Source organism: Heptranchias perlo, chromosome 1 (genome assembly GCF_035084215.1).
Source record: "Heptranchias perlo isolate sHepPer1 chromosome 1, sHepPer1.hap1, whole genome shotgun sequence".
Taxonomy (NCBI): Eukaryota; Metazoa; Chordata; class Chondrichthyes; order Hexanchiformes; family Hexanchidae; genus Heptranchias; species Heptranchias perlo.
This window is the reverse complement of record NC_090325.1, coordinates 102,700,661-102,943,835: the sequence shown is the minus strand read 5'-3', so window position 1 is coordinate 102,943,835 and position 243,175 is coordinate 102,700,661. Positions and strand designations below refer to the sequence as shown.

Genomic DNA, 243,175 nt, shown 5'->3' with positions numbered 1-243,175 from the left:
CCTGGTACTGTTCCTCTCCCTTTCAAATCTGCTGTCATCACCCCCCTCATAAAACCCCTTTACCTCTCTGTCCATGCAAACTACCGCCCCATCACCAACCTCCCTTTCCTCTCCAAAGTCCTTGAATGTGTTGTTGACTTCCAAATCCGTGTACATCTTTCCTGCAACTCCATGTTTGAAACTCTCCGATCAGTTTTCCGCCCCTGCCCCAGCACTGAAACGGTCCTCATCAAAGTCAAAAATTTCCTCTGTGACTGGTGCACTATCCCGCATCGTTCTCAACCTGTCTGCAGCCTTTGACACTGTCGACCATACCATCCTCCTCCAACACCTCTCCTCCATTGTCCAGCTGAGTAGGACTGCCCTCGCCTGGTTCCATTCTTGTCTATCCAGTCGTAGCCAGAGAATCTCCTGAAATGGCTTCTCTTCCCACTCCCGCACCATTACCACTGGAGTCCCCCATGGATCTGTCCATGGCCCCCTCCTATTACTCATCTACATGCTGCCCATCGGCAACATCTGAAAACACAATGTCAGGTTCCACATGTGACTACACCCAGCTCTACCTCACCACCACCTGTCTCGGCTCCTGCACTCCCTATGATATGACACGCAGCTTGTCCAATTGGATGAGCAGAAATTTCCTCCAATTAAATATTGGGAAGACCGAAGCCATTGTCTTTCGTCCTTGCCACAAACTCCGTTCCCGAGCCAGCAACTCCATCCCTGTCCCTGGCCACTGTCTGAAGCTGAACCATACTGTTCCCCCACCTCTGCGTCCTATTTGACCCTGAGCTGAGTTTCCAACCCCCTCATCAAGACCACCTACATCCACCCCAGTAACATCGCCCATCACTGCTTCTGCCTCAGCCCATCTGCTGCTGAAACCCTAATCCATGCTTTTGCTACCTCCAAACTTGACTATTCCAATGTTCTCCTGTCCTGCCTCCCATCTTCCACCTTCCATAAACTTGAGCTCATCCAAAACTCTGCTGCCCATATCCTAGTTCACACAAAGGGCATGATTTTAACCACGAAAAATGTGTGGGTTGTGTAGTAAAAATTTTAAAAATCTAAAACCCGCCCCAAGCCCGCCCATTCCCAGTTTGAACGGAGGCTCTCAGTAGGTGGGTCAGTCAATGAAAGCTTTCAAGAAGGCTGTAGGCCTCCATTTTAACAGATTTTTTGTTTTTAAACCCTGGGGGCAGGGATTCCCGGGCCTTCTTCACACCATGTGAGAGTAGGCGAGAAGGCCTGAAACAACAGGTAAGTGCCTTTATAACACAGCCTCTGGGCTTGAGTGCTTCCCCAGGCCCAACAAACTTGCTTGCAGTGACTCCCTCATGACATGTAACCCGCCCCTCACGATCTACAACCACTCCCCAACAATCTATGACCCCACCAATCTCCGACATCGCCCCCCCCACCCGTGGTCTACAACCCCCTCACAATATCTAGCCCCCCACGATCCCGACCCCCCCTGATGACTGAGCCCTCCCGTTGACCAAACTCCTGATGACTGAGCCCTCGATGACGGAGCCCCCCAGATGACCCGTGACCCCCCCCCCCCCCGTTCGCCCCCAACCCAACCCCCCCCAATCTAAGGATTACCTGCTCGCATCCTCTTCCTCTTCTCCCGTCCGACTGAGGCCAGCCTGTCAAAATCATAACGACGTCCAGGAAACCCATACTTTCCGGTTTCCTGTCAGGAATTCCACCCCATCCGCTTCCCGGCTCCCTGATAAAATCTCTGCTGCCCATATCCTAACTAGCACCAAGTCTTGTTCACCCATCACCCCTGTACTTGCTGACCTACATTGGCACCTGGTCCAACAACACCTCGAATTTAAAATTCTCATCTTTGTGTTCAAATGCCTCCATGGTCTCGCCCCTCTCTATCTCTGTACCTCCTCCAGCTCAAAAACCTTCCGCGAACTCTGCGATCCTCCAATCTGGCCATTGTGCACTCCAATTTCCATCACCCCACCATTGGTGCCTTTAGCTGTCTAGGCCCTAAGCTCTGGAATTGTTTCCCTCTCCGCCTCTTTACCTCTCTCTCCTCCTTTAAGATGGTAGTCATGATGTGGAGATGCCGGTGATGGACTGGGGTTGACAATTGTAAACAATTTTACAACACCAAGTTATAGTCCAGCAATTTTATTTTAAATTCACAAGCTTTCGGAGGCTACCTCCTTCCTCAGGTGAACGATGCGGAAATGAAGTCCTCGAAATGAAGTCGCATTTATAATTCACAGAACAATGCTGGTGATAACAGACAGTTTTTTCAACTGCCCGTTGCCAAGGCAATCAGTGTGCAGACAGACAGGTGTTACCTGCCAGGTCTCAGAATATACAAATCACCAAAAAAAACAACAAACAAAAAAAAAAACAGAGATAGAGAGGTAGAAACATAGAAAAGACAGCAACTGACCCGTTATATTAAAAACAGATAACATTTGTTCGCTGGTGGGGTAACGTGTAGCGTGACATGAACCCAAGATCCCGGTTGAGGCCGTCCTCATGGGTGCGGAACTTGGCTATCAATTTCTGCTCGACGATTTTGCGTTGTCGTGTGTCTCGAAGGCCGCCTTGGAGTACGCTTACCCGAAGGTCGGTGGCTGAATGTCCTTGACTGCTGAAGTGTTCCCCGACTGGGAGGGAACCCTCCTGTTTGGCGATTGTTGCGCGGTGTCCGTTCATCCGTTGTCGCAGTGTCTGCATGGTCTCGCCAATGTACCATGCTCCGGGGCATCCTTTCCTGCAACGTATGAGGTAGACAACGTTGGCCGAGTCACAGGAGTATGAACCATGCACCTGGTGGGTGGTGTCCTCTCGTGTGATGGTGGTATCTGTGTCGATGATCTGGCATGTCTTGCAGAGGTTACCGCGGCAGGGTTGTGTGGTGTCGTGTACGCTGTTCTCTTGAAAGCTGGGTAATTTGCTGCGAACGATGGTCTGTTTGAGGTTGGGTGGCTGTTTAAAGGCGAGTAGTGGAGGTGTGGGGATGGCCATAGCGAGGTGTTCGTCGTCATTGATGACATGTTGAAGGCTGCGGAGAACATGGCGTAGTTTCTCCGCTCCGGGGAAGTACTGGACGACAAAGGGTACTCTGTTGGTTGCGTCCCGTGTTAGTCTCCTGAGGAGGTCTATGCGATTTTTTGCTGTGGCCCGTCGGAACTGTCGATCGATGAGTCGAGCGTCATATCCCGTTCTTACTAGGGCGTCTTTCAGCGTCTGTAGGTGTCCATCGCGTTCCTCCTCATCTGAGCAGACCCTGTGTATTCGCAGGGCCTGTCCATAGGGGATGGCCTCTTTGACGTGGTTAGGGTGGAAGCTGGAAAAGTGGAGCATCGTGAGGTTGTCCGTGGGCTTGCGGTAGAGTGAGGTGCTGAGGTGCCCGTCTTTGATGGAGATTCGTGTGTCCAAGAAAGAAACTGATTCTGAGGAGTAGTCCATGGTGAGCTTGATGGTGGGATGGAACTTGTTGATGTTATCGTGTAGTCTCTTCAGTGATTCCTCGCCGTGGGTCCATAGAAAGAAAATGTCGTCGATGTATCTGGTGTATAGTGTTGGTTGGAGGTCTTGTGCAGTGAAGAAGTCCTGCTCGAACTTGTGCATGAAAATGTTGGCGTATTGGGGTGCGAATTTGGTCCCCATGGCTGTTCCGTGTGTTTGGGTAAAGAACTGGTTATCGAAGGTGAAGACATTGTGATCCAGGATGAAGCGGATGAGTTGTAGGATGGCGTCCGGAGATTGGCTGTTGTTGGTGTTGAGTATTGATGCTGTCGCAGCGATGCCGTCATCGTGGGGGATACTGGTGTAGAGTGCCGAGACGTCCATCGTGGTGAGAAGTGTTCCTGGTTCAACTGGTCCGTGGGTACTGAGTTTTTGTAGGAAGTCTGTAGTGTCGCGACAGAAGCTGGGGGTTCCCTGTACGATGGGTTTCAGGATGCCCTCGATGTATCCAGAGAGGTTCTCACACAGTTGACGATCCGGAACAGCAGACAGAGGGATCCGCGGTACAGCAACCGAAGAGGAAAGAGTCAAACTGGACTCCTCCAGAGGGTCACTGCCCTCAGCTGGACATGTATGCTCAAGCTGTCAGGAAATGCGTCAATGCCAGATTCATCAGCCGCACTCAGAAGACAGTCCAGAATGTCACCCGAGCACAACGCAACGCCATCAACGCTCTCAAGAACAACCGCAACATCGTCATCAAACCAGCGGACAAAGGAGGAGCCATAGTCATACAGAACAGAACGGACTATTGCAAAGAAGCATACCGACAACTGGACAACCAGGAACACTACAGACGGTTACCCGCAGACCCGACCAAAGAACACACCCACCAGCTCAACAAACTGATCAAGACCTTCGATCCAGACCTTCAAAGCATCCTACGCACTCTCATCCCACGTAATCCCCGCGTGGGAGACTTCTACTGCCTCCCAAAGATACACAAAGCCAACACACCCGGACGTCCTATCGTATCAGGCAACGGAACCCTGTGTGAGAACCTCTCTGGATACATCGAGGGCATCCTGAAACCCATCGTACAGGGAACCCCCAGCTTCTGTCGCGACACTACAGACTTCCTACAAAAACTCAGTACCCACGGACCAGTTGAACCAGGAACACTTCTCACCACGATGGACGTCTCGGCACTCTACACCAGTATCCCCCACGATGACGGCATCGCTGCGACAGCATCAATACTCAACACCAACAACAGCCAATCTCCGGACGCCATCCTACAACTCATCCGCTTCATCCTGGATCACAATGTCTTCACCTTCGATAACCAGTTCTTTACCCAAACACACGGAACAGCCATGGGGACCAAATTCGCACCCCAATACGCCAACATTTTCATGCACAAGTTCGAGCAGGACTTCTTCACTGCACAAGACCTCCAACCAACACTATACACCAGATACATCGACGACATTTTCTTTCTATGGACCCACGGCGAGGAATCACTGAAGAGACTACACGATAACATCAACAAGTTCCATCCCACCATCAAGCTCACCATGGACTACTCCTCAGAATCAGTTTCTTTCTTGGACACACGAATCTCCATCAAAGACGGGCACCTCAGCACCTCACTCTACCGCAAGCCCACGGACAACCTCACGATGCTCCACTTTTCCAGCTTCCACCCTAACCACGTCAAAGAGGCCATCCCCTATGGACAGGCCCTGCGAATACACAGGGTCTGCTCAGATGAGGAGGAACGCGATGGACACCTACAGACGCTGAAAGACGCCCTAGTAAGAACGGGATATGACGCTCGACTCATCGATCGACAGTTCCGACGGGCCACAGCAAAAAATCGCATAGACCTCCTCAGGAGACTAACACGGGACGCAACCAACAGAGTACCCTTTGTCGTCCAGTACTTCCCCGGAGCGGAGAAACTACGCCATGTTCTCCGCAGCCTTCAACATGTCATCAATGACGACGAACACCTCGCTATGGCCATCCCCACACCTCCACTACTCGCCTTTAAACAGCCACCCAACCTCAAACAGACCATCGTTCGCAGCAAATTACCCAGCTTTCAAGAGAACAGCGTACACGACACCACACAACCCTGCCGCGGTAACCTCTGCAAGACATGCCAGATCATCGACACAGATACCACCATCACACGAGAGGACACCACCCACCAGGTGCATGGTTCATACTCCTGTGACTCGGCCAACGTTGTCTACCTCATACGTTGCAGGAAAGGATGCCCCGGAGCATGGTACATTGGCGAGACCATGCAGACACTGCGACAACGGATGAACGGACACCGCGCAACAATCGCCAAACAGGAGGGTTCCCTCCCAGTCGGGGAACACTTCAGCAGTCAAGGACATTCAGCCACCGACCTTCGGGTAAGCGTACTCCAAGGCGGCCTTCGAGACACACGACAACGCAAAATCGTCGAGCAGAAATTGATAGCCAAGTTCCGCACCCATGAGGACGGCCTCAACCGGGATCTTGGGTTCATGTCACGCTACACGTTACCCCACCAGCGAACAAATGTTATCTGTTTTTAATATAACGGGTCAGTTGCTGTCTTTTCTATGTTTCTACCTCTCTATCTCTGTTTTTTTTTTGTTTGTTGTTTTTTTTGGTGATTTGTATATTCTGAGACCTGGCAGGTAACACCTGTCTGTCTGCACACTGATTGCCTTGGCAACGGGCAGTTGAAAAAACTGTCTGTTATCACCAGCATTGTTCTGTGAATTATAAATGCGACTTCATTTCGAGGACTTCATTTCCGCATCGTTCACCTGAGGAAGGAGGTAGCCTCCGAAAGCTTGTGAATTTAAAATAAAATTGCTGGACTATAACTTGGTGTTGTAAAATTGTTTACAATCCTTTAAGATGCTCCTTAATATCTACCTCTTTGATAAAGTGTCAATTTTTGTCGGGTAACACTCCTGCGAAGCGCCTTGGAACGTTTTACTATGTTAAAGCTACTATATAAATGCAAGCTGTTGTTATTCTTGAGGTATGGTTCCACAGGCATTGCATCCTCAGGTATCTTGTTTAGGTGGCCATTCTGAATATCTAGATGTAAACATTCAGTTGGCAGACTATTTGACTATGGAGGTTTCAGAGCTGCCCCATCTCACATTCACACACATGCAAATCAAAACTGAAGAAGTAGGGAGTGTGCAGGAGGAAAGTGTACAGGCAGGAAGTAATTGGGTGACCACCAGGCAGAGTAAGAAGAGCAGGCAGGCAGTGCAGGGGTCCCCTGTGGCCGTCCCCCTCTCAAACAAATATACCGCTTTGGATATTGTTGAGGGGGATGACTTATCAGGGGAAGGCAGCAGCAGCCAACTTCCTGGCACCAGGGGTAGCTCTGCTGCACAGGCTGGGAGGAAAAAGAGTGGAAGAGCTATAGTGGTAGGGGATTCTATCGTAAGGGGAACAGACAGGCGTTTCTGTGGCCGTAAACGTGACTCCAGGATGGTTTGTTGCCTCCCTGGTGCCAGGGTCATGGATGTCACTGAGCGGCTACAGGGCATTCTCAAGGGGGAGGGTGAGCAGGCAGAGGTCGTGGTCCACATTGGGACCAACGACATAGGTAGGAAGGGAGATGAGGTCCTGCATCAAGAATTTAGGGAGCGAGGCAGCAGATTAAAGAGCAGGACCTCAAAGGTTGTAATCTCTGGATTACTCCCAGTGCCACGGGCTAGTGAGTATAGAAATAGGAGGATAGAACAGATGAATGCGTGGCTAAAGAGTTGGTGCAGGAGGGAGGGTTTCAGTTTCCTGGATCACTGGGCCTGCTTTTGGGGAAGGTGGGACTTGTACAAGTCGGACGGGTTGCACCTGAACCAGAGCGGGACAAATATCCTTGCGGGGAGGTTTGCTAGCACTGTTGGGGGGGGTTTAAACTAACTTGGCAGGGGGATGGGATACAGAGTGGAGCTACAATAGGGGGTGATATAGAGAAAAAAACAAGTCAGCTTGGAAGACAGGGCAAATATGTGAGGGCAAGGCTGGATGGCATCTATTTTAATGCAAGGAGTCTTGCGAATAAGGTGGATGAACTGAAGGTGTTGATAAACACATGGGAGTATGATATTGTTGCTGTCACAGAGACATGGTTGAGGGAGGGGCAAGACTGGCAGCTCAATATTCCGGGGTACAGAATCTTCAGGCGAGACAGAGGGGGAGGTATAAGAGGAGGGGGGGTCGCAATATTAATTAAAGAATCAATTACTGCCATAAGGAGGGATGATATATTAGCAGGTTCCTCTAATGAGGCCATATGGGTGGAGCTTGAAAACAAAAAGGGGGCAAGCACTTTGATGGGAGTGTACTATAGGCCTCCAAACAGTCAGGGGGAGATAGAGGAACAGATATGTAGGCAAATCTCAGAAAATTGTGCAAATAATAGGGTAATAATAGTGGGGGATTTCAACTTCCCCAATATTAACTGGGATACTCAGAGTGTAAAAGGCTTAGAGGGTACAAAATTCTTAACGTGCATCCAGGAGAGCTTTTTGAGCCAGCATGTAGAAAGTCCGACAAGAGAGGGGGCAGTACTGGACCTAATTCTAGGGAATGTGGCCGGCCAAGTGGAAGAAGTGCTAGTAGGTGAGCACTTTGGTGACAGTGACCATAATTCGGTGAGATTTAAGGTGGTCATGGAAAAGGACAGGGAGGGGCCAGAAATAAAGGTTCTAAATTGGGGGAAGGCAGATTTTAATAGGATCTGGCCAAAATGGACTGGGATCAGCTGCTTGTAGGAAAATCCACATCGGAGCAATGGGAGTCTTTCAGAAGGGAGATTGAGACCATACAATGGCAACATGTTCCCGTAAAGGTCAAGGGTGGTTCCAAGAACTCCAGGGAACCTTGGATGTCAGGGGATATACGAGAATGGATTAGGAAAAAAAGGAGGGCTTTTGGCAGATACAAAAGGCTAAAGACGGAGGAAGCCCTAGAGGAGTACAAAAAGTGCAGGGGGATACTTAAAAAAGAAATTAGGAGATCAAGGAGGGGCCATGAAATAACACTGGCGAGCAAAATAAAGGAAAATCCTAAGATGTTTTATAAGTATATTAAGGGTAAGAGGATGACTAGGGAAAAAATAGGGCCCATTAGGGACAAAAATGGCAATCTGTGTGTGGAGCCGGCAGATGTAGGAGGGGTTCTAAATGAATTTTTTGCATCTGTTTTCACTATGGAGAAGGACGATGTAGACATAGAAATACGGCAGGAGGACTGTGATATACTCGAACATATTAACATCGAGCGGGAGGAGGTATTGGCGGTTTTAGCAGGCCTAAAAATGGATAAATCCCCAGGCCCGGACGAAATGTATCCCAGGCTACTGTGTGAGGCAAAGGAGGAGATTGCGGGGGCTCTGACACATATATTCAGAACCTCTCTGGCCACAGGGGATGTGCCAGAGGACTGGAGAACCACTAATGTAGTACCATTATTCAAGAAGGGGAGTAGGGAAAAAACGGGGAACTACAGGCCAGTGAGCCTAACATCAGTGGTAGGAAAATTATTGGAAAAAATTCTGAAGGACAAAATTAGTCTCCACTTGGAGAAGCAAGGATTAATCAGGGATAGTCAACATGGCTTTGTCAAGGGAAGATCATGTCTGACTAATTTGATTGAATTTTTTGAGGGGGTGACTAGGCGTGTGGATGAGGGTAACGCAGTGGATGTGGTATACATGGATTTCAGTAAGGCCTTCGATAAAGTCCCCCACAGGAGACTGGTCAAGAAGGTACGAGCCCATGGAATCCAGGGTGCCTTGGCACTTTGGATACAAAACTGGCTTAGTGGCAGAAGGCAGAGGGTGATGGTCGAAGGTTGTTTTTGTGACTGGAAGCCTGTGGCCAGTGGGGTACCACAGGGATCGGTGCTGGGTCCCTTGCTGTTTGTGGTCTACATTAATGACTTGGATATGAATGTAAAAGGTATGATCAGTAAGTTCGCTGATGATACAAAGATTGGTAGGGTGGTAAATAGCGAGGAGGATAGCCTCAGTCTGCAGGACGATATAGATGGGTTGGTCAGATGGGCGGAACAGTGGCAAATGGAATTTAACCCGGAAAAGTGCGAGGTGATGCACTTTGGAGGGACTAACAAGGCAAGGGAATACACAATGAATGGGAGGACCCTAGGCAAGACAGAGGGTCAGAGGGATCTTGGTGTGCAAGTTCACAGATCCCTGAAGGCGGCGGAACAGGTAGATAAGGTGGTAAAGAAGGCATATGGGATACTTGCCTTTATTAGCCGAGGCATAGAATATAAGAGCAAGGAAGTTATGATGGAGCTGTATAAAACACTGGTTAGGCCACAGCTGGAGTACTGTGTGCAGTTCTGGTCGCCACACTACAGGAAGGATGTGATCGCTTTGGAGAGGGTGCAGAGGAGATTCACCAGGATGTTACCAGGGCTGGAGCGCTTCAGCTATGAAGAGAGACTGGGAAGATTGGGTTTGTTTTCCTTGGAGCAGAGGAGGCTGAGGGGGGACATGATTGAGGTGTACAAAATTATGAGGGGCACAGATAGGATGGATACTAAGGAGCTTTTTCCCTTCGTTGAGGGTTCTATAACAAGGGGACATAGATTCAAGGTAAAAGGCGGGAGGTTTAGAGGGGATTTGAGAAAGAACTTTTTCACCCAGAGGGTGGTTGGAGTCTGGAACTCACTGCCTGAAAGGGTTGTGGAGGCAGGAACCCTCACAACATTCAAGAAGCATTTGGATGAGCACTTGAAATGCCATAGCATACAAGGCTACGGACCAAATGCTGGAATATGGGATTAGAGTAGACAGGGCTGATGGCCGGCGCGGACACGATGGGCCGAAGGGCCTCTATCCATGCTGTATAACTCTATGACTCTATGACTAAAACTATGAATCAGATATTAAATGCTCATGAAAACAATCAATCCTGAATCTACCAATAAAACAAAGTGAGCCCATCAAATCACTCAAAATATTTCTCTGCATTTTTCCCTCAGTAACTGAAATTTTTAATGTCCAAAATTAGGTTTGCATTATAAAATATTAAAAACTACGGGCATGATTCTCCGCAGGGGTGCTGCGCTCATTTTAACGTAACTAGGATTGACCAGCCATGGGGGCGGGGGGTAATTTTAACACCTAAGAACGGGTGGGCAGTGAAAATAGTGGCTATTTGGAGCGGGACCGCATCCCGGCTCCAGCGCACCCACTTCTGGGTTTGACCCAGGCGCGTTAGGATGCGAGTGCACAACAGACACCCGGAAGTCCTCCCCTCACTTAAAGCCGGAAGGCCGACACGTAAAGGGGTAATGGACCTCATTGAAATAGTTGAGGCACTTAATTTATTGTGTATTACAAATGTAAAACAACTTAACCATACCTGTTCAGGTGTCCTATCGCTTCTGATTCATGCCAGGTGAAAGCAGGCAGGATGGGCTGGATCTATGAGGTGAGTGACTTTATCGCACTGCTTCTGGGCCAGGAGAAGCAGGAGTGCTTCATCCAGGCCCAACAAGCTCACCTGCCGCAACATGACCCAACGATCGGCCACCCCCCCCCCAATACTGGGTTCCCCAATCTTGTGATGCTGGACCTCCCCAAACTTGTGATGCTCACCCCCTCCCCGGGTCTTCCGATGCTGGACCCACCTCATGTCATCCACATCCCCCGACCTCTTTATCCCCCCTCCCCACTCCGATTTCTTCCAGGCCCCACGATCTCTCTCTCACTCACGCCCCCCTCTCTCTGATTCGTGGCTCCTTTCCCTTCCAACTGGCAGCCAGAACTGGCAGCCAACCTGTCAATCTGGCTGCCTGCGGCATAGGAAAAGCACAAATATTACCTTCAATTTGCAATCGCAAGTTGCGACGCACTCATTTGGCTTTCGGATTGCTCAAGCGAATATCTAGACGGGCTGGGTTCCCGGCTCCCAGCTAAAATCATGCCCGTTTTCTGCTGTTCTTCCACCGAAGTTACGGCGGACAAGCAGGAAAACACCTGTAGAAATTCACCCCCTAAATATTTCACAATAGCATGACTAACCTTAACTATAAAGTTGATGTTACTTCTTTGACTACCTTCATTAAAGTTTTTACCTGAAATCCTCAGCCTCTCTCAACACCCTGTGCTTGAACTCGATACTTTTGCCCAGAACTGTGACTCTGTCAGCTGAAGTCAGACCTTGCAGTCTGAGCATATGCAGTGTACACAATTCCCAGGATGTATGAGTAGCATTTTGTCAGCACAACTGAAAAAATGTTTGTCTTCGGTTTATAATAGTGTCATCTTGGTTGTTTTTTAGAATGATTTGAAGAAAAGCTAGAGGGCAAGTTTCAAAAGCTTTATTCGGGTAAAATTTATGTTGAGTGTTTTTTTTAACATAGATACTGTCTGTGAGAGGGAGAAAGAAGGACAGAAACAAACAGACTTCAAATATGACAGAACAGCACTGACCGTACACCTGTGGCAGATTTCGTTTATGTTCAAATACTATTATTTCCTTTTTAGTGGCGGAGATAAATTGTGCCTCGGTTTATAACAGTATTTCAGCTTGTGTGTTTTGAAAATTATTTAAATACAAAGTGGGTTGTAAATTTGGGGAGGTTTTGACTAAACTTTTCAATAATGTTATTAAGTTCATTTAGTTTTACTTCAGAAAGCATGTCAAACTGGGAGTCCAACTGAAGAGGAGCCCAATGGTCAGTTATACTATATGTTTGTGGGGCCGGGAGAAGCCCCTTCGGATTCCACAAAACCACCTGCGGCCACTGCCGCTTCGGGATTTAATCTTCCAAGATGTGACTCCCCCCCCCCCCCCCCAGGAATCTACCTTCTTCTGGTCCGGAGACCGGCTGGATTGGCCTATCCTGCGGTGGTCCAGAGCAGACGGTCTGCCCTGGGGGCTTCTTTTCTGCCCGAAACCTGCCAGCTCAATACTAATGAATCCCAACCCTCAAAATGGACCCGGGCTCAAACAGGTCCATCGGGGTGGCCGCTCGCAGTCTGCACCGTGGGAAAATCTACCCCAGAGAGTGGAATCTCTATATTTATTTTTTTACCTAAGAAAAGCAATATTCTTCCAGGCACGAATCAAAACCAATTAATACAATGTTTACAGAGATCTATAAAAACTTATCAATCTACCAGAATCGCGCCCCGCCACACCCCGCCGTCAGGACGAATGCCCTTCCTCTCTCTCGCTGATCATTAACCTCAGGAATCTACCAGTGAGCCAAATCCCACATGCCTCTCCACAGAGCTGCTCAAACACACTCCTCCACCACAGCTGCCAAACTTCAGGTCCCCACCACAGTACTAACAAATCCCAGGGCCTCTCCTGATTGCTGCTAAATCCCAAACACCTAACAATAAATTGCATATCAGTTTGCTGTGTATACTCAGCTTTAAAAAGGTGAGGCATAAAAATGAAATACATAGAGAAAGGAATATCTATTAAACACTAAAATTCATATGTGGGTAATTACATTCTATTCCAAAATGCACTGAAAACGCCTACCTCATCTGAACTCATGGTGAATTGGAGGATATGCTGTTTTATAATCATAGGGGTATTACTCCACGTATACTCGTTGTGTCAGCTGTCCGTCAAAAACACCGAACAAGGGAGGGGGAGGCACAATGAGAAAATCCATGATCAAAGTGTCCACATTTACTTGCAGTGCCTGTTATGCCTGTAGGTGACGCTGTGATAAGAGTTTCCTATGTTAATGTTCTCTTTTAGATCTAACGTTATGGCGCTCCTCGGTGCAGATCTAATCAAGTGTTATCTTTGAGTGGAACAGGTCTAGTAAGCCCAAAAGAGTCAGGAACAGCAAAATCTATTTCAAGTATTTTTTTTTAAGCTCCGAGGATTTATTAAAAAAACTTTATTGTTTTTAAACCAAAAATTTTGGCCAACTCACTACGACTCTTAGCGCCCCTTGCTGACGCAATCACAGAGCTCCTGCTGAGAATCACCATCAATAATTCCCTCCTGCAAGCCCAAAACATTTCATTCATTGATTCCCTTGCTACCCTCCATTATTTTGCCCATCCACTGTACTTGATTTCATTAGTCTGTACAAGAATCACCTGCCCCACTCAGCTCCCAGCGCCCCTCAATGATCATTGCAACAGCAGTATATTCTCAGGCACCATTAAATCAGCTTCCCACCTTCTGATGGCTTGTAATCAGGGCCCTCTTCCCCCACTCAATGATTTGAACTAACCACACAGAGAATCTTGAGTCACCGCCATGTGCCTCCCCCTCCCCTGTTCAGTGTTTTTGACGGACAGCTGACACAATGTGCGATATGTGGAGTAATAACCCTATGATTATAAAATAGCATATCCTCCAATTCACCATGAGCAACTGCAGGGGAGTCCTATTATATATAAATTTATATATTTTTCTAGATTAATAATTCTACAATAAATATATAAACGTAAAAGGAATAACATAATCCTCCGAACCACAGCATAGTGTCACACCATACCCCACTAAAGAGTGGTTCTACCAGTTGCAGACACAAGCTTCACAGCAACTGCTCGATTTTCTGCACCTCAATCACAGTAAACATCCAACCCTGGATATATTAGCGATGGTTCTAACATACATCCTGCAGGTTCAGCCTTCCAGCAGCTATCGTTTCAAGTCTAAGGGGTTGATTGTAACTTTTAGGCAACCAACCAGCGGCTGGTTGGCCGGTCACCCGTAACCGCATCAAAAATGTGGCCACAATTTTGGGGCACCACCTTCGTTAACATCGGGCCGGCGAACTGCGGGGTGACAAAGGGGCATGAAGCTGCCGAATTGATGGCTCCCAATATCGGGCCGCCAGCAAGGTAAGTGCAGGGGAGTGGGTGATTTCCAAAATCGTGCGGGTTCTACAACAGGCAGGCCTCACTTGGCCGTTCACCTCCTCCCTTCCCACCATCCAGGGCCCCAAACACTCCTACTTGGTGAAACAGCGATTTACTTGGGCCCCCTCTAAAATTGATAACGGTGATATTGTAAATGAAAATACGGAAATTGCGGATATGTTAAACAATTACTTTGCGTCAGTATTTACAATAGAAGAAGAGCATAGCATGACGGATACCCAAAGGAAACTAAATTTGAATCAGTGACGGGGACTCACCATAATTAACATAAGCAAATTTACAGTCATGACGAAAATAATGGCACTAAAGAGTGACAAATTCCCAGGACCAGATGGTTCCATCCCACTGTTTTAAAGGAAGTGGAGGAGAACATTGCAGATACCCTAACTATAATCTTCCAAAGTTCTCTCGATTCAGGAACCATTCCTTTAGGTTGGAAAATTGAACATGTCACTCCACTATTTAAGAAAGATGAGAGGGAAACCTGAGAAATACAGCCCAGTTAGCCTAACATCTGTTGTCAGGAAATTACAACAGTCTATAATTAAGGATAGAGTCACTGAACACCTTGAAAATTTTCAGTTGATCAGAGAGAGCCAACCCGGATTGATAAAGGGTAGGTCATGCCTCACAAACCTGATTGAAATTTTGAAGAGGTGACTAAAGTAGTGGGCAGGAGAATGTCTATGCATGTTGTTTGTATGGACTTCCAGAAGGCATGTGATAAAGTCTGTCCGAACACACTGTTGCTAAACTTGAAGCTCATGGAATTGAGGGCAAATTATTGACCTGTTTAGGAAATTGGCAGAGCAGCAGGAGACAGAGAATAGGGTTAGTGGTAAAATACGCAGATTGGCAGGATGTGACTAGTGGTGTCCCACAGGGATCTGTATTGGGGCCTCAACTATTCACTGTATTTATTAATAACTTAGATGACGGGATAGAGAACCACATATCCAAGTTTGCCGAAGATACAAAGATGGGCAGCATTGTAAGTAGTATAGATGAAGGCATAACATTACAGAGATATTAATAGATGAAGTTAATGCGCAAAACTGTGGCAAATGGATTTCAATCCAGGCAAGTGAGAGGTCTTCCATTTTGGACCTAAAAAGGATAGATCAGAGTACTTTCTAAATGGTGAAAAGCTCGAAACAGTGGAAGTCCAAAGAGACTTGGGGTCCATGTACCTGGATCATTGATATATCATGGACTGGTACAGAAAATAATCAAAAAGGCTAATGGAATGCTGGCCTTTATATCAAGAGGACTAGAATACAATGGGGTAGAAGTTATGCCACAGCTATACAAAGTCCTGCTTAGACCACACCTGGAATACTGTGTTCAGTTCTGGGCACCACACCTGAGGAAGGATATATTGGCCTTGGGGGGAGTGCAGTGTTGATTTACTGGAATGATACCTGGACTCCAAGGAGAGATTATACAAACTAGGATTGTATTCCCTAGCATTTAGAAGATTAAGGGGTGATTTGATGGAAGTTTTCAAGGTATTAAGGGGAACTGGTAGGGTAGATGGGGAGAAACTATTTCCGTTGGTTGGGGAGTCTAAGACTAGGGGGCATAGCCTAAAAATTAGAACTTTCAATCGTGAAGTTAGGAAATACTTCTACCCGCAAAGGGTGATAGAAGTTTGGAACTCTCTTCTGCAAACAGCAGTTGATGCAACCTGACATGTTAATTTTAAATTTGAGATTGATAGATTTTTGTTAACCAAAGGTATTAAGGGATATGGCGCTAAGGTGGGTATATGGAGTTAAGTCACAGATCAGCCATGATCTCATTGAATGGCGGAACAGGCTCGAGGGGCGAAATGGTCTACTCCTGTTCCTATGTTCCTACTTGTACTTCTTTCAATTTAGTACACTGTACTTGCTTGTACGATGCAGTTTGCTCTACATTTAGGAGTCCCTGTCATTCCGGTCCCTTGCCATTTTAATTTCCCGTCTCACTCCACTCTGACCTCTCTGTCCTCGGCCTCCGACACTGTTCCAAAGAAGCTCAACAGAAGCCCAAGGAACAACAACTCATCTTTCGATGAGGAACTTTACAACCTTCTAAACTCAACATTGATTTCAATAACTTCAGATCATAACCATTTCTTTGGACAGCAGGTGCTGGTAATGGTTCTGCTGTTGCCATTGACAGCTCCTCGAGACCCATCTTTTGTTTCTTTACTTGTCCCATTCCCTTGCCTTGCACCATCATTCCTTTAGTCATTCAATCACTTCTGCCCTCCACCCTATCACACAACGTTAACTTTGTTTCTTTCCCCACAGATGCTGCCTAACTTGCTAAGTAGTTCCAGCATTTTCTGTTTTTATTTTGTATTATACAGGCGATCCGATCCGCCAGTTTACCGTCCAAGCACAGAAAATGAAAACGACCCCAATATTATTTTTGTTTATAAACCGTCTTTATATAACGTCTTTCATGCGAACAAATATTTCTATAAAATCGTCCTTTTTTTACCTGCAGTTTACCTTTTGGCTCTTTTTTTCTATTTTTCGTTTAATTCTCTTGTTCTTTAATAGCGAATAACAGGGATGCCCATTTCTGCACCCGCTACCTTGTTCATTTCTCCCCGCCGGGAGACCTCCTTCACCCTTTGGCTAACTGGTGCCAGTGGACGCGAGTATTTATGTATATATAAATATTTATAAAAAGAGGGCGTTCGCCAATACACACTGACATGTGATTTTGGCGGAACGTGGACTTCATGGGTCGTCTTGGACTCTGCCCCCACCACAGCTCCAAACTGTGCAAGGACTCGCACCCTGGGACATGTGCACGGGGGACGGGCGACTCTCGGTGAGGAGGTGACGTGTCTGAAGTTCCCATCCTCCCGGGTGTACAACTTCTGAACTTAGTTTCGTGCATTCCGCTGGGTGCGAACAGTGCGGTGCAACCTCTTAACGTTATATATTTAACTGGGCTCCGGCATTTCTCCCGCGCCAGTTACAAGGAGACGGGTCGTTTGCAGAGTCTCACTGAGCAATGGGGATGCAACGTTCAGCGCTGAATTTGTTGCTCTTGGTTGGGGCGGTTGTGCTGAAGCTGCCCGGGGTCGGAGGGAATTTGGACGAAGAGGCAAAGCAGATGAAGGAGCTGAACCCGCCGATCGAGCAGAGCGCCGAGGTGTTCGCCGTGTGTCAGCTGGTGCCGAGCTCGGACCTCGCCGCTGACCTGCCCGCTATAAGCGGCTACGTCCTCTTCAAGGAAACGTGCCCCATAAGCAAACTCGAGGCGTTTTTCTACCTGGTCGGGTTCCCGCTCGACTTCAATCAGTTCTCCCGCGCTATCCACGTCCACCGGTTCGGAGACCTAAGCGGCGGCTGCCTCTCGACCGGACCGCACTTCAACCCCCTGAACGTGAACCACCCTCAGCACCCCGGGGACTTCAACAATTTCCAGGTCAAGAGCGGGAGGATTGTTCAGTATGTGCGGGACCTGAAGGCCACTCTGTACGGAACGCACTCGATCCTCGGCCGCGGGGTGGTCGTACACGAGAAGGAGGATGACCTGGGACTCGGCGGGAACGAGGGAAGTATCCTGCATGGAAATGCTGGGAGAAGGCTGGCGTGCTGCACGATTGCAATTAGCAATGGCAATCTTTGGAAGAAAATGGTACACGATATGTGAAGATCTGCATGACCGTGCCACCGGATTGCCAATTTGTCTTGTTCTGTTCCCCCCCCCCCGCATTGAATTAGATTGTCTTTTGATCTGATTAACTAATCTCACAAACTGACCTATAGATTTTGGTGTTATGAACTGACAACTGCATTTATAGCCAGTTGAATGCAATAATTTATTCTGGCAAAACCAAAATATTTTTCCTGTTTGTGCAGCACAAAAATGCATTAATAGTTCCAATGTGCGTTTACCAATTTATACAACACATTCCCCTGCATTTCTTTAAAGCAGCAACTACTTTAATGATAAGGGATAGTTTTGCAAATGTACACTTTCAGCGTGGAGCCTTTTCTGGCAAGAGTGCATATCAAAATTCGGGCATAATTTTCCATCTATGAATGCACCTAAATTTATGATCTATACTCTGTGTGTGAAGCACTGCAGCAGGAGTGAACATTTTTTAAATGACCAGAGATATTGGCTGTATAGTTCTATTTTAAAGCTGTCGTATTCCATTCGGTGCCTTATTTAAAACCAAATTACATTCAGAATCAAATGCCTTTTGATGGCATGATTATGCACCATGCCAGAGGTGGTGAGATACAGGTCTGAGTTTGGCCATATCTTGCAATGTGGCACAGATTGAATGGTAGTCACTTGCCACAGGAAGGGAGGGGAAAATCAAAGGTCAATCAGCTCAAGATTAGCTTTGGGAAAGGGCGAGGAACAAATCATCTGCCTGACCTCTGAGCAATGGGAACGAAGTGGGGGACGAAAAAGGAGGAAAAATTTAAATTAAGAAATATGTAAGTTTACCTACTAAAAATTATGTTGATTACATAATCAATATGGCAGACTTTGGACATTTTGTGCCCTGAACTATATCTTTAATGTGCATCTTATTTTTAAAAACTAACTGCTGACAATCATTCTGTGTCACTACTTTGTGGCTATTTTGCATTGGGAATTTTATCAGAGATAACGGTATAATTCTAAACTTTTAATGTAAACAAATGACTCTGCACCTTAAAAGCCACTGTCAGTAAAAATACGCTCTTGTTGTTGCTGCAAATGGTTACATATTTCTAATAGTCAAAATACTTTTCTATTTCAAGAATATCTGTTACAATGTTGGTGTTTCTGTTAAATGTTGCAATTGCAGAGCTTTGTGCAGTACTTCTTTAAAGTTTAGGGAACATCCAACACTGCTGTAGGAAATACAATCGTGATTAAAATTAAGAGTAAAAATCTGTTTTCTTTCTGGGTTTTATGATTCTCACCTTGTAACCTGAAATGCATGATTGCCAAAATTAATAAAGTTTCTTAAAATTGTTTCCATGTCTTAATATCTGTGGATAACATCTCAACAACTGTTTTTCATTTAAATGCTAAATATAATTACAATATTGCATTACAACTGTACTGTATAAAGTACATCAACATGCTCAAGAATAAGTTATGTGTAAGGGTAAGTATTACCTCTTAGAGCCCACAACCTTCATATTATTTGCAATTTTTTTTTAAAAATGCTTTAATTACTCAATAATCGTCATTCCAGAAGATTCTTTGGTGTTACTGAACCGGATGTGTTCCACTGAATTTGAACAAGATGTTCTTTGGACAGTTGCCCAGTCAGTACCATGGAGTGCTACTTGCTTTTGTTGTTCATGGTCCCCATGATAGCTCATATTGTAAATTGATCCCTCTCCCCTGGTACTGTTCCTCTCCCTTTCAAATCTGCTGTCATCACCCCCCTCATAAAACCCCTTTACCTCTCTGTCCATGCAAACTACCGCCCCATCACCAACCTCCCTTTCCTCTCCAAAGTCCTTGAATGTGTTGTTGACTTCCAAATCCGTGTACATCTTTCCTGCAACTCCATGTTTGAAACTCTCCGATCAGTTTTCCGCCCCTGCCCCAGCACTGAAACGGTCCTCATCAAAGTCAAAAATTTCCTCTGTGACTGGTGCACTATCCCGCATCGTTCTCAACCTGTCTGCAGCCTTTGACACTGTCGACCATACCATCCTCCTCCAACACCTCTCCTCCATTGTCCAGCTGAGTAGGACTGCCCTCGCCTGGTTCCATTCTTGTCTATCCAGTCGTAGCCAGAGAATCTCCTGAAATGGCTTCTCTTCCCACTCCCGCACCATTACCACTGGAGTCCCCCATGGATCTGTCCATGGCCCCCTCCTATTACTCATCTACATGCTGCCCATCGGCAACATCTAAAAACACAATGTCAGGTTCCACATGTGACTACACCCAGCTCTACCTCACCACCACCTGTCTCGGCTCCTGCACTCCCTATGATATGACACGCAGCTTGTCCAATTGGATGAGCAGAAATTTCCTCCAATTAAATATTGGGAAGACCGAAGCCATTGTCTTTCGTCCTTGCCACAAACTCCGTTCCCGAGCCAGCAACTCCATCCCTGTCCCTGGCCACTGTCTGAAGCTGAACCATACTGTTCCCCCACCTCTGCGTCCTATTTGACCCTGAGCTGAGTTTCCGACCCCCTCATCAAGACCACCTACATCCACCCCAGTAACATCGCCCATCACTGCCCCTACCTCAGCCCATCTGCTGCTGAAACCCTAATCCATGCTTTTGCTCCCTCCAAACTTGACTATTCCAAACTTCTCCTGGCCTGCCTCCCATCTTCCACCTTCCATAAACTTGAGCTCATCCAAAACTCTGCTGCCCATATCCTAGTTCACACAAATGGCATGATTTTAACCACGAAAAATGTGTGGGTTGTGTAATAAAAATTTTTAAAATCTAAAACCCGCCCCAAGCCCGCCCATTCCCAGTTTGAACGGAGGCTCTCAGTAGGTGGGTCAGTCAGTGAAAGCTTTCAAGAAGGCTGTGGGCCTCCATTTTAACAGATTTTTTGTTTTTAACCCCTGGGGGCAGGGATTCCCGGGCCTTCTTCACACCATGTGAGAGGAGGCGAGAAGGCCTGAAACAACAGGTAAGTGCCTTTATAACACAGCCTCTGGGCCCAGATGAGCTTGAGTGCTTCCCCAGGCCCAACAAACGTGCTTGCAGTGACTCCCCCATGATATCTGACCCGCCCCTCACGATCTACAACCACTCCCCAACAATCTATGACCCCACCAATCTCTGACACAGCCCCCCCCCCCCCCCACGACCTACAACCCCCTCACAATAACTGACCCTGCACGATCTCCAACGCCCGCGATGACCGCCGATCCCGACCCCCCAGATGACGGAGCCCCCCAGATGACCCGTGAACCCCCCGTTCGCTCCCAACCCCGCCCCCCCCCAATCTAAGGATTACCTGCTCGCATCCTCTTCCTCTTCTCCCGTCCGACTGAGGCCAGCCTGTCAAAATCATAACGACGTCCAGGAAACCCATACTTTCCGGTTTCCTGTCAGGAATTCCACCCCACCCCATCCCCTTCCTGGCTCCCTGATAAAATCTCTGCTGCCCATATGCTAACTAGCACCAAGTCTTGTTCACCCATCACCCCTGTACTTGCTGACCTACATTGGCACCTGGTCCAACAACACCTCGAATTTAAAATTCTCATCTTTGTGTTCAAATGCCTCCATGGCCTCGCCCCTCTCTATCTCTGTACCTCCACCAGCTCTATAACCCTCCGAGAACTCTGCGTTCCTCCAATCTGGCCATTGTGCACTCCAATTTCCTTCACCCCACCATTGGTGCCTTTAGCTGTCTAGGCCCTAAGCTCTGTAATTGTTTCCCTCTCCGCCTCTTTACCTCTCTCTCCTCCTTTAAGATGCTCCTTAATATCTACCTCTTTGACAAAGTGTCAATTTTTGTCAGGTAACACTCCTGTGAAGCGCCTTGGAACGTTTTACTATGTTAAAGCTACTATATAAATGCAAGCTGTTGTTATTCTTGAGGTATGGTTCCACAGGCATTGCATCCTCAGGTATCTTGTTTAGGTGGCCATTCTGAATATCTAGATGTAAACATTCAGTTCGCAGACTATTTGACTATGGAGGTTTCAGAGCTGCCCCATCTCACATTCACACACATGCAAATCAAAACTGAAGAAGTAGGGAGTGTGCAGACCAGAAATGGGGAAAGTGGCTAGAAAACTATGAATCAGATATTAAATGCTCATGAAAACAATCAATCCTGAATCTACCAATAAAACAAAGTGAGCCCATCAAATCACTCAAAATATTTCTCTGCATTTTTTCCTCAGTAACTGAAATTTTTAATGTCCAAAATTAGGTTTGCATTATAAAATATTAAAAACTATGGGCATGATTCTCCGCAGGGGTGCTGCGCTCATTTTAACGTAACTAGGATTGAAGAGCCATGGGGGGCGCGGGGGTAATTTTTCCCTGAAGAACAGGTGGGCAGTGAAAATTGTGGATATTTGGAGCGGGACCGCATCCCGGCTCCAACGCACCCACTTCTGGGTTTGACCCAGGCGCGTTAGGATGCAAGTGCACAACAGACACCCGGAAGTCCTGCCCTCACTTAAAGCCGGAAAGCAGACACTTAAAGGGGTAATGTACCTCATTGAAATAGTTGAGGCACTTAATTTATCATGTATTACAAATGTAAAACAAATTAACCATACCTGTTCAGGTGTCCTATCGCTTCTGATTCATGCCAGGTGAAAGCAGGCAGGATGGGCTGGATCTATGAGGTGAGTGACTTTATCGCACTGCTTCTGGGCCAGGAGAAGCAGGAGTGCTTCATCCAGGCCCAACAAGCTCACCTGCCGCAACATGACCCAACGATCGGCCACCAGCCCCCCCAATACTGGGTTCCCCAATCTTGTGATGCTGGACCCCCCAAACTTGTGATGCTCACCCCCTCCCCGGGTCTTCCGATGCTGGACCCACCTCATGTCATCCACATCCCCCGACCTCTTTATCCCCCCTCCCCACTCCGATTTCTTCCAGGCCCAACGATCTTTCTCTCACTCACGCCCCCCTCTCTCTGATTCGTGGCTCCTTTCCCTTCCAACTGGCAGCCAGAACTGGCAGCCAACCTGTCAATCTGGCTGCCTGCGACATAGGAAACCCAGAAGCACAAATATTACCTTCAATTGAGTTGCGATCGCAAGTTGCGACGCACTCATTTGGCTTTCGGATTGCTCAAGCGAATATCTAGACGGGCTGGGTTCCCGGCTCCCAGCTAAAATCATGCCCGTTTTCTGCTGTTCTTCCACCAAAGTTATGGCGGACAAGCAGGAAAACACCTGTAGAAATTCACCCCCTAAATATTTCACAATAGCATGACTAACCTTAACTATACAGTTGATGTTACTTCTTTGACTACCTTCATTAAAGTTTTTACCTGAAATCCTCAGCCTCTCTCAACACCCTGTGCTTGAACTCGATACTTTTGCCCAGAACTGTGACTCTGTCAGCTGAAGTCAGACCTTGCAATCTGAGCATATGTAGTGTACACAATTCCCAGGATGTATGAGTAGCATTTTGTCAGCACAACTGAAAAAATGTTTGTCTTCGGTTTATAATAGTGTCATCTTGGTTGATTTTTAGAATGATTTGAAGAAAAGCTAGAGGGCAAGTTTCAAAAGCTTTATTCGGGTAAAATTTATGTTGAGTGCTTTTTTTTTTAACAGAGATACTGTCTGTGAGGGGGAGAAAGAAGGACAGAAACAAACAGACTTCAAATATGACAGAACAGCACTGACCACACACCTGTGGCAGATTTTGTTAATGTTCAAATGCCATTATTTATTTTTCAGTGGCGGAGATAAATTGTGCCTCGGTTTATAACAGTATTTCAGCTTGTGTGTTTTGAAAATTATTTAAATACAAAGTGGGTTGTAAATTTGGGGAGGTTTTGACTAAACTTTTAAATAAAATTATTAAGTTCATTTAGTTTTACTTCAGAAAGCATGTCAAACTGGGAGTCCAACTGAAGAGGAGCCCAAAGGTCAGTTATACTATATGTTTGTGGGGCCGGGAGAAGCCCCTTCGGATTCCACAAAATCACCTGCGGCCACTGCCGCTTCGGGATTTAACCTTCCAAGATGTGACTCCCCCCCCCCCCACGAATCTACCTTCTTCTGGTCCGGAGACCGGCTGAATTGGCCTGTCCTGCGGTGGTCCAGAGCAGACGGTCTGCCCTGGGGGCTTCTTTTCTGCCCGAAACCTGCCAGCTCAATACTAATGAATCCCAACCCTCAAAATGGACCCGGGCTCAAACAGGTCCATCGGGGTGGCCGCTCGCAGTCTGCACCGTGGGAAAATCTACCCCAGAGAGTGGAATCTCTATATTTATTTTTTTTACCTAAGAAAAGCAATATTCTTCCAGGCACGAATTAAAACCAATTAATACAATGTTTACAGAGATCTATAAAAACTTATCAATCTACCAGAATCGCGCCCCGTCACACCCCGCCGTCAGGACGAATGCCCTTCCTCTCTCTCGCTGATCATTAACCTCAGGAATCTACCAGTGAGCCAAATCCCACATGCCTCTCCACAGAGCTGCTCAAACACACTCCTCCACCATAGCTGCCAAACTCCAGGTCCCCACCACAGTACTAACAAATCCCAGGGCCTCTCCTGATTGCTGCTAAATCCCAAACACCTAACAATAAATTGCATATCAGTTTGCTGTGTATACTCAGCTTTAAAAAGGTGAGGCATAAAAACGAAATACATAGAGAAAGGAATATCTATTAAACACTAAAATTCATATGTGGGTAACTACATTCTATTCCAAAATGCACTGAAAACGCCTACCTCATCTGAACTCATGGTGAATTGGAGGATATGCTGTTTTATAATCATAGGGGTATTACTCCACGTATACTCGTTGTGTCAGCTGTCCGTCAAAAACACCGAACAGGGGAGGGGGAGGCACAATGAGAAAATCCATGATCAAAGTGTCCACATTTACTTGCAGTGCCTGTTATGCCTGTAGGTGACGCTGTGATAAGAGTTTCCTATGTTAATGTTCTCTTTTAGATCTAACGTTATGGCGCTCCTCGGTGTAGATCTAATCAAGTGTTATCTTTGAGTGGAACAGGTCTAGTAAGCCCAAAGGAGTCAGGAACAGCAAAATCTATTTCAAGTATTAATTTTTTAAGCTCGGGGGATTTATTAAAAAAACGTTATTGTTTTTAAACTAAAAATTTTAACCAACTCACTACGACTCTTAGCGCCCCTTGCTGACGCAATCATTGAGCTCCTGCTGAGAATCACCCTCAATAATTCCCCCCTGCAAGCCCAAAACATTTCATTCATTGATTCCCTTGCTGCCCTCCATTATTTTGCCCATCCACTGTGCTTGATTTCATTAGTCTGTACAAGAATCACCTGCCCCACTCAGCTTCCCAGCGCCCCTCAATGATCATTGCAACAGCAGTATATTCTCAGGCACCATTAAATCAGCTTCCCACCTTCTGGTGGCTTGTAATCAGGGCCCTCTTCCCCCACTCAATGATTTGAACTAACCACACAGAGAATCTTGAGTCACCGCCATGTGCCTCCCCCTCCCCTGTTCGGTGTTTTTGACGGACAGCTGACACAATGTGCGATATGTGGAGTAATAACCCTATGATTATAAAACAGCATATTCTCCAATTCACCATGAGCAACTGCAGGGGAGTCCTATTATGTATAAATTTATATCTTTTTCTAGATTAATAATTCTACAATAAATATATAAAAATATATATAAACATAAAAGGAATAACATAATCCTCCGAACCACAGCATAGTGTCACACCATACCCCACTAAAGAGTGGTTCTACCAGTTGCTGACACAAGCTTCACAGCAACTGCTCGATTCTCTGCACCTCAATCACAGTAAACATCCAACCCTGGATATATTAGCGATGGTTCTAACATACATCCTGCAGGTTCAGCCTTCCAGCAGCTATCGTTTCAAGTCTCAGGGGTTGATTTTAACTTTTAGGCAGCCAACCAGCGGCTGGCTGGCCGGTCACCCGTAACCGCATCAAAAATGTGGCCACAATTTTGGGGCACCACCTTCGGTAACATCGGGCCGGCGAACTGCGGGGTGACAAAGGGGCATGAACCTGCCGAATTGATGGCTCCCAATATCGGGCCGCCAGCAAGGTAAGTGCAGGGGAGTGGGTGATTTCCAAAATCGTGCGGGTACTACAAGAGGCAGGCCTCACTTGGTCTTTCACCTCTTCCCTTCCCACCATCCATGGCCCCAAACACACCTACTTGGTGAAACAGCGATTTACTTGGGCCCCTTAAAAATTGATAACGGTGATATTGTAAATGAAAATACGGAAATTGCGGATAAGTTAAACAATTACTTTGCGTCAGTATTTACAATAGAAGAAGAGCATTGCATGATGGATACCCCAAGGAAACTAAATTTGCATCAGGGACGGGGACTCACCATAATTAACATAAGCAAATTTACAGTCATGACGAAAATAATGGCACTAAAGAGTGACAAATTCCCAGGACCAGATGGTTTCCATCCCACTGTTTTAAAGGAAGTAGAGGAGAACATTGCAGATACCCTAACTATAATCTTCCAAAGTTCTCTCGATTCAGGAACCATTCCTTTAGGTTGGAAAATTGAACATGTCACTCCACTATTTAAGAAAGATGAGAGGGAAACCTGAGAAATACAGCCCAGTTAGCCTAACATCTGTTGTCAGGAAATTACAACAGTCTATAATTAAGGATAGAGTGACTGAACACCTTGAAAATGTTCAGCTGATCAGAGAGAGCCAACCTGGATTGATAAAGGGTAGGTCATGCCTCACAAACCTGATTGAAATTTTGAAGAGGTGACTAAAGTAGTGGACAGGAGAATGTCTATGCATGTTGTTTATATGGACTTCGAGAAGGCATGTGATAAAGTCTGTCCGAACACACTGTTGATAAACTTGAAGCTCATGGAATTGAGGGCAAATTATTGACCTGTTTAGGAAATTGGCAGAGCAGCAGAAGACAGAGAATAGGGATTGTGGTAAAATACGCAAATTGGCAGGATGTGACTAGTGGTGTCCCACAGGGATCTGTATTGGGGCCTCAACTATTCACTGTATTTATTAATAACTTAGATGACGGGATAGAGAACCACATATCCAAGTTTACCGATAACACAAAGATCGGCTGCATTGTAAGTAGTATGGATGGAGGCATAAAATTACAGAGATATTAATAGATTAAGTTAATGCGCAAAACTGTGGCAAATGGATTTCAATCCAGGCAAGTGAGAGGTCATCCATTTTGGACCCAAAAAAGGATAGATCAGACTACTTTCTAAATGGTGAAAAGCTCGATACAGTGGAAGTCCAAAGAGACTTGGGGTCCATGTACCTGGATCATTGATATATCATGGACTGGTACAGAAAATAATCAAAAAGGCTAATGGAATGCTGGCCTTTATATCAAGAGGACTAGAATACAATGGGGTAGAAGTTATGCCACAGCTATACAAAGTCCTGCTTAGACCACACCTGGAATACTGTATTCAGTTCTGGGCACCACACCTGAGGAAGGATATATTGGCCTTGGGGGGAGTGCAGTGTTGATTTACTGGAATGATACCTGGACTCCAAGGAGAGATTATACAAACTAGGATTGTATTCCCTAGCATTTAGAAGATTAAGGGGTGATTTGATGGAAGTTTTCAAGGTATTAAGGGGAACTGGTAGGGTAGATGGGGAGAAACTATTTCCGTTGGTTGGGGAGTCTAAGACTAGGGGGCATAGCCTAAAAATTAGAACTTTCAGTCGTGAAGTTAGAAAATACTTCTACCCACAAAGGGTGATAGAAGTTTGGAACTCTCTTCTGCAAACAGCAGTTGATGCAACCTGAAATGTTAATTTTAAATTTGAGATTGATAGATTTTTGTTAACCAAAGGTATTAAGGGATATGGCGCTAAGGTGGGTATATGGAGTTAAGTCACAGATTAGCCATGATCTCATTGAATGGCGGAACAGGCTCGAGGGGCTAAATGGTCTACTCCTGTTCCTATGTTCCTACTTGTACTTCTTTCAATTTAGTGCACTGTACTTGCTTGTACGATGCAGTTTGCTCTACATTTAGGAGTCCCTGACATTCCGGTCCCTTGCCATTTTAATTTCCTGTCTCACTCCACTATGACCTCTCTGTCCTCGGCCTCCTACACTGTTCCAAAGAAGCTCAACAGAAGCTCAAGGAACAACAACTCATCTTTCGATGAGGAACTTTACAACCTTCTAAACTCAACATTGATTTCAATAACTTCAGATCATAACCATTTCTTTGGACAGCAGGTGCTGGTAATGGTTCTGCTGTTGCCATTGACAGCTCCTCGAGACCCATCTTTTGGTTTCTTTACTTGTTCCATTCCCTTGCCTTGCACCATCATTCCTTTAGTCATTCAATCACTTCTGCCCTCCACCCTATCACACAACGTTAACTTTGTTTCTTTCCCCACAGATGCTGCCTAATTTGCTAAGTAGTTCCAGCGTTTTCTGTTTTCATTTTGTATTATACAGGCGATCCGATCCGCCAGTTTACCGTCCAAGCACAGAAGATGAAAACGACCCCAATATTATTTTTGTTTATAAACCGTCTTTATATAAGGTATATAACTTCTTTCATAAGAACAAATATTTCTATAAAATCGTCCTTTTTTTACCTGCAGTTTACCTTTTGGTTCTTTTTTTCTATTTTACGTTTAATTCTCTTGTTCTTTAATAGCGAATAACAGGGATACCCAATTCTGCACCCGCTACCTTGTTCATTGCTCCCCGCCGGGAGACCTCCTTCACCCTTTGGCTAACTGGTGCCAGTGGACGCGAGTATTTATGTATATATAAATATTTATAAAAAGAGGGCGTTCGCCAATACACACTGACATGTGATTTTGGCGGAACGTGGACTTCATGGGTCGTCTTGGACTCTGCCCCCACCACAGCTCCAAACTGTGCAAGGACTCGCACCCTGGGACATGTGCACGGGGGACGGGCGACTCTCGGTGAGGAGGTGACGTGTCTGAAGTTCCCATCCTCCCGGGTGTACAACTTCTGAACTTAGTTTCGTGCATTCCGCTGGGTGCGAACAGTGCGGTGCAACCTCTTAACGTTATATATTTAACTGGGCTCCGGCATTTCTCCCGCGCCAGTTACAAGGAGACGGGTCGTTTGCAGAGTCTCACTGAGCAATGGGGATGCAACGTTCAGCGCTGAATTTGTTGCTCTTGGTTGGGGCGGTTGTGCTGAAGCTGCCCGGGGTCGGAGGGAATTTGGACGAAGAGGCAAAGCAGATGAAGGAGCTGAACCCGCCGATCGAGCAGAGCGCCGAGGTGTTCGCCGTGTGTCAGCTGGTGCCGAGCTCGGACCTCGCCGCTGACCTGCCCGCTATAAGCGGCTACGTCCTCTTCAAGGAAACGTGCCCCATAAGCAAACTCGAGGCGTTTTTCTACCTGGTCGGGTTCCCGCTCGACTTCAATCAGCCCTCCCGCGCTATCCACGTCCACCGGTTCGGAGACCTAAGCGGCGGCTGCCTCTCGACCGGACCGCACTTCAACCCCCTGAACGTGAACCACCCTCAGCACCCCGGGGACTTCAACAATTTCCAGGTCAAGAGCGGGAGGATTGTTCAGTATGTGCGGGACCTGAAGGCCACTCTGTACGGAACGCACTCGATCCTCGGCCGCGGGGTGGTCGTACACGAGAAGGAGGATGACCTGGGACTCGGCGGGAACGAGGGAAGTATCCTGCATGGAAATGCTGGGAGAAGGCTGGCGTGCTGCACGATTGCAATTAGCAATGGCAATCTTTGGAAGAAAATGGTACACGATATGTGAAGATCTGCATGACCGTGCCACCGGATTGCCAATTTGTCTTGTTCTGTTCCCCCCCCCCCCCCGCATTGAATTAGATTGTCTTTTGATCTGATTAACTAATCTCACAAACTGACCTATAGATTTTGGTGTTATGAACTGACAACTGCATTTATAGCCAGTTGAATGCAATAATTTATTCTGGCAAAACCAAAATATTTTTCCTGTTTGTGCAGCACAAAAATGCATTAATAGTTCCAATGTGCGTTTACCAATTTATACAACACATTCCCCTGCATTTCTTTAAAGCAGCAACTACTTTAATGATAAGGGATAGTTTTGCAAATGTACACTTTCAGCGTGGAGCCTTTTCTGGCAAGAGTGCATATCAAAATTCGGGCATAATTTTCCATCTATGAATGCACCTAAATTTATGATCTATACTCTGTGTGTGAAGCACTGCAGCAGGAGTGAACATTTTTTAAATGACCAGAGATATTGGCTGTATAGTTCTATTTTAAAGCTGTCGTATTCCATTCGGTGCCTTATTTAAAACCAAATTACATTCAGAATCAAATGCCTTTTGATGGCATGATTATGCACCATGCCAGAGGTGGTGAGATACAGGTCTGAGTTTGGCCATATCTTGCAATGTGGCACAGATTGAATGGTAGTCACTTGCCACAGGAAGGGAGGGGAAAATCAAAGGTCAATCAGCTCAAGATTAGCTTTGGGAAAGGGCGAGGAACAAATCATCTGCCTGACCTCTGAGCAATGGGAACGAAGTGGGGGACGAAAAAGGAGGAAAAATTTAAATTAAGAAATATGTAAGTTTACCTACTAAAAATTATGTTGATTACATAATCAATATGGCAGACTTCGGACATTTTGTGCCCTGAACTATATCTTTAATGTGCATCTTATTTTTAAAAACTAACTGCTGACAATCATTCTGTGTCACTACTTTGTGGCTATTTTGCATTGGGAATTTTATCAGAGATAACGGTATAATTCTAAACTTTTAATGTAAACAAATGACTCTGCACCTTAAAAGCCACTGTCAGTAAAAATACGCTCTTGTTGTTGCTGCAAATGGTTACATATTTCTAATAGTCAAAATACTTTTCTATTTCAAGAATATCTGTTACAATGTTGGTGTTTCTGTTAAATGTTGCAATTGCAGAGCTTTGTGCAGTACTTCTTTAAAGTTTAGGGAACATCCAACACTGCTGTAGGAAATACAATCGTGATTAAAATTAAGAGTAAAAATCTGTTTTCTTTCTGGGTTTTATGATTCTCACCTTGTAACCTGAAATGCATGATTGCCAAAATTAATAAAGTTTCTTAAAATTGTTTCCATGTCTTAATATCTGTGGATAACATCTCAACAACTGTTTTTCATTTAAATGCTAAATATAATTACAATATTGCATTACAACTGTACTGTATAAAGTACATCAACATGCTCAAGAATAAGTTATGTGTAAGGGTAAGTATTACCTCTTAGAGCCCACAACCTTCATATTATTTGCAATTTTAAAAAAAAAATGCTTTAATTGCTCAATAATCGTCATTCCAGAAGATTCTTTGGTGTTACTGAACCGGATGTGTTCCACTGAATTTGAACAAGATGTTCTTTGGACAGTTGCCCAGTCAGTACCATGGAGTGCTACTTGCTTTTGTTGTTCATGGTCCCCATGATAGCTCATATTGTAAATTGATCCCTCTCCCCTGGTACTGTTCCTCTCCCTTTCAAATCTGCTGTCATCACCCCCCTCATAAAACCCCTTTACCTCTCTGTCCATGCAAACTACCGCCCCATCACCAACCTCCCTTTCCTCTCCAAAGTCCTTGAATGTGTTGTTGACTTCCAAATCCGTGTACATCTTTCCTGCAACTCCATGTTTGAAACTCTCCGATCAGTTTTCCGCCCCTGCCCCAGCACTGAAACGGTCCTCATCAAAGTCAAAAATTTCCTCTGTGACTGGTGCACTATCCCGCATCGTTCTCAACCTGTCTGCAGCCTTTGACACTGTCGACCATACCATCCTCCTCCAACACCTCTCCTCCATTGTCCAGCTGAGTAGGACTGCCCTCGCCTGGTTCCATTCTTGTCTATCCAGTCGTAGCCAGAGAATCTCCTGAAATGGCTTCTCTTCCCACTCCCGCACCATTACCACTGGAGTCCCCCATGGATCTGTCCATGGCCCCCTCCTATTACTCATCTACATGCTGCCCATCGGCAACATCTAAAAACACAATGTCAGGTTCCACATGTGACTACACCCAGCTCTACCTCACCACCACCTGTCTCGGCTCCTGCACTCCCTATGATATGACACGCAGCTTGTCCAATTGGATGAGCAGAAATTTCCTCCAATTAAATATTGGGAAGACCGAAGCCATTGTCTTTCGTCCTTGCCACAAACTCCGTTCCCGAGCCAGCAACTCCATCCCTGTCCCTGGCCACTGTCTGAAGCTGAACCATACTGTTCCCCCACCTCTGCGTCCTATTTGACCCTGAGCTGAGTTTCCGACCCCCTCATCAAGACCACCTACATCCACCCCAGTAACATCGCCCATCTCTGCCCCTACCTCAGCCCATCTGCTGCTGAAACCCTAATCCATGCTTTTGCTACCTCCAAACTTGACTATTCCAAACTTCTCCTGGCCTGCCTCCCATCTTCCACCTTCCATAAACTTGAGCTCATCCAAAACTCTGCTGCCCATATCCTAGTTCACACAAAGGGCATGATTTTAACCACGAAAAATGTGTGGGTTGTGTAATAAAAATTTTAAAAATCTAAAACCCGCCCCAAGCCCGCCCATTCCCAGTTTGAACGGAGGCTCTCAGTAGGTGGGTCAGTCAGTGAAAGCTTTCAAGAAGGCTGTGGGCCTCCATTTTAACAGATTTTTTGTTTTTAACCCCTGGGGGCAGGGATTCCCGGGCCTTCTTCACACCATGTGAGAGGAGGCGAGAAGGCCTGAAACAACAGGTAAGTGCCTTTATAACACAGCCTCTGGGCCCAGATGAGCTTGAGTGCTTCCCCAGGCCCAACAAACGTGCTTGCAGTGACTCCCCCATGATATCTGACCCGCCCCTCACGATCTACAACCACTCCCCAACAATCTATGACCCCACCAATCTCTGACACAGCCCCCCCCCCCCCCCCCCACGACCTACAACCCCCTCACAATAACTGACCCTGCACGATCTCCAACGCCCGCGATGACCGCCGATCCCGACCCCCCAGATGACGGAGCCCCCCAGATGACCCGTGAACCCCCCGTTCGCTCCCAACCCCGCCCCCCCCCCAATCTAAGGATTACCTGCTCGCATCCTCTTCCTCTTCTCCCGTCCGACTGAGGCCAGCCTGTCAAAATCATAACGACGTCCAGGAAACCCATACTTTCCGGTTTCCTGTCAGGAATTCCACCCCACCCCATCCCCTTCCTGGCTCCCTGATAAAATCTCTGCTGCCCATATGCTAACTAGCACCAAGTCTTGTTCACCCATCACCCCTGTACTTGCTGACCTACATTGGCACCTGGTCCAACAACACCTCGAATTTAAAATTCTCATCTTTGTGTTCAAATGCCTCCATGGCCTCGCCCCTCTCTATCTCTGTACCTCCACCAGCTCTATAACCCTCCGAGAACTCTGCGTTCCTCCAATCTGGCCATTGTGCACTCCAATTTCCTTCACCCCACCATTGGTGCCTTTAGCTGTCTAGGCCCTAAGCTCTGTAATTGTTTCCCTCTCCGCCTCTTTACCTCTCTCTCCTCCTTTAAGATGCTCCTTAATATCTACCTCTTTGACAAAGTGTCAATTTTTGTCAGGTAACACTCCTGTGAAGCGCCTTGGAACGTTTTACTATGTTAAAGCTACTATATAAATGCAAGCTGTTGTTATTCTTGAGGTATGGTTCCACAGGCATTGCATCCTCAGGTATCTTGTTTAGGTGGCCATTCTGAATATCTAGATGTAAACATTCAGTTCGCAGACTATTTGACTATGGAGGTTTCAGAGCTGCCCCATCTCACATTCACACACATGCAAATCAAAACTGAAGAAGTAGGGAGTGTGCAGACCAGAAATGGGGAAAGTGGCTAGAAAACTATGAATCAGATATTAAATGCTCATGAAAACAATCAATCCTGAATCTACCAATAAAACAAAGTGAGCCCATCAAATCACTCAAAATATTTCTCTGCATTTTTTCCTCAGTAACTGAAATTTTTAATGTCCAAAATTAGGTTTGCATTATAAAATATTAAAAACTATGGGCATGATTCTCCGCAGGGGTGCTGCGCTCATTTTAACGTAACTAGGATTGAAGAGCCATGGGGGGCGCGGGGGTAATTTTTCCCTGAAGAACAGGTGGGCAGTGAAAATTGTGGATATTTGGAGCGGGACCGCATCCCGGCTCCAACGCACCCACTTCTGGGTTTGACCCAGGCGCGTTAGGATGCAAGTGCACAACAGACACCCGGAAGTCCTGCCCTCACTTAAAGCCGGAAAGCAGACACTTAAAGGGGTAATGTACCTCATTGAAATAGTTGAGGCACTTAATTTATCATGTATTACAAATGTAAAACAAATTAACCATACCTGTTCAGGTGTCCTATCGCTTCTGATTCATGCCAGGTGAAAGCAGGCAGGATGGGCTGGATCTATGAGGTGAGTGACTTTATCGCACTGCTTCTGGGCCAGGAGAAGCAGGAGTGCTTCATCCAGGCCCAACAAGCTCACCTGCCGCAACATGACCCAACGATCGGCCACCCGCCCCCCCAATACTGGGTTCCCCAATCTTGTGATGCTGGACCCCCCAAACTTGTGATGCTCACCCCCTCCCCGGGTCTTCCGATGCTGGACCCACCTCATGTCATCCACATCCCCCGACCTCTTTATCCCCCCTCCCCACTCCGATTTCTTCCAGGCCCAACGATCTTTCTCTCACTCACGCCCCCCTCTCTCTGATTCGTGGCTCCTTTCCCTTCCAACTGGCAGCCAGAACTGGCAGCCAACCTGTCAATCTGGCTGCCTGCGACATAGGAAACCCAGAAGCACAAATATTACCTTCAATTGAGTTGCGATGGCAATCTTTGGAAGAAAATGGTACACGATATGTGAAGATCTGCATGACCGTGCCACCGGATTGCCAATTTGTCTTGTTCTGTTCCCCCCCCCCCCCCCGCATTGAATTAGATTGTCTTTTGATCTGATTAACTAATCTCACAAACTGACCTATAGATTTTGGTGTTATGAACTGACAACTGCATTTATAGCCAGTTGAATGCAATAATTTATTCTGGCAAAACCAAAATATTTTTCCTGTTTGTGCAGCACAAAAATGCATTAATAGTTCCAATGTGCGTTTACCAATTTATACAACACATTCCCCTGCATTTCTTTAAAGCAGCAACTACTTTAATGATAAGGGATAGTTTTGCAAATGTGCACTTTCAGCGTGGAGCCTTTTCTGGCAAGAGTGCATATCAAAATTCCGGCATAATTTTCCATCCATGAATGCACCTAAATTTATGATCTATACTCTGTGTGTGAAGCACTGCAGCAGGAGTGAACATTTTTTAAATGACCAGAGATATTGGCTGTATAGTTCTGTTTTAAAGCTGTCGTATTCCATTCGGTGCCTTATTTAAAACCAAATTACATTCAGAATCAAATGCCTTTTGATGGCATGATTATGCACCATGCCAGAGGTGGTGAGATACAGGTCTGAGTTTGGCCATATCTTGCAATGTGGCACAGATTGAATGGTAGTCACTTGCCACAGGAAGGGAGGGGAAAATCAAAGGTCAATCAGCTCAAGATTAGCTTTGGGAAAGGGCGAGGAACAAATCATCTGCCTGACCTCTGAGCAATGGGAACGAAGTGGGGGACGAAAAAGGAGGAAAAATTTAAATTAAGAAATATGTAAGTTTACCTACTAAAAATTATGTTGATTACATAATCAATATGGCAGACTTTAGACTTTTTTTGCCCTGAACTATATCTTTAATCAGCATCTTATTTTTAAAAACTAACTCTGCTGACAATCATTCTGTGTCACTACTTTGTGGCTATTTTGCATTGGGAATTTTATCAGAGATAACGGTATAATTCTAAACTTTTAATGTAAACAAATGACTCTGCACCTTAAAAGCCACTGTTAGTAAAAATACGCTCTTGTTGTTGCTGCAAATGGTTATATATTTCTAATAGTCAAAATACTTTTCTATTTCAAGAATATCTGTTACAATGTTGGTGTTTCTGTTAAATGTTGCAATTGCAGAGCTTTGTGCAGTACTTCTTTAAAGTTTAGGGAACATCCAACACTGCTGTAGGAAATACAATCGTGATTAAAATTAAGAGTAAAAATCTGTTTTCTTTCTGGGTTTTATGATTCTCACCTTGTAACCTGAAATGCATCATTGTCAAAATTAATAAAGTTTCTTAAAATTGTTTCCATGTCTTAATATCTGTGGATAAAACATCTCAACAACTGTTTTTCATTTAAATTCTAAATATAATTACAATATTGCATTACAACTGTACTGTATAAAGTACATCAACATGCTCAAGAATAAGTTACCTGTAAGGGTAAGTATTATCTCTTAGAGCCCACAACCTTCATATTATTTGCAATTTTAAAAAAAAATGCTTTAATTACTCAATAATCGTCATTCCAGAAGATTCTTTGGTGTTACTGAACCGGATGTGCTCTACTGAATTTGAACAAGAAGTTCTTTGGACAGTAGCCCAGTCAATACCATGGAGTGCTACTTACTTTTATTGTTCATGGTCCCCATGATAGCTCATATTGTAAATTGATCCCTCTCCCCTGGTACTGTTCCTCTCCCTTTCAAATCTGCTGTCATCACCCCCCTCATAAAACCCCTTTACCTCTCTGTCCATGCAAACTACCGCCCCATCACCAACCTCCCTTTCCTCTCCAAAGTCCTTGAATGTGTTGTTGACTTCCAAATCCGTGGACATCTTTCCTGCAACTCCATGTTTGAAACTCTCTGATCAGTTTTCCGCCCCTGCCCCAGCACTGAAACGGTCCTCATCAAAGTCAAAAATTTCCTCTGTGACTGGTGCACTATCCCTCATCGTTCTCAACCTGTCTGCAGCCTTTGACACTGTCGACCATACCATCCTCCTCAAACACCTCTCCTCCATTGTCCAGCTGAGGAGGACTGCCCTCGCCTGGTTCCATTCTTGTCTATCCAGTCATAGCCAGAGAATCTCCTGAAATGGCTTCTCTTCCCACTCCCGCACCATTACCACTGGAGTCCCCCATGGATCTGTCCATGGCCCCCTCCTATTACTCATCTACATGCTGCCCACCGGCAACATCTAAAAACACAATGTCAGGTTCCACATGTGACTACACCCAGCTCTACCTCACCACCACCTGTCTCGGCTCCTGCACTCCCTATGATATGACACGCAGCTTGTCCAATTGGATGAGCAGAAATTTCCTCCAATTAAATATTGGGAAGACCGAAGCCATTGTCTTTCGTCCTTGCCACAAACTCCGTTCCCGAGCCAGCAACTCCATCCCTGTCCCTGGCCACTGTCTGAAGCTGAACCATACTGTTCCCCCATCTCTGTGTCCTATTTGACCCTGAGCTGAGTTTCCGACCCCATCATCAAGACCACCTACATCCACCCCAGTAACATCGCCCATCACTGCCCCTGCCTCAGCCCATCTGCTGCTGAAACCCTAATCCATGCTTTTGCTCCCTCCAAACTTGACTATTCCAAACTTCTCCTGGCCTGCCTCCCATCTTCCACCTTCCATAAACTTGAGCTCATCCAAAACTCTGCTGCCCATATCCTAGTTCACACAAAGGGCATGATTTTATCTCCGAACAATGTGTGGGTTGTGTAGTAGAAATTTTAAAATCTAAAACCCGCCCCAAGCCCGCCCATTCCCAGTTTGAACGGAGGCTCTCAGTAGGTGGGTCAGTCAGTGAAAGCTTTCAAGAAGGCTGTGGGCCTCCTTTTTAACAAATTTTTTTGTTTTTAACCCCTGGGGGCAGGGATTCCCGGGCCTTCTTCACACCATGTGAGGGTAGGCGAGAAGGCCTGAAACAACAGGTAAGTGCATTTATAACACAGCCTCTGGTCCCAGATGAGCTTGAGTGCTTCCCCAGGCCCAACAAACTTGCTTGCAGTGACTCCCCCATGATATCTGACCCGCCCCTCACGATCTACAACCACTCCCCAACAATCTATGACCCCACCAATCTCTGACACCACCCCCCCCCCACGATCTACAACCCCCTCACAATATCTGACCCCGCACGATCTCCAACGCCCACGATGACCGCCGATCCCGACCCCCCTGATGACTGAGCCCTCCCGATGACCGAACCCCCGATGACTGAGCCCTCGATGATGGAGCCCCCCAGATGACCCGTGACCCCCCCTAAGGATTACCTGCTCGCATCCTCTTCCTCTTCTCCCGTCCGACTGAGGCCAGCCTGTCAAAATCATAACGACGTCCAGAAAACCCATACTTTCCGGTTTACTGTCAGGAATTCCACCCCACCCCATCCCCTTCCCGGCTCCCTGATAAAATCTCTGCTGCCCATATGCTAACTAGCACCAAGTCTTGTTCACCCATCACCCATGTACTTGCTGACCTACATTGGCACCTGGTCCAACAACACCTCGAATTTAAAATTCTCATCTTTGTGGTAAAATGCCTCCATGGCCTCGCCCCTCTCTATCTCTGTACCTCCTCCAGCTCTATAACCCTCCGAGAACTCTGCATTCCTCCAGTCTGGCCATTGTGCACTCCAATTTCCTTCACCCCACTATTGGTGCCTTTAGCTGTCTAGGCCCTAAGCTCTGTAATTGTTTCCCTCTCCGCCTCTTTACCTCTCTCTCCTCCTTTAAGATGCTCCTTAATATCTACCTCTTTGACAAAGTGTCAATTTTTGTCAGGCAACACTCCTGTGAAGCGCCTTGGAACGTTTTACTATGTTAAAGCTACCATATAAATGCAAGCTGTTGTTATTCTTGAGGTACGGTTCCACAGGCATTGCATCCTCGGGTATCTTGTTTAGGTGGCCATTCTGAATATCTAGATGTAAACATTCAGTTGGCAGACTATTTGAGTATGGAGGTTTCAGAGCTGCCCCATCTCACATTCACACACATGCAAATCAAAACTGAAGAAGTAGGGAGTGTGCAGACCAGAAATGGGGAAAGTGGCTAGAAAACTATGAATCAGATATGCTCATGAAAACAATCAATCCTGAATCTACCAATAAAACAAAGTGAGCCCATCAAATCACTCAAAATATTTCTCTGCATTTTTTCCTCAGTAACTGAAATTTTTAATGTCCAAAATTAGGTTTGCATTATAAAATATTAAAAACTATGGGCATGATTCTCCGCAGGGGTGCTGCGCTCATTTTAACATAACTAGGATTGACCAGCCATGGGGGCGGGGGTAATTTTAACCCCTAAGAACAGGTGGGCAGTGAAAATAGTGGCTCTTTGGAGTGGGACCGCATCCCGGCTCCAACGCACCCACTTCTGGGTTTGACCCATGTGCGTTAGGATGTGAGTGCACAACAGACACCCGGAAGTCCTGCCCTCACTTAAAGCCGGAAAGCAGACACTTAAAGGGGTAATGTACCTCATTGAAAAAGTTGAGGCACTTAATTTATCATGTATTACAAATGTAAAACAACTTAACCATACCTGTTCAGGTGTCCTATCGCTTCTGATTCATGCCAGGTGAAAGCAGGCGGGATGGGCTGGATCCATGAGGTGAGTGACTTTATCGCACTGCTTCTGGGCCAGGAGAAGCAGGAGTGCTTCATCCAGGCCCAACAAGCTCACCTGCCGCAACATGACCCAACGATCGGCCACCCCGCCCCAAATACTGGGTTCCCCAATCTTGTGATGCTGACCCCCCAAACTTGTGATGCTCACCCCCTCCCCCACCACCGGTCTTCCGATGCTGGACCCACCTCATGTCATCCACATCCCCCGACCTCTTTATCCCCCCTCCCCACACCGATTTCTTCCAGGCCCCACGATCTCTCTCTCACTCACGCCCCTCTGATTCGTGGCTCCTTTCCCTTCCAGCCTGTCAATCTGGCTGCCTGGCGCATTGGAAACCCGGAAACACAAATATTACCTTCAATTGAGTTGCGATCGCAGGTTGCGACGCACTCATTTGGCTTTCGGATTGCTCAAGCGAATATCTAGACGGGCTGGGTTCCCGGCTCCCAGCTAAAATCATGCCCGTTTTCTGCTGTTCTTCCACCAAAGTTACGGCGGACAAGCAGGAAAACACCTGTAGAAATTCACCCCCTAAATATTTCACAATAGCATGACTAACCTTAACTATAAAGTTGATGTTACTTCTTTGACTACCTTCATTAAAGTTTTTACCTGAAATCCTCAGCCTCTCTCAACACCCTGTGCTTGAACTCGATACTTTTGCCCAGAACTGTGACTCTGTCAGCTGAAGTCAGACCTTGCAGTCTGAGCATATGCAGTGTACACAATTCCCAGGATGTATGAGTAGCATTTTGTCAGCACAACTGAAAAAATGTTTGTCTTCGGTTTATAATAGTGTCATCTTGGTTGTTTTTTGGAATGATTTAAAGAAAAGCTAGAGGGCAAGTTTCAAAAGCTTTATTCGGGTAAAATTTATGTTGAGTGTTTTTTTTTAACAGAGATACTGTCTGTGAGAGGGAGAAAGAAGGACAGAAACAAACAGACTTCAAATATGACAGAACAGCACTGACCGTACACCTGTGGCAGATTTCGTTTATGTTCAAATACTATTATTTCCTTTTTAGTGGCGGAGATAAATTGTGCCTCGGTTTATAACAGTATTTCAGCTTGTGTGTTTTGAAAATTATTTAAATACAAAGTGGGTTGTAAATTTGGGGAGGTTTTGACTAAACTTTTAAATCAAGTTATTAAGTTCATTTAGTTTTACTTCAGAAAGCATGTCAAACTGGGAGTCCAACTGAAGAGGAGCCCAATGGTCAGTTATACTATATGTTTGTGGGGCCGGGAGAAGCCCCTTCGGATTCCACAAAACCACCTGCGGCCACTGCCGCTTCGGGATTTAACCTTCCAAGATGTGACTCCCCCCCCCCCCCCACGAATCTACCTTCTTCTGGTCCGGAGACCGGCTGGATTGGCCTGTCCTGCGGTGGTCCAGAGCAGACGGTCTGCCCTGGGGGCTTCTTTTCTGCCCGAAACCTGCCAGCTCAATACTAATGAATCCCAACCCTCAAAATGGACCCGGGCTCAAACAGGTCCATCGGGGTGGCCGCTCGCAGTCTGCACCGTGGGAAAATCTACCCCAGAGAGTGGAATCTCTATATTTATTTTTTTTACCTAAGAAAAGCAATATTCTTCCAGGCACGAATTAAAACCAATTAATACAATGTTTACAGAGATCTATAAAAACTTATAAATCTACCAGAATCGCGCCCCGCCACACCCCGCCGTCAGGACGAATGCCCTTCCTCTCTCTCGCTGATCATTAACCTCAGGAATCTACCAGTGAGCCAAATCCCACATGCCTCTCCACAGAGCTGCTAAAACACACTCCTCCACCACAGCTGCCAAACTTCAGGTCCCCACCACAGTACTAACAAATCCCAGGGCCTCTTCTGATTGCTGCTAAATCCCAAACACCTAACAATAAATTGCATATCAGTTTGCTGTGTATACTCAGCTTTAAAAAGGTGAGGCATAAAAATGAAATACATAGAGAAAGGAATATCTATTAAACACTAAAATTCATATGTGGGTAACTACATTCTATTCCAAAATGCACTGAAAACGCCTACCTCACCTGAACTCATGGTGAATTGGAGGATATGCTGTTTTATAATCATAGGGGTATTACTCCACGTATACTCGTTGTGTCAGCTGTCCGTCAAAAACACCGAACAAGGGAGGGGGAGGCACAATGAGAAAATCCATGATCAAAGTGTCCACATTTACTTGCAGTGCCTGTTATGCCTGTAGGTGACGCTGTGATAAGAGTTTCCTATGTTAATGTTCTCTTTTAGATCTAACGTTATGGCGCTCCTCGGTGTAGATCTAATCAAGTGTTATCTTTGAGTGGAACAGGTCTAGTAAGCCCAAAAGAGTCAGGAACAGCAAAATCTATTTCAAGTATTAATTTTTGAAGCTCGGGGGATTTATTAAAAAAACTTTATTGTTTTTAAACTAAAAATTTTGGCCAACTCACTACGACTCTTAGCGCCCCTTGCTGACGCAATCACAGAGCTCCTGCTGAGAATCACCCTCAATAATTCCCCCCTGCAAGCCCAAAACATTTCATTCATTGATTCCCTTGCTGCCCTCCATTATTTTGCCCATCCACTGTACTTGATTTCAATAGTCTGTACAAGAATCACCTGCCCCACTCAGCTTCCCAGCGCCCCTCAATGATCATTGCAACAGCAGTATATTCTCAGGCACCATTAAATCAGCTTCCCACCTTCTGATGGCTTGTAGTCAGGGCCCTCTTCCCCCACTCAATGATTTGAACTAACCACACAGAGAATCTTGAGTCACCGCCATGTGCCTCCCCCTCCCCTGTTCAGTGTTTTTGACCGACAGCTGACACAATGTGCGATATGTGGAGTAATAACCCTATGATTATAAAATAGCACATTCTCCAATTCACCATGAGCAACTGCAGGGAGTCCTATTATATATAAATTATATATTTTTCTAGATTAATAATTCTACACTAAATATATAAAAATATATATAAATATAAAAGGAATAACATAATCCTCCGAACCACAGCATAGTGTCACACCATACCCCACTAAAGAGTGGTTCTACCAGTTGCTGACACAAGCTTCACAGCAACTGCTCGATTCTCTGCACCTCAATCACAGTAAACATCCAACCCTGGATATATTAGCGATGGTTCTAACATACATCCTGCAGGTTCAGCCTTCCAGCAGCTATCGTTTCAAGTCTAAGGGGTTGATTTTAACTTTTAGGCAGCCAACCAGCGGCTGGTTGGCCGGTCACCCGTAACCACATCAAAAATGTGGCCACAATTTTGGGGCACCACCTTCGTTAACATCGGGCCGGCGAACTGCGGGGTGACAAACGGGCATGAAGCTGCCGAATTGATGGCTCCCAATATCGGGCCGCCAGCAAGGTAAGTGCAGGGGAGTGGGTGATTTCCAAAATCGTGCGGGTACTACAAGAGGCAGGCCTCACTTGGCCGTTCACCTCCTCCCTTCCCACCATCCAGGGCCCCAAACACTCCGACTTGGTGAAACAGCGATTTACTTGGGCCCCTTAAAAATTGATAACGGTGATATTGTAAATGAAAATACGGAAATTGCGGATAAGTTAAACAATTACTTTGCGTCAGTATTTACAATAGAAGAAGAGCATAGCATGACGGATACCCCAAGGAAACTAAATTTGCATCAGGGACGGGGACTCACCATAATTAACATAAGCAAATTTACAGTCATGACGAAAATAATGGCGCTAAAGAATGACAATTTCCCAGGACCAGATGGTTTCCATCCCACTGTTTTAAAGGAAGTAGAGGAGAACATTGCAGATACCCTAACTATAATCTTCCAAAGTTCTCTCGATTCAGGAACCATTCCTTTAGGTTGGAAAATTGAACATGTCACTTCACTATTAAAGAAAGATGAGAGGGAAACCAGAGAAATGCAGCCCAGTTAGCCTAACATTTGATGTCAGGAAATTACAACAGTCTATAATTAAGGATAGAGTGACTGAACACCTTGAAAATTTTCAGCTGATCAGAGAGAGCCAACCTGGATTGATAAAGGGTAGGTCATGCCTCACAAACCTGATTGAAATTTTGAAGAGGTGACTAAAGTAGTGGACAGGAGAATGTCTATGCATGTTGTTTATATGGACTTCGAGAAGGCATGTGATAAAGTCTGTCCTAACACACTGGGCTCGATTTTACCAGCGGGTTCCGGGTGCGTTCCCGGCGGGGGGGGCGTCGAAAATCGCGATATCCAGGCGCGTCACCGGATCGCGCCTTGATCCCGCCCACTTCCGGGTCCCGCGCCGATGTGCGGGGTTGCGTGCGCAGCCCCCGCTGGTGGGAATCCCGCAGGCAATTAAAGCCAGCGGGATGCCAATTGAGTGTATTTACCTTGCTTGTTGAGGTCATTAAATGACCTGATTCAGCTGTCATAACAGGAAGTGTGGGATTTTACCTTCAACTCAGACTGTTTCACACACTGGGGGAAACAGTCTCACTCCAACCGGATGTGTTGCAGCCAGCAGCCTGTGGCAGCTGCCAAGGTGCACTCCACAGGGGGGGGGGGAGCCCTCACCCACGCAGGAGGCCACCGCGTCACATAGGACAACCCCTGCCCTCCACCACCCCCCGCCAAGCCAGAGGACAGCCCGACGTGAAACTGCAGCCCCAGTGCGAGGAACCACCTTCCTACCCTGCACAACCCCTCAGACCAACACCTGCCAGATGGGTGGTGTGTTGACATCCTCGGAGGACGAACAGCATGACCAGCCCCAGCAGCCTCGCAGTCCACGCCGCCCGCCCCAGCGATGTGGAGCCCCCCAACACGGTGCTATGGCACACCCACCTGCACAGCAGGAGGGAGGGCAACCGCAGAGAGAGATGCATCGCAGGAGGCACTACCCTCCGCACAGGGTCTACAGACAGAGGCTCAGCTTCATGGACCTCTCCGAGGAGCAGTGCATACGGCGGCTCAGAGTCAATCGCCAGGTAGTCGCCGACATCTGCAGCCTCCTTAATGACGAGCTGCTCCACGGATGGACCAAGCAGCATCTTCTTACCTGTCGCCGTCAAAGTCACCACTGCCCTCAACTTCTTCGCATCCGGATCCTTCCAGGGTGCCACCGGGGACATCACCGGGGTCTGTCAGTCGTCTGCACACAAGTGCATAAGACAGGTCACTGATGGGTTGTTCCGCAGGGCCTCGCACTACATCAACTTCGCCATGGACGAGCGCAGCCAGATGGAGAGGGCGGTTGAATTCCATGCCATGGCTGGCTTCCCACGGGTACAGGGTGTAATCGACTGCACCCACATCGCAATACGGGCACCTCCGCATGAGCCAGGGCTGTTCATCAACAGGAAGGGGTATCACTCCATGAACGCGCAGCTCATCTGTGACCACCACCAGAGATTCCTACACGTGTGCGCCAGATACCCCGGCAGCTGCCACGATGCCTTCGTCCTCAGGGAGTCCACCGTCCCGCCCATCTTCCACGCACCCAACGCCGGCAACGGCTGGCGCATCGACGACAAGGGGTATCCCCTACACACGTGGCTCATGACGCCTCTGAGGAACCCCATCACCGAGCTGGAGCGTCGGTACAATGACAGCCACACTGCTACCACGTCTACAATTGAGCAGACCATAGGGCTGCTCAAGATGCGCTTCAGGTGCCTTGATCGTTCTGGGGGAGCGCTCCAATACACACCATTCAGAGTGGGACGAATCATAGTTGTCTACTGTGCCCTGCACAACATGGCCCAACAGAGAGGGGTGCCGCTGGAGGAGGCCCCATCCACACCCGCCACCCACATTGAGGACGGCGATGAGGACGAGGAGGTGGAGGTGGAGGAGGAGGTGGAGGAGGAGGAGGAGGAGGGGGAGGAGGGGGACGCGCCAGAGGATGATGTACGACCCATGCGCCGAACACCGGCTCACCGGGATGCTCGCCGGGCCAGGGAGGCACTCATATGTCAACGGTTCTCCTAGAGTCAGACAGTGCGAGGCGTTCGCATCTCCTCACCTGCACATGCGAGGGGCCATACCAGCCCCCTCCACTGAAGAGTGTTGCCAGTACTCCTGCAGCCACAGCAGTGTGCCCAATGGGCGGCAGCAGGTGTCCGCCGTCATGATGGGCTGCACGGAACGCACCTATTGCACAGGCCGCAGAAGAATGGACGAGAGGTGGCAGGAGTGGTGAGAACGACAGTGTTTAATATGTACATGGTGCAATACTATAAACAAAAAGTGTACAAATTAACAGACACCCTGGTGCATTCCCTTTGTGCTTATAACGCCTTTGGATTTCTTTTCCGGGTACCCCTACGTGGTGCTACCCCTGTGGCTCCAGCAGAGGTAGTGGCAGGTTGCTCCTGTTCTTGCCCTGACCGGGTAGATGCTTTTGGCGGACGGCCCCTGGGTTTCGGTGCCCGTGAGGGCACCTCCACAGACTGCTCCTCCTGCACCTGTGCAGGGGCAGACTCGGCCACCTGGAGAGGAGGCACCATTGCGGGTACTGGTTGAGAGGGGGGCAACGGGTGGGACGTGGGGGCACCTTGAGAAGCGTCCCCGCTTCCATGTCCCCGGTCACCATCATCCCTCTCGTGGCCTTGGCCCACATCACCCCTTCCACCCTGGTGGACGACAGTTTGGATTGCATGTGTGAGGCCTTGCAATGCCACCCCTAGTGTATCCGTCAGCCTGTTTATGGCGGCGGAATGTTGCTCACCCTGAATCCGTACAGCCGTTGTCAGGGCCTGCACGGACTCGATGTGGAGCTGTGCGTGACGCTCGAGGGAGGCCAGCCTGTCCTCCACCGCAGACGCTCCCACACCTACCCGCGACACTGTGTCGCCGGTACCCTCCTGTACCTGCGCCACCAATGCCCGCATGCAGGAGTTGGACTCCTCCATCACCTGCGCAATTGTGGACAATGCGCGCGGCACCTCTCCCAGTACCTTGGCAATTAGCTGGTGCCCCTCGACGACTCTCCTTTTGACTGGTGGCCCCCTGGGTTCAGCATCTGGGTCTGGCTGAGCAGAGCCTGGAGATGAGTGCTCCCACCGACGCGGACCCTCCGCGCCTGCCCCTGCCACCAGGGTCTGCTCATGCTCACACGTGCGTGGTGAATCACCAAGTGCTACCCCAACTAGTTGGCGAGGGGGACCCACCGAGGTGCGTGTCTCTGCGCTGGTGGATGGTTGGCTCATATGTGACGATGCACCCTCAGAGACCGCCATGTCCTCTGAGGAATCGCCCTCATCAACCACAGCGCTCGCAGATGGCCCTGCAAGAGAATAGGGGGCACTATGAGGCATGTGCACAAACGTTACGGTACGCCTGATGCCAGGTGATGATACGGTCACTCGCGATCATGAGTGTTGAGTGTCAGCTTTCCCTTACCGGCCGTTTCCGCAGCGACAGACTCGCCATCCGCAACAGAGAGGCAATGTGGCGTGCCGGCGTGGTCGAGCGCCTCCACCTCTGCATCGGTCAGATCGACCACGTGCGGCGGGCCCCCTCTGGTGCGGGCCCTTTCTCTGTTGTTCTTGCATCTCTTCTCCTGTCAAGGCAAAACACAGATGCGTGAGTGAGTGCATATTGCATAGTGAGACGCATCGAGCATCGGTGTGGGTGGGTTGAGCGTGGGGCAGATGGATGGGAGGATGCGTGTGCCACATGCCCATCCCATTGCATGGTGATTGGGGTGTGTGGTAGTGTTCGGGTGGGGACAGGGACGGTGGGTACTTGCGGGCACGGCGAGGATGGTGAGTGAGTGGCTGTGAGGATTGCTGCGGGAGCGCTGTGGTGGCTCTGCAGGAGGGGTTGTGATCTGTTTGGCGTGATGGTGGGGACGGGTTGTGGGAGGGTGCGTTGGTGTACTCACCTTGCCGGACCTAGTGAGGTCATTGAACCGCTTGCGGCACTGCTCCCATGTCCTGGGGGTGTTGGCCCTGCTGCTGACCTCCGCCGCCACCTCTGCCCATGCCTTCCTGGTGGCGGAGCCAGGGCACTTGCGTCCGTCCGCAGGGAACAGCGTGTCCCTCCTCCTCCTCACACCCTCCAGCATCAGCTGCAGCGCGAGGTCGGAGAAGCGTGGCGCAGCCTTGCCCCTGGGTTGCGCCATCCTGTTTTGCCTCTTGATTGCAGCAGGAGGGGCTTTGGGGTCTGCCCCTTTAAGTGGAGCTCCTCCATCACGTAAACGGTAGTGCGCATGCGCAGCACGCCGGCACGCAGCTGGGGAGCGGAGAACCCGGAAGCAGGGCTTAATGTGATCAATTATCCCGCGATCGCGCAGGGGGCGCACTCAATTAGCCGTCCGCGTTTTCCACGCTCCCGGAGGACCACCCGCTGGGAACCCGCAGGCCTGCTAAAATCGAGTCCACTGTTGCTAAACTTGAAGCTCATGGAATTGAGGGCAAATTATTGACCTGTTTAGGAAATTGGCAGAGCAGCAGGAGACAGAGAATAGGGTTAGTGGTTAAATACGCAAATTGGCAGGATGTGACTAGTGGTGTCCCACAGGGATCTGTATTGGGGCCTCAACTATTCACTGTATTTATTAACGATTTAGATGACGGGATAGGGAGCCACATATCCAAGTTTGCCGATGACACAAAGATGGGCAGCATTGTAAGTAGTATAGATGGAGGCATAAAATTACAGAGATATTAATAGATTAAGTTAATGCGCAAAACCTGGCAAATGGATTTCAATCTAGGCAAGTGAGAGGTCATCCATTTTGGACCTAAAAAGGATAGATCAGAGTACTTTCTAAATGGTGAAAAGCTCGATACAGTGGAAATCCAAAGAGACTTGGGGTCCTTGTACCTAGATCATTGATATATCATGGACTGGTACAGAAAATAATCAAAAAGGCTAATGGAATGCTGGCCTTTATATCAAGAGGACTAGAATACAATGGGGTAGAAGTTATGCCACAGCTATACAAAGTCCTACTTTGACCACAGCTGGAGTACAGTTCTGGGCACCACACCTGAGGAAGGATATATTGGCCTTGGGGGGAGTGTAGTGTTGATTTACTGGAATGATACCTGGACTCCAAGGAGAGATTATACAAACTAGGATTGTATTCCCTAGCATTTAGAAGATTAAGGGGTGATTTGATGGAAGTTTTCAAGATATTAAGGGGAACTGATAGGGTAGATGGGGAGAAACTATTTCCGTTGGTTGGGGAGTCTAAGACTAGGGGGCATAGCCTAAAAATTAGAACTTTCAGTCGTGAAGTTAGGAAATACTTCTACCCACAAAGGGTGATAGAAGTTTGGAACTCTCTTCTGCAAACAGCAGTTGATGCAACCTGAAATGTTAATTTTAAATTTGAGATTGATAGATTTTTGTTAACCAAAGGTATTAAGGGATATGGCGCTAAGGTGGGTATATGGAGTTAAGTCACAGATCAGCCATGATCTCATTGAATGGCGGAACAAGCTCGAGGGGCTAAATGGTCTACTCCTGTTCCTATGTTCCTACTTGTACTACTTTCAATTTAGTGCACTGTACTTGCTTGTCACGATGCAGTTTGCTCTACATTTAGGAGTCCCTGACATTTTAATTTCCCGTCTCACTCCACTCTGACCTCTCTGTCGTCGGCCTCCTACACTGTTCCAAAGAAGCTCAAGGGAAGCTCAAGGAACAACAACTCATCTTTCGATGAGGAACTTTACAACCTTCTAAACTCAACATTGATTTCAATAACTTCAGATCATAACCATTTCTTTGGACAGCAGGTGCTGGTAATGGTTCTGCTGTTGCCATTGACAGCTCCTCGAGACCCATCTTTTGTTTCTTTACTTGTTCCATTCCCTTGCCTTGCACCATCATTCCTTTAGTCATTCAATCACTTCTGCCCTCCACCCTATCACACAACGTTAACTTTGTTTCTTTCCCCACAGATGCTGCCTAATTTGCTAAGTAGTTCCAGCGTTTTCTGTTTTCATTTTGTATTATACAGGCGATCCGCTCCGCCAGTTTACCGTCCAAGCACAGAAGATGAAAACGACCCCAATATTATTTTTGTTTATAAACCGTCTTTATATAAGGTATATAACTTCTTTCATACGAACAAATATTTCTATAAAATCGTCCTTTTTTTACCTGCAGTTTACCTTTTGGCTCTTTTTTTCTATTTTCTCTTGTTCTTTAATAGCGAATAACAGGGATACCCAATTCTGCACCCGCTACCTTGTTCATTGCTCCCCGCCGGGAGACCTCCTTCACCCTTTGGCTAACTGGTGCCAGTGGACGCGAGTATTTATGTATATATAAATATTTATAAAAAGAGGGCGTTCGCCAATACACACTGACATGTGATTTTGGCGGAACGTGGACTTCATGGGTCGTCTTGGACTCTGCCCCCACCACAGCTCCAAACTGTGCAAGGACTCGCACCCTGGGACATGTGCACGGGGGACGGGCGACTCTCGGTGAGGAGGTGACGTGTCTGAAGTTCCCATCCTCCCGGGTGTACAACTTCTGAACTTAGTTTCGTGCATTCCGCTGGGTGCGAACAGTGCGGTGCAACCTCTTAACGTTATATATTTAACTGGGCTCCGGCATTTCTCCCGCGCCAGTTACAAGGAGACGGGTCGTTTGCAGAGTCTCACTGAGCAATGGGGATGCAACGTTCAGCGCTGAATTTGTTGCTCTTGGTTGGGGCGGTTGTGCTGAAGCTGCCCGGGGTCGGAGGGAATTTGGACGAAGAGGCAAAGCAGATGAAGGAGCTGAACCCGCCGATCGAGCAGAGCGCCGAGGTGTTCGCCGTGTGTCAGCTGGTGCCGAGCTCGGACCTCGCCGCTGACCTGCCCGCTATAAGCGGCTACGTCCTCTTCAAGCAAACGTACCCCTTGGGCAAACTCGAGGCGTTTTTCTACCTGGTCGGGTTCCCGCTCGACTTCAATCAGTTCTCCCGCGCTATCCACGTCCACCGGTTCGGAGACCTAAGCGGCGGCTGCCTCTCGACCGGACCGCACTTCAACCCCCTGAACGTGAACCACCCTCAGCACCCCGGGGACTTCAACAATTTCCAGGTCAACAGCGGGAGGATTGTTCAGTATGTGCGGGACCTGAAGGCCACTCTGTACGGAGCGCACTCGATCCTCGGCCGCGGGGTGGTCGTACACGAGAAGGAGGATGACCTGGGACTCGGCGGGAACGAGGGAAGTATCCTGAGTGGAAATGCTGGGAGAAGGCTGGCGTGCTGCACGATTGCAATTAGCAATGGCAATCTTTGGAAGAAAATGGTACACGATATGTGAAGATCTGCATGACCGTGCCACCGGATTGCCAATTTGTCTTGTTCTGTTCCCACCTCCCGCTTAAAGATAACGTGAATGCGGGCGGGCCATTTACATTACATCTATATTACTCATTTATCTCATTGTCGTCTGTGGGACCTTACTGTGTGTAAATTGATTGCATGTTTGCCTACAAAAAAAGTGACTACACTCCAAAAGCAATTAATTGGCTGTAAAGTACTTTGGGGAATCCTTCAAGGATCCTACATTAAAAACAAGCTCTTTCTTTCTAAAGAAAATTTAGCTTGTAGCTGTCATCTTTTGGATTTTATATACTTTCAAATAAATAAAGGACATTATAATTTAGCACGCTGAATTAGTAACTTAGCAAATAATATAGGAATAACCATCTACAGTACCATCAAAATCGTAGAATTTTAAAAACTTTTACATTAATTTGCAATGTTAATGAGGATTACGTCTCAGTACAGCCTATTCATGATAATATCTGCTGAGTTATCTGATCTCACGCTGGGCATCAGCAGGGGCAGTGCATTTGGCCACAGTGCCCCTGGGTTAGGGAGCGAGGAAATGATCAATTCCTGATCATATATGTTGACGTTTTTCGAAAGTATGTAGATGAAGACAGATGAAGACAGAAACAGGATCACCCGAGATGTCCACCACTCCCTGTCAAGTTTTGTACATTTAGCCATTTGGATGGGGTATAAATGGGCCACTGCAATCTGGAACCGTATCCCATTATGGGACTCGGTACTTACAAGAGAGTGGAGGAGAGAAAATTAGACGGGGCAAAAGTGCATTCCTTAAAATTTTAACCATTCCAGGTGAAACCTCTAATGAGTCTTGACGCCAACAATTTAGATATGAAGTATGCATTCCATCAAGTCTCATGCATCTATCACTTCTACTTGAAAACATGAAATGCTGAAATTGCAAATTACAGCCAGTTATGATGTGTTTTAGCAACCACAAATCTGGTTACTCAGTGTCCACAAGAGTTCAGACTTCTAATCCAAGGGTAGTGCCACGGGTACAAAGTGTTCTGCCCACTTTATTACACACTTACTTTGCTTATTTGTATTCGAGCAATGTACTACAAACTGTTCTAACACTGGATCAGCAGGCACTTGGGTTTACTCTACTTTCTGACACTTTGTACTGTATTTCCCAATTTGTACATGACTGTACACATTGGGAATGTTTAGCAATGGGTAAAAATGGCTTTGGATGTCTACATTCAAAGTTGGTATAATCAAGAATTTTAACTAAAGACATCAGTAGAAGTGTATGCAAAGTTAATATACTATGCATTTGTAGTGATTCTTTACTGTGGTATTGAATTAGGTTGTCTTTTGATCTGATTAACTAATCTCACAAACTGACCTACAGATTTTGGTGTTATGAACTGGCAACTGGATTTATAGCCTGTAGAATGCAATAATTTATTAAAGAGGCCTAATTAGATGACTATCTCAATAGAGTTCATGTGTGATATTTGTTTGGAAATTATATTCTGGCAAGACCAAAATATTTTTCCTGTTTGTGCAGCGCAAAAATGCGTTAGTAGTTCCAATGTGCGTTTACCAATTTATACAACACATTCCCCTGCTTTTCTTTAAAGCAGCAACTACTTTAATGATAAGGCATAATTTTACAAATGTGTGCTTTCAGCATGGAGCCTTGTCTAGCAAGAGTGCATATCAAAATTCGGGCATAATTTTCCATCCATTAATGCACCTGAATTTCTGATCTCTCCTCTGTGTGTGAAGCTCTGCACCAGGAGTGAAAATTTATAAAATGACCAGAGATATTGGCTGTATAGTTCTATTTTAAAGCTGTCGTATTCCATTCGGTGCCTTTTTAAAAACCAAATTACATTCAGAATCAAATGTCTTTTGATGGCATGATTATGCACCATGCCAGAGATGGTGAGAGACAGGTCTGAATTTGGCCATGTCTTGCAAAGTGGCACTGATTGGATGGTTGTCACTTGCCACAGGAAGGGAGGGGAAAATCAAAGGTTAATCAGCTCAAGATTAGCTTTGGGAAAGGGCGAGGAACAAATCATCTGCCTGACCTCTGAGCAATGGGAATGAAGTGGGGGACCAAAATTGAGGGATAAAATTTAAATTAAGAAATATGTAAGTTTACCTACTAAAAATTATGTTGATTACATAATCAATATGGCAGACTTTCGATTTTTCTGTGCCCTGAACCATATCTTTAATCTGGATTTTATTTTTAAAAGCTAACGCTGCCGTCAATCATTCCATGTCATTACTTTGTGGCTACTTAGCATTGGGAATTTTATCAGATAACTGTATAATTCTAAACTTTTAACGTAACAATTAAAAACCATTGTTAGTAAAAATGGGCTCTTTTTGTTGCCTCAAATTATTAAATATTTCTAATAGTCCAGATACTTTTCTATTTGAAGAATATCTGTTACAATGTTGGTGTTTTTGTTAAATGTTGCAATTGCAGAGCTTTGAGTAGTGCTCCTTTAGAGTTTAGGGAACATCCAACACTGCTGTAGGAAATCTAATGGTGATTCAAATTAACAGTAAAAAATCTATTTTCTTTCTGGATTTTATGATTCTCACCTTGTAACCTGAATTGCATGATTCTCAAAAATAATAAAGGTGCTTAAAATTGTTTCCATGTCTTAATATCTGTGAATAGCATCTCAACAACTGTTTTTCATTTAAATGCTAAATATAATTACAATATTGCATTCCAACTGTACTGTATAAAGTACATAACTTGCTCAAGAATAAGTTACCTGTAAGGGTAAGTATTACCTCTTAGAGCCCACAACCTTCATATTATTTGTAATTTTTTTTAAAAAAAAACTTTAATGACACAATAATCGTCATTCCAGAAGATTCTTTGGTGTCACTGAACCCAATGTGCTCTACTGAATTTGAACACGGAGATCTTTGGACAGTAGCCCAGTCAGTACCATGGAGTGCTACTTGCTTTTGTTGTGAATGGTCCCATGATAGCTCATATTGTAAATTGTTCCCTCTCCCCTGGTACTGTTCCTTTCCCTTTCAAATCTGCCGTCATCACCCCACTCAAAAAACCTACCCTTGACCCCTCAGTCCTTGCAAGCTACCACCCCATCACCAACCTCCCTTTCCTCTCCAAAGTCGTTGAACATGTTGTTGACTTCCAAATCCATGCCCATCTTTCCTGGACCTCCATGTTTGAAACTCTCCAATCAGTTTTCCACCCCTGCCCCAGCACTGAAACGGCCCTTATCAAAGTCAAAAATATCCTCTGTGACTGGTGCCCTGTCCCTCCTCATCCTTCTCGACCTGTCTGCAGCATTTGACACTGTTGACCATAACATCCTCCTCCATGCCTCTCCTCCGTTGTCCAGCTGAGTAGGACTGCCCTCGCCTGGTTCTATTCTTATCTATCCAGTCGTAGCCAGAGAATCTCCTGCAATGGCTTCTCCCCATTCACACATCGTTACCTTTGGAGTCCCCCATGGATCTATCCATGGCCCCCTCCTATTTCCTACATGTTGCCCCTGGGCAAATTCTGAAAACACAATGTCAGATTCCACATGTGCACTGACTACACCCAGCTCTACCTCACCACCACCTGTCTCAACCTCTCCACTGCCTATGATTTGTCATGATGCTTGTCCATCATCCATTGGATGAGCAGAAATGTTCTAAAATTAAATATTGGGAAGACCGAAGCCATTGTCTTGGGCCCTTGCCACAAACTCTGCTCTTTAGCCATTCCATTCCCCTCCCTGTCTACTGTCTGAGGTTGAACCAGACTGTTTTCCCACCTCTGTGTCTTATTTGACCCTGAGCTGAGCTTCTGACCCCATATCCTCTCCATCACCAAGACCTCCTACTTCCACCCCTGTTATATCGCCCATTGCTGCCTCTGCTTCAGCCCATCAGCTGCTTAAATCCTCGTCCACACTTTTGTTACCTCCAGACTTGACTATTCCAATGCTATCCTGGCCAGCCTCCTGCCTTCCACCCTCCATAAACTTGAGCTCATCTAAATCTCTGCAGCCCATATCGTAACTAGCACCAAGTCTCATTCACCCATCACCCCTGCACTTGCTGACCTACATTGGCGCCTCATTCTCGAACTCTCAACTTCTGGTTCTATCTACCCTGTCCCATCTTTTCCTAATTTTAAACACTTCTATCACATCTCCCATAATATCCGTTGTTCTAATGCAAAAAGGACTAAATTTTTAAGTCTTCGTATTTAAGTTTCTTCGTACCAGGCAGCATCCTAGTGAATCAGTGCTGTAACTTCTCCAACGCCTCAATATCCTTCACAATGCCAATACTGCACACAGTACTTATAAACTCATCATTACCTCTTGGCTTTTATGTTATACACCTCAAAATAGACGTCCAGCACGCTTGCCGAGTAGTGGAGGAGCCTCATATCAATTGAGCGCTAATTGAAGGGACCCTCGTCTGATGTAAGGGAAATCATTGCAAAGTATTTTGCTTGCTGTTTACTCACTAAAAAGTATTTTTTTGGGATTTCTACATGGTGCTATTGCTGGGACTGCCTCTACACTCTAGTACATTGAGAAGGGGCTTCTGCCAGCATTCGGGTGACATCACAGGAGTAGTGGTTGAGTTACCGTTGTGTCTGGATGAGGAGGAGGAGGTACAGCAGCAGGAAGGGTCTCAAGGCAGATGGAGGGGAGGTAGAAGAACACCAGAGTCTTCAGTTTCCGAACGCCATACCTGCAGCTTTTGGAGGAGCAATGCGTAAGGAGGGTTACTCTTCTCTGGAGAGGCAGTCTCAGAAATGAGTCAACTCCTGCATTGCCTCAGCTGCACAGCCTTGCCTCTGGCAATAAAACCGACAACTGTCCTCAACATCTACAGGTTGGTTCCAGGCTGCAGCAGGTGACATTGTGAACATCAGCCGATCTGCAGTCCATGTCTGCAGCACTCAGGTAATGGATGCACTGTTTGCCAGAGATAACAATTACAAGTTCCCCATGGATATCAGCAAGATAGGGGTCTGGGATTTGCCGAGATAGCAGCCTTCCCCTCGGATGCAAGGCATGGCCAACGGCACCCATGGAATACCCTAGCGTTTATGTTAACCACAAGGGCCAGAGGTAAAGCGAAGAAGTTTTAGTAACAGTGCAGGTGTGAGGACGGCAGTAATACAAGGCTCTGTACCAAGATTGTATCCGGGGAGGGTGAATGAGTTGAGGACAGAGGCGAGCATTATTCTCCCGATTTATCTTGTTTCTGATGAATATAATTTTATCTTTTAGCCTGAAATCTATGGTTTGTTAGTGTAGAGTTTTACACCTGTATGAGATCAGGACTGTACGGTGCCCATTCCCTACTATTTCCAATGTAAGCCATAGATTATTAACCCTGAGGCATACTAATCTCGGTCACCTTACACATTAGATTAAGTTTCTGTGCGTAGAAGATGTGGGCCTGCTTATGGAAGCTGCCTTTTGTGGTGAATGTGAATGAAAAGTGTTTGGGGCGGGTGGGACCCAAATCCTAAAGCTCTGTAATCAATAATATATTAGTCTACTATCGACATCAGTCTTCTGACAGAGGCAACATAGTGAGAGCTACCAGCACTTAAGCCTGATCTTCATGTCTATGTCAGAAACACAAGAGTTTGTGTGACTACATTTCAAAATTCTCTTATCAATCCAAAAACTCCCCACTGAATACCAGCAGTTTCATGCGTCACTTCACCTGCCTATAAAATTCTTCTGACATAGTGATGTGTCCAAATAACTCTGTTCCTTGACTGCAGAAACTCAGATGCACAGCAAGCCATCATTGCTGAACGTGGAATGTGTATTAGGATAGGGGAAATTTGTGACTTTTACATTTATATCCCACAAGAATTACTCCCAAGTATTTCTACATCTGCCAGAATCAACTGCTCCTAACAAATTGCTTTTGCAGCAGCAGAATCACTTTACAAGAGTAGTGACTTCCACCATTGATCCCTTTTTTGAAGCAATTGTAGCATAACCATTCACCTAATTAATTACTTAAACCAGTTTAAAATTTTAAGAAAACTTTATGATCTGGTGAAATATTTTATCCTAAAACATTCTGAGGCCTACTTATTGCTGAATGGGCATAAAGCCTTACTGGCAGGAGACGTTTATCTGTCTACCCAAGCTATTTCTTGCTGAATGGCATGGCCCATTTATTTAAAACCAGTGCCTGTGGGAGCAGGTATTTTACAGCTGAAATCTTGGTTGACACAACTGGTGAAGGAGGAGGGGGGCGCGGGGGTCACACATCCAGAGTGCAAGACAGCAAGTATGGAACAAATAAATCTTGTTCCTAATAAATGAACATCTGTAGCCCTGTCCCACAGCTTTAAAGTATTCCGAGTGATGTTGAAACCCACTATGAATTAATCTTGATAGCAATCCATGTCTGTATCCCATTTATACTTCAGAACTGCTTCCAGTAAAAGTAATTCTATAATATGATCAGATTCCCTGTCTTTCAAATTTGCCTTATTTTTACTGCGGAGTGGAATGAGTAATCAGTGCTAACACTGGCCACGTTATGGTTTGTACATGCGCAACTTTTTTCTCTCCAGAAGCCTCCAAAATTGCCTTCCTGGGTCAAAAAGTTCTGGCACATTGGACTGCCTTAAAATACGGGTATGGTAGCATAGTGGTTAAGTTACTGGACTTATAGTCTGGAGTCATGAGTTCAAATCCGGGCACGGCAACTGGGGAATTTAAACTCAATTAATTAATTAAATAAAATCTGGAATAAAAAAAACTAGTACCAGTAATGGTGGTCATAAAACTACTAGATTGTTGCAAAAACCCATCTGGTTCACGAATCTAATTTAGGGAAGGAAACTTGCCATCCTTACCCAGTCTGGCCTATATGTGACTCCAGACCCACAGCAATGTGGTTGATTCTTAATTGCCCCCTTAAATAGCCTAGCAAGCCACTCAGTTGTACAATCTTGCTACAAAAAGTCATAATAAGAATAAAAGCGAAAGGACCACAAGGCACCGGACACATCAAAGGCAAATCAAGCCTCCTCACTAACATCTGGGGACTTGTGGCAAAATTGGGAGAGCTGTCCCACAGACGAGTCAAGCAACAGCCTGACATAGCCATACTCACAGAATCATACCTTTCAGCCAACGTCCCAGACTCTTCCATTGCTATCCCTGGGTATGTCCTGTCCCACCGGCAGGACAGACCCACCAGAGGTGGTGGTACAGTGGTATACAGTCAGGAGGGAGTGGCCCTGAGAGTCCTCAACATTGACTCCGGGCCCCATGAAATCTCATGGCATCAGGTCAAACATGGGCAAGGAAACCTCCTGCTGATTACCACCTACTGCCCTCCCTCAGCGAATGAATCAGTCCTCCTCCATGTTGAGCACCACTTGGAGGTAGCACTGAGGGTAGCAAGGGCACAGAATGTACTCTGGGTGAGGGACTTCAATGTCCATCACCAAGAGTGGCTTGGTAGCACCACTACAGACCGAGCTGGCCGAGTCCTGAAAGACATTGCTGCCAGACTGGGCCTGCAGCAGATGGTGAGTGAACCAACACAAGGGAAAAACCTACTTGACCTCGTCATCACCAATCTACTCGTCGCAGATGCATCTGTCCATGACAGTATTGGTAGGAGTGACCACCGCACAGTCCTTGTGGATATGAAGTCCAGCCTTCACACTGAGGACACCATCCAACGTGTTGTGTGGCACTACCACCGTGCTAAATGGGATAGATTCAGAACAGATCTAGCAGCTCAAAACTGGGCATCCGTGAGGCACTGTGGGCCATCAGCAGCAGCAGAATTGTATTCCAGCACAATCTATAACCTCATGGCCCAGCATATTCCTCACTCTACCATTACCAACAAGCCAGGGAATCAACCCTGGTTCAATGAGGAGTGTAGAAGAGCATGCCAGGAGCAGCACCAGGCATACCTAAAAATGAGGTGCCAACTTGGTGAAGCTACAACACAGGACTACATGCATGCTAAACAGTGGAAGCAACATGCTATAGACAGAGCTAAGCGATTCCACAACCAACGGATCAGATCAAAGCTCTGCAATCCTATCACATCCAGTCGTGAATGGTGGTGGACAATTGAACCACAAATGGGAAGAGGAGGCTCTGTAAACATTCCCATCCTCAATGAGGCAGAGTGCAGCATGGGAGCGCAAAAGACAAGGCTGAAGCGTTTGCAACCATCTTCAGCCAGAAGTGCCGAGTGGATGATCCATCTCGGCCTCCTCCCAATATCCCCACCATCACAGAAGCCAGTCTTCAGCCAATTCGATTCACTCCATGTGTTATCAATAAATGGCTGAGTGCACTGGATACAACAAAGGCTATGGGCCCCGACAACATCCCGGCTGTAGTGCTGAAGACTTGAGCTCCAGAGCTAATCACGCCTCAAGCCAAACTTCCAGTACAGCCACAACATTGGCATCTACCCGACAATGTGGAAAATTTGCCCAGGTATGTCCTGACCACAAAAAGCAGGACAAATCCAATCCAGCCAATTACCGCCCCATCAGTCTACTCTCAATCATCAGCAAAGTGATGGAAGGTGTCGTCGACAGTGCTATCAAGCAGCACTTACTCACCAATAACCTGCTCACTGATGCTCAGTTTGGCTTCCGCCAGGACCACTCCTCTCCAGACCTCATTACAGCCTTGGTCCAAACATGGACAAAAGAGCTGAATTCCAGAAGTGAGGTGAGAGTGACTACCCTTGACATCAAGGCAACATTTGACCGAGTGTGGCACCAAGGTGCCCTAGAAAAATTGAAGTCAATGGGAATCAGGGGAAAACTCTCCAGTGGCTGGAGTCATACCTAGCACAAAGGAAGATGGTAGTGGTTGTTGGAGGCCAGTCATCTCAGCCCCAGGACATTGCTGCAGGAGTTCCTCAGGGCAGTGTCCTAGGCCCAACCATCTTCAGCTGCTTCATCAATGACCTTCCCTCCATCATAAGGTCAGAAATGGGGATGTTCGCTGATGATTGCACAGTGTTCAGTTCCATTCGCAACCCCTCAGATAATGAAGCAGTCCGTGCCTGAATACAACAAGACCTGGACAACATCCAGGCTTGGGCTGAGAAGTGGCACGTAACATTTGCGCCAGACAAGTGCCAGGCAATAACCATCTCCAACAAGAGAGAGTGTAGCCACCTCCCCTTGACATTCAACGGCATAACCATCGCCGAATCCACCACCATCAACATCCTGGGGATCCCCATTGACCAGAAACTTAACTGGACCAGCCACATAAATACTATGGCTACAAAAGCAGGTCAGAGACTGGGTATTCTGTGGCGAGTGACTCACCTCCTGACTCCCCAAAGCCTTTCCACCATCTACAAGACACAAGTCAGGAGTGTGATGGAATACTCTCCACTTGCCTGGATGAGCATAGCTCCAACAACACTCAAGGTGCTCGACACCATCTAGGACAAAGCAGCCTGTTTGATTGGCAACCCATCCACCACCCTAAACATTCACTCCCTTCACCACCGGCGCACCGTGGCTGCAGTGTGTACCATCTACAGGATGCACTGCAGCAACTCTCCAAGGCTTCTTCAATAGCACCTCCCAATCCCGCGACCTCCACCACCTAGAAGGTCAAGGGCAGCAGGCACATGGGAACAACACCACCTGCACATTCCCCTCTATCGCTGTTCCTTAATCATCACTGGGTCAAAATCCTGGAACTCCCTACCTAACAGCACTGTGGGAGAACCTTCACCACACGACTGCAGCGGTTCAAGAAGGCGGCTCACCACCAACTTCTCAAGGGCAATTCAGGATGGGCAATAAATGCTGGCCTTGCCAGCGATGCCCACATCCCATGAACGAATAAATAAAAAAGCAGGTACATAGTGGTGTAATCTAGGACCTTCGAGAATTGTATCAAACTGTAAAACTGCAATGCCCTGTCCACAGGGAAGGTGATGAAGCAGCCCTGAATTGATCCTGTGGCATTGAAGTGGAAGGAATGTATAGGTAATAAAGCACAAAACTTAACCCAACTGCCACAATTGGCGGGGGGGGGGGGGGGGGGGGAGGGGGAGGGAAGGTGATTAGAGAACAGCTAATTATGCTTTTGTAATCAATTAATTGCCTATTACCAACTCAAACTGTCTCAGTTAAGATGCCAAGTAAACAACTTTAAACAGCTCTTGTTATTGAATAACTAAAATAAAGTAAGTTAAAGTAATGACATACAACAGAAAAATTATCACTGAGAGTGAGGAGAGAGATTAGGAGAAATTTCTTTACGCAGCAGGTTATTGGAGCATGGAATGTTTTGCCACAGGGAGTGATTGAGGCAGAGACTATTACATTGTTTAAGGGAAAATTAGATAAAAATTTGAAGCAGAGAAAGATACAGGGCTCTTGGGAGAGATCAAGACAATGTAATGAATTTTGGATTGCACTAGCGAAGAGCCAGCAGAAACACGATGGACCAAATGGCCTCTTTCTGCACTGTAAACTTCTATAGTTCTGATGTTACTAACTTTTGCAGACTTAAAGGGCCCGATTTTACCAGGCCTGCGGGTTTCCGGCGGGTTGGGTTTCGGGAGCGTGGTCAACACGCTCGGTGAAATTAGTGGGTTGCCCGCGCGATCGTAGCAGGCAACACACTAATGGGATCCAATTACCTGCTCCTCCGGGCTCCGCGCTGCTGGTCTGCACGTCGGGCGGGCTGCGCATGCGCAGTACGATCTGTCAGCTGGAGGCTCTCTAGTTAAAGGGGCAGTCCTCCACTGACAGATGCTGCAACCAATAGAACACATTACAGCATGGAGCAGCCCAGGGGGAAGGCTGCTCCCAGTTTAATGATGCCTCACCCCAGGTATCATCAGATGGGGTGAGGAGGAGGGGGAGGACAGAGATCTTCCTCCCGGCGGGCGGGAGAAAGCGGCCTGCCTCTGCCACCTAGAAGGCCTGGCTCCAGGTGGCAGAGGAGGTCACCTGCACCACCAACATATCGCCCACCTGCATACAGTGCAGGAGGCGCTCCAATGACCGCAGTAGGTCAGCCACAGTGAGAACACGTAGTCTTTCCCCTACACTCCGTCTGCCACAACACTGCCCCCACCCCACATCTCCTTTGGCACCGCCAACACCACTCTGTCACATCACCCCTCATACCCACTCAAACCCCATCCTCATCTTACCTGCACCTACTCACCTCGCGAGTACTCACCCCGCCACTAACACGCAACCCAATCCTTATATAATCTCATGGCTCTATCCCATACGCACCCTCTCGTGCATCTCCCTCACGGCTAGCCTCACTCAACCTGCCACCACCTGTGCTGCAGCCACAGGGCATGCATCACATATGTGCAGTAGGCAGCGTAAGGCAAACGTGTTGTGAGCATGAAGGGGATGCACAAGGGTGTTTGAGGGTTTGTCATGGGTGTTACCTATATTGAATTTCAGGACAACTCACATCACACATTATATTGGCACCACCACTGCCATGTCTCTGCAAATCCTGTCTGTTTTGTGCAATAATGCCCGCTCCTGGGTATCACTATGAGGACCCACCACTGATGCCACCCATTGTGTCACTGCAGAGTAGGTGCAGGTGTATTTGCAGGGCTCTTCCGCGCAGACGACTGAGAGACATCGGCGGTGTACCCGGCTGCACCCTGGAAGGATGTGGAGGAGAAGTTCTGGAGGGCAGTGGTGACTTTGGCAGCGACAGGTAAGCAGATGGTGCTGGGGCCAGCCAGGAGCAGCTCGGCATGAAAGAGGCTGCAGATGCCCACGACTACATGTCGAGTGAATCTGCGCCTCCGTGTGCACTGCTGCTCGGAGAGGTCCGGGGAGCTGCGTCTCGGTCTGTGGACCCTGTGGCGAGGGTAGTGCCCTCTGCGACGCGCCTCTCTCTGCGGTAGCCCTCCCTCCTGCTGTACAGGTGGATGTGTCACAGCACTCTGTGTGGAGCTCCACGTGTCAGAGGTGGACGGCGTGGATGGCGAGGCTGGTGATGCTGTTCGCCCTCCGAGGGGGTCATGACTGCAGCTACGGTGGCCCCCATCCGCAATATGTACATCGGAGGGGGTCCGCAAGGTAGGCACATGTCTCCGGACCCCGGGGTGAGTGTGCAGGTTGGTGACTTTGACCGTCAGGAGGGGGGTGGTGGAGGCCACACTTTGTCCCAAGTGACAGAGCGGCCTCCTGCAATGGCTGAGGCTCTCCCCCCGCCCCCACCTGTCAAATGGACCTTTGCAGCTGCCACAGGCTGACGGCTGCAACACGTCCAGTTCAACTAGGACTGTTTCCCCCAGTGTGTGAAACAGTCCCATGTTTCTCCAAAATCACACACAATCCCTTAATCAGGTCAGTTAATGACCTGAACAAGCAAAATAAATACACTCAAGTGGCATCCCGCTGGCTTTAATTGCCTGCGGGATTCCCACCAGTGGGGGCTGCGCTCGCACCCCCGCACGTCATCGGGGAACCCGGAAGTGGGCGGGATTGTGGCGCGATCCGGTCACATGCCTGGATATCGGGATTTTCGGGGCCCCCCCGCTGGAAACGCACAGGAAACCCGCCGGTAAAATCGAGCCCAAAATTTCAAATCACAATGAACAGTGGTTATGCATAGAGAGACCTACACATGCAGGCCCTGAAATTCTGCAGTGTTCTCTGTGCAGTCTCTCATTGTAACTTCCATGGGAGACTGGCAGAACCCCTCCAGAATTTCAGGACCACAGTACTTTTATAATTTCACTGCTTTTTCCAATTGTATGCAATTTCTATATCATAGTCCCAATTTTCCAAGGCACTGCTGGCCTCATGCAGCCTTGCTGGCAGCGGGTGTGGATCAGAAAATTGGGCATCCAAAGTTGCACGTCTGAATCACGTTGTGTAGAATTTTCCAAGGTGCAATTTGTGGCACCATTTTTGGTGTCGGAAGGAAGCTACACTTAAGGCAGGTCCTCATTTAAATAATTATGGAAACCGTATCCCATGTTGAATTTCCTGAATTCAGGCAAGGACTTGCTCACAGTACTCAACTCATCCACATAAATGGGCCGTCGGGAGTCCTGGGGTCAGGCCACTCAAGCGAGCTTCTTAAAAGTTTGCATTTTGCTCTATGCATGTTTTTGCTGGTAGTCTGCCACTTTTGCGCCAATTCCACCCAGAACCAAAATTCTACCCTCTAACATTCCCCCCAATCACAGAGAAGGAATTGGGCCCTGACCCAATGCAGCTCCAAAGCCCCTCCACACCAACCCCCTCGCCGAGAGGAAAATTATACCTGTCCTAATTTCACCCATTCACTGTTGCCACCCCCTACCTTCTACCCCCTCTTCTTTCTTCCTCTCTACATCAACTTCAGCACTCCCCTCCTCTACTTTACCCTGTCCCCATCTCCCACTTCCCCACAGTGTAAAGAAATGGGTCCTGGCCCAGTGCCACGGACCCCTTCAGTGCCCTCTATTGCATCCTCTCCTCTAACCCCTCCTTCTGTCCTGTCTCACTCTTCCCCCTCCACTCTCTCCATCTCCCTCCCCCGATTTCCATGGGTTCAGCTAACTCTCCGCCTTCTAACCCGCTTGACTTGAATGCTGAAGTTGGTCTTGACTCCTTGTGTGCACTGCTACAAGAGATTGACTAGTAGTTTAATAAATATATGCAGCCCAATTATTACATGCCGTGGATTGGAGTAGCAGGCCTTCTGTTACTTGAACTCGGATCAGATGTTAAAACTTTCAATTCAGTCTTGAAGGGAGTCACTTTGCTCTGCAGTAAACACAACTGTGTAGAGCAAAACAGACAGCAATTCTAGACTATCCCACAACCCAAACCATTCTACTTATCATGCTCATGGAGTCTGTCCACTGGAGGAAGGCTTATGTTTAGAAATAAGGGAATGGAAGTTATAAGAGAAAAAATTAAACAAAATAAATAGAATTTTAAAACTTTTCGATTAATGAAATGTGAAACTAGTTTATTAGTTATCAATTATGTATACCAGTGTGCAATGTGATTTTGCTCATTGTCCTTGATAATAATTGTCTTTAATGCCTAATGGTATTGCATGGCATTATAAACATGCTTAAAAGCTGAGTTGATGAAAAAATTAATGCAACATATGAAACTGACACATTTATCAATGCTGTAATGACCTACATTACAACTCACTGAAGATAAATAATGCATTTACCATCAAATGTGATTAACTGATGTACTTCACAGAGTGACTTTTTTTTTAAAGGATTTACATTGATAGCAATCAGTTACTCCCTGAAAGGTGGTCTTGATGGGCACATGCGTTGACGGTGTTGACAAAATTAGCTAATCCAATTTTGTTACAGATTATTTGGAATTAAAAGTTAATTATTGGTATTATTTTCATTTAAATTTCAGTAATTTATTTATTGAGTCTTTTAAAAGTTACATATCATTTGCCTTCCCTTCATTTTTTTTTGCTTCACAGTCAAAATGGACAATGTAGTCACAGAAGTTGAGTGTGACTGGGTTTACGGATCCAATCTGTATCTGCTCAGAGCCCACATGAACAGGTGGAGTGTATTCAGCAGTGTTGCCAGGCAATTTTTAAAATTGTTTTTCCTGTGTGTATATCAGAGTTTGTCAGGCATTACTTGATCAAAGTAATAGTTCAAACCAATTTGCAGTGCTTGTAAGCAAGTTTTTTTCCTTACTGTTTTCTGACACACTTATTAGTTTGAAATTACTGTTACACGAGTCTATCACCGCTGTAAGTAATCTAGCAGGAAATAAAGCACACAAAACTAAAAAGCAAAATTTAATAAAAATATTCCTGGTAGTTAGTCATCTTCAGGAATCAAAGCAGAGATAATATTGGGGATGAAATTGGTCTTCGCTAATACTGCAAAATGGGCTCATAGCGAATCAGCAGCCTGTTTTACACCACACCCAATTTTCTTCATCATTTAAGTCCAATGTCACCCCAATTGACTTTTTAGTTCTATGAAATTTCCCATTTAATGCTACCTCTTCAAAATTATGCCAAAGTGACTTGCCTTACTTTCTTTCAATTGGATTCGCAAGCCAGTATTTGAAGATTGCCATCTATTAACAGTCCTTAATGTAACAAGATTGGATGGTATGTACAAGAATGGCTCCTATTATTGTTGTCTCAGTAACATTCCCTTTTTATGAATTCTTTTGAAACTAGTTTATAGTACTCCATGAATACTCAAGCACACAGAAGTTACACATTCTTGTAGAGATAAAATTGCTTTTTAAAATAGGAATTTTTGCTCAAAGTGAAAGAGATCTGTACTGGGAAACAACATTATTCAAACATTTGTACTTGTTAGCAGTACCAACCACTCCAAGACCACTCTTAGCACAGATTAGTTGTAAAGCTCACTCTACATTGCCACAAAAATGTACCTTAAATCTAACATTAGAGAAACATGCTGTACTCATTCAGTATAACAATTCCATTTCCCACACCAGCCATCCTACGGTCTCTTTAGTGTTAGGCAGATAAGTGCTGTGAACACATGTCAATTAAGAACTGGGTTGGGACTAGCCAACCAGGCCTTGCAGGCAACAAAATGATTAAACTTTCATCCCATCAATCTGGGCTGGATTTGAATCACAAAGCCAGAAAGCAAAAAGCCAATATTTCCAACATCTGCATCATTTAGTTTGTGAATGAAAGCTTATTGATTGATTAAAATGTGAAGCTCAGAATCAATTATATATTATGTCTAAGTGCAAAATATGTTTCCTCAGTCTAATTATCTGTTGTATTTTGAATCCCGGAGCAACATATAGAAAATACGCTAGAAGTTACATTATCTAATTTGAGACTGCTAACAGTCTCTCGAAAAAACAACTGTCTGCATATTTCATTTAGGATTCATTTGAAGCTGCAAACCATCAGTGTAATTGTTCGGGGGTGAAATCCGTCTTGGGCAGTGACGCAGAACGGGTGATAGTGAATCGGCCGCCCGTTTTATATTCCACCCGATTTTCTTTTCCATTGACTTTTTCACTGCTGCCCAAAATAATTTCACCCCTGGTTGTGTTAGAAAGCAGCATTACTCAAGGAATCATCCTTTATTAGATACTGCATTAGCTGTATGTTATTTTACAGAAATTCCACCTCAAAGGTTAGATTTTGAACTTGGTCAATAAGAAAAACTGGTGAAATATAAATTGTTGTGTTCAAGATTCTCCAGGCATAACAGAAACCATTGTGGGGCAATGGATTACAGGACGGTAATCCAATCAAGGAGCCAAATGACATCCAACTGTATTTTGAATGTTCTTAATGTTTTTGCCTTTACTACCCTATCGGGCAAGTTATTCAAAACGTTTGTAGATGATGAATTACAAAGGAATTCAACACCCTACATAATACAATTAGGTATCCATAACTGGATACTAGCAGTTACCTGTTAAGAGATGTTAACATTACTCACAGGATTTTCACTGTAACATTATTACATAAGAAGCCCTAATGTACAAAAAAGCCCTTATGACATTACATTAAATGCTGATAAATTGGGTTGCACAGTTTACTACCACATAATCTCTTGCTTTGAGTCAGGTGTTGGACTCTAAGGGAATCAAGGGATATGGGGATTGGGCAGAAAGTGGAGATGAGGTTGAAGATCAGCCATGATCTTATTGAATGGCAGAGCAGGCTCCAGGGGCCATATGGCCTACTCCTGCTTCTATTTCTTATGTTTATATTTTTCTTAATAAAAACTCTTGCATGAATGCAACTTTTCAAAAAGAAACAGTCTAGCTATATTTTTCTGTAATTTTCATGTCATGCAGATTTCTTTCCTCAAGAGTTTTTGCTCTCTTAACAATGATGGAGAAAGACCCTTTAATAAACAGGTCATGTCTGCTGTGTGCACCTATTAATCTTTGGCTGCTGTAATGATAAAACAACAGGGACTGAGACTCCCCCTCACCTGTACCTGCAAAGTAAAAGGATGCATGGTTGTGAATATTCATAGATGGATTGAGTTTATTGACAGTTCATGAGACAGAAGTTGACCAAAAACATTTCAACTTTGACACAATTACTTCTTGGTTTACAGCTTTTTTTTGGTCTTATTTGGCTTTTTGTAGCCTTTTATCTGTATTTACCTTAAAGTACCTGAAAAAACTTAAAATAGTATAGTAACTAAAAGCTGCAGTATTTGTTTGAATAGGTTTCATTTTAACAAGTAAACTTTTGATTTCTTGGATGAAAAATCCCTTAATGTTACTGTTGGTTTAGAGAATTCTTTTGTAATGGAAATTATATTTGTGCATACAGTATTTGCCACAAGAGTGGATTACACTGATATGCAGGAAGGATACATTACAATCAATGGGACATGGGAAATATTACACTAGTTATCTGAACTTATTACCCAGGAGCAACTAAGTGCCATGGGATGTGGCCAGACATACACTGTTACTATGACGTATCACTGACCTCCAATTAGGTGTAGATTAGACAGACATCATTGTCACAGTGTTTTGGAAGCAGCCATCTGTGACATCATATTCAAGGTTCACAGTGCTACTTTAAATGGCATAAATCTAAATTATTTTTATGCAATATAGATTACTCCCCCAATGGCTCAGTGCCTTTATTCTATATGGCTAAACAGGAAGGTCTCATATTCAATCCAATCTGCGCTGAGTTTGTTGATCTCAGCTGGACCTGTGATAGGAATCCTAGAATTGCCCTCAGCACTCCTGGGTTAGGGAGGGGGAAACTGGCTACGTCAACTGCTCTCGTAATCTAGGTTGACACTCCCAGTGCAGTACTGAGGGAGCACTGCACTAATGGAGGTGCCATCTGTTGGATGAGACATTAAAAGGACCCATCTGCCTTCTGAGGTGGATGTAGAAGATCCCACAACCACTGTTTTGAAGAGCAGGGTAGTTCTCCCCGGTGTCCTGGCCAACATTTATCCCTCAACCAACATCACTATAACAGATTATCTGGTCATTATCTCATTGCTCTTTGTGGGACCATGCTGTGCGTAAATTGGCTGTCACTTTTCCTACATTACAACAGTGACGACACTTCAAAAGTACTTCATTGGCTGTAAAGCGCTTTAGGACGTGCTGAGGTTGTGAAAGGCGCTATAGAAATGCAAGTTCTTTCTTTCTTTTTATATTCTTCAAATCCTGTTGTAAAAATGCCCGTGTGGACATTGGATGATGACAGGATCAATCTTGGGTGTGATGTCCTCTATTGTTGAGTAGCCCACTGATATTCAGTGTCCATCATAAATTAATAATGGCCATTTTGCTGAAATACCAGAGGACAATCATACTAATGGAACTGTATCCCAGCAGAGGCAATGGGCTCGATTTTAACTCGGAGTACAATCGGTGTGTGGGGCACCCGAATCAGGTGGCGCAGTTGGGAAGGAAATGAGGCAAGGCCGATTTTAACGGCTGGGCCTAATTTAAATTTTTCACTCTATCTCCTGCCGAAGCAGGTAGGAATTATGTCAAGGTCGACAGTGTGGGAGCGGGAATTGGGATAGGAGCCAGATGCCTCCAAGGACCCAAGGGAACAGTCTTTGGCATAAGGTAAATGCTGGGGGAAGGGGTTCCCAGACAAATGCTGGGGGAAGGGGTTCCCAGACAAATGCCAGCGAGGGGAGGGAAGAGGGAAGGACCCTGGCACTCAAGGAATCCTCCCTGAGTAAATACTAAAACTTTACCTTGGTATCTTCTGGTCACCCTGCTGCCTCCCACCAGATTTCCCTGGCGGCTTTGGCACCAGGTAGGCACCCCCCCCCCCACCCCGAGATCAACAGAAAAAGTGTTGAAGCACTGATGACATCATTGGGCCTTGACTTTTGCAATTCAATTAAGCCCCCACCTGCCTGCAACTTGCAAGTCGGTGAAGAGAAATGGCACCGAGCGGGAACAGAGCAACCTCAGCTGGTGATTCGACTCACTTGATTTTATCCCCTCCCAGGCACCGTTCCCGCCCAATGGGAGGGGGTTAAAGTCAACCCCAATATTTTTAGGAGCGAAACGGAGATAATTGGTGAGAAAAAAAAATTGCTGGGGTCTTCCACCAAACCGCCTTATTTTACATTAAATATTCTACTAGGGGTTGTCTGGAGACAATGCTGGCCACAACATCTACTATTTAAAGAAATTCTGACAAACGTGACCTAAAATCTGAAAGCAGCAGCACTTTGTTGCAGCTGGATATCAAATTGACCACAACCATTTCAACAGTAAGCAAAAAAAGAAACTGAATAGAACTAATTAATCATTACCTAAAATTTCAGTACAAAGCAAATTTAACTGTTCCTACAGGCAGTACCACCGTAATGTTCCATTTTGGTTTCATAACTGTTGCGGATAAGCTCAGAAAACCAGCTGTATAAAGCTGAAAGGGGAGTTTTTTCTGGGTCTGCATCCAGGTGTGCAGGATGGCCTGGGCATAGCGAATATTGGGAAGCTGGGAGGATCGGAGTGTACGTCTGTGAAGGTACCTGCCTAATTTTCCTTCTGCTCCAATTCCTTCCAGTGAATATGGGCAAAGACCCAGGAAAATTTCTCCAAGAGTGCTCTAATAGAATGGTAAAGGTGACTGCAAACATCAGAGAAGGTGAGGGAAACAGTGTCAAACTTACCCAGAGGGGCTGATCTGAAAGCATAATGAATGTCACATGGATTACAACGTCAACGCTATATTCTAAAGAGTGAGGAAATTGAATCCCAAATGATTGACTGATAACCTCACTGCAGCTTAATGAATTTTAATGAATTACAGAAATTGTCAGGGTATTGCTGCACTAGTGATTGTGACCAGGATTAGATAACAATAGTAACAGTTTCAGGTGAGAGAAGACCTTTGGTCCATCTGGCCCACCTACCCACAGCATTCCCTTGGTGCATTTCTTGTATGGGAAATAGGTAGGGAGGTTAGTCATTTTACATTACATCATTTTCAAAAATCAAGTCTTAGTCAGCCCATGAAAAGAAATACTGCAGCTTTAAACAAAACAAAATTCCATTAAGAAAAACTCAAAGCCATTTGTCAACCTGTCTCAAATGAAACCCAGTACAATTTGCAACGGGAATTTGGTAATTTCAAACACACACAGAAATTCATCTACATATAAACAGACCACGTGTAGTGCAACATTTTGGTATGTCTCCCATGTAATTCAATTCAACCTAAAATAAATACACAGATTATTGGTTCTTAAGAGATGGAAGCCACTAAGAAAAATAAAGCTTTCTGCACAAGCTCATCATAGCTGAAAGACAATTAACATATTCTCTACAGTAGTGGCAACAGTTTTGGAAATGATCATGTCACTGATCCAGTTTCCTGAATAAAAGAAAATTATAGACTTAATATTAATAGACAAATCACAGCAAATACATTCAAAGCAAACATACATTAGGGAAAACCAGATTTTACACCTTATTTGTTGTAAATTTTTCTACTTAAAATAGATGCAAGTGGAACTAGAAATAACTATTCCTGAGATTGGAGTCCACAAAGTTCCTAGTACACTATTTACATTCAAGAGTTTGAACTCTTCCATATATGTACATGAGGATACATGGTTAATAATGGTTTACAGAAAATATGTTATTCTTGGCATGGCATGACATAATGGTTTATTTTCTTACATTACTACTATTCAATGTGCATACTGCTCATACCACACATCCAGTTGTATGTTTTCAACATATTGTTTCTTTTTTGTTACTTTAAAGATTTTCATGATGTCCTACATTGTGCGGAAATGCAGGTCTTGCTGTTAACACAAATACTACATTCCGCCTGATCTTAGTGGAGTTCAGTCCAACATCATATGCAACATTGTTCTCATTGGGGAATTGTGAAACCAGGTTGGGCAGGAAGAACAAAGGAAAAAAGACATAGACAAGAGAATTTGCATTTATACAGCACCTTTCACAACTTCAGCAAGTCCCAAAGTGCTTCACAGCTAATTAAATATTCTTTAAAAAAAATAGTAGTCACTGTTGTAATGTAGGCAAATTTCCACACATGGTCCCACAAATGGCAATGAGATAAATGACCAGGTTATCTGTTTTTTTTAGTGATACTGGTTGAGTGATAAATGTTGGCCAGTGGTGAAAATGAAAGGAACAGACTGGAAGACACACAAATGTGGCTCCCCTGATAGTTCAATATGTAAATGCACCATGTGGTGTAGGGCTGAACTATATAGACTAGGAAAGTCAAATGGGTTAACAGCTGATTTATGCTGACTTAGCTGATCTCAGTAAGGATACTACTATTATTCTTAGCTTCTCTGGGCTGGGAGGGGAAAAAGTCAGCATGGGTTCCACCTGACTGCCATCAAGTGACACCTCCTGGAAAGTATACTTAAGTGGACATCCACTGAGGAAATAGTTGGGTTCATGATGTGGTGCATTCTATGCTGGAATAGTCCAGGCACTCAAGCCTAGTTCTTTCAATGGGCATTATCTAACATTGGCTTAAACCCATTTAAAATGAATGTGTTAATGCCGGTTGGGATAACTAGGCATAAGAACATGAGAAATAGGAGCAGGAGTAGGCCAATCGACCCCTCGAGCCTGCTCCGCCATTCAATAAGATCATGGCTGATCTGATCCTAACCTCAAATCTAAATTCATGTCCAATTTCCTGCCCGCTCCCCGTAACCCCTAATTCCCTTTACTTCTAGGAAACTGTCGATTTCTGTTTTAAATTTATTCAATGATGTAGCTTCCACAGCTTCCTGGGGCAGCAAATTCCACAGACCTACTACCCTCTGAGTGAAGAAGTTTCTCCTCATCTCAGTTTTGAAAGAGCAGCCCCTTATTCTAAGATTATGCTCCCTAGTTCTAGTTTCACCCATCCTTGGGAACATCCTTACCGCATCCACCCGATCAAGCCCCTTCACAATCATAGAATCATAGAAGTTTACAACATGGAAACAGGCCCTTCGGCCCAACATGTCCATGTCGCCCAGTTTATACCACTAAGCTAGTCCCAATTGCCTGCACTTGGCCCATATCCCTCTATACCCATCTTACCCATGTAACTGTCCAAATGCTTTTTAAAAGACAAAATTGTACGTTTATATGTTTCAATAAGATCACCTCTCATTCTTCTGAACTCCAATGAATAGAGTCCCAATCTACTCAACTTCTCCTCATATGTCCGCCCCCTCATCCCAGGGATTAACCGAGTGAACCTTCTTTGTTCTGCCTCGAGAGCAAGTATGTCTTTTCTTAAGTATGGACACCAAAACTGTATGCAGTATTCCAGGTGCGGTCTCACCAATACATGAAGAATGGGCACTTAGCAAGGTATTAGAGGGCTGCCAGTGGCCTTAGAATCACACTTCATAATAAATCACTGCCTTGAGGAGAAAAGAAAATTGTGAATGGGGACCAAGCTGGGGAAAGAAAAGGAGATTAGCAGGAAGAATCAGTAATGATTCAGCAGTAGGGTGATTGGACACCCTAGGACACTAGGAGATAGTGGCAGCAATGGCACAGAAAATTAATGTAATCATTGCTCTAAATCCTTGTGCATGTGGTATAAACCTGCAGATCAAACAAGTTGCAAATATTTATTCAAGGCTTCTACAAAGCATGTCCTCCTCTGAAACAAGTGGTGCATTTCCACAAATTTCATCAACGGTGATAGCATCAACGTGGTTTAAAATGCATTTTTCTCATCTGAAACAGTTCTGGATGGTCAAAAAAACATGTTTGGAATAGTGCAATCCTTTACAGTCTTTCAATTTGAAGAAAAATAATTAATGCAGTACAAAGTAATGACTCAACTCTATCCAGGCACCACTGTAATTACCAGCATCCACCAACTTCCAGCCAGATGATAATTCTGGGAAAGCAATCAAAACACAACTCAAACAAAATAAATTAAGGAGAAATGAAACACAAAAAAGTTTTAGGCTTTGGGCCTAAAAATTCTTCATTTCTAATCTGGCTCCTGCATAGTGTGAATATATTTGACTTGCTAAGTCCTAAAAGAATAAAATAAAATGTATATAAGCCACATAGGAACAACTAAACATAAAACTAATAAACGTAACAGAAAAGACAATAGCATTGCAAATGCCTGTAAATAAGCTCTTAAGTGGTCCAGTACATTTATTGATAAAGATGAAGATACAAGTGACAACAGAATGAACAATTCCCATCATCAAAAGAGCCTGCTTGTTCTAATTTATTAATTTTAATAAAAAGAATGAATTTTTAAAAGTTCCACTACAATAGCGAGATCTTGAGGCCGCTGCCAATATGTGGCAGGCTCTTCTGGGTAGTTTAAAAAACTAAACCTACTCAAGAACACCAAGGTGACAATAATGACTCTTAAAAATTGATTTTTCTCCATGAAGATGAGCCTTATTTTGAGATGGGCATATTTAGAAGAAAAACCAGCTCGATTCCTTGTGAGATCACTTAAAAAAATCCTTTTTGACATGGATCTGATGATGGCATGTAGCCTACAATAAAACTTCAATCAATCAAGTGCCAAAGTAAAATAATAGCACAGTGTTTTCTCTGTGTGAAGGCCATCGATAACACAGCAAATAGAAGAAAACATTAAATATTGTGACCAACCTAATTTCCATCACCAATAAAGTTATAAATAACACATGAACTAATACGAGGGTTTGCTCATTTACGTAGACAATTTTTTCCCCTCCGATTTAATCAAAAGGTACTGTTATGTTCCTCCATTCCATGATCTCCCCAGGTGACCGATTCCTGGGCCTTGTATAGAGTTGGTCTTGATTTAACTATAAGGTGTGAAATGGAACTGTTTGTAGCCAAAATAAAAGATAAACACCTGTGATTTTAGAGCTCCCTCACATAGAAAATAATCTTTGGAATACTAATGCTATGCCTCTACCTAATTATAGTTGTCCTTAACATAGTGCAAAGCCATGACAATTCTATCCAGATACCCCTGTAATTATTACTAATATAGCATTCACAAATTTTGAACCTGTATGATAATTCTCAGAAAGCCATTAGAACAGATCTCCACATAAAATAAACTAAGGAGAAGTGTAATGCAAAAAAGCGATAGTCTCGCTGGTGGAGTCTCTGTACTGAATCAATAGGGAAAGTACTACTACCTCCCACTCCCCTCCACCCCTCCCCACCCCACAATAATAACGGGCCAAGCCCTGTCAATTAGATATGTGCCAAATTTCAGAACTTATGATTTTTGGTTTCTACTGAAATAATTTTGTAAGTAACCCAATTTAAATTCATTTAATTAGTACATTTCATTAATATATTCTCGCTTCTAGCAAGAAGCACGCAGCCTGTAAAATTCAGCACATAGCATCTATGGTTCTTGTCACTGGCAAAAAAATCTATACTAATTACTAAAAATAATTACTAAAACAAATACATTATTCATATTAACACAATGAACTTACCCTCCAGATGTAATAAGTCTGGAGTTATTAATGAAATATGGAAAATCTACAATGTTGACAATGTAATTTCCTCTTCCTACTTCTCTACTTTTTCAAATTAGAAAATCAAAGTAGTGTATAAATCTCATGTTTTCAACTCATGAATATTACAATTTTATGTTTGCTTTGGGATTTGGGGGCTGTTGCATGTCAAAATGCAATAATAATGATGACACATCACTGTTGGTAAATAGAAAACTTTTTAGAAACAGTTTTCTTGCTTTATTCCAAGAACAACTCTATCCTATTTAATGAAGTCACCACGTCAATCCTGTGTCTTGCTCCTTTGGCACATTTTACTTTGATGTCAAGGAGTTCCACTTGCAAGACAGCATTTTATAATAAGGAAGTTACAATTTCTAAAAAGAAGACAAGACCGCAAATTGCTGGAAATCTGAATCAAGAACAGAAAATGTTGGAAATACACAACAGGTCAGTCAAAATCTGTAAAGAGGAAAAAAAGGTTAATGTTTTGTGTGTTTATGGTTCTGAGGAAGGGTACACCCCCAAACCATTAACCTGTCTTTTCAAATTACAGTTCCCCCTACTCCCTGCAATTGTTGTGACTCAATAGCACTCAGGTTTCCTAGTGGGACATGTTTCCCAGATTAAAGCACTTGTTTGTTGGAAAAATGTTGTGAAACCCAGTAGTATGGATATCATATTCCACTTAAGACTTTTTCGATTGGTTCCTCTTGAATCATGCAATTTAGAATGAGGAAAATATATCTCCACTACTATGGTGAAAAAAGTGTTCTAAATTGAAATTCTTTAGTATTGTGCACTGAGGAAAAAGACAGAAAATGGCTTTGGTGAATAACCTATTCCTATTTCATTTTTCGATGGGTAATAATTAATGTAATTATTTATTCTACTCTATTCTTACAGATTTGGGAATAGTCTGTCTTTAATAGAATTCACTTCACAATATAAGATGCAGAAACATCCATGTCACATCTGACAGATAAAATGCTGATGTACTGTTTTCAATAGAATTACATTTTCTCCTTGATCTCAAATTAAGTTTAAGAGCTTTATCATAATTTTAAATTAAGGCCAATAATCCTTAAACTATAGAAATAAACTAAAATATGAAGTTAGAAAGCAAATTATGCTATATTTTCTCCATGATTTTCATCAGTACTTTCTGTAGAACCCTCAAATGTTGACAGATTAGCGGTCAACAGGTTGTGCAATTGAGAATCTGAATTTCCTTTGGAAGTCGTGTTTGATGACACACAACTTATGTTATTTTCCAGAGTATCAGATGATTCATTAAGTGCATTATTTCGAATCCACTGGTCACTCTCAGAATCAGATTGGCTGGCTGCCTCTGGACTGGCTAATGGGGATTCATATACAGATGAAATAGGATCATGACTCTGAGATGTTACTACGCACTGCCCTTCAGAAACACTTGTTTTGTTACAGCCATTGCTTAACTCAGCAGTAATTAACTTCTCAGTCATTTTTGCTATTTCATTCCCCGAGTCGGGTTGGAACATTGATGGATAAATATCCATTGACTGGGAGTTCGTTTCCAAAGGCAAAAATACTGGACTTCCACAAACATCCTTTTGTTCCACTTGCATTTTTTCAGATCCTGTGCATTTTTTTTCTTTACCAGCCAACTCTGGTGCTGCTGGTTGAGGTGGAGTTTCTTGATCTTTTAATTGATCTGAGGATTATCCAAATATTTAAAAAATCAATATAATGATGCGTTATATTAAATGTTGGATCTACGCATACAGTGGAAAGAAGGATTAGGTCAGCATTCTGTCATTGAAGTTAAAATGCCATTGTATTCACTTTATAATATATAAAAACTATTGACAAATAGGATAGTGACAGTTATTATGACAGTTACATTATTGTTTCTGGATCAGCTATATAACATCTGTTGCATAAAAATAGAGCTGAAAAAAATTAAAATGAAGGACATTCTCCATTTTCAGAGCATAACAGACACTCACAGTAATAACTCAAAACAATTAATGAGAACAAATGCTTTGTGTTGCACTCAACACTATGTATCAAAACTATCCACTTTTTTTAAGCCCTACCTCATCGCATAATACTGTTTCTAAACTTTCTGATAAAAAATTGAAAGACCACTAAATTGATGAAGAATAAGGGCAATATATTTTGTGAGCAGCACCATATAAATGCAGATCTTCTGTGGCACTGCTCACAAACTCCAACTTATCTAAAACTTTGCAACCCATATTCTATCCCACATACTCATTATACCTATCCTTGATGACCTCAAGTACCTCTCTATTCCCCAACCCATCAATATCACAATCCTCACTTCAATTGCCTCCATCATCCCACTCTACACTATAGGTGTGTATTCTGTGCACAGTAGTTCATCCACCCTTATTTACATGCTGTATTTCAAGGTCACTATGCATATATACAAGATTTAAGTTAACCTAATATTTTCAAGTGTAGATGTTGTGTATTGAAAGATTATCCTTTTGATTGGAAAATCTTATGGAATCAAAATTAAGTCAGCTTATTAAATTGTAGGGAGATGTGGACCATTACACCAAGTTAAAGGCAGTCATCAGGGAAACGTGCAGTTTGCATACACAATGTTTAAAAAAAATTAAACATTTTTAAACTGCTTTTAGCTAGTTTTTTTCTAAGTTTCTGTCCCATTCAGCAGCTCATTTTTTGTCACTTCTACCACCCCACCCCCCCAATTCAACAATATGCAGCTTGCCAACCAATAAAATTCATCTTTCTAAAAAAAACTCTCAGAATTGAACTGGTTTTCAATGGAGGAAATAAGAGTTTGACAGTGGAGCTGGTACAGCTCTTTAAAATGCTGATTGGCACAAATAATGCAGATATAAGCAGATTTCTTAACTTACAACAGTAATCAGAAACTGGAGAAGCACAAAATTAACCAGCCTCAAGCAAAACGAGATATTAGAGGATTTTTTCTCATAAAAAATAGACTTACAGCAAAAATTGTTAACGTTCTGTCAATTAGCTTTTTTTTAAACAAAGTTGCTGGAATGTAAATTACAAGATTAAGACAGACATCTAGATATCACCTGTCAACATTCCTTATGGAGATTTTCATGTTAATTTGTATCCACTCCTGTCATATGTGGTGACACCTGATTTCCCCATTAAAGTGGCAGCCTGTAACACTGCACTGGCCACCAGCTGACGCTGTGGAGCAAAGACCTGAAATTCTATCACAGTTCCAATGCAATATTGTTTTTCTGGAACTGATTTTTTTTCCCTTTGAAGCAAATTTATTTCCAGCTATTTAATGAGTGTTTTCTGCTTTTTATTGTACATATTTTCCTATCCTTTGGTTTTTACAGAACTCTTCTATGGCTGGGAAGCCCAACTTGCTCTGCATTCTGCCCTGCTGTTGGAACTTGCCATGCCTCTCCCATGACCTTCCCTCTTTTAACCAAGTAGTAAGGCTCCCGTTCAAGGCCCAGCTCTGCTCCCCCCACACCCCAGTCACTTTCAGGTTTGCCATGGCTCCCACTTGTGACTCCGGTGTGCCTCTCATCACCCCATCTCCAAATTATATTCTCCCCCCACCTCCCTGCCCCATTCACGACTGCTGACCTGTTCTTCTCCCTGTTGTGTCTCTGCGATCCTCTGTTCCTGATTTTTGGATCTTCACCATGGGGAGCTACCAAATTGGCCTGGTCTCACTGCCCTCTGCGTTTCAAGCTTATTCCCTGTTCCCTTTCATCTTCCATAGCCTGACTCTCTACCCGAATGTGCCGCCAGTGTCTTCTGATTCTAATTTTTGATCTTCGCCACAGGGCTGCCACCAATTGGCTCAATCTCACAGTGGCACACACTCCCTTCTCCCACGTTTTTGTACTCCCTCTCATCTTCAGATCCACAATTTTTAAATGTCCTCATGTGCAGAGTTAGCTTCAAGCATTAAAAATTCCTCATAGGTTGGAAAAGGGATTGTTTCAGATCACTAGGTCATTGGGGTTAATAATCCGTTGCTGGAATATACAAGGGAAATAGCATGTGTTGCCCACTGTACACTCCTGATTTCTCTAATAAGCAGATGGACCATTTAGTCCTGACTAAATGTAATAATTGATTTTATTATGAAATAGGAATATACACAAAAATATGTTGAATAACTGATAAAATAGCAATGCAGTATTTAAATTTCTCGAATAATATAATTGATTTTCTGAAACCAAAATGACAAAGCACTTCAAATTCCAAGTCCTTTTTCAGAATCCTTAAAACTGAGTTTTTTTGATGAGTTTTTTGTATATGTGCAGACAGAAACAGCAGGATCATTGGTTTTAATAATTGGCTGGAAGCACTGAGTACAAAGGAAAAACTGGTCTTCATGGAAAACGAGAAGCCATTTGCTGGAGAAGTGTGTTGTTCCAGGAGGGATGTGTTCATCTACACCAGTTGGGGACTGAATTTGGAAACAGCAATTAGGAGGTATTTGAGCTAATTGGGATTAGGGTGCAAAAAGCTAATTCTGTATGCAGTTCCTATTGGACTGGAAACCAAAGTGCTACGGATGGCACTATTAAAAACTTATTTAGTTCTAATTACAAGGAATACGGCAATTTAATTAGACAAAACCACGAGTCATCCAAGGAATTCCTTAAAATGGTTCTATGTAAATGCTAGAATTATGGCATTTGCAGCTATGGGTAATAATGTATCTTAAAAACAATGGTGGGATCTAAAAGATCGTCCTAAAGTTCAGTTCAAAGGGTATAGGGGATTCTGAATGGATAGGACAATTCAAAAAGTCATAAAAAAAGCTTTATTTATAAAAGAGGATATAGTTGCGATAGAGGGAGGATATTAGTTAACAAGGAGCTGAAATATTTTGGATCAGAGAGTTGATTTAAAGTTGGCACCTGTTGCAGACCTCCAGGACAAAGATGTTCAGAAAGATGGGGAATTTGTTTAGCAAATTATAAAGGCAGTAAAAAAATGAAGTGCTGTTGTCACGGGAGATCTCAATTATCCATCCATTAAGTGGATGATAGGGAGCAGCCAAGTATAGAGGAGGTGAGACAGAAATATTTGTTGATATTGTCAAGAATTGCTTCCCAACTCAACATGTTGGGAGAATGCTATGGAAAATAATCTGTTGGATTTAGTTCTTAGCAATGACTCTGGGGTGATATCTGTGGGGGGGAGGGGGAGGGGGAGGGGGAGGGGGGCATTCAGGCAATAGTTATCATTGTACCATCTGATTTTCAAGATTTGGGGAAGGTAGAAATTACTATGATACAGAAGAAAAGTAGAGTTTATTTAAATTTAAACTTACGGAAAGGGAAACCTTATCTACTCCTTGGATAAAAGGGTGAATAGAGTAAATTGAAGTCTAAATGGCTAAATGGGAAGGTTTGTATTTTTTAAATTCATTCACGGGATGTGGGCATCGCTGGCAAGGCCAGCATTTATTGCCCATCCCTAATTGCCCTTGAGAAGGTAGTGGTGAAGCCTTCTTGAACCGCTGCAGTCCGTGTGGTGAAGGTTCTCCCACAGTGCTGTTAGGAAGGGAGTTCCAGGATTTCGACCCAGCGACAATGAAGGAACGGCGATATATTTCCAAGTTGGGATGGTGTATGGAGCTCAACCTAAAAAAATTCATTTGGCATGAAGTGAATAATTGTCATGGGCATAGGGACAGAAGAGGATAACTAAAGCCACTATTAGAGATGCTAAAAAGATATTAGAAAAAAGAAGGATTGTGGGCAGTCCACAGGATGGTAGCAACAATAAAAAATTTTCAGTTATGTCAGAAGCCAGAAATGATTAAAGACCACACTGGTCCTTTGAGAGATTTTGCAAGGTAGGTTAAGTAAGAGGATCAGGATATGGCTGATGTGCTGAATGGATCATTTGCAAAAAAATAATTTAGAAAGTTTTACATTATGGTGCAGGACAGATGATTCATCTGTTTATACCAACAATTTGGAAAATAATGAAGTTCTCATTCCTCAAAATAATAACATGTTGCAATTTTTAAAATTTGTTTGTGGGATATGGGCAATGCTGGCAAAATTTCATTTATTGTCCATTCCTAGTTGCCCTAAGATGACGGTGGACTAAGGTGACACTGTAGTTCTTGTGGTTACGATGCTCCATGTTGGTCATGACAGATGTCAAGCCATGGCACAATGGTAGCACTCTCGCCAGAGTCAGAAAGTTGTGGGTTCAAGTCCCACTCCAGACACTTGAGCACATAATAGAGCAAATACAGGCTGACATTTCACTACAGTACTGAGGGAGTGCTGCACTGTGGAGGTGCTGTTTCTCAGATGAGACGCTAAACCGAGGCCCCACCTGCCCTCTCAGGTGGACGTAAAAGATTCAATGGCACTATTCAAAGAAGAGCAGGGGGATTCTCCTGGTGTTCTGGCCAATATTTATCCCTCAAGCAACATCATTAAAAACAGATTAGCTGGTCATTTCTCATTGCTGTTTGTGGGACCTTGCTGTGCACAAATTGACTGCTACGTTTCCTCACATTACAACAGTGGCTACACTTCAAAGTACTTAATTGACTGTAAAACGCTTTGGGACATCCTGAGGCCGTGAAAGGCCCTATATAAATGCAAGTCTTTCTTTCTTTTGTTGTAATCAAATACAGACAGAGGTGGACAATAGTGGGCTATGCACTATGAAGGACACATGAATTGTGATGTTGCTAATCCACCTCTATTCTGTTCAGTTACAAACATTCAGCTTCTTGACTTGGTATGTACAATTTCAAAATTTGCAGATGACACCAAATTGGGGGGTGTAGTTAATACAAAGGAAGAATGCATCAAAGTGCAAGAGGACATTAATAAACTTGCAGAATGGGCATGTAATTGGCAAATGAATTTCAATATAGATATGTGTGAGGTGGGGGTGCATTTTGGTAGGAAGAATAAGGAGGCCACATACCGCTTGGACAATAAGAGTCTAAATGGGATAGAGGAGCAAAGGGATCTAGGGGTACAGATACACAAATCACTAAAAGTGGCGACGCAGGTTAATAAGGTAATAAAAAAGGCAAATCATGCACTAGGGTTAATTTCTGGAGGGATAGAATTGAAGAGCAAAGAAGTTATGTTAAAATTGTTTAGAACCTTGGTTAGACCATACTATTACATTATAGAACAACAGAGAAACCAAGAGTGTTCTGTTTTTTCCACAAGGGTGTCCACAGGCATGACTATACCATTAGTCTTAATCTGTGAAATATTACATCAACCATTGCATTTTTTCAACCTAATGTCCCTTTTGAATTAAACTTAATTAAAAAAAAATTACAAGTCATCATATTCTAGGATCACTGTCCATTTTTAAAATTTTTTAAAAATGAGCAAGATCTTATTTTTGTGAAAAGGGTTTGGCCTTAGCACAGGTGGCAATATCATGTTTCAGCACAATAACCAAAAAGGAATATTTTCTTCCAAAGGGTTAGGTTATAGTCCAACAGCTTTATTTGAAATCACAAGCTTTCGGAGGCTTCCTCCTTCGTCAGGTGAGGAGGAAGCCTCCGAAAGCTTGTGATTTCAAATAAAGCTGTTGGACTATAACCCGGTGTTGTAAGAGTCCTTACATTTGTCCACCCCAGTCCATCACCGGCATCTCCACATCATTCCAAAAGGTTATCACAGTGGCATAGCTGTATATATTATACATATTTCTAAATTGAGCATTTTTATATTGCTGCAATATGTTTGAATAGTCTCAGCTTCAGTAGTTTGGGCGGTCAACTTTTTTTTTCCTTCCCTCCCAGAAGATGAAAAGACCAAAAAGGCTGTTTTGAACGCCTGTCCATACAGGGAGTATATTACTGAGCTGAGGCCAATGTATCAAAACACCAATGACAGAGATGCTGTAGTGGGATGCAGGATGTGCCCTTGATTCTCTGTGCACTGACTACACTTTAAAAGTGTTCACTGGTTGTAAAGCGCTTTGGGAAGACCTGAGGTCATGAAAGGCGCTATATAAATGCAGGTCTTTCTTCTTTTTTCTAGTTCTCTCAGGCATGTTACAGCAAGGAAGAATCAAGTGGAGAGAATGAGTTCATCCACAAGAAGAGCAATTGTTCAGAGGGTCACCCAGGGATGCTCTTACACATCTCCTGCTGGCAGTTCAAGAGTAGCATTGTTGTAGGCGTTGTCTGCCTCCCCTAGTAGCTGGCAATGGTGTTTAGTGTGGAAAGAGAGAAATATTATATTTTTAAAAAGGATTTTTACCCTTTTCACAACCAAACCAAAACAAAGCGCATTTGATGACACTTCCACAAACTGATGCTAGTTACGTATCTCTGCCATATATCTTTAAGTACTGATTTTTTGGGGGTTGGGGGAGAAGAGATTTACACAGTTCTTTGTTTTCATTCCCTAGTAATATTAGTGTCATGTCAATGCTATGAGAGAATAAAATCTTGCCTGTTGTGTCACCACTGAATGGTCTGACCTGTTGAGGACCAGTCCAGTGACTTTACCCTAGAAATTATTGTTGGCAATGTTAGCAGATGAATTACATAGAATCTATAGCACAGAACCAGGCCATTCGGCTCAACTGGTCTGTGCCAGCTTTTATACTCCACACGAGCCTCTTCCCACTCTAATAACCTCTTCAACCCTTGCCCTGTATTCCTCTATTCCCTTCTCCCTCATGTATGCATCAAGCCTCCCCTTAAATGCATAAATGCTATTTGCTTCAACCACCTCACGAGCAGCGGGTTCCACATTCTCACTATTCTCTGTGTAAAGATAGAAATGAATGATTAATGTGTTCGTGTGACACTCCCTGCTGTACTATTTTACTCAAGACAATAATCCATTTTAATAAATGGGCTAATGACTGTATGAAAAAACACAAAGGGATGCCATGCAAAAGCGTTAAGCATTCGTCCGATAATATCATGAAGTAACTTCGAAGCTTTTAAAACATCAATTTTATAATCTCACCTTTTTGCTGCACCTGTTGCTCAATACCCACAATCATAGGAGACTTCGGTCTTAGATCCACAGGCATGGCAGTATCAGTTAAAGTTATAGTCTCCTTTCCTCCTGTTGTCGCAAAAGGATGCGAGAAGAGAAAAAAAATAGTTGCAATACAATTGCTCATAATGTAAGTGTTACAAATTATCATTTAAAACTATTTTTATATTTTTCAATCTGAAAGTGATAAAAATCATGTATCCATTATAGCACAAATAAAAATAGGGATTTAAATCAAATGATGCACATTAACACAAATCAAATAAGTTGCTCTAATAAAGTCTACCCAAAGATATGTCAGAACATATTTTATTCCACATTTATTCAAATCAATTTACAAACTGTACTCTAAGGCACTGATTATTATTTCACTGGCTAGACAAAGGAACAACAAACCCACATTTAATATTCAAGTGAACTTTTATTTAACAGCGCCCAGAATGTATCTGAACATGCTCATATTCTACTGTTTTTCAGGTCTGGATACTTAGAGTAACCTCAGATCCTAGGCGCTCTTCATTAGCACCTAGTGGATCCTAGGTGATAGCCCAACAGTTCATAGTACTACCTGAAAAGTGCTCAAATATTAATATAAGCACTCTAAAATGTGTTCTAATACTGTAACAGTTCAGTTAGTTGAGATAAATAATATTAACTATTATAGACATAGAGGTAATTTTACAAGTGTGTGATCTAAGCACCGAGCTTTGTCCACCAGGATTGCATATTAGGAATTCGGTTGTGTGCCTCTACAATTTTCCAATCAATAAAATTAACAGATGGAAAATCATGGAGGGGGGAGGCGGTGCACTCCCAAATTCCAATATACACTTTCAGGGTGTAATGCTCTACACCAGGAGCAAAAATCTGTAAAATGATCCTTTATGTCTGCTTTATTTCGGCTTTTCACTATTTATTTCTCCTTCTTCCCACCCTGCTTTGACAGTCGTGCGCTGGCCAGCTGGGAGGACAGTCAGGCACAAGAGTAGTTGGAGGGTGACCTCAGGCTTTTCCTTTCATGAGGAAGCTCTGGGCTGTCCTGGTCATCTTCTTTATACGACTGAGGTCAGGAACTCGAGTATGGAGAATTTATGGTTTTAGCATTCAATACTTCATTTATTCATAACACGCAAGTCTGGAGGTTATAATCTGGATTTATTCATACAGTTCAATTGTTAATCGTTAAATGTACATCTTTAAATTCATTACTGTGATTATATAATGCCACTGACCATCTGGCAGATTAATTTTAATTGAATCCATTTTGCAGGTGTTGCTTTTATATCAGAGCTGCTGAAAATATGTTACCCAGTGTCAGGTTAAGTTTGGCCGGTTACATTTTGTATGTCAATAGCAGCATTATATAATTAAGGTTTATGCATGCCATGTCTCAATCAGTATAGTACAAGCAAAACCTACTCCCTAATCCCACTGAGATATTGTAGCTCAGACCTGTGGGTAGTAAGGAAAGAGAAGAAATGGCCGTTACTGTGAGAACATCAGGAAAGAGAAAGAAACTGATTGTTAATGAAAATCACCTAATACGTTTGATAATCTGTTTAACATGTTTGTTTCACAAAATTTTCACTAATGCTCAATTGACTACACTAGCAATACAATAAAAGTTTATTCACAGTGCAATAACAGCACAGATTGACTAGTATACAAATGACAAATTCAAGTACTCAACAAGTGCACTGTACACAGTGTGCAATGCTAATGATGCAAGATTTACAATTAACACAATGTTTTTGAATGCTCCAATCTTACTGTTTGTAAGATACATCATTGTATAGGGAGGTTGGGTGGGTTGTCATGGTAAATAAAGACTATTCACCTATAGATTAGATTCTTTTGCAAGAGTTTGCAGCATTCGTAAATATGGAAAAGTGCAATGATACCTCTGTTTTGTCAATTAATTTACACTGAGTCTACAGCACAGAAACAGACCATTTGGCCCAACTGGTCCATGTCGGCGTTTATGCTCCACATGAGCCTTCTCCCTCCCTATTTCATCTACCCCTATCAGCATACCCTTCGATTCCTTTCTCCTTCGTGTGCTTACCTAGCTCCCCTTAAATGCATCTATGCTGTTTGCCTCAACTACTCCTAGTGGTAGCGAGTTCTACATTCTACCACTCTTTGGGTAAAGAAGTTTCTCCTGGATTCCCAATTGGATTTATTAGCGACTATCTTATATTGATGACTTCTGGTTTTGAGTTGAGTTCTACAAATTTATTATCTGTTCACTTTTTAACCAGATTAAGAAAATATATAAACTGAGTTATAAAATGTTTATTTTGCAGCTCATTCAGCATCTGCTGGGGCATATTTTGTCCACTGTGGGCAAGATGATGGTGCTGCAGTGGAGTTTTCAGTGAAGACTGTTACAGCAACTGAGCTAATCAGAGGGCATTTTCATGTTACTGAATTGCTTCCAATGATAAATAGTTACATCAATTCCCTTGCTGCTCAATCTGCTGCAGGTGCATTCAGCAACAATGGATGAACTGTGCACATGCAGGTCTGGTCAGAGCCTTCTCAGATTTCAAAGGAAAGATGCAACAGTCCAACACTCATGAAAGCATATTGCTGGCCTACAATAGTGTGCTAAGAGGTCATCCTACCCAAAGCCAGAACCAAGATGGCAGACCTAGTAAATGCCACCAGCAAGACATGTTTAGCTTTACCACTGGAATGACTTTTACTTAGAGGCACCAACCAAAGCCGCTGCTGCAGGAAGGTTTTGATGCCTGGGATGGCAAGTGCTGGATTACTTACACTGCATGCTTGTTTCCAACAGCATATTTGGCATCACAAGCGGCCCTTCAGTATAAAAGGGAGTAAAATAACTCCTCAAATATGCAATAATACACCTTAAGAATAGATTTTACTGTTGGTATTCAGCTCATTAAAATGACATTGTTCATACCATAAAAAAATAAACATAACGGAACAAAAGTGTTACAGTGAATTGTTTGAAAGTGAATATTTGACTGGTAAGAATAACTGGATAGATGGAATAGTCTCCCAGTCGTTTGATGATCAATTTAAATCTGATTTAGTATTATTGTCATGACATCACCACAGTGCTGATAACTCACACAAGTGTGCTGTGGGTGAGAACTGCTGCAATTTTCCAAATGTGTAATTGATTAATGCAAACTGCTTCAAGCTGATTCAGGACACATTGGAGTGATTCTGCATAACATACAAATGGGCCATAAAAGACTACAGAAAAATGTTCTCTATCAACATTAAAGTTGTCCCCATAGGCAATTTATCTGGATGAAATCAGAAAACAAAGAGCAGAAACGGGAAGAGTCATCCACAGTAGCACCAGCATTAAATGGCCCAATGGCGATGACTTGAAAGATTGCCTAAAAAGTTATCCTTAAATGACCAGGAATGTAAATAACTCAGCTTACAATCGTTGCTTCTAAAAGGAAATCCTGACTGTCAGCATTGGCTCCGAATCGCAAGCACCTCAGAGTGTCAGCAGTAACAGCAGTCAAAACTCCCGGCAACTATCAACGGGGGAAGGAGAAAAATTCAGAAAAACCCTTTGATCACTGACAGAAGCACGCAGGAATAGCTGCAGACTGGCAATCTCTCAGCAAAGCAGTAGGCTCCATGCAGAAGAACATAGGGCCACAGCCTAAACAGTCCCCCTCCCACCCACCCTGACAGTGTGTAAAAACCTTGCCCCCCTCCCCTCCAACAAACTGAGCAAAAGATTAAGCTTGAATGAATCTTTTCCCCTCCACTGAGGAGCTTCTAGCTTCCCAATTCCCGGTTGGAAGCAAGTTGTCTCAACCCCCACCGGCACTGAGAAGCATTCAGGCCTTGGACCCCCTCCCCTCTGCAACAATCTCGGACCTTCACCGCTACCCACCACTCCCCCCTCCACCCTCACCCCACTGACCAGCAGTTTGAATATAGGCACTTTCCTTTTCATCACAGAGCATTCTGACTTTGACAGTCCCCCTCCACCGAACAGCACATTGACCTTAGACAACCCATGAAGAGGGGCCAAAAGCAAAATACTGCGGATGTTGGAAATCTGAATTAAAAACAGAAAATGCTGGAAAAGCTCAGCAAGTGAGGCTCAGGAAGTAACTCAGCAAGTTAATGTTTCAGGTCGAAGACCTTTCGTCAGAACTGGCAGTTCTGACAAAGGGTCATCGACCTGAAATGTTAACTCTGTTTCTTTCTCCACAGATGCTGCCTCACTTGCTGAGCCTTTCCAGCATTTTCTGTTTTTATTCTATAAAGAGGAGCATTCTTACCATGATTTCCCCCCCACCCAAATCTCCTTCTTCCCATTCCTTCTCCATCTTCCTTCTTCTCCATTTCCCCTTCTCTCTGCCTTCATGCTCTTCCTTTCCCCCTCCCATTCCCATTTGCCTCTTCCCCACACTCCCATTCCTTGCCTTGGTACAACTTGTGGATAGAGCAGATCTCTATCCCAATCCCCCTCCCCAAATAAGCAAACAAATGCCCCTCCTATGCAGAGATGGTACTCTGCCTCCCCTCTGCAGAGAAACGATCCGTTCCCCCCTGCCCCAGCTTCGCAGAATGACTTCAGCATCATCCTCTTCCCCCTCTCCAACGAGGAAATCAGACAACAGACCGCTTCAACCCCCCCTCCCCCTGCCTCGGCATGGAAAGCCAGCCCATACCCCTCCCCCATCAGAAAGCAACCTATGCCTGTTCTCTCTCTGTCCCCTTCCCACCCTACCACTGGGAGTAAAAACTTCCCTGGGCCACTGCCCCCCCTCACCTGCAAAAGGAAAATGGCACCTTTAACCCCCTCCCCCTCCAACTCCTCCACACCTAGCTTTAACCCTCTCCTCTGCAATCTCCTCTCCCACAGAAGAAAATCGCTATGCACGAACCCCACGATGATGGAAGTGGACTCTGAACCAGTATAACCCCCCCCAGCACTGTGAAGAAAATGGACCCTGGCTCATTGCAACCCCTTCTGACTGCAACTCCTAGTTATTACAATAAGATCAGTTAAAAAATCTTAAACCTTTTAAAAGTGGAGTGGAGGAGATGCTAAGTGAGTTTAAGACCCAGGGCACTTCCCAGGAGAAGAGTGGGGCAAGCCAAGCCTCGGTACTCTTGTGTATGACCCAATAATGAATTATAGCAATACTGGAAGAGACCAGGGCTTGCTCACTCTGCTCACAAAAAAGCAGAAAAAAATAGTATCTTTCTCAGGATGGTGACACCAGATTGTAGAGTTTTTTGTGCATGTTCAATTCCTTGAACAACCAGCAACAGGATATTCCAGAGCAGCTCCGAGGACAGTTCATACTGCAGCTAACACTAGGACCCCGAAATTACAGCGTGGGATACTAGTATGCGAGCACTTAGCTCATTCATTTGAAGTTCCTCGCTCTTTTATTTTAGCAAAGGTGTTGATGCATTGAAAATAAATGGGTTAATAGCTCCACTAAAACAACAGAGAGCAGAATTTCAGACGAATGTGTTAAGTATTCATATGTGCATATTCCATGGTATAATTTCAGGGTCTAGATCTGCTGCAGCCAAACTTCAAATATGTACTCAGCTGTGGTATGCGACAAAGTACAGGACACCTTACAAAACAATGCATTAGTGTGTAATATGTTGCATCATTAACCTTACCAAACTGTTTTGCATACCCGGTCTTGAAGTGAATGCTGGTGGATGACAGTGTGGAACCATGCATGTCAAATACAGGCACAAAACACCTCCAAAAGCACAAACACAACAAAGGATTGCCAAAAAGTCCAGAAATGCTGTTAACAGTCATGAACAGCTTTAAACACAGACACAACAGCATTTTTCCAATGTCAATTGCAATAACATAATAAAGTGTATTGAGAAAAGTTAGACTATTTAGTGATTTCTGACTCAGATGTCAGATTCGCTTGCACATTTGACCAGAATCTATTGTAATTTTAGTGGATCCTAGCGTTGTAAATAATTCACATTCTGGACTGTTTGGAGACTTAACAAGAAACATTAAGAAAATGGAAAAGACTACAACAAAATGAATATTAAAGAAATGAAAATATGATTCCACAGGACTGAACACACCTGGAAGACTCCACAAACCAGAAACTTCCAAAGTTCTCAGTTTTTTTTCCAATTCAGCCACACGATTGCCCAGAATTCTGCAGAGGTGAGAGTAATTTCAAGGAGAGACTGTTGAACAATGCTGCCTTCAATATATTAATGAAGAGATTTATACATTAATTTTGCCACAACAAAGAAAATAAAAACATAATATAAACACACTACTATCATCATTTTATGTGTTGATCAAAGAATATTCGGCCGTCGCGTCATGTGTCGAGATAGAGCTGAGAGCTTTTGTTGTAAACTCTCTTACAACCAGTCATCCTGATATGTGCCGTAAAAACTAACCTCAAAAGACTATCATGGCAGACTCCATAATTTAGATGGGTAATGGTTGACAACGGTGACAATCATCTATAATACATTTTAAATTATATGCCTACGTGAACTTCCCTTCAACTTTTTCCATTGTGAATTCCTATGTTCACCTTCACAATAGAAACTGCCGAAATAAACTTGTCACACTGTAATTAAACCCTCCCTCCACGCCCCAGTCAAATGTCTGTTCACTTGTGAACAAGGCCCTTGCCATCCATGAGATTATTGAGGATGATTGCATCAACATCACGGCCTTGATGGAAACCTGGCTGACTGGTGATGACACTTGCCCCTTAATAAAGCCACCCTGCCTGACTATACCTTCCACCACTTGCCCCTTCTGACCGCCATGGCGGTGGTGTGGCCCTTATCACCAAATCACACCTTGGTCTGTCCCCCTTCTCCTCTGACACCTTTTCCTCTTTTGAACATCTCAACTTGTTCCACCCCTCTCACCTCTCCTTTAAAATCCTCTTTCTCTACCACCCACCCAAGTACCACGCCAAGTTTCTCACTGAGATATCTTCACTGCTTTCCTCCCTCAGCCTCTGCACCAAGCAACTTCTCATCCTCAGTGATTTCAACCTCCATCTCAACTCTTCATGCCCTCTCTCCTCTGAGTTCATAGACCTCCTTTCCTCCCTTAATCTCTCCCTCCATATAAACTTCCCCACCATATTCACAACCCTACCTCAACCATGCCATCTCACACGGCCTCTCTACATCCATCGTGTCAATCACAGATAAGGCCATCTCTGATCACTTCCTTGTATCCCTCTCCACCCACATCCCCCTTCCGTCTTTCCCCCTCCCAACCCTACTTCCTTCAGTGTCCGCCCCTGGAGAAAACTCTCCCCCAGGTCACTTACAAAGGCACTTTCAAATTCCCAACGGTCCAGCTTTGGCCCTCCATTCACCATGACATTTCTGCAGCTACCAATCTGCTCAATTACACCATGGCCTCCACCTTTGATGTCCTTGTCCCCATTAAGACCATTACTCTCTCACCCTGGTCATTCCCCCAGGTGCTGCCCTCATCTCCGCTCCCTTAAATCCAAGGGATGCAGATGTGAACGTTTATGGTGGACAACTGGTTTAGCCATTCATCGCCAGATCTTGTTATATCTCAATGACATGGACTTGGGTATAGAGAGTACAATTTCGAAGTTTGCAGATGATACAAAACTTAGTAACGTAGTAAATAGTGAGGAGGATAGTAGCAGACTTCAGGAGGACTTAGATAGGTTGGTGAAACGGGCAGACACATGGCAGATGCAATTTAATGCGGATAAGTGTGAAGTGATGCACTCTGGGAGGAACAACATGGTGAGGCAGTATAATCTAATTGGTACTATTTTGAGGGGGGTGCAAGAGCAGAGGGACCTGGGGGTACATATTCACAAATCTTCGAAGGTGGCAGGGCAAGTTGATAAGGCGGTTAAGAAAAAGTATGGAATACTTGGCTTTGTAAATAGGAGCATTGAATACAAAAACAAGGAAGTTATGCTAAAACTTTACAAATCACTGGTTAGACCTCAACTGGAGTAGTGTGTACAATTCTGGGCACCACACTTTAAGAAGGATGTTAAGGCCTTGGAGAAAGTACAGAGGAGGTTTACCAGGATGATACCAGGGATGAGGGACTTCAGTTATGTGGAGAGATTGGAGAAGTTGTAATTGTTCTCCTCAGAGCAGAGAAGGTAAGGGGAGACCTAATAGAGGTATTCAAAAATATGAGTGGTTTTGATTGAGCAAGACGGGACAAATTGTTTCCTCTGGCAAGTGGGTTGGTAACCAAAGGTCACAGATTTAAAATAATTGGCAAAAGAGCTAGAGGGGAAATGAGCAGAAATTTGAGGAGATCTGGAACACACAGCCTGAAACGGTGATGGAAGCAGATTTCATACGAACTTTCGAAAGGCAATTGGACACGTACTTGAAGAGAACTGATTTGCAGGGTTATGGGGAAAAAGCTGGGATGTGGGACTAAAGTGAACAACTCTTTCAAAGAACCGGCACAGGCAGCATATAGGTTATGTTACTGGACATAGAGGCCTGGACTAATAATCCAGAGTCATGAGTTCAAATCCAGCGATGGCAGCTGGGGAATTTAAATTTAATTAAATAAAATCTGGAATAAAAAAAAGTATCAGTAATAGTGGCCATGAAACTACAAGATTGTCGTAAAAACACATCTGGTTCACTAATGTCCTTCAGGGAAGCAAACCTACCGTCCTTATCCGGTCTGGCCTATATGTGACTCCAGACCCACAGCAATGTGGTTGACTCTGAATCACCCTCTGAAATGGCCCAGCAAGCCACTCAGTTGTACAATCTTGATACAAAAAGTCATAGTAAGAATAAAACCGGATGGACCAATAGGCACCGGACACGACAAAGGCAAACCAAGCCCAGTCAACCCTGCAAAGTCTTCCTCACTAACATCTGGGGACTTGTGCCAAAATTGTGCCAAAAAGAGCTGTCCTACAGACTAGTCAAGCAACAGCCTCACATAGCCATATTCACATAGTCATACCTATCAGCCAACGTCCCAGACTCTTCCATCACCATCCCTGGGTATGTCCTGTCCCACCGGCAGGACAGACCGACCAGAGGTGGCGGTACAGTGATATACAGTCAGGAGGGAGTGGCCCTGGGAGTCCTCAACATTGACTCCGGGCCCCATGAAATCTCATGGCGTCAGGTCAAACATGGGCAAGGAAACTTCCTGCTGATGAATCAGTCCTCCTCCATGTTGAGCCAACACACCCGGTCGTCCTATCGTATCAGGCAACGGAACCCTGTGTGAGAACCTCTCTGGATACGTCGAGGGCATCCTGAAACCCATCGTACAGGGAACCCCCAGCTTCTGTCGCGACACTACAGACTTCCTACAAAAACTCAGTACCCACGGACCAGTTGAACCAGGAACACTTCTCACCACGATGGACATCTCGGCACTCTACACCAGTATCCCCCTCGATGACGGCATCGCTGCAACAGCCTCAGTACTCAACACCAACAACAGCCAATCTCCAGACGCCATCCTACAACTCATCCGCTTCATCCTGGATCACAATGTCTTCACCTTCGACAACCAGTTCTTTACCCAAACACACGGAACAGCCATGGGGACCAAATTCGCACTCCAATACGCCAACATTTTCATGCACAAGTTCGAGCACGACTTCTTCACTGCACAGGACCTCCAACCAACGCTATACACCAGATACATCGACAACATTTTCTTCCTATGGACCCACGGCGAAGAATCACTGAAGAGACTACACGATAACATCAACAAGTTCCATCCCACCATCAAACTCACCATGGACTATTCCTCAGAATCGGTTTCTTTCTTGGACACACAAGTCTCCATCAAAGACGGGCACCTCAGCACCTCACTCTACCGCAAGCCCACGGACAACCTCACGATGCTCCACTTTTCCAGCTTCCACCCTAACCACGTCAGAGGCCATCCCCTATGGACAGGCCCTGCGAATATACACAGGATCTGCTCAGACGAGGAGGAATGCGATGGACACCTACAGACGCTGAAAGACGCCCTCGTAAGAACGGGATATGACGCTCGACTTGTCGATCGACAGTTCCGACGGGCCACAGCGAAGAATCGCATAGACCTCCTCAGAAGACAAACACGGGACGCAACCAACAGAGTACCCTTCGTCGTCCAGTACTTCCCCGGAGCGGAGAAACTATGCCACGTTCTCCGCAGCCTTCAACATGTCATCGATGACGATGAACACCTCGCTAAGGCCATCCCCACGCCTCCACTACTCGCCTTCAAACAGCCACCAACCTCAAACAGACCATCGTTCGCAGCAAATTACCCAGCTTTCAGGAGAACAGCGTCCACGACACAACACAACCCTGCCACGGTAACCTCTGCAAGACATGCCAGATCATCGACACAGATACCACCATCACACGAGAGGACACCACCCACCAGGTGCATGGTTCATACTCCTGTGACTCGGCCAACGTTGTTTACCTCATACGTTGCAGGAAAGGATGCCCCGGAGCATGGTACATTGGCGAGACCATGCAGACACTGCGCAACAATCGCCAGACAGGAGGGTTCCCTCCCAGTCGGGGAACACTTTAGCAGTCAAGGACATTCAGCCACCGATCTTCGGGTAAGCGTTCTCCAAGGCGGCCTTCGAGACACACGACAACGCAAAATCGTCCAGCAGAAATTGATAGCCAAGTTCCGCACCCATGAGGACGGCCTCAACCGGGATCTTGGGTTCATGTCACGCTACACGTAACCCCACCAGCAGGGGAAAAAAAAGTTAGCTGTTTTTAATACAACTGGACATTCTCTCTCTCTCTCTCTGCCTTTCGTGTCTCTTTCTCTCTCTCTGGCTTTGTAATCTGACCCATTGTGTATTCAGTACTGTTTTCCGTGGCTAACCTGTCTGAACACCAACGACACCTTTGATTGGTGTGATCGTGTCCCAGCCTAATATAAGATATGCGATTTGAGAAAATTTCACTCACTCACCTGACGAAGGAGATAATCTCCGAAAGCTTGTGATTTTCAAATAAAACTGTTGGACTATAACCTGGTGTTGTAAGATTCCTTACATTTGTCCACCCCAGTCCATCACTGGCATCTCCACATCATGACGACTTGGAGGAAGCACTGAGGGTAGCAAGGGCACAGAATGTACTTCAGTGGGGGACTTCAGTGTCCATCACCAAGAGTGGCTCGGTAGCACCACTACTGACCGAACTGGCCGAGTCCTGAAGGTGGTGAGTGAACCAACACGACGGAAAAACCTACGTGACCTCATCCTCACGAATCTACCCATCGCAGATGCATCTGTCCATGACAGTATTGGCAGGAGTGACCACTGCACAGTCCTTGTGGAGACGAAGTCCTGTCTTCGCACTGAGGACACCATCCAACGTGTTGTGTGGCACTACCACCGTGCTAAATGGGATAGATTCAGAACAGATCTAGCAGCTCAAAACTGGGCATCCATGAGGCGCTGTGGGCCATCAGCAGCAGCAGAATTGTATTCCAGCACAATCTGTAACCTCATGGCCCGGCATATTCCTCACTCTACCATTACCAACAAGCTAGGGGATCAATGAGGAGTGTAGAAGAGCATGCCAGGAGCAGCACCAGGCGTACCTAAAAATAAGGTGCCAACCTGGTGAAGCTACAACTCAGGACTACATGCATACTAAACAGCGGAAGCAACATGCTATAGACAGAGCTAAGCGATTCCACAACCAAAGGATCAGATCAAAACTCTGCAGTCCTGCCACATCCAGTCGTGAATGGTGGTGGACAATTAAATAACTAACGGGAGGAGGAGGCTCTGTAAACATCCCCATCCTCAATGATGGCAGAGTCCAGCACGTGAGTGCAAAAGACAAGGCTGAAGTGTTTGCAACCATCTTCAGCCAGAAGTGCCGAGTGGATGATCCATCTCGGCCTCCACCCGATATCCCCACCATCACAGAAGCCAGTCTTCAGCCAATTCCATTCACTCCACGTGATATCAAGAAACGACTGAGTGCACTGGATACAACAAAGGCTATGGGCCCCAACAACATCACAGCTGTAGTGCTGAAGACTTGTGCTCCAGAACTAGTCGCGCCTCTAGCCAAACTGTTCCAGTACAGCTACAACACTGGCATCTACCTGACAATGTGGAAAATTGCACAGGTATGTCCTGTCCACAAATAGCAGGACAAATCCAATCCGGCCAATTAACACCTCATCAGCCTACTCTCTATCATCAGCAAAGTGATGGAAGGTGTCATCGACAGTGCTATCAAGCGGCACTTACTCACCAATAACCTGCTCACTGATGCTCAGTTTGGCTTCCGCCAGGACCACTCGGCTCCAGACCTCATTGCAGCCTTGGTCCAAACATGGACAAAAGAGCTGAATTCCAGAGGTGAGGTGAGAGTGACTGCCCTTGACATCAAGGCAGCATTTGACCGAGTGTGGCACCAAGGAACCTGAGTAAAATTGAAGTCAAAGGGAATCAGGGGGAAAACTCTCCAGTGGCTAGCACAAAGGAAGATGGTAGTGGTTGTTGGAGGCCAGTCATCTCAGCCCCAGGACATTGCTGCAGGAGTTCCTCAGGTTATGTCCTTGGCCCAACCATCTCCAGCTGCTTCATCAATGACCTTGCCTCCATCATAAGGTCAGAAATGGAGATGTTTGCTGATGATTGCACAGTGTTCAGTTCCATTCGCAACCCCTCAGATAATGAAGCAGTTTGTACCCGCATGCAGCAAGACCTGGACAACATCCAGGCTTGGGCTCATAAGAGGCAAGTAACATTTGTGCCAAACAAGTGCCAGGCAATGACCATCTCCAACAAGAGAGAGTCTAACCACTTCCCCATGACATTCAACGGCATTACCATCGACGAATCCCCCACCATCAACATCCTGGGGGTCGCCATTGACCAGAAATTTAACTGGACCAGCCATATAAATACTGTGGCTACAAGAGCAGGTCAGAGGCTGGATATTGTGCAGCGAGTGACTCACCTCCTGACTCCCCAAAGCCTTTCCACCATCTACAAGGCATAAGTCAGGAGCGTGATGGAATACTCTCCACTTGCCTGGATGAGTGCAGCTCCAACAACACTCAAGAAACTCGACACCATCCAGGACAAAGCTGCCTGCTTGATTGGGACCCCATCAACTACCCTAAACATTTACTCCCTTCACCACCGGCACCCCGTGGCTGCAGTGTGTACCATCCACAGGATGCACTGCAGCAACTCCCCAAGGCTTCTTCAACAGCTCCTCCCAAACCCGCGACCTCTACCACCTAAAAGGTCAAGGGCAGCAGACACATGGGAACAACACCACCTGCACATTTCCCTCCAAGTCACACACCATTCCGACTTGGAAATATATCGCCGTTCCTTCATTGTCACGGGGTCAAAATCCTGGAACTCCCTAACTGTGGGAGAACCTTCACCAAACGGACTGCAGCGGTTCAAGAAGGCGGCTCACCACCACCTTCTCAAGGGCAATTAGGGATGGGCAATAAATGCTGGCCTTGTCAGCGACGCCCACATCCCATGAGCGAATAAAAAAAAACAATGGGCCGAATGGCCTCCTGTGTTGTAAAATTCAATGATTCTGTCTGGCTGGACTGCATAAAGCACTATCAGGTCCTGCTCTTCTCTGCCAAAACTGCTCACTATTCCAGGATCATCGTGAAATGTAAAGATAACACCGGTTTGTCTTCTCCATTACAAATCGTCTTCTTAAACCCCTCTTCGCAGCCTCCTCCACCCTCACCTCGAACAACAAGTGTGAGAAGCTCATGGACTACTTCATCACCAAGACTGAGACCATTCTTTAAGCTGTCTCTGCCACTTCCCTCTCTTCCCCAGCGCATCAAGTCAAACTTCCCCTAAGGTTCCTTCCTGCCCTAGCCCTGAACCCGCATCCATATCTAATTTCTCACCTATCTCCCCACATGCCCTCTCCAAGCTCATCTTGTCCATGAGACCCACCCTCGACCCTATTCCCACCGTACCGCTGACCATCCAACTTCCCTTCCTGGCCCTCATGTCAGCTGATATTGCTAACGGTTGCCTCTCCTCAGGTATGTCCCCAGTGCCTTCAAATCTTCCGTCATCATGCCCTCCTCAAAAAACCTACCCTTGAACCCTCTGTCCTTGCAAATTACAACCCTATCTCCAACCTTCCTTTCCTCTTTAAAGTCCTGGAACGTGTTGTCGCCTCCCAAATCCGTGCCCATCTTTCCCGCAGCTCCATGTTTGAATCCCTCCAATCAGGTTTCCATCTCTGCCACAGTACTGAAACAGACCTTATTAAAGTCACAAATGACATCCTATGTGACTGTGGCAAACTATCCCTCCTTATCCTTCTTGACCTGTCTGCAGCCTTTGACATGGTTGACCACACCATCCTCCTTCAATGCCTCCCCTCCGCCGTCCTGCTGGGTGGGACTGCCCTCGGCTGGTTCCATTCTTATCTATCCAGTCGTAGCCAGAGAATCACCTGCAATGGCTTCTCCTCCCGCTCCCGCACCATTATCTCTGGAGTCCCCCAAGGATCTATCCTTGGCCCCCTCCTATTTCTCATCTACACGCTGCCACTTGGCGACATCATCCGAAAACACGTCAGATTCCACATGTATGCTGACGACACCCAGTTCTACCTCACCACTACCTCTCTCGACCCATCCAGTGTCTCTAATTTGTCATGTTGCTTGTCCGACAACCAGTACTGGATGAGCAGAAATGTCCTCCAACTTAATATTGGGAAGACCAAAGCCATTGTCTTTGGTCCCCGCCATAAACTCCGTTCCCTAGCCACCGACTCCATCCCTCTCCCTGGCCACTTTCTGAGGCTGAACCAGATTGTTCGCAACCTTAGTGTCTTATTTGACCCTGAGATGAGCTTCCGACCACATATCCGCTCCATCACCAAGACCACTTACTTCCATCTCAGTAACATCACCCATCTCCGCTTCTGCCTCAGCTTATCTGCTGCTGAAACCCTCATCCATGCCTTTGTTACCTCTAGACTTGACTATTCCAATGCTCTCCTGGCCAGCCTCCCATCTTGGTATTGGTGAGACCGCACCTGGAATACTGCATACAGTTTTGGTGTCCATACTTAAGAAAAGACATACTTGCTCTCGAGGCAGTACAAAGGAGGTTCACTCGGCTAATCCCGGGGATGAGGGGGTGGACATATGAGGAGAGGTTGAGTAGATTGGGACTCTACTCATTGGAGTTCAGAAGAATGAGAGGCAATCTTATTGAAACATATAAGATTGTGAAGGGGCTTGATCGGGTGGATGCGGTAAGGATGTTCCCAAGGATGGGTGAAACTAGAACTAGGGGGCATAATCTTAGAATAAAGGGCTGCTCTTTCAAAACTGAGATGAGGAGAAACTTTTTCACTCAGAGGGTAGTAGGTCTGTGGAATTTGCTGCCCCAGGAAGCTGTGGAAGCTACATCATTGAATAAATTTAAAACAGAAATAGACAGTTTCCTAGAAGTATAGGGAATTAGGGGTTACGGGGAGCGGGCAGGAAATTGGACATGAATTTAGATTTGAGGTTAGGATCAGATCAGCCATGATCTTATTGAATGGCGGAGCAGGCTCGAGGGGCCGATTGGCCTACTCCTGCTCCTATTTCTTATGTTCTTATGTTCCGCCCTCCATAAACTTGAGCTCATCCAAAACTCTGCTGCCTGTCTCTTAACTCGCACCAAGTCTCGTTCATCCATCGCCCCTGTGCTCGCTGACTTATTGGCTCCTGGTCTGGCAATGCCTCGATTTTAAAATTCTCATCCTTGTTTTCAAATCCCTCCATGGCGTTGCCCCTCCCTATCTCTGTAACCTCCTCTAGCCCTACAACCCTCCGAAATCTCTGCACTCATCCAATTCTGGCTTCTTGCGCATCCCCGATTTTAATCGCTCCACTTTTGGCGGCCGTGCCTTCAGCTGCCTCGGCTCTAAGCTCTGGAATTCCCTCCCTAAACCGCTCCTCCTCTCTCGCCTCCTTTAAGATGTTCCTTAAAACTTACCTCTTTGACCAAGCTTTTGGTCGCCTGTCCTAAAATCTCTTTATGTGACTCGGAGTCAAATTTTGTTTGATAATCGCTCCTGTGAAGTGCCTTGGGACATTTTACTACGTTAAAGGCACTGTATAAATGTAAGATGTTGTTGTTTTTGTTGCGCTGCAGTGAAAATACTGGCAGGAGGGCAAAATTATAGCATTGTAAGTTTACGTAGGCAGCTTCCATTATAAGTGCGAAGATAAGAATTAAGAATGCCTGACTTTCAAAGTGAGACTGAATTACATGTGCAATTCCATGGGAGATCGACTATTACATAGAAATTACCACACAGAAACAAACCATCAGCCCAACCAGTCCCTGTTGGTATTTATTGTCCACATGAACTGGACTCCTAATTCCTATACCTCCTATTTTAGTATCGTCTGCAAATTTGGACACCACTCCCCATAGCCCTATATCACTGAATTATTTATACTGAGCACAGTGCGCTGTCCTAGAGTGAGTTACAGCCTGCATCCCAATCTCAGAGTTTCAATAAATATACAAGAACTTCAAATATACTCATTCTATTTTTAAAAACAACCTCATCAGAATCCCATGACAGAATCCCAGCCTTGTAATACACTTCATGCCAACTGATTCTACCTGTAATTAGTATTTAAAAAAATTGTAATAGTTTCGTTATCATAGAATCATAGAATGATACAGCACAGGAGGCCATTCAGCCCATCATGCCTATGCCAGCTCTTTGAAAGAGCTATCCAATTAGTCCCATTCCTCTGCCCTTTCCCCATAGCCCGACAAATTGTTCCCCTTCAAGTATTTATCCAATTCCCTTTTGAAGTTATTATTGAATCTGCTTCCCCAATTCTTTCCGGTGGTGCATTCCAGATCATTACAACTTGCTGCGTAAAAAAAAATTGCTCCTCATCTACGTCCTCTGGTTACCGACCCTTCTGCCAGTGGAAACAGTTTCTCCTTATTTACTCTATCAAAGCTCTTCATGATTTTGAACACCTCTATTAAATCTCCCCTTAACCTTCTCTGCTCTCAGGAGAACATCCCCAGCTTTTCTAGTATCTCCACATACCTGAAGTTCCGCATCCCTGGTACCATTCTAGTAAATCTCCTCCACACCCAGAATTGGACACAATACTCCAGCTGGGGCCTAACTAGTGATTTATAAATGTTTAACATAACTTCCTTGCTTTTGAACTCTGTGCCTCTGTTTATAAAGCCAAAGATCCCATATGCTTTTTTTTAACAGCCTTCTCAACTTGTCCTGCCACCATCAAAGATTTGTGTGCATACACCCTCATGCCTCTCTGTTCCTGCAACCCCTTTAAAATTGTACCATTTACATAAGAACATAAGAAATTGGAGCAGGAGTAGGCCAATCGGCCCCTCGAGCCTGCTCCGCCATTCAATAAGATCATGGCTGATCTGATCCCAACCACAAATCTAAAGAACACAAGAAGTCGGAGCAGGACCCGGCCACATAGCCCCTGGGCCCTCTCCGCCACCCACAGGGCATTGACCGATCCGAACTCAGCTTCATGTCCAATTTCCTGCCCGCTCCCCATAACCCCTAATTCCCTTTACTTCTAGGAAACTGTCTATTTCTGTTTTAAATTTATCTAATGATGTAGCTTCCACAGCTTCCTGGGGCAGCAAATTCCACAGACCTACCACCCTCTGAGTGAAGAAGTTTCTCCTCATCTCAGTTTTGAAAGAGCAGCCCCTTATTCTAAGATTATGCCCCCTAGTTCTAGTTTCACCCATCTTTGGGAACATCCTTACTGCATCCACCCGATCAAGACCCTTCACAATCTTATATGTTTCAATAAGATCGCCTCTCATTCTTCTGAACTCCAATGAGTAGAGTCCCAATCTACTCAACCTCTCCTCATATGTCCGCCCCCTCATCCCCGGGATTAACCGAGTGAACCTTCTTTGTACTGCCTCGAGAGCAAGTATGTCTTTTCTTAAGTATGGAGACCAAAACTGTATGCAGTATTCCAGGTGCGGTCTCACCAATACCTTATATAACTGCAGCAATACCTCCTTGTTTTTATATTCTATCCCCCTAGCAATAAAAGCCAACATTCCGTTGGCTTTCTTGATCACCTGCTGCACCTGCATACCAACTTTTTGATTTTCTTGCACTAGGACCCCCAGATCCCTTTGTACTGCAGTACTTTCCAGTCTCTCGCCATTAAGAAAATAACTTGCTCTCTGATTTTTCCTGCCAAAGTGCATAACCTCACATTTTCCAATATTATATTGCATCTGCCAAATCTCCGCCCACTCACCCAGCCTGTCTATATCCCCTTGCAGGTTTTTTATGTCCTCCTCACTCTCTACTTTCCCTCCCATCTTTGTATCATCTGCAAATTTTGATATGTTGCACTCGGTCCCCTCCTCCAAATCGTTAATATAGATTGTAAAGAGTTGGGGACCCAGCACCGACCCCTGTGGAACACCACTGGTTACTGGTTGCCAGTCCGAAAATGAACCATTTATCCCAACTCTCTGCTTCCTGTTCGATAACCAATCCTCCACCCATGCCAGAATATTACCCCCAATCCTGTGATTTTTTATCTTAAGTAATAATCTTTTATGTGGCACCTTGTCGAATGCCTTCTGGAAGTCTAAATACACTATGTCCACTGGTTCCCCTTTATCCACCCTATACGTTATATCCTCGAAGAACTCAAGCAAATTTGTCAGACATGACTTCCCCTTCATAAAGCCATGCTGACTTTGTCCTATTAAATTATGCTTATCTAAATGTTCCGTTACTGTCTCCTTAATAATAGACTCCAAAATTTTACCCACCACAGATGTTAAGCTAACTGGCCTATAATTTCCAGCCTTCTGCCTACTACCCTTTTTAAATAACGGTGTTACATTAGCAGTTTTCCAATCTGCCGGGACCTCTCCTGAGTCCAGGGAATTTTGGAAAACTATCACCAAAGCATCCACAATCCCTACTGCCACTTCCCTCAAGACCCTAGGATGGAAGCCATCAGGTCCAGGGGATTTATCCGCCTTGAGTCCCATTATTTTACTGAGTACCATCTCCTGAGTGATTTTAATCGTATTTAGCTCCTCCCCCCCGAGAGTCCCCTGTTTGTCCAGTGTTGGGATATTCTTAGTGTCCTCTACTGTAAAGACTGAAACAAAATATTTGTTCAGCATTTTTGCCATCTCCATGTTTCCCACCATTAATTTCCCGGTCTCATCCTCTAAGGGACCTATGTTTGCCTTAGCCACCCTTTTTCTTTTTATATAACTATAGAAACTCTTGCTATCTGTTTTTATATTTTTTGCTAATTTCTTTTCATAATCTAACTTCCCTTTCTTAATCAATCCTTTAGTTACTTTTTGCTGTCTTTTGAAGAATTCCCAATCTTCTATCCTCCCACTAAGTTTGGCTACCTTATATGTCCTTGTTTTTAGTCGGATACTATCCTTGATTTCTTTACTTAGCCACGGATGGCTGTCATTTCTTTTACACCCTTTTTTCCTCAGTGGAATATATTTATTTTGAAAGTTGTAAAATAATTCCCTAAATGAACACCACTGCTCATGTACCGTCTTACCCTTTAATCTATTTTCCCAGTCCACTTTAATCAATTCCGCTCTCATACCATCATAGTCTCCTTTATTCAAGCTCAGTACGCTTGTTTGAGAATCAACCTTCTCACCCTCTAATTGGATATGGAATTCAACCATGTTGTGGTCGCTCGTTCCAAGGGGATCCTTAACTAGGACATTATTAATTAATCCTGACTCATTACACAGGACCAGGTCCAAGGTTGCCTGCCCCCTTGTAGGATCAGTTACATACTGCTCAAGAAATCCATCCCTAATGCACTCAATGAACTCGTCCTCAAGGCTGCTCTGCCCAATTTGATTTGTCCAGTTAATATGATAATTAAAATCCCCCATAATTATGGCTGTTCCCTTATTACATGCCCCGACTATCTCCTGATTAATACTTCTTCCAGCAGAGTTGCAACTATTAGGAGGCCTATATACTACGCCCACTAATGTTTTTTTTCCCTTATTATTCCTTATCTCCACCCAAACTGTTTCATTATCTTGATGCTTTGTCCCAATATCATTTCTCTGTATTACAGTGATTCCTTCCTTTATTAACATAGCCACCCCACCTCCCCTTCCTTCCTGCCTGTCCTTCCTGATTGTTAAATACCCTGGCATATTTAATTCCCAGTCGTTGTCACCCTGCAGCCATGTTTCTGTAATGGCCACAAGATCATACCCATACGTAGTTATTTGTGCCGTTAACTCGTCCATTTTATTACGAATGCTACGTGCATTCAGATAAAGAACTTTCAAATCTGTTTTGTGACGCTTAGTTCCTGCTTTTTCCTTTTTTAACACTTTACCTATTACTCCATACCTTCTGTCCCTTCCTGTTACGCTTTCCTCTCTCTCCCTGCTCAGGTTCCCAACCCCCTGCCACTTTAGTTTAAACCCTCCCCAACAGCACTAGCAAACACTCCTCCTAGGACAGCGGTCCCGGCCCTGCCCAGGTGCAGACCATCCGGTTTGTACTGGTCCCACCTCCCCCAGAACCGTTTCCAGTGTCCCAGGAATTTGAATCCCTCCCCCTTGCACCATTCCTCTAGCCACGTATTCATTTGAAATATCCTCCTATTTCTACTCTGACTAGCACGTGGCACTGGCAGCAATCCTGAGATTACTACCTTTGAGGTCCTATTTTTTAATTTACCTCCTAACTCCCTATATTCTGCTTTTAGGACCTCATCCCCTTTTTTACCTATATCGTTGGTGCCTATGTGCACCACGACAGCTGGCTGTTCGCCCTCCCCCTCCAAAATGTTCTGTAGCCGCTCCGAGACATCCTTGATCCTTGCACCAGGGAGGCAACACACCATCCTGGAGTCTCGGTTGCGGCCGCAGAAACGCCTGTCTATTCCCCTTACAATTGAGTCCCCTATCACTATAGCTCTGCCACTCTTTTTCCTCCCAGCCTGTGCAGCAGAGCTACCCGTGGTGCCAGGAAGTTGGCTGCTGCTGCCTTCCCCTGATAAGTCATCCCCCCCAACAGCATCCAAAGTGGCATATCTGTTTGAGAGGGGGATGGCCACAGGGGACCCCTGCACTACCTGCCTGCATCTCTTACTCTTCCTGGTGGTCACCCATTCACTTCCTGCCTGTATACCCTTTACCTGCGGTGTGACCAACTCGCTAAACGTGCTATCCACGAGTTTCTCTGCATCGCGAATGCTCCACAGTGAGTCCACCCGCAGCTCCAGCTCCGAGATACGATCGGTCAGTAGTTTATATTGCCTCTCCTCATTCTTCCTACCAAAGTGCATCACGTCACACTTTTCTGCATTAAATTTCATCTGCCATGTGTCTGCCCATTTCACCAGTCTATCAATGTCCTCCTGAAGTCTATTACTATCCTCCTCAGTACTACATATCCGAGTTTCGTGTCATCTGCAAACTTAGAAATTATGCCCTCTATACCTAAGTCCAGGTCATTAATATATATGAAGAAGAGCAGTGGCCTTAATACAGATTCCTGGGGGACACCACTGCATACTTCCCTCCAGTCTGAAGAACAACCATTCATCACTACTCTCTGTTTACTGTCCCTTAGCCAATTTTAGCAGTTCACTCCCTCTGTGCTTCAAGCCTCCTCGGTCACATAATAATCCAAATTTTTTTTTAAGAGCAGAAGCATAGTGTTCATCAATAATACAATTTTATTAGAAAAACATGAATTTTGCAAAATGAACTTAGTGATTTTCTTTCTGGAACACATGCTATATGTTTTGCAGAAGGTCTATGACCTTGAGATGGGGATAGGGCGCATAAGTGGAGTTAAGGTAGAAGATCAGCCATGATCTTATTGAATGGCGGGCAGGCTCGAGGGGCCGATTGGCCTACTCCTGCTCCTATTTCTTATGTTCTTATATTGAGGTTGTGTTTTTATTAATACTGTTTAACACGATAAATGGGCCTCGTTACTGTAACTTTTAAATTTGGTATTTTCTACAGTTTCCACAAAGATAACAAGTGGTACACAAAGAAAAAGTAACACAGGTATTAGAGCATCTGGGCACATTATAAGTAAAGCACCTCTCTCCAATTATTAGTTGCAGCAATCATTGCACATGAGCCTGTTTGTGACTACATGGATACAGCTTACCTTCTGTCGCAAATACAGGAATTTTGCCTTGTTATGCTTGTATATAGGCTTAAAAATGTTGTGGTTCCCTGAATCAATGATGGATTCCATTCACTTAATTCAATCTAAATGATTGTTCAAAGACATTTTGTCTGCCTTACAGCCATTCAACCTTTTGATTTAGGTGTAAATAGATTCTACTTTTTTGTGCTGGATAGATGATATGTCAATAAGTGTAGCAATTTATTGGTTATGGACATTGAAGTGTTACACCAGCAGAGATTCCAAACAAGGTGCACTTACCTATTATTATCATTTCTTAGTGGGGGAGGGTCGTCTTCATGATAGCGCAGTTTAATTTTAAAGAAATGTCACGATAATCGGCACTGCTGACATGTGCAACAATAGTACTGTTCTTTTAGTCTTCAAAGAAATTAGGGGTGTAAAAGAAGTGGATCTCTCTGTGTTCTTTAGATCATACTAGACTTCTGAAAAATGTTCAGACGAAAGAGCTCCTTGAATGTTCAACTTATACTTTGAGGTGTCATTCTTTACCTCAGCAGTACATCAAGAGATTTTTTAATTTCAAGAGACAGAGTCCAACTCGCTCTTTCAGTGAACATTCCAGGTGTACATATTTCAAAAGATGCTGTCTTATACTGTATCATATGCCTAGTATTTTTGCAGCTATATGTTTTTTTAAACTGCAAATAAATTTTATTCTTTATTTTAGCCTGTAGAGTTCTGGTTCAGTGTACAATATCTTCCACCATCCAAAAGCTGGATGATATAGTGGGAACCATACATAAATTTCAGTAGGCAATTTTCCACAATCCAAGTTAGCTGTTAGGTGTGGGCTATATTATTTCTGAAAGTGTAGAAAGCAAAACATGCAGATTTCAGATTGTAAGGAAGATGGTTTACTTATGTAAATTGTCATTAGTCCATTTTTATGTGAAAATACTGTTTCAAAAGCTTGGATTGAATATGTCTCAAGGGTTATTAAAAAACGCCGATGGCAGGTATTACAGAAAAGTCCAAGTGGGACAGGGCTCCTGGTTTCTATTTTTAGGTGATTTGTTCAGTTGGGAGATCAAGGCAAGGCTACTTTCCTTAATGAAGAGCCTTTGTTCAGTTAAAAAACTGCTTTGCAACTCAGTAATCAGTTCAGTGGTGACAAAGCAATAAATCGTCTATCAAAACAAAAATACAATAATTCAATCTACTTGTTTCCAGGAACAATATAACAACCATAATAATTTACTTATCTGTACCAACAGGAAATCAACAGATTTAAAACCATAGCATGAGGGGCTCTTGATTATATGGCAGAAGTAATACGTGCCTGTTAGTCTGTCGTTGATGCTGAAGGACCATGTTCTTGTCATGAATTGTCTCAAGTAAAGCAGTCGCCAATGATTTCAGATCTGAAATGGACTGTGGAGTAGCTGGCAGACTACAACCATGATCTTCTGACAATAGCTCCTGGACTGCAGCCAAGATGCATAAAATAACATCAATTACATTAATAGCATATGCAAGAAAAAGCAGACACTTTGGGAGGGAAATTCCTCTACCAATTTTAGTTTAAAAAAAGTCAGTAAGTACAAAATGGAATTCCCTGTCTTTTACTCATAATAACATTTTTGCTGAAATTATTGGCAGGAGTTTCACCCCCTTTGTGACCAATGAATACAGACACATTATAGAGTAAATTTACTGATCCTGTGTTCCCAGTAGGGAGCTGTGCTCAAAAGGAGCATGGGTTGGAGGTAGGGCTACAAAAATCATTAATTTTCCGACCCACACTCTCTTTGAGTGCAGCTCTCCATTAGAAGATCAATGAAATTACCTTTATAACTTCACTGCATCACATTTATTATGCATTTCATTAATGCTGCTGCACTACAGACTTAATCAAGGATAACCATCCTACAACACTTCAACATCGAACATCACAAGTAGCTTTTAGTAACTGGGACAAATTCCCCTTAGTATTAGTTATCATCAGACCAGTTCTAGCTCGTCAAAATGTTCCGTTAGTCAGTCACACAGTTAGAATCTTTTTTAAACTAATTTCCCAAAACTGCCTTTAACAACCTGCATGCTACGTCAACTTTAATTTCCAGCAATCAGCTTGTATTTTTAACGTAGCTTTGCCAGCCAGGGTTGACCGAAATAAAATACACATCTTTAATAATTGGACTAGGCTCTGACTGTTCCCAAGTTATGCTGAGGTTTTCTTGGAGGAGGGGTTGGTTGCCTTTCAGCCATTTTCAAGTCTTTTGAACTGCATGAGTTTGACTTTTTCCCTCTTCCCCTGAAGGTAGTGACTCTTGTTGGGGTATGATTCCACTATGCCAGCAGATGTCTGGTACCCCGTACAAGTGGTTCTCATTGGTAAACTTGAATAGCAAGCATCAGCAGACAACATAGGAGGGGATTTACAGCTGAGTCCAATTCTTACTTCACCAAATATCTATACATATATGCTTTCCAGCAGAGGTTATCAGATAGAAATGAGAATCAAAAACACTAACTTTATCCCTAAATCTGGAGAGGTTGGGGCAATTGTATGGTCCTCATTGGTGTCGAGTAAAGAAACAATTGGCCAACCCAGCACAGATCAAGGATCGAACCTGTGACCTTCCTGGTATGTATGGCTCCATACCACATCCTACAGTGCAATTATCCACCAAGATAGTTTATTGGTGGACCGTCATCCAATTATATCAGTGACTAAGAAAATCATCTAATAGAATGTACAAAATAAGAAAAAGAACATTCCAAATGTAAACAGTTTAACAGGGAACAATAAAATGATGTCAAAACTGTGCCCTTTCACTGAAGTTTGAGTCTCAAAAAATAAAAATTGATTTTCACATTTTAAATGGATCTGTGTAGACCAATCCTTTTCACTGACTGCAGGTCCTACTAGTATCATACATTATGAATTGGTATACCTAACAATTTTCTTACTTTTGCATACGAGGTTACTACACGGTCCTTAATGGAGTACGTAGATCAGGTAATAACAAAATCCTTTCTAGACTCTGAACTAGTTGCAGACTTCGATATCACAAAGTCTGTTGCTGCTGCCTATTTGTCTTAGACACAGGGCTTTCCTGACGGTCTCTCCAGTACTAGAACAAAACTACAGTTTTACTATAGAAGAAACCAATTTATTTTTTGGTAAAGAGTGCTGCCCTGTATAATACATTATTATTTGGCAGTTGGTTGGACCCGACCCATGGGGTATTTCCCATTTTCTGTACAAGATGTCTCATTGGGTTCTTGTGTAACAGGGGAAGAAGGAACCAAAAAATAGCCAACTATTACAAAGACATTACAGTTCCATTACTGGGGCTGAAATCTGTGAAATGCACGGATTTTTTCCCTCCTAAAATTTTCTCCAATTATCCCTCCTCTCCTGGAGATGGCGACTCATGCTAAGGTGCAGTTACACAGATGCCAATGAAACCTCCATACCTTGCCTAAATGGTCATTCTTTACAATTGTTCCTACACACCAAGCGTTGGGAGGATATTCAACTGGATGGGGCGCAATAGCCAAGGCTGATCTATTCCTCAACTGATGTCTCACATAAAGTCTACCCCTGTTAATTCAACGTCATCATATGCTCAAAAAAATTCAATTATCCAGTAATTTGAATTAAGCAACATAAATAAAACAACACAGTAGGCATTTTATGAATGAAAAAAACTGAATTAACAGACAATTCAAATTAAATAATATTAAATTAAGAGGCAGACTGTATACACTTAAAGCAGGGGTCACTGGATAGCGATCAGGACAAACTCTCATGTTTCAATGCTTAGCCCTAAGAGTTCAGAGGAGAATTGGGCCTGATTTAGAGGGCAGTGATCTCGCTGAGTTTAAAAAAATCACTTTTAAATATTAATTTAATAACATTAATTATAGGCAGGGGCATTTTTTTTTAAAGAGAAGTAGTGAATGATCATTCCATTGTAAGGCCTTATCCTGGAATATTCTTTTAAGTCCAATCTTATTTCAGTTCTCTATTCACACTAAGCACTGCCCACAAACCAACTAATACAATTTTAACCTCATCTGGATTCCTGCTTCTATCACTATCCTGTGACCCATTCTAGAACTGCACTAGGTGAACCTTTGGCTGTGGACAGGATCAGGTTTGGCTGTGTTATTACCCTTAGTAGAATAACCAACATTCACTGCTATTCATGTGATGCTTGACAGTCACTTCAGTGAGATATCCAATGGCAATTGGTACCAGTGGAATAATACCCCACAAAGATTCAATACATTACAAGAGAAGAGAATAGAAAATTGGCATTAAAAACAAAATTGAGCTTTGTTTACTTTAGTAGTAACAGTCATCAAATAGGTCACATTTTTAAACATGAATAATTGTTACTCCCAATTAGCAATACTTGGTTAGTCTCAGTCAAGGCTGAGCCTCCTATGTCAGAGTTCCACTAATTTATTCTTGTGGGGAAGTTAGTATGACTTCCTGGTGCTGATTCATTCAGTTTAGCTCTCATAATCTTACAGAAAAGACGTACAAAATCTTGTGGTGGGGATCTGTCCGTGTAATCCCTATCCAATTTCTTTAATTTTGGTGAAATTGTATGCAAGAGTAATTTTGCCTATGCTAAGGAGTATGGGTTAGAACTAGCAGCATTTGGAGAGTTCTGTGATGTGCTGGGTAGAGGGCCTCCCTGTTCATCATCGTAAATCTTCTGATTCAGCTTAGAAGTTTAAATTAATGCATCATTCCTAACCTGCAATCCTATGTATGAAACAGTGGTTTGACAGAGTTGCTGGAGAATAGTTCAGATTCATGCTAATAGTGAACTACATTATCTGACAGGAAGATGAAAAATGTTTTCTCTATCAAACCTCACTGCAGTGGGCACAGCTCACCTTGTTTAGCAGAAAGAACTCCCGTCAGTGCGCTGCTGCTGCTTCTTCCGCTTGACTTTGGATTCTTTTTACGTTCAAGAGCATTCTATGGGAAACAGAAATTATGAAATGCTGTGAAGTCATTTTTTTAAATTAAAGAAAGTCAGTCTCATCCAATTACAACACACAGAACATATCACTTGACTCATTAACTGATTAATAAAGGTCAGGCTGAGAAATTAACCAATCAACAGTTCATTCTAATTGTTAGTCTTAATCAGCACAGTAAACCCCAAATACACTCAGCTCATTAGAGTTACAAATACATAGGCAGTCAGCAAAAGATATTTGAAAATAGATAAATAAAAATAAAATATTCAATGAGGCATACTGGCAGAAAAATAACCCAATTTTTTATTTTAAGTCCAATAAAGAACAGTCTGGCTGCTGGTTAACCCTGCGATTCCCCACATGGCAAGTTTAAATTCTTGGGTAGCCAGGAAAGGAGGTGGCCAAACACAAATCAATTTCTTCCTCACAAAGAGAGAAAGAAAATTGGGCAGAAAATATATAATTCTTCAAAAGTGCAAGTGCAGGTAGATAAAGCCATAAAAAAAAATGGCAACAGCATTTTGGATTTTATAAACAGGAGCACAAAGTACAAGAGTAAAGAAGTAATGCTGAATTTATAGAAAACATTGGTTAGGCCACAGGAGTTCAAATACATAATTCCGTGAAAGTGCAAGTGCAGGTCACATAAAAGCCATAAAAAAACCAGAATTTTTAGTTTTATAAATGGGGCATAAATACTAGAGCAAAGAAGTAATAATAAATTTATACAAAACATTGGTTAGACCACAGTTAGAATAATATTGGGCACCCCATTATTGAAAGGACTTGAAAGCCATAGTGTTCAGCACAGATTCACTGGGATGATACCAGGGATGAGAAACTATAGTTATGAGGAGAGACTGGAGATACTGGGATTATTTCCACTGTTGCAGAGAAGGCCAAGAGAAGATTTAATAGAGATTTTTAAAATTACAATGGGTTTCATAGAGCGAATAAGGAAAGACTATTTCCTTTAGTTGGGGAGTCAGTACGAACATATGACCAGGAAAAGACCATCTGGTCCATCTAGCTTGTAAATTTTAACGGAGAGCCAGGAAGGGAGCGGGGGAAGATTTCTGGGTGCGGACCCCGGAAGGTAAGTGGGTGGGTCGCAATCTGTGACCGCGACCTTAGTGAAGCCAATCAATGGCACTTCCGGGTTTTGCGCATGGCAGACAGCCTGATTGACAGGCTGGCTGGCTGTCAGCAGTGAAAGGAGCTTTATATCAGAGTGGGGGGCGGGAGAGAGGGAGAGATCATCGGGATTTGAAAAAATCGGATGGGGGGGGAGGGGGAGGTGGGGGGATGTGGACGACTTACAGAGGAGGGGGTTCAGCAAGGATCGGGGGCAGGGGGTCTGCAAGGATCGGGGATCAGGGGCAGGGGGTCAGCAAGGATCGGGGATTGGGGGAGGGGGGGTCAGCAAGTATCGTGGCAGAGGGAGGGGGAGTCCAGCCAGTAACGCAGATCGATGGGCGGGGTCCAGCATCGGAGGCGTCGGCTGTTGGCTAGATGAGCTTGTTGGGCCTGGATGAAGCACTCCTCCTCTGGGCCCACAAGCAGTGTAATAAAAGCACTCACCTCATGGATCCGGCCCTTCCCGCCTGCTTTCACCTGACGTGAATGGGAAGCGATGGGAAAGCCGAACAGGTACGGTTAAATTCGTTTTAATTGTACAATACACAAAATATTAAGTACCTCAAGTATCTCAATGAGGTACATTGCCCTTTTAAGTATCGCACACCAGCTTTAAGTGGGCTCAATTTTAAAATGGTGGCAGGATGGCAGCGGGGTTGGGGGGGGGGCGGTGAAGGTGTGGGTGGCAAATCTGCCTGGGTTAAACCCAGAAGTGGGTGAGTTGGAGCCGGGATCTGTTCCCGCTCCAAAAAGCTGTTATTTTAACCTCCCAGTCGGCCCCAATCTACTCGTTCTTGGGGGTTAAAATTTACCCCTTTGTGTACCACAACGTATACACTCCCCATCACAGTCATCAATTTTTAATTGTCACTAAGAGAATGAGGAGATAAGGAGTTTTTAAAAACATTTTTTTTTAAAAGAGAGTTGTTTGAGCATGAAATGCATTGCAGCAGGAAGTAGTCGTGGCAGAGACCAATATGTCTTCTAAAAGAAAATTGCTTAAATGCTTTTAGCAGAAGGCGATACTGGGATATAGGGCGAGAGTGTAGCAGTGGAGTTAGCAAAATGCCGACACTGACACGATGGGCCGAATGACCTTCTTCTGTGCTGTAACTTCTATGGTTCTATGGAAGTCACCATAGGTTGCACTTGCACACCTCCTAATGACCAAGTAGAGTCATTGCCTGTCAAAGAAACACTGCAGAAAGCATTTAGGGATTCGCGATAAGAAAAATTAAGGGAGGACTTAAAGGGAGGAAGAAAATTAAATAACCCCATTTTACACCGTTTTTTTCTAATTTAAGTACCGTAAACATTCCGGAATAGTGCAATATGTTTCTTTCAAAGTTAAAATATTTCAGTTTCACCTTACAAACCAAACGTTTCCGTATAATAGGCGTATACTTATTATAAAACAGTTCCTGCTGAATAAAAGCCAAACCCGCAAATTAATTGTAACTTAGTGCCAGGTATTTATTACCCTACATTTTGTTATGGTATCGTTCTATGCTTTTTCATGTTGCATATGCAAAAAGATTAAGAAAACATATTCAAAAGTTCCACCATGAAATGAGAGAAGAAAAAAATTATTAAACCAGAAAATCCTTTTTTTGTTTTTGCAGTATGAACAAGATACCACTAGGTTGAAATCTATCTTGGGGCAGTGTGTTAAATGGGAGTTAAACCTTTTCAGCTCTTTTTCTGTGAATTTTCGAACAACTCAAATGCATTAGGGTGCACTAAAACGAACACACAACTGAGAGGACAATCTAAAAGTACCACTGCTCATACTGCTCAACTAACTAAACAGCCACTTAATCAGTATAAAATGCACACCCTGGGACAAACCAACTGTTGACATTGCAATTTCTGGGCCAAATGCACATGGCTCAAACTTAACCTGAAAAATAGTTTTAAAAAATTTGTCCTCTAGCTTTTCCCCAACTGAAATCTGAAGAGAAACTGCGCAGTAGCTGAGCTGACTAAAGGCTACTGATGCATTCTGGGAAATCGTGCCCTCTGAATATGCCAAGACTGTAGGATCTGGCTTTATCCAACAGAATCACAACTCTGGGCCAAAATACTCAGTCCAAGCCCAGGCTTTTGCGAGAGATTGAAACCTTGTAAAAACTTTAATTAAGTTATTAAAAGACAATTCTATTGGTAAATTCAATCATGTTATTTTGAAATATGTATAGTTGATGTTTTTATTTTGGTTAATAACTTATTTTGGATAATAGACACAAAATTTAAAAAATATAATACCAAAGAGCACAACAGTTTTTTTCTAATAGTTGGCAGGCATCATAGTGGACATTCAATGCCATGAACCTTAGTACATAGGCACAAAATTAAATCCACACTGAAGGACCGACAACGCTGATGCACAGTTTAAAATTTGAGTTGATTACAATATGTATTAATTATTACTTTCTGGTAATGAAAGAATGTGAGACTTAACTCGGGCACATTAATATGTAACAGTCAACAATACCTTATATTTAGAAATGTTATTTTTAAGGATGTTGACTTCTTCCTGGATCTGCTTCAAATGTTCATGCAAATACCTGGAAAACAGAAAAAGAAGGGGAAGAGATTGCATGCACCTTTGCTCCTGCTCCATTACGTCAAAGCAGACTGGCTAATTTTTAAAACTGGACTGAGGATATTATAAGGCTGATTTTCTGAGTTTGCACTGCCAGCAGGGAGCCTTGTACTTGAGCAAGTAGTTCGAGTGCCTGATTCACGAGGCATAAAATTCACTGAGAGAAATTTTTTCAAACTTTTGGAGGCCTTACACAGAGCACTTGTGAGCCTCACCAATCATATGTAAACTCGTCGCTCACCAAAATCAGTGATCTTATTCATTTGTTCATTCTTTTAGTACTACTAGGATCACCTACTCTTGACCTTACCCTCGAAGTTTGATTTTTAATGGCATAAACAACTATTTTTTTTTTATTTTCACTTTGCTATTATTTGCTGCTGGTGTCTGAGCCCAACCTGCAGACAAGATCCATCACAGGGTCAGCCCTGCAGACAAGATCCATCACAGGGTCAGCCCTGCAGACAAGATCCATCACAGGGTCAGCCCTGCAGACAAGATCCATCACAGGGTCAGCCCTGCAGACAAGATCCATCACAGGGTCAGCCCTGCAGACAAGATCCATCACAGGGTCAGCCCTGCAGACAAGATCCATCACAGGGTCAGCGCTGCAGACAAGATCCATCACAGGGACAGAGCTGCAGACAAGATCCATCACAGGGTCAGCCCTGCAGACAAGATCCATCACAGGGACAGAGCTGCAGACAAGATCCATCACAGGGTCAGAGCTGCAGACAAGATCCATCACAGGGTCAGCCCTGCAGACAAGATCCATCACAGGGACAGAGCTGCAGACAAGATCCATCACAGGGACAGAGCTGCAGACAAGATCCATCACAGGGTCAGCCCTGCAGACAAGATCCATCACAGGGTCAGCCCTGCAGACAAGATCCATCACAGGGACAGAGCTGCAGACAAGATCCATCACAGGGACAGAGCTGCAGACAAGATCTATCACAGGGTCAGCCCAGCCTGTAATGGAGAAGTTTACCTCAGCATTAAGTTTCATGAAACCTGATCCTTCCAGGGGTCTGTGTGGAGGCTGTTCTTCTCTGCTAAATACATTAATGATCTGAACTTAGGAACTGAGAGAACAATAAAGAAATTTGCTGATGACACCAAATTCTGAGGTGGTGGTGGGGGTGGGGGGGAATGGAAAATTGTGAAAGACTTCAAGAGGACAAAGATAGGCTAGCAGGATGGGAAAATTGGTTGCACCTCAACAGAGCTGGGACTAATGTCCTTGCAGGGAGGTTTACTAGTTCTGTGGGGGAGGGTTTAAACTAATTTTGTTGGGGGTTGGGCACCAGGATGTAGCATTGGAAAGGAGAAACAAGGCGCACAAAGGATTCGGAGAAACAGATAGCACTAGAGTAAGAAACGGTACGTTATTTACAGTGCATGTGTGTAAATACACGAAGCATAGCATACAAGGTTGGTGAGCTGCGGGCGCAATCAGCCACATGGGAATATGATGTTGTGGCGATAATGGAGACCTGGCTCAAAAAAGGGCAGGATTGGGTACTAAATATTCCTGGATACAAGGTATTCAGGAAAGATAGGGGAGGAAAGAAAGGTGGGGGGGGGGTGGCAGTATTGATTAAGGAGAATATTGCAGTGCTGGAGAGAGAGGATGTCCTGGAGGTGTCAAGGACAGAATCTATTTGGTTAGAGTTAAAAAATAATACAGGTGCCTTTACACTACTGGGTATATTCTATAGGCTACCAGCTAGTGGGAAGGATTTGGAGGAGCAAATTTGCAGGGAAATTATAGAGCAGTGCAAAAGCCATAGAGTAGTGATAACGGGGGACTTCAACTATCTTAATATAGGCTGGGATGGTAATAGTGTAAGGGGCAAAGAGGGGAGGAATTTTTGAAGTGTGTTCAGGAGAACTTTCTTGACCAGTACGTTTCCTGCCCAACGAGGAAGGAGGCATTGCTGGATTTGGTTTTGGGGAATGAGACAGGCAAAGTGGAGCAAGTGTCAGTGGGGGAACATTTAGGGAACAACGATCATAGTATCATAAAGTTTAGATTTGCTATGGAAAAGGACAAGGACCACTCTAAAGAAAAATACTCAATTGGAGGAGGGCCAATTTCAATGGGATGAGAATAGATCTGGCCCAGGTAAATTGGAATCAATGATTGGCAGGCAAAACTGTAATTGAACAATGGGTGGCCTTAAAAGAGGAGATGGTTCAGGTACAGTCTAGATACATTCCCTTGAGGGAGAAAGGCAGGGCAACTAAAACCAGAGCTCCCTGGATGACAAAAGATAGAGAGAGTAAGATGAAGCAGAAAAAAGGGGCATATGACAGATGTCAGGTTGATAATGCAAGTGAGAACCAGGCTGAATTTAGAAAGTGCAGAGGGGAAGCGAAAAAGGAAATAAGAGGGGCAAAGAGAGAGTATGAGAATAGACTGGTGGCCAACATAAAAGGGAATCCAAAAGTCTTCTGTAGGCATGTAAACAGTAAACGGGTAGTAAGAGGAGGGGTGGGACTGATTAGGGACCAAAAAGGAGATCTATGCATGGAGGCAGAGGGCATGGCTGAGGTACTAAATGAATACTTTGCATCTGTCTTTACCAAGGAAGAAGATGCTGCCCAAGTCACAGTAAGTGAAGAGGTAGTTGAGATACTGGATGGGCTAAGAATTGATAAAGAGGAGGTACTACAGAGGCTAGCTGTACTTAAAATAGATAAGTCACCTGGTCCAGATGGGATGCATCCGAGGTTACTGAGGGAAGTAAGGATGGAAATTGCGGAGGTACTGGCCAAAATCTTCCAATCATCCTTAGATATGGGGGTGGTGCCAAAGGACTGGAGAATTGCAGCCTATAGAATATACCCAGTAGTGTTCAAAAAAAGTGTAAGGATAAACCCAGCAACTACAGTCAGTTTAACCTCGGTAGTGGGGAAACTCTTAGAAACGATAATTCGGGACAAAATTAACAGTCACTTGGACAAGCGTGGATTAATTAAGGAAAGCCAGCACGGATTTGTTAAAGGCAAACTGTGTTTAACCAACTTGATTAAGTTTTCTGATGAGGTAACAGAGGGGGTCCATGAGGGCAATGTGGTTGATGTGGTGTATATGGATATCCAAAAGGCGTTTGATAAAGTGCCGCATAATAGGCTTGTCATCAAAGTTGAAGCCCCTAGAGTAAAGAGGGCAACGGCAGAATGGTTACAAAATTGACTAAGTTATAGGAAACAGGGAGTAATGGTGAATGATTGTTTTTCGGTCTGGAGGAAGGTATACAGTGGTGTTCCTCAGGGGTCGGTGCTAGCACCATTGCTTTTTCTGATATATATTAATGACTTGGACTTGGGTATAAAGGGCACAATTTCAAAATTTGCAGATGACACAAAACTTGGAAGTGTAGTGAACAGTGAGGAGGATAGTGATAGACTTCAAGAGGATATAGACAGGCTGGTGGAATGGGCGGACACGCGGCAGATGAAATTTAACGCAGAAAAGTGTGAATTGATACATTTCGGTAGGAAGAACGAGGAGAGGCAATATAAACTGAAGGGTACAATTCTAAAAGGGGTGCAGGAACAGAGAGATCCTCATGTCACCTCTGGCTCTTTTGCCTATTATCTTAAATCTGTGTCCTCTGGTTACTGACCCTTCTGTCACTTGAAACAGTTTCTCCCTATTTACTCTGTCAAAACTGTTCATGATTTTGAAGATCTCTATCAAATCTCCCCTTAACCTTTTTTGTTGTAAGGAGAACAATCCCAGCTTCTCCAGTCTCTCCACATAACTGAAGGCCCTCAACCCTGGCACCATTCTAGTAAATCTCTTCTGCACCATCTCTAAGGCCTTGACATCCTTCCTAAAGTGTGGTGCCCAGAATTGAACACAATACTCCAGCTGAGGCCTAACCAGTGTTTTATAAAGGTTTAGCATAACTTCCTTGCTTTTGTACTCTATGCTTCTATTAATAAAGCTCAGGATCCCAGATGCTTTTTTAACAACCTTCTCAACTTGACCTGCCACCTTCAAAGATTTGTATACATACACCCCCAGGTCTTTCTGTTCCTGCACCCCTTTTAAAATGGTACCATTTAGTTTATTTTGGTTCTCCTTATTCTTCCTACCAAATTGTATCATTTCACACTTCAATGCATTAAATTTCATCTGCCATGTGTCAGCCCACTTCACCAGTCTGTCTATGTCCCCCTGAAGTCTGTTACTATCCTCCACATTTTTAACCACCTTTCTGAGTTTCGTTTCATCTGCAAACGTTGAAATTGTACTCTGTATACCCAAGTCCAGGTCATTAATATATATAAAAAAAAGCAGTGGTCCTAATATTGACCTCCAGTCTGAAAAACAACCGTTCACCACTACTGTCTGCTTTCTGTCTCTTAGCCAATTTTGTATCCATGCTCCCACTGTCCCTTTAATCACATGGGCTTTAATTTTGCTAACAAATCTATTATGTGGGACTTTATCAAATGCCTTTGGAAAGTCCGTATACGCAACATCAAAAGCACTACCCTCATCAACCTTCTCCGTTACGTTATCAATCCTCTGGTAATCTCATGAGCATTTGCGCCAATTCTTTTGGGCCTCAGCACCATTACCCCTATCTATGGGTTTTCCCTATCTGAGGTGTTTGGAAGAAGAGGAGAACAAACAGAGGGAAACCAACCAGGTCAGACTACATGAAAGATGCTCCATGCCATCTACTGGTATCCATACACCTACAGAGGTTAACATACTTCACTTTCCCAAAGGAAGGTGGGACAGCAAACCCAATGGCATCACTAAGATATTGGAATGCCTGACTAACTGTAATGTTCCTCGAATGCCCGCCATTCTCAGCATGTCATGTTTTTAGTGACACTACATGAAAGAAGGCTTGCAAGGGTAATCAACAGCCAGTGCGTCCAGATTGACCACACCCACTAAAATGCCACCAATCATACAAGCTTAGTTACATCTACATGGCAATACAGAACTTTTGTCACAAGATCAGGGTCAGAAAGCCAGGTGCAGAGTTGTGCCCTCTGCTGCAAGGACACCTGCAGTTACCATACAGCATAAGGCTGGCGCATCCAGCGACAATAACAGTCAGCCATGCCTGAAACTTGACTCACAACACTTTGCAGGCATGATGACCTATGGGCATGATGCTGTGAAATGGCACAGAGGACGATATTCCTCACAGGCACCTCAGCAGCACCACCTCCACTTCGTCACCTTCAAACAAGGAGTAGATCTCTAGTCTGCTCCATCACTTGCCTGCACCTTAGGATCCCTCTTCCTTTTTGTGTCCCCCTCCTCTTTCAGCTTTGGCAAAGGCTAGTAATGGGTTGAGATGTCTTCTGAACTTTCCCAAAGGGTTTTTAGAATTTTTGTTCCCAACTCCCGTTGAAATTTCACTTCCAAGTTATTTGCTACTCACACTACTGATATGCTCCCTGAAGCCAAACATAATTACGACAATAAGCTGATCTCAGAATACTGAGTGAAAATATCACTGTTCCATTCATACCAATTCAAAACTGTTTTTAACCATTTGGGTGTAAACTGGACTCACATCAGAAAATCTACGCTTCAGTGTCAATGGCTTCTGTTATTTAAGTATGACATTTATGTTCTTAGAAAACATCACTCACTGGCTGAGATATTCAAATGGAAATGAGACTGTCAAAACAAAGTCAAAAGAAAAATGAGTTTTATTGTGAGATGTGACCTTTTAAACAGAAAGAAAGAAAGAAACGGCAGGATTTGAAAATGAAGTTTAAAAATAGTACACTAGCCATTATTTTTCTGAGCAAATGCAAAGCCCTACATTAAATAGGAGAATGTTTGGGGCAGGAGAGAAGGCTTTTCTAACAAATGGTTATTATCACCTTCTTTCTGCCATTGGTACTAAGAGGTTCTTGAGAAAGTCTCAAATATATACACAAAATCTATACGAGCTTGTGCTGAAATAATCTACAAACACTGGTTAAAACTGTATATGCAACAAAATATTGATAAAGTGTATGGTATCCGACCAGACACTGTGGGTTTCTTGTGCAATATCATAAAAATAATTCCATTACAAAAGAAAACTTCCCTTGGTAATTCCAATTTGATTGTGGGTGGAGTTCAGCAAGGATTTATCCTCAACCATATTTGGTAATTCTTCAAAATTTAGCCTATGAGTACATTTAGATTTGTAAAGCTTTGTTCAATGCTGTCCAAACTTAAATTTACAACTTTAACTGTTTCTGACAGAGTACATCAGGGGTATCTAATTTATAGCCTGTGGTCTCTGACCCTTTGGAACCTGTCCCATGAAACCCAGGCAACTTAGTCCCGCTTGCACTTATATTTCTTACTCATTGGTTTGTCCTGTTTGAATTTCATGGGCCGCAATCAGAACACCAAGGGATATATGCAAATTAATGGGGACTTGGACTTAAATTTCAGATGTTTCACTGTATGCACCCAAGCAGCCCATGAAGACAAAAGGCTTGGGTGTTTCTGCAGTATATCAAAAAGAATCCTCAATGAGGAAATGTGGACTACAGAATATACTCCATGAGTGAGGAAGTACTAATAATGCATGACTCAACATCTTCCCCATGAATGAATCAATTCTATTTACCAGTTCCCCACTGAATATTCAATTTACACAATGCATGTTTATTTTTAGTTCTTTTTTAGAATAGGAACTATTACAGCACAGAACATGCTCTGATAGGTTTCAATAGATCAGGCGGCCTGACTCTCACCACCTTCCTTGAGCAGCTGCCAATTGAAAATCGCCCTAAATGGAGCTGTCTTGACTGAGGTGCTAGGATCAATCTATGGTCTGTGTTAGTCAGATAATTTCTCAGCAAAGCTAGTTTTAGGGACCTGAATACCCTGAATTAGAAAAAGAAAACAGCCATCTTCACAGTGCTCATCAATATCCAGTGACCTCCACTGGAAAATGTGCATATGTGGATGCTCGATGAGGACAGGATTAGACTTGCCTGTGATAACTTCTAGAGTCAAGTATCGTACCAACCCTCAGTGTCCAATCTCGCATGTGAAAAATGGTCACTGGGGAAGTACTGGAGTGGCTGGCTCTTGTGGAACTATATGCTAACAACAGTCAGCACCTTCAGGAGACGAGGAAAGGATAAAAATAAGAACATTGGGGGAAAATATTCCCGTTTATCTCATGCATTTAGAATAAATTACATATTTTATACTTTATGATAATGACCACACATGTGGCATAAAGAATTAGCCATTTGTTATCTACCAAAAGAAAAGAAACTTAAGAGAAGGACTCGGTCACCTGTTCTCCATGCACAGTGCATCCACATCAATTATACGGTTTTCATGTCCTCCAAGGATATGGTTGATCTCTTGATTTAGACGGTCAGACTTCTCCTGGTAGAAAGAGCGTTCGACCTTGACATCCTGAAGCTCATCCACCGCTGCTTGATAATCATGGTCCAAGTGTTCAATCTGCAACAAAACAAAAATACTGAATTGAGTCACTGGACAGTTGAAGACATATTTAAACCCAAAATGTTATAAAAAGGACTGTGAATTAAAATTTAAAGCAGGAGAAGCATGTCTATAAAAACGTTCAATTTTAAAACTGAACTTAATTGTTTCTTACAAGCATCAACACTGTGATTTCTTCTTGTAAACAGGAATAAGCCTCAGCATAATTCCTCCCCTGTGGGTATAGTTTTTAAAAAAAATTAAATTGTCATTTGCATGCCAAAGGTCGTGCAGTCTGTGCAACTAGGAAAATGAAGTTACAGGGATACCTGTCCTTTTATGAGACATTTTATCTGCAGTCCATGTAATTTCTCAATCACATACCCCAAAAAAGTGCTTAGATGATTTGGCCTACATACTCCTCTTCTCCCCACTCCCACCGCGCCCCCCCCCGACCCCATCCCGCCCAGTTCAGCAGCAGGAAAGGATAGCCTGCATGAAATGATCTTTAAGCTTACAACACCATCACCACCTTGCACTTCTATAGCACTCTTAATGGACAGGAAGACATTTAAAACTGCTTTACATTGAGAAGGAAAATCTGTGGGTACCAAGCAGCAGGTAAAACAAAGAAGGTAACTAGGTTGAGGGACTGAATGCATGGTTGAAGAAGAGTTTTGAGGAGGTAACCGAAAGCAAGTTGGAGGGGGCAAGGCAGAGAGGTCTAGGAAGAGAGTTCCAGAAGGAATGGCCACCAATAGTAGATTGAAAGGAGCAGGGAACAAGGGAAAGAGGATGCAGTGATGCATGACCAAAGGAAATTACTAAGATAAGGTGGGGTGAGGCAATGGAAGGATTTGAAGACAAAGGTGACAGCTTTGAATTCAACACACGAGAAGGTAGAAAGAATAGAGTGATGGTAGTGTGGGATTTTGTATGCGTGAAGTTAGAGGTTGTGCCATCCTGAATAAGTAGTAATTTATGGAAGGGGGAGGTCAGCTAGGAGAGCATTAGAGAAGTCAAGCCTTGAGGTGATAAAGGTATGGACTAGGTCTCAGTGTGGTGGGGGGAAGAAGTAATGGTGGAGGCAGGCAAGGTTGTGGAGGTGGAAGCAAGAGGTCTTGCTAATTGGATGAATATGGGGTAAGGTGCTCACCTCAGTCAAGCATTACACTAAAGTTCCACCCATTATGACTCGGGCTGAGGTTGCAGCTGGGGAGGTTGATGGAGTCAAGACCAGAGAGGAACGTGCAGGTGGTGTTGTTCCCATGTGCCTGCTGCCCTTGTCCTTCTAGGTGGGTAGAGATCGTGGGTTTGGGAGGTGCTGTCGAAGAAGCCTTGGCGAGTTGCTGCAGTGCATCCTGTGGATGGTACACACTGCAACCACAGTGCACCAGTGGTTAAGGGAGTGAACGTTTAGGGTGGTGGATGGGGTGCCAATCAAGCGGGCTGCTTTGTCCTGAGTGTTGTTGGAGCTGCACTCATCCAGGCAAGTGGAGAATATTCCATCGCACTCCTGACTTGTGCCTTGTAGATGGTGGAAAGGCTTTGGGGAGTCAGGAGGTGAGTCACCCGCTGCAGAATACCCAGCCTGTGACCTGCTTTTGTAGCCACAATATTTATATGGCTGGTCCAGTTAAGTTTCTGGTCAGTGGTGACCCCCAGGATGTTGATTGTGGGGGATTCGGCGATGGTAATGCCTTGGAATGTCAAGGGGAGGTGGTTAAACTCTCTTGTTGGAGATGGTTATTGCCTGGCACTTGTCTGGCATGAATGTTACTTGCCACTTATCAGCCCAAGCCTGGATGTTGTCCAGGTCTTGCTGCATGCGGGCACGGACTGCTTCATTACTTGAGGGGTTGTGAATGGAACTGAACATTGTGCAATCATCAGCGAACATCCCCATTTCTGACCTTATGATGGAGGGAAGGTCATTGATGAAGCAGCTGAAGATGGTTGGGCCTAGGACACTGCCCTGAGAAACTCCTGCAGCAATGTCCTGGGGCTGAGATGATTGGCCTCCAACAACCACTACCATCTTCCTTTGTGCTAGGTATGACTCCAGCCACTAGAGAGTTTTCCCCCTGATTCCCATTGACTTCAATTTTACTAGGGCTCCTTGGTGCCACACTTGGTCAAATGCTGCCTTGATGTCAAGGGCAGTCACTCTCACCTCACCTCTGGAATTCAGCTCTTTTGTCCATGTTTGGACCAAGGCTGTAATGAGGTCTGGAGCTGAGTGGTCATGGCGGAACCCAAACTGAGCATCGGTGAGCAGGTTATTGGTGAGTAAGTGCCGCTTGATAGCACTGTCGACGACACCTTCCATCACTTTGCTGATGATTGAGAGTAGACTGATGGGGCGGTAATTGGCCGGATTGGATTTTCCTGCTTTTTGTGGACAGGACATACCTGGGCAATTTTCCACATTGTCGGGTAGATGCCAGTGTTGTAGCTGTACTGGAACAGCTTGGCTAGAGGCGCAGCTAGTTCTGGAGCACAAGACTTCAGCACTACAGCCGGGATGTTGTCGGGGCCCATAGCCTTTGCTGTATCCAGTGCACTCAGCCGTTTCTTGATAACACATGGAGTGAATCGAATTGGCTGAAGACTGGCTTCTGTGATGGTGGGGATATCAGGAGGAGGCCGAGATGGATCATCCACTCGGCACTTCTGGCTGAAGATGGTTGCAAACGCTTCAGCCTTGTCTTTTGCACTCATGTGCTGGACTCCGCTAGTGGGAGGACAATTTTGGTTTTGCCTATATTGAGCTGCAGGGAATTTTGATTGATCCAAGTCTTAATGCTGGAGATCTAATTGGAGAGTATACCAACAACCTTTGGTAAATAGAGGAGACAGAGCTGAGCATCATCAGCATTAACATGGAAGCCAACACCTTGGGTCTGGATGATGCCACCAAGGGGGCCATAAGTGATGAAGAGGAAGGGACTAAAGATGCAGTGCAGAGAGTACCACACTCAAGACAGGAAGAGAAACTAATGGAGGCGATGTAGCGCCTTTGTTTCAAGAGGCATCAGTAGATCCTGGAAACAGCAGTGCCAGAGGAGCACGTCAGAGGAGATATATTGGAGAAGATGGAATGGTTGACAATGTCATTGCCGAAAGGTGGCAGAGAAATTGAGAAAGATGAGGAGAAACAGTGAGCAAAGGCCACAGGATGTTATGGTGTGACTTTGATAGGTGCAGTCTAGATGCTGTGTGTGGGTGAGAGCTGAATTGCTGGGGAGGGGGTTCAAACAGGGAGTACTAGGAGAGATAGGAGTGCAGTTGATTATATGATTAAATAATAACTTTAAAAAAAATTAAAGTGCAAATAGAATAGTGTGTACCTGTTCCCGTGTTTTTTCCAACTGCTGAACAAGATCCTCACGTTCGTGTGCAGGAAAATGACGAGCCCCAACTTCTTCATCACCTAAACGCTGTTTTGCAATAGTCATTCTTAAGAGCTGAAGGAGAATGAGAATAGATAATCATCATCACAGCCACTGGTTTATGGTGATTAAATAAGTCAAATTCCATTTTTAATCCATGGGATTCTTACTAGTGTTTTGGGGATTTTGAACTAGTGGCTTTGATCATCATACAAAGTGTTTGTCAGTCTGAACAACTCTTTGATTTTCAGGATGATTTTTAATAGTCTTTTTATGATGTGTCATTGATATCAATTGGTTGTAAAGATCAATGGCCCTTTCATAGCACTTCAATTTAAGAGACCTCACAAGAAGTTCATTGATTTAGCTGCACAAGCAGTCTCAAAAAGCTGATTTTGTAATTTAGCACTTTCTCAATACATTCTAAGTATATTATAATGGTGCTATAGAAACTAGTTCTACTTTTCTTTTGTTCCACAAACGAGAAAATTTGGATTATAACATTATAGCCTAACTGAAAGATACTTTCTGTCACAGATTTTAGTGCACCCAGGTCCGTGTCTCCCATGCTACTCAGACTGGCAAAAGGTGGGAAATGGTGTTTCACGGGGATTGGTGCTGGGAGCACCAATGTTCACAATTTACATTAACGATTAGGATTTGGGAATCGGAAGTACAATTTCAAAATTTGCAGATGACACCAAATTGGGGGTGTAACTAATACAAAGGAAGAATGCGTCAAAATGCAAGAGGACGTCAATAAGCTTGCAGAATGGGTGTGTAATTGGCAAATGAATTTCCATATAGACAAGTGTGAGGTGGTGCATTTTGGTCGGAAGAATTAGGAGGCCACATACTGCTTTAATAAGAGTCTGAATGGGATGGAAGAGCAAAGGGATCTCGTGGTACAGATACACAAATCACTAACAGTAGTGACGCAGGTTAATAAGGCCACAAAAAGGGCAAATCAAGCACTGGGGTTCATTTCTAAAGGGAAAGAATTGAAAAGCAGAGAAGTTATGTTAAACTTGTGTAGGACCTTGGTTAGACCACACTTGGAGTACTGTGCACCGTTCTGGTCTCCATACTATAGGAAGGATAGAGAGGCATTGGAGAGGGTCCAAAAAAAATTCACAAGGATGTTACCAGAACTGAGGGGATATACTTATCAGGAAAGGCTGAACAGGCTAGGGCTCTTTTTAGAAAAGAGAAGGCTGAGGAGTGACCTGATAGAGGTCTTCAAGATAATGAAAGGGTTTGATAGGGTAGACGTAGAGAAAATGTTTCCACTTGTGGGGGAGTCCAAAACTAGAGGTCATAAATATAAAATAGTCACTCATAAATCCAACAGGGAATTCAGGAGAAACCTTTTGATCCAAAGGCAGGTAAGAATCATAAAATCATAGAAATTTACGGCACAGATGGAACATAGGAACAGGAGTAGGCCATTCAGCCCCTCGAGCCTGCTCAGCCATTTGATAAGATCATGGCTGATCTGTGATCTAACTCCATATACCTGCCTTTGGCCCATATCCCTTAATACCTTTGTTTGCCAAAAAGCTATCTATCTCAGATTTAAATTTAGCAATTGAGCTAGTATGAATTGCCGTTTGCGGAAGAGAGTTCCAAACTTTTATCCTTTGTGTGTAGAAATGTTTTCTAATCTCACTCCTGAAAGGTCTGGACCTAATTTTTTAGACTGATCCCCCTACTCCGAGAATCCCCAACCAGCGGAAATAATTTCTCTCTATCCACCCTATCTGTCCCCCTTAATATCTTATAAACTTCAATCAGATCACCCCTTAACCTTCTAAACTCGAGAGTATACATCCCCAATTTGTGTAATCTCTCCTCGTAACTTAATCCTTGAAAAGTCCAGATATCATTCTAGTAAACCTACGCTGCACTCCCTCCAAGGCCAATGTGTCCTTCCGAAGGTGCGGTGCCCAGAACTGCTCACAGTACTCCAGGTGCGGTCTAACCAGGGTTTTTATAGCTGCAGCATAATTTCTGCCCTCTTGTACTCCAGTCCTCTAGGTATAAAGGCCAGCATTCCATTAGCCTTATTGATTATTTTCTGCACCTGTTCATGACACTTCAATGATCTATGTACCTGAACCCCTAAGTCCCTTTAGACATCCACTGTTTTTAACTTTTTACCATTTAGAAAGTACCCTGTTCCATCCTTTTTTGATCCAAAGTGGATGACCTCACATTTGCCTACATTGAATTCCATTTGCCACAGTTTTGCCCATTCATCTAATCTATCAATATCGCTTTGTAATTTTATGTTTTCATCTACACTGCTTACAATGCCACCAATCTTTGTGTCATCGGCAAACTTAGATATGAGACTTTCTACGCCTTCATCTAAGTCATTAATAAATATTGTGAATAATTGAGGCCCCGAGACAGATCCCTGCGGGACTCCACTAGTTGATCCTGACAATGTGAGTACCTACCCATTATCCTACTCTCTGTCGCCTTTCGCTCAGCCAACTTCCTAACCAAGTCCGTACTTTTCCTACGATTCCATGGGCTTCTATCTTAGCTAACAGTCTCTTATGTGGGACCTTATCAAATGCCTTCTGGAAGTCCATATAAATAACATCCATTGATATTCCCCTGTCTACTACTTTAGCTACTTTAGGCCATTTGGCCCATCGTGTCTGTGCCAGCCGAAAAAGAGCCATCCAGCCAAACCCCACCTTCCAGCTCTTGGTCTGTAGTCTTGTAGGTTGCGGCATTTCAGGTGCACATCCAAGTACTTTTTAAATGTGATGAGAGTTTCTGTCTCTCCCACCCTTTCAGGCAGTGCATTCCAGACCCCCACCAACATCTGGGTGAAAAGAATTCTCAAATCCCCTCTAATCCTTCTACCAATTACTTTAAATCTATGTCCCCCCTCCCCCCACCAACCTCCGGTTTTTGACCCCGCTGCTAAGGGAAATAGGTCCTTCCTGTCCACTCTATCTAGGCTCCTCATAATTTTATACACCTCAATTAAATCTCCCCTCATCCTCCTCTGTTCCAAAGGAAACAACTTGGAAAACAACAATGTGGAACACGCTACTACAAGGAGTAGTTGAGGCAAATAGCATAGATGCATTTAAGGGGAAGCTAGATAAGCACATGAGGGAGAAAGGAATCAGAGGGTATGCTGACAGGGTTAGATGAAGTAGGGAGGGAGGAGGCTCGTGTGGAGCATAAACGCCGACATAACCAGTTGGGCCGAATGGCCTGTTCCTGTACTGTAGTTTTGATGTAACTCGATGTAAATGACACTTAGAATTAAATGATTTTCTCCCCCTGGTACAAGTGCAGGAAATCAAAGACTTTCAGGTCTTTGCTTACACTGCCATAACAATGGCATCATACTTATTTTATACCATAGTTACAGGGGCCATTTTTCATCGAGGGATAGAGAAAAAGGAGCTTACACTGACATGTTCACTCGGCACTGCAGTCCACAATTCAACCATGCTACTGCAAGCTGATATTAATTAACTTTTTTTAATAATAGCAATTGTCTTTCACTGAAATCCCATATTTAAATTGTTGGATAAAAAAACTGCATTTGTCTATATCCTGTGTACTTATGAAGCATTATCAGGATGCCGCAGCATTTTGCAGCTGAACACTACAAAGTATTACGCACTTAAATGGAAATGTCGCAGATCAGAAATAGGAATTGTGGTACAAGATTGCTTTTTGCCCCAAAAGGTCAGAAGTGTGATGGTCCTTGTACCTAGGATTCATTGTAATAAGTGATCAGGACAGCATTCATAATAAAGAAACAGCAGAACCTCTCAGGACCACTGCCACAACATGATTTAATTAATTATTTGGCAATCAACACTAATAAGGACGAGGATATATAAAGCTCTGGTCAGACCCCAATTAGGGCACTGAGTTCAGTTCTGGGCACTACACCTCAGGAAGCATATATTGGCCTTGGAGGGGGTGCAGCGCAGATTCAACAGAATGATACCGGGGTGAAAACGGTTAAATTATGAGGACATGTTGCATAGACTAGGCTTGTATTCCCTTGAGTATAGAAGATTAAGGGGTGATCCAATTGAGACGTTTAAGATGATTAAAGGAGTTGACAGGGTAGATAGAGAGAAACTATTTCCTCTTGTGGGGGAGTCCAGTACAAGGGGCATAACCTTAAAATTAGAGGTAGGCCATTCAGGGGTGATGTCAGGAAGCACTCCTTCACAAAAAGGGTACTGGAAATCTGGAACTCTCTCCCCAAAAAGCTGTTGAGGCTAGGTCTATTGAAAATTTCAAAACTGACATTGATAGATTTTTGTTTGGCAAGGGTATTAAGAGATACAGAACTAAGGCGGGTAGATGGAGTTAAGATACAGATCAGCCATGATCTAATTGAAAGGCCTACTCCTGTTCCTATATTCCAGTACAAAAATGCATAATTTAAAAAAGGCAAATTTCAAAGGAGTGTGGGAAGAGCTAAAAATAAATTAATTGGAGAATGTTACTGAAAGATGTCTTTGTGAAAGAAAAATGAAAGACTTTTAGAACAATAATAGTGAGTTTGCAAAATATATGTGTATCCAAGGAAAATATGTATAAGCTAAGCAAGCATTCTCTGGAATAGTTGAATAAATCTATTTAAAAGAGAATGTTTAAAAAAACTACACAAAAACTACAGGGAAAAAGAGCGCACTCCGGAGGAGGAAAATAATTTACTAAAGCAAGTTAAAAGCGATATTAGAATATCAAAGAGTACATTGAAGATGAATATAGCTAAAGATGCTAAGTATGATACTAAAAAGTTCATTCAGCAACATAGCACTACAAGAGCGCTTGAAGGATAATTGTGACAGAGAGGTTACAGAAGATAAATTAGTTGAATTATTTAATAATATCTTGACTTTAGTATATCCAGTATCTTAAAAGATTTTGAAGTCAAAGTGGCAAGGATACTTGGTAAGTTAGGGGAATTACAACCAACAAATCCCGAGGGCAACCACATCTGCAGTAAATGCCTGCAACTCGAAGAGCTTCAGCTCAGATTTGTTGAGCTGGAGTCCGAGCTGCAGATATGGCGATGCATCAGGGAGGGGGCGAGTTATCTGGACACTTTGATCCAGGAGGCAGTCACACCCCTTAGATTAGGTAGTGGTTTAGATTCATTCAGTGATCAGGGACAGGAAGATGTGACTGCGAGTCAGGCAGGTATGGGGACCCAGGATGTAGTGATGGAGGAGCCTCAGCCTTTGACCTTGTCCAACAGGTACGAAGTACTTGCTACCTGTATGAATGAGAACAAGGACTGCAGGGAGGAAGGGCAAACTAAACATGGCACCATGGTACAGGAGGCCATTCAAGTTGGGGGAGTAAAAAGGAATGTGGTAGTGGTAGGGGATAGTATAGTCACGGGGACAGACACTGTTCTCTGCAGCTGCGACCAAAAGTCCCGAAGGTTGTGTTGCCCTCCCGGTACCAGGGTTAAGGACATCTCCTCGTGGCTGGAAAAGAACTTAGAACATGAGGGGGAGGATCCAGTTGTCGTGGTCCACATAGGAACCAATGACATAGGTAGAACTAAGAATGGGGTTCTGCTGCAATTTGACAAGCTAGGGTCTAAATTAATAAGCAGAACCTCAAAGGTAATAATCTCTGAATTACTACCTAAGCCACGTGCAAATTGGCATTGGGACAAACAGATCAGAGCGTTAAATGCGTGGCTCAAAGAGTGGTGTGGGAGACAAGGGTTTCAATTCATGGGGTACTGGCACCACTACTGGGGAAAGAGGGAGCTGTTCCGTTGGGACGGGCTCCACTTAAACCGGGCTGGGACCAACGTCCTGGTGAATTGAATAACTAGGGCTGTAGATAGGGCTTTAAACTCATAAGGTGGAGGGGGGAAGGGGTCAGGTGAGGAGAAATTTAGAAATCTAATGTGGAAAGTCAAGACAACCGAGTAGTGTAGTGATTTGGGTAAAGATAAGCCGAGTGTGGCAGGAAGGGATTGAGAGTTTACCAAAAATATTGCATCAACAAATAATGTCAAAGTAGGAAAAAAGTGGCAAAAAGTCAAAATTAAAGGCTCCTTATCTGAATGCATGGAGCATTCGTAACAAGATAGGTGAATTAGTTGCACAAAAGAGATAAATGGGTTTGATCTAATACCCATTACAGAGACATGGTTGCAAAGTGACCAAGGCTGGGAACTAAATATTCCAGGGTACATGACGTTTAGAAAAGACAGGCAGAATGGAAAAGGAGGGGGTGTCATAAGGACAGTGGTGAGAAAGGATCTTTGCTCGGAAGATCAGGAAGTAGAATCAGTATGGGTGGAGATAAGAAATAACGAGGAGCAGAAAACACTGGTGGGAGTAGTTTATAGGCCCCCTAATAGTAGCAATACTGTTGGACAGAGTATTAATCATGAAACAACAGGAGCTTGTAACAAAGGTATGCAGTAATCATGGGGGACTTTAATCTTCATATAGACTAGGCAAATCAAACTGGAAAAGGTAGCTTGGAGGACGAGTTCATGGATTGCATTCGAGACGGTTTCCTAGAGCAATACGTTATGGAACCAACCAGTGAACAGGCTATTTTAGATCTTGTATTATGTAATGAGACAAGGTTAATTAATAATCTCACAGTAAGGGATCCTCTGGGGAAGAGTGATCATAATATGATAGTATTTCACATTGAGTTTGAGAGTGACATACTTAAGACAGAAACTACAGTCTTAAATTTAAATAAAGCCAATTACATAGGAATGAGAGGTGAGTTGGTTAAGGTAGATTGGGAAATCAAATTAAAAGGTATGACAGTTGAAAAGCAATGGCAAACATTTAAAGAAATAATTTAATATTCTCAACAAATATACATTCCATTGAGAAATAAAAACTCCACGGGAGAAGTGATCCATCCGTGGCTAACTAAAGAAGTTAAGGATGGTATTAGATTAAAAGAAGAGGCCTATAATGTTGCCAAGAAGAGTAGTAAGCCTGAGGATTGGGAAAGTTTTCGAAATGAGCAAAGGGTGATCAAAAAATTGATTAAAAAAGAGAAAATAGAATATGAAAGTAAACTAGCAAGAAATATAAAAACGGATTGTAAGAGCTTCTACAAGTAAGTAAAAAGGAAGAGAGTAGCAAAAGTAAACATTGGCCTGTTAGCCTAACATCAATCGTCGGGAAAATGCTGGAATCCATTATTAAGGAAGTGGTAACAGGGCACTTAGAAAATCATAATGTGGTTAGGCAGAGTCAACATGGTTTTATGAAAGGGAAATCATGTTTGACAAATTTATTAGAGTTTTTTGAGGATGTAACTAGCAGAGTAGATAAAGTGGAACCAGTGGATGTCGTATACTTGGATTTTCAAAAGGTATTTGATAAGATGCCACATAAAAGGTTGTTACACAAGATAGAAGCTCATGGGGTTGGGGGTAACATATTATCATGGAGAGACGATTGGTTAACAGACAGAAAACAGAGAGTAGGGATAAACGGGTCATTTTCAGGTTGGCAGGCTGTAACTAGTAGGGTGCCTCAAGGATTGGTGCTTGGGCCTCAGCTATTTACAATCTATATTAATGACTTAGATGAAGGGACTGAGTATAATGTATCCAAAGTTTGCTGACAATACAAAGTTAGGTGGGAAAGTAAGCTGTGAGGAGGACATGAAGAGTCTGCAAAGGCCTTGCCAACCCACATCCTATGAATGAATAAAAAAAATACAGACAGATTAACTGAGTGGGCAAGAAGGTGGCAGATGGAGTATAATGTGGGGAAATGTGAGGTTGTTCATTTTGGTAGGAAGAATAGAAAAACAGAATATTATTTAAATGGTGAGATACTATTAAATGTTGGTGTTCAGAGAGATTTGGGTGTCCTCGTACAAGAAACACAAAAAATTAGCATGCAGGTACAGCAAGCAATTAGGAAAGCAAATGGCGTGTTGGCCCTTATTGCAAGGGGATTGGAGTACAAAAGTAAGGAAGTCTTACCTCAATTGTACAGGGCTTTGGCGAAACCTCACCTGGAGTACTGTGTACAGTTTTAGCCTCCTTATCTAAGGAAGGATATACTTGCCTTAGAGGGGATGCAACAAAGGTTCACTAGATTAATTCCTAGGATGAGAGGATTGTCCTATGAGGAGAGGTTGAGTAGAATGGGCCCATACTCTTTGGAGTTTAGAAGAATGAGAGGTGATCTCATTGAAACATATAAGATTATGAGGGGGCTTAACAGGGTAGAGGCTGAGAGGATATTTCCCCTGGCTGGAGAGTCTAGAACTAGGGGGCATAGTCACAGGATAAGGGGTCAGCCATTTAAGACTGAGATGAAGAGGAATTTCTTCACTCAGAGGGTTGTGAGTATTTGGAATTCTCTACCCCAGAGGGCTATGGATGCTGAGTCATTGAATATATTCAAGGCTGAGATAGATAGATTTTTGGACTCTAGGAGAATCAAGGGATATGGGGATCGGGCAGGAAAGTGGAGTTGAGGTCGAAGATCAGCTATGATCTGATTGAATGGCGGAGCAGGCGTGAGGGGCCGTGTGGCCTACTCCTGCTCCTTTTTCTTATGTTCTTATATTCATGTTCCAGGGCTATACGTCCTAGGGTACTGAAGGAAGCCAGGGAAGAAATTTGTGGGGGCTGACTATTGCTATGGAAGAATTGCTAAACACTAGTGGGGTTCCACTGGGCTGCAAATAAATGTAGTACCTATAATTAAAAAGGGCAACAAGTTGGACCCAGGCAATTATAGGCCTATTAACCCAACATCAATAATAAACAAAATAATGGATTTATTGTAAGAGGCAAGCTGGAGGACTGCATGTATAGCAATAAACAGCCTGCATTGATTTAGAAGGAAAATTCTCTGCCTGTCAAACCTCCTTGACCTCCTCGACGATTTCACAGATAAAGTAAATAGTGGCATTCCCCATGTTATAGTTTATTTAGATTTGCAGAAAGATCTTGACAAAGTACCACATGAAAAATTAAACCGAAAGCTGCAAGAATCTAGAACAGAAGAAGAAACTGGATAAGGAACTAATTTTAAAAAACAGGGAACAGACTCACAAAAGTATAATGTCACACGGGTGGGGATGATCGAGTGGAGTAGACTCCCATAGGATCAGTGTATGGACACTTATTCCTTTTAATCTGTGCAAATAACTTCAATACCAAAACACAACTATATACTGGTCAAATCTGCTGACAAGGAGAGCAGTAGAGACAGAAGATGCAGCAAAAGATTTACAAAAAGATCAAATCCACCCAGACATGGGAAGAACGTTTCCTCTATCTGTTAGCTGTAAGGGTCCTATGGGGAATGAGGTTGGAGTATTCTACCAAACAAGCAATGGGCGAAAAATATTGGGTTTATTCTAAATACAATTAGATTACATGATGGGGGAGTTAATTTGCTAGAGTGATGTGTTTCCATGGATTGAACGGCCTGTCCTTATCTTAAGCAATACCAGGTTTGGGAAGTTTACACTTATAGCGTAATTTTCCAAGTTTGTGCCCCCGATGAAGATCCCGACCCACTGGTAGCGCACATCGGAAATGCGGGCCTGTGCTGGCTACAATTTTCTGGTAATGGATATGCAATGCATACTCAAATTTCTGATATCTGCTGCCAGAGAGGGAAGCTACCTACCCGTGGCACAAACTCAGGAAATGGTCCCATAAACGTTACTGTCTTTTGAAAATGACTAGTTTATGCTGGTTATCCCAGTTAGAAAGGGTGGTATTTTTTGCCATTTCCACTTCAATGATGGAATACTTGTGGGTTTCGTCATGTGGTCATCAGCAGACTAGTTTCAACAAAACTGTTAGCAGCTATCAGTTACATCGAGTTACATCGAAATTACAGCACAGAAACAGGTCGTTCGGCCCAACTGGTCTATGCCAGTGTTTATGCTCTACACGAGCCTCCTACCTCCTTTTTTCATCTAACCGTATCAGGATACTCTTCTATTCCTTTCTCCATCATGTGCTAATCCAGCTTCCCCTTAAATGCATCTATGTTATTTGCCTCAACTACTCCTTGTGGTAGTACATTCCACATTCTTACCACTCTTTGGGTAAAGAAGTTTCTCCTGAATCCCCTATTTGATTTATTTGCGATTATTTTATATTTATGACCTCTAGTTTTGGACTCCCCCGCAAGTGGAAACATTTTCTCTATGACAACCCTATGAAATCCTTTCATTATCTTAAACACCTCTATCAGGTCACCTCTCAGCCTTCTCTTTTCTAGAGATAAGAGCCCCAGTCTGTTTAGCCTTTCCCGATAAGTATATCCTGTCAGTTTGGTATCATCCTTGTGAATCTTTTTTGCATCCTCTCCAATCCCTCTATATCTTCTCTATAATATGGAGACCAGCACTATGCATGATACTCCAAGTGTGGTCTAACCAAGGTTTTATACAAGTTTAACATAACTTCTTTGCTTTTCAATTCTATCCCTCTAGAAATCAACCCTAGTGTTTGATTTGTCTTTTTATGGCCTTATTAACCTGTGTTGCTATTTTTAGTGATTTGTGTATCTGTACCACTATTCCTTTGCTCCTTTATCCCATTTAGACTTATTATCCGTATGTGGCCTCCTCATTCTTCCTACCAAAATGCACCACCTCACACTTATCTATATTAAAATTCATTTGCCATTACACGCCCATTCTGCAAGTTTATTAATGTCCTCTTGCACTTTGATGCATTTTTTCGATGTATTAACTACACCCCTCAATTTGGTGTCGTCTGCAAATTTTGATATCGTACTTTCAATTCCCAAATCCAAATCGTTAATATAAATTGTGAACAACAGTGGTCCTAGCACTGATCCCTGTGGAACACCACTTCCCACCTTTTGCCAGTCTGAGCAGCTACCCTTAACCCCTACTCTCTGTTTTCTGTTTTGAAGCCAGCTTGCTATCCATTTTACTACATGTCCATTGACTCCACATGCTCTGATCTTAGCCATGAGTCTACAACGCGGTACCTTATCGAAGGCCTTTTGAAAATCCAAATATATTACATCTACTACATTACCCTTGTCTACTCTTTCTGTTATTTCTTCATAGAATTCAATAAGGTTGGTCAAGCATGACTTCCTCTTCTGAAATCTGTGCTGTCTACTCTATTATATTTTCCTTTGCTAGATGTTTTTCTATTACATATTTGAGTAAAGATTCCATTATCTTTCCTACCACCATGCTAATTGGTCTATATTTCCCTGGACTTGTTCTAACTCCCTTTTTAAATATAGGAATCACATTAGCTGTCCACCAGTCCTCTGGCTCTATTCCCTTTTCTGGTGAATTTTTATATATATGTAATAGTGCCTCCACTATCTCCTCCCTAACTTCTTTTAATACTTCTGGTATCCATGGTACCTCTAAAACAACCCATAATTCAACAATTTTATCTCTTTAATGAAGTGAACCACATAAAGTTTTAGGTGGAAGCAAATTTACGACCAGCAAGATTAAGCTAATGACTAATGCTCATCCAACAGAAAAGTATACCCATGCATACTTAAAAAATATTACAGGTGAGACCAGCACTCTACTGAATATTTAATTCCCTTCCCATACCTCCACTATCTCCTCCCTAACTTCTTTTAATACTCGTGGATGCAACCCATCCGGACCAGGGATCTTATTCTCCCCAAGTTTGATTAGTCTATCAATTATCTCCCCCCTTTCTGTCTTAAATGTTTTAATATCTTTTTCGATCTCCTCTTCCAATGTCATAGCCACCTTGTTGGCCCCCCTGGTGAATACAGAGGCAAAGTAACTATTCAATATTTCTGCCATTTCACTGTTGTTACCTGTGAGTTTATCTTGTGCATCCTTTAGTGGCCCTATCTGATTTTTCTTTTGTTATTTATGTGTCTGTAGAATACTTTACTTTTTCTTTTGCCAGTATCTGAGCCCAGTTGGACAGTTTAAGACCATTAAGTCATCATCAGGTATCCTTAATCAAACTCAACTGGTTAATTGGAACTGAAAGACAGAGAATAGCCACTTCTGGTATCCATGGTACCTCTAAAACAACCCATAATTCAACAATAATAGATAGGATGACAAAAGGGAATACGAAGAGGTTAGGAAAGAAGTCGAAAAAACAATTAGGAAAGCAAAGAGGAACTACGAGATTAAATTATAAAGGAATATAAAAAGAAAAAGCAAAGTATTCCACAGACACATATATAACAAACGAAAAATGCATAAGATAAACTCACAGGTAACGACAGTGAAATGGCAGAAATATTGAACAGTTACTTTGCCTCTGTATTCACCAGGGGGGCCAACAAGGTGGGTATGACATTAGAAGAGAGCTCCAAACTTCTATCACCCTTTGCGTGTACAAGTTTTTTCCAAACTTCACTCCTGGAAGTCCTGGTTCTAATTTTTAGTCTATGTCCCCAAGTCCTAGTCTCCCCAACCGGAGGAAATAGTTTCATAGAATCATAGAATCATAGAAGTTTACAACATGGAAACAGGCCCTTCGGCCCAACATGTCCATGTCGCCCAGTTTATACCACTAAGCTAGTCCCAGTTGCCTGCACTTGGCCCATATCCCTCTATACCCATCTTACCCATGTACCTGTCCAAATGCTTTTTAAAAGACAAAATTGTACCCGCCTCTACTACTGCCTCTGGCAGCTCGTTCCAGACACTCACCACCCTTTGAGTGAAAAAATTGCCCCTCTGGACCCTTTTGTATCTCTCCCCTCTCACCTTAAATCTATGCCCCCTCGTTATAGACTCCCCGACCTTTGGGAAAAGATTTTGACTATCTACCTTATCTATGCCCCTCATTATTTTATAGACTTCTATAAGATCACCCCTAAACCTCCTACTCTCCAGGGAAAAAAAGTCTCAGTCTATCCAACCTCTCCCTATAAGTCAAACCATCAAGTCCCGGTAGCATCCTAGTAAATCTTTTCTGCACTCTTTCTAGTTTAATAATACCCTTTCTATAATAGGGTTTTTTTTAATTCGTTCATGGGATGTGGGCGTCGCTGGCAAGGCCAGCATTTATTGCCCATCCCTAATTGCCCTCGAGAAGGTGGTGGTGAGCCGCCTTCTTGAACCGCTGCAGTTCGTGTGGTGACGGTTCTCCCACAGTGCTGTTAGGAAGGGAGTTCCAGGATTTTGACCCAGCGACAATGAACTGTACACAATATTCCAAGTGTGGCCTTACTAATGTCTTGTACAACTTCAACAAGACATCCCAACTCCTGCATTCAATGTTCTGACCAATGAAACCAAGCATGCTGAATGCCTTCTTCACCACCCTATCCACCTGTGACTCCACTTTCAAGGAGCTATGAACCTGTACTCCTAGATCTCTTTGTTCTATAACTCTCCCCAACGCCCTACCATTAACGGAGTAGGTCCTGGCCCGATTCGATCTACCAAAATGCATCACCTCACATTTATCTAAATTAAACTCCATCTGCCATTCATCGGCCCACTGGCCCAATTTATCAAGATCCTGTTGCAATCCTAGATAACCTTCTTCACTGTCCACAATGCCACCAATCTTGGTGTCATCTGCAAACTTACTAACCATGCCTCCTAAATTCTCATCCAAATCATTAATATAAATAACAAATAATAGCGGACCCAGCACCGATCCCTGAGGCACACCGCTGGTCACAGGCCTCCAGTTTGAAACACAACCCTCCACAACCACCCTCTGTCTTCTGTCGTCAATCCAATTTTGTATCCAATTGGCTACGTCACCTTGGATCCCGTGAGATCTAACCTTATGTAACAACCTACCATGCGGTACCTTGTCAAAGGCTTTGCTAAAGTCCATGTAGACCACGTCTACTGCACTGCCCTCATCTATCTTCTTGGTTACCCCTTCAAAAAACTCAATCAAATTTGTGAGACATGTTTTTCCTCTCACAAAACCGTGCTGACTGTTCCTAATCAGTCCCTGCCTCTCCAAATGCCCGTAGATCCTGTCTCTCAGAATACCCTCTAACAACTTACCCACTACAGATATCAGGCTCACTGGTCTGTAGTTCCCAGGCTTTTCCCTGCCTCCCTTCTTAAACAAAGGCACAACATTTGCTACCCTCCAATCTTCAGGCACCTCACCTGTAGCTGTCGATGATTCAAATATCTCTGCTAGGGGACCCGCAATTTCCTCCCTAACCTCCCATAACGTCCTGGGATACATTTCATCAGGTCCCGGAGATTTATCTACCTTGATGCGCGTTAAGACTTCCAGCACCTCCCTCTCTGTAATATGTACACTCCTCAAGACATCACTATTTATTTCCCCAAGTTCCCTAACATCCATGCCTTTCTCAACCGTAAATACCGATGCGAAATATTCATTTAGGATCTCACCCATCTCTTGTGGTTCCGCACATAGATGACCTTGTTGATCCTTAAGAGGCCCTACTCTCTCCCTAGTTACTCTTTTGCCCTTTATGTATTTGTAGAAGCTTTTTGGATTCACCTTTGCCTTATCTGCCAAAGCAATCTCATGTCCCCTTTTTGCCCTCCTGATTTCTCTCTTAACTCTACTCCGGCAATCTCTATACTCTTCAAGGGATCCACTTGATCCCAGCTGCCTATGCATGTCATATGCCTCCTTCTTCTTTCTGACTAGAGCCTCAATCTCCCGAGTCATCCAAGGTTCCCTACTTCTACCAGCCTTGCCCTTCACTTTATAAGGAATGTGCTTACCCTGAACCCTGGTTAACACACTTTTGAAAGCCTCCCACTTACCAGACGTCCCTTTGCCTGCCAACAGACTCTCCCAATCAACTTCTGAAAGTTCCTGTCTAATACCATCAAAATTGGCCTTTCCCCAATTTAGAATTTTAACTTTTGGGCCAGACCTATCCTTCTCCAGAGCTATCTTAAAACTAATGGAATTATGATCACTGGTCCCAAAGTGATCCCTCACTAACACTTCTGTCACCTGCCCTTCCTTATTTCCCAAGAGGAGGTCAAGTTTTGCCCCCTCTCTAGTCGGGCCATCCACATACTGAATGAGAAATTCCTCCTGAATACACTCAACAAATTTCTCTCCATCCAAGCCCCTAATGCTATGGCTGTCCCAGTCAATGTTGGGAAAGTTAAAGTCCCCTACTATTACCACCCTATTTTTCTTGCAGCTGTCTGTAATCTCCTTACATATTTGCTCCTCAATTTCCCATTGACTATTTGGGGGTCTGTAGTACAATCCTGTCAAAGTGATCTCTCCCTTCTTATTTTTCAGTTCTACCCATATAGACTCAGTGGGCGAACCCTCGGATATATCCTCTCTCACTACTGCCGTGATGTTCTCCCTAATCAAGAACGCAACTCCCCCTCCCCTCTTACCTCCTGCTCTATCTTTCCTATAGCATCTGTACCCTGGAACATTGAGCTGCCAGTCCTGCCCCTCCCTTAGCCATGTTTCAGTAATAGCTATAACATCCCAGTCCCATGTACCCGTCCATGCCCTGAGTTCATCTACCTTCCCCATCAGACTTCTTGCATTGAAATAAATGCAGTTTAATCTAGACTTCCCTTGGTCTTTGCCCTGCTTTCTCAGACCATCTGTCCAGTCATGTTTTGTACACTCTCCCTTACTGCCTTTTGTTTCTGTCACCACTTTACTTCCCACTGACTTCCTGCATCGGTTCCCATCCCCCTGCCACTTTAGTTTAAACCCTCCCCAACAGCACTAGCAAAAACTCCCCTTAGGACATTGGTTCCAGTCCTGCCCAGATGCAGACCGTCCAATTTGTACTGGTTCCACCTCCCCCAGAACCGGTTCCAATGTCCCAGGAATTTGAATCCCTCCCTCTGGCACCATCTCTCAAGCCACGTATTCATCCTAGCTATCCTGTCATTCCTACTCTGACTAGCCCGTGGCACTGGTAGCAATCCTGAGATTACTACCTTTGAGGTCCTACTTTTTAGTTTAACTCCTAACTCCCTAAATTCAGCTTGTAGGACCTCATCCCGTTTTTTACCTATATCGTTGGTACCTATATGCACCACGAGAACTGGCTGTTCACCCTCTCCCTCCAGAATGCCCTGCAGCCGCTCCGAGACATCCCTGACCCTTGCACCAGGGAGGCAACATACCATCCTGGAGTCTCGGTTGCGTCCGCAGAAACGCCTGTCTATTCCCCTTACAATCGAATCCCCTATCACTATAGCTCTGCCACTCTTTTTCCTGCCCTCCTGTGCAGCAGAGCCAGCCACGGTGCCATGAACCTGGCCGCTGCCACCTTCCCCTGGTGAGCCATCTCCCCCAACAGCATCCAAAACGGTATACCTGTTTGAGAGGGGGATGGCCACAGGGGATCCCTGCACTACCTGCCTGCACCTCTTACTCTGCCTGGTGGTCACCCATTCACTTCCTGTCTGTACACCCTTTACCTGCGGTGTGACCAACTCGCTAAACGTGCTATCCACGAGTTTCTCTGCATCGCGGATGCTCCACAGTGAGTCCACCCGCAGCTCCAGCTCCGAGATACGATCGGTCAGTAGCTGCAGGTGGACACACTTCCTGCACACATGGTCGGCAGGGACACTGGTAGTGTCCATGACTTCCCACATCTTGCAGGAGGGGCATAGAGTTTCTCTCTATCTACCCTATCAGTTCTCCTTAATATCTTGAAAATCTTCTAAATTCCAGGGAATATAACCCTAGTTTGTTTAATCTCTCCTCTTAATTTAACCCTTGTAATCCAGGTATCATTCTAGTAAATCTACGCTGCACTAGAATCATAGAAAGGTTGCAGCACGGAAGGAGGTCATTTGGCCCATCGAGTCTGCGCTGACTCTATGCAAGAGCAATTCAGCTAGTCCCACTCTCCCGCCCTTTCCCCAAAGCCCTGCAAATTTTTTCCTTTCAAGTCCTTATCCAGTTCCCTTTCCAAGGCCATGACTGAATCTGCCTCCACCACCCCCTCAGGCAGTGCATTCCAGATCCTAACCACTCACAGTGTAAAAAAGCTTTTCCTCATGTCACCTTTGGTTCTTTTGCCAATCACCTTAAATCTATGTCCTCTGGTTCTTGACCCCTCCATCAATGGCAACAGTTTCTCTCTATCTACTCTGTCTAGACCCTTCATGATTTTGAATATTTCTATCAAATCTCTGTTCCAAGAAGAACGACCCCAGCTTCTCCAGTCTATCCACATAACTGAAAACCCTCATCCCTGGAATCCTTCTATTAAATCTCTTCTGCACCCTTTCTAAGGACTTCACATCTTTCCTAAAGTGTGGTGCACAGAACTGGACACAATACTCCAGTTGTGGCCGAACCAGTGTTTTATAAAGGTTCATCATGACTTCCATATTTTTGTACTCTATGCCTCTATTTATAAAGCCCAGGATCCCGTATGCTTTTTTAACCACTTTCTCAACTTGTCCTGCCACTTTCAATGATTTGTGCATTTAGAGATCTCTTTGTTCCTGCACCCCTTTTAGAGTTGTGCCCTCTATTTATACTGCCTCTCCTCGTTCTTCCTACCAAAATGTATCACTTCACATTTTTCTGTGTTAAATTTCATCTGCCACTTGTCCACTCATGCCACCAGTCTGTCTATATCCTCTTGAAGTCTATCACTATCCTCCTCACTGTTTACTACCCTTCCATGTTTTGTGTCATCTGGAAATTTGGAAATTGTGCCCTGTACGCCCAAGTCCAAGTCATTAATATAGATCAAGAAAAGCAGTGGTCCCAGCACCGACCCCTAGGGAACACCAGTGTACACTTACCTCCAGTCCGAAAAACAACCGTTCACCACTACTCTCTGTTTCCTGTCACTTAGCCAATTCTGTATCCATGTTGCTACTGCCCCCTTTATTCCATAGGCCACAATCGTAATGATAAGCCTATCGTGTGGCACTTTATCAAATGCCTTTTGAAAGTCTATATACGCCACATTAACTATGTTGCCCTCATCTACCCTCTCTGTTACCTCATCAAAAAGCTCGATCAGGTTAGTTAAACATGATTTGCCTTTAACAAATCCATGCTGGCTTTCCCTAATCAATCCACACTCGTCCAAGTGACTGTTAATTCTGTCCCAGATTATCATTTCTGAAAGTTTCCACACCACTGAGCTGAAACTGACTGGCCTGTAGTTGCTCGGTTTATCCTTGCACCCTTTTTGAACAAGGGTGCAACATTTGCAATTCTCCAGTGCTCTAGCACCACTTCCGTATCTATGGATGTTTGAAAGATTACAGCCAGTACCTCCGCAATTTCTACACTTACTTCCCTCAGCAACCGAGGATGCATCCCACCTGGACCGGGTGACTTACCTACTTTAAGTACAGCCAGCCTTTCAAGTACCTCTTCTTCATCAAATTTTAGCCCATCCAGTATCTCAACGATATCTCAACTATCAATCTCTCCGAGGCCAATATATCCTTCCTAAGGTGCAGTGCCCACAACTGAACATAGTACTCCAGGTGTGGTCTAACCAGGGCTTTGTATAGCTGTAGCATAACTTCTACCCCCTTGTAATCTAGTCCTTTAGGTATAAAGAACAGTATTCCATTAGCCTTTTTGATTATTTTATCGACCTGTCCATGACATTTTTAAGTCTCTTTGGACCACCACTGCTTCAAGCTTTTCTCCATTTAGAAAGTACATCCCTTCCTTTGTCTCAATCCGTATGGATTATGCTTCCATCTTAATTATACTTATGTCCCTTTTTTTGATTGCCATTATGTTGTTTATTATTAATATAGCTATCCCACACCCCACCTTTAACCTTCCCTAGCCGTTCTAAATATACTATATCCTGCAATATTTAACTGCCAGTCGTGTCCCTTTTTTTATTGGTTCATGGGATGTGGCATCGCTGGCAAGGCCAGCATTTATTGCCCATCGTTAATTGCCCTTGAGAAGGTGGTGGAGAGCCGCCTTCTTGAACCACTGCTGTCCGTGTGGTGAAGGTTCTCCCACAGTGCTGTTAGGAAGGGAGTTCCAGGATGTTGACCCAGCGACGATGAAGGAACAGCGATATATTTCCAAGTCGGGATGGTGTGTGACTTGGAGGGGAACGTGCAGGTGGTGTTGTTCCCTTGTCCTTCTAGGTGATAGAGGTCGTGGGTTTGGGAGGTGCTGTTGAAGAAGCCTTGGCGAGTTGCTACAGTGCATCCTGTGGATGGTACACACTGCAGCCACGGTGCGCTGGTGGTGAAGGAAGTGAATGTTTAGGGTGTGGATGGGGTACCAATTAAGCAGGCTGCCTTGTCCTGGATGGTGTCAAGCTTCTTGAGTGTTGTTGGAACTGCACTCATCCAGGCAAGTGTGGAGTATTCCATCACACTCCTGACTTGTGCCTTGAAGATGATGGAAAGGCTTTGGGGAGTCAGGAGATGAGTCATTTGCCGCAGAATACCTGCCTCTGACCTGCTCTTGTAGCCACAGTATTTATGTGGCTGGTCCAGTTAAGTTTCTGGTCAATGGTGACCCCCAGGATGTTGATGGTGGGGAATTCGGCGATGGTAATGCCGTTGAATGTCAAGGGGAGGTGGTTAGAAACTCTCTTGTTGGAGATGGTCATTGCCTGGCGCTTGTCTGGAGCGAATGGTACTTGCCACTTATCAGCCTAAGCCTGGATGTTGTCCAGGCCTTACTGCATGCAGGCACAGACTGCTTCATTATCTGAGGGGTTGCAAATGGAACTGAACACTGTGCAATCATCAACAAACATCCCCACTTCTGACCTTATGATGGAGCGAACGTCATTGATGAAGCAGCTGAAGATGGTTGGGCCTAGGACACTGCCCTGAGGAACTCCTGCAGCAATGTCCTGGGACTGAGATGATTGGCCTCCAACAACCACTACCATCTTCCTTTGTGCTAGGTATGACTCCAGACACTGGAGAGTTTTCCCCGATTCCCACTGACTTCAATTTTACTAGGGCACCTTGGTGCCACACTCGGTCAAATGCTGCCTTGATCTCAAGGGCAGTCACTCTCACCTCACCTCTGGAATTCAGCTCTTTTGTCCATGTTTGGACCAAGGCTGTAATGAGGTCTGGAGCCGAGTGGTCCTGGCGGAACCCAAACTGAGCATCAGTGAGCAGGTGAACTAGATAGATTTCTAGGCACGAAAGGCATCAAGGGGTATGGGGAGAGAGCTGGAATATGTTATTGAGATAGAGGATCAGCCATGATCATAATGAATGGCGGAGCAGGCTCGAAGGGCTGAATGGCCTACTCTTGCTCCTATTTTCTATGTTTCTATGTTTATTGGTGAGTAAGTGCCGCTTGAAAGCACTGTCGTGACACCTTCCATCACTTTGCTGATTGTTGAGAGTAGACTGATGGGGCGGTAATTGGCCGGATTGGATTTGTCCTGCTTTTTGTAGACAGGGCATATCTGGGCAATTTTCCACATTGTCGAGTAGATGCCAGTGTTGTAGCTGTACTGGAAAAGTTTGGCTAGAGGCGCGGCTAGTTCTGGAGCACAAGTCTTCAGCACTACAGCCGGCGTGTTGTCGGAGCCCACAGCCTTTGCTGTATCCAGTGCACTCAGCTGTTTCTTGATATCACGTGGAGTGAATCGAATTGGCTGAAGACTGGCTTCTGTGATGGTGGGGATATCGGGAGGAGGCCAAGATGGATCATCCACTTGGCCCTGCTGGTTGAAAATGGTTGCAAACGCTTCAGCCTTGTCTTTTGCACTCACATGCTGGACTCAGCCGTCATTGAGGATGGGGATGTTCACAGAGCCTCCTCCTCCCGTTAGTTGTTTAATTGTCCACCACCGTTCACAACTGGATGTAGCAGGACTGCAGAGCTTTGATCTGATCTGTTGGTTGTGGAATCGCTTAGCTCTGTCGATAGCTTGTTGCTTCTGCTGTTTAGCATGCATGTAGTCCTGTGTTGTAGCATTCTCCAGGTTGGCACCTCATTTTTAGGTACGCCTGGTGCTGCTCCTGGCATGCTCTTCTACATTCCTCATTGAACCAGGGTTGATCCCCTGGCTTGTTGGTAATGGTAGAGTGAGGAATATGCCGGGCCATGAGGTTACAGATTGTGCTCGAATACAATTCTGCTGCTGCTAATGGCCCAGATGCCTGGTTTTGAGCTGCTAGATCTGTTCTGAATCTATCCCATTTAGCACTGTGGTAGTGCCGCACAACACGTTGGATGGTGTCCTCAGTGTGAAGACGGGACTTCGTCTCTACAAGGACTGTGCGGTGGTCACTGCTACCAATATTGTCATGGACAGATGCATTTGCGACAGGTAGATTAGTGGGGACGAGGTCAAGTAGGTTTTGCCCTTGTGTTGGTTCGCTCACCATCTGCCGCAGGCCCAGTCTCGCAGTTATTTCCTTCAGGACTCGGCCTGCTCGGTTCATAGTGGTGCTATCGAGCCACTCTTGGTGATGGACATTGAAGTCCCTCACCCAGAGTACATTCTGTGCCCTTGCTACCCTCAGTGCTTCCTCCAAGTAGTGCTCAACATGGAGGTGGACTGAGGCATCAGCTGAGGGAGGGCGATATGTGGTAATCAGCAGGAGGTTTCCTTGCCCACGTTTGACCTGATGCCATGAGATTTCATGGGGTTCGGAGGCAATGTTGAGGACTCCCAGGGCTACTTCGTCTTGACTGTATACCACTGTACCACCACCTCTGGTGGGTCTGTCCTGCCGGTGGGACAGGACATACCCAGGGATAGCAATGGAAGAGTCTGGGACGTTGGCTGAAAGGTATGATTCTGTGAGTATGGCTATGTCAGGCTGTTGCTTGACTCGTCTGTGGGACAGCTCTCCCAATTTTGCCACAAGACCAGAGATGTTAGTGAGGAGGACTTTGCAGGATCGACTGGGCTTGGTTTGCCTTTGTCGTGTCTCCGGTGCCTAGCATTCTGATGTTGGCTGATCCGTCTGGTTTTATTCTTATTATGACTTTTTGTAGCGAGATTGTACAACTGAGTGGCTTGCTAGGCGATTAAGAATCAACCACATCGCTGTGGGTCACATATAGGCCAGACCGGGTAAGGACGGCAGGTTTCCTTTCCTAAAGGGCATCGGTGAACCAGATGGGTTTTTACGACAATCCAGTAGTTTCATGGCCACCATTTTTTTAAAAATTCGTTCACGGGATGTGGGCTTCGCTGGCGAGGCCAGCATTTATTGCCCATCCCTAATTGCCCTCGAGAAGGTGGTGGTGAGCCGCCTTCTTAAACCGCTGCAGTCCGTGTGGTGACGGTTCTCCCACAGTGCTGTTAGGAAGGGAGTTCCAGGATTTTGACCCAGCGACAATGAAGGAACGGCGATATATTTCCAAGTCGGGATGGTGTGTGACTTGGAGGGGAACGTGCAGGTGGTGTTGTTCCCATGTGCCTGCTGCTCTTGTCCTTCTAGGTGGTAGAGGTCGCGGGTTTGGGAGGTGCTGTCGAAGAAGCCTTGGCAAGTTGCTGCAGTGCATCCTGTGGATGGTACACACTGCAGCCAGTGCGCCGGTGGTGAAGGGAGTGAATGTTTAGTGTGGTGGATGGGGTGCCAATCAAGTGGGCTGCTTTATCTTGGATGGTGTCGAGCTTCTTGAGTGTTGTTGGAGCTGCACTCATCCAGGCAAGTGGAGAGTATTCCATCACACTCCTGACTTGTGCCTTGTAGATGGTGGAAAGGCTTTGGGGAGTCAGGAGGTGAGTCCCTCGCCGCAGAATACCTAGCCTCTGACCTGCTCTCGTAGCCACAGTATTTATATGGCTGGTCCAGTTAAGTTTCTGGTCAATGGTGACCCCCAGGATGTTGATGGTAGGGGATTCGGTGATGGTAATGCCGTTGAATGTCAGGGGGAGGTGGTTAGACTGTCTCTTGTTGGAGATGGTCATTGCCTGGCACTTATCTGGCGCGAATGTTACTTGCCACTTATGAGCCGAAGCCTGGATGTTGTCCAGGTCTTGCTGCATGCGGGCTCGGACTGCTTCATTATTTGAGGGGTTGCGAATGGAACTGAACACTGTGCAGTCATCAGCGAACATCCCCATTTCTGACCTTATGATGGAGGGAAGGTCATTGATGAAGCAGCTGAAGATGGTTGGGCCTCGAACACTACCCTGAGGAACTCCTGCAACAATGCCCTGGGGCTGAGACGATTGGCCTCCAACAACCACTACCATCTTCCTTTGTGCTAGGTATGACTCCAGCCACTGGAGAGTTTTCCCCCTGATTCCCATTGACTTCAATTTTACGAGGGCTCCTTGGTGCCACACTCGGTCAAATGCTGCCTTGATGTCAAGGGCAGTCACTCTCACCTCACCTCTGGAATTCAGCTCTTTTGTCCATGTTTGGACCAACGCTGTAATGAGGTCTGGAGCCGAGTGGTCCTGGCGGAACCCAAACTGAGCATCGGTGAGCAGGTTATTGGTGAGTAAGTGCCGCTTGATATGATTCTGTGAGTATGGCTATGTCAGGCTGTTGCTTGACTAGTCTGTGGGACAGCTCTCCCAATTTTGGCACAAGTCCCCAGATGTTAGTAAGGAGGACCTTGCAGGGTCGACTGGGCTTGGTGTTTTGCCGTTGTCGTGTCCGGTGCCTAGTGGTCCGATGCCAGGTGGTCCGTCCGGTTTTATTTTTATTATGACTTTTCGTAGCGAGATTTTACAACTGAGTGGCTTGCTAGGCCATTTCAGAGGGCAATTAAGAATCAACCACATTGCTGTGGGTCTGGAGTCACATATAGGCCAGACCGGGTAAGGATGGCAGGTTTCCTTCCCTAAAGGACATTAGTGAACCAGATGGGTTTTTACGACAATCCGGTAGTTTCATGGCCATCATTACTGATACTAGTATTTTAATTCCAGATTTTATTTAATTAATTGAATTTAATTAATTAATTGAATTTAAATTCGCCAGCTGCCGTGGCGGGATTTGAACTCATGACTCTGGATTTTAGTCCAGGCCTCTGGATTACTAGTCCAGTAACATAACCACTATGCTACCGTACCCTGATACCAGTTTTTTTATTCCAGATTTTATTTAATTAATTGAATTTAAATTCCCCAGCTGCCGTGGCGGGATTTGAACTCATTACTCCGGATTATTCATCCAGGCCTCTGGATTGCTAGTGCAGTAACATAACCACTATGCTACTGTACCCTATTGTACGTAACCATATGTAACCACGTTTCAATTATCTGTACCACATCTGGCTCCTCGCTATGAATTATTTGCTCCAGTTCCCTCGTTTTGTTTCGGATGCTGTGCACATTGCTGTGCAAGCAATTTAATTTGTTTTTAGTAATTGTTGCCCTCCCTTTGTTTTTAACAGTCATTTTGCACATATGATCTATAACTATATTTGTTCCCTGACCGTTTATGTTACCCATTATTTCTTACGTTGGTCTGACCTTTACCCTCTTTTCCTATTTCTTTTTCCTTCAGACTTATGTTCTCTTCCCCAGATCCCTCCCCCAGACTTACTAGTTTAAAGTCCTATTGACAGCTCTATTTATTCTTTCCACTCAGACACTGGTCCCATTCTGGTTCAGGTGGAGCCCTTCCCAACAGTACAGCTCCTTCCTGTCCCAGTATTGGTGCCAGTGTCGCATGAAATGGAATCCATTCTTCTCACACCAGTCTTTCAGCCACGCGTTCACCTTTGTGATCTGTTTATCCCTATGTTAGCTAAATTAAACAAATGGACTGCCTAGGATTTGTGAGGTTAGGCAGACCTGAAGGAAGATACTGACAACACTGCAGCATAAACATTCGAACACTAGGCAATGGACAGTGAATTTCTGACAGTTCCGAACAAGTAAATGAACATTTTGATTGGACTGAGATGCATACTGCTTCTAATGACAAAAACTCATCAAGCAGAACATTTTAAACACTTGCAGAACGGCAGTTATTTATTTCTCATCTTTTGGTTCACCACATGAACCATTGTATTATCCCTCCTGCAACTTCCTTGTCATTTTAGTTCCAATTTTCACAATTGATATGATGCTTTGAAGGTTTTCTTCCCCCCTCCCCTGATTTATCTCAAGCAGACAAGACTGATGATTTCCTTCTTCTCTCCACCACCACCCCCCCTCCCCAACCTATCCCTGTAAATTATACCTTGTTATCACCCTGTGCCTCAGCCAGTCTCTGCTGGAGTTCTTTGATTTCCTCTGTCAGCTGTTTATTCCGCTCTCGAGAACTGCTCAATAGTTGTGCAAGGTTTGCCTGGATGAAGAAATGCAGTTTCAGTTTATTTACTTCTAAAGTATAAATGCTCACTTGTGACATTATCTTGTTCTGTTACAAGTGTTTAACTTCTAAGTTGAACTCTCAGCCAACACAGACAAAAATCAATGGCAATATGATTTATTTAATTCAAGATCCACAGGGAAAAACTGTTACAGGGAGAAAAACACTTTGGGCCAGATTTTGCTGTGAGCGGTGAACGAATGGCACGAGCCGTTTGTTAGACTTGCACTTGCCCATAGACTTTCCATGGGGTTTTGCACAGCAAGTTACTGTAAGTTAGAGATCCTAACAGTGTGGCACCCTCTTCAGGGCACCTGGGACCTGTGTGAACAGGGCAAGTAGCTATGTATCCCCTTAAACAATCAGATTGAAGAATTGTTAATGAGCAATGCAGAAAGTGTATGTTAGATTAGTGAATTCAATGTCAAATCAAGTACAGAAAGCAAAATAAAGAAAGGGAAAGAAAAATTAGATTAAGAGAGAGATAAAAGGGACAAAGAAAAAGTTCCAAAAAAAATGTTATTTCACGTGTTTAAAAAAATCTCCAACAATAATTCAAAGCTGAAGGAATGAGACTCCACACTTGTAAAAGTTAATTTTCAGTGCCAGAAAGGTTGTTTGGCAATAATTAAGACTTACCACGTCATTAAAAGGGTACTTAGACTGGAATGGACAAGCCCTAACTTTTTGTGGCGGGTTTAGTCTGTATCTACAACTTCAGTACAGGAACTTCACGCCGTTTAATACATTTCAATGGGGAACCAGACAGCGAGATACCACTTTTGCGCAGCTTACGGAGGGGCAGCGCATCTCGGACAGGAACTTGTGCATTTTTCGCGTTTAACTGCGTATCTCTGCTCGCCAGAAGTTGCTGTCCGATTTGCGCGTAACAGTGAACGCTGTTAGCCTCACCATTATCTTCACAGAAAAATCCAGCCCATTGTGAAGTAACTATTACTGTAAATTCACTATTAAGAATGTGTTAAGCCTACTTCATTTTATCTCTTTGTAAAACCTTAACCCCAACATTGATACCTTCCAACGTAGACAGATACGCACGCGCCCACTGATAGTAGGCTCATGTTCATTTGCATCGAGTGACCCGTGCTAAACAGGATTTTATAAAGGTAATGGAGTGTATGTTGCGTACAAAGAGTATGTTATTTTTGACAAACCGGGACATCAGATTTACAGAACAATAGCTAAATATATACAAAACACCAACCAGGCTCCTTGACTTTGTTTTATTCTGGTTACAATCCTCATCTAGAACGTAGGGTTCAAAATTTACTGTTTAGGAACAAAGGGGGAAAAATTGGATAAGGGTCTGTTTCGGGCAGGGACGCTAGCACCTCGTGCCCGATGGATCCTATGCAGGCAGCACGTGAACCTCGTGCTGCCTGCTACTTACCATAATATCTCCGTGCAGCCAGCGCAAGCCGCGCTACTGAGAGGCTGCACGGAGAATGAGGAAGTTGGAAATGGGGCGTGCACAGCGCATGTTATCAGCAGCCTGCACCTCTTAAAGGTGCAGGTGCACATTTCAAATGGCAGATACACAGCTTACTTGCAGGAGAGAAAGATAGTCACGAAAATAGCTGGACCGGCACGAGAGAGGGCTCCACGCTTCTCTGATGATGCTCTGGAGGCCCTGGTGGAAGGCGTGGATGAAAGGAGGGCCTGCGGAGCTGCAGTCTGGAGGGTCTCTGGCCAGAGACCCTCCAGACTGCAGCTCCGCAGGCACTGGCAGGCTGTGGCACAGGAAGTAAACGCCAAGAGCATTGCACCACGCATGTGGTTGCAGTGCCAAAAGAAGTTCAATGATTTGACACGAGTGGTCAAGGTGAGTGAATGCAAGTGTCAATTGGCACATCCTACCAACTGCACCACTGTTCCACACATCACACTCCCCGTCACCCACCCACCAACAAACACTGCCCATCCATACTCAATGCTGCACTCGGCATGCTGCATCTCACCCACACATAGTACCACACTTGCAGGCCACACAACCACCACTCACAAGTCACACAAACTGTCAGGACATGCACATCACCCATACATCTTGCAGGATACTCAGTGACACACTTTCTCTGTCTTGCAGGAGAAGGTGGCGCATAACAGCCGGCAGCAGGAGAGACCTGAGGGTGGAAGGGCACATTTACACATCCTCACCCCCCCTAACGGAGACAGTGCTTAGGATCATTGGGTGGGCCATCGCTGCAGCTGTCACAACATACCATGCTGGAGGTCCCGGTGAATGGGGTCTCTGCATTTCTAATGCTCCTTCTCCTTTTCCACATCTCCCTCCTCCCATAATCTTTTCTGACTCACGTGCTGCACATGCTGTCAGCACACACGTCTTACTTGCTCCTCTCCCCATTCCACAACTCAACCTGTTTCCCTTTGTCATTGCAGATACCCAAGAACATTTGGCGGCGGGAGGAGGAGGACACTGAAGCCACATTGTCACTCGATCTGACACTTGTTCCACCAGCTCAGAGACTGACACTGCACGTCCATTAGAGGTTAGGTTAGAGGAGGGATCTGCACGTGTTGAGACACCGAGCACAAGTGCGCAGGAGCTGGGGTGGGGGGAATAGATACCACAGGTGCCAGCTCGCCGGAGGGCGAGGTCGCTCACTAGTTCTGCTGCAGAGGAGTCAGATGAGGACTTCGATGGGCTAAGCTGCAGAAGACGGCTGATAGGCGTACACCATCAAATGCCTTGGGGCACTGGAAAACCTGCCAGAAAGCCTGCGCACAGTGAAAAGGGGCATGGAGGAGTCCAGCTCCAACTTGGAACAGGGCTTTGCATAGAGGTTGGAGCCCATCCTTTCCAACATGGAATGGGTGGTTACCTTCATCAGCGCTCCTGTGAAACCCAACCATGATGCAGCATCTGATGACTGATGTCACAGCATCCATTACAGCACAAACATCTGCCATCCAAGACCATAAGAGATAGGAGCAGGAGTAGGCCATTCGGCCCCTCGAGCCTGCTCCGCCATTTAATGAGATCATGGTTGATCTGATTTTTACCTCAACTCCACTTTCCCGCCTTTTCCCCATATCCTATGACTCCCTTGCTGATCAAAAATTTGTCTAACTCAGCCTTGAATGTATTCAATGACTCAGCCTCCACAGCTTTTTGGGGTAAAGAATTCCAAAGATTCACGACCCTCTGGGAGAAGAAATTCCTCCTCATTTCTGTCTTAAACGGACAACCCCTTATTCTGAGACTATGCCCCCGAGTTTTAGATTCCCCCATGAGGGGTAACGTCCTCTCAGCATCTACCCTATCGAGTCCCCTCAGAATCTTGTATGTTTCAAAAAGATCTCCTCTCATTCTTCTAAACTCCAATGAGTATAGACCTAACCTGTTCAATCTTTCCTCATAAGACAACCCTTCCATGCCCGGAATCAACCTAGTGAACCTTCTCTGAACTGCCTCCAATGCTAATATGTCCTTCCTTAAATAAGGGCACCAGAACTATACGCAGTACTCCAGGTGTGGTCTCACCAGCACCCTGTACAGTTGTAGCATGACTTCCCTGCTTTTATACTCCATACCCCGAGAAATAAAGGCCAATATTCCGTTTGCCTTCCGGATTACCTGCTGCAACTGTATGTTGACTTTTTGTGTTTCATGTACGAGGACACCCAGATCTCTCTGTACCGCAGCATTTTGTAGTATTTCTCCATTCAAATAATATTTTGCTTTTTTATTTTTCCTCCCAAAGTGGATGATTTCACATTTTCCCACATTATATTCCATCTGCCAAATTTTTGCCCATTCGCTTAACCTGTCAATATCCCTTTGCAGACACTTTGTGTCCTCATCACAACTTGCTTTTCCACCTATCTGTGTATCAACAGCAAATTTGGCCACAAGATATTCAGATCCTTCATCCAAGTCATTGATATATATTGTAAATAGTTGAGGCCCCAGCACCAATCCCTGCGGCATCCCACTAGTTACAGATTGCCATTTTGAAAATGACCCTTTTATCCCGACTCTTTGTTTTCTGTTAGTTAGCCAATCCTCCATCCATGCCAGTATATTACCCCCAACACCATGAGCTCTTATCTTGTGCAGTATTCTTTTATGTGGCACCTTTTCGAATACCTTTTGGAAATCCAAATATACTGCATCCATTGGTTCCCCTTTTTTCACCCTCCCCGTTACTTCCTCAAAGAACTCTAATAAATTTGTCAGACATGATTTCTCCTTCATAAAACCATGTTGACTCTCCTTGGTTGTATTATGAGTCTCCAAATGTCCTGCTACTACTTCCTTAATAATGGATTCTAGCATTTTCCCAATGACAGATGTTAGGCTAACTGGTCTATAGTTACCTGCTTTCTGTCTCACTCCCTTCTTGAATAGGGGTGTTATGTTTGCGGTTTTCCAATCCACTGGGACCTTTCCAGAATCTAGTGAATTCTAGAAGATTACAACCAATGCATCCACTATCTCTGTAGCCACATCCTTTAACACCCTCGGATGCAAGCCATCAGGTCCAGGGGACTTGTCAGCTTTTAGACCCATTAGTTTACCTAGTACTTTTCCTCCAGTGATAGTGATTGTTTTTAGTTCTCCCTCCCCTTAGCCCCTTGATTTTCTACTATTATTGGTTTGTTATTAGTGTCTTCTACTGTGAAGACAGATACAAAATATCTGTTCAATTCCTTTGCCATTTCCTTGTTTTCCATTATTATTTCCCCAGTCTCATCCTCTAAGGGACCAATGTTTACTTTAGCTACCCACTTCCTTTTTATATACTTGTAGAAGCTTTTACTGTCAGTTTTCATATTTCTTGCTAGTTTACTCTCATAATTTATTTTCTCCCTCTTTATTATTCTTTTAGTCATCCTTTGCTGGTTTTTAAAGTTTTCTCAATCTTCGGGCTTACCAGTAATCTTTGCCAAGTTGTATGCTTTTTCTTTTAACCTGATACCATCCTTGACTTCCTTAGTTAGCCATGGTTGGTTCATCCTTTTTGTGGAGTCTTTCCTCCTCACAGGGATATATTTTTGTTGCGAGACATAAAATATCTTTTTAAATGTTTGCCGCTGTTTATCCACCATCATACCATCTAATCTGTTTACCCACCCCCCCCCACCCCAGTCCACTTTAGCCAATTCTACCCTCATTCCTTTATAATTGCCCTTATTTAAGTTTAATACACTAGTTTCAGACCCAAGATCCTCGCTCTCAAACTGGATGTGAAATTCAATCATGTCATGATCACTGCTTCCCAAGGGATCCTTTACTTTGAGATCATTAATTAATCTTGTTTCGTTACCCATTACCAGATCAAAAAAGGCCTGTTCCCTGGTTGGTTCCCCGACGTATTGGTCTAAGAAACAGTCCCTAATACACTCTATGAACTCCTCCTCAGGGCTATTTTTGCCAACTTGATTTGTCCAATCGATATGAAAGTTAAAATCGTCCATGGTTATTGCATTACTTTTTTTACAAGCCCCCCTTATTTCTTGATTTATATTTTGCCCTACAGTGTAGCTACTGCTCGGGGGCCTAGATAATGCTCCCACCAGTGATTTCTTTCCTATGCTATTTCTTACCTCCACCCAAATTGATTCGACATCTTGATCTTCTGAGCCAAGATCATTTCTCACTATTATACCCATAATATATATATTATGGGGTAGCTCTATTAACAGAGCTACCCCACCACCTTTACCTTTTTTCCTATCCTTCTGAAATGTTAAATAATCGTTAATATTTAGCTCCCAACCTTGGTCACCTTGCAACCACGTCTCTGTAATGGCCACGAGATCATACCCATTTGTTTCTATTTGTGCCGTCAATTCATCTATCTTATTACGAATGCTGCGCACATTCAGATAAAGAACCTTTAATTTTGTCTTTTTGCCATTCTTCCCTACCCCGGCCCCATTTGCTAGTGCACTCTTATGTTTGTACACACTGTCCCTTCCTGACACACTCTGTTTATCATTACCCCCATCACTTTCCTGTACTAGTCTTTTCTCTTTATCAATCTAAACTTCACCCCACCTGAGCCCTCCCCCCCTCTCTTTAGTTTAAAGCCTTCTCTACCGCCCTAGTTATTCGGTTTGCCAGAACACTGGTCCCAGCATGGTTCAGGTGAAGCCCGTCCCAACGGAACAGCTCCCTCTCTCCCCAGTACTGGTGCCAGTGCCCCATGAATTGAAACCCACTTCTCCCACACCAATCTTTGAGCCATGTATTCATCTCTGATCTGATTTACCCTGTGCCAATTTGCTCGTGGCTCAGGTAATAATCCAGAGATTATCACCTTTGTGGTTCTGCTTTTTAATTTAGTCCCTAGCTGCTCAAACTCCCTCAGCAGAACCTCTTTCTTAGTCCTACCTATGTCATTGGACCACGACAACTGGATCCGCCCCCTCCCACTCCAAGTTTCTCTCCAGGCCTGAGGAGATGTCCTTAACCCTGGCACCGGGTAGGCAACACAGCCTTCGGGACTCTCGCTCTTGGCTGCAGAGAACAGAGTCTATCCCTCTAACTATACTGTCGCCTACTACAACCACATTCCTTTTTACTCCCCCACTTGAATGGCCCCCTAAACCACGGTGCCGTGGCCAATTTGCTCATCCTCCCTGCAGACCCTGCACTCGTCCACAAGGGCTGCAAGAACCTCATATTTATTGGACAAGTGCAGAGGCTGAGGCTCCTGCAATGCTACCTCCTGGATCCCCGTACCTGCCTCACTCACAGTCACACCCTCCTGTCTCTGACCACGTGCCAATTCTACAGTATTTAGTCTAAGGTGCGTGACTGCCTCCTGGATCAAAGTGTCCAGGTAACTTTCTCCCTCCCTGATGCATCGCAATATCTGCAGCTCGGACTCCAGCTCCTCAACTCGAAGTTCCTTGAGCTGCAGACACTTACCGCAGATGTAGTCGCCCTGGACAAACTGTCCAGTTGCCCCCACATATTGCAGCTGGGTCTGAATGCTGCACTTGCAGCTCAGGCTGCTGCCTTGGAAGCTCAAACTGCTGCTATCATGGGACTGGGGACCACTGTGTAACGCAGCTTCCAGAGCATCACAGCATTCCAGCAATCCATTCTCCAGCTGATCACCAGGATTGCTGAGGTGCTGCCCCGGGAGAGTGGCAGTGGCACCATGACAGTCGGACCTGCTGTCCGCTCTCAGGACGACAGCCTTCCTGCTCCCACCCCTACAACTCCGCCAGTGCCCCTGTTGTTGCCTATCGGCCAGCCAGGCCAGACTGTTGCAGCCCATGCTGCGATGGTGCAGTCTGAAGCCGGGCCTTCCCGGCCCAGAGCTGCTCGAAGTCGTTCTCCAAGGCCATCTTCACACTCCTCCACTGAAGGCCAGGAGCCTCCCACCACCCATGCTCCAGCCACTGGGGAAGCATCTCGTCGGAGCACTGGGATAGGTAACGACACATGGACAAAAGGCACTAAGGGAATGCGCAAGGGTGAATGGTTCTGTTATGTTTGCATAATTTCATTTATTCTTTGATAAATGACACTTTGATTTTGCATTTGGTGGTGGTTTTTATTTAGGCAATGAACTGAGAGGGACACCAATGTGTAATCAGATGGGGGGCGAATGGATTGTCTTGTGGGAGGGGAAAGGTGGGGAGTGTAGGACTGTTAGTGAGTTAGGGGATGTAGTTCAAATTATTGATAGCGGGCACGTATCAGGCGAGCATGCAGAGCCCTTGCAGACAAGGCATGTGGTTCCTGTTGTACCCTTGCGTCTTCCTCCACTTTCTCTTCAGGCTCCATCCCCTCCTCCTCCTCAGCCTCTTCCTCCTCCTGCTCCTCCGCCTCTTCCTCCTCAGCCTCCTCCTCCTCAGCCTCCTCCTCCTCAGCCTCCTCCTCCTCAGCCTCCTCCTCCTCAGCCTCCTCCTCCTCAGCCTCCTCCTCCTCAGCCTCCTCCTCCTCAGCCTCTGGCTCATGGTCTTCTGCAATCATTGGTGGCAAAGGCTAGTCCCTCATGATGGCGAGATTGTGTAGCATGCAGCATACCACCACGAATCTTCCCACCCGCTAAGGGGAGTACTGCAGAGCTCCTCCAGACTGGTCCATGCAGCATAAGTGTTGCTTGAGCAGGCCTATGGTGTGCTCCATGATGTTGCGTGTGGCAGCATGCGTCAATTTATGGGCCTGCAGTGCACATGTGTGTGGGTTCCTGACCGGTGTCATGAGCCACGGTGCGAGGGGATAGCCCTTGTCGCCCAGTCGCCAGCCTTTGACTTGCCGAGTCGGGTGAAAGATAGCGGGCACGTTGGACTGCCACATGACGAAGGCATCATGATTGCTCCCAGGGTAGCGGGCATCGACCTCCGTGATTCGAAGCGTGTGGTCGCTCACCAGCTGCACGTTGAGGGAGTGGAAGCCATTTCGGTTGACGAAGACGGCTGAGTTGATGCGTGGGGCACGCAGGGCAATATACGTGCAGTCAATGGCACTCTGCACCATGGGGAAGCCAGCAATGCGAGCGCACCCCCGTGCTCACTCGTTCTGCTTGTCTCTGTGGAGAGGGAAGGTGATGAACCTATTCCTCATCTGGTACAGTGTGTCTGTGACTTCCCTTATACAGCAGTGCACTGCATACTGCGAGATGTTGCACATGTCACCAGCAGAGGCCTGAAATGCTCCTGAGCCGTAGAAATTTAGCGCCACGGTGACCTTCACAGCCACAGGCAATGCTGTCCTCGCTCTGCTCTGAGGCTGCAGTTGTGGCCGCACCAGTTGACAGATCTTGGTCACTGCTTCCTTGGTGAACATCAGGCGTCGGATGCAATCCTCCTCGGTCATGTTGAGGTAAGAGAATTTGTCCCGGAAGGCCCTCATTGGGTAGGGCCTCCCGCTCAGTGCCATGCGCCTCCTCATCCTCCGTCTCCTCGCAGCTTGACCTACTATGCATGGCCTCTCTGCATGCTCCCAGTCGTGCTCAATGCCCATAGTTGGCAGGAATGCTGTTCAATCACGGTTGTAATTTTCCGAACCATAAGGCAGTACCTGCCAAAGCACTTTCAAATGTAGTCTAGAAACTCTCAGTAAGTATAGGGAGCTTCAAAAAATACTTCCTACTCCACCAGCAGCCAGAAGCAATAATCCAGCAACTAACCTACAACCTGCATGGTCCCTTTAAATAGTGCTGGTGGGGCGTCCTTCAGGTACTGTAAGACACGTTCAGATGGTCGGGGTTAAGACTGTGCGTTGAGTTGAGCGTTAAGTGCCAAAATAGTGTCTATCACTTTAAATCAGCGTTGCACACTGATTGCACGCATTTTCTCCCTACTTTACATGCTTCCAGCGTTCGGTATTTGTGCATGCGCTAACTCCTATACCAAGATGGCGTCTGGCGCAAGTCATGCTGGAAACGTGTGTGTGCATCCAAGACGCCATCTTGGACGTCAGAGAGGCCATTTAGCGCTGAAACAGTGGGCACTACATGGCTCAATTTAGCGTCCATAGAGTTCTTCAGCATTTCAAAACGTCCTCTAAATTTTATTTTTAAATTGAAAGTATATTCTTGGATAAATGTTGGAATGTTTCTTGAAACTAATTTTTTCTCATTTAAATTCAGTTGCTCAACTATTTTGTTTTGCAATTTTTCCATCTAAACTTACTTTTGGCATTTAATGACAGACACATGTTTAAATTGCACATGTTTTATCCTCGGAAATCAATTGGTAGCAAATTTGATCACAGCTAGCCTTCATTTCAAATACTGGATAAGGCTTATTTCCATTTGATGCATGCTGCGTCTAGTTCACTTTTGTAGAATTGGTGCTGCCTTTAATTATGAAACTTAATTGCTACCAAAATAAACATGATTTTGTCAAAAGAGTTCTGTTAGCTTACATCTTACCTGATTCCGTTTTTCTGGAGGGAGAGTAGGATCACCATCCTATGGAGTTTAAAAAATGAAACAATTATTTTCTCAACCCACTGCTATAAATGCGACATTAACAAATACCTTTACTACAATTTTCAAATGCTAATGATCAATCCTTCATTTGTGCTTTTCTATCTTCTTTGCAGCATGGACTCTTTCCATCTGAGATAATAAACAAAACAGAGAGGATAGTGAATGGCTGTCAATAAATTCCAAGTAACCCAATTGAGGGGTTCTAATGGTATATTAAATGCTGTGCCACAGTGTAAGAAGAAAGAACAAACTTGCATTTATATAGTGCCTTTCACAACCTCAGGACACTCTAAAGCACTTTACAGCCAATGAAGTACTTTTGAAGTGTAGACACTGTTGTGATGTAGGAAACACGGCAGCCAATTTGCGCACAGCAAGGTTCCACAAACAGCAATGGTAATCTATTCTTTTTAGTAATGTTGGTTGAGGGATAAATATTGGCCATGACACAGGGGAGAACTCCCCTCCTCTTCAAATAGAGGCACAGAATCTTTTACGTCCACCTGAGATGGGGCCTCAGTTTAACGTCTCATCTGAAAATCGGCACCTGACACTACAGCACCCTCTCAGTATTCAACTGGAGTTACATCCTAGATGTTGTGCTCAAGTCTCTAGAGTGGGACTTGAACCCACAATCTTCTGACTCAGAGGCAAGAGTGTTACCAACTGAGCCACAGCTGATACAGGGTACAGAACTTCCAATCATAGTTTACCACAATATGAAGACACAGGGTCAGGCACTTCTCCACAAGAAGAGAAAAACCAAAACAAGGAGTCAGCCCTACTTAGGTCATTCCTATGTACCTTCCAGCAGACATTTTCAGCGTGGCATTTCAGAATGGAAGTCAGGGAACAAGCATTACAGCCCTTCCTCTAGGTTACAAAATGTATGCTATGAGAGAACAGGGCAAAGAGAGAAAATTCCATAAAAATTAAGCACTGGGCTAAACAAGTATTTTAAACTGTGGCGAAGAACTGGTCAAGTCATAAACATGTTCTTTTTGAATACACGAACAATGCTGGTACAGAATGACCACAGCAATTTTTGGTTGGAGTGTAAGAGTATAAGAGTAAGAAAGTCTTGCTGCAATTGTAGAGGGCTTTGGTGAGACCACACCTGGAGTACTGAATACAGTTTTAGTCTCCTTACCTAAGGAAGGAAATACTTATCTGAGGCGGTGCAATAAAGATTCACTAGATTGATTCCTGGGATGAGAGGGTTGTCGTATGGGGAGAGATTGAGTAGAATGGGTCTATACTCTCTGGAGTTTAGAAGAATGAGAGTTGATCTTTTTGAAACATATAAGATTCTGAGGGGGCTTGACAGGGTAGATGCTGATAGGTTGTTTCTCCTGGCTAGAGTGTCTAGAACTAGGGGGCATAGTCTCAGGATAAGGGGTGGACAATTTAGGACTGAAATGAGGAGGAATTTCTTCACTCAGAGGGTTGTGAATCTTTAGAATTCTCTACTCCAGAGGGCTGTGGATGCTCAGTCATTGAGTATATTCAAGGCTGAGATTGATAGATTTTTGTTCTCTAAGGGAATCAAGGGATATGGGGATCAGGCAGGAAAGTGGAGTTAAGGTCGAAGATCAGCCATGATCTGATTGAATGGCGGAGCAGGCTTGAGGGGCCATATGGCCTAAACCTGCTCCTATTTCTTATGTTCTTATGTTTTTTCCCAATGCCTACGTGTGAGCTGAATGTTTCTTTGTATTTGCTGTTTCCTTCACCTGCACAACCCTTCATTATTGACCATAATTTATCATTCTTTCCATCTTACCTTTTGTTCCATCTCAGCACCTATTTTACAGATTCTTTTCAGTTAAGCTCCTTCATCTTGCTTCCTTGTTAACTTTTATTAATTGTTTTCTTTTTACCTTTTGTTCTCTTTTCTCTCCATTGTTTCTTCTGGTTTCAACTTTTTCACTTTGTTTTTTTTATTCTTTCTGTCACATTATATTTTTTATTCAAAATTTCTTCCCTCCTTTCCTAAAATTGGTGACATGACAGCTCCATAAGCATTGGCAGCTCTCAGATAGCTCATTCAAAATGCCATTCTTCACTTGAGTATAAGCAGGCTATTTAACCTTGAAGAGGTGGTAATCACAGTTGAGCCCAAGCTGTTCCTCACCCAACAACCAGTCAAGGTCTCTTTTACCTTGTTCACCTTTATTGCTTTCTGTTTCCCTTCTCGTGTTTTATCAGGTACCTAGTAAAACTTGTTTTCACAGCCACATCTCTTTCTTCAGCAACTGTGACCGGCTCCGACTTATTCCATGTGGATTCCAACTTAAGTTCCACCCTTAATGTTTTGGATCCACCCATGATTACAGATATCTCCATGACATTCAGCGTTCCTCGAATCACGGCTCTCGCCACTTCCTGAGAGCCACGCTTGACGCCATGCGCCGCCACATGCCGCTCTCGACCATTCTCTTCAGCAGCACCAACTCACTATTTCAGATTTGTCCTCAGTTCCATTTCATCCTTCGCCCCATCCAGCGTCTCAACAAAAAAGTTGTTTTCTTCCTTTCAGGTGTCAAGGACCGCAAGCTTCAACAACTCTTAGATACCAACACTCCTCCTGATCCTTCTTCTCCTTCACTTTCCTCTAACCCCATCTCTCCCACCAATCTCACCTTTTGTCATGTTTTCACTATCCCTTCTGACCTTCCCCTCTCTGACCCCAAATGTTCAGCCCTCAGCAAAGGCCTTCGCTTCATCCCCTTTTGTCCCCGCCTCAATGAATTTCAAGTTCAATATGTTGCTGAGCTCTTCTTCCGTTGCGTTCACCTCCACGCCCACTTCTTTTTCCAGGAGTCTTCCCCCAGCACAGCAGACGCTTTCTCTCATCTTCAGAATTCTCATTCCACCTGGACCCCTCCCTCTGGCCTCTTACCCTCTCTTGATCTTTTCATTGGGAGCTGCCGGTGTGACATTGGCCGTCTCAATTTCTCTACTCCCCTCCCTCACTCATTCTAACCTACCTCCCTCTGAACTTGCAGCACTCCGTTCTCTCAGGTCCAACCCTGATATTGTCATTAAACCTACTGACAAGGGCAGAGCTGTTGTTGTTTGGCAAACAGACCTCTGCCTTGCGGAGGCTGAACGCCAGTTCTCTGACACCTTCTCCTACCTTTCCCTGGACCATGACCCCATCGCCTAGCATCAAGCCATTGTTTCCCAGACTGTCACTGACCTCATCTCCTCTGGAGATCCTCCCCCCATGGCCTCCAACCTCATAGTCCACACACAGCCTGCTTCGACCTCCTTCTTAAGATCCACAAACAGGACTGCCCCAGTAGACCCATTGTTTCAGCCTGTTCTTGCCCCACGGAACTTGTTTCTTCCTATCTTGACTCTTTTTTTCTCCCTTTGTCCAGTCTATTCTGACCTACATCTGCGAGATTTCTGATGCCCTCCGCAACTTTAACAGTTTCCAGTTTCCCGACCCTAACTGTATCCTTTTCACCATGGACGTCCAGTCCCTCTACACCTCCATTCCCCCTACCAGGATGGCCTGCGGGCCCTCCACTTCTTCCTTGAACTGAGGCCCAACCAGTCCCCATCCACCACAACCCTCCTCCGCCTGACTGAACTTGTTCTTAATTGAACAACTTTGACTCCACTCACTGTAGTTGACAGGGCCCTCGACCGAGTCCATCCCTTTTCCCGCACTCTGCCCTCACCCCTTCCATTCCCTCCAAGAACCACGATAGGGACCCCTTATCGTCACCTTCCACCCCACCAGCTCCACGTTCAACGATTCATCCTCCGCCATTTACGCCACCTTGAGTGCAATGCCACTACCAAACACATCTTCACCTCCCCTTTCAACATTCTGAAGAGACCATTCCCTCCACGACACCCTGGCCCACTCTTCCATCACCCCCAACACCTGCCCCCCTTACCACGGCACCTTCCCTTGCAAGCACAGGAGATGCCCTTTCATCTCCTCTCTTCCCACCATCCACGGCACAGAACACTCCTTCCAGGTGAAAAAGCGACTTACTTGTACATCTTTCAATTTAATATACTGTATTCGCTGCTCACATTGCGGTCTCCTCTACACTGGGGAGACCAAATGCAGATTGGGTGATCGCTTTGCTGAACATAAGAACACAAGAACATAAGAAATAGGAGCAGGAGTAGGCACACATGGTCCCTCGAGCCTGCTCCGCCATTCGGTAAGATCATGGCTGATCTTCTGCCTCAACTCCACTTTCCCACCCTATCCCCATATCCCTTGATTCCCTTAGTGTCCAAAAATCTATTTATTTCAGTCTTGAATATACTCAACGACTAAGCACCCACAGCCCTCTGGGGTAGAGAATTCCAAAAATTCACAACCCTCTGAGTGAAGAAATTCCTCCTCATCTCAGTCCTAAATGGCTGACCCCTTATCTTGAGACTACGACACCTAGTTCTAGACTCTCCAGCCAGGGGAAACAGCCTCTCAGCATCTACCCTGTCAAGCCCTCTAAGAATTTTGTACGTTGCAATGAGATCACCTCTCATTCTTCTAAACTCCAGAGAATATAGGCCCATTCTACTCAATCTCTCCTCATAGGACAACCCTCTCACCCCAGGCAAGTATATCCTTCCTTAGGTAAGGAGACCAAAACTGTACACAGTACTCCAGGTGTGGTCTCATCAGAGTCCTATATAATTGCAGCAAGACCTCCTTACTCTTATACTCGAACCCCCTTGCAATAAAGGCTAACATATCATTTGCCTTCCTAATTGCTTGCTGTACCTGCATGTCAACTTTCTGTGATTCGTTTACAAGGAAACCCAAATCCCTCTGACTACCAATATTTCTTAGTCTCTCACCTTTTAAAAAATATTCTGTTTCCTATTCTTCCTACCAAATTGATAATTTCACATTTCTCCACATTATACTCCATCTGCCACATTCTCGCCCACTCACTTACCCTGTCTATATCCCTTTGCAGCCTCTTTGTGTCCTCCTCGTATCTTACTTTCCCACCTAGCTTTGTATTGTCAGCAAACTTGGATACATCACACTCAGTCCCCTCATCTAAGTCATATTGTAAACAGCTGAGGCCCAAGCACTGATCCTTGCAGCACCCCACTAGTTACAACCTGCCAACCCGAAAATGACCTGTTTATTCTACACTCTGTTTTCTGTCCGTTAACCAATCCTCAATCCATGCTACTATTACCCCCAGTATAGTGTAACAACGTCTTGTTCAGTCTGCAAGCATGTCCCCGAGTTTCCAGTCACTTGTCATTTTAATTCTCCGTCCCACTCCCACTCTGACCTCGGCCTCTTACACTGTTTCAATGGAAGCTCGAGGAACAGCACCTCATCTTTTGAATAGGCACTTTACAACCTTCCGGATTCAACATTGATCTCAATAACTTCAGATCATAACCTGAGCTGAAGCACAGAGGACATTGCGAATGGAGTGGATCGTGAGCTGAGTGGGAACGTGAGAATTTGGTGAGAGTGGGACTCTGTGGTAAAGTAGTGGGTAAATTGAAATTAAAATTTAGTTTATAATTTAACTTGGAACTTTAAAACTTTAAAAGAAACGGCAAATTAGTTAACAGTTAACAGAAACTGCAAGTCAGTAGCAGTTAACAGTCAATCAGCTGTAAGTGATTGCCTGAATAGAGGGTAATTACTGTGAGCTGGAAGCTGATTAAACAGTTGTAACTGGTGTTCTCAAAAGGTGCATAAAGTAGAAGGTTATCTGCTGAAGCATACAGCGGGCATTATAAAGAAACTGGATCGTGTACTGAATGGGAACTTGAGAATTTGGTGCTAACGTTTAAAAAATTTAAGAAGAAAAAATGCAAAAAACCCAAAACAGACCAAAAAGTAGTTACAGCCTGAATGTGGTTCATGGCATCTTGGAGCAGCAGGCTGTCCAAAGCAGGGGAGGAAAGAGAAGAAGAAAGAAGTAAGGAGTAGGAAGAGGAGGATGATGATTCAACAATTAGGGGGACAGGTAGCATCTTTGTAAGCAGGATCGACAGTCCCACATGGTGTGTTACCTACCTGGTGCCAGGGTGAGGGACATCTTAAACCAGCTTAAAAGGATATTGGAGAGGGAGGGGGAGGATCCAGTTGTTGTGGTTCATGTTGGGACCAACAACATAGGAAAGAGTAGGCAAGAGGTCCTGTTCAGAGAGAGCTAGGAGCTAAAGTAAAAAAAATAGGACCTCAAAGGTTATAATCTCTATTATTACCCATGCCATGAGCACTACCTGGGCAAGGAAGGGTCTGCTGTTGCCATTTACAGCTCCTCTAGAACCATCTTTTACATAAGAAATAGGAGCAGGAGTAGGCCAATCGGCCCTTCGAGCCTGCTCCGCCATTTAATAAGATCATGGCTGATCTGATTCTAACCTCAAATCTAAACTCATGTCCACTTTCCTGCCCACTCCCCGTAACCCCTAATTCCCTTCACTTCTAGGAAACTGTCTATTTCTGCTTTGAATTTATTCAATGATGTAGCTTCCACAGCTTCCTGGCGCAGCAAATTCCACAGACCTACCACCCTCTGAGTGAAGAAGTTTCCTCTCATCTCAGTTTTGAAGGAGCAGCCCCCTTATTCTAAGATTATGCCCCCTAGTTCTAGTTTCACCCAACCTTGGGAACATCCTCACCGCATCCACCCGATCAAGTCCCTTCACAATCTTATATGTTTCAATAAGATCGCCTCTCATTCTTCTGAACTCCAATGAGTAGAGTCCCAGTCTACTCAACCTCTCCTCATATGTCCACCCCCTCATCCCCGGGATTAACCGAGTGAACCTTCTTTGTACTGCCTCGAGAGCAAGTATGTCTTTTCTTAAGTATGGAGACCAAATCTTTTGTTTCTTAACTTGTTTCATTACCACCCTCCCTGCCTTGCAGCATCATCCCCTTTGTCATTTAATCACTCCTGCCCTCCACCCATCACACACCGTCCCCTTTGTTCTTTCCTCCCCTCCCTTCATCCCGGTGCACCACCCCACTTTCCCTGGCTCTGTATTTGCTTAAAAACTGTTAAATCTTTAACTTACAGTTCTGACAAAAGGTCATCGACCTGAAAAGTTAATTCTGTTTCTGTGCTGCCTGACCTGCAGAGTATTTCCAGCATGTTTTGTTTTTAATCCAGACACACATGCTTCCTAGGAACAGGAGTAGGCTATTCAGCCCCTCAAGCCTGTTCTGCCATTCAATGAGATCATGGCTGAACTGTATCCTAACTCCGTCCACCGACCTTGGCTCCATATCCCTTAATACCCTTGGCTAGTAAAAATCTATCGATTTCAGATTTAAAATTATTAATTGAGCTAGCATCTACTGCTTTTTGTGGGAGGGAGTTCCACACTTCTACCACCCTTTGCGTGAAGAAGTGTTCCCTAACTTCTCCGCAGCCTTCAACATGTCATCGATGACGACGAACACCTCGCTAAGGCCATCCCCACGCCTCCACTACTCGCCTTTAAACAGCCACCCAACCTCAAACAGACCATCGTTCGCAGAAAATTACCCAGCTTTCAGGAGAACAGCGTCCACGACACCACACAACCCTGCCACGGTAACCTCTGCAAGTCATGCCAGATCATCGACACAGATACCACCATCACACGAGAGGACACCACCCACCAGGTACATGGTTCATACTCCTGTGACTCGGCCAACGTTGTCTACCTCATACGTTGCAGGAAAGGATGCCCCAGAGCATGGTACATTGGCGAGACCATGCAGACACTGCGACAACGGATGAACGGACACCGCACAACAATCGCCAGACAGGAGGGTTCCCTCCCAGACGGGGAACACTTTAGCAGTCAAGGACATTCAGCCACCGATCTTCGGGTAAGCGTTCTCCAAGGTGGCCTTCGAGACAAATGACAACGCAAAATCGTTGAGCAGAAATTGATAGCCAAGTTCCGCACCCATGAGGACGGCCTCAACCGGGATCTTGGGTTCATGTCACGCTACACGTAACTCCACCAGCGGAAAAATAAGTCATCTGTTTTTAATACAACCGGACATTCTCTCTCTCTCTCTCTGCCTTTCGGGTCTCTTTAACTCTCTGGCTTTGTAATCTGACCCATTGTGTATTCAGTATACTGGGATGTAATGTTTTCCGTGGCTAACCTGTCTGAACACCAACGACACCTTTGATTGCTGCGATCGTCTCCCAGGCTAATATATGCTATGAGATCTTAGAACCCTTCACTCACTCACCTGATGAAGGAGGTAAGCTCCGAAAGCTTGTGATTTTCAAATAAAACTGTTGGACTATAACCTGGTGTTGTAAGATTCCTTACATTTCTCTCCTGAACGGCCTGGCTTTGATTTTAAGGTTATGTTCCCTTGTCCAAGACTCCCCCACCAGTGGAAAAAGTTTCTCTCTATCTACCCTATCAATTCCTTTCAAAATCCTAAAAACCTCAATCAAATCACCACCTAACCTATATTCCAGGAAATACAAGCCTAGTTTATGTAATCGGTCCTCATAATTTAACTCTTAGAGCTCTGGTAACATTCTGGTGAATCTGCGCTGCATTCCTTCCAAGGCCAACATATCCTTTCTAAGATGTGGGGCCCGATATTGCCAGGGCGGCGGGTTCGCGGCGGGGGGGCGATTGGCCGTGTGGGTAACGCACCCGGTGAAATCAGTCTGCCCCGAACGCAATCGCAGGCTGATTGGATCCACTTACCTCTTGTTCCGGGTTCCCCGCTGCTGAGCTGCGCGGTGGGCGGACTGCGCATGCTCAGTAAGGTCTGTCAGCTGGAGGAGCTCTATTTAAAGGGGCAGTCCTCCACTGACTGATGCTGCAAGAAATAGGAAAAATTACAGCATGGAGCAGCCCAGGGGGAAGGCTGCTCCCAGGTTTAAAGATGCCTCACTCCAGCTCTTATTGGATAGGGGAGGAGGAGGGGGAGGACAGAGATCTTCCCCCCAGCGGGCAGGAGGAAGCGTCCTGCCTCTGCCACCAAGAAGGCCTGGCTCGAGGTGGCAGAGGAGGTCACCTGTACCACCAACATATCGCATACCTGCATACAGTGCAGGAGGCGCTGCAATGACCTCAGTAGGTCAGCCAAAGTGAGTACACTTACTCATTCCCCTACACTCCGTCTGCCACATCACTGCCCCCACCCCACATCTCCTTCTGCACTGCCAACACTACTCTGTGACATCACCCCTCACACCCACTCACACCCCATCCTCATCTTACCTGCACTTACTCACCTCGCCAGTACTCATCCCGCCACTACCACTCAACCCAATCCTCATACAATCTCATGGCTCTATCTCATAATCACCCTCTCATGCATCTCTTTCACAGTCAGCCTCACTCAACCTGCCACTACCTGTGCTGCAGCCACAGGGCATGCATCACATATGTGCAGTAGGAAGCGTAAGGCAAACGTGTCGTGAACATGAAGGGGATGCACAAGGGTGTTTGAGGGTTTGTCATGGTTTTTACTTATATTGAATTTCTGATCAACTCACATCACATATTATATTGGCACCACTACTGCCACGTCTTTGCGAATTTTGTCTGGTTTGTGCAATAATGCCCTTTCCTGAGGATCACAATGAAGACCCACAACTGATGCCACCCATTGTGTCACTGCAGAGTGGGTGTAGGTGTATTTGCAGGGCTCTTTTGTGCAGACGACTGAGAGACGTCGGCGATGTCCCCGGTGGCATCCTGGAAGGATGCGGAGGAGAAGTTGTTGAGGGCAGTGGTGACTTTGACAGCGACAGGTAAGAAGATGGTGCTCAGGCCAGCTGGGAGCAGCTCGGCATGAAGGAGGCTGCAGATGTCCACGACTAGATGTCGAGTGACTCTGAGCCTCCGTGTGCACTGCTGCTCAGAGAGGTCCAGGAAGCTGAGCCTCGGTCTGTGGACCCTGTGGCGAGGGTAGTGCCCTCTGCGACACATCTCTCTCTGCAGTTGCCCTCCCTCCTGCTGTGCAGGTGGATGTGTCACAGCACTGTGTTGTGGAGCTCCACGTGTCAGAGGTGGACGGCGTGGCTGGTGATGCTGTTCGTCCTCTGAGGAGGTCATGACTGCAGCTACAGCGGCCCCCATCCGGAAGATGTACACCTGAGGGGGTCCGCAAGGTAAATGTGTCTGGACACCGGGGTAAGTGTGCAAGTTGGTGAATTTTGTTGTTGGGAGGAGGGTGGTGGAGGCCAAACTTTGTCCAAAGTGACAGAGTGGCCTCCTGCAATGAGTGAGGGTCTCCTCCCCCCCCCCCCACCCCCAGCCTGTCAAATGGACCTTTGCAGCTGCCACAGGCTGATAGCTGCAACATGTCCATTTGAACTGGGAGTGTTTCCCCCAGTACGGGAAACAGTCCCAGTTGTTTGTAAAATCCCAACCCTCCTAAAATATTTCGTTAATCAGGTCTGTAAACGACCTGAAATACCAAGATAAATAGCTTAAGTGGCACCCCATCGGCTTTAATTGCCGGCGGGAGTCCCACATGCGGGGGCTGCGCACGCATGTCAGCGCATCTGTGGGAAACCCGGAAGTGCGCGGGTTGGAACCGGGCTCCCGACCTGCCCCGGGAATCCCCGATTTTTGGAGCCCCCCCCCCCCCCGCCAGGAACACACCCGATCGCGGGTGCTAAAATAGAGCACGTGGTGTCCAGAAAATAGTTGTCCCTGGGAGGTGATCAAGAGCAGCAACTCTATCTAATTGCTTCCCCCTTCCTTGCTCAGGTAGTGCTCCTACTGATATATTGGCTGAAATTAACTAACTCAGCACTGGCCAGGAATCAAATTTGTACCTTCCAGTTATAATTCAACACTGCACCATGCAGTGTACTTTACCCACTAAGTTATGAGTTGAACCTTCACTTTTGTACTTTTAATTTTCTTTCCCTCAACCACAAAATAAACTAAGTTAATACCGCTCTTGGTAGTTAGCATTTATAAACAGAAGTGGCAAATTAAACGAGCAGAATAAAGGGTATGAGAGAGAGACATCAGCTGTTCTGAGAAGGTGGAGTTGCGATTCCCATTCCTGGGTGGGTTCTATAGAGACAGGTGTACACACAGAGGGAGAGGGATGCTGTTCCAGTTGCTAACTTGTACCATGGTCATTATTAAATACACTCTCTTCTATATACAGAAATGTGTTAGGAGCTTTGTCTGAAAGAAGCTGAAGACCCTGTTATCCGGTGCTTACTTGGGTCTTCCCAATATGCAAGTAGCAAAGGAAGACAAAGAGGATTGTGCAGCGGGCAAGTTCCAATGCAAAGAGAGATATTGAAGCTTACATTTTATTCAAAAGGCCACATAGGCTATTCAATCCTAATAAAAGCAAATTTCATTTGAAAGCAAACTTGCTGCTTGTATGGCACCATACAGCAGATTTTCCATTTTGGTGCTCCCGGTCCGCAACTACATCTGTCTGAATGGCACGCTGGGAAACTGTATACACTCAGCCTGATTTTCTATCCATTAATTTTGGGCTCCAGGTGTGCAATTTCCTGTTATGCACTCCCACCGGGCATAGTTCCATGCCAACACCGTGGATGCTAAGAATTTATCTGAAAATTATTAAAGAAATGTCTTTGGATAAGGTTTGATAATGGCTTCCTTGCCAAATAAGGACTTAAAAAGAAATTAACATATTTACAACTGAAACAGATCTTTAAAATGTACTTGTATGATTAATCTTCAAATCAGAACTGCCAATTTATTTGCTCATTCACTTGCTTGGAACTGTTTTTGTTCCGTGGGGAGCAGTATAAAAATGCAAGTTGTTGTAGTTTGAGAGAGGCAGGGAAATGAAGACAAGATGCCACAACATCTTGTTCAAAGGCCCCTCCCCTCTGCTGCTCAGCCTGCATTACAGCTTTATTCTATGTTTCTTTAAAGTCAGTTTGTTTGGCATATAATCTTGTTTTTTGGAATATACCTCAATAATCAAACAGCCCAGTTACAGTCTCAAAGTAGTAGCGACTATGTTCAGTTTGGTCAGGACAACTGAACTAACATCTTGGCGCATGCACAGACGTTTGTTTAACAGATATAATCTGCAGGTGATTAACACTCTGTTCATTTACTGGCAGCCTGATGCACATGTCCAGTTTCACAGTCGCAGCAATGCAGGGGGAGTGATCTTGCAGCAGACAAGAATCATATACATTTCCTTGGGAGTGTTTTTATCCATTTCTGACCTGTAGTTGCTATAGATTCATTTCTTATGCAAATCTTCAGTTACAGTGTAAGTAGAGTTTAAGTTGACCCTCTTCTGTTCTGTGATCTGCATCAACTGCCAACCATTAATGAAACATGTTCCTGTAACAAAGGTCTCACAATGTGTTGACGGTTTATTTTAAAATCATTACTTTGCCTTCCTTACTTCAATATTATAGGATTATGATTCTCCTGATAATTACTGTCAAACTAGGGCTGGGTTTATATATCATTTCTTTTTAAATATATGTCATATTTTATACTTTACCTAGAAACAAGATGTGAAGAGTCCTTTGTTTGCTATTTTTAGTGGAATTGTAAATGTATTCTTTACATGTGTTTACAATTTCACTACAATTAGTGCGTGAAGGAAATCTTACCCCAAGTTTCTAAAAACATTTTATCTCATGTAATTCAAAGTCTTCAGGCATTTTTGGTGAACTGAGGAAAATGCAATTCTTGATGACTGAACTGTTACTGATATTTTGATTGATATTTGGAGAACAAAAGAAAAAAAACATAATGAATCATAGAAATATAGGAACATAGGAATACGGAACAGGAGTAGGCCATTCAGCCCTTCGAGCCTGCTCCGCATTTGATAAGATCATGACTGATCTGTGATCAAACTCCATATACCTGCCTTTGGCCCATATCCCTTAATACCTTTGGTTGCCAAAAAGCTATCTATCTCAGATTTAAATTTAGCAATTCAGCTAGTATCAATTGCTGTTTGCGGAAGAGAGTTCCAAACTTCTACCACCCTTTGTGTGGAAAATCATAGTAAAAGAAAGGCAAAAAAGAATGCCAGATGGGGTATCTGGAGGACGGAGACCTCTGCCACCTCATCCCATTGTGAAGTGGTGGAGGTCCCAAACCCACGACCTCCACCACCCAGAAGGACAAGGGCAGTAGGTGCATGGGAACACCAACCTTCAAGTTCCCCTCCAAGTCACACACCATCCCGACTTGGACATGTATCGTTGTTCCTTCATGGTCACTGGGTCAAATTTCAGGAACTCACTACGTAACAGCACTGTGGGAGTGCAGCAGTTCACCACGTGGACTGCAGCAGTTCAAAAAGAAGCCCCACCACCACCTTCTCAAAGGCAACTGGGGTTGGGCAATAAATGATGGCCTTGCTAGTGACACCCATATCCCAAGAATGAATTTTTAAAAAGTGAGTCTCCAAATGAACTTTACCTTAAATTCTGAAAAAATATTTATCTTATTAGTAATGCCACTGGATAGTGCACTTACTCATCCGGTATTCCATTTATTACACTAAATTTAAGTATTATCAGAAGATGGCTGATAATAACCTCAGGGAAGATAGCAGAATTTCTGGACAAGGTCAGAAGATGTCTGTTAATAACCTCAGGGAAGAAAACAGCATTGCTGGACAAGACAACAGCACTATTACTGAAAATGTTATCAGTGGCTCATCAATGATGTTAATGTGTTCTGTGGGCAGTAGTATCTGATGTTTTTGCAGTCAGTGGCATTTCCTATTGAGTCTTACTGCTGCAGACAGTTGACAACAGCTACCCAGGAATCTGACACCATTCACAAGAATGCTATTGGCAAATTCCAAGAGGCTCAGCTTTGATGCGAGCCAGTAAACGTGGAGGCAAGAAGTGCACTGAGAACACTGGTGGTAGATGTAAATAGACAAGTAGCATCTTTAATAATGGCCATTGTGGTCACAAAGGCTCACTATTGTGTGCTGCCAGACTCAGCAATGTCCTCATCAATACTTGCCTCAGCTTTTATCTTCCTTGTGGACAACAGTGGTAGGTAGTGTAAGTCCACATAGATACTTGAGGCAGCAATCGAGATGGTAATGGAATTGGCAGTATCACTGCATCTGTGGTGCCTTTTCACCTCATTCACATATAGAAATATTCAGTTGAAAAGTTAAGAGATACCAATTACACAACAGTAAATAAAAACACTAGCTTAGCTGCAATTTTTTCTTGTATTGCAGCATTTTAATTAAACAAAATTTTAAACCCTCTATAATTTTATATCTAAAACTAATTAGGATGTCAATGAGCACAAACAATAAGCCAAACAAAAGCAACCTGCGGGGCCTGAAATATGCACTACATGACATGAGTGATGCAAAATTGCTCGGAATTGATAACTACTGAACAAGTACGCAGTGTCATTATCTATCTATAACTACATCTGGGACATGTCTGCAGGGTGTAGATAAGTATCCAACGTGCCCAGAGTATCCCAGCTGTTTTTAGCCAAATCAAAAATCACTATCTGTGAGAACTATTTTTACTATCTCTAAAGATTTTACTTCCTCTTCTCTAAAAATGATCGTCTCTAAAAGGCAACCACCACAAACGCAACCAATCAAATCTATGAATCCCCCCCCCCCACCCCCCAAGAGTCCTGTAAGAAGCTAATAGTTCCCACCCACTCTACCAGGTATCCCAAAAAATAAAATTTCTGTCAAAAACACACAAGGAAATTAACAATTTTGAAGAAAAAAACTTGCTCATCCCTTCTTTGAAATGCCTCCAAAAATTTGCCCCCTTTCTCAAAGGTCTCATTTTGTGTACTATTCCATTCTAGGATCGGTGATTTTCTTTTAAACCTGGGCTTTTCCGTGATGGTTTTTAATGCTCTGCATGAAGTCAGTGCCCCTCAATGCCTTTTTGGAGTCTTTGCACATGCATCAAAATTGTACATCCATTGCTACCCCTCTTCCCGAAAGGCTCGCAGTATCTCTTCCTGGTGATTATGAATGCCATTTCTCCTCCAAACAGCCATGGCGATACTCTCTTTCCTGACAACCATGGCCTTTGTTCCTGCTTCTGCCTCCTTCCTGCCTTCCCCCAAATTGTTCCCACAGTCCTTCCACGTGCACCCCCAGCAGCTTGGATGTGGCTTGGCCCCTTCGTCTCCCCCCAACTCCAGCCCCCCATTTGCTGTCAACCCCCCCCCCCCCGCACCTCAAATCCTCATGAAACCCAAAAGCACCAAGTACTCCCATTCCAGAGATACACCTAAGTTTCAGCTCCATGAGCACTTTTAGTACCCCTCAGGCACTCCAGCTCCTCTTTCTGAGTGCGCTTGGACTCCCTCCTCGCTCCCGACCCCCTCTAGAGTGCTTTCCATGCTTGACCCCAAGCCCCCCACCCCAAGAGGCTCTTAGACTTCTCCCCACCTTTCCAGACTCCCTGGCCTTCCAAAAGTTTTCAGAGACCCCAGACACATCCAAGCAGACGCAGACCTTGCCCATAGTAAGAACTTCCAGCTTGAAATCGCAGCACCACTTCCTCCATGTAATCACAGACCCCATATCCCATACAATGTCACAGCAATATAAGGTGAGAACGAATAAAATTATGGAAGACGGAAAGGGATACAGAAAGAATTGGAGAGTAGGAAAGAATGAGGAAGACAACTGCAGAAAGAGACATTTTTTGCTCAAACCAAATGTCATAAGATAAAATAATGCAGTGGTTTTCTCCTCTTCATGGTTAGAAATCGTAGACTGTTGCAGAATCCAGCTAATAATTTTACTATTAGAAACAGTAAAATGCAAATGCAAATTTACTTGGCAATTAAAGCAATTTTTCTATTTTTATACCAAATACAAGAGGGGAATTGTATTAATTGGCAGCATGTAAATAGTGTGAATTATCTACATCTGATTATGTCCAATTTTAAAAATGTATGGTGTGTAGTCAGTCTCAAAAGAGAACAAAACAGCTTTCCATTACATGAGCAGGGCTGAAGTTAATATTTGCATGTCAGTGTACAGCACAAGCAGAATTCATATGACTCATTTGTGTGCATTGCGTGGATTGCATCAGCATTACACCCTTTCCAGAATCAAGGTCTTTTAGTTTTATTGGAGAAAGCATTTATATTCTATCATGCAATTTGAATCCAAAATTATTTGTAGATAGCACATTCTCACACAATGAACTGAGCTCCATGCTAATTTTAAAACAAGCAACCATGTGAGCGGTTTCTCTTTTCCAACTTTTTTGAGGGTGTATGGAAATAGTTGGGGGTGTAGTCTTGGTCTTCATTAAAGAATTAATCTTTGAAATGAATTCTAGCTTTGGGCCCATATTAACAGCAAATTTATGCAGCCCGATCAACAGTAGTATTGATGAGGTTAACAAAACAAAAAAACTGATATGTCTTATTGCCATCACAGAAACATGTCAGTGTGCAGAAGATAGAAAAGAACTGGAGTGCATAGTGTTCTGTAACTAAGAAGAGAAACAGTGTTATTGATAAGGGGAGCTACAACATCTATCAAAGGGAAAGATAGTACTGTGGAAGGGCAAACGCAGTAATACCAATACGGTAGAAATTAATGCTGTTAAAGGTAACAAATCCTAATTGGGAACCCCTGTAAACTGCCAGCTCAAGTTGAACAGATATAGAGAGGTGTTTCGGTAAGTAAGAGAGGATAAAGGAAATTGTAATATGACGAGCATGATCTTATATCTTCCAGAAGTGGAACAGAACCAGGGACAACCAGAAGAGAAGGTAAAAGTAGAAACAATTTCATAGTGGTACTGACGAAAGGTCGTCAACCTGAAACATTAACTCTGTTTCTTTATTCACAGATGCTGCCTGACTTGCTGAGTATTTCCAGCATTTTCTGTCTTTATTTTAGATTTCCAGCATCCACAGTATTTTGTTTTTGTCATAGTGATAATCTGTCTCTTACCCAAGATAACAGACTGCAAGAGCAGGTGCTACATTATATTTTGTATTCAGCAGTCTACCACAACTGATCGGTAAACTGGAATTGGGTGAACACTTGGGTTCCAGTGAGTATTGGATGTAATTAGATTTGACATTGTAATTAAAGTCAAGGCCAAAAGTAACAATATAGGCTTCAAAGACTAAAGAAGCAAACTTCTCAGCTACGAAAAGAGCACCAGGGAAAATTAACTGGGAGTGAAAGAACAAAACAGAAATAAAATGAAATTTTTAGACTATTTCAGTGTACATAGAATGTACATGGAAAGCAAGTATATCCCTCTGGAAGAGAGAATCACACCTAAACAAGACCACAATTGCTGAATAAGATCAAAAATATAATAAAGGTCAAGGAAAAATATTTGATAAAGATATATGCAGGGAAACAAAAAACAGATTCTGAACCATACACATAATTAAAATGAGTATAAATGGTAAGAGGACAGACAACAATATGAAGACAGATTGCAGGCAGCAGTAATATAAATGCAAAGAATTTTTTTAACTATGTATGCAGGAGACAGAAAATAAAAGACCAAACAGATCCTTATTGGGATAAGAGGAGCAAAAATATTGTAGAAATCAGGAAACCAAACCTTTTCATAGAATCAAAAGGCTCAGAAGGAGGCCATACGGCCCATCATGCCTGTGCTGGCTCTTTGAAAGAGCGATCCAATTAATTCCACTACCCTGCTCTTTCCCTACAGCCCCGCAAATTTATCCTTTTCAAGTATATATCCAACTCCCTTTTGAAAAATTATTAAATCTGCTTCCACCACCCTTTCAGGCAGTGCCTTCCAGATCATAACAACTCCCAGCGTTAAAAAAATTCTCCTCATTTCCCCCCTGGTTCTTTTGCCAATTAACTTAAATCTGTGTCCTCTGGTTACTGACCCTGTGCCAGTGGAAACAGTTTCTCCCTATCTACTATCAAAACCCTTCATAATTTTAAATAAATTCTTCACAAATGAAGACTGTAATCAAAATTCTTCCTCCTGTCCTTTTAGCTCAAAAAATCTACATCACTCTAGTAGATCTCCTATGTCAGGGATATGCAACCCTCAGCTCCCAAGCTTTCGCAATCTGGCCCTCAAAGCCCTGGAAATTCAATCCTATTTCTGCTTATTATTTCTTATTTGCTGGTTAGTCATGTTGAATGTTGTAGGCCTGGAAAAAAAAAATCGAATCGTGTAGAAAAATTAAATGTATCTTAAAAATGTGACCTTTATCTTCCTTGTGTTTCCTTCCATATCATTTCTCACCTTCTTCCCCAATACTCAACAGGGGATGGACCACGGCAGAAGCTGGCACCTTACAGCAATCTGATGACACAGGAGTAACCAATGCTTTAGAGCGGAAGTAGAAGTGGAGCTGCAGAGGACCAGCAGTAATGTCGCTGAGCACTGACGTCATGCATGCACAGAGGCCTCAAGGTTCACATGCGCACACAAGTTCCCCTTCCCTTATCCACAAAAATAAAGATGGAGGAAAGGTCTTGTAGAAGAAAGCGAACTTCAGGAAGGAACAAAACTCAAGCCCCAGACCTCTAAGATTTCTGACAGGCTATTGGCAAAATTAGAGGTAAGTCCATTTTTTTGTTAACAAGTACATAAAAACTTAAAATAGTTATGTTATAAATTGTATTTTCTACATCTGGATAGTCAGCTGTCTGAGGAAACAACATGGCCATTTAAAGAATGTGAGAAAAAGTCTTGAGTAATTTGCTGTTTTCTGACTGGTTGGTGATTGCTAGCTTTTTCATTCTGTTCATATCTGAGCAAATCAGGATGGATAACTTAACGGATAGTGGTTACTTGAGCCAATCAGAAAAATGTGACATAATTTTCCATGCTATGGACACATTTAATATGCCACCTTACACATTTGATGATTGACAAACACATTAAATGTGTGATGCTCCCAAAAAGAAAGAAACAAGGAATTAAATGATACAGGGTGAGGAAACAGGTGAGGCTTTAATAACAATATTCAAAACCGGAACCTGGCATGAACTCTAGGCTTAGCCAATTAGCCTAACATTGGTGGTGGTGAAAAAGTACCTAAGAGCATTTTATGGCATATCTCCAATATTCATTTAAATAACACCATAGCCGGAAAGGAAATTGTGAACATGGATTTACAATCTGCTGGAATTCTTTGAAGCATTAACTAAATTGGTTGATGAGAGTAATCCAGTGGATATTAACTACTTGGATTTTCAGAAGGCATTTGATAGTTTCATTTGCCAGGTTCATTTAAAAGTAATGGTAATTTTTCTATCAGGAAGCATCTCAGGGTAAGCTGAAGCAACATGTTCCAACTTTGTACCGATCATTGGCAAGATCACTTTTGAAATACTTTGGGCAATGTAGGACATCCTGGTGCTGAAAATCTGTGGCCCAAGGATCGGTATGTGCTCATCTGTAACTTCCAGGGGCAGAGGGAGGTCACATCATTTAAATAGGATGGGTGAACGTCCACGCCACTAGGGATGCATCTCGGGCGACCACCTGTCCCACAAGTGTGCAAACTGCAGTGGAGTGTGCCGGTTTCAGGGATACCAGGGCCTTTCCAGAAACATCCTTTGAATGACCACAGGACCAGGGATTTTCAGCCCTCATATTTTTAAACAAATGCACTGGAGATGATTCAGCGAAGAACAAGATGATTTATGAACTTGGGGATCTAATTTATGATGAGAGATTCTCAGAACTGAAATAGTTTGTATTTGACAAGATTGCAATGACAAATGATCCAGATTTTTTAAATACCGAGAAGTAATGCAGAATGTACATGTAAGCAAATTATTTAATTTGGACTGTGAATTCAGAACTAGAGGATGCAAATAGGAGTGTGTTTATATTTCAAAAAGCAAAAGGACAAGTTGCTTCCAAATTCATTGCAGGTTTGGAGAGCTGATTTACACCAGTTTTCCAAACCTAATCTAGTTTCCCAATTTTGAAATTGACTGAAGTCCTTTGATACACTGATGTGGTGGCAGTCTAGGAATAGATCCCTATTGCTCTGTACTTTTAAATCTGAACTACAGAATCCCACGTTCATGGTGCAGTCCGGAATTTGCAGTTGGGTATGAAAGCTCTAGCTACTATGGGTTTTATTTCCATTGCTCTCGTGTAATCCACTGGAAAGTTTCTAAGATGGACCCTTGTTTACACAATAACCGCAATGTCAGTGAATCGGAAACCAAATCGAGTGATGCTAAAGTTGGTGTGTAAATTTACCTTCAAACACTAAGAAGCCTCAAGTAAGACAAGATTAGAAATAATGTTTTCCTCAGAGTTGTTAATGTTGTCTCTTAACACTTTAAACGAGGATGAGATGAATATCTGGTTCAGATGGGTTTGACAGTTTTAAGGATAACATAGACAATCATTTGAATGCTGCATGGAACATAATTTCAAAACTGCTAGGATATTAAAATATTATATTCTACTACAGTTTTCCTTATTTTACCTTTGGGAAGCAGAGATACTTTATCCAACATTTCCTCAGGAGATTAAATAGGTTGGTCAGTGTCTGTGATAGAAATCATAGGCTGTTGAAGGGGTTTGGTGGATTGGATAGCTTTTCCATTTTCTCACATTCTTGAAATGATCATAGCAAGGGGAATATGAATAGTTGTTAATGCTGCTCTATCTAACCAAGACAATCTTGCGTGCAAATTAAAACCAAGACTATGCTATAAAAAGGATTTCTGTGGGAGGACTGTATTTTAACATATTTCACACGAGAAAGATAGGCAGCATTGCAAGCAATGTAGATGGAAGCATAAAATTAGAGAGAGAGATTAATAGATTAAGTGAATGGATAAAACTGTGGCAAATGGATTTCAATGTAGGTCATCCACTTTGGACCTAAAAAGGTCAGAGTACTTTCTAAATGGTGAAAAGCTCAAAACAGTGGAGGTCCAAAGAGACTTATGGGTCCATGTACATAGATCAATAAAATGTCATAGGCAGGTACAGAAAATAAGCAAAAAGGCTAATGGAGTGCTGGCCTTTATATCTAGAGGACTAGAATACAAGGGGGTAGAAGTTATGCTGCAGCTATACCGCGACCTCTATCACCTAGAAGGACAAGAGCAGCAGGCACATGGAAACAACACCACCTGCACGTACCCTCCAAGTCACACACCATCCCGACTTGGAAATATATCGCCGTTCCTTCATCTTCGCTGGGTCAAAATCCTGGAACTCCCTTCCTAACAGCACTGTGGGAGAACCTTCACCATACGGACTGCAGCGGTTCAAGAAGGCGGCTCACCACCACCTTCTCAAGGGCAATTAGGGATGGGCAATAAATGCCGGCTTCGTCAGCGACGCCCACATCCCATGAACGAATAAAAAAAACAAAGCCCTGGATAGGCCACACCTGTTCAGTTCTGAACACCGCACCTTAGAAAGGATATATTGGCCTTGGAGGGAGTGCAGCGTAGATTTACGAGAATGATATCTGGACTCCAAGGGTTAAATTACAAGGAGAGATTACACAAACTAGGGTTGTATTCCCTGGAATTTAGAAGATTAAGGGGTGATCTGATCGAAGTTTTCAAGATATTAAGGGGATCTGATAGGGTAGATAGAGAGAAATTATTACCACTGGTTGGGGAGTCTAAGACTATGGGACATTGGCTAAGAATTAGAGCCAGAACTTTCAGGAGTGAAGTTAGGAACACTTCTACCCGCAAAGGGTGGTATAAGTTTGGAACTTTCTTCCGCAAACGGCATTTGATACAAGCTCAATTGTTGATATTAAATCTCAGATTTATAGATTTTTGTTAACCAAAGATATTAAGGGATATGGGGCTAAGGCAGGTATATGGAGTTAGGTCACAGATCAGCCGTGACTTCATTGAATGGGGGACAAGCTCAAGGGACAAATGGCCTACTCCTGTTCCGATGTTCTTCAGCTATCAGACACTATTCTGCCCTGTATGTTTAGCACATGTAGAAAGAAAAACACGGGGCAAAATATCTGTGAATAATGCTAATGATAGAATCAAATCTTCTCCCAAACCCTTTTATAAGTACTGTAAGAGATTATGGCCCCGGAAGGATCACCCGGCACCGAACACGACAAAGGCAAACCAAGTCCAGTCGACCCTGCAAAGTCCTCCTCACTAACATCTGGGGACTTGTGCCAAAATTGGGAAAGCTGTCCCACAGACTAGTCAAGCAACAGCCTGACATAGCCATTCTCACAGAATCATACCTTTTAGCCAATGTCCCAGAATCTTCCATCACCATCCCTGGGTGTGTCCTGTCCCACGGGCAGGACAGACCCACCAGAGGTGGCGGTACAGTGATATACAATCAGGAGGGAGTGGCCCTGGGAGTCCTCAACATTGACTCCAGACCCCATGAAATCTCATGGCATCAGGTCAAACAAGGGCAAGGAAACCTCCTGCTGATTACCACCTACCACCCTCCCTCAGCTGATGAATCAGTCCTCCTCCATGTTGAGCACCACTTGGAGGAAGCATTGAGGGTAGGTAGCAAGGGCACAGAATGTACTCTGGGTGGGGGACTTCAATGACCATCACCAAGAGTGGCTCGGTAGCACCACTACTGACCGAGCTGGCTGAGACGTGAAGGACAAAGCTGCCAGACTGGGCCTGCGACAGGTGGTGAGCGAACCAACACGAGAGAAAAACCTACTTGACCTCGTCCTCACCAATCTAACGGTCTCAGATGCATCTGTCCATGACAGTATTGGTAGGAGTGACCACCACACAATCCTCGTGGAGACGAAGTCCCAACTTCACACTGAGGACACCATCCAATGTGTCCTGCGGCACTACCACCGTGCTGAATGGGATAGATTCAGAACAGATCTAGCAGCTCAAAACTGGCCATCCATGAGGCGCTGTGGGCCATCGGCAGCAGCACAATTGTATTCCAGCACAATCTGTAACCTCATGGCCCAGCATATTCCTCACTCTACCATTACCAACAAGCCAGGTGATCAACCCTGGTTCAATGAGGAGTGTAGAAGAGCATGCCAGGAGCAGCACCAGGCGTACATAAAAATTAGGTGCCAACCTAGTGAAGCTACAACACAGGACTACATGCATGCTAAACAGCAACATGCTATAGACAGAGCTAAGCGATTCCACAACCAACGGATCAGATCAAAGCTCTGCAGTCCTGCCACATCAGTCGTGAATGGTAGTGGACAATTAAACAACTAAAGGGAGGAGGAGGCTCTGTGAAAATCCCCATCCTCAATGATGGCAAAGTCCAGCACGTGATTGCAAAAGACAAGGCTGAAGCAACCACCTTCAGCCAGAAGTGCCGAGTGGATGATCCATCTCGGCTTCCTCTCGATAGCCCCACCATTACAGAAACCAGCTTTCAGCCAATTTGATTCACTCCACGTGATATCAAGAAACGGCTGAGTGCACTGGATACAACAAAGGCTACTGACCCCGACAACATCCCGGCTGTAGTGCTGAAGACTTGTGCTCCAGAACTAGCTGCGCCTGTAGCTAAACTGTTCCAGTACATCTACAACACGGCATCTACCCAACAATGTGGAAAATTGCCCAGTTATGTCCTGTTCACAAAAAGCAGGACAAATCCAATCCGGCCAATTACCGCCCCATCAGTCTACTCTCGATCATCAGCAAAGTGATGGAAGGTGTCGTCGACAGTGCTATCAAGCGGCACTAACTCACCAATAACTTGCTCACCAATGCTCAGTTTGGGCTCCGCCAAGACCACTCGGCTCCAGACCTCATTACAGCCTTGGTCCAAACATGGACAAAAGAGCTGAATTCCAGAGGTGAGGGGAGAGTGACTGCCCTTGACATCAAGGCAGCATTTGACCAAATGTGGCTTCAAGGAGCCCGAGTAAAAATGAAGTCAATGGGAATCAGGGGGAAAACTCTCCAGTGGCTGGAGTCACACCTAGCACAAAGGAAGATGGTAGTGGTTCTTGGGGGCCATTCATCTCAGCCCCAGGACATTGCTGCAGGAATTCCTCAGGGCAGTGTCCTTGGCCCAACCACCTTCAGCTGCTTCCTCAATGACCTTTCCTCTGTCATAAGGTCAGACATGGGGATGTTCGCTGGTGAATGCAGTGTTCAATTCCATTCGAAACCCCTCAGATAATGAAGCAGTCCCTGCCCGCATGCAACAAGACCTGGACAACATCCGGGCTTGGGCTGATAGGTGGCAAGTAATATTCGCGCCAGACAAGTGCCAGGCAATGACCATCTCAACAAGAGAGAGTCTAACCACCTCCCCACGACAGTCAACGGCATTACCATCGCCAAATCCACCACCATTAACATCCTGGGGGTCACCATTGACCAGAAACTTAACTGGACCAGACACACAAATAATGTGGTTCCAAGAGCAGGTCAGAGGCTGGGTATTCTGGTGCGAGTGACTCACCACCTGACTCCACAAAGCCGTTCATAAGAACATAAGAACATAAGAAATAGGAGCAGGAGTAGGCCAATCGGCCCCTCGAGCCTGCTCCGCCATTCAATAAGATCATGGCTGATCTGATCCTAACCTCAAATCTAAATTCATGTCCAATTTCCTGCCCGCTCCCCGTAACCCCTAATTCCCTTTACTTCTAGGAAACTGTCGATTTCTGTTTTAAATTTATTTAATGATGTAGCTTCCACAGCTTCCTGGGGCAGTAAATTCCACAGACCTACTACTCTCTGAGTGAAGAAGTTTCTCCTCATCTCAGTTTTGAAAGAGCAGCCCCTTATTCTAAGATTATGCCCCCTAATTCTAGTTTCACCCATCCTTGGGAACATCCTTACCGCATTCCAATGAGTAGAGTCCCAATCTACTCAACCTCTCCTCATATGTCCACCCCCTCATCCCCGGGATTAACCAAGTGAACCTTCTTTGTACTGCCTCGAGAGCAAGTATGTCTTTTCTTAAGTATGGACACCAAAACTGTATGCAGTATTCCAGGTGCGGTCTCACCAATACCTTATATAACTGCAGCAATACCTCCCTGTTTTTATATTCTATCCCCCTAGCAATAAAAGCCAACATTCCGTTGGCCTTCTTGATCACCTGCTGCACCTGCATACTAACTTTTTGATTTTCTTGCACTAGGACCCCCAGATCCCTTTGTACTGCAGTACTTTCCAGTTTCTCGCCATTAAGATAATAACTTGCTCTCCGATTTTTCCTGCCAAAGTGCATAACCTCACATTTTCCAATATTGTATTGCATCTGCCAAATCTCCGCCCACTCACCCAGCCTGTCTATATCCCCTTGTCGGTTTTTTATGTCCTCCTCACTCTCTACTTTCCCTCCCACCTTTGTATCGGTCCCCTCCTCCAAATCATTAATATAGATTGTAAAGAGTTGGGGACCCAGCACCGACCCCTGCGGAACACCACTGGCTACAGGTTGCCAGTCCGAGAATGTACCATTTATCCCAACTCTCTGCTTCCTGTTAGATAACCAATCCTCCACCCATGCTAGAATATTACCCCCAATCCAGTGATTCTTTATCTTGAGCAATAATCTTTTATGTGGCACCTTGTCGAATGCCTTCTGGAAGTCCAAATACACTACGTCCACTGGTTCCCCTTTATCCACCCTGTACGTTATATCCTCAAAGAACTCAAGCAAATTTGTCAGACATGACTTCCCCTTTGTAAAGCCATGCTGACTTTGTCCTATTAAATTATGTTTATACCACCATCTACATGCCACAAGTCAGGAGTGTGACGGAATACTCTCCACTTGCCTGGATGAGTGTAGCTCCAACAACACTCAAGAAACTCGACACCATCCAGGACAAAGCAGCCCGCTTGATTGGTACCCCATTCACCACCCTAAACATTCACTCCCTTCACCACCAGCACACCGTGGCTGCAGTATGTGCCATCTGCAGGATGCACTGCGGAAACTCACCAAGGCTTCTTCGACAGCACCTCCCAAACCCGCGTTCTCTACCACCTAGAAGGACAAGGTTAGCAGGGACATGGGAATAGCGCTACCTGCACGTTACCCTCCAAGTCACACATCATCCTGACTTGGAAATATATCGCTGTTCCTTCATCGTCGCTGGGTCAAAATCATGGAATTCCCTACCTAACAGCACTGTGGAAGAGCCTTCACCACACGGACTGCAGCGGTTCAAGAAGGCAGCTCCTTCTCAAGAGCAATTAGGTTTGGGTAATAAATGCTGGCCTTACCAATGACGCCCACATCCCATGAACGAACAAAAAAAAATTTAGGGGGAGGCAAGGAGAGAGCGGAGGAGCGTATTTCCGGGGGGAAAACCAGAAAATTCCAGGAAGGCGGAGGTCCTGCCGAATTTAACAGCAGGACCGCATTCTAATTTTTTTACTCCGTTTCCCACACCGCAGCCATCCAGATTGACAACGGTAGAAGGCCGCAGCCGAGAACCATTGGGAACCATCCCCACCAACCGGGGAAGAACAGGGGCAGAAGTGGGGGGAGTCAGGTTGGACCAGCAATCGGGAGGGGGTACTGGGAGAGATCGCGGGGCAGAAGTGGGGGTGAGGGGGTTCGCACTGGCAATTGGGAGGGAGGGGAGACACACTCGGGATCGCGGCAGAAGATTTGTTTGAAGGGCAGGGGGGAGAATTCCTGCACCTCCTGGCCCATGAGCAGTGCTCAAAAAAGCACTCACCTTGATCCGGCTCTTCCCGTCTCAATTTTGCTACTGGATTCCCTGAGCCCTGGGAAACCCGGCCTGCAGCCATTAAATTTAAATAGGCTCTGAACTGCACTGTGGGAGCCTGATTAAATATTAAAATGAAGAGTCCCACCTCTCGAGAATGGGACACAGATACGCCTCACAACCCGCCACTGTAAAAATGGCGGCAGGCACGTACGCGATGAGTTTGTGTCAGGCATTTTTTTATTTTTAACCCCCCTGCCGCCCGTCTTGGGGTGTTAAAAATTCCCATCAATGGGTCCATTCAGTTTTGGGATTTTTTTGGGGCCATTTTTCCACTGAAAAGATTTTGAATAAAAAGACGTTGAGTTTTTAAAGCAAAGTTTGGAAAACTGAGATGAAAGGTGATAACCATGCTTATAAGCTAAGCTTTTATATTATTTCCCCATTGAATTATCAGGCACTAAAAATATGCTACATTAAGCTCTATACAATATTCTAGTACTAAGCAGGCCTACTAGGGTTTTAATATTAAAAAAGTATTTTAAACTCTGTCACCCCCTTGTACTGCTTCCTAATTTACTTTTTTCAGGTCATGAAAACCCTGACTATAAAGAGAAAGCTACACTTCAAAAGGTGACTTAACAGTGCTTCTCCCTCCCACAATTCAACCGGTAACAATAAATGCAAACAGGGTTTGTAGATTTAAATAGCAACTTACTATTAGTTCTCTGTACTTTTTCTTCAGTGATTGATGGCGTTCCCGTAGCTGATTAGCCATTAGTTTGTACTGATCCCGTTCTTGTTGGCATGTATCCAGCTCCTTGGAGAGGATCAAGAGAGCTTCCTTCTTGCTCTCCAGCTTCCTTTTGCATATCAAATACTGAAACAGAAGGAAAAATGTTGAATTTAGGCCAAAGCATGGTGTAAAAGCATACACATTTCAGGTTTTGTTCTTTAGAGAGTGTCAGCAGGAATTTTTTTCTCTCAAACTTTCTACAACCTACTGAACTTTTGTGAAATATAAGCTACCCCAGTTTTCTTAGGCAACTAAATTTGAGTGCTACAACTGATTGCAATTTTTTGAACACCATGACAACGTCAAAGAAAATCTACGGCCTTTAGTATTAATGAGACTATCTGTAATATCTACCTACAAAACATCTAGGGGCAGAAATTATGTGGGGTGGGCACAAGCGAGCATAAGTATTGGGACGCGCCCACAAACTCCAGCACTAACCTTATCAAATTTTGTGGGGTCGTTGGGAAGTAGAGTCAGGGGAAAGTGCCTTAATTTCTATGCTAATCAATGGGGCATCCGCCATCAAAGAGGCTGTATATTGGGGTAACACTGTGGCCAGTCAGTGAGAATGAAGAGTGTTAGACAGTATCAAGACTCCCTTCTGTAACGAGTCAAACATTGTTTCCAATGGCCCCCTTTGTAAGGGGGGTCACCATTTAAATATTTTTTTAAAACTTACTGCCATGTTTTTTGGGTGGACACCCATACCAGCCTAACCCCCCATGCGAGGTTCACTTCCACCCCGGTACATCTTACCAGGAGTACCACTGCCGGAGAAACGAGAACGCCCTTTGTTGGGAGCCCCCAGCCCTGCTCCTTCCCACACCACTGACCTTGTAAGGATCGGATGGGGCTCCACCCCTTTCAAGGCCATAGAGTCTGACATGCAAAGTCACGACCTGGTCTATCTAGCTCCCGGCCTAATTTCCGGCCCTTTGGTGCTGGAGTTACAGAGGAGGTGTGCCAGATATCACGAGGATTAAAAAGTTATACATTAAAATGTACTTGTTTAAAATCTGCTGCTTGTATAACATTTATTTAGGCTCTTGGTCTTTTAAAATGTTGTCCATTTAGCCAGAAAAAGGGGTGGGGGAGGGGAGGGGAAATGAGGTTATGCAGTGCCCTTGTACTGAAAGTGCAAAGTGTTGAGATTTTCCATTTGCAGTTTGTCGAGTATGTAAAATTTGATGAATAACATTCCCTCACTGGTTAATTTTTCAATCCATACAATATATGCCTATTGCCCTAATTTTTGTAATTAATCCTTGATCATCACTTGATATACTTATTATATCACAATTGTGAAGTAGTCATGCCCTCTCTGGATGGAGCATTCGGCAGCCTCTCTCCACCTGTTGCCAACAAACAAAACAGAGTAACAATGAATACTGGGGTTCGAAATGACAGCTGAAAACCACTCAAGTTTCAAACTTCTGGTTCATGAAAATATCAGAAGAGCCTTGATGGGATTTCTGCTTTGTAATCACTTCTGGATATCCATAATTCTTTATTCAAACACTGTAAAACATTCTACTTAATGAACATCAATTTAGTTGACCAACCACTGTAACAGACTCTCATTACCATTTCTACATGGCTATAAAGTTAATTTAAATAGAGGGCCAAGACTGGCGGGAAAAAAAAATCTATACTCGCAAAGCTTGGCTGAATAGATATTATCCTATATGGTGATGTATGCAAGGTATTGAATAGTTCCAATGCTTTACTGACACTTTTTGTAATACAGTTGTCATCCATTTGATCAATATCATGCATTTATTTATATCAGAGATCTATAAAAGCCTTCATTTATGGCACCTCATTATGATCTGAGGCAGTATCAGTAAGTCAGAGAATTTATGACACCTATATATCAAAATCAAAATAATTTGAAAATAATTGAAAGTTATTTTTGTGGGGGTTATTAAGAGTGTTGATGCCATCCTGTTATGTGAGCTGTATTTTGCTCTCCCTGATGCAACTATCTACCATCTTGAAATTTCCCTCAGCTGAGATCTACTACTAAATTCATTGGACCACTTTAGCTCCAATTGCTACTTCTTTCAGTAACGAGTCACAGAACTAACATGAACACTTACCTCCGTAGCTCCAAATAAATTCCTCCCCTTTGGGGTGGGCGGGGTTTCCACCCACCCCAAACAAGGACACTGCAGTCAGAACGGAAGGGACTCACAGGCCACAAGTTTTCTCGTCCCCAGCATGAGAATCTATCGGGTAGGCCAGTGAAAGCTAGCACGTGGCCAGTCGGCCAGCACAAGTGGAGCCCACTTGGTCGTCCGGGCCTGGGTCGTGGCCTGGACCCCATAAGATGTTAAAAAATTTGGCAGAATTCTTCAACCCCTTCTAAAGGAGGCCAAATGGCCACATAGGATATTTCTAGGAGGGGTCCGGCACTTTGCCCCACTGATCAGCAGCCCATGCCAACATTTCCTGCCTCTTTAGTTAGGTGGGCACCTGAGATGCGACCATAGTTGCACGGGCATCCCTGGCCACATTTATATGACGTGAACCTTCCCTTTACCCTGCTCACTTAAACGGGGTCAGGACCAGAGCCGCGGCAGACACAGCCCAGGCCTTATGCTGGACCCACCGACCTTCGGCCTCAAATGCTACAGTCGGATTCATTTTCATTCACCGTCTTCAAACAACCCCATTTTATCCTATTCAGGCATTTCTAGGAAGCAATAAGACTAGTGCTAAACAATTCAGCAAAAATACTTAAAAAAAACAATTATTTTGGTATTTGAGAGATTGCATAGACAATATATATGCCGAAGAATGATATTCTGAGCCCTGCAACAGGAAGACTAAAAATGTTTTCAACACCATTGCTGTCTCAGAAATATTTTATTTTGTAGGCCTGGCAACATTTTTATTTCCAACACAATTTTTCTTGGCACCATTTATCAAAATATAGCTGAATTAAATATTTAAAGTAATAACTATCGTTTACCATTTTTTGGTTGCAGACCAATGGCATACTATAATTCACACTAAAAAATGTAATATAAGTAGTCCAAACCAAAATGCCAATGAGCAGTAAAATGCTCTGATAGTTGCGATGTCCAGTAACTAGCAAGCACGCATTCTTAACTCTTCGATGAGCAATCATTAACTGATGCGTGTATTCTATAATAACTGCTGCTAAGCATTATAGACTTACAATTCTTAGCATTCTGCATAAAAAGCAAGAACAGTACTTTATTGGGCTAAATCTCTTAATGTTTATATGTATGTTTATTTAAAATTCAAAACAAGATAATGGAATACTCAAACATGCCCACCATATAAATAAAATTCTATGCAGGAAATTTTCTAGTAAACCGTTAATGCTGCAAATGCAGGAACCCTGTATAACTCAAGAGTAACTGGGGTAGAGTTTCCGCTTGGGCGCAATAGTTTCCGTTAAAATTTATTTGCATAATCACAAACGGAAAATCTTCCATGAACCAACACCATCGGGCAGCCTAATAGAACATAGAATCATAGGATCAGATCAGCCATGATCTTATTGAATGGCGGAGCAGGCTCGAGGGGCCGATTGGCCTACTCCTGCTCCTATTTCTTATGTTAATGGTTACAGCACAAAGGAGGCCATTTCGCCCATCGAGCCCGTGCCTGCTCTCTGCAAGAGCAATCCAGCTAGTCCCACTTCCCCACCCTTTCTCCGTAATCCTGCAAATTTTTTTCTTTCAAGTACTTATCCAATTCCCTTTCAAAAGCTATGATTAAATCTGCCTCCACCACCCTTTCAAGCAGTGCATTCCAGATCCTAACTACACGCTGCGTAAAAAAGTTTATCCTCATGTCGCCTTTGGTTCTTTTGCCAATCACCTTAAATCTGTGTCCTCTGGTTCTCAACCCTTTCGCCAATAGGAACAGTTTCTCTCTATCTACTCCGTCGAGACCCCTCATGATTTTGAACACCTCTATCAAATCTTCTCTCAACCTTCTCTGCTCTAACAAGAACAACCCCAGCTTCTCCAGTTTATCCACGTAACTGAAGTCCCTCATCCCCGGAACCTATTCTAGTAAATCTTTTCTGCACCCTCTCTAAGGCCTTCACATCCTTCCTAAAGTGCAGTGCACAGAATTGGAGACAATACTCCAGATGTGGCCAAACCAGTGTTTTGTAAAGGTTCATCATAACCTCCTTGCTTTTGTACTCTGCCACTATTTATAAAGCCCAGGATCCCATATGATTTTTTAACCACTTTCTCAATCTGCCCTGTCATCATCAACGACCTGTACACATACCCCAAGGTGTCTCTGTTCCTGCAACCCTTTTAGAATTTATCCTTTAGTTTATATTGCCTCTCCTCATTCTTCCGACCAAAATGTATCACTTCACACTTCTCTGCGTTAAATTTCATCTGCCACGTGTCCACCCATTACACCAGCCTGTCTATGTCCTCTTGAAGTCTATCACTATCCTCCTCATTATTCACTACACTTCCAAGTTATGTGCCATCTGCAAATTTTGAAATTGTGTCCTGTATACTCAAGTCTAAGTCATTAATATAGATCAAGAAAAGCAGTGATCCTAGTACCGACCCCTGGGGAACACTACTGTATCCCTTCCTCCAGTCCGAAAAACAACCGTTCACCACTACTCTCTATTTCCTGTCACTTAGCCAATTTCGTATGCATGCTGCCACTGCCCCTTTTACTCCATGGGCTTCGACTTTGATGAAAAGCCTATTATATGGCACTTTATCAAATGCCTTTTGGAAGTCCATATACACCACATCAACCCTCTCTGTCACCTCATCAAAAAACTCAATCAAGTTAGTTAAACACGATTTGCCTTTAACGAATCCGTGCTGGCTTTCCTTAATTACTCCACACTTGTCCAAGTTAGGTGGTGGTGAGCTGCCTTCTTGAAACGCTGCAGTCCGCATGGTGAAGGTTCTCCCACAGTGCTGTTAGGAAATTGGCTGAGCGAAAGGCGACAGAGAGTAGGGATAATGGGTAAGTACTCACATTGGCAGGATGTGACTAGTGGAGTCCCGCAGGGATCTGTCTTAGGGCCTCAATTATTCACAATATTTATTAACAACTTAGATGAAGGCATGGAAAGTCTCATATCTAAGTTTGCCGATGACACGAAGATTGGTGGCATTGTAAGCAGTGTGGATGAAAACATAAAATTACAAAGCGATATTGATAGATTAGGTGAATGGGCAAAACTGTGGCAAATGGAATTCAGTGAAGACAAATGTGAGGTCATCCACTTTGGATCAAAAAAGGATGGAACAGGGTACTTTCTAAATGGCAAAAAGTTAAAAACAGTGGATGTCCAAAGGGACTTAGGGGTTCAGGTACATAGATCATTGAAGTGTCATGAACAGGTGCAGAAAATAATCAAAAAGGCTAATGGAATGCTGGCCTTTATATCTAGAGGACTGGAGTACAAGGGGGCAGAAGTTATGCTGCAGCAATACAAAACCCTGGTTAGACCGCACCTGGAGTACTGTGAGCAGTTCTGGGCACTGCACCTTCGGAAGGACGTATTGACCATGGAGGGAGTGTAGCGTAGGTTTACTAGAATGATACCCGGACTTCAAGGGTTAAGTTACGAGGGGAGATTACACAAATTAGGGTTGTATTCTCCAGAGTTTCGAAGGTTATGGGGTGATCTGATCGAAGTTTATAAGATACTAAGGGGAACAGATAGGGTGGATAGAGAGAAACTATTTCTGCTACGAGTAGGGGGCACAGTCTAAAAATTAGAGCCAGACCTTTCAGGAGTGTGATGAGAAAACACTTCTACACACAAAGGGTGGTATAAGTTTGGAACTCTCTTCCGCAAACGGCAATTGATACTAGCTCAATTGCTAAATTTAAATCGGAGATAGATAGCTTTTTGGCAACCAAAGGTATTAAGGGATATGGGCCAAAGGCAGGTATATGGAGTTAGATCACAGATCAGCCATGATCTTATCAAATGGCGGAGCAGGCACGAGGGGCTGAATGGCCTACTCCTGTTCCTATGTTCCTATTTTCCTATGTTCCTAATCTCTCAATTTGGACCTGCGGTTGTGGCTAGTTTTGTGGGCAGGGCCTGACTCGGGCGAATTGAATCTTGCACCAGCGTAAAAGATAGCGGGAAACACGAACACAGTGGTTTTGGGCATAACTCAAACGTTCAAAACTCCCTGACCTTTTGCGCTGGTTTGGCCGATTCCGCCCAGATTGTACTGATATTACGAGTGGAAGCAAGCGGAAACTTGACCCCACTATTTCTTGTGAGCTGTGTGGTCTCCTTCAGTTGTGAAATAATAGCTTAAGGCTTTTGTTATTGAGTTTGCTCTTATTTCACCTCCCCTCCCCCACCTGTCTCACAATCAAACAGTACTTGACTCGGAAACATGGCAGATTTGGCCATGGATTTGCTACAGGCATTAATCATTGCTGTTTGGTATGGGCCAACAGAAGATGTGGTTGGCAGGGAGCTAACTTTTCCACACTACACTATTAAACTCTGTGCAGGATTTTTAAATAATATCAGCCTTTCCCATCCACTGAAAATGTACTTCATGCACTCACTGAAAGGGCTGGATGGTTGAATTCATCTTTCTGTGAGTACTATCAGCAAAACTGGCTCAGACGGTAGAAGTGGTTTTGCTTTCCCACTCACCCACTCCTAACCCAGAGATGCTGTCTTGCACGAGACATTAATCAGAGGCCCCAAATTTTTTTTTTTATTATTCGTTCATGGGATATGGGCGTCGCTGGCGAGGCTAGCATTTATTGCCCATCCCTAATTGCCCTTGAGAAGGTGGTGGTGAGCCACCTTCTTGAACCACTGCAGTCCGTGTGGTGAAGGTTCTCCCACAGTGCTGTTAGGAAGGGAGTTCCAGGATTTTGAACCAGCGACGATGAGGGAACGGCAATATATTTCCAAGTCGAGATGGTGTGTGACTCGGAGGGGAACGTGCAAGTGGTGTTGTTCCCATGTGCCTGCTGCCCTTGTCCTTCTAGGTGGTAGGTCGTGGTTTGGGAGGTGCTGTCGAAGAAGCCTTGGCGAGTTGCTGCAGTGCATCCTGTGGATGGTACACACTGCAGCCACAGTGCGCCGGTGGTGAAGGGAGTGAATGTTTAGGGTGGTGGATGGGGTGCCAATCAAGCGGGCGGCTTTGTCCTGGATGGTGTCGAGCTTCTTGAATGTTGTTGGAGATACACTCATCCAGGCAAGTGCAGAGTATTCCATCACACTCCTGACTCGTGCCTTGTTGATGGTGGAAAGGCTTTGTGGAGTCAGGAGGTGAGTCACTCGCCACAGAATACCCAGCCTCTGACCTGCTCTTGCAGCCACAGTATTTATATGGCTGGTCCAGTCAAGTTTCTGGTCAATGGTGACTCCCAGGATGTTGATTGGGGGGATTCGGCGATGGTAACGCCTTGGAATGTCAAGGGGAGGTGGTTAAACTCTCTCTTGTTGGAGATGGTCATTGCCTGGCACTTGTCTGGCGCGAATATTACTTGTCACTTATCAGCCCGAGCCTGGAAGTTGTCCCGGTCTTGCTGCATGCGGGCACAGACTGCTTCATTATCTGAGGGGTAGCGAATGGAAGTGAACACTGCAATCATCAGCGAACATCCCCATTTCTGACCTTATGATGGAGGGAAGGTCAGTGATGAAGCAGCTGAAGATGGTTGGGCCTAGGACACTGCCCTGAGGAACTCCTGCAGCAATGTCCTGGGGCTGAGATGATTGGCCTCCAACAACCACTACCATCTTCCTTTGTGCTAGGTATGACTCCAGCCACTGGAGAGTTTTCCCCCTGATTCCCATTGACTTCAATTTTACTAGGGCTCCTTGGTGCCACACTCGGTCAAATGCTGCCTTGATGTCAAGGGCAGTCACTCTCACCTCACCTCTGGAATTCAGCTCTTTTGTCCATGTTTGGACCAAGGCTGTAATGAGGTCTGGAGCCAAGTGGTCATGGCGGAACCCAAACTGAGCATCGGTGAGCAGGTTATTGGTGAGTAAGTGCCGCTTGATAGCACTGTCGACGACACCTTCCATCTCTTTATTGATTATTGAGAGTAGGCTGATGGGGCGGTAATTTGTTCTGCTTTTTGTGGACAGGACATACCTGGGCAATTTTCCACATTGTCGAGTAGATGCCAGTGTTGTAGCTGTACTGGAACAGTTTGGCTAGAGGCGCGGCTCGTTCTGGAGTACAAGTCTTCAGCAGTACAGCCAGGATGTTGTCGGGGCCCATAGCCTTTGTTGTATCCAGTGCACTCAGCCATTTCTTGATAGCACGTGGAATGAATCAAATTGGCTGAAGACTGGCTTCTGTGATGGTGGGGATATCGGGAGGAGGCAGAGATGGATCATCCACTCGGCACTTCTGGCTGAAGATGGTTGCAAACGTTCCAGCTTTGTCTTTTGCACTCACGTGCTGGACTCCACCATCATAGAGGATGGGGATGTTTCCAAAGCCTCCTCCTCCAGTTAGTTGTTTAATTGTCCACCACCATTCATGACTGGATGTGGCAGGACTGCAGAGCTTTGATCTGATCCGTTGGTTGTGGAATCGCTTAGCTCTGTCTATAGCATGTTGCTTCCGCTGTTTAGAGGCATGAAGTCCTGAATTGTAGCTTCACCAGGTTGGCACCTCATTTTTAGGTACACCTGGTGCTGTTCCTGGCATGCCCTTCTACATTCCTCATTGAACCAGGGTCGATCCCCTGGCTTGTTGGTAAAGGTAGAGTGAGGAATATGCCCGGCCATGAGGTTACAGATTGTGCTGGAATACAATTCTGCTGCTGCTGATGGCCCACAGCGCCTCATGGATGCCCAGTTTTGAGCTGCTAGATCTGTTCAGAATCTATCCCATTTAGCACGATGATAGTACCACACAACACGTTGGATGGTGTCCTCAGTGTGAAGATGGACTGTGCGGTGGTCACTCCTACCAATACTGTCATGGACAGACGCATCTGCGACAGGTAGATTGGTGAGGACGAGGTCATGTAGGTTTTTCGCTCACCACCTGCCGCAGGTCCAGTCTGGCAGCTATGTCCTTCAGGAGCCACTCTTGGTGATGGACATTGAAGTCCCGCACCCAGAGTACATTCTGTGCCCTTGCTACCCTCAGTGCTTCCTCGAAGTGGTATTCAACATGGAGGAGGACTGATTCATCAGCTGAGGGGGGACAGTAGGTGGTAATCAGCAGGAGGTTGCCTTGCCCATGTTTGACCTGATGCCATGAGATTTCATGGGGTCCGAAGTCAATGTTGAGGACTCCCAGGGCCACTCCCTCCTGACTGTATATCACTGTACTGCCACCTCTGGTGGGTCTGTCCTGCCAGTCGGACAGGACATACCCAGGGATGGTGATGGAAGAGTCTGAAAGGTATGATTCTGTGAGTATGGCTATGTCAGGCTGTTGCCTGACTCGTCTGTGGGACAGCTCTCCCAATTTTGGCACAAGTCCCCAGATGTCAGTGAGGAGGACTTTGCAGGGTCGACTGGGCTTGGTTTGCCTTTGTCGTGTCCGGTGCCTAGTGGTCCATCCAATTTTATTCTTATTATGACTGCTTTTGGCAAGATTTTACAACTGAGTGGCTTGCTAGGCCATTTCAGAGGGCAATTAAGAATCAACCACATTGCTGTGGGTCTGGAGTCACATAAAGGCCAGACCAGGTAAGGATGGCAGGTTTCCTTCCCTGAAGGACATTAGTGAACCAGATGGGTTTTTATGACAATCCGGTAGTTTCTTGGCCACCATTACTGATACTAGTTTTTTTTAAATCCAGATTTTATTTAATTAATTAAATTTAAATTCCCCAGCTACCGTAGCGGGATTTGAACTCATGACTCTGGATTACCAGTCCAGTAACATAACCACTATGCTACCGTATCTGGTGGATGTAAAATATCCCACTACTTTGGACAATATTTAATCAACACCTCCAAAAACAGATTGGTCATTGCTATTTGTGGGACGTTGCTATGTGTAAATTGGCTGCTGTGTTTGCATAACAAAACAGCGACTACACTTCAAAAGCAAGTCATGGGCTAGGATATGAAAGGTGCTATTTATATGGAAGTTCTTTCTTTAAAGACACTAGCCCAGAAATTGCTTGGTGTGGTGAACCAACAGTGCTCGCCGTTCCACAGATTTATACTAACCCACTAACTCTCCGCAGTCTTTACTGGATGCACTTCCTCTAATAGGAAGCAGAGAAGAGCCCAGCGTTAGCTCCAGTGAAGCTAGGACCCATGGGGGAAGTGAGAGGCAAGTAGGCACCGAAGCGCCAGGATGGAAGAAGAGGGCCTAGTGGTGGCAGGAATCCTGCCGGGAACCCATCCTGCACATTAAACAACCCCTGACCAAGGTAAATGGATCAGGGATCACGCATGGTCGAAGGAGCGAGCGGAAATCCCTGCCGGAAAAATGGAGAATCCAGCCCTCACTACCTCAGCTCATACAGGAAGAGTGACCAATGGGGCGAGGTACTGGAGGGTGATTGATGTCCAAGAACACTGTTCCAAGAAGGAGTTACAGTCTTCGAGAAAGTGAAGAAAATTGAAAAAAAACCAGAAAATTAATTCCAGCATCACTGCTATAAATTTCGGTGGGTCCTCAGACAGGTAGTTGGGTTCTCACCTGGTGAGTCACAGTTCACAAGTGAGCAGAGAGTGGTGGTCGGGACAGTTGTGGAGGGTCTGTATCGCAGGGCACACTCCTCTCCTGCTCAGCTGGATATATATGCTGAACCCTGGGGGATAATCATAGAGGGTCAGAAGCAAATTTGCAAGGTACTGGCAGTTGTGCCACGCACACTGTCCACAATAGCAGATAGGATGGAGGAGTCCAGCTCCAACATTTGTGGATTGATGTTGCAGGCCATTGCGAGGATGTCTTCCAGGGATAGATTGGCCTCCTCCATGGAATTTCAATCGCAGCAATCAAATCAGTCCATGCAGGCCCTGACCATGGCCGTGCAAACTTTGGATGACAACATGTCTGCTGCCTTAAGTCATGGCCTTACAAGGCGTCACTGATCTGCAGCAAGCTGTTCCCCTGCAGTGAGATAGGAGTGATGTGCCACTGGCCCAGGAGAGGGTTGATGGTGAAAGGGGACATGGAAGTGGGGACTCCACTCTACGCGCCCTCATGTCTCACCTGTTGTCCCCCCCCTCAACTAGTACCCGACATGCTGCCTCCTCTCCCGATGGCAGAGTGTGCCCCTGCACAGGTGCAGCTGGAGAAGTCTTTGGCAGGACCCTCACGAGCTCCAACACCCAGAGGTCGTCGGCCAAGAGCGTCTCAAAAGTCAAAGCAACGATCTCAGCAGCCTGCCTCTACCTCTACTGAAGCCACAGGGGTTGCACCATGTTGGAGCGATAGGGAAAGGAAAAAAAAAGCTTTGTAGTTCACCAAGGATATGCACATGGGTGTTTATGAAAGTGTTGTGTTATTAAGTTTCATTAATTTATTTATTCACATAAAATTTATTCATTTGCACCACTTTCCCGTGTTCACCAATCTTGCCTGCCAAGTGACAACTCGGGTTTTCAGTTGCTTGGTGATGAATGTGAAGACGTGAATTTACAGGGAGCAATTAGTGCATGTGCAATGGGTGGATGGTCGCTTACAGGACTGCTTAGTGTCAGTGCGGTTGGGAGTGGGAGGGGGTGGAGGATGTGATAGTTACATTATTCCAGTGTGAGTGGCTAACTGAACCATCGAACTATTAGGGCAACCCTGGCATCCGAAGCAGCAATGTGAGCGGCTGCTCTGACGTTGGGTGACCCATCTTCATCTTCCCCTCCTTCTCCTCTCCATTGGAATCCTCATCAGATGATGAGTGATGAGCAGCTTGTTCCTCCTCCACCTCTAGTCCTTGCTGCTGCGCTATGTTGTGCAATGATTATCCTGGAGACCCTCACTGGCGAGTACTTAAGGGCACCTCCAGACCTGTCCAGGCACCTGAAGTACACCTTGAGCATGCCGTGGCTTGCTCAATGACACATCAGGTTGTTATATAGCTGTCGTTGTAGCGCTCTTGAGGTTCATTGGTGGGGTTCCTCAGAGATGTCATCAGCCAAGTATGAAGGGGTATCCTTTGTCGCCTAGCAGCCACCCCTAAGAGTGGTTCCAGGTACGAATAGGTGAGGGGTGTTGGACTGCCGCAGTACGAAAGCATCATGGCAGCTCCCTGGGAATCTGGTGCAGACCTGCATGAACCTTTTCTTGTGGTTGCACACCAGCTGAACATTCATAGAATGAAATCCCTTGTGGTTGATGACTACTTCTCGTTGATCTCGTGGTGCTCAGATTGCCACGTGAGTGCAATCAATGGCACCCTGTACCTGTGAGAAGCCAGCCAGAGATACAAATCCAAATGCCTGCTCATTCTGGCTATTTTCATCACAGGGAAAGTTAACCTAACTTACAGCCGTGGAAAACTATCCATCAGTCACCTGCCTTATGTGCAGCCGACTGAGAGACCCTCGATATGTCTTCAGTAGTGCCCTGGAAGGAACCAGAGGCAAAAAACAAGGGCGGTGGTGACTTTCACAGCCTCTGGTAATGCGTGGCTACCAGGTCCAGCAGGGAGCAGGTCTTCTTCTAGGAGGCTGCAGATGTCTGCGACCACCTGACGTGACAATCTCAGCCTTCGGAAATGCTGTCCCTCCGAGAGGCCAAGGAGGCTGAGCCTCTGCTGTACACCGTTACGTGGACAGTGCCTCCTCCGAACTCAACCCTTCTGTTGCTCCCTTGTCTGCTGACCACCTGCAGCTCCCTCCACACCCTTGCTGCTGCTAGTGTAGCTGATTGTCTTCCTTGTCCAAAGTCCAACCTAAACCAGCCATGACGCCACCCATCCTGATGTTCTCTGTGTGAACACCTCCAACCTGTACAAATACGTCTGTCAAAAAAGCACTCTCACCAAACAGTTTTGAGAAAATAGCTGTGAGCACTGATCCTTTATTCATATCGGGACACCTGACCTTTAACCATCCCCATGAAGTGCCGCTCAATCTCGCCTCCGTTTTACTGCTGAGTTTCCCAAAACCCTTGCAGGAGGTGTTAATTTCAAATCGCTGCCAAAATCTCATGAAAGGATCCTCATTAACATATTACAATCACTGACCCCGCCTCTCCAGAGAGGGTTACTGGGCTGCACCCAAACCTGCCTCGGTTAAACTGGAAGTAGGCACGTCCACGGCGGGTTGGGGTCAGGTTTCAGATTTTTGCAATTTTAACCGCCCCCACCCAACCCTCTCCCACCCATCGTGGGGGGGGGTTTAAAATTCCCCCGTGATCTCGGCGGCACAACCGTGACTGGAAATTCGGTATTATACAGTAGTCATAAGCATGAACACATCTCTGCTCGCTGACATTCTCATGCATTAAGCCAGCTATACCCACTATATTGAAAATATTGCATACAATGTACATCACACTTTAAACGTTACAAACTTCTATCATATCCACTGACACTGCTAACATTGTCACGGGAGATCCATTAGTTATGGTATAACTTTATAATAGTACACACAGGTGCTTCCCTCCACATTTGGAGTCGTTGTAAAAGTCTAGATTTTCAGACCATGATCCAAACAGAAGTTATAAGAAAACATTTACATACTTTTAAAGCTTTCAGGAAACAAAACTCAGTACAATAAAAAAAGGTTAATAAAAAGACCAGATTGGGATGACAACACAATTCAAGTATATGAAGTTTAGCTGCACTGGATCAAGGGGTACTAAAATATTATAAATACTTTGATATTTACAGTGCTTGGCAAATATCATTACTTTCAATAATTGCCTTTTTAATGATTGGAGTTTTTTTCTAGTATTAATATACATTACAAGAACTCTATTTACAGGAAGTCAAGAAGGTATAAGTTCCGCAGGCTATTTTCAAGTCATGATTTATATTATACTAGGTAGCATAGCATCACGGTATAGCTGGAGGCGACTGTTGACAACTCATTTTTTTCACTGAAACACTTACTGTTTCTGGCATTTGTAAGCAATCAACTTAGCTGCAGCAGTAACATTGTTGACACTCTATAAACACAACTAGCCACATTTTGACAACAAACTAACTAGTTTGCAAAAATTATTGACAAGCCCCTCAACCTTGTAAACCAGGTAGTAATTAAGTCAGTCTATACCATTCCACAGCCCTGTAAACACATCGCTAAAACACTTAAAAGTCATCAACAGCAAATTTGTCACCATACAATGTGAATAGGTCATTAAAATACTTATCAGAAAGGTCATAATACATTTAGTTTTGATATGCTTGTGAATTCCATCCAGGTAGAATTAGCCTAAACCACAGTGCTTGGAAAATATGCATAGGAGTAACCCTTGAGTAAATACATAATAACACTCCAAGAGGGGTGTATCAGTACTTTAAAAAAAAACTCATCCACATCTCCTCCCAGCGCACACTGGACAGTTACAGCTCTGCCAATCCGATGCGTATCAGGCTGCTTAAAAGTAAGCATGGATTGCCTCAGCAGGCCTTCATTCAAAGAGTCTCTCAGGCAGCTATGTTAACAACGGCAACTCACTGTTGAGTTCTTCCTAGGAATACACCCATGGAATCACTCGCCCAGTAAAAGTTTTAGGTTACTCTCAGTCAGTAAAAGCTGCTGCTCCAACTAATGTTTAGCTTATAAAACATATAAAACTAATGATGCAAAATGACTAATAGTTATCTCACATACTTTAAATATGGAATTTATTCCATCTATGCAAGATAACACAATTGGAACCATTTTCACAAGCCATCAGCAGCTGGGGGAAAGACAGATCTACACACTCACTCATCACCAGCAATTGTCAGCTACAACTAGAGCAACTCTTACCTAACACAGTAACACAAATGAGCTTTTTGTAAAATTAATACCACAACACAAAATATAATCATCCTACACACCTGAATCAGAATAACTTAAATTATCTACCATAATGAAATATAAAACTTAATCTTTAAAAATGCCAATATGCTATCATAATGAAATCACCAGCAAAATAAAACTGAATAAATGTCCCACCATATCCGTGCATATGCCATCCTCAACTTTTCAGTAATAACTCATTATAATGCGACAGCCGCGAAGTATATTAGGGCACTACATCACGGTACTGGGTCTGTACAAGAATAATAAAAACACTACCATACCAGACGAAGATTCCACTGCTAATATACATGTTTTCCTCATTTTTCTTTCATAAAATAACACAAAATTCATGTATATCACAGAAACACACTGTTTATTTCACAAGGAACCAGGATAACTTAGGAGTGTCCATCTCTCAGAAGTTATGAGGACTCACTTGTTGAATGAATAGCATAAACTATGCAGGATCCTTAATTCATACCAGGAATAATTCTAGTCTCTTGATCTATGGTACAGGCCCCTATGCAATTTAAAAAAAAAATGTTGACTAGCAATTCAGAAATAGAAAATGCATCATAAAGGCAGATTGAATGCAGTCAATGAGGTTTTAAGCTCCTTCTGAAGGAAGGCAGAGTGAGAGGTAGTAAGACAAATTGGTTTTGGAAGAGAGTTCCAAAGAGCATAGGCATGGTGATTGAAGGATTAGTCTTCAACAGATTCTTTCAAAACTTGGAGTACCACTCACATGAAGCAATGTGAAATGTCTGTGTATGTATGACATTCTTCAAAGTTTCAGAGAAAAAGAAAGATCCAAAAAAAAGGGGATGTCCTCTGAAATGAACTCAAGCACACTTATAATGAATACATTTACAATTCTGTTACAATGTATCGAGGAAATCTTCACCCATTGTATATGGCCAGTAATAACCCAGCTGGCAAGAGCGAAGCTGTGTTATCTAACCCATCTCACTTGCAAAATCTTGGTTCATATAACAAGGGCATGAGTAAATTATATTGTGTGCATTTTTCAGCTCTGGTAAAAAAAAAATTATAATGCTTTGAGACTGGGTTCAACTACTAGGTTAGTTACAAGGGTGCAACCTGTTTTAAACCCAACAACCCAGTGATTGGGATCCATCTTCAGCCAGAAGTGCCGAGGGAATGATCCATCTCGGCCTCCTCCCGATATCCCCACCATGACAAAAGCCAGTCTTCAGCCAATTCGATTCACTCAAGAAACGGCAGAGTGCACTGGATACAGCAAAGGCTTTTGAGCTCCGACAACATCCCAGCTGTAGTGCTGAAGACTTGTGCTCCAGAACTAGCCGCGCCTCTAGCCAAACTGTTCCAGTACAGCTACAACACTGGCATCTACCCAACAATGTGAAAAATTGCCCAGGTATGTCCTAAACACAAAAAGCAGGACAAATCCAATCCAGCCAATTACCGCCCAGTCTACTCTCAATCATCAGCAAAGTGATGGAAGGTGTCGTCGACAGTGCTATCAAGCGGCACTTAGTCACCAACAACCTGCTCACCGATGCTCAGTTTGGGTTCCGCCAGGACCACTCGGCTCCAGACCTCATTACAACCTTGGTCCAAACATGGACAAAAGAGCTGAATTGCAGAGGTGAGGTGAGAGTGACTGACCTTGACATCAAGGCAGCATTTGACCGAGTGTGTCACCAAGGAGCCCGAGAAAAACTGAAGTCAATGGGAATCAGGGGGAAAACTCTCCAGTGGCTGGAGTCATACCTAGCACAAAGGAAGATGGTAGTGGTTGTTGGAGGCCAATCATCTCAGCCCCAGGACTTTGCTGCAGGAGTTCCTCAGGGCAGTGTCCTTGGCCCAAACATCTTCAGCTGCTTCATCAATGATCTTCCCTCCATCATAAGGTCAGAAATGGGGATGTTCGCTGATGATTGCACAGTGTTCAGTTCCATTCGCAATCCCTCAGATAACGAAGCAGTCCGTGCCCGCATGCAGCAAGACCTGGACAACATCCAGGCTTGGGCTGATAAGTGGCAAGAAACACTCGCGCCAGACAAGTACCAGGCAATAACCATCTCCAACAAGAGAGAGTCTAACCACCTCCCCATGACATTCAACGGCATTACCATCGCCGAATCCCTCACCATCAACATCCTGGGGGTCACCATTGACCAGAAACTTAACTGGACCAGCCACATAAATACTGTGGCCACAAGAGCAGGTCAGAGGCTGGGTATTCTGCGGCGAGTGACTCACCTCCTGACTCCACAAAGCCTTTCCACCATCTACAAGGCACAAGTCAGGAGTGTGATGGAATACTCTCCACTTGCCTGGATGAGTGCAGCTCCAACACCACTCAAGAAGCTTGACATCATCCAGGACAAAGCAGCCCCCTAAACATTCACTCCCTTCACCACCGGCGCACTGTGGCTGCAGTGTGTACCATCCACAGGATGCACTGCAGCAACTCACAAAGGCTTCTTCGACAGCACCTTCCAAACCCACGACCTCTACCACCTAGAAGGACAAGGGCAGCAGGCACATGGGAACACCACCACATGTACGTTCCCCTCCAAGTCACACATCATCCCAACTTGGAAATATATCACCGTCCCTTCATCGTCGCTGGGTCAAAATCCTGGAACTCCCTACCTAACAGCACTGTGGGAGAACATTCACGAAATGGACTGCAGCGGTTCAAGAAGGCGGCTCACCACCACCTTCTCAAGGGCAATTAGGGATGGGCAATAAATGCTGGCCTCGCCAGCGACGCCCACATCCCATTAAAAAATTTTAAAAATCCAGTGATTGAGGGATCAACTGGAAATTCCAAGATTTAAAATTGGACATTTTGTCAAAAGTCTGCTTTTGAAAGTCCATTTTTTCAGGGAAACACAGGTACACAGGAGTAGGCCATTCATCCCCTCGAGCCTATTCCGCTTTTCAATCAGATAGTTTGTGATATTTAAGGTTTTCAACCACTTTCATCAGCAACAAAGCAAATGTTAGAACTCAGCATAAAAACAGAAAATGCTGGAAATACTTAGCAAGTCAGGCAACATCCGTGGAGAAAGAAACAGAGTTAACGTTTCAGGTCGATGACCTTTGTCAGAACTGGAAGAAGTTGAAGATTAAACAGTTTTTAAGCAAATACAGAGCCAGGGAAAAGGGGTGGGGGGAGGAAAGAACAAAAAGGAAGGTCTCCGATAGGGCGGAGGGCAGGAGTGATTAAATGCCAAAAGGGATGATGGTGTAAGGCAAGGAGGGCAGTAATGGGACAAGTTAAGAAACAAAAGATGGGTTTAGAGGAGCTGTAAATAGCAACATCAGAACCATTACCAGCACTTGCAGTTTGAAAAATTGAGAGCAGCGGTTATGTTCTGAAGTTATTGAAATCAATGCTAAGTCCAGAAGGTTGCAAAGTGCCTAAACGAAAGATGAGGTGCTGTTCCTCGAGCTTACATTGAGCTTCACTGGAACAGTGTAAGAGGCCGAGGACCGAGAGGTCAGAGTGGGGGTGGGCTGGGGAATTAAAATGGCAAGCGACCGGTAGGTCAGGGTCACGCTTGTGGACTGAGCGGAGGTGTTCAGCAAAGCGATCACCCAATCTGCATTTGGTCTCCCCAATGTAGAGGAGACCGCATTGTGAGCAACGAATACAGTATACTAAATTGAAAGAAGTACAAGTATTCCGCTGTTTCGCCTGGAAGGAGTGTTTGGGGCCCTGGATGGTGGGAAGGGAGGAGGTGAAGGGGCAAGTGTTGCATCTCCTGCGCTTGCACAGGAAGGTGCCTTGGGTTGGAGAGCGGGTTTTGGGTGTGATGGATGAGTGAACTAAGGTGTTGCGGAGGTAGCGGTCCCTTCAGAATGCTGAAAGGGGAGGGGAGGGGAAGATGTATTTGGTAGTGGCATTGCCAAGCTTCCATCACCAACTGTCAGGGAATGAAGCCACAACCCTGCCGGCTGCTGTGCTTTCTGGGTTTAATGTCTGGATCCAGCACATTTTGCACTTGCTGAGTATTTCCAGCATTTTGGGTTTTTATTTCAGATTTCCAGTATCTGCAGTATTTTGCTTTTGACTTAGAACTCAATATCTTCCCCTCCCCCACCCGTCCCGTTCTTGCTTCTGGTTTTGGTCTTGGGGAAAGGTAGCTGCATTGATAAAGGCCGTCCCTGTTGGAGGGCAAGATCAAACTTTACCCACATGTCAGCGGGGGGGGGGGGGGGGTGGGGGGCATGAACAAGAAATCATGCAGTCCTGACAAGGATCTAATTTTGCTTTTCAAACTTGTTTTTTTTCCACATCTTAACAATAAAATACAGCACCTGTAACCTGCATCGTTCCGAACGTGTTCCAGGTGTTGAATGATGTGAGCAGGATGCTTGAACCAGTCGTGGCAACTGATGTCAATGTGCAGCAGTGCAGCGTCTGGTTCAGTGCCTGCGCCCATGCGCACTGGCTGCGCGAGTAATCCTGACGTGGAGGACCGGAGCCGGATCTGGGAGCCCGGAGCCCGGAGCTGCAAAAGGTGCTGCAGGTGATCCGTGAATCCCAGCCCCTGGGAGCGACATTCGCGCAGCTCCTGTCACCGACTGCCCGCGAATGAAGCCGCAGTCCCGCCGGCTGCTGTGCTTTCTGGGTTCAATGTCTGGATCCATCACATTTTGCACCAAACTCAAAAATTTTTTAAAAACAAGGAAGCTTTCGACCAAATAATCACTGAGCCGAGAGACTGTCCCTGTCAGAACAGGTATTTCTTTAATATAATTCCGCTGAATGACATTTCCCTTCAAGACACCAGCAGTGTTTTTTTTGTATTGATTCATTTAATATAAACTCACCTCATTCACTAGCCCCTGCCATTCGCCTTCGCTCCTCTTTGAAGTCATCTTATTACAAAACTGGATCTATGAACGCAGTCGATAAATGGAGCTACCAATGCGAAAATGTGCGTGAGGCTTAGGATCAGTCAACCATGGGCAGTCGCTTCCTCCCGGCTGCGCTACCTCACTTCCATGTGTAGACGAAGACCGACGTCAGGTCAACTCAGGGTAATATGAGCCATGCTGCAGGAAGGAGTTAGCTTAACAATGCCAGCAACATTACTACTATGTTACTAGGGTTAATTCTACTGCAGTTCTATAATGGAAAGGAAGAAGAAATATTTGTTTTCAGAAAATTGACTTTTCTTCTTCCTGAGCCTCCTTCCCACTCTTAATTATGTTGCTTATGGTTGCCTTATGCTAATCCTGCTTTGTTGTCTGTTGGTTAAGTTTAAGGAATACAATTTTCCCTAATCCCTATTGACAGAATCCTTTTAAGAAACCAACACCCTTCCCTCCCAACCCTGACGTTGTCATTAAACCTACTGACAAGGGAGGCGCTATTGTTGTCAGACCTCTACCTTGCTGAGGCTGAACGCCAACTATCCGACACCTTCTCCAACTCCTCCTGGACTATGACCCCACCGTCAAACATCAAGCTATCGTTTCCCAGACATTCACTGACCTCATCTTCCCTGGAGATGCTCCCCCCACGGCCTCCAACCTCATAGTCCCCGAACCCCTCATAGCCCACTTCTACCTCCTTCCCAAGATCCACAAATGGGACTGCCCTGGTAGACCCATCATTTCAATCAGTTTTTGCCCCACGGAACTTATTTCTTCCTAACTCGACTACTTTTTCTCCCCTTGTCCAGTCTCTTCCGACCTACATCTGCGACTCTTCTGATGCCCTCTGCCACTTTAACAGTTTCCAGTTTCCGAACCATCTCATTTTTACCATGGATGTCCAGTCTCTCTACACATCCATCCCCCCCAAGGGGGACCTATGGGCCCTCTGCTTCTTCCTTGAACAGAAGCCCAACCAGTCCCCATCACCACCACCCTCCTCCGCCTGGCTGAACTTGTTCTTACATTGAAAAACTTCTCCTTTGACTCCACTCGTTTCCTCCAAATAAAAGGTGTCGCTATGGGAACCCGTATGGGTCCTAGCTATACCCACCGTTTCGTGAGATACGTGGAACATTCTTTGTTCCAGTCCTACTCAGGTCCCCTCCCTCACCTCTTTTTCTGGTACATTGATGACTGTATCAGTGCCGTTTCTGCTTTCGCCCCAAACTGGAAAATTTCATCAACTTTGCTTCCAATTTCCATCCCTCCCTCGCCTTCACACGGTCCATCTTCAACTCTTCTCTTCCCTTCCCTTCCTCAACTTCTCTATCTCCATTTCTGGGAATAGGCTGTCAACCAATATCTACTATAAGCCCACCGACTCCCACAGCTACCTTCATTACACTTCCTCTCACCATGCTTCCTGTAAGACTCTATTCCATTCTCCCAGTTTCTCCGTTGCATCTGTTTTGACGATGCCACCTTCCACACCAGTGTGTCCTATATAAGAACATAAGAAATAGGAGCAGGAGTAGGCCAATCAGCCCCTCGAGCCTGCTCCGCCATTCAATAAGATAATAGCTGATCTCATCCTAACCTCAAATTTAAATCCATGTCCAATTTCCTGCCCGCTCCCCGTAACCCCTAATTCCCTTTACTTCTAGGAAACTGTCTATTTCTGTTTTAAATTTATTTAATGATGTAGCTTCCACAGCTTCCTGGCGCAGCAAATTCCACAGACCTACCACCCTCTGAGTGAAGAAGTTTCTCCTCATCTCAGTTTTGAAAGAGCAGCCCCTTATTCTAAGATTATGCCCCCTAGTTCTAGTTTCACCCATCCTTGGGAACATCCTTACCGCATCCACCCGATCAAGCCCCTTCACAATCTTATATGTTTCAATAAGATCGCCTCTCATTCTTCTGAACTCCAATGAGTAGAGTCCCAATCTACTCAACTTCTCCTCATATGTCCACCCCCTCATCCCCGGGATTAACTGAGTGAACCTTCTTTGTACTGCCTCGAGAGCAAGTATGTCTTTTCTTAAGTATGGAGACCAAAACTGTATGTAGTATTCCAGGTGCGGTCTCACCAATACCTTATATAACTGCAGCAATACCTCCCTGTTTTTATATTCTATCCCCCGAGCAATAAAAGCCAACATTCTGTTGGCCTTCTTCATCACCTGCTGCACCTGCATACTAACTTTTTGATTTTCTATATGTTTTCCTTTTCTCTCAACCGAGGATTCCCCCCACTGTGGTTGACAGGGCCCTTGACCGTATCCATCCTATTTCCCACACTTCTGCCCTCACCCCTTCCCTTCCCTTCCAGAACCATGATAGGATCCCCCCTGTCCTCACCTTCCACCCCACCAGCCTCCACATTCAATGTATCATCCTCCTCCATGTCTGCCACTTCAAGCGCGATCCTACCACCAAACACATCTTCTCCTCCCCTCCCCTTTCAGCATTCCGAAGGGACCGTTCCCTCCACGACACCCTGGTCCACACTTCCATCACCCCCAACAATCACTGTCCTTCCCACAGCACCTTCCCATTCGAGCGCAGGAGATGCAACACCTGCCCTTTCACCTCCTCCCTTCCCATCATCCAAAGCTCCAACATTCCTTCCAGGTGAAACAGCGATTTACTTGTACTTCTTTCAATTTAGTATACTGTATTCACTGCTCACGATGCGGTCTCCTCTACACTGGGGAGACCAAACCAGATTGGGTGATCGCTTTGTGAACACCTCCGTTCAGTCTGCAAGCTTGACCCTGACTTTCCGGTCACTTGCCATTTTAATTCTCCGTTCCACTCCCACTCTGACCAGTCCGTCCTCAGCCTCCGACACTGAAGCTCAATGGAAGCTTGAGGAACAGCACCTCATCTTTCGTTCAGGCACTTTACAACCTACTGGACTCAACATTGATTTCAACAACCTTAGATCATTACCACTGCTCCAAATTCTTTCGGACAGCGGGTGCTGGTAATGGTCCATTTAGCAATTAAACTTCCTCTGGAGGAAACCTTTTGTTTTTTTACTTGTCTCATTACCACCCCTTGCGCCATCATCCCTTTTGTTATCTAATGAGTCCTGCCCTCCACCCAATCACAGACCTTCCCTTTTGCTCTTTCCGCCCCTTCCTCCCCCTTTCCCTGGTTCTGTACTTGCTTATAAGCTGCTAAATCCCTAACATCTTCCAGTTCTGACGAAAGGTCATCAACCTGAAACGTTGACTCTGTTTCTCTCTCCACAGATGCTGCCTGACCTGCTGAGTGTTTCCAGCATTTTCTGTTCTTATTTCAGATTTCCAGCATCCACAGTAATTTTGCTTTTATGATAACTAAGGAGTTTCAGACTAGAAATCAATCTAGCGACCCTCCTTTGAACCTTTTCTAATGCCTCTACATCACGCACCATGTGAGGGGACCAAAACTGGACACAGTATTCCAGATGAGGCCGAACTAAAGTTTTGTGGTAGACACTGGTACCCTCTACCTATTGCTCCCAAACATCACATTTCTCCACTATTGCTCCGGCAACCACCTTCCAGACCTTTGCGTGCCCCATCACCCATATTTTTAAACCCCACTGTCCGAACAGCCTCCCTACTGCTGATACACATAGTTCCTTCAACCTACCTCCTCCCTGGCTACAACCTGAAACATTTTCCTCTGTATCTTGGGGTTAAAAAAGATGAGATAAAATAAACTAAATGGTTAAACAAACTTTTAGTAATAAACCAAGGCCACTGATTTACAGTTTTGCTGCAAATATACCTAATCATAGAACTGGAACCAGAAAATATCACTAACACTCCTACAGTACACTGTAATAAAAATTTGCAATTTGACTTATTCAATCACCATAAATCATATATTGTGTCGTGTAGCATAAAACATGCATCCTCCAATTCATAATGAGCAATGTCTTGGGAGAACCAAGGGCAATATATTAAAGGTCTTATGAGTAGTCTGCATTTCCTGTAAGCATAGCACTTGTTTCCTGAAACACTTTATTATCATGCATTTTCCATTACACCTGTCTGTTAGGCTTGAAATTCCAGGAACTAGGAAGAGCGGAATTGCAGCGCGATCCCGGCAGAGGAGGTGGGGCAAAATTTGGGCCATAACCCAGACCTACCAGGTTTCCTGATTTGCCCTGCATAGAAAATCCTAATCAACGGGTCAGGTACATCTTCCAGCCACCTCTGAATGCACATGCTGGTAGTAGTTTGGGGGCAAGTCTGGGGCTGCTTACAGGTTGCCTTGGGAATTATACTCAGCTTGCCACCATTAAGGAAGATGGTAGTGGTTGTTGGAGGCCAATCATCTCAGCCCCAGGACATTGCTGCAGGAGTTCCTCAGGGCAGTGTCCTAGGCCCAACCATCTTCAGCTGCTTCATCAATGACCTTCCCTCCATCATAAGGTCAGAAATGGGGATGTTCGCTGATGATTGCACAGTGTTCAGTTCCATTTGCAGCCCCTCAGATAATGAAGCAGTCCGTTCCTGCATGCAGCAAGACCTGGACAACATCCAGGCTTGGGCTGATAAGTGGCAAGTAACATTTGCGCCAGACAAGTGCCAGGCAATGACCATCTCCAATAAGAGAGTCTAAACACCTCCCGTTGACATTCAACGGCATTACCATCGCCAAATTCCTCACCATCAACGTCCTGGGGGTCACCATTGTCCAGAAACTTAACTGGACCAGCCATATAAATACTGTGGCTGCAAGAGCAGGTCAGAGGCTGGGTATTCTGCGGTGAGTGACTCACCTCCTGACTCCACAAAGCCTTTCCACCATTTATAAGGCACAAGTCAGGAGTGTGATAGAATACTCTCCACTTGCCTGGATGAGTGCATCTCCAACAACACTCAAGAAGCTCAACACCATCCAGGACAAAGCAGCCCGCTTGATTGGCACCCCATCAACTACCCTAAACATTCACTCCATTCACCACCGGCGTACCGTGGCTGCAGCGTGTACCATCTACAGGATGCACTGCAGCAACTCGCCAAGGCTGCTTCGACAGCACCTCCCAAACCCGTGACCTGTACCACCTAGAAGGACACATGGGAACAACACCACCTGTACGTTCCCCTCCAAGTCATACACCATCCTGACTTGGAAATATATCGCCGTTCCTTCATCGTCGCTGGAGAAAAATCCTGGAAAGCCCTACCTAACAGCACTGTGGGAGAACCTTCACCACACGGACTGCAGCTGTTCAAGAAGGCGGCTCACCACCACCTTCTCAAGGTGGTGGTGAGCCGCCTTAAAGAGATCCACAGAATTTTGGGGCCATTATTTTTAAACCTAGTGCTTATACTTACCTCTAATTGGTTCACTCTTCCCGCCTGACTCACTGACCTCTGGTCCTCTTAGCTCTGGAGTTTCATCTCGGCCCATAGGAAGATAGGAACAGGAGTAGGCCATTTAGCCCCTCAATCCAGTTCCGCCATTCAGTGAGATTCTAGTCAATCTATGCTGCACTCCCTCTAAGGCCAATAAATCCTTCTTATGGTGCGGTGCCCAGAACTGATCACGGTACTCCAGGTGTGGTCTAACCAGGACTTTGTATAGTTGCAGCATAACTTCTACCCCCTTGTATTCTAGTCCTCTAGATATAAAGGCCAGCGTTCCATTAGCCTTTTTGATTATTTCCTGTACTTGTCCATGATATTTTAATGATCCATGTACATGGACCCCTAAGTCTCTTTGGACCTCCACTGTTTTGAGCTTTTCACCATTTAGAAAATACTCTGATCTATCCTTTTTAGGTCCAAAGTGGATGACCTCACACTTGCCTACACTGAAATCCATTTGCCACAGTTTTGCCCATTCACTTAATCTATTAATATCTCTCTGTAATTTTATACTTCTATTTACACTGCTTACAATGCTGCCTATCTTTGTGTCATCGGCAAAATTGGATATGTGGCTCTCTGTCCCATCATCTAAGTCATTAATAAATACAGTGAATAGTTGAGGCCCCAACACAGATCCCTGTGGGACACCACTGGTCACATCCTGCCAATTTGAGTACCTGTCCATTATCCTTACTCTCTGTACCCTGCTGCTCAGCCAATTTCCTAACCAGGTCAATAACTTGCCCTCAATTCCATGAGCTTCCACTTTAGCTAATAGTCACTTATGAGGGACTTTATTAAATGCCTTCTGGAAGTCCACACAAACAACATCCATAGATATTTTCCTGACCACTACTTTAGTCACCTCTTCAAAAAATTCAAGCAAGCTCGTGAGGCATGACCTACCCTTTACAAATCCACGCTGGCTCTCACTGATCGGATGAAAATTTTCAAGGTGTTCAGTCACTCGATCTTTAATTATAGATTTTAGTAATTTCCCGACAACATGACTACGCTAACTGGTCTATAATTCCTTGGTTTCCCTCTCTCAACTTTCTTAAATAGTGGAGTGATATGTGCAATTTTCCAAGCTAAAGGAATGGATCCTGAATCGAGAGAATTTTGGAAGATTATAGTTAGGGCATCGGCAATGTTCTCATCTACTCCCTTTAAAACTCTGGGATGGAAACCGTTTAGTTCTGGGGATTTGTCACTCTTCAGTGCCATTATTTTCTTTATTACTGTTAATTTGCTTACGTTAATTATGGTGAGTTCCCCATCCCTGATTCAAAATTAGTTTCCTTGGGGTGTCCGGCATGCTATCCTCTTACGCAAAGTAATTATTTAACATGCCCGCCATTTCTTTATTTTTATTTACAGATGTGGTGGTGATATTGTCACTTTTCTGAGCTCCGTGAACATTGGGGCTTTGACCATTACCTAGCCTTCCCTCACGTTCCCAACTGTCATCTGACCTTCTGCCACATTCCAGGCAATGAGCTGGAACAGGCTTTGAGTTATTTATAGTGTTTTAAACAATTTCTGGGTATGCAGCAGAAGGCCAATTGACATACAAAGACAGCATGGAAAAACTTAAGGACTGTTCCCAGCACTTTTCAGCCCCATGTCCCAAAGTATTGATTACAAAGAACCTCAGTGTCATCTACCTGGTTTCATCCCTCCCTTTGCAATTTTCTTCGGTCCTATGTTCCAGCATTTACCCTCAACTCCTCCAACTCTGACCTGCTTTACAATCTCCCCTCCTCTCCACTCTACCTTTAACGGCCAAGCCTTCAGCCATCTCAGCCCCACACTCTGGGACACACTCCCTAGACCCCTCTGCCTGGCTACCTCTGTTTCCTTCAAAAGCTTCCTTAAAACCTACTACCTGTCTCTGTGAAGTGCTTTGGGATGTTTTATTAAGTTAAAGGTGCTATAAAACTATGTGTGGTTGTTGTCGAACCCGTCAGCAGCAAGTCTCACTGGTGCCATCACAGCAACCAACTGTAAAGGCTCAGGGGAGCTCAGTGCATATTCTCTTGGGTCCATTCCTTCTCAATGCTGCTATACCCCAGGCCATCTCAATATTGCCACTCCCAGTACCCCTATGCTCCAAGCCATAACCTCCCAATGCTCCTACACCCAAAAAGCTGCACAAAAAGGAAGTTGGAAAAAGGCTTACAATTAATTCTGTGGCACACATTACCTTCAGCATGGTTCTCCACGGGATTGGTGAATTTGTCCTTATGCCCAACTTCCTGCCTCATGATACACAGCCACCAATATAAACAACAATATAGACAACACAACACAACCTTTCACCCACTACACAAACAGATTCACACAAATATAAAATTCTCCAAACATTTTTATCATGTCTGTGTACAAAATACAACATTATATAAAAATATTTTCCCAATACAAATTATATATTATACACACTGTATGTACAATACATTTTAACCTGCAAAATTTTCAGGAATATGAGAGGATTTTTGAAGGTTGATTGGGGGGTGCTGCTAGATAGGAATAACAGTAGTACAGAAGAAAAATGGAGTTCAAACGAGATAAGAGACAAATCAAGCTAAAAGAAAAGACTTACACAAGTGAAATGTAGAGTGGAAATCCAGTGGGCTAAGAGAGCTATAAAAAGCAACAAAAGGATACAAAAAAAGTAATAAGAAGTGCAAAAAAGGAATATGAAAACAAATTTGTAAGGTATATCAAATCAAACATTTTTATAAATGTATTAAGAGAAGGGGGGGGGAATTCTATAAGGGTCCATTTTGGGTGGTGGTAGCGCCGACAGACCCTGTGCAGGCAGGACGCAAGTTTGGACCCACAGGAGCACTTACCTGCAATCAGCGTTCCGATCCAGGCCTTGCACGTGGAATCAATGCATTTTGCACTTTCCACCACCAGAGGGAACTCAATCTCTTAAAGGGAGGATGTTTCTTAGAAATCTCTTAAAGGTAGCTGGTACCTGATTTTTACTGAAAATAACAGTCTACTGTCCGCACGGAGTCTTAACAGAGATCAGACATCGCACACGTAAAACACAGATGCAGATCCTATCCCTATGTTTACACACTAATGAGTTATGTTAAAACATTGAATAAAGGTTGCGCACTACTAAATCCCACATCTTCCAATCTGCATACCAGACCTCACCAATCTGCCGATCTGAGTTGGTACAAGCACAATCTGTAACATCATGGCCCAGCATATTCCTCATTCTACCATTACCAACAAGCCAAAGGGTCAACCCTGGTTCAATGAGGAGTGTTGAAGAGCATGCCAGGAGCAGCACCAGACGTACCTAAAAATGAGTTGCCAACCTGGTGAAGCTACAACACAGGACTACATGCATGCTAAACAGCGGAAGCAACATGCTACAGACAGAGCTAAGCGATTCCACAACCAATGGATTAGATCAAAGCTCTGCAGTCCTGCCACATCCAGTCGTGAATGGTGGTGGACAATTAAACAACTACAGGGAGGAGGAGGCTCTGTGAAAATCCCCATCCTCAATGATGGCAGAGTCCAGCACATGAGTGCAAAAGACAAGGATGAAGCTTTTGCAACCATCTTCAGCCAGAAGTGACGAGTGGATGATCCATCTTGGCTTCCTCCCGATATCCCCACCATCGCAGAAGCCAGTCTTCAGCCAATTCGATTCACTCCACGTGATATCAAGAAATGGTTGAGTGCACTGGATACAGCAAAGGCTATGGGCCCCGAAAACATCCAGGCTGTAGTGCTGAAGACTTGTGCTCCAGAACTAGCCGCGCCTCTAGCCAAACTGCTCCAGTACAGCTACAACACTGGCATCTACCTGACAATGTGGAAAATTGCCCAGGTATGTCCTGTCCACAAAAAGCAGGACAAATCCAATCCGGCCAATTACTGCCCCATCAGTCTACTCTCAGTCATCAGCAAAGTGATGGAAGGTGTCGTCGACAGTGCTATCAAGCGGCACTTACTCACCAATAACCTGTTCACCGATGCTCAGTTTGGGTTCTGCCAGGACCACTCGATTCCCATTAGCACCCCATCCATCACCCTAAACATTCACTCCCTTCACCACCGGCGCACTGTGGCTGCAGTGTGTACCATCCACAGGACGCACTGCAGCAACTCGCCAAGGCTTCTTCCACAGCACCTCCCAAACCCATGACCTCTACCACCTAGAAGAACAAGGACAGAAGCACATGAGAACAATACCACCTGCACGTTCCCCTCCAAGTCACATACCATACCGACTTGGAAATATATCGCCGTTCCTTCATCGTCGCTGGGTCAAAATCCTGGAACTCCCTACCTAACAGCATTGTGAGAGAACCTTCACCACACGGACTGCAGCGGTTCAAGAAGGCGGCTCACCACCACCTCCTCAAGGGCAATTAGGGATGGGCAATAAATGCTGGCATTGCCAGCGACGCCCACATCCCATGAATGAATAATAAAAAAAAATCCTATATCCGCAGGGGGGGCAAGAGGTCCTCCAGACATATACTCAAAAGATAGTGGGAGGCAGCGGGGGATGAAGTCAATGCCAGGTGCACAGCATCATGAACATGGATGCAGTGCAGGAAGAAGTTCAATGCTTTGACATGAGTGGTCAAGGTGAGTGAGGTCAACTGCCAAGTGGCGTCTCCTACCAACTGCACCACGCAGTACACCCCCATCACCCACATACCAATAAATTCTTTCCATTCGTACTCAACTATTCCAATCAGATGCTTCCTCTCACCCTTACACATTACCACTGTTTCAAGCCACCCACCCACAACTCACAGGCCACACACACTGGCAGCTATTCAACCATGACAGACACATCACCCAGACACACGTCCCGCTTTCTTGCAGGAGAAGGTGGCGCATATCAAGAGGCAGCAAGTGGCTGTGACATTTAGCCCCTCGAGCCTGTTCCACCATTCAATGAGATCACGGTGGACCTGTGACCTAACTCTATATACCAGTCTTAGTCCCATATCCCTTAACACCCTTGGTTCACAGAAATCTATCAATCTCAAATTTAACATTCACAAGTGAGCTAGCATCAACTGCCATCTGCAGAAGAGTGTTCCAAACGTCTCCCACCCTTTGCGTGTAGAAGCATTTCCTAACTTCATTCCAGCACATCTGGCTCTAAATATTAGGCTATGTCCCCGCATCCTAGTATTGAAGTCTAGGAGACCTCCAAAAACAGTTACAAATGTCTCGGCAGCCAGAAGCAATAATCCAGCCACCAACCTGTAAATCCTGCATGGTCCCTTTAAATACCGCCGGTGGGAGGGGTCCTCCAGGCACTCTAAGACACGTTCAGATGGTCGGGGTTAAGACTGTGCGTTGAGTTGAGCGTTAAGTCCCAAAATGGTGTCTATCACTTTAAATCAGCGTTGCACACTGATTGAAGCCATTTTCTCCCTACTTTACAGGCTTCTAGCATTCCTTATCTGCGCCTGCGCTAACTCCGATACCAAGATGGCGTCTGGCGCACGTCACACAGGAATTGTTCGTGTGCATCCAAGACGCCACCTTGGATGTCTGAGAGGCCGTGTAGCGCTGAAACAACGGACGCTACACGGCCCAATTTAGCGCCCAGAGAGTGGTAAAGGGGAATGTGATCCCATGAAAGATCGCTGCAGTCGTGACTATAATGGACAATAAGGAAATGACAGACTTGTTAAATGAGTACTTTGTATCCGTTTTCACAGTAGAGGAAATATAACATATTTTGTTATGTTCTTATAGATGTGTCTAGAATACTATGTGTGATTACCTTTGGGGATTGGAGAGGAATTTCCAAGAGTTTTTCCTAAATTAGTCTAAAGTTTTTTCTGTTTTGTTGCCTCTCCCAGGAGATTGTATGACTTGTGTACAGACTGTACCATGTCTGGATGAATGTAAGGAATCTTACAACACCAGGTTATAGTCCAACAGTTTTATTTGAAAATCACAAGCTTTCGGAGCTTTCCTCCTTCGTCAGGTGTGTGAAGGTTTCCATAAAAGCACCGCATATATAGTCACAGAACAATGCCTGGTGATTACAGATAATCTTTCCAACTGCCTGTTATCACACCTCTGCATGAATGGTGTTCAGACAGGGGAACATTTGTCCACCCCAGTCCATCACCGGCATCTCCACATCATGTCTGGATGGGATAGGCTTGATATACCAGTTGGTCTTTTCCTGTCCTTTATGGTATCTTCATGTTTCATATTAATTTATTTTAACTTCCATTCTCTTTATTGATAAACTTCTAGAACTTTGTTAAAAACTTTCCAATATTTAGTTTTATCCTTATTCAATTACATTCATTTCAATTCCTATAAAATTTCTCTCCAGAACTTAATCTTTTACATTCATATCTTAATTTTGAACCAGCTTTTTATTCCCAACAACAGCTAAAATAGGCAATGTATATTACAGCATATAATCCTCTCCTTATCAAACAACACATCCTGCAACTTCCCCAAATCAATGTCATGACAAATCCACTATATTTATAAAAACAATAGGAATAATTTTACATATTTGCACTCCTCGTGTAGAGCTTTGCATGCCGGAAATGCACATTGGGATTTCAGACACACACGCCCGTTCCCAATTAATGTTATTGAACAGAAAATCATTGGGGGAAGGAATTGCGCTCAATTCACAATATGTCCATCTGGAACATTAATTCATAAAATGACCCCTTATGGTCTCTTGGTTAAGCCTTACATTACTTGAGGAGTAGATTGACTCGACAGCATGCAGAAGAGACTTGGAATTTGTTCTAAATTTCAGTGACTATGGGATAGGCTGTAGTTCATCATCAAGCAGATGAACGATGATTTTAAAACAATGATTCCCAAAAAATCCAACATGATTCCAAAACACCCATGGCCAATATCCAGCACTATTCATGTGAACCATCTCAATGTATGTTAAGGCAGGGATATACAGCTGGTTGTTGAGAGTTGTGGAAGATGTAGAGGGAGATTTCTGAAATTGGACAATTTTCTATAAGGGTAAAGAACAATGAGGAAAATAGAACATTAAGTATTTTCTTTTCACCGCATAATTGGAAAATTTAGCCTAGGAATCCATATATTGTGATTGTCATAATATGGAGTTCAAATTTGGCTTTGGACCCAATGCCGTGAAAGCTATAAAAAGTACTTAAACTCGACAACTGCAATGACAGATTTGATAAATGAAGCAGTGAATGATTGATGATTGTATGTTATATAATTGTAACATCTGACAAATTCTTTCTTGCTGTTTCTGGCAGATGACAGCAATGAATTTGTTACTTTAGTAACACAATTAAAAATTATAGGGGAGATTTTCCTGGTCTGTGTCCAGGCAATCATCTGTGCCCAGGGAAATCTCACCTAATGGGCCAGACCTTGCTGCAAAAATAACGGCAAGTGAACAATGCACGCTGTTACTAATGTGCAAATCGGCCAGCAAATTCAGGGGATTAAGAGATGTGTTGCGAGTTGCGAATCTCCAGAACTTGCTGGTCGATTTACGCCGCTCTGCCGTTTGCTTCACACGGCATCTCGCCCTTAGCCTCCCCATTATTTTTAAGAACTTACTGGTTTTCAATATTAATTGCCCATTAAACTCCCCACAGAAATTTAAGTCTGGTAATTAACAGTGTATGTACCTTTTTAACTATGTAATAAATTGTTTATGCAATGACAATCAATCTCTCTGGCCCAGAAATTGAACACTTTAAACTGTGGAGTCTCATTCCTTCAGGTGGTAAATTGTTGTTAGATATTCTAAAAAATGTCAGATTTGAAATTTTAATTTTTTTCTTACTTTTCATTTCTGTCTCCTTTTTCTCTCTCTTTCAATGCAATCTTTGGGGTCGATGTTAATTCCCTCAAATTGGGTGGGAGAGGGTCATGGGGGGGGGTTTAAAAATTAAAAATCGCGAAATGCCACACCAACCTGCCGTGTACACGCCTGCCGCCATTTTTACGGCAGCGGGTTGCAAGGCATGCCTGTGTCCCATCTTGGAGAGGCGGGACACTTCATTATAGTATTTAAATCAGGCTCCCACAGTGCAATTGGGAGCCTGATTTAAATTTAACAATTGCCGGCCAGGTTTCCCAGGGTTCGGGAAACCTGGCGACAAAAGGGAGATGAGAGCAGCCAGCTACAGAAGGTAAATGATTTTTAGAGCATTCCTTGTGAGCCAGGAGGAGCAGGAGTGCTCCCCCCGGCCACTCAAGCAAACCTTCTGCTGATCACAGCCTCTCCTCGCTGCCGCAATCGGCCAAACCCCTCCTCCAAAACCCCGATCTTGAACCACCTGCCCCGCGATCGCCCGACCCCCACCCCTGTCAAGCACCAATCTTTCCCGATTGCTGGGGACAGTCCCCAATGGTCCCCGGCTGCAGCCTCAACTTGCCGCTGGCTTTCCCACCTGGCATCCTGTCAATCTGGCTGGCTGCTGGGCGGAAAACGGAATTAAAAAATGATGATGAGGTCCTGTCGTTAAATTCAGCAGGACCACTGCGTCCCTGGGATTTCCGGGCTTCCGCCCCCCCATCAACAATTGCACTCCCTCGCTCCCTCCCCACCTCCCCGTAAATATTGGGGCCTTTCTTTCCCTCTCTTTATTTCTCTTTCCATACCTGATTTGGCTCCAATTCGCCTTCCTTCTCAGTCATTCCTTTGTTTCTTTCGCAATCCTTAAATCTCACTGGTTAAGGAGACAGACCGTTGTTCCACCGTTCCCTGAGGTCCCAGACGCCCCGTTATCACTTCCAGCAAGTTACGCCCCCAAACATTTTTGAGCTGAAGGGTGCAGAAAAAAGTCTAACAGGGCATGAGAGGCCCTGCTCCAGTGAGATCCAGCCAAATGTGTATAAGGAAACAAACTATGATTAAATAATAATATATTACTGCTCCCCCTAAGGCTGACTTCAGTTAAAGTCAAAGGCCTAGTCATTGGATCACGCCCGAAAACAGGCATGCTGGGGCAGAAGCACGAACTACCTGTGCCAGTTAGTATCAATGCAGGCAGCAGGCAATATCTGTGTTGCCTGCTGATTAGAATGATCTGTGCGTGCAGCCAGAGCTACCAGCATTACTCATTGGTTTCACGTCTTTCAGGGGCGGGGGGGGGGGGGGCGGTGGAGGACAGAGGGCGATATTAGAAGGCCAGGATGCTACATAAAGGCAGACAGCTGCTCTTAAAGGGGAGGTGCATTCTGGCTGCAAACCTGTACAACAAGATCTGGATGAAATGGCTGAAGGAGGGAGCAAGTGGGCACCAAGGTTCTCCAATGCTGCACTGGAGGCCTTGGTGCAAGCAGTGGAGAGGAGGAGGGGCATCATTTTTTCCCCAGGGGGCAGGAAGCCCTTCAGGCATCTACTCAGGAGGCAGTGGGAAGAGATCGCTGAAGACATCAATGCCAGGAGCATTGCCCCAAGAACATGACTGCAATAAGGAAAAAATTCAATGATTTAACTAGTATTGTTAAGGCAAGAAGATTGTTATAATACTTTTTCATCACAGCGGCATCACTCACAGCCTCATTAATGACAAAACTGTCCAGCAATAACTGCACCACACTTCACTAAACATCCTTCTCCTCATGCTCATACACTCACCACTATTACATAGAAACATAGAAAATAGGAGCAAGAGTAGGCCATTCGGCCCTTCGGGCCTGCTCCGCCATTCAAAATGATCATGGCTGATCGTCTAACTCAGTACTCTGTTCCTGCTTTTCCCCATATCCCTTGATCCCTTTTGCATTAAGAAATATATCTATCTCCTTCTTGAATACATCTAATGACTTGGCCTCCACTGCCTTCTGTGGTAGAGAATTCCATAGGTTCACCACCCTCTGAGTGAAGAAATTTCTCCTCATCTTGGTCCTAAATGGCATATCCCGTATCCTGAGACTGTGACCCCCTGGTTCTGGACTCCCCAGCCATCGGGAACATCCTCCCTGCATCTAGTCTGTCTAGTCCTGTTAGAATTTTATATGTTTTGATGAGATCACCTCTCATTCTTCTAAACTCTAGTGAATATAGACCTAGTCGACCCAATCCCTCCTCATACGTCAGTCCTGCCATCCCAGGAATCAGTCTGGTAAACCTTCGTTGCACTCCCTCCATGGCAAGGACATCCTTCCTCAGATAAGGAGACCAAAACGGCACACAATACTCCAGATGTGGTCTCACCGAGGCCCTGTATAACTGCAGTAAGACATCCTTGCTCCTGTACTCAAATCCTCTTGCAATGAAGGCCAACGTACCATTCGCCTTCCTAACTGCTTGCTGCACCTGAATGCTCGCTTTCAGCGACTGGTGTACAAGGACACCCAGGTCTCGTTGCACCTCCCCTTTTCCCAATCTATCACCATTCAGATAATAATCTGTCTTTCTGTTTTTACAACCAAAGTGGATAACCTCACATTTATCCACGTTATACTGCATCTGCCATGTTCTTGCCCACTCACCAACTTGTCTAAATCACATTGGAGCCTCTTTGCATCCTCCTCACAGCTCACATTCCACCCCAGCTTTGTGTCGTCTGCAAACTTGGAAATGTTACATTTAGTTCTCTCATCCAAATCATTGATATATATTGTGAATAGCTGGGGCCCAAGCACTGATCCCTGCGGTACCCCGCTAGTCACTGCCTGCCACCTGGAAAAAGACCTGTTTATTCCCACTCTCTGTTTCCTGTCTGTCAACCAATTCTCAATCCATGCCAGTATATTCCTCCCAATCCCATGTGCTTTAATTTTGCACACTAACCTCTTGTGTGGGACCTTATCAAAAGCCTTCTGAAAATCCAAATATCAGGCCCTGGGGATTTGTTAGCCTTTAGCCCCATTAATTTCCGTAGCACTATTTTTTTACTAATACTGGTTTTCTTCAGTTCCTCCCTCTCACTAGACCATTGGTTCCCTCACATTTCTGGCAGGTTATTTGTGTCCTCCTTTGTGAAGACAGAACCAAAGTATGTGTTTAATTGTTCTGCCATTTCTTTGTTCCCCATTATAATTTCCCCCATTTCTGACTGTAAGGGACCTACATTTGTCTTCACTAATCTTTTTCTCTTGACATATTTATAGAAGCTTTTACAGTCAGTTTTTATGTTCCCGGCTAGTTTACTCTCATACTTTATTTTTCCCCTCTTAATCAATCTCTTTGTCCTCCTTTGCTGAATTCTGAACTGCTCCCAATCCTCAGGCTTGCCGCTTTTTCTGGCAATTTTATATGCCTCCTCTTTGGATCTAATACTATCCCTAATTTCTTTTGTAAGCCACGGAGGAGCCACCTTTCCTGTTTTATTTTTGCACCAGACAGGAATGAATAATTATTGTAATTCCTGCCCATGTTCTTTAAATATTAGCCATTGCCTATCCACTGTCATCCCTTTTAGTGAAGTTCCCCAGTCTATCATAGCCAACTTGCATCTCATACTTTCGTAATTTCCTTTATTTAGATTCAGGACCCTAGTTTTGGATTCAACTACTTCACTCTCCATCTTAATGATCCATCGTACAACCCTCACTTACCCACAACTCACATCTCACACACACATTGTCAGCTATTCTACCATGACAGCCACATTCTCCAAACTCCTCACAACACTCTCACTAATACACTACTCTTTGTTGCAGGAGACGCCGCACACAACAACAGGCAACAGGCTGCCGCCCAAGTTGGAAAAGCCCGTCTATACACCCTCTCCCTCCTTGGAAAGAGCATCCTGGCTATAATGGGAATGGGCACTGTGGAGGCCATGACAACTGGAGACACTGCAGGAGACACCGCACAAGTTTTCTTTATACCCAATTCTCTTTGTTTCTTCTGACATTTCCCTCACCCCACACACTCTGCATGATAAGCTGCAGATGCTTTCAATACCCACTTCTTTCTCTCTGCTCTCCCTCACACCACAAGTGAACTTTGCTTGTCTTTTGCTTATTTTCTGGAGGGCTAGTGATAGCCAAAATAAAAATGGATTTTTGCTGACCTTTTCCAAATGTATCCTTTTTGTTTGGGCTCTAAGGTGATTGTGTTCCTATAATCTCCCCTCTGATTTGTATATTTGTGATATTATACATATGTGATACTTCCTACTGCTGTCCAATTAATACTGGCTTTTGGCCAGGGCTCCCTATATGGTTTGCTCAGTCTGTCAAAGTGGAGTCAGACTGTAACAATTTCCCCTTTATCTCAGTAATGCAGCAAAATATTTCCTAAACCAAGGTTTCTAGCTCATTGGCAATGCCTAAAGGTTTTCATCCATCAAACATCAATGTTAGTTTAACATTAAATCCTAATTAGAATTGTGAGTTGAGTAAAAGGTTGACAGTTTGTTAGCCCAGTAGCTTTAAAAGTCGAAAAATTTAGGAAGAATGTCAAGGTCTTGTAGAGGGTGCGGAGGAGATTTACTAGAATGATTCCAAGGATGAAAGACTTCAGTTACATTGGGAGACTAGAGAAACTAGGGTTGGTCTCCTCAGAGCAGAGAAGGTTAAGGGGAGATTTGATAGAGTTATTCAAAATCATAAAGGGTTTTGATAGAGTAAATAAGTGGAAACTGTTTCCAGTGGCAGAAGGGTCAGTAACCGGAGGACACAGATTTAAGGTAATTGGCAAAAGAAACAGAGGCGACATCAGGAAAAAAGAATTTCCGTAGCGAGTTGTAATGATATGGAATGCACTGCCTGAAAGCATGGTGGAAGCAGATTCAATAATAACTTTCAAAAGGGAATTGAATAAATACTTGAAGGGGAAAGTTTTGCAGGGCTATAGGGAAAGAGCAGGGTACTGGGACTAATTGGACAGCTCTTTCAAAGAGCCGGCAAAGGCATGATGGACCGAATGGCCTCCTTCTGTGCTGTATCATTCTATGATTCTATGAGTCAATGGCCTCTTACCCTAAAGGCCAGCGATCAAAATCCCAACCTCGACTGGCATTTGAACCTGTGTGGCTTCTTTGGGCGAGGTCGACCAGGTCTCAGTCCAGCTTTCAGATAAATCACTTTAGAGCAGCAAAGCTCTCTGCTTTGAGTCAAATGTTGCAAAGCTTTGATTTTAGTTATCTAACAATATCACCCAGGTCATTCCCCCTGGTACGGCCCTCATCTCCGTTCCCTTAAGTCCAAGGGACGCAGACTTGAATGTTTATGGTGCCAACTGGTTTAGCCATTCATTGCCAGATCTGGCTGGACCGCGTAAAGCAGTATCGGGTCCTGCTCTCCTCTGCCAAAATTGCTCACTATTCCAGGATCACCCTGGAATGTAAAGATAACTTCCGGCTTCTCTTCACTACAAACCATCTTCTTAAACCCCTCTCCCCTGCCCCCTCCACCCTCACCTCCAATGAAAAGTGCGAGAATTCTTTGTCACTAAGATTGAGACTATTCGTTCAGCAACCTCTGCCACTTCCCCTAATCTACCAACCCAAATTTCCCCTATGGTTCCCCCCTGCCCTAGCCCTCAACACACGTCTTTCTCTAGTTTCTCTCTTATCTCCCTTCATGCCCTCTCCGAGCTCATCTTGACCATGAGACCCACCTCCTGCTCCCTCGACCTTATTCCTACTAAACTGCTGACCACCCAACTTCCCTTCTTGGCCCCCATGTTAGCTGATATTGTTAATGGTTCCCTCTCCTCAGGTACTGTCCCCCTCCCCTTCAAATCTGCCGTCATCACCCCCCCTCCTCAAAAAACCCACCCTTGACCCCTCTGTCCTTGCAAACTACCACCCCATCTCCAACCACCCTTTCCTCTCCAAAGTCCTGGAACGTGTTGTCGCCTCCCAAATCCATGCCTATCTTTCCCACAACTCCATGTTTGAATCCCTCCAATCAGGTTTCCGCCCCTGCCACAGTACTGAAACGGCCCTTATTAAAGTCACAAATGGCAACCTATGTGACTGTGACGATGGTAAACTATCCCTCCTCATCCTTCTCGACCTGTCTGCAGCCTTTGACACGGTTGACCACACCATCCTCCTCCAACGTCTCTCCTCTGTCGTCCAGCTGGGTGGGACTGCGCTCGACTGGTTCCATTCTTATCTATCCAGTTGTAGCCAGAGAATCATCTGCAATGGCTTCTCTTCCCGCTCCCGCACCATTACCTCTGGAGTCCCCCAAGGATCTATCCTTGGCCCCCTACTATTTCTTATCCACATGCTGCCCCGGGTGACATCATCCAAAAACACAACATCAGATTCCACATGTACACTGACGACACCTAGCTCTACCTCACAACTGCCTCTCTCGACCCCTCCACTGTCTCTCATTTGTCACATTGCTTGTCTGACATCCAGTACTGGATGAGCAAAAATTTCCTCCAACTAAATATTTGGAAGACCGAAGCCATTGTCTTTGGTCCCCGCTGCAAACTCCGTTCCCTAGTCACCGACTCCATCCCTCTCCCAGTCTGATGCTGAACCAGACCATTCGCAACCTTGGTGTCCTATTTGACCCTGAGATAAGCTTCCGACCACATATCTGCTCCATCACCAAGACCGCCTACTTCCACCTCCGTAACATAGACCGGCTCTGCCCCGCCTCAACTCATCTGCTGCTGAAACCCACATCCATGCCTTTGTTACCTCCAGACTGGACTATTCTAATGGTCTCCTGACGAGCCTCCCATCTTCCACCCTCCATAAACTTGAGCTCATCCAAAACTTTGCTGCCTGTATCCTAACTCACACCAAGTCCCGTTCTCTCATCACCCCTGTGCTCGCTGACATTCATTGGCTCCTAGTCTGGGAATGCCTCGATTTTAAAATTCTCATCCTTGTTTTCAAATCCCTCCATGGCCTCTCCCCTCCCTATCTCTGTAACCTCCTTCAGCCCTACAACCCTCCAAGATCTCTGTGCTCCTCCAATTCTTGCCTCTCCCGCATCCCCAATTTTAATCACTCCACCATTGGCGGCCGTGCCTTCAGCTGCCGAGGCCCTAAGCTTTGGAATGCCCTCCCTAAACCTCTCTGCTGCTCTACCTCTCTCTCCTCCTTTATGACGCTCCTTAAAACCTACCTCTTTGACCAAGCTTTTGGTCATCTGTCCTAAAAGCTCCTTATGTTGCTCAATGTGAAATTTTGTTTGATAACGCTCCTATGAAGCGTCTTGGGACGTCTTACTACATTAAAGGTGCTTTATAAATTCAAGTTGTTGTTGTTGTTGTTGTGGTGGTGGTGGTGGTGGTGGTGGTGGTGGTGTCTCCTCAGCAACAAAATTATCAATAGCTTTACCAAGTCTCCTAATACTACTGGATCGGTGTCTGTAATACCAGTTTGTACATATGGTTTCTTCTAGCCACCACAGTGTCCAGCATCTATCTTGATGGACTAAAGAACTGTAGCAAGCTGCTGAAATATGCCACCCTGCCTGAACCTAGAGCTGTCCATCAAACCCACCCCCCCCACCCGACCCACAGAGACCCCTGTGGACCATCCCCTCCTGTAAGATGCTGCTATTACATGTCAGTTCTCACGGGCATCTGGACTGTTAATCCACATCCGGAAATAGCACCTGGTCTGAGCTACAAATTAGATGCAACTCCATTCATGTCTGATCCCAAGTTCCTTTACATGACTGACTAACTTCAGAACAAAGCAAGCAGGAAAACAAGGTTGCAATAATTCATCAGCGTACTAAGAACATTTTTTTCCATCTCAACTAATTTGGCTCTAGGGGTAAATACACTGGCTGATTGCAATGCTCAGACTTCGAGCTGAGCTATTTTTTAAGGGAATCTACCTTAACTCCAGAAATACCATAAAGAAAAGAAAGAAAAATAATACACCATGGACAAAATACTCCATTTTTGTCACATAAGAATATTTTGGAGGGGCAATTATTCTTTTTTACTTCTTGAGGTAAGTGTGTTTTTAAAGCACCTCAGATGCAGTATTTCGAGGTTGAGGTAGTACAAGATGAAAGGAGGAATGCCAGAGACATCAGCTTGGATCAGGCCATATCTGTAGAACCTTGCACACCTACCTGCCAATGATCAAGGACATCTGACTCAGTTTGCTCAGGGTAGCAAGAAGCAAGTTACAGAACTTCGTCATGTGCAGCAAGGACACCTGTAGCCAAGTTGCAAAATAGGGATTGTCGCTGCCATTGGTTGGCAAGGTCACCACTGCCCTCAACTGTTATGCCTTGGCTTCATTCCTAGCTAGGACTGCAGTGTCAGCTAATGAGCTGCTCATGTGTATCAAACAGGTGAGAGATGCATCAGCATGGCCAGCAGTTGCATCTCAATTTCACTGCACTGCTGTATTTCCCAAAGTACAAGAGATCATTGACGGCTGTCACATGCCCAACCTGCAGTCCATCTGGTAAGTGACCATGTTTGTGTTACAATGGTTTTGTATGGAGCTCCTGGAAGATGCAAGTGTCACAAGGCTTTCAATTACATGTTGCAGCTTGACATAGGTAGAAAGAGGGATGTGGTCCTGCAGGCATATTTTAAGGAGCTAGGAAAGAGATTAATAAGCAGGACCTCAAAGGTAGTAATTTCCGGATTATTCCTGGTGCCACACACTAGTGAGTTTAGAATTAAGAAGATAGGGCAAATGAATGCGTGGCTGTTGAGATGGTGCAGGAGGGAGGGCTTCCTGGGGCATTGGGATCAGTTCTGGAGAAGGTGGGACCTGTACAGGCTGGACGGGTTGCACCTCAACACAGCTGGGACCAATGTCCTTGCAGGGTGGTTCAGTAGTTCTGTGGTGGAGGGTGTAAACTAATTTGGCAGGGGGGTGGGCACCAGGATGTAGCATTGGAAAGGAGAAACAAGGTGCACAAAGGATTGGGAGAGACAGATAGCACTAGAGTAAGAAATAGTACATTATTAGGTGGGATCAGACTAAGAGAGAATACAAGAAGGTCTAAGATACGTTTACAGTGCATGTGTGTAAACGCACAAAGCGTGGTAAATAAGGTCGGTGAGCTATAGGCTCAAATAGCCACATGGGAATATGATGTCGTGGCAATAATGGAATCTGGCTCAAAAAAGGGGAGGATTGGGTACTAAATATTCCTAGATACAAGATATTCAGGAAAGGTAGGGAAGGAAAGAAAGGAGGAGGGATGGTGGTGTTGATTAAGGAGAATATTGCAGTGCTGGAGAGAAAGGATGTCCTGGAAGGGTCAAGGACAGAATCGATTTGGTTAGAGTTGAGAAACAATAGAGGTGCCATTACATACTGGATGTATTCTATAGGCCACCAACTAGTGGGAAGGATATAGAGGAACAAATTTGCAGGGAAATTACAGAGAGGTGCAAGAACCATAGAATAGTGATAAGGGGGGACTTCAATTATCCTAATATAGTCTGGGATAGTAATAGTGTAAAGGGCAGAGAGGGGGAGGAATTTCTGAAGTGTGTTCAGGAGAACTTTCTTGATCAGTACGTTTCCGGCCCAACGAGGAAGGAGGCATTGCTGGATCTGGTTCTGGAAAATGAGGTGGGTCAAGTGGAGCAAGTGTCAGTAGGGGAACATTTAGGGAACAGTGATCATAGTATCATAAGGTTTAGATTAGTTATGGGAAAGGACATGGTGCAATTTAGAGTAAATTGGAGGAGGGCCAATTTCAGTGGGTTGAGAACGGATCTGGCCCGGGTAAATTGGAGTCAAAGATTGGCAGGTAAAACTATATTTGAAAAATGGGTGGGCTTTAAAGAGGAGATGGCTCGGGTACAGTCTAGGTACATTCCCAAGAGGTGGAAAGGTAGGGTAACCAAAGCCAGAGCTTCCTGGATGACGAAAGGGACAGAGAGTAAGATGAAGCAGAAAAAGGGGGCGTATGACAGATGTCAGGTTGATAATACAAGTGAGAACCAGGCTGAATATAGAAAGTTCAGAGGGGAAGTGAAAAAGGAAATAAGAGGGGCAAAGAGAGAGTATGAGAATAGATTGGCAGCTAACATAAAAGGTAATCCAAAAGTCTTCTCTAGGCATATAAACAGTAAATTGGTAGTAAGAGGAGGGGTGTGCTGATTAGGGACCAAAAAGGAGACCTACTCATGGAAGCAGAGGACATGACTGAGGTACTAAATGAGTACTTTGCATCTGTCTTTACCAAGGAAGAAGATGCTGCCAAAGTCACAGTAAAAGAGGAGGTAGTTGAGATACTGGTTGGGCTAAAAACTGACAAAGAGGTGGTACTAGAATGGCTAGTTGTACTTAAAGCAGTTGTCACCAGGTCCAGATGGGATGCATCCTAGGTTGCTGAGGGAAGTAAGGGTGGAAATTGCGGAGGTACTGGCCGTAATCTTCCAATTATCCTTAAATACGGGGGTGGTGCCAGATGACTGGAGAATTGCAAATGTTACACCCTTGTTCAAAAAAGGGTGTAAGGATAAACACAGGCCAGTCAGTTTAACCTTGGTGGTGGGGACGCTTTTAGAAACGATAATCCGGGACAAAATTAACAGTCACTTGGGCAGGTGTGGATTAATTAAGGAAAGCCAGCACAGATTTGTCAAAGGCAAACCGTGTTTAACTAACTTGATAGAGTTTTTTGATGAGGTAACAGAGAGGGTTGATGAGGGCAATGCGTTGATGTTGTGTGTATGGACTCCCAAAAGGTGTTTGATAAAGTACCATATAATAGGCTTGTCAGCAAAGTTGAAGCCCGTGGAATAAAAAGGGCAGTAGCAGCATGGATACGAAATTAGCTAAGTGACAGGAAACAGAGAGCAGTGGTGAACAATTGTTTTTCGAACTAGAGGGAGGTGCACAGTGGTGTTCCCCAGGGGTCGGTACTAGGACCACTGCTTTTCTTGATATATATTAATGACTCATGGAAGCAGAGGGCACAATTTCAAAATTTGCAGATGACACAAAACTTGGAAGGGTAGTGAACAGTGAGAAGGATAGTGATAGACATCAAGAGGACATGGACAGGCTAGTGGAATGGGCATACACATGGCAGATGAAATTTAACACATGTGGTAACCAAGAAGATAGACGAGGGCTGTGCAGTAGATATGGTCTACATGGACTTTAGCAAAGCCTTTGACAAGGTACCGCATGGTAGGTTGTTACATAAGGTTAGATCTCACGGGATCCAAGGTGAGGTAGCCAATTGGATACAAAATTGGATTGACGGCAGAAGACAGAGGGTGGTTGTAGACGGTTGTTTTTCAAACTGGAGGCCTGTGACCAGCGGATTGCCTCAGGGATCGGTGCTGGGTCCGCTGTTATTTGTTATTTATATTAATGATTTGGATGAGAATTTAGGAGGCATGGTTAGTAAGTTTGCAGATGACACCAAGATTGGTGGCATTGTGGACAGTGAAGAAGGTTATCTAGGATTGCAACGGGATCTTGATAAATTGGGCCAGTGGGCCGATGAATGGCAGATGGAGTTTAATTTAGATAAATGTGAGGTGATGCATTTTGGTAGATCGAATCGGGCCAGGACCTACTCCGTTAATGGTAGGGCGTTGGGGAGAGTTATAGAACAAAGAGATCTAGGAGTACAGGTTCATAGCTCCTTGAAAGTGGAGTCACAGGTGGATAGGGTGGTGAAGAAGGCATTCAGCATGCTTGGTTTCATTGGTCAGAACATTGAATGCAGGAGTTGGGATGTCTTGTTGAAGTTGTACAAGACATTAGTACGGCCACACTTGGAATACTGTGTACAGTTCTGGTCACCCTATTATAGAAAGGATATTATTAAACTAGAGAGAGTGCAGAAAAGATTTACTTGATGGTTTGACTTATAGGGAGAGGTTGGATAGGCTGAGACTTTTTTCCCTGGAGAGTAGGAGGTTTAGGGGTGATCTTATAGAAGTCTATAAAATAATGAGGGGCATAGATAAGGTCGATAGTCAAAATCTTTTCCCAAAGGTAGGGGAGTCTATAACGAGGGGGCATAGATTTAAGGTGAGAGGGGAGAGATACAAAAGGGTCCAGAGGGGCAATTTTTTCACTCAAAGGGTGGTGAGTGTCTGGAACGAGCTGCCAGAGGCAGTAGTAGAGGCGGGTACAATTTTGTCTTTTAAAAAGCATTTGGACAGTTACATGGGTAAGATGGGTATAGAGGGATATGGGCCAAGTGCAGGCAATTGGGACTAGCTTAGTGGTATAAACTGGGCGACATGGACATGTTGGGCCGAAGGGCCTGTTTCCATGTTGTAAACTTCTATGATTCTATGATTCTTCTATACATTTGATATGATACATTTTGGTAGGAAGAATGAGGAGAGGCAACATAAACTGAAGTGTACAATTCTAAAGAGGGTGCAGGAACAGAGAGACCTGGGGGTATGTGTGTACAGGTCGTTGAAGGTGGCAAGGCAGGTTGAGCAAACAATTAAAAAAGCATACAGGATCCTGGGCTCTATAAATATAGGCATAGAGTACTAAAGCAAGGAGGTTATGATGAACCTTTACAAAACTCTGGTTCGGCCACAACTGGAGTATTGAGTCCAACTCTGGGCACCGCACTTTAGGAAGGATGTGAAGGCTTTAGAGAAGGTACAGAAAAGATTCACTAGAATGGTTCCAGGGATGAGGGACTTCAGTTACATGGGTAGACTGGAGAAGCTGGGGTTGTTCTCCTAAGGCAGGGAAGGTTGAGAGGAGATTTGATAGAGGTGTACAAAATCATGAGGGGTCTAGACAGAGTAGATAGAGAGAAACTGTTCCCATTGGCGGAAGGATTAAGAACCAGAGGACACAAATTTAAGGTGATTGGCAAAAGAACCAAAGGCAACATGAGGATAAACTTTTTTTACGCAAGTGGTTATAATCCAGAATGCACTGCCTGAAAGGGTGGTGGAAGCTGATTCAACCGTGGCTTTCAAAAGGGAATTGGCTAAGTCCTTGAAGGGAAAAAAATTGCAGCGCTACGGGAAAAGGGCGGGGAGTGAGATTAGCTGGATTGCTCTTGCAGAGAGCCGGGACGAACTCGATGAGCCGAATGGCCTCCTTCTGTGCTGTAACCATTCTATGATTCTATGATTCTATAAAATGTGTCTTATTAAAGTACGGCTATGTATGCGATGCAGAGAAAGAGTTGTAAGTTTGTGAGAACTTGGCATGAGCAAGCAGTAAACATGGAACAGGTTGATAGGCAGTATTTTGTGGCATGCAATCTGAGGCCAACTGCTTGATATGTGGCACCATTGGGTAGTCTTACCTTGCCAGTTGCTTAAAGTACACTGTCTTCTGCCGCATCTGTTTCCAAGTCCTGCAGATTCTGTACACAATGTTGAGCTCGTTCGTCACTTTCAGCCAGGCATGGTTCTATGATTCTACAAAATTTGTCCTATTAAAGTATGGCTGTGAATGTGATGCAGACCAGCGATCCAGCAGAGCAGGCTCGAGGGGCTGAATGGCCTACTCCTGCTTCTATCTCTTATGGTGCATCACTTCCTTGTAGGGAAGGGGTCCTGAAGTGCCAAACAAGGCAAACCATGTTTGCACTCACCTCCGCAGCAGCACATCCATTTTGCCAGCCATCAAGCGGAAGTTTGGAAGCTGTGCAGCCCTTTCACTTAGCCACAGACTCTGTCTCATGCTTCAGATTTGGATTTACTTCTGTTTGTTTTTGGACCACTGCTTCCCCCCCCACCCCACCCCACAATAGAACCGTTGAAAAATATTTTTTAAATAATTCTGATCCATTCTAACGGCTTAGAAACTCCCCCCTCCTGTGTTCAGCCACTTACTTTTAATGAACTACATCCTCTTAAATTATGATGTGGCGATGCCGGTGATGGACTGGGGTTGACAATTGTAAACAATTTTACAACACCAAGTTATAGTCCAGCAATTTTATTTTAAATTCACAAGCTTTCGGAGGCTTCCTCCTTCGTTCACATCGTTCACCTGACGAAGGAGGTAGCCTCCGAAAGCTTGTGAATTTAAAATAAAATTGCTGGACTATAACTTGGTGTTGTAAAATTACTCTTAAATTATCACAGCAGCTAGAAACTCATAAGTGCTGCTCGGGTCATTCTGGATTCTTCCGCACCTGCGCCAATGTGTACAGGGAACACATTCTAATTATGTAACTGACCTCAGATGTTATGCTTGAGAAGCAGCAGTCCTGCCATCACTGCGATAGGACTGGGCAATTGGCTCCCTCATCTGAAGACAGATCTGGTTTATGCCGCTTTTGGATGAAAAGAGTAACCTTCTGATCCAAATTGCTCAATTATTCACTTGTTTTATCAAATGGGCAATCAATGAATCTCTGAATCCATGCTCGGGAGATAAAAGTCTGCTGACCTTCTATGTTGTTGTGCAGCATACAATATGAGAAATAAAAAAATTGTATTCTAATTGTAGAAAGTTAAGTATTGAATCTTCATCCTAAGAAGTGGAATTGTTTGGCTTTATCCATAATATGTTGGTCACATTAATTAAAGGAAGTTAAAATGTATGAAGAATGGGGGAGTGAACTTTATTGTCTGTGTGTACACACCTCTCAATGCCACAAATCTAATGCAGCACTCCACATTTCCATTGGGGATTTCACCACATGAAAGGATATGTATATCCTTGCCATTTTGATCTGTAAAGATTTTCACAAGTGGTTCATTCTGGTTGTTATAGTGGTTAATTAGCAACATTTTATCCAACTTACCACTTAAGTTACCATCAGTAGCAAATTATCATGTGTAAACGCCATTAGTAACTTATTTATGGATCATAAGTAAATATCCACAATTCGACATTTACTGTCAAAAGTGCTTTACACTCCTCGCACAGAACAATTTCTTCTAGATATGTTATTAATACATGTATTAACAATATGTACAAAGTTATTTTGCCAAAGGTATACTTTCATTTTATCTTTGCTTCCTCTTTCTCAGTGCACCTGACAAATCGGTGGCAGGATAAGGAAATTTGTTTGTGAAAAAGTTTGTGTCATGAAATTTGATACAAGCACATTTTTGTTACAGCACAAAGGAAACAGTAATTAGTTTGTGGTTTAATATGGTTAAAGAGTGCATAACAGATGTATATAATGTCAAGGTGTCATTTTCAAACATTAAGATAAAAGGGCAGATGGACCATAGGTAAAATCCAAGAATAAATGTAAGCTCCAGTCTTAGCTATATAGTTGGTTTTGGAACCCATAGCAGATTCTTCTCATGGTCACTCAATTTAACCAGTCCCAAAAAAGTGACACAAAGCATGAGGTGAAAATAATAAGGTATCAGTCCAATAGAAAGCAGTTTCAGGATGAACCATTTTGCGTTTAAATCAGTATTAAACAAAAAGTAGTGAATGATTGTTTTGTGATGTAGAGATGCCGGTGATGGACTGGGGTGGACAAATGTAAGGAATCTTACAACACCAGGTTATAGTCCAACAATTTTATTTTAAAATCACAAGCTTTCGGAGATTATCCCCTTCGTCAGGTGAGTGACGAAGGGGATAATCTCCGAAAGCTTGTGATTTTAAAATAAAATTGTTGGACTATAACCTGGTGTTGTAAGATTCCTTTGATTGTTTTGTGGAAGTTTTGTTAAACTGGCTATTTAGAGGGAACTGTGGACATTGGGCTGGGCTGGTATGACAAAACAATTACATGTAAAAAATGACAGTAAGTAGGAATTTACAACTAAACATGACATTAACTAGTACCAGTCAAAATTGAAGCCCTTGTCTGCTGAACATATCTTTTTTCATGACATACTAAGATTTTTATTTCTTGTTATCTCCTTGAGTGTTTTGCTCCCTCTGTTCTCTTTTTCCTGTCTCGTCCTGTAACTTGTTTTTACTCTCTCTGTCTCTATCTCCCTTTCTTTAATTATTGTTCATTTCTTTCCTTTGACAAGGCTTCAATTATACCAGGGGAATTCCAGCACGGGGGCCACAAGGGCTTGTGAGCACTGGCAATCCAGCCCTCAAAGTCCAGGCAACTCAGTCGTATTTGTTCTTATATTTCTTGTTTGCTTGTTTGCCAATGTGAGCTCATGGACTAATTTTGATCACGTAAGTGAGTTGGAGAGGAATTTTCCATTTTTTTCCCTAATTGGCCTGGGTTTTCATCTGGTTTTTGGTGTGTCCCAGGAGATTGCATGGCTCCGGGTGGGTGGAGAGTGTATATATTGTGGTGCATCGGGCATCATGACTGTGTGCGACAGGCTGGATGAACCAGTAGGATTTTAATGTCAGTCATTTTTGTATGTTTGTTCTGTTTGAATTTTGTGTGTCTGGAGGTTTGGTAAGCCCTGTTCTTTGTTAGTGGATAATTCCTAAGTCAGAGCACCACAGTCTGTTACTATCAATAACTCAGATATGTACAAATTAATTGGAACATGGATTTAAACTTTAAATGTAGCCCCATGGCTCCATTCTATGCACTTATGTGACCCACAAAGACGAAAGCTAGGACACTCCTAATTTATACATATGCTAGGTTTATGTGTACATAGTTGAATAGGCCAATTATTTTTTGTATTTTCTCCTCTCCTGTAGCTCTTGCCAGTATATGTTTTCCACGAGCAGCAGCAGCCCTTTGGTACAACACCCTTGTGCCCATTTTTCATGTATGCGTCTAGACAGAGGGTATTAGTCGGCACCACAACCAAACCACATCCTGTTCTTCTTTGACATCCAGAGACATCAGGCATGATTTTATCTCCGAGCCGGGAACCCAGCTCGTCCGTAGGTATTCGGGTGGGGAACCCGGAAGTCAATTGAGTGCATCGCAGTGAGCATTTCAGCTTCCGAGTTTCCCATGCACCAGGCAGCCAGATTGAGAGGCTGGCTGCCTGTCAGTAGGGAAAGGAGCCACGAATCAGAGAGTGGGGCAGGAGGGAGAGATCGTAGGCCCTGGAGTGAATCGGAGGGGAGGGGGGCGCGATGTCTGGGGACGTGAACGATATAGAGGGTCCAGCCAGCATTGGCATAAGGCGGGGAGGTCCAGCCAGCATCAGCATCGGAGGGTCCAGTATCGGGGTGGGGGGGGGGCTGTTCAGCCAGCATCAGCCTTGGGGGAGGGGTTCAGCCAGCATGGGCATCGGGGGTGTCCAGCGTCGGGGGGGGGGGGGTCCAGCAATGGGATCTGGGGGAGGGGGGTCCAGCATCAGGGAGTCCCGCATCGGGGGGTCCAGCATCTGGGGCGGGGGGGGGAGTGGTTTACACCAACAACGAGGTTTACATCATTTATGTACATCAATCGATCCATTTTTAATATTAAAGCAACGGGTCAAAAGAATGCAGAATATGGAGAGATAGGAATTGAGAAATAGATGATATTTAATATTTGATGTGGCTTGAGTTAATGTTTATTAAATTTTATCATTTTTAACATGTTACTATTATTTTGCAGAATACAGTATCTGTATTATATATGAAAGGCTGCTGAGGTGAATTGATAATCACACATATCAATTCAACAATTGGTGAAACTGCATGCTTCAGTCACAGGACAACTAAAACACTCAGTATTGTGAGCATTTCTAAATATTTCTTTAGTTTGCTGAATTTGATGCATAATTTGCTGTAGCCAAGGTTTTGTATACCTCATTTATACCATACCTATATGGGTACAGTAGCATAGTGGTTACGTTACTGGACTAGTAATCCAGAGGCCTGGACTAATAATCCAGAGTCATGAGTTCAAATCCTGCCACGGCAGCTGGGGAATTTAAATTCAATTAAATAAAATCTGGAATTAAGAAAACTAGTATCAGTAATGGTGGCCACGAAACTACCGGATTGTCGTAAAAACCCATCTGGTTCACTGATACCCTTTAGGGGAAGGAAACCTGCCGTCCTTACCCGGTCTGGCCGATATGTGACTCCAGACCCACAGCAATGTGGATGATTCTTAATTGCCCTCTGAAATGGCCTATTAGCAAGCCACTCAGTTGTACAATCTTGCTTAAAAAAAGCTACGAGAGCAGGTCAGAGGTTGGGTGTTCTGCGGCGAGTGACTCACCTCCTGACTCCCCAAAGCCTTTCCACCATCTACAAGGCACAAGTCAGGAGTGTGATGGAATACTCTCCACTTGCCTGGATGAGTGCAGCTCCAACAACACTCAAGAAGCTCGACACCATCCAAGATAAAGCAACCCGCTTGATTGGCACCCCATCCACCACCCTAAACATTCACTCCCTTCACCACCGGCGCACTGTGGCTGCAGTGTGTACCATCCACAGGATGCACTGCAGCAACTCGCCAAGGCTTCTTCGACAGCACCTCCCAAACCCGCGACCTCTACCACCTAGAAGGACAAGAGCAGCAGGCGCATGGGAACAACACCACCTGCACATTCCCCTCCAAGTCACACACCATCCCGACTTGTAGAAGGAACGGGACCATTAAAGGGGAAATCTACCGAGCAGCAGAATGGCAGAGGTGAGAGTCCGCCTGTCAGTTTCATTCATCAGAATTGTTAGCTTGAGATGGATGTCACTCACCCAGATGCCATTTTAGATAAAAACAGCTATTAGCAACAGTCCATCTGTTGCTGCTGTGAGGGTATGACAAAGGAGCTTGGTCTTTTTTATCTAACTTCCTATATTCCTACATATATTTTTTATTCGTTCATGGGATGTGGGCGTCGCTGGCAAGGCCAGCATTATTGCCCATCTCTAATTGGCCTTGAGAAGGTGGTGGTGAGCCGCCTTCTTGAACCGCTGCAGTCCGTGTGGTGAAGGTTCTCCCACAGTGCTGTTAGGAAGGGAGTTCCAGGATTTTGACCCAGCAACGAGGAAGGAACGGCGATCTATTTCCAAGTTGGGATGGTGTGTGACTTGGAGGGGAACGTGCAGGTGGTGTTGTTCCCATATGCCTGCTGCCCTTGTCCTTCCAGATGGTAAAGGTCGCGGGTTTTGGGAGGTGCTGTCGAAGAAGCCTTGGCGAGTTGCTGCAGTGCATCCTGTGGATGGTACACACTGCAGCCACAGTGCGCCGGTGGTGAAGGGAGTGAATGTTTAGGGTGGTTGATGGGGTGCCAATCAAGCGGGCTGCTTTGTCCTGGATGGTGTTGAGCTTCGTGAGTGTTGTTGGAGCTGCACTCATCCAGGCAAGTGGAGAGTATTCCATCACACTCCTGACTTGTGCCTTGTAGATGGTGGAAAGACTTTGGGGAGTCAGGAGGTGAGTCACTTGCTGCAGAATACCCAGCCTCTGACCTGCTTTTGTAGCCACTGTATTTATACGGCTGGTCCAGTTAAGTTTCTGGTCAATGGCGACTCCCAGGATGTTGATGGTGGGGGATTCGGCGATGGTAATGGCGTTGAATGTCATGGGGAGGTGGTTAGACTCTCTCTTGTTTGAGATGGTCATTGCCTGGCGCGAATGTTACTTGCCACTTATCATCCCAAGCCTGGATGTTGTCCAGGTCTTCCTGCAGGCTCGGACTGCTTCATTATCTGAAGGGTTGCGAATGGAACTGAACACTGTGCAATCATCAGCAAACATCACCATTTCTGGGCTTATGATGGAGGGAAGCTCATTGATGGAGCAGCTGAAGATGGTTGGACCTAGGACACTGCCCTGAGGAACTCCTGCAGCAATGTCCTGGGACTGAGATGATTGGCCTCCAACAACCACTACCATCTTCCTTTGTGCGAGGTATGACTCCAGCCACTGGAGAGTTTTTCCCCTCATTCCCATTGACTTCAATTTTACTAGGGTTCCTTGGTGCCACACTCGGTCAAATGCTGCCTTGATGTCAAGGGCAGTCACTCTCACCTCACCTCTGGAATTCAGCTCTTTTGTCCATGTTTGGACCAAGGCTGTAATGAGGTCTGGAGCCGAGTGGTCCTGCCGGAACCCAAACTGAGCATCAGTGAGCAGGATATTGGTGAGTAAGTGCCGCTAGATAGCACTGTCGACGACACCTTCCATCACTTTGCTGATGATTGAGAGTAGACTGATGGGGCGGTAATTGGCCAGATTGGATTTGTCCTGCTTTTTGTGGACAGGACATACCTGGGCAATTTTCCACATTGTCCGGTAGATGCCAATGTTGTAGCTTTACTGGAACTGTTTGGCTAGAGGCGCGGCTGGTTCTGGAGCACAAGTCTTCAGCACTACAGCCGGGATGTTGTCGGGGCCCATAGCCTTTGCTGTATCCAGTGCACTTAGCCGTTTCTTGATATCACGTGGAGTGAATCGAATTGGCTGAAGACTGGCTTCTGTGATGGTGGGGATATCGGGAGGAGGCCGAGATGGATCATCCACTTGGCACTTCTAGCTGAAGATGGTTGCAAACGCTTCAGCCTTGTCTTTTGCACTCACGTGCTGGCCTCAGCCATCATTGAGGATGGGGATGTTTACAGAGCCTCCTCCTCCCGTTAGTTGTTTAATTGTCCACCATCATTCACGACTGGATGTGACAGGACTTCAGAGCTTTGATCTGATCGGTTTGTTGTGGAATCGCTTAGCCCTGTCTATAGCATGTTGCTTCCGCTGTTTAGCATGCATGTAGTCCTGAGTTGTAGTTTCACCAGGTTGGCACCTCATTTTTAGGTACGCCTGGTGCTGCTCCTGTCATGCTCTTCTACATTCCTCATTTAACCAGGGTTGATCCCCTGGCTTGTTGGTAATGGTAGAGTGAGGAATATGCCGGGCCATGAGGTTACAGATTGTGCTGGACTACAATTGTGCTGCTGCTGATGGCCCACAGTGCCTCATGGATGCCCCGTTTTGAGCTGCTAGATCTGTTCTGAATCTATCCCATTTAGCACGGTGATAGTGCTACACAACACGTTGGATGGTGTCCTCAGTGCAAAGACGGGACTTCGTCTCCACGAGGACTGTGCGGTGGTCACTCCTACCAATACTGTCATGGACAGATGCATCTGCGGCAGGTATATTGGTGAGGATGAGGTCAAGTCGGTTTTTCCCTCGTGTTGGTTCGCTCACCACCTGCTGCAGGCCCAGTCTGGCAGCTATGTCCTGCAGGACTCGGCCAGCTCGGTCAGTAGTGGTGCTACCGAGCCACTTTTGTTGATGGACATTGAAGTCCCCCACCCAGAGTACATTGTGTACCCTCAGTGCTTCTCAACATGGAGAAGGACTGATTCATTAGCTGAGGGAGGACAGTAGGTGGTTTCCTTGCCCATGTTTGACCTGATGCCATGAGATTTCATGGGGTCCGCCGTCAATGTTGAGGACTCCCAGGGCCACTCCCTCCTGACTGTATATCACTGTACTGCCACCTCTGGTCAGTCTGTCCTGCCGGTGGGACAGGACATACCCAGGGATGGTGATGGAAGAATCTGGAACATTGGCTGAAAGGTACGATTCTGTGAGTATGGCTATGTGGCTATGTCAG

At 44.6% G+C, this 243,175-nt stretch overlaps 4 protein-coding genes across 4 annotated transcripts; 3 read left to right on the top strand and 1 right to left on the bottom strand.

The window, feature by feature from the left end:
- The first annotated feature begins 17,004 nt into the window (after positions 1 to 17,004).
- On the top strand, positions 17,005 to 19,341 carry LOC137336485 (extracellular superoxide dismutase [Cu-Zn]-like). Its single transcript, XM_068001667.1, has one exon. The coding sequence runs from the start codon at positions 17,402 to 17,404 to the stop codon at positions 18,044 to 18,046; it is 645 nt and encodes a 214-aa protein (XP_067857768.1). The 5' UTR covers positions 17,005 to 17,401; the 3' UTR covers positions 18,047 to 19,341.
- Positions 19,342 to 26,087: 6,746 nt separating this feature from the next.
- Positions 26,088 to 31,123, top strand: LOC137336327 (extracellular superoxide dismutase [Cu-Zn]-like). The gene is made up of 2 exons (XM_068001658.1): positions 26,088 to 26,115; positions 28,718 to 31,123. Exon 2 carries the CDS (start codon positions 29,181 to 29,183, stop codon positions 29,823 to 29,825), a length of 645 nt encoding a protein of 214 aa, XP_067857759.1. The 5' UTR covers positions 26,088 to 26,115; positions 28,718 to 29,180; the 3' UTR covers positions 29,826 to 31,123.
- An 11,766-nt stretch (positions 31,124 to 42,889) lies between these two features.
- On the top strand, positions 42,890 to 51,031 carry LOC137336170 (extracellular superoxide dismutase [Cu-Zn]-like). The gene is made up of 2 exons (XM_068001643.1): positions 42,890 to 42,988; positions 49,759 to 51,031. Exon 2 carries the CDS (start codon positions 50,222 to 50,224, stop codon positions 50,864 to 50,866), a length of 645 nt encoding a protein of 214 aa, XP_067857744.1. The 5' UTR covers positions 42,890 to 42,988; positions 49,759 to 50,221; the 3' UTR covers positions 50,867 to 51,031.
- A 24,447-nt stretch (positions 51,032 to 75,478) lies between these two features.
- On the bottom strand, positions 75,479 to 208,620 carry ccdc149a (coiled-coil domain containing 149a). Its single transcript, XM_068001584.1, has 12 exons — positions 208,475 to 208,620; positions 188,647 to 188,808; positions 161,274 to 161,312; positions 151,261 to 151,368; positions 126,136 to 126,252; positions 122,631 to 122,803; positions 115,222 to 115,294; positions 111,501 to 111,585; positions 107,920 to 108,064; positions 90,456 to 90,532; positions 84,333 to 84,434; positions 75,479 to 77,050 (listed from the first exon to the last, which is right to left on the bottom strand). The coding sequence occupies exons 1-12, from the start codon at positions 208,520 to 208,522 to the stop codon at positions 76,482 to 76,484; spliced, it is 1,698 nt and encodes a 565-aa protein (XP_067857685.1). The 5' UTR covers positions 208,523 to 208,620; the 3' UTR covers positions 75,479 to 76,481.
- Positions 208,621 to 243,175: the final 34,555 nt, after the last annotated feature.

What these genes read in the sequence shown, in the direction of transcription:
- LOC137336485 (XM_068001667.1), top strand. Translation starts at nt 17,402, where the DNA reads ATGGGGATGCAACGTTCAGCGCTGAATTTGTTGCTCTTGGTTGGGGCG.
- LOC137336327 (XM_068001658.1), top strand. Translation starts at nt 29,181, where the DNA reads ATGGGGATGCAACGTTCAGCGCTGAATTTGTTGCTCTTGGTTGGGGCG.
- LOC137336170 (XM_068001643.1), top strand. Translation starts at nt 50,222, where the DNA reads ATGGGGATGCAACGTTCAGCGCTGAATTTGTTGCTCTTGGTTGGGGCG.
- ccdc149a (XM_068001584.1), bottom strand. Translation starts at nt 208,522, where the DNA reads ATGACTTCAAAGAGGAGCGAAGGCGAATGGCAGGGGCTAGTGAATGAG. An exon ending in AGGCACAGGGTGATAACAAG is followed by an intron (nt 126,253 to 151,260) that starts GTATAATTTACA and finishes ATTCTCCTTCAG; the next exon opens with CTCTTAAGAATGACTATTGC. An exon ending in TGGTTTGTGGAGTCTTCCAG is followed by an intron (nt 84,435 to 90,455) that starts GTGTGTTCAGTC and finishes TTGCGACAACAG; the next exon opens with GAGGAAAGGAGACTATAACT.